The following is a 242,811-nucleotide window of genomic DNA, read 5'->3' on the forward strand; positions in this document are numbered from 1 at the left end:
ACAATTAAAAAAGTACTTGACACACCCATGGTGGCTAACTTCACATGTGAAGTTTCCTTATCATGGCTTCTTCCTTTTCCTAATCCATTGTTTAAAAATTCCCTTTATTCTTGATTGAAAATTTCCCCAACGCATCTTTCATCTTTTTTTTTTTTTAAGATTTTATTCATTTATTCATGAAAGACACAGAGAGAGGCAGAGAAACAGGCAGAGGGAGAAGCAGGCTCCCTGTGGGGAACCCATGCAGGACTCGATCCCAGGACTCCAGGATCACCCCTGAGCCAAAGGCAGACACTCAATCGCTGAGCCACCCAGGTGTCCCTCAACGCATCTACCTTAATTATCATCATAAATACAAGGTCTTGAAAGGGGGTTATAAAAAAGGTGGTTATGAGTCACCAGAAAAAGAGGAAAGGTTTGTAAAATAGAAAGATAAAGATTCAAGAATCTGGACCACTGGCCTTAAATTGACACTGGAAACATAAAGAGAAAAGAGAAGGAATGGGGAGATTTGCTTTCAGCATGTAAACCAGACTTTCCTTCTCTCGGTGTTATGGAAGTCAGGCTGTGGGTTATGCATTTTATTTGGAAATAACTTTCCTTTTTTTTTTTTTTTTAAAGATTTTATTTATTTATTCATGAGAGACACAGAGAGAGAAAGAGGCAGAGACACAGGCAGAGGGAGAAGCAGGCTCCACGGAGGAAGCCTGATGTGGGACTCAATCCCGGGTCTCCAGGATCACGCCCTGGGCTGAAGGCGGCGCTAAACCGCTGGGGCACCCAGGGCTGCCCTGGAAATAACTTTCCTTGACACAACTTTACACTCAGGTTTCTGAGCCCTCTACAATGTTTTTGATAAAATATCCTGAAAGGATGTGCTGCTGGTCCACCTTAATCCGATGATAAGAGTCAGTCTTGGTAGATGTATTTTCTCAGATACTAGAATATAAAGCATTTTAGAAATGAGCAATGTATTTCTTCAGCTAGAAAAGAAACATGCCCATGTTGTTCACATTTAAAAATAATGTTTGGAAGGCTAACTTATACTATGTAATATTTATAGAACACTTAGAGTTTCTAAAGTATTTTCGTTTACATATCATCTGATTCCCCCAAATCCCTGAGGGAGACAGAGAAAATATTATAGAGATTTTACTTTTTAAAAATTAAGTTACATGATTACAGCCATCTGAACATAATGCTAAACAGAAAACCATATTCATCTAAATCCTGTTAACCCCTCCCACACAAAAAACCCTGTTTATTTCAACCAGTTTTTCATGAATATTAGGTTTATTGGATAGGGCAGATGCTTGCATGAAAGGCACAGCAAGAGCTGAAAGGTCTGTTTATATCACATCTACATTATTAATTATTATGAATAAATTATAACTGGGATTTAGGTGTTTTCTTTCCCCACTTTTAGAAGAGTTCTGGAAAAGGTCATTTATCCAGCATTCTCAATATTCAAATTATCTAGACAGAAAACTGTCCATAAACAGTGTTTTATAATCAGTTAAAAAAGCATCCTTGAAATAACAAAGAATTTATCTCCTAGAGCGCAGATACCCATGGAAAAGCTAACAATGTCACTGTGGCCCAACCCATGTGATTTAGACTGAGGTGTACAACCCCCCCCCTTTTTTCTAAAGATTTATTTACTCATGAGACACACACACACACACACACACACACACACACACACAGAGGCAGAGACATAGGCAGAGGGAGAAGCAGGCTCCCTGCAAGGAGCCTGATGTGGGACTCGATCCCGGATCCCAGGATCATGCCAGGAATCATGCCCTGGGCCAAAGGCAGATGCTCAACCGCTGAGCCACCCAGGTGTCCCAAGGTGTACAAATCCTAATTGAGAACACGGATGTGAGAGATCAAACTGCTACCTTACAAATGATATATGTTTTATGGCCCATTCTCTCAATATACTGTGCTTATGTCTACTGTAAAGGAAAACTAAGAAACTGGACCCAGAAGATATTGGGCCTGCATTAAGTGCCATTATGGGAAAAAATACCTCTGTTTAGTTTCCATCAAAAGCCTGGATGTGTTCCTGAAACTAATGTAAATTGTGTGTCAACTATATTTCAATAGGGACGCCTGGGTGGCTCAGTGGTTGAATGTCTGCCTTCGGCTCAGGGTGTGATCTTGGGGTCCTGGATCGAGTTCCACATCCTGCTTCTCCCTCTGGCTATGTCTCTGCCTCTCTCTCTCTGTGTCTCTCATGAACAAATAAAATCTTTAAAAACAAAACAAAAAACTATACTTCAATAAAAATAAAATAAAATAAAATATTAAGAAAAGAAAGACTGGGGCACCTGGCTGGCTCAGTCTGTGGAGAATGGGACTTCTGATCTCAGGGTTGTAAATTCTAGCCCAACGTTGGGTGTAGAGATTACTTTAAAAAAAATAAAAATCGGGATCCCTGGGTGGCGCAGCGGTTTAGCGCCTGCCTTTGGCCCAGGGCACGATCCTGGAGACCCAGGATCGAATCCCACGTCGGGCTCCCTGCATGGAGCCTGCTTCTCCCTCTGCCTGTGTCTCTGCCTCTCTCTCTCTCTCTCTGTGTGACTATCATAAATAAATAAAAATTAAAAAAAAAATAAAAATCTTAAAAAAAAGTTAGACAAGGGATGCCTGGGTGGCTCAGCCGTTGAGCACCTGCCTTCGGCCCAGGCTGTGGTCCTGGAGTCCTGGAATTGAGTCCCACATTGGGCTCCCGGCATGGAGCCTGCCTCTCTCTCTGTGTGTCTCATGAGTAAATACAATAAAATCTTTTTTTTTTTAAGACTTTATTTATTCATAGAGACAGACAGAGAGAGAGAGAGAGAGAGAGAGAGAGGCAGAGACACAGGCAGAGGGAGAAACAGGCTCCATGCAGGGAGCCCGATGTGGGACTCGATCCTGGGTCTCCAGGATCACACCCCAGGCTGCAGGCGGCGCCAAACCGCTGTGCCACGGGGGGCTGCCCAATACAATAAAATCTTCAAAAAAAGTTAGACTGGATGTGCTGTGAGAAACGGGTATGTCAAGAAAATCTCAACTTTCGCTTAGAATTATGGTTTTGGGCAACTTAAAATACATGACAGAGTCACAGAAAGTTTAAATTATTCAGTTTGGATTCAAAAGAGCACTAAATGATCTCTCAACAATGGTAACCTTGACCAAGTGATGTCAGTACAGTTCTGTCTACATGGGTGGTTGGGTGGTAGGGTTCTCTAACCAGGGTGGGTCCATGAATAAATGGTCCCATGATAATGGAGAAGAAAGATTCCTGATATGAAGAATTAACTCCAGGAGAACATGATTAGTTTTCGAGACTGTTGAAGACATTTGATCATTACCATATCATTGTTTTTTTTGTTTTTTTTTGATGGTCACACATCTCCCTTTATTGGGAGCAGCAGGTGGGACACTTCCAGCAATAGTAAAAATATTAATTTACAAAAGCAGAAGTTCAGTGAAGCCACCTGGTTGGAACCCTTGGGAGCTCATACGTAGATGCCAACCCAGAGCAGCAGGAAGAGGACTCCAAAACCCATGAAGAGTGAGGCCACCAAGGAGATGAGGAGCTCTTTGTAGATATTCCGAGTGTACTTGGTGGAGGTGACCTCATAAATGAAGAACCAGGCGGTAAAGAACATGCCAATTGCCAATAGCACCATGGTCAGATGGGGGAAGAAGGCAAGGTTCACTGGGCTGGTGTATCTGCTCATGGCCTCGAGCTCCATTTCGCCAGGTGGCGAAAACAGGGTCATCCACTGCTCTGCCACCGGTCACTCAGTATTTAAAAGCAATTTAGCAGGGGTGCCTGGGTGGTTCCATGAGTTAAGCCTCTGCCTTTGGCTCAGGTCATGATTCCAGGGTCTTGGGATTGAGTCCCACATCCTGCTCATTGGGGAGTCTGCTTCTCCCTTTGCACCCCCTCCCCCCATTCATGTACTTGCTCATGCCTTCTCCCACAATAATAAATAAATTTTTTTTTTTTTTTTAAAGCAAGCTACAAATCTGCAAACCCGGTCTATGTGAAGATGCATTCACACCAGTTGGTCTAGATCCATCTCTTGACTGGCCAAGGCCCATTAGACTTGGCTTTTTTTTTTTTTTTTTTTAAGATTTTATTTATTTATTTATGAGAGACCCAGAGAGAGAGGCAGAGATAGAGGCAGAGGAAGGAGAAGCAAGCTCCATGCAAGGAGCCCGATGTGGGACTTGATCCCAGGACTCTGGGATCATGTCCTGATCCAAAGGTAGACACTTAACCACTGAGCCACCCAGTTGTCCCTAGACTTGGCTTTTGTTTCCCAAGTATACAGTAGAATGGTGTCATGCTACATGGACACTCATCTGCAGGACTGCATTCTGTAGGTTAAACATTAAAAGAGAAATATTTGAAATAATTCAAGATAAATAACATACAATATTTGGCTGCCTATTGGACCCTGTGCATTTTGGTCTTCAGGTGAGCATGATCCGAGAGCTGCAGACCATCCGTCTTAGCATACACATTTCGTTATGCTGAATGTGATTCTGACCACAACGGTGAGCTGGGTGCGATTTAACAAAGGATTCCACCCCTAAACACAAATCATTTGTTCGTTTTTTTTTTTTCCCCATCTGTTGCTCAACCCCAAATCCAGCAATTTGATCCTATGTTGGAAAAACAACACACCCTGCTGAGATGATATTCAGAGTGTCTCCTCACTTAGGGTCTCCATTAACAGAGCACCTATCAATGAGGAGAGGTAGGAATTGGCTAGCACAAGGCAGTAACTGTACCAGTAGCTGCTAAGGTGATGAGTCAGGCCTTAGGGAAGACTGTAAAAGCATGCTGTGTGACTATAAGACATCAATTTGAGGGTTACAGCCCCCAACGGCAGTATGCAAAAAAAGAAAAGAAGAGAAAAAAACTTTGAACCACACACCATTCCAGACACTGTTCATTGTTCCAAAAGAGCCAGCTTTCTGTAGGGAGGCAATTCCAAGCCTCCAAGCTAAAGCTTGAGGGGCCTCTTTGGGACTTAATAGTTTCAAGGAATTGCTTCCACCTCACAGAAGTTGGGAGTTTTTCATGAAGCAGCAGCAAAATTCCACACCAAAGTGTTACATTCATAGAAGCCAGGGGCGAACAAGTTTTTAATGATGACAAGTGACTCCTGACTAAATGAGTTTCTGCCTTGCCAGCCCACTTTGGGACTCTCTCCAAACGCTCCTCCATGACACCAGTTCACGGTGCGAAGCCTGCCCTGGCGGCCCTCAAGCTGCCAGCGTCCTCCAGAAGCCACCCAGGCCTCCAGCCCTTCCCTAAAACATCCTCCCCGAGCCCCACAGCAGCTGTGTTTGCCCCTGCAAGCCTGGCTGCTCCTGTTAGCTCGATTGCAGACTTCCCGAGAAAGTTAACGCTTGTTCTCTAAATAGCTGTCAGTAGTACTCGCTACTGGGACTACGGAGTTTAATTAAATATGCCAATATGGTAATGAAATACGAGTGCAAAAAAGAAACACTGTTCTTGTTTGAAAACGGAATGGAACGCTTTGGAGAGAGGCTCGACAAAGGAGAGTCCCGATCGAGCCCGGCGGGGACAGAAATGCCTGTGGGAGGCGAGGGGGAAACCGTAGAGACGTGCCCATCTTCTGCAAATCGCGCGGCTCCCGCAGGGACCGCGAAAGCCTCCGTCTGTTTTAAAGAATCCCGACGTGGGAATTCTAGGGGAGGCTTTCCGGGTGCGGTCGACGCGGGAGGAGACGGGGGAACGCCGATCTGCGGGCACCGAGATTCAAAGGGAAGGTCTTGGACCGACATCAAAAAGACTGGCTGCTCGGAAAGTTTTCTTTCCAGCGACAAAGGCTGGAAAAAAGCGCCGTGGTCGCCACCTACCGAGGGGGAGGGGAGAAGGGGTGGGGGCGGGGGTGGGGGTGGGGAGGAGGGCGGCCGGCGGGGCCCCCCCATCGCCGCCGGGGGGAAGAATCGTGAAACCCTTCGGTCCAGTGCTCCGCAGAACCGCCCTCGACCTCGGGGCTCGAGTTCTGTAAACTTTTGAGCGTCGCTTAGGTGAAGAGCAGTGTCTCAGCGTTTTCGACATTCGAGAGCTCAAGTTGGAAAGCGAAAAAGCACAATCGGGAGGCGGGAGGCGGGGTGCGGGGTGCGGGGTGCGGGGGAGAGGTTTCGGTCCAGTTTCTCCGCGGTCGACAGAACAAAACCCAGCGGGCTACAGGGCAGGTTTTCTGCTCCCTCCGCGGCTTTCTCTCAACTTTGCCTCTAAACGTGGAGCGAGGGAGCGAGGGGAAAGTCTGGGCTGTGTGGGTGGGGGGGGGGGGGTGGGGGTGGTAAATAAAAACAGGAGCCCCCCGCCCCCTGCCCCGGCGCAGGTTGGGGCTCCGGTCTCCTCCGGCCGCCTCGGAGGCAAGCTTGCAAAACTAACAGAGGAGCTCTTTGTGTCCGGGAAGGTGGTGCAGGGCGGAGGAAGTCCCTCGGCGGAGCACAGGGACCGGCGGGCCGGCCTGGGGCTCCCGGGCCTCTGCCATGTTCCGGCCTCGCCATCGGCAGGGAATGTCGGACGCACGAGTGAGTGCGAGCCCCGGACGGTGGCTCGGGCCCGCGGCACCGCGGCGCTGAGCAGGCGGGGGCCGCCCCCGGCCTAGGCCGGCGCCCCGCGCCCCGGCTCCCCTCCCCCACCCGGGCGGCCGCGCAGGCCCCAGGTGCAGCCATGTTCTTGCTCCCACCACCCGCGCCTCCATTGACAGTCCTTGCCGGAGAGGGCCGGGCGCCGCGCTCGCCGCGTCCTCGGGCTCGGGGCTCGCCGGCGCGGGGCTTCCTGGGAGTCGTAGTCCGCCGCCCCCGCCGTCGCGTTGGTGGGGACGAACCACAAAACTACAACTCCCGCTGGGCGGCGCTGCGGGTGCGCACGCGCAGCGCGCCTTCGAGGAACAAAAAAAAAAAAAAAAAAAAAGAGGAGGAGGAGGAGGGTGAGAGAGAAGCTCGGAGAGCAGAGAAAAGGGGCCACCGATCGCCCCCCCGCTTCCCCGCACGCGCTCTCTAGCTGAGGCCGCCCGCCTGCCGCGGTGATCCCGGCCTCTCCCTCGGTCCCCCGTGATCGGATCTAGGCGCTGACCCAGGCCCTGCCGGGGCGGCCATGCGGCGGTGACAGGAGCTCGGCCAAGACGCCCGGGCCCCTCGCCCTCTCACCTCCTGCCCGCTCGCCCGCTCGCCCCAGCCCGGAGCTGCTCCGCCGCGGCCGCAGCTCTTGCTCGGCCCACACGCGCTTCCTTTCGGCTCCCCCAGCCCCGGCGCTGCCTGGAGGCGGCTGCACTCGGGTGAGTCCCCGTCGCCTCCCCCGCGCCCCCCGCCCCGGTTGCCATCGCGAGCGGGGCCCTTCTTTGAGACGCGCCCCCCCGGGGCCCGCGCGGACTGGGGCCGGGGTACCCGGGCCGCCGTGTTGGGGGTGGGGCGGGAGGAGACGCGGTCGCGGGGGACGACAGTTGCACGCGCGCGCCTGGGAGCGCGGGGGGAGGGGCGCGCGCGCCGGCGCTGCGTGGGGGGGCTCACGCGTGAGTCCCGCGCGCGAGCGAGCCTGCGGGCTGCGCATGCCCGGCCGCTGATTGGCCGGCTCGGGCGGTGCGGGTGCGCGCGCGGTGCCAGGCCCGAGCCGTGGGGTCGCGCTCGGCCTGGTGTCTCCGGGGCTCGTGCGCCCGGGCAGCAGACGCGCGCGATTGGCCGGCGGGCGGCGGGGGCGGCGCCGCCGCGCTGCCTGGTAACTGCGGCCCGCGGGCCGGCGGGCCCCGGAGCGCCGCCCGCCCCGCCCCGCCCCGCCCCGCCCCCGCCCCTCCCCGCCCCTGCCCGCGCCCAGGTGGAGCCCGGAGTGGGCTTTGTCCCGGCCCGGCCGGCGCGCCGGCCCCGCGGGGCCTGTTCTTTGGGGGAAATAAACACAATGACCGGAAGGAAAACCTCGGCCTTCGGGCCACGGAAAGCCGTCTGGATCCCGCAGGCGCCCGGACGGGGTTTCGCGGAGGGACGAAGGGGAAAAACTGTCCTTTCCCCCCTCCCTGTGCTGCCTCCACTTTCTCCAAGTTTTGCCTTTGAATAAAGGAAGTTCTTTTTTCCCTTCTTCTTCTTCTTCTTCCCCTGTCCAATGTGGCGTTGCGGTAGCCGGCGGCCGAGAGCGTTCCGGCGTCGAGTTGGGTTGGAGCAGGCCCACTCCTGCGGCTGCGGGGCTCCGGGCACGCTTCCCCCTTCTCTGCGGCTTGAGGGGCCGGAGGGCAGCAGAGCCGTCTCTGGGGCGTTCCGGAAGCAGAAGGGGAAGTTAGTTTGCAAATGAGGGTGCCCCGGAGTGCGGGGAGGAGGCTGAGCCCGCGCCCGCGCCCGCGCCCGCGCCCCAGGCCCGCGGCCGGGGAGGACAGACACCTCCTCCCTCCTGCCCCGTCGCTGTCTCTGTCTCGTCAGTCGTTCAGCCGCAGAGCCGGGCTGCCGGGCGCGGTGCTCTTGCCTCCTCCTTGGGACCTTGACTTTTTCTTATGTTCGGGCTTTGGAACTCTGGTCTTGCTCCCGTGCCGTCGCTGAAGGCCGTCTCTTGCATTGTTTGGTGGGAATTGGTCGTTTCTTTTTTCTTTCTCTTAAAGATTTTATTTACCCACGAGACGCGGAGAGAGGCAGAGGGAGAAGCAGGCCTCCTTGGGGGAGCGGGTGCTGGACTCCATCCCGGGACTTGACCCCGGGGCTCCGGAACCGGGTCCTGAGCGCGGGGCGGACGAGCCCAGCGGCCCCGCGGCGTCCGAATCAGCTGGTGCGGCCCTTCCAGGAGCGGGTCTGGGTTTCCCGAGGGGAGTGTTGTGCGTCGTGCACTCTTGTCCGCCCCGTCCGTGGGCAGGAGGGGCAGGGGTTAAGCTTTTTCCGCCTTTGTCTCCCCTCCCGGCGGACAGACCCGCGAAGGGCCTTGCACCGAGCCTAACATTTGGATGTTTCCTAAGCGCCGGGCATCCCTCTTCAGCACTAACGTGTTTTCTTATTCAGTCTTGAAAACAACCCCGCAATTCCCTTGTGTAGACGAGGAACAAGTCTAGAGAAGCTGAGTAGTGTATTCTTGATTACTCAGCAAGTCAACCTTGACTGCAAGGTTGGAGCCTGGGCAGTCCGACTCTTAACCCCTCAGCCTGTGGCTCTCAGACTCCGGAGCGTCAGCAACCCCCGGAGGGCTTGTTCAGACACCGTCGCCCCGCCCCACCCCAGAACCCCAGACTTCGGATTCGGCAGGTCTGGGGGGGGGGCCCATTATTTGCATTTCTAACTAGTTGGAGCGGGCTGTTGTTCCGCCGCTCGGAGGATGGCTCTCGGAGAGCCATTCAGCGCGGTGCAAAATTAAGCTGTGAGTGTAGGGAATTTATTCTAGATTTTCTTTAAAGCTTTTCGTTACTTTAAAACCTGAACTTAACCAAAAATAATTCGGACTGCTTATCGTAGATTGTGTGGAAAGCTGATTGAGAGTTAAAAATTTTTGTTAGCCATGATTACGAAATTAAAAGTTTAAGAAGTCTCAGGTTTTAAAAGAGCCACGGATTTAAGTACAGGATAAAATTAGAAACCTAATCTTGCCTTTTTTTTTTTTTTTCAGTCTCAATCATTTTTTAATTCATTTATGGCACTGGCATTATGGCAATCTCCTCCTAGAGATGACTGAGGCATCTCATCCCCACCAGTCTTGTCTGGGAACCCGGAGTGCTGATAGGGCCTCAGCTTGATGCTGAAATGAGGGAGCTGGTGGTCACTTGAAGGCCCAGATTCCACCCCCTCACTCCTTCCAAGCCCCAGGCACTTCCAGTGATTTGGTTTACTTTTTTTCTTTTTCTTTTTTTTTAAAGTAGACTCCGGGCCTGAACTCAGGACCCTGAGATCAGAAGTTGCATGCTGCACCGAATGAGCAGCCAGGAGCCTTTGATTTGGTTTACTTTTAAGAACGGCTACAGGGACACCTGAGTGGCTCAGCAATTAAGCATCTGCTTTTGGCCCAGGGCATGATCCTGGAGTCCCGGGATCCAGTCCCCAGTCCCCCGGCAGGCTTCCCTCATGGAGCCTGCTTCTCCCTCTGCCTAGATCTCTGCCTTTCTCTCTCTCCCTGTGTCTCTCACGAATAAATAAACTAAAAAAAAAAAAAAAAAAAAAAAGAATAAGAATAAGAATGGTTACAAAGACTACCCTTAAAATGTAGGTTTCTGAGGTTCTTTTTCTTGGGGTACAAGTCTTGAGATAGGTTTCTTATTTATTATAATAGATTTTCTCCTGGAGAAAGTAACTCAAATTAGGTAGGAGGAATGGGGTTGGTTTACCATTATGTTCTGTCATTTTTGATTATCCATAGATGGATTGTGTGTTCCAAAACAAAATATGAAAGACAAGTGCCCTTCTCCAGATTGTCATGAAAGGAGCTGTGAATAAGACACAGAAATTACTCAACACTTAACCTTCCCGTTAGTATTGGTAGCTAGCTTATTCATTGCATTCCACCTGATTCAGTTCTGCCAGGGTTTCTTTCTTTGTTGAAAACTTGAGTTTTGGGCAGCCCCGGTGGCTCAGCAGTTTAGCGCTGCCTTCGACCCAGGGCCTGATCCTGGAGACTTGGTATCGAGTCCCACGTCAGGCTTCCTGCATGGAGCCTGTTCTCACTTTGCCTGTTTCTCTGCCTCTCCTCTCTCTCTGTATGTCTCTCATGAATAAATAAATAAATTCTTTAAAAAAAAAAAAAACTTGAGTTTTTGGGGCACCTGGGTAGCTCAGTGGTTGAGCGTCTGCCTTTGGTTAAGGTTGTGATCCCAGGGTCCTGGAAATGAGCCCCACATTGGGCTCCCTGCAGGGAGCTTGCTTCTCCTTCTGCCTATGTGTTTGCCTCTCTCATGAATAAAATAAAATCTTAAAAAATAAAAAGATGATGGGCAGCCCGGGTGGCTCAGTGCTTTAGCGCCGCCTTTAGCCCAGGGCCTGATCCTGGAGACCCGGGATCGAGTCCCATGTGGGCTCCCTGTATGGAGCCTGCTTCTCCCTCTGCCCGTGTCTCTGCTTCTCTCTCTCTCTCTCTCTCTCTCTCTGTGTGTGTATCTCATGAATTAAAAAAAAAAAAATCTTAAAAAAGATGAGATTTTGGGGGGCTTCTGGGTGGCATTGTTGGTTAAATGCCTGCCTTTGACTCAGGTCTTGATCACAGCATTTTGAGATTGAACCTTACATGGGGCTCCCTGCTCAGTGGGGGGGTCTGCTTCTCCCTCTCCCTCTGCCCTTCCCCTTGCTCTCTCTCTTTCAAATGAATAAAAAAAAATAAAAATAAATAAAAAATAAAACATGAGTTTTAAAAAAATATTTCAATTCACTTCATAACTGCTGTGGTGTAATTCATGAGATTGTTTTGACCACTGGCTTAAACAGATGCTGATCAAGTGATTTTTATGTATGTCTAAGGGAAAAAACTTTCTCCAAGAGTTGAGAAGTAAGACTCTGAGAACAGTATTTATTTCACTTTGTAGAAATATGTTAGAGGCAATTAACCTAAAAGGTAATTGCCAAAAATTTTATCAGTATCTACTAATGATCACTGGTAGTATTTTCTTCAAATTGTATACATTCATTTGAGTGAAGCTTATTCATTGTTGCTAAGTGAAAGTTAGAAATGCAGTTGATCCATTGGTTATAATTGCGGAGTTGAGATTCCTTGTAATGAGGGCAGTTAAAATAGCAACATAGCAACATGCAGAACGTTCAGTTGGTGAGAGTGTTGTCTGAGACCCTCTGCCTGGGGAATAGAATTGAGAATTAGTATTTAAAGGATGTATGTGCAGTGGAAAAATGATGTGGATAAATCACTGCAAGCCCTGAAGGTAATATCTTGATACTCATTTTCCATTCTTTTGTCCCTTACCATTCTCTTCTCTCTTGCCTGTGCTTTGTTCAAACTCTCACCACTGCAGTTTTCCTGTTTTTGTTTTCTTTTTTTCTCATTGTTTCTGCAGTCCTTGTCATCCTACCCTGGCTTGTTTTTGTTTTCTTTCTGGCACTTATTCCTCTGCTTTTTCCACTTTGGCCTAGCAGGAAAGTAAGAGAAAGTTCAAGATAACCAGGGATTTTCAGAATTGATGGGAGAATTGACTCATTGTTCCTTGGTGATAACTTGATTGCAAACTATAGAGGACTTTGGGGGGCATGAGGGTGGCCCAGTTCGTTGAGCATCTGTCTCTTGGTTCTGGCTCAGGTCAGGGTCCTGGAGATGAAGCCCACTTGGGGCTCAGCATGGAGTCAGCTTGCAGATTCTCTCTCCCCCATCCCCTCTGCTCCCCCTCCCCCCAGTTTGTGCTCTCTCAAATAAAATCTTAAAACCCTAAGAAAACGATAGAAGATTTTTTTTTTTTAAGATTTTATTTATTTTTTCATGAGACACACACATACATACAGAGAGGCAAAGACACAGGCAGAGGGAGAAGCAGGCTCCACGCAAGGAGCCCGATGTGGGAATCGATCCTGGGACTGCAGGATCACGCCCTGGGCGGAAGGCAGGTGCTCAACTGCTGAGCCACCCAGGCGTCCCACAATAGAAGATTTTTAAAGAATTAGTTTATTTTTTTTTTTAATTTTTTAAAAATTTTTATTTATTTATGATAGTCACAGAGAGAGAGAGAGAGGCAGAGACATAGGCAGAGGGAGAAGCAGGCTCCATGCACCGGGAGCCCGACGTGGGATTCGATCCCGGGTCTCCAGAATCGCGCCCTGGGCCAAAGGCAGGAGCTAAACTGCTGCGCCACCCAGGGATCCCGAATTAGTTTATTTTTAAAAAAAGATTTTATTTATTCATGAGACACAGAGAGGCTGAGACATAGGCAGAGGGGAGTAGGCTCCCTGAGGGGAGCCCCATGCAGCCTTGATCCTGGGTGATCCTGGGACCCTGAGATCATGCCCTGAGCAGATACTCAACTGCTGAGCCACCCAGGCATCCCAAAAATTAGTTTATTTAAAACGTAACGTAAGAGGCAAAATGAATTTATAATTGCGAGAGACAAATATGGCTTAGTGTGGCACTAACAAACACAGGTTCTGAAATCAGACTGCCTGGATTCAGAATCCTGGCTTGTGTTAGTTCTGGTTGTTACCTTGAGTAATTCACTTCACCTCTTTGTGCCTCATTTTCCCTATTTTAAAAAATAGGAATGATGATGAGAGAACCTGTTTCTCTTGTAGGTTGTTGTGAAGGTTGAATGAGTGAAAGTGCTTGGGATGGTATCTAGCAAACAATGAGCATTCAATAAATATTAGCCATAAAAACACTGTGTTGGATACTTTTGAAAAATTGAATTTTCTAAGGAAATAAAAATGTCCCAGTAATACTGGCTACAAGGTTAATCTCCCCGAACTGAAGAGTATAAACTCTGGAAAGTCAAGGACTCCTTGGGATTTTTTTTCCCTTGTGACTGTTGAAATTGTTTCTTGTAGAAGGGCAAAGGAAATAAGGTGTGTCGTCCCCCCTCCCGCCCTTAAAGTGCTTGTATAGGGGGCAGCCCCGGTGGCGCAGCGGTTTAGCGCCGCCTGCAGCCTGGGGCGTGATCCTGGAGACCCTGGATCGAGTCCCTCGTCAGGCTCTCTGTATGATGCCTGCTTCTACCTGTGCCTGTGTCTCTGCCTCTCTTTCTCTCTGTCTCAATAAATAAATAAAATCTTAAAAAAAAAAGTTCTTGTATCGGATTACATTATAGTATAATTCTACAAATAGAATAGTGAAGAGTTTGGTTTTATTTAGGGTATCTGCTTCAAACGAGCCTAGAATCTATAAATTTGCAGGGACGCCTGGGTGGCTCAGTGGTTAAACGTCTGTCTTCCGCTCGGGTCCTAATCCCAAGGCCCTGGGATCAAGTCACGCATCGGGCTCCCTGCATGGAGCCTGCTTCTCCCTCTGCCTGTGTCTCTGCCTCTCTGTGTGTCTCTCATGAATAAATAAATAAGGTCTTAAAAAAAAAGTTTAAAAAAAATCTGTAAATTTGTGTAATGGAGATGAAACATGTCTACCTCTGAATAGTGGATTTATAATTGAAAATTTCTGGGGATTCCTGGGTGGCTCAAGCGGTTTAGAGCCTGCCTTCCGCCCAGGGTGTGATCCTGGAGTCCTGGGATCGCGTCCCATGTCGGGCTTCCTGTATGGAGCCTGCTTCTCCCTCTGCCTGTGTCTCTGCCTCTCTCTGTGTGTCTCTCATAAATAAATAAAATCTTTAAAAAAAAAAAAAAAAGAAAGAAGGAAAAATAGCCTTCTGGAACTGCTTACTCAACACATAGATTCACTGCACCTATTTTCTCTCTTCACCCCTCACAGGTTTTGAAGTGACCTCTTTCTCTACTGGTGGTGTTGATGTGTTTGAGATAGAAACTAGTAAAGGAGTTGAAAGATAGTCATAATTTCCTGGCTTTTACAGGGCAATTAAAGGAGGTAAGAAAAGCTTGGCTATCTTATTGTGGCCAGCCACCAAACACTTCAGTTACATTATTTCATCGATATTTTGACAAAGAAGGATGGCAAGCATGTATTATGCCCACTCGATAAGTGAGGAAGTAGAAATTGACCTGGGTTCTGGAATGAGTGTGAAAATTGGCTGAACAGTTATCAGGAGATCCGTTAGCTTCACTTCTCCCTCCTGTTCGTTCGTTCGTTTGTTCTTTCTGCCACTTTAACCTTTTTTTTTTTAAGATTTTATTTATTTATTTATTTATTTGTGTGTGTGTATGTGTGTGTGTGAGAGAGAGAGAGAGAGAGAGAACGCATGTGCTCACAAGGAAGGGTAAGGGGCAGAAGGAGAGGGAGAAGCAGACTCCCTGCTGGATCCTGGGCTTGATCTTGGGACCCCTGGGATCATTACCTAAGCTGAAGGCAGATGCTTAACCAACTGAGCTGAGCCACCCAGGCACTTGTCACTTTAAACATTTTTAGGCTTTTCTTTTTAAGCATTTTTAAAAAATTTAATGGCATTAAGTACATTCAAAATGTTGTATAGTCATCACCATTTCTAAAATCTTTCTTATCACCCCAAATAGAAACTCTGTACCCAGTAAGCAATAACTCATCATTTCTCTTTTCCCCCAGTCTCTGGTAACTCTAATACACTCTATGCCTTTATGAATTTGCCTGTTTTATTCTGTTTATCCATCTATCTATCATTTTTAAGTAGGCTCATTGCCCAACGTGGGGCTTGAACTCACCAGCCCAAGGTGAGGGTCACTTTACTGACTCAGCCAGCCAGGTGCCCCTTGCCTATTTTAGATATCTCTTTTAAATGGAATCATACAGTGCTTGTCATTTCACGTCTGGTTTATTTCACTTAGCATTTTGATTTCAAGGCTCTATGTTGTGGCTGTGTCAAAACTTCATTTCTCTTTATGGCTGAATAATGTTCCATTATATAATTACCACATTTTATTTGTACTTTCATCTGTTGATGGACATTCAGATGCTTTCTGCCTTTTGGCTATTATGGATATGCAGCTATGGACATTGGTTCACCAGTGTATTTTGAAGCCTATTTTCAGATCTTTTGTGTATATACTTGAGTGGAATCGCTGGGTCATTGTTTTTCTTTTTAATGCTTTTTTTGGAGAAGAATTTGGATGGATCTGAATAAATCTCCCAATAGTGTGTAGAAAACCCATATAAAATGCATTTGTCCCCTTTGTAAAGAATAGATTTGTGGGGACACCTGGGTGGCTCCGCGGTTGAATGTCTGTCTGCCTTCGGCTTAGGGTGTGATCCTGGGACCTGGCTTGGAGTCCCCCATCCGGGCTCCCTGACATCAGGCTCCCTTCCGGGAGCCTGCTTCTCCCTCTGCCTCTCTGCCTCTGCCTCTTTCTGTGTCTCTCATGAATAGATAAATAAATCTTAAAAAAAAAAAAAAAAGGTAAATTAGTGTCTGCCATTTCCACCACGAACACCTCTTTTTTTCAAGTGGTTCCTCATAGGGTTAAAAAAAAAAAAATGTTGTGATAAAATATACATGCCACAGGGCAGCCCCCAGTGGTTTAGCGGTTTAGCGCCGCCTTCAGCCCAGGGCGTGATCCTGGAGACTCAGGATTGTCGGGCTTCCCGCATGGAGCCTGCTTCTTCCTCTGCCTGTGTCTCTGTCTCTCTCTGTCTCTCTGTCTCTCATGAATACATCAATAAAATCTTAAAAAAAAAATACATGCCACAGAACTTGACCATTTTTCATTTATATTGTTTACTTATTTTTAGTATATTGTTAATTACTATAACAGCTACATGATATTTACAATAAAGATATGACAAAAAATAATATTAGTAATCCTTTTAGCCATTTTTAAATTATAAAAAAAATTTTTTAAGTAGGCCCCATGCTCAACGTGGGTCTCAAACTCATGACCTGGAGATCAAGAGTCATGTGCTGGCCAGATGCCCTATTTTCACCATTTTTTTTTTTAATTATGTAGAAGCTAAATTTAATTTTTTTTTTTTAAGATTTTATTTATTCATAGAGACACACACAGAGAGAGGCAGAGACACAGGCAGAGGGAGAAGCAGGTTCCCTGTGGGGGGCCTGATATGGGACTACAACCTGGAAATCTGGGATCATATCCTAAGCCAAAGGCAGACGCTCAACCGCGGAGCCACCCAGGTATCCCGAGATTTTATTTATTTATTCATGAGACACAGAGAGAGGCAGAGACACAGGCAGAGGGAGACGCAGGCTGTTTATTCATGAGAGACACAGAGAGAAGCAGAGACACAGGCAGAGGGAGAAGCAGGCTCCATGCAGGGAGCCAGATGCGGGACTTGATCCTGGGACTCCAGGATCATGCCCTGGGCTGAAGGCAGGTGCTCAACTGCTGAGCCACCCAGGCATCCCTCAAATAAAATCTAAAAAAAAAAAAGTATTTTAATGAAATTTTAAATGGTTAATTTACTGAATGTTTATGTGAAACACTGGCAGGGACTTAACTTAGATTTTGATAACTTTGTGAGCTAAGTATGCATATTATTGTCATTTTCCAGAATAGTAAGTTTCGGGTTTGAGATTTCCAAGGTCAGTCTTATCTAATACTTGAGATAGAATTTGAATTCAGAACTTTGGTCTGATTGCAGAATTGGCATTCATGGTAGCTTTGCTCTGTTGCCTGCCATCTATGAACAGTGCATTAAGAAAAAATAAAGATGGGACTTTGTAGATCATAGTTACTTGATTTCCATTTCTTCTCCTAATTCATACAAAATTAGAAAAAGAACAAGTAATCCAGCTTTTCCAGTACTAAATAATTTTTAAATTTGTAATAAGGTCAAAGGGATACTTTCTTGGTGTATTGGCAGAGCAAGCTGCTGCTTTTTAAAGATCTGAACTATCTATTTATTTATTTATTTTAAAGCTTTTATTTGTTTATTCATGAGAGACACAGAGAGAGAGGCCGAGACACAGGCAGAGGGAGAAGTAGGCTCCTTGCAGGGAGCCCGATGTGGCACTCCATCCTGGACCCTGGATCATGCCCTGTGCCAAAGGCCGACAACACTCAGCCACTGAGCCACCCAGGCATCCCTGGACTATCAATTTATTTATTTAAAAAATGAAAAAAAAATTTTTTTTGACTATCAATTTAAAAGGATAATTTATACATTTGCATTTTCTTTTAAACTGTAGTGCCAAGTAAAGTTGCCAATCTTCCTGAATAGCTGATAAGGGTTTCGTTTTGTTTTGTTTTTCGTTTGTTTTTCAAGGACATTTGTTTTGGCTACATGTGAGGCTCAGGACTGAACTTAAGATCCATCAATTGGGCAGACCTTCTTGAGCAAAGGTTCATTTTAGGGATTTCTAATTTTATTTCTTTTTTTTAATTTTAATTTAATTTTTATTTTTTTAAGATTTTATTTATTTATTCATGAGAGCCTGACATGGGACTCAATCCCGGGACTCCAGGATCACGCTCTGGGCCGAAGGCAGGCACTAAACCCCTGAGCCACCTAGGGATCCCCAGACTTCTAATTTTATTTCTAAGTATTTGCCATTAGATATAATTTCTAAAGATTAATGAAAGTTAAGTGAACTAAAATGGGCTCTTTGGCTTTGTCTGATGAAGTTATATATGTTAGATATATGTTACTATACTAATATAAATTGTGATACTTTAGTGATACTTTATATTCTATTATGAAGTGTTTGTGAAATGAAACCACTGAATGAAGCACTAACCTAATTTTCTTCCCTTTGGAAAATTAATCCTGTGGAGATTGGCTCTTACAAACGTGAATTAAAATATCTGTCTGTGATAATAGGCAAGTAATAATTAAATTCTGGGAGTTACAGGTCCAAGTGTAGTGTCTGGTGAACTGATCTTATCTGAGATGTTATGTCCAATTCCCAAATTCCAAGTTTGGGACAAACTTGAACATTTTGAGGATGGTGTAGTAAAGTGTAATTTACTAATCCCTGTAACAAAGGATGTTACAGGGAAAGCACAGGACATACTGGGGATGCTTAGTTTAGGGATGAGCACGTGGAGGAGCACAGTGCGTTGAAAGGGCTTTTTTGTAAAAGAAGGCTCTTGAGGATGTGACAGGGACAGCTTTTTTTTTTTTTTAAGATTTTATTTATTTATTCATAGAGACACAGAGAGAGAGAGAGAGAGGGGCAGAGACACAGGCAGAGAGAGAAGCAGGCTCTATCATGCAGGGAACCCGATATGGGACTCGATCCCCGGTCTCCAGGATCACACCCCGGGCTGCAGGCGGCGCTAAACCGCTGGGCCGCTGGGGCTGCCCGACAGGGACAGATTTGATCCGTTAGGACTAATATTAAGCCAGTCCTGTGTTTGCAAGTTGTTCATTTAAAAAGTAGCAAGCTCAGAATGCCTGGCTGGCTTAGTCCTTGGAGCTTGGGACTCTTGATCTCTGGTTGTAAATCGAGCCCCATGTTGGGTGTAGAGATTACTTTTAAAAATAAAATCTTTTTTTTTAAAATTTTTTATTTATTTATGACAGTCACACACACAGAGAGAGAGGCAGAGACACAGGCAGAGGGAGAAGCAGGTTCCGTGCACCGGGAGCCCGACGTGGGATTCGATCCGGGGTCTCCAGGATCGTGCCCTGGGCCAAAGGCAGGCGCCAAACCGCTGCGCCACCCAGGGATCCCAAAAATAAAATCTTAAACAATGTAGCAAACTGTTGGAGGATGTGTGGAAATTTAGGATACCTTAAAGAGAATTGGGCAAGAATACCAGTAACTAGTAACATTTTTTGAGTGCTTTTTATAAAAGCATTTACTGTTCTAAGCACTGCTTACATTAGGATACTTTTAATCTTCACAGCAATCCAGTGTCCCAAAGTAGGCAGGCGCCATCAACCTAAGCAGTGAGACTCAGAGACCATGCTCTTAATTATCACATTATACTAATTTCCAGTTCTGATATTAATGTTCAAAGTATAGGTAATGATAAACTCATAATTTCACTGAACTGTTTATAAACAAGATAGCTACAAGGTTGAAAATTATGCGAACTTACCTGGGATCAAATTATTGAATACACTTTCTGACATAGGCGTTCTAGCTAGAGATCTGCTATTTGACAGCCTTCATTGTGACTAAGTTCTAGTTTTGGGGGGGAAACATCAGCCAGGAACCGAGGATTCATTGTTGAATTCAGCACAAGTGTCGAGAGTGCTTAATGTGTGCCAGGTGCTGTGTTGGTGCTGGGGTGAGCGCATCTCCCCTGCCACCCTTAGTGAATAGACACACAGTCAATGGTAAATACTGTCCAAATTAAAAAACCCCCAGTTTACCTTTGATGTGTAGTCTGTAGAGAAGTTTGATAACCTTTGAAGTGTAATATGTCTGGGCGTATTGACCTTCAGGGATTTCTAGTTACTTCCTCCTTTAAACACAAGAAGAGAGAAAAATAGCCCATTCCCAGTTTTATTTAGCTAATAGAGGCAGGACTTAAACACCCATGAAATAAGGCAAAAATAGAAAAATGGTGATTAGCTTATTAGCACATATGTACTTAGTGGTTTAAAAATTACTTGGGATGCTCTTAAACTGACAAAATAGGTACAAGATCAGCAAACAAAAATTTTCCATATACCCTTCACCCAGAAACCCCATTCAGGTTTTGGCAGATGTCCCTTTATAACAAAAGGGTGTATTTGATCCAGGATCACATTTTCACCCAGTTGTCTTGTCCCTCACTTTACAACAGTTCCTTAGCCTTTGAATTCTATGCCCTTTACCTTTTCGAAGATTACGCGGTAGTCATTTGACAGAATGTCCTTCAAGTTTGGTTTGTCCAATGTAATTAGGCAGGAATATCACGGTGTTCTCAGTACATTCTGATGGGTGGGATGTGAGGTCTGTTTGTCCCCTGACTAGTGTTAACTTCTATCACTTGGTGTGTGCCATGCTTTACTTCGTTAATTAGCATTTTGTGTGGCAATACTTTGGGGATAATGAAACTATCTCTTAGAATTGAGGAATTTGTTTTTTTCTTGAGGGTGGGTTTTTTTATTTTTTAGAATGAAGGTTGCGCATGGACCTAAAAATCCTGTTACAGTTGTTATTTAAGTCTCTGAATACTAAGTGTTTTTCTGGAATTTAAATATTGTGGATACTGGAATTTGGGAAGCAATAATCAGATTAAATTTTACAGTATATGATGTGGTTTGAGAGAACATCAAGAATTAAGAGCAAAAAAAAAAAAAAGAATTAAGAGCAGTCAGATCTCTGTTAGATTCTACTTTAGAATTCTGCAATCTTGAGCAGTTTACCTTGTTTTTCCAAGTTATGAGTTGTTCTCCCGTTAAAAAGAAAAAAAGTTCTGCTTTGTAAAATGTGTCAGGCAGATGCCCCACTTCGGTAATGCCTGGGTGGCTCAGTTGGTTAAGCAGCTACCTGCAGCTCAGGTCATGATCCCAGGGTCCTGGGATCGAGCCCCACATTGGGCTCCCTGCTCTGTGAGGAGCCTGCTTCTCCGTCTCCCTCTGCCTGCTGCTCCCCTGCTTGTTTTCTCTCTCTCTCTCTCTGGAATAAATAAATAAAATCTTTTAAAAATCCAATCAAGTTCATTTCTTTGGTATCCTTCGGAAGACAAATTAATAGGGCCAGCGAATTACCTTAAAAAGGTCTTCTGTAGAAGCTACTAAGTAGACATAATTAGAACAACATAGCATGTTGAAAGAAATTTAAGACCCTTACGAATTCTGTGTTTGCAGTCTGAACTGATTATAGTAAACATAAACTGATGTTTTAGGGGATGAATGTTTCCTCTCCTCTAAAGAAAAACAGATTCTTTAGCTTTTACTACTTGTAATTACATGTAGAACATGGAGGTATTTAAATACCATCAATTTCAGAGATAGATTTAGGGAGCCTAGAAGATTGTCAGAATATAGTATATTTTTTAAATATTTTATTTATTTATTCGTTAGAGACACAGAGAGGCAGAGACACAGGCAGAGGGAGAAGCAGGCTCCCTGTAGGGAGCCCGATGTGGGACTTGATCCCAGGACCTGGGGATCATGACCTGAGCCAAAGGCAGATTCTCAACCACTAAGCCACCCAGGTGCCCCCAGAAGATAGTATTATGTGATGACCTAAATTAATTTTAATGGGACTGAATCTTGTTTAGGATAAAATCAGCTAATTGAACTATTTGATTCTTTCCATTTATTTTAGGCACCCTGTTACGACAAAATGTGTAACATCTTAGATGATGAATTTTAACTTTTCTGTTTCTATTCATATTTATCATTTTGAGAAAATTTATTTTATAAATTATAATTTATATTTAAAAGCCTGAGATGCCGTTTTACATTTTCCTTAGAATTAAGTGATACTTGAAATTATTTTATACTTCTCACTGAAGATGTTTCTGTTTATTTATATACTTCAGATGATAATGATGCCTTTTGTCATTAATTTTGTCAAAACTTGACACTTAGGGTTTCTTAATAAAATGAGTTGGTAAACTTGAGTTTTACCTCACACATAAATGATAACCAGAGACTAGATCTCATAGAATGGAGACAACTGGAACTAATACTGTAAAACCAAGAAAGGGATCTTAAAATACTGGCCCAGGAAAGGCCATTCATAATACAGGAAAGTCACACTGCATTTTTAAAAGATGTATTTCTTTTTTAAACTTTAAGTAGGTTGTACACCCAACATGGGGCTCAAACTCACAACCCTAAAATTAAGAGTTGCATGATCTCCTACTCAGCTAGTCAGGTGCCCCTCACTGGAATTTTGGGAGTAGAGGTCGGTAACTGAAGAAGTTTGGATGAAAGATTGTCCTGGTAAAAGTATTCTTTTGTTTATTTTTACCTCTTAAGCCTGTTGAATTATTACAGAATTGAATACCTTTACCTGTACTAAATACTATGTGTAGTCTTCCATAGACAATATCCTAGTGATAGATGTTTTAGGAACTTTTGAATATTTTCTTGGTTTTAATTGATCCAGGTATCTGGCTGGGGTTTAGTGGTGTTATGGCTCTTGTACAAAACATTGAGTTAGGAAAGTTAATGATTTCTGCAGTCTTGAAGTTTATTTCACCTTACCTAAGTAACTGTGCAAGGTAGATCTTTTTTTTTTTTTTAAAGATTTTACTAAAAAAAAAAAAAAATTTATTTATTTATTCATGAGAGACACACACACACACAGAGAGAGAGAGAGAGAGAGGCAGAGACACAGGCAGAGAGAGAAGCAGGCTCCATGCAAGGAGCCCGACGTGGGACTCCATCCCGGGTCTCCAGGATCACGCCCTGGGCAGAAGGCAGGCGCTAAACCGCTGAGCCACCCGGGCTGCCCAAGGTAGATCTTAATTGCCTAGTATAAGTAAATATAGTGGAGATAACCTTAGCAGTCTGTAGAAAATTGTGCAAAGAAAGTTTTTGAGAATAGAATAAAATAATGGGCCTGGTGCTGCTCACAATTTAACTCCTTTTCCTCCTGGTTGAGCAGTGGGTCCTGGGTTTTGGATTTTACTAAAATTTTACTAAGTTAAACTGTTGTTTAAACTCAACTCTGCGGGCTGTTCTTTGCTGTTAAGAGAAGATATGACTCCTGATTTCCTGTCAGCAGCGTTCTGTGACAGAAATTACGTGTTCACATAGATACTTGGCCTGTAACTCATTAATATTTTTTCTTTGAATCAAATCTTTTATTTTCTTCATAGAATGTGACTGATTGATATATAAAGTATTCCTCAATGTCTACTGTAATCTGTGCTTTATGGACAAAAAGGATACTATCCTTTTGCTTTAGTTTGTTTACAGTGGGTGGCAGTTAATTTACTGCATCATAAAGATTGCCTAGTATTACAGCTTTAATCACTGTGTAATTATTTACCTTGGGTTTCTTTTTATTTAACCTGCTTTTCTTTGAATATTATTGTGCATGAAAGAGGTCAGTTGGAATTTGGAGATATGGAGTCTAGTCACTTGTTATAAAATTAACTCTCTTTATGACCTTAGCAAGACAGCTAATCTTTCTGGGTTGGGCTTCTCATTTATAAAACATAATGGAGCAAAGAGGTTGCACTAAAAATATCTTACTTTTTTTCCTTTGATCTAAGGAAAAATCTTATATGTTGTAAGACTGAAGTGGGAAGATGCTTATTGAAATTAACAATATAAATACCAAAAAGAAATAGGGTAAGAATGTAAAGACAGGATCACTATAATATAGTGCCTTCCTCATTTAGCAGTCTGACCCGAAGCTTAACTTAGAAACAGAAGTACTGAAAATTCAGTAATATTTTAGAGATCATCATAATAAAAAATATTAAGAACCTCAGTGGGTTTTGTTGTTTTTGTTGTTTTTAGAGTGATAATGGCATGCATGAAAATGTTCATGAGGTCTCTGACTCGCTCTAAAATATGTTTTGTTATTTTGCTGTTGAGCATTAACAGCAAGGATCAATAAATTAAAAGGAGAAGTATGGTCAAATGAAAATTTATATGGAATTAATTACCGGCTTTTTTGAGGTTAGAACAGATCAGAGCAGTAAGAACACAAATAAACCTAATCCTTGAAATGGATCTCCAGCAAGAAACACAAGAAGGTTGTAAAGAATGTCTGGAGTCTGGTTTCAGATCAAAAAAAACATCGCATCCATTAAACAGTAGCTGATGAAGATGAGAGATGGATGAAACAGCAACAGTCCAATGAAGGTCATCTTTGAAACTCATAAAGGAGAATGAAAATCAAATCCGGGAAACACAGGATGAAGTCAGAAAACATTCAGAATGGGCAAATTGAGGATATTGAAAAAATGGGAAAGAAGATATAGCAGACTAAGATTGCTAATTTTTGTGTGCCAGGCCTGTTTTTCTCCTGATAGCAGTGTCCAGCTTTGCTTTCTTTTTAGTAGGCTCCATGCCCAGCTTGGGGCTTGAACTCAGAGCCCTGAGATTAGGTGTCCATGCTTTACGAACTGAGCTGGTCAGGCGAGCCCCTGCTTTGCCTTCTGAATAACTGCCTACCTTCCTATTCTATGTAGTTCTAGTTCACTGCAAATCAGAGTGAATTCCAGATAATCTTGTTTTGCCTAGCCACTGTAATTAGACCAGGTTCATGGCACAAACCCCCAGAACTTTTGTGCACCCGGTAGTGGGAAGATAGGATAGTCTGTTGCCTCTGGCATCACAGTACAGGTGTGTGGTAAGCTTAAAGATACATGTGGCCGTCATCTCTGTCTTAGGGAAGAAACCCATCTGCTTAAGAAGTAAAGACTATCAGAGTAGAGAGAACTCTAATGACATGTCTTGTGTTTCTGGATCTAGCTGTATGTGGAGCCAGTGCAACCTTTAAGCTAAATAATTAAGACAGTAAAATCCCTTTCTTGGGGTAGTTTGAAATAGGAATTTGTAACCTTACAATCTAAGATACTTAGTTCTGGTTGGGCACCTGGGTGGCTTAGTGATTGAGCGTCTGCCTTTGGCTCAGGGCATGATCCAGGGGTCCTGGGATTGAGTCCCACATCTGGCTCCCTGCAGGGAGCCTGCTTCTCCCTCTGCCTGTGTCTCTCATGAATAAGTAAAATAAAATAAAAAAAAATATAGTTCTGGCAAATTCATAAATTATTCTTCAGAATAAAGAGTATTATAAGATATGGGCAGTCTGGGTGGCTCAGCGGTTTAGCACTGCCTTCAGCTCAGGGTGTGATTCTGGAGACCCGGGATCGAGTCCCATGTCAGGCTCCCTGCATGGAGCCTGCTTCTTCTGCTTGTGTCTCTGCCTCTCTCTCTCTTTCTCTCTGTGTCTCTCATGAATAGGTAAAACCTTTAAAAAAAAAAAAAAAAAAAAAAGGAAAAAGGAAGTGGGAACTCAGGTAATAGAAGTGAAAATCACTTTTGTCCTGAAGGTATCTACCAGTTGTACCACCTCACAGGATGAGAGGCTCAGAAATTGAAGCCCAAAGCCTCCACAAAAGTCAGGGGTCAAATAGGAGACCCCCCCACCCCCAGTAAGATGAGACCCCAAATTGGATGAGGGTGATTGATAAGTAAGCCAGCCTGCATCCCTGTTTGTGGTCTGGGTTAACATCTGGGTGGCCCAAGCAGCCTAAAACCTTGAACTTGATTTATGGTAAACCCAGGCAAGGTAGTGTTCCCAGACATCTGGAGGAACCTACCTTATCCTAGGCTTCACATTTAAATTGATTTATTTTATTTTTTTGTAAGATTCCATTTATTCATGAGAGACATGGAGAGAGAAAGACAGAGACGTAGGCAGAGGGAGAAGCAGGTTCCCTGCAGGGAGCCAGATGTGGGACTCATTCCCAGGACCCCTGGATCATGCCATCTGGGACTCCGGGATCATACCCTGAGCTGAAGGCAGATAGATGCTCAACTGCTGAGCCACCCAAGCATCCCAAGTTAATTTCTTTTAATAATTTTTTAATGTAAAGTGAGCAGCACAGTATAAAAGATAATCAGGCATACATGGGAACAAGTACCATGAATATGAGCAAGAAACAACAGAAATACATCTGCTAAGACTTTTTTGAGTTGCCAGAGACTGTAAAACAACTACCTCTGTTATACTTTAGAAATAGGTCAGACTTTGAGCGCATGTGTGGTTTAGTTGGTTGTGAGAACAATTCCCATGTTGGGCTCCATGCTCAATGTGGAGTCTACTTAAGTTTCACCCTTTACGTCTACCCCTCTCTCTTCCCCTACCTGCCTCCAATAAATAAATAAAATCTTTATTTTTTAAAAAAATATTTTTATTTATTTGAGAAAGCATGAGAGAGAGAGCGAGCACAGGTAGGGTGAAGGGCAGAGGGAGAAAGAGAAGCAAGCTCCCCGCTAAGCAGGGAACCTGACATGGGCCTCCATCTGGGACTCCAGGATCACGACCTGAGCCAAAGGCAGATGCTTAACTGACTGAGCTACCCAGGCACCCTAAAATCTTTTTTTTTTTTTTAAATAAATATGTTAGGCCTAAAAATCTCTAGAGAGTAGGAAACTATAAAATGTTACATAACAACAAATAGGAATTTTAGAAGTGAAAATTAATAAAAAAAAAGCCGATGGTTTTAACAGAATAAGCACAGATAAAGAAAGAATTCATGAAATGGAAGGTGAGTCTGAAGAAATAGTTTACTTAAGAGAGGACAAATGAGAAAAATACAGAAGAGGGTATATATGGTCTTAAGGACTAACATAACATTCCATCTGAATCTCAGTAGGGTGGGAGAATAAGAACCAGGATGGAGACAATATATGTGAAGAGACAAGAGCTGAGAATTTGCCCCAACGGAATCTTTAGTCAGGAAGCCCAGGGAAGGACATGCTGAATAAAAAAAGTACATCTAGATGCATAGTGAAATTATGGAATACCAAAGAAAGAAAACATCATAAAAACAGCAGGGGGCGGGGGAAAGGGGGATTACCTTCAAAGGAGACTCCAGATGACTTTTGAATAGCAGCAGTGGAAGCCAGTTTATAATGAAGTAACCTCACTGTGCTGAAAGAAGCTGTCGACCTAGATTTCTATTCCAGTGAAAATACCTTACAAGAATAAGGACTTTGAGCAAACAAAAACAGTTTGCCATGGGAAGGAAATTTTAAAGGATTAACTTCAGGCAGAAGGAAAGTATTGAGATGCAAAAAAGAATAAACAAAGACTTGTCTTAAGTATGTGACTAAAAAAAAATGAAAACTTGGGTAAAGCAAAAAAAAAATACTGCATTTGAAAATACAGAATTAAGACATATACAAAAGCTGTGAATAATCAAGGAGTGACTCATAATCAAAATTGAAAGAATGAATTGGAATTGAAACTTATTGATAATTTTGGGGCACTTGGCTGGCTCACTTGGTAGAGCATGTGATTCTCAATCTTGGGGTTGTGACTTCAAGCTCCATGTTGGGCATGGAGCCTAGTTTTTTTTTAAAAAAAGAAATTTATTGACAACTTATCTAAATATAAAGCCATCAGACATCGACTTAGTAATGGGCATAGGATCTGAGTCACCTAAGAAGAAATACAAATAACAAAACTATGAAAAGTGTTTCTTTAGTGAGCAAGGAAATTGATTTACTTTGGTAGTAATGAGATATTCATAGAGATTAGGTCCTAGCTCTTCAAAATGGTTTTTGAGGCCGATGAATTTAGTATGTTTTATTTTATTACTATTTTTAAAAAATGAACTTTTATTTTTATTTTTTTTTAAATTTGTTTATTCATAGAGACACAAAGAGAGAGAGGCAGAGACACAGGCAGAGGGAGAAGCAGGCCCCGTGCAGAGAGCCTGACCTGGGACTCATCCCAGGTCTCCAGGATCACGCCCTGGGCTGCAGGTGGCGCTAAACTGCTGTGCCACCAGGGCTACCCCAAAAATGAACTTTTTTTTTTTTTCTTAATTTTTATTTATTTATGATAGTCATACAGAGAGAGAGAGAGGCAAAGACATAGGCAGAGGGAGAAGCAGGCTCCATGCACCGGGAGCCCGACGTGGGATTCGATCCCGGATCTCCAGGATCGCGCCCTGGGCCAAAGGCAGGCGCCAAACCGCTGCACCACCCAGGGATCCCCAAAAATGAACTTTTAAAAAGTAATCTCTACACTCAACATGAAGCTTAAACTCATGACCCTGAGATCAGGAGTCATATGCTGCTGTACTGATGGAGCTAGCCAGGCACCTCAAATTTAGTGTGTGTGTATGTTTTTATTTATTTTTTTTTAAGACTATTTATTCATGAGAGATATATATAGAGAGAGGCAGAGACAGAGGTAGAGGGAGAAGCAGTCTCCTCGCAGGGAGCCTGATGTGGGACTCCTTCTGGGACTCTGGGATCATGCCCTGAGATAAAGACAGATGCTCAACTGCTGAGCCACCCAGGCATCCCAAATTTAGTATATTTTAAGCAATTATGGGAACAATAAAAATTTTGGCATTAGGTATCAAGAGCTATAAAGATATTCATGCTACTTATTGGAGAGCCTGGGTGGCTCAGTCAGTTGGGTGTCAGACTCTTGATCTTGGCCTAGGTCATGATCTCAGAGTCAGGGGATGGAGCCCCACATCAGGCTTTGTGCTTAGGGGGGTGCTGGTTGAGACACCCTTTCCCTCCCTCTGCCTGTTTCCTTCCCCCCACTTGTGCTCTCTCTCTTTTTAAGATTTTATTTATTCATGAGAGACACAGAGAGAGAGAGAGAGAGAGGCAGAGACACAGGCAGAGGGAGAAGGAGGCCCCTTGCAGGGAGCCCTACATGGGACTCAAGGATCCTGGAGACCCAGAATCACGCCCTGGGCTGAAGGCGGCGCTAAATCGCTGAGCCACCCAGGCTGCCCTCTCTCTCTATTTTTTAAAATTTACTTATTTATTCAGAGAGACACAAAGAAGGAGAGGCAGAGACATAAGCAGAAGGAGAAGAGAAGCAAGTTCCTCGCAGGGAGCCCGATGTGGGACTCAATCCCAGATCCTGGGATCATGCCCTGAGTTGAAGGCAGATGCTCAGCCGCTAAGCCACCCAGGCATCCCTCTCTCTCTCTCTTTCAAATAAATAAACCTTTTAGAATACAAGTGTTGGCAGCCCCGGTGGCTCAGCGGTTTAGTGCCGCCTGCAGCCCAGGGCGTGATCCTGGAGACCCAGGATCGAGTCCCACGGCAGGCCCCCTGCATGGAGCCTGCTTCTCCCTCTGCCTGTGTCTCTGCCTCTCTCTCTCTGCATCTCTATGAATAAATAAATAAAATCTTTAAAAAAAATAAAATACGAGTGTTTATACTAATCTATTTCAGTATTAAGAATTTTAAAATATGGAAATAACGGCAAAGGGTATATTTATGAAAATGTTCAGAGAAATTGTATGACTCCATTTTGATGGGCTGTTATGTAGCTGTATAAATAATAATTTGTCCTGTTAAAATATGGAATGTGGCTACAAGTACACAGTGCTTGTTGATCATTGAGGCAAGTTCACTGCACTGATAGTGGGTTATCCTCTTTGGAATTTTACTAATTTATCTTGAGAATCTGTGTCTTGGATGTCTCATACATTTTAACTGTAGCATATCATAAAACTGTACTTGAGTGTTCTACTCAGGAAACCTACTTTGCTACTCTGTTCTGTGGGGATACTCTTTTTTTTTTTTTTTTTCTGTGGGATACTCTTTTTTTTTTTTTTTTTCCTGTGGGATACTCTTAACATCAATAATCAATCCTTGGGGGATGCCTGGATGGCTCAGCCGTTGAGCATCTGTCATTGACTCAGGGCGTGATCCTGGAGTCCCTGGATCAAGTCCCGCATCGGGCTCCTTGCAGGGAGCCTGCTTCTCCTTCTGCCTGTGTCTCTGCCCCTCTCTCTGTGTCTCTCATGAATAAATAAATAAAATCTTAAAAAAAAAAAAATCAATCCTTGGTAGGTTGGCAGTGAAGAATGCCCAGATGGCATTATAGTGGACCTTTGTATCCTGGTTTATGTTCCCATGAATGATCTTTTTCCTTGGTTAATTCTTGTTACAGCTACCCCCACCACACTGGCTCAAGGAGTCATGAAAATTACTTCTCATGAATAAGTTTATTTTTTTTTTAATTTTTTTTTCATGAATAAGTTTAAATGAACTTCTTCAACATAGTGTAACCTCTATAGCCGTATAGTTTTTGTGATGAAGAAAATGTTCTTTGATCTTAAATATAGTAACCACCAGCTACATGTGGATATGGAACACTTGGAAGGTGACAAGTAATGCTAAAAGTTTAAATTTAAATAAAATAGGGCAGCCCTGGTGGCTTAGCGGTTTAGCGCTGCTGTCAGCTTTGGGTGTGATCCTGGAGACCCGGGATCGAGTCCCACGTCGGGTTCCCTGCATGGAGTCTGCTTCTTCCTCTGCCTGTGTCTCTGCCTCTCTTTCTCTCTGTGTCTCTCATGAATAAATAAATAAAATCTTTAAAAAAATAAAAAAAAATAAAATAGTTACATGGGGCTATTCACTGCCATATTGGATAGTACATCTCTAATGGGATTTCCACCAGGTTGTTCCTTGACTGACTTGGATGACTGCCTTATAAAGAGATGACCTGAGCTCTTTGTAAGGTCTCCTTTCCCAAGACAGCATCAGAGATACACAGTGGGAAGCAAGGACTTTCTGTTACAAATCCCGAAATCAGAAGTCGTTCTCTTGTCTAACATGGGTTCACTCAGCAAATTGTCTCAGGTCAATTTTTTCTCCTTTTCCGTATATAAAAGATTCAAAAGGATCCACTGTTTTCTTTTGTATTTACTTATGGAGTATATGATCATTTTGTTCATTCTCCTTTTTGTTCCAAAGAATATGAGTACAGAGCTAACTCCCATTTTAGTTGCTTTCAGTGGTAATTTTTTTGTTGTTCATTTCTAGTGACACACACACACAGACACACACACACACACACGGTTTAAAATAATCCAGAAGTTCTTTTTTCTAAGCTCTGTGAATATACTTCTTTTGTGCTTTTGTACTCTTATTCTTTCTCCCTCATAGGGTTGTTGTGACTCTGAAATAGATCAATAAATAAAGCATGATGGGTATAGTGAATAGATCTTTAATTCTTTTTTTTTTTGGTCTAATTCCTGTTTAAAATGAGGGGGCTCATAAAAGGTCAGAGGTAAGGGCAGCCTGGGTGGCTCAGCGGTTTAGCGCCGCCTTCAGCCTGATCCTGGAGACCCAGGATCTAGTCCCACATCGGGCCCCCTGCATGGAGCCTGCTTCTCCCTCTGCCTGTGTCTCTGCCTCTCTCTCTCTCTCTCTCTGTCTCTCATGAATAAATAAATAAAATTAAAAAAAAAAAAAAAGGTCAGAGGTGAAATGAGATTTCTAAGGAAGTGGTTGATTTAGTGTCTTTACTCACAGGAGGTCCCAGAGCTGCTTAGTGGTCTGGCGGCCTCCAGCCTCGTCTGCCAGTGCCTGTCATGACTCATGTGCCATAAGCTTGTGTCAGCAGCCTGGGCTGGTGTGTGTCCCTGGTGTCCGTTGTCACTGCCACTGTGTGATGGCAGTTCTTTCCTGGGAAGGAGAAGGGTAGCAGTCACCAGGTGAGGAGTGCAGGGAGAGTGGTCCTTGAATAGTCTTGACTCAAGATGATCTAGAGAAATGACCCAACCTATCTGGATGGGCAAAGAATAGTCCAGAGAATTTCTGTTGTGATGCAATGAATACTTTTCTTTAGCCAGAAAGCCCCAAACAAAACGCGTCCTTCCCCATCAAACCCTATTGGATTGGTCACCTCCAAGATTCTTTCCATTGATGAGTGCTATGCTAGGATGCTTCCAGAGAAGTTCTGATAATGAAATAGGGCCTGTTGTCGCCTGTGGCATCCCTATAGGGCTGTCAGTGTGGTGTCTTTCTCCCATTTCTTAACACTGATTGAGTGTGAATGACCTCATGGCAGATTTCTGGCAGTTGAAGGTGAGAAGTAGAGATTGTAGTGGGCAGAAAATTGTCCCAGTGTTGTGTTCTGGCACGGAATGTGGCTGTAACCTTTGACACATCATTAAATTTGTAAAATGAGAACATGTCTCCCTTTTCACGTCTCCCTTATCTCTTTCTGGAGAATTGAAGGAAAAGTGAGATTAGTTTTTTTATTTACTTATTTTTTAAAAAGGTTTTATTTATTTATTTGAAAGAGAGCACAGCCAGAAGGAGGAGCAGAGGCAGAGGCAGAAGCAGAGGCAGAGGGAGAGGGAGAAGCAGACTACCAGCTGAGCAGGGATCCTAAAGCAGGGCTAGGTCCCAGTTCCCATGACCTGAGCCAAAGGCAGACACTTCAGCGACTGAGCCACCCAGGCACCTGGAAAAGCGAGATTAGCTAAGAAATACTATGAACTTTCAGAAATAATGACAGTATATTCTGATTATGGCAAGATAATATCCCTTTGTTGTCCATTTTGAGCCACATTTCAGTATAAATTTACTTAAACTTACGTATTCAGGAGAAAAGAATGGGACTCAGGCTATTAGGGAAAGTAATTTCTGTGTCTTAAGCATTCTCTTGCTTAATACTGCTTTTCCTGATTCTATCTCTATTCAGGATAGAGATCTTGTTTTGAAAAACAAAATTGCTTCTATGTGTTCACAGATTCAGGGATAAGTGTCAGTTGTTTTTGTTATTGTTTTCTGTTGTAAAGTGTTATTTCCTAAGTATGTACACTTTACTTGCTGATGCCCAAATCTAGCCTAGCAGGTAACTTACCTGGTAAGAGATGGTGGAGCAAGAGCACATTTTTTTTTTTTTTAAGATTTTATTTATTTATTCATGAGAGACACAGAGAGACAGAGAGAAAGGCACAGACACAGGCAGAGGGAGAAGCAGGCTACATTCCATCTATGCAGGGAGCCTGATGCGGGACTCGATCCCGGGTCCCCAGGACCACACCCTGGGCTGAAGACAGCACTAAACTGCTGAGCCACCCGGGCTGCCCCCAATTTTTTTTTTTTTTTTTTAAAGTAAGCTCTATGCCCAATGTGGGGCTTGAATTTAGGACTCCAAGATCAAGAGTCACACATTCTACTGACTGAGCCAGCCAGGTGCTCCTAGAAAAAGGTTTTTTTAGTGTTAGTGTTTTTGTTTTTTTGAGAGAGCCCAGGCACTGGGGTGGATATTGGGGGAGGGACAGAGGGAGAGAGAGAGAATCTTAAGCAGGCTCCACACCCAGCACAGAGCCATCCTAGGGGTTTGATCTCACTACCCTGACATCATGAACTGAGCCAAAAATCAAGAGTCAGACATTTAACCCACTGAGCCACCCAGGTGCCCCAGTATTAGTATTTTAAAAATATGCTTTTGATTTTGGCTTTTGATTTTTAAAATATGCTTTTGAGTGTCTTTATGTGACATGTTTTTGCTTTTCAATTTTCAATTTTTTTTTTTTTTTAAAGCTCTGTGCCCAGTGTGGGGCTTGACCTCACTATCCTGAGATCAGGGGTTGCATGCTTTACTGACTGAGCCAGCCAGACACCCCTTCAATTTTAAATTTTTATAAGATAGACATAACAAAATTTACCATCTTAACCATCCTTGGCATTAAGCACGTTCATATTGTTTTGCAACCATTACCACCATTTAGTTCCAGAACTTTTCATCATCCCAAACTAAAATTCTGTGCATATTAACAATAAATCCCCACTACACGCTCCTCCCAGTCCCTGGTGACCATCATTCTATACTCTGTCTCTGTGAGTTTGACTATTATATAGATATCTCATATGAGTAGAATCATAATATTTGTCTAGCTTATTTCATTTAGGATAATCTTTTCAAGGTTCATTTATGTTGTAGCATGTCTCAGAACTTTTCTCTTTAAGGCTGAATTATATTCAATTGTATGTATGTATCCCATTTTGTGCTTCCATTGAGCTGACAGTGGACATCTGGGTTGTTTCTACCTCTTGGCTATTGTGAGTAACGCTTCTGTGAACATGGGTATAGATGTATCTGAGTGCCTGCTTTCATTTCTTTTGGGTATATACCCAGAAGTGGAATTGCTGTGTCACGGTAATTCTGTTGAATTTTTAAGGAACCGGCAAATTGTTTTCCACCATGCATGCACCATCTTCTATTCCTGACAGCCGTATACAAAGGTTCCAATTTCTCCTATTTAGTGTTTATGTGTTGCGTTTTATTTTTATTTTATTTTATTTTATTTATTTATTTAAAAATTTTTTTACAAACTCTTATGTCGAGGGCTTTCTCTTTTTTTTTTAATTAAAGATTTTATTTATTTATTTATGAGAGATAGAGATAGAGAGAGAGAGAGAGAGAGAGAGAGAGAGAGACACGGACACAGGCAGAGGGAGTAGCAGGCTCCATGCAGGTAGCCCGAGGTGGGACTCTATCGCAGATCCCAGGATCATGTCCTGAGCCAAAGGCAGATGCTCTACCGCTGAGCCACCCAGGCGTCTGTATGTGTTGCATTTTTATAGTGTTGGAGATTGAGCTCAAGTTCCTTGCTGATAGCCAAGTATCAGAAAATGTTTTCTACAGAGAGTAATAGTGCTGTATTATAAAGTAATCTTAGATGTTATTTGTCCTGCCCCCTATTTTCTTCTTAGTAAGAACAAAGAAATTCTCTTCGTCCAGCGTCCTTCTGCCTTAACCCACTGCACATGTGCCTGGGAGGGAGGGGGAGCGTTGCATCTATGTCCTATGTTGAACTGTGATAAACTGTCACTGGATGGTGGAATGCCTTACCTCTGACTCTCACTTGGGGCAATTTTTGTTTGTTTTGAATTTATTTGAGAGACAGAGAACATGAGCCGAAGGAGAGGGAGAAGCAGACTCCCTGCCGAGCAGGGAGTCCAACTAGGGACTCAGTCTCAGCACCCGGGGATCATGACCTGAGCTGAAGGTAGACGGTTAACTGACTGAGCCACGCAGGCACCCCTCTATTAGGAGAAATTTTAACTGGTTGTTGATGACATCTGAGTTTATTTTGGAGACTATACTGGCCTAATTTTGTAGAAATTAGCTGGAAAGTTAGAGGACTGATTTTTTTTCTATCTTAGAGGATGGGAGTTTTGGACAAATTGGTCAGTTCCTGAGCTGCTTTTCTCTTAGGCAAGAAAACTAAATTAGGCAGTCTGTGGAGGACTCTCATAGCTCTGAATGTCTGTTTGGAAGGACATTGTGGATTTCTGCCACTCACTTTCTATTTCTTTCCTAGGGATCATGGCCCAAGTAGCAATGTCTACCCTGCCCGTTGAAGACGAGGAGTCCTCAGAGAGCAGGATGGTGGTGACATTCCTCATGTCTGCTCTGGAGTCCATGGTGAGATGGCTTTGTAGTTCTAGAAAATGTCTGTAGTTGAATAGGCTTGAGCTCATAGGTGAGATTGATTTTTTTTTTTTTTTGTAAACTTGCATGTTTTTTGGTTTTAGAAGAAGAGTACTTTTGCTTGAATAATAGTTAATATAAGCCTTTCAAATGATTTTATTTATTTATTTTTTTTTTCAAATGATTTTATTACCATGTTTCAGAATGTTCTTAACCTGTTTAACTTTTTACATTTAATTTCAGTTGTTTACCTACCAGTGTCTTAAGCAGTTTCTTGTTTTGCAAACAGTAGCTTTGAATTTATCTTTAACAGTAGATTTCTTTCATATAATCTTGGGCAATACATGAATCTTGCTTTGTTGTTTCATAAATACTGCCTTTGGTGAGACGGATGTCCACCTAAGTGTGGATAAAATAGGCACGCACCCTCACACATTTCCTTTCAGGTGAGCAGCTACTGTATATCTCATGTAAATAAAATGTTAACAAAATGATAGGGCAGCATTATTCCTCATGCTGGGAACAATTGTTGGCTTACCTCTAGGTCAGAAGTTCTATGCTGTGGCTTTATTATATTTCAAAAGATTTGTGATCATCTCAGTTGGCATAAAATTATTTATTCAAAATAATGTTTTAGATCAATATCATGCAGATAATTTCTATTTATGATGGTTATTGTGTAAATAAAAACCAAATAGAGGAAAGCTGTAGTTTGCAACAAATGACAGAGAACATAGTGTATTTGGCCAAAAAAAAAAAAAAAAAGCAAAAGAAAATCCCCAAACTCAAGTCTTTATAGTATGTCAAGTTAAAATTCTAGATGAGTAAAAGAAAATAATATATTAGGACAAATTTAAAAACCAGAAGAAAAATATATAATCCTATTTAATTCCAGAAACATCTTTTCTAATGCCTAAAATAAGTGAGATATTTTTATGAATCAATAGGAAAAAACACTATTAACATAGTAGAAAAGTAGGCAAATAGTATGTTAATTTACAGAGAAATATCTAAGGTACAGTACTCTTTAATACAACCATTCACTGGATCATTACTGTTTTTAAAGATTTTATTATTATTTTTTAAAAGATTTTATTTATTCCTGAGAGACACAGAAAGAGAGGCAGAGACACAGGCAGAGGGAGAAGCAGGCTGCATGCAGGGAGCCCGATGTGGGACTCGATTCTGGATCCTGGGATCACGCCCTGAGCTGAAGACAGATGCTCAACTGCTGAGCCACCCAGGCGTCCCAACATAGTGGATGTTGTGATGTGGCTTCAAACTTCCCTTTTGACTGATGGCAATAATCCTCCCAGCTGCTGCGAGTATTTGAGGCTCCCTTGCCCAAGGTCTCCCCTTTCTATGGGAGGGCCATCCCAGCTCCAGAGCTCTCCAGATGCAGTTGCACCAGTGATCAACTCCCCCTCTGCCGAAACCTGCATCCGTCACATCTCCTGGGTGTTGCTATTGAGAGAGTACTCTCCACAAAGCCTGAATAGAAATCTGAGTCTGCTTCATGGGAATTTGACCTATCACAGGTTACAAGGGATTTCTGCCTTTTTTTCTTACAAATTCTCTTTTCCTGTTTAAAATTGGGGTTAGAAACTATCTAGAAAGAGAGATACCTATAAAAAACGGTGACCCTCTTTTTATATGATGATCTAAGGCCAGAAACTAGGAACTTCATCTAATTCCAGTTACTGTAATAAGACAATTGAAGTGATAAGATTTTTTTTATCCATCCAGCAGAAATAGTACTTTCAGACATCTGTATATAACATAAGGTTTGTTATTTGTATTTTAGTGTAAAGAACTGGCCAAGTCCAAGGCAGAAGTGGCCTGCATTGCAGTGTATGAGACAGATGTGTTTGTTGTTGGAACTGAGAGAGGACGTGCTTTTGTCAACACCAGAAAGGATTTTCAGAAAGATTTTGTAAAATACTGTAAGTATTATATTTTTATCATTTGTATTTCATAAATATTGTGCCTAAATATTTGTGGATAACAAATGTCTTATTTCTTTCTTTCTTTTTTTTTTTTTTTAAAGATTTTATTTATTTATTCATGAGAGGCAGAGACACAGGCAGAGGGAGAAGCAGGCTCCACGCAGGGAGCCCGATGTGGGACTCGATCCCGGGACTCCAGGATCACGCCCTGGGCCGAAGGGAGGCACTCAACCACTGAGCCACCCAGGCGTCCCCAATATCTTACTTTCTAAAGCAGAATGATATTTATACTAAAAAGACTTTCTAAAATGTCTAGAGAGACATTTCAAAATGCTCAGTGTTCCCAACATGATAATATATAAGGGTAAATACTGAAGAGTTTAAGAAAAATGGTAAATGTTTATTCTGTGTTCCTTGCTTGGTGTTACTTTGGATTGGTGGCACATATGAGAGACAAGGTAGAGAAATCTTGAATTGATTAAAGGTTCTTGTTTAAGTAAACAGTTATTTTCTTGATAGGTACTTGGTGTGTTCAAAGCAAGTCTTTGTGCATGAAATTCGCGTAAGCATGATATAAAATTAAACTGGCCTCTTTGATTCCCTCAGTAGAATCAACTTGTAAGGATTCTCAGTGTGTTTTGTGGTTCTTCAATTGGGAGTTCATCCAGTTGGTGAAAATTTAACTTGATATACAACAAAAACAGTAAATAAATTTGCTGTAGGCTGTTACTACCTATGATCTTACACAGACCGATTTTGTATCCATGTTTAACCTTACACTGCCTGCCAGTGTCATGTTGTCTCAGTGATCTAGCCTCTTTTTAAACATGGAAAGAACAAAATGGTGGGGATGTCTATAGGCATATTGTGTACGTGAGTGTGTCTTTAGGTGCCAAACTTAAATTTCCATTAGCAAGTTAGATCCAATTCATGATGAATTGAGATCATGGGTGAATAAAATAGTTTTCTTATTAACATTAATTTTTAGTCCTGTTAAAATGCATATTTTCACACTGTATATGTCTGCTTCCACCCCCACTATAATCTTTTAAGCTTTATGGTAGTATAATCTAGTTAAATTTTTTTCATTATTTCTGATTGTTTTGAGAATTTTTAAGGCTTTGATCATGTTTGTGTATTTAAGTTTATAGTAATGTTGTTTTGATTATGTGTATATCAGCTGCCATCTGTCCCATGAATACTATAATCCCACTGGCAGCTGTGTTTATATTCCCATTCCCTATACTGCCTTGCTTATGTGGTTCTCCAGTGGTTAGAACTAAGCATTTGGGGAATTGTCCATAGTTGCAAACTGTAGTCCCTGCCCATTAGTATTCATCCTTTCTTTTTTGTTACCAATAATTCAATGCCTTAGAAAATAATCTTTGGAAGTAATTCTTAAGTATGTAATATTTGTTTATATAAGGTATTTTGTACACAAAGGTCAATAGTAGTCTTCTGACACCTAATCAGTAGGTTTATGAGTCAGTTTTATAATTTCTTGGGGAAAATTCTCTTTCCCAAGGTTTGAAGCACTGTCCAGGAGCAATGAGATGATATGAATCACTCATAATTTAAAATATTTGAGTTATGACAATAAGAAGGAGAAACAAGTGAAATTTATTTTAGTAGTTATAGTTTAACCTGATCTATTTAAAACATTATCATTCAGCATCAACATAGAAGTGATTAATGGGATATTTTGCATACTCTTTTTACTGTTTTTAAAATCCAGTATGTATTGGCAATTTTACCACACATCTTTTTTTTTTTTTTTTTTTTAAGATTTTATTTATTTATTCATGAGAGACACAGAGAGGCAGACACAGGCAGAGGGAGAAGCAGGCTCCATGCAGGGAGCCTGACGCAGGACTCGATCTCGGGTCTCCAAGGTCATGTCCTGGGCCAAAGGCAGCACTAAACTGCTCAGCCACCTGGGCTGCCCTTTACCACACGTCTTAATTTGGATTAGTACACATTTCAGGTGGTCAGTAGCCACAGATGTCTAGTGGCTAATTGTTGAACTTCTTGAACCTGGAATTTTTTTTGTGGTGGTGTGATAATTTTATATTTAGGGATGCCTGGGTGGCTCGGGGTTGAGTGTTTGCCTTTGGCTCAGGGTGTGATCCCGCAGTCCTGGGATCGAGTCCCACATCGGGCTCCCTGTGTGGAGCCTGCTTCTCCCTCTACCTATGTCTCTGCCTCTCTCCCTGTGTCTCTCATGAATAAATAAATAAAATATTAAAGAAAGATAATCTTATATTTAAATTTGGAGTTGATTTAGTTGTCAATAAAAGTATTCATTTAGTGCATTAAGAAAAAGTTTGTAGCTGGTGAATTACTCTAAAGATACCTTTTTATTTTATTTTTTAGATTTTATTTATTTATTCATCAAAGATAGACACAAGCAGAGGGAGAAGCAGGCTTCCTGCGGGCAGCCTGATGCAGGACTTGATCCCGGGAATCACACCCAGAGCCAAAGGCAGACACTCAACCACTGAGCCACCTAGCCATCCCTAAAGATACCTTTTTATTTTTTATTTTTATTTTTTAATGATTTATTTTTTTTATTCATGAGAGACAGAGAGAGAGGGGAAGTAACACAGGCAGAGGGAGAAGCAGGCTTCCCACAGGGAGCCGATTCTGTGATCCGGAATCCAGGATCACAACCTGAGGCAAAGGCAGGCACCCAAATGCTGAGCCACCCAGGCGTCCCTAAAGATACCTTTTTAAAAAAAATATTTGTAGCAGGTCACCTGGGTAGCTCAGTGGTCGGACATCTGCCTTTGGCTTGGGTCATTATCCCGGTGTCCTGGGATCATCATGAGATTTAATTCCATGACCCTGAGATCATGACTTGAGCTGATGACAGGTGCTTAACCAACTGAGCCCCCCGGGTGCTCATTCCTCTTTGTCTTTTTATAACAAATCATAAATACTAGAATATAGAAAAAAGTATTCTTACCAAAGTCTAAATATTAAGATAATGAACATGAGCCTTTTATATCATTATTTTATAGGTGTTGAAGAAGAAGAAAAGGCTGCAGAAATGCATAAGATGAAATCTACAACCCCGGCAAATCGGATGAGTGTAGACGCTGTAGAGATTGAGACACTCAGAAAAACAGTTGAGGACTATTTCTGCTTTTGCTATGGTAAGGTTATACACCTGAATTTTCTAAAAGATATAAAATTGAGTTTGGTAAAGGGTGGATTGTGTAACTGGTTTCATAGTCAAACTGCACACTTTTGACAAACGGAGTGAATCAACTTCAAATCAGTGGGTTAACATCAGGAATGACTGTACTTCCCATTTCTAGTTTGAAGGAACCTGGAAACAAACATACCTATTAGATCTATGGGATAGGTGTTTTTGTTTTTAATCTTTTTCTTTTTATGAGCTGTTCAAGGTTTATAGGTAAAGAGGAAAGTAGATTTCCTGTGTACCCCCTGGCCCAATACTTGCATAGCTCCCTCCCACTACAACTGCCTACCCCCAACCTACATTAACTCAACATAATCACCCAAAGAGAATGGTTTATTTTTGCCCCCTGTGTTGATCTCACCAGTTCCTGAAAAAAACCCACCTTTTGTTAGTCTAAACATGTGGTAAGCAAAGCTCTTCAGAGAAACAGTGGAAGGGAGAAGATACTGGTTACACACTGTGAGGTTGTAGTAAATTTCATCTCTGGGGAATAGGGTTTCTAGCATCTGTGGCTCACTGCCTGATACACAACGACAGGGTGGTAGAGCACACCCAGTTGTGAATATCAGTTTTCTCTATCTAATAAGTTTTCGCTGAGAAGATTGGCCAAAAATTGCCTGATGTTTTATGATGACAATAGGACCTGTCAGGTTTCCATGTTCTAAGCCTGAATTGTATATGAAAAGGTTGTATTAAACCAGAGTGAGGCCATTGTAAAGAAAGACACTAGTGGAAAAAATCAGCCATTGTTCCTTTTGTTTTTGTGTAGGTTTTATATAAATATTTTATGTACTTTTCATTTTGACCTTTTGGATCTGTTTCAGGCTTAGAACTTCTAACGTGGGAATAGGGCCCTCTGCTATTTTGAAGTCATTTTGAAATCGGATATTACAAAACAGCATGAAGGCTATTTGTTAAGCTGTGATCAACTAATGATGGTTTTGTTTTTTAATCTCAACATTTAATGATGTTTACCCTCTTTCTACCTCACCCCTCTCCCTCACTCCCAGGGAAAGCTTTAGGCAAATCAACTGTGGTACCTGTTCCATATGAGAAGATGCTACGAGATCAGTCTGCTGTGGTCGTGCAGGGGCTTCCAGAAGGAGTTGCCTTTAAACACCCCGAGAACTATGATCTTGCCACCCTGAAGTGGATTTTAGAGAACAAAGCAGGGATTTCATTTATCATTAAGAGGTAAAGTACTTTACCCCTTGCTTATCAATAGTTTATTATATAACATTGAATATGCAGTTCATTTTAATATGTTTTTAAAATTCTTGTTTACTGTAGAAGTTATTTAAATTTATGCTTGACAATAATTTTATTTTGTATATTCATGTATAGTTTTTTATTTTGTTTTAATGCAGACCTTTCCTAGAGCCAAAGAAGCACCTAGGTAAGTGATTACTTTGTTTACAGATTGTTCCTAAACCTATTGGGTCAAACTGAACATATTTTACTGATTTTTATTTTCTTTGAGATTATGATGTAATACATTTTGGAACTAGGGTGTTCTATATAAACCAATGAGGATCCCTGGGTGGCGCAGCGGTTTAGCGCCTGCCTTTGGCCCAGGGTGTGATCCTGGAGACCCGGGATCGAATCCCACATCGGGCTCCCGGTGCATGGAGCCTGCTTCTCCCTCTGCCTGTGTCTCTGCCTCTCTCTCTCTCTCTCTCTCTTTCTGTGACTATCATAAATAAATAAATAAAAATTAAAAAACAAAACCATGAAAAGTCACTGAGCTGAAAAACTAGAGACTTGTTTTTTGTTTCTGGCTCTGCTACTCTGTTTATGATGTAGTCAAGGTTTACCTTAGCAACATATACAATCATACATTGGATCTGCCCTCATTTCCCAGAATTAAGAGGATGACTTAATTACCTAGCGTTCATTGAACAGGCACAGAATTGTTGGGCACAAGATTGAATGAGGAGGAGATATACAACTGTGCATCAAGCATTAAAGCTTCGGAGTGCTGGTAGTTTAATGTGAGACATAAAAAAAAGCCCATAAAGTCACCACAGCAAGATCATAACGTACACACTGCACAAATGGTTAGAGAAAATTCTGTGGAAGTTCATTGCAGGAAGGATTCATTTACAGCCCAAGAAGGTTTTGAAATCGAAGAAGGCATTAAGATGGGCCCTTGAAAAATGAGAATTTCAATAGGACTTTCTTTTGGGACACTTAAGCCATTGCATTTGAAGGGAAAAGTGATTTTTAGGAGACTGATGGCCTTTGGAGGCAGGTTTTTTTGAGACTTTTGAAAATAAATGACCATTATCGTTCATAGCCTCTACCAGTATAAGAAAGGACAGAATAATATATATACACATGCAATGTATTTTATTTTTTGTTAAATAACCTTTATTTCTTACCATGATGAAAAGATTAATATTTTATATGTTTTATTGAGGTATAGTTAGGATGCCATAAGATTCACCTATTTTAATTATATAATTCAGTGGGCTTTAGTAAATTGACAGAGTTTACAAAGTTTTACAATCATTGTCACAGTCTAATTTCAGAATATTTTTATCCTCATCTCTGTTATTTTCATATTTGCATGAAGGGTATATAAAATACATACACAGTGTGGATCCTTTTGGATTAACTTTTTTCACTCAGCATAACTCAATTGAGGCTCATCCAGATCATTGGATGTATTAATAGTTATTTCCTTTCTCTTACTAAATGGCGAATATTCCTACATACGAATATACTACTCATTTATCCATTTACCGGTTGATAGGCCTTTATTTATTTTTTTTAAATTTTTTTTTAAATTTTTATTTATTTATGATAGTCACAGAGAGAGAAAGAGAGAGAGGCAGAGACACAGGCAGAGGGAGAAGCAGGCTCCATGCACCAGGAGCCCGATGTGGGACTCGATCCTGGGTCTCCAGGATCGCGCCCTGGGCCAAAGGCAGGCGCCAAACCGCTGTGCCACCCAGGGATCCCTTTGATAGGCCTTTAGATTGTTTCCACTGGGCTGTTACGAATCATACTAAAGAATCATACTACCGTGGGCATACTTGAACAAGTTTTTGTGTGGACACATACTTTAATTTCTCTTGGGTTTAGATACCCAGGAATAGAATTGCTGAGTCATAGACTAATTTCACATTTAGCTTTTAAAAAACTGCCAAGCTCCCTTCATGGTGCCTGTACCATTTTATGTTCCTATGGGCATTGTCTGAGGGTTCCACTTTCTCCACATTCCTCTTAACACTTGGTATTGTCTTTTTGGTTTAACCATCCTTTTTTTTTTTTTTTTAATTTTTTTTATTATTATTTATTTATGATAGGCAGACAGTGAGAGAGAGAGGCAGAGACACAGGCAGAGGGAGAAGCAGGCTCCATGCACCGGGAGCCCGACGTGGGATTCGATCCTGGGTCTCCAGGATCGCGCCCTGGGCCAAAGGCAGGCGCTAAACCACTGAGCCACCCAGGGATCCCTGGTTTTAACCATCCTAATGGATGTGAAGTGGTATGCCATTGTGGCTTTGATTTGCATATTCCCTAATTACTAAAAATGTTGAGTATCTTTTCACGGGATTAGTGGCCAGTGACCATTTATGTATATTCTTTGAAATAAGGTTTGTACAGGGCCTTTCCATGTGTTTTAATTGGATTATTTTTATTAGAGTTGTAAGAGTTCTTTATAGATTTTTGATATGTATATTTTCTCTAGTTTTACAAGTTGTCTTTTGACAGTGTCCTCTGAGGAACAAAAGGTTTTTAAAAACTTTATTTATTTATTTATTTGAAAGAGAGAGAGAGCATGAGCAGGGGGGAGGAGCAGAGGGAGAAGGAGAAGCATGCTTCCTATTGAACAGGTAGCTGGGCGTGGGGCTCGATCCCTGGGTCCTGGGGCCCGATCCCTGGGTCCTGGGGCCATAAGCTGAGTGGAAGGCAGACACCTAACTGACTGAGCCACCCAGGCACCCGAGAACAAAAGCTTTTAATTTTTGCAAAGCCCAATTCATTCTTTTAATTCTTATGCTTTTGATCTCATATCTCAGATCATCCATTGCCTATCACAAGGTCATGAGAATGTGTTGTGTTTTCTTCTATAAGTTTTTATATTCTGAGTTACTACGTTTAGATCTGTGGTAAGTTCTGAGTTAGTTTTTGTGTATGGCACATGATGAAGGTGGAAATTCAGTTTGCATGTGGCTGTCTAGTTGTTCCAGCACAATTTGATGGAAAAAAAATGTACTTTCTTCCCGGAAGTGCTTTGGGATTTTTGTTAGGAAGTTAGTTGGGCAGCCCCAGTGGCTTAGCAGTTTAGCACCACCTTCTGCCCAGGGTGTGGTCCTGGAGACCCGGGAGTCCCACTTCGGGCTCCCTGCATGGAGGCTGCTTCTCCCTCTGCCTGTTTCTCTCTCTCTCTCTCTCTCTCTGGGTCTCTAATAAATAAAAAGTCTTTAAAAAAGAAAGTTAGTTGACCTTGCCTGTTTCTGAGCTTTCTATGTCATGGATCCTGTTGTGTGTGAATCAGGATAGTTTAACTCTGCAGTCTGAATGCTTTTTATATCTTCATCTTATTTTTCTAGCCAGAATGTCCAATATAATATCTAATGGAAGTTGGGATAGGAGCCTCACCCTCTCAGTATTAGGAGGAAGACATTTTGGCTTTGACAATATGGTAGCTGTTGGTTTTTTGTAGATGTCCTTTATAAGAAAGAAAAGCTTTATTGCTTTGTTTAATTTTAAATTCCAAATTTTCTTAAGCAGTATTTTTTTCCTGAAGTGTTCTAGGTTTTAATCTGCCATTTGTACTTTTTGAAGTCTTCTATAAATTTCTTTTGAAACACTGGGGCCTGGTTGTTAACTAAAGAATGTTTCTTATAGGGTGCTTACACCAGGTGGTACAAGCAGGAGGGTTTGTATGACTGCTTTTTTTTTTTTATCATATTGACTCAGAATAATTGGAAAGTTTTGATTGTAATGGGATATTTTCCAGTTTTTAAAGTTTTTGATAACTTTGTTGAGTTATTATTATTATTAAAGGTTTTATTTATTTGAGAGTGTGCAGACAAGCGGGAGGGGCATAGGGAGTGGGAGAAGCAGACTCTCTGCTGAGCAGGGACCCTAACTTGGGGCTCGATCCTAGGACCTGAGCTGAAGGCAAATTCTTAACCTACTGAGCCACCCAGGTGTCCCTTGTTGAGTTGTTATTGGCATAAAATAAACTACACATATTTAGAGTGTAGAGTGTTTGTTGACTTTTGATACATGTATATACTGTGAAAACCATCAATACAGTCAAGACAAGGAACATATCTTTCACCCCAAGTTTGCTGTCAGCCTTTGATAACTCCTGTCTTTTGTTTTTCCTACCCTTAATCCCAGGCAACCATTGATTTTGTCACTGTGGATTTATTTGCATTTTCTAGACTTTTAAAATAGAAATTGAATCATAGTAGGTACTTTTTTTTTTGTCTTATTTTGAGATTTATGCCTGTTTGTGTATCAGTAATTCCTTATTTTCCTGATGAGTATTACAGTACAGGTACACTATAATTGTTTACCCATTCACCTGTTCACAAAAATTTGGGTTTCCATTTCTTGGCTTTTATAAAGAAAACTACTGTGAATATTTCAGTGTAAGACCTTATGTGGACACACATTTGGGTAAATACCTAAAATTGGAGTGGCACATGGTATTTACATAAATAATTCTTCAAGAACGTGCCAATCTGGTTTTTAGTGTGATTTATTTCATTTGGTGGTCCCACCAACATTGAGAGTCTCAGTTATTCTATATCTTCATTCACATTTGGTGGCATCAGCCTCTCTTTACATTTTAATTTTTTTGCAAACATAAAATTCATGGGCTTTTTAATATAAAATTCATGGTTTTACGGGATCCCTGGGTGGCGCAGCGGTTTGGCGCCTGCCTTTGGCCCAGGGCGCGATCCTGGAGACCCGGGATCAAATCCCACATCGGGCTCCCGGTGCATGGAGCCTGCTTCTCCCTCTGCCTCTCTCTCTCTCTCTCTCTCTCTGTGACTATCATAAATAAATAAAAATTAAAAAAAAAATTCATGGTTTTAAAGTGTGCAGTTCATCTTGTATATTTACAAGATGGGCAACTGTCACCTCACTCTTAATTTCAGAATATTTTTATCACTCTCAAATAGAAATCCTGTATCTGTTACTCAGTCACTGTTTGCTTGATGTATCCCTAACAGAAATCTTTATCAGCACTCCTGTGTCAGTATAGGCTTCTTCTCTACTGTTGGAGTAATAGTGCATTGGTGTATTTGTTTCACTGATAAACCTATGAGCTTTGGGGCACCTGGGTGGCTCATTTGGCTAAGTGTCTGCCTTTGGCTTAGGTCATGATCCCAGGGTCCTGGGATCGATTTCTATGTCCAGCTCCCTGCTCTGCAGGGAGCTTGCTTCTCCCTCTCCCTCTGCCTGCTGATTCCCCTACTTGTGCTCTCTGTCAAATAAATAAAATCTTTAAAAAAATTATGAGCTTTTTCCTTAAGGGGGGAGGGTGCTGGTGGGTGAGGGGGTGAAAACTGTTGGATGGTCATCATCCCCACACCTCTTCCTTTGAGGGAAGAATGAAGGACATTGTTATGTGAATTCACACTGCCGTGTGCCCTCCACTGTGACCTGGAGCTGTGGACATCCCTACCCTGCTTACTCTCTGTTGAGGACCTTTGGAAATATTAGTTGAAAGTGTTGGCAAAACCTAAATCTCACTATTTTTTTGTACATAGGTGGTCGCGTAATGGTAACGGATGCTGAAAGGTCCATGCTCTCTCCAGGTGGAAGGTAAAAAGCAAAGTTCATCAGTACGCATAAACCTGCACATCCACATCCCGGGGACTTTAGTTTTTCGAATCTTGAGGAATTAGAACATTAAAAGGCCTGTATCACAATGTCTTGAGGGTTAATATTTAGCTGATTCATTTGGGGTTCTGTGAAAATGCAGTGTTTGACTGAGTAGCTCTGGGGGGAAGCATTTAAGATAGGTTGATAACCACACTGGGAAGAGGAGGGCCTTAGAATAACATGGAATTTGCAAGTTATCATGTTATCCTATGTCTTCAGTCTTTTTTCCCCCCAAAAAAAGTTGATTGGAATTAAAATACTAAATTCAGTGGACAAGTTATCGTTATGCAAGAGATAAATATGTAAACTTAAAAAGTTGAGTCAGATTTGCCTTGAGCTTGGTCAGGTAAGTGACTTTGTGTGTTGGTATGTGGACAGCCCGCACCAGTGCAGAGCTTCATTAAGGCTTTTTTCCTTTCAGCTGTGGCCCCGTCAAAGTGAAAACTGAACCCACAGAAGATTCTGGTATGTTCTTGCTAGTGCTTTTAGAATCTGTGAAATAAAAGTAAGGGAACCTTTTCCTTAATGTAGAAGATTGTATTTTGACTTATTTTTTACTGTGATGTACTGATGAGAAGCAGACAGAACAAATTTGTTCCATTGGTGACATTGTCTCTTAATGTTACCAGATACTATACTAAAACCTGAAAAAGTTCATTTACTGAATGGTAGCCAAAGTTTGTTGCTGATTACATGTTTGTAAGCAAATTTGTTAATAGGTTTTCCCCTCGATTACATAGGAACAGTAGTGTAAAATGTCATCTCTTTCTGCAGTGCTTTTTACACAAGCCAAGCAAGTAATCTTACTCTCCCTGCCTCCCCCCGTCTGCCGCCTATTTCTACTTTCTAGGGAGACTGCTTTTAACTTTATGCTGTTTTTGGTGTTCATTTCCTTACTTTTAAATGTCATGCTTGTACTCTTATTTCATATATATTTTTTGGGTAGCTTTATAATATATATATTTTCATATATATATTTTGGGAAATATATATTTCATATATATTTTTTGAGTGAGATACAGCCAAATTCACTTAGCCCTAAGTATAAAATTCGGTGGTGTTGAGTACACAGAGTTTTGCAGTAATCATGACAATCTGATATTGGAAAATTTTTATCATCCCAGTTGGAAACCTGGTGCCCAAGTAGAAACCATGTTCCCACCATTAATCTAATTTTGGGTTTTGTAGGTTACCTGGACATTGCATATGAGTAGAATCATACAATATGGTATTTTACATTTGCCTTTTTTTAAACTCTGCATCATGTTTGGAGATTCATCTTCAAAAATAGTTGTAGTGTACATAAGTAGTTCATACCCTGAATATTATTCCATTGTATAGATATACTACCTTTTCTTAATCCATTTACCATTTGGGCATTTGAATTGTTCGTACTTTTTGGCTGTTCTGAGTAACATGGCTGTGAACATTCACATATTTGTCTTTGTGTAGAAATAAGTCTCTCTTCATTTCTCTGGTATACATAGATACCCAGGAGCGAATTGCTACTTCTGTGGTAACTGTACTTATAAGCAACTGACAAATTGTTTTCTAGAGTGGCTGTACATTCTTAGCAGCAATGTATGAGGTTTCAGTTTCTCTGTATCTTGGCTAAATGTGGTAATGTCTGTCTTTTTTGATTATAGTCATTCTAGGGAGTCTCAAGTGGTATCTCATTGTGTGGGTTTTTTTTTTTTTTTCCTTTATGCTCTTAAATAGACATTTTATTTTTAGAGCAGTTTTAGGTTCACAACAAAACTCAACAAAAAGTATAGCCTCCCACTATGGACATCCCACATCAAAGTGGTATTAAAAATGATGAACCATTATCACCTAGCATCTATAGTTTACATTAGGGTTTAGTCTTGTACATTTTGTGGATTTTGATAAATGTATAATGATGACTTGTCTGTATCATACAGAATAGTTTCACTGCCCTAAAAGTCCTCTGCCCTCTGCCTTTTCATCTGTCTCTCTCCTGTAACACCTGGCCATCCATCACTGATCTTTTTACTGCCTTCATTGTTTTGCCTTTTCTAGGATATCCTAGAACTGTGTTGTTGTTTTTTTTTTAAAGATTATTTATTTATGTGACATGAACATGGGGAGGGGCAGAGAGAGAAGCAGGCTCCCTGCTGAGGAGGGAGCCTGATGCTGGACTCCATCCAAGGACATGGAGATCATGACCTGAGCTGAAGGCAGCTACTTAATTGACTAGCCACCCAGATGCCTCTGGAACTGTGGTTTTAATTGCATTTTCCTCATGATGTTGAACATCATTTTATGTGCTCATTAGGTATTCATATATTGCCTTTGATGAAATGTCTTTTTAAATCTTTTGCTCATTCTTTAATTATGTTGTTTCTTTTCTTTTTGGTTATTTTTTTCATTTTTTTTTTTTTTAAAGAGAGGGAGTATGCAGACACAAGTGGGGGTCAGGGGGAGAGAGGGAGGAAAAGTAGACTGCCAGCTGAACAGGGAGCCCAATGCGACACTCAGTCCCAGGACCCTGAGATCATGACCTAAGCTGAAGGCAGATGCTTAACTGACTGAGCCACCCAGGTGCCGCTATTTATTCCTTATCGAAATAGAGCTGACATACAGTGTTTTGTTTTGTTAGTTTCAGATTTATAGCATAGTGATTAGATAATTCTCTACATTATTTAGTGCTCATCATGGTAAGTATGGCCATCATCGGTCACCATACATCATTACAATATTGACTATATCCTTTATGCTGTACTTTTTATACTTATTTACTTTATAACTGTAAGTTTGTACCTTTTAATCTTTTTTTCTCTGTTTTGCCCAACCCATCACACACCTTCTCTCTGGCAACCACCAGTTTGTTCTCTATATTTAAGAGTCTTTGTTCTTTTGTTTTGATTTTTACATTTCACATGTAAGTAAAATCATATGGTTTTAGTCTGACTTATTTCGCTCAGCCTCATGCTCTGTAGATCCATCCATGTTGTCACAGATAACAAGATTTCCTTCTTTATTCTTTCTTCTTTTTTTCTCCCTTTTAAAAAAATTAAAAAAAATTATAACAGTTCTTTATGTATTCTGGATACATTTTTTTCTCCCAGAAATAACGTTTTGCAAATATATTTTTCTACTCTGTGGCTTGTGTTTTCATTTTTTATGGTGTCCTTTGAAGCCTAAAAATGTTTTCATTTTGATGGAATTCAGTTTTTCAATTTTTTTTTTTTTTTTAATCATTTGGGCTTTTGGTGTTACATCTGAGAAAAACTAAACTCTTTGCCTCACCTGAGGTCATGAAGAATTTTACAAAACTAAACTCTTTGCCTTACCTGAGGTCATGAAGAATTTTACATGGTTTTAATTAACTCTTATAATCTAAACCTCAGGCCTGTTTTGAGTTTATAGTTTTGTGGGTTGCCAGGGAAGGGTCTGATTTCATCCTTCTTCATGCGGACATGCCACTGTCCTGGTGTCCTTTGTTGAAAAGCTGACCTGTTCCCATCGGATCTCCTTAGCACCTCTATCAAACAGCAGGTGACCAAGTGTACTTCTACAACTATCAGTTCTGTTCCCTTGAACTCTAATGTCTAGCCTTAGACCAGTAGCACACTGTAGGTCATGTCGTTTTAAGGTTTGGTTTTGTTATGTTAACATATGGAAAAATGAGGATATAATTATTTTACTGTCTCCCAGTACTCTTCCCCTTTTCCACTCTGACCATATAGGTAAATTGATTTTTACTGTTCAAGTTCTTTGGCAACTGAGCATGATCTTGGGCATTTTACATACGTTTTGCTTTTTTGCCATGTTCCATTTATAGGACACAAGTGGTTTAGCTTATTTATAAAACATACAGCTCTTCATGACTTGATTATAATTCTATTGTTAGGATTTTTTTGTTTTTCTGGTTCTATGAGTGAAAGCATCATCATCTTGTATTTATTTATTTATTTATTTATTTATTTATTTATTTATTTGAGAGAGAGCACCCATGGGTGAGAGCACAAGTTGTAGAGAGGGAGAAGCCGACTCCTTGCTGTGCTTGGAGCCTGATGTGGGACTCAGTCCCAGGACCCTGAGAATCATGGCCTGGAGCTGAAGGCAGGTGTTTAACCGACTGAGCCACTGAGGCACCCTGCAACTTTATCTTTAAAAAATAATACAGGGATCCCTGGGTGGCGCAGCGGTTTGGCGCCTGCCTTTGGCCCGGGGCACGATCCTGGAGACCCAGATCGAATCCCATGTCGGGCTCCCTGCATGGAGCCTGCTTCTCCCTCTACCTGTGTCTCTGCCTCTCTGTCTCTCTCTGTGTAACTATCATGAATAAATAAATAAAATCTTTAAAAAAAAAAATACAAAAAAAAACCATAATTATAAAAGATCATTGTATTATTACCAGGAATATATTTTATAATTAGCTTTGGTGATTGGCAAAGAGAAATTGACATTTACTGCATTTTTGTACTGAAGGCATATATAAACTGTATGATCTAATAAGCAGAGGCTATAGCTGGAGTCCAAACATTTGAATTTTGTAAAATGCAGTTTTATGTCACTGCAAAATAGTGATATTTTCGATTTGACCTCTTAGAGAGGATGGAAGCCAATTTTCAGTTTTGTTATGTCCATGTTTGCATTGTTGCAGAGCCGATCTTTTATTGTGCTCTCAAATTAGTTAAACCATTCTCTGGGCTGCCTGACTGGCTCAATTGATAGAGCATAGGACAATTCTTGATTTTGGGGTTGTAAGTTTGAGCCCCATGTTGGGTGTAGAAATTTTAATAAAAAATGAAATCTTCAAAAAAATTACCTTATGTAGTGAATTTCAGACTTAAGTTTCATCTAGGAACACAAGGATATTATTAGTAAATCTCTAAACTCACTTTTTCTTTTTACTAAAATAATTAGAAATAATATATCATCTGAGTAGATGATAAGAAGGCAGCAGAAACCCTTAACCTGGGGCACCTGTGTAGCTCAGTGGTTGAGCATCTGCCTTTGGCTCTGGTCATAATCCTGGGGTCCTAGAATTGAGCCCTGCATTGGGCACCCCCCCCAGGGAGCCTGCTTCGCCCTCTGCCTATGTCTCAGCCTCTTTCTCTGTGTATCTCATGAATAAATAAAATCTTAAAAAAAGGAAATCCATAACCTGATTGATTGGACTATCGTACATAATTGTAAATACCAGCCCATCATTGTGTTTAGTAGAGAACCACTAGAAGCATTCTTTGTATGATGAAGAAGCACATTTCACCAGTTTCTTACCAGTGTGCTAGTACAAACCAGTAAAAGAATGAGGTTTCAGTAATTAGGAAGTGGAGGGCATCATTAGATTGTACAGACAATAGGAGTGTGTATTTAGAACACCAAAGAGAATCAACTAGAGCACTTGAAAACATAATAGAGACTGACTTGACTTTGTGAAGTGTGAAAAATTGCATATATATAATAAAAGTTCAGATTAAAAGCATTGTGGGGAGAAAATTCAGTAATCATCCGAATAATTTCTAACCACCACATAAGACTAAGAAGGAATTAAAAATGAAGGATGGCAGAGTCAGCCAAAATGTGTCAGGGACATGTGAGACGCAGGGAATGGCTTCTTGCAGGACATATGACAAGTGGTTGTTGTAGTGGACTTACAGAGAGCTAATCCAAAGAATAAATGATCAGAGATTCAAGAAGCAAGAGAAAATATTAGTTTTGTTAAAGAGAGATAAAAACCCAACAGAGGTGGAAGTTGTACCAGCAGATTGGCAAACACTCTGCTCATACTCAGTAAAGAGTAGGTGGCCATGGGAGCTTTAAAAATTCTTGATAAAAAAAAAAAATTAAAAAAAAAAATTCTTGATGACCGCTTAAATGGTTGCTTTATTATGTAGATGATGCTTTGGTAATTCTTGTCATTTCATTTTATTCACTTTTTAAAGATTTTATTTATTTATTTATTTAAAATGTTTTTTTCTTTATTTATTCATGAGAGAGAGAGAGAAAGAAAGAAAGGCAGAGACATAGGCAGAGGGAGAAGCAGACTCCATGCAGGGAGCCCGACGTAGAACTCGAACCCAGGTCTCATGCCCTGGGCTGAAGGCGGTGCTAAACCACTGAGCCACTGGGGCTGCCCTTAAGATTTTATTTTTAAATAATCTCTATAGTGAACATGGGGCTTGAAGTCACAACCCCGAGATTAAGGATTGTGTGTTCCAACCGAGATAGCCAGATGCCCCTTTCTTGTCATTGAAGGTACACATGTTCTTTGATCCTGTGCTGTCTTACAAAAACGGCACTTAACCTACAGCTCCATCAGTGGAATACCTGCTGATAATGCAGGTGTCCAGAAGACAGAGTGCTACTTAGTTGAGGAAATGCTACCATGGTGAATAGATGAATGATACTGTAGTTGTTTAAATTTTTTTTTAAGATTTTATTTATTTATTAATGAGAGACACACAGAGAAAGAGAGAGAGTGTGGCAGAGACACCAGCAGAGGGAGAAGCAGGCTCCACGCAGGAACCCGACGTGGGACTCTATTCCAGGTCCCCAGGATCACGCCCTGGGCCGAAGGCGGTGCTAAACCGCTGAGCCACTGGGGCTGCCCAGTTGTTTAAATTTTTATCTTAAAGTGTTAACATTTAAAAATTATTGCAGACTTTTAGGAAACCCGCATGTACCAGGTCCGGGAATTTTCCCTGTATCATTGGACATAAAGTTACCAACATGATGCCCTTTCACTCTTTGAAGTGTGTGATTCTTACACACCAGAACATGGTCCCACGTTGCCACAGTGCAGTCATCAAAATAAGGGCAATAAGTTGCTCCCATCTAATTCTCAAACCTTTCTCAAGTTTTGCTATTGTGTTTGTGGATGGCTTCTTCACTCTAGAGTGTCTCCTAATCTTTCTGGGTCTTCTTCCTGTGACCTGGGCATGTTTGAAGGAAGTATCTAATGTTTTCTCATGACTGGATTCATGTAATGCCTTTTTATTTATTTATTTTTAAGCAAAAGTATCATAGAAGTGATACTGTGTTCATTCATATCAGGTGGTGATTTCTCTTGATCCCTTTACTGTTGGTTTCATTTATGAGATGAAAGTTAGTTTTGAGAGGCTTTTCCTCTATGAACTTACTCTTCCTTTGTAGTAATTATATTTGTGGAAGTTTCTCTGAGACTCTAGAAATATGTGCCACTCCTCATCAGGCTTTCCATTAAAATCAGTTTATTACTTTCATATGTTTCTATTTTATTCAACACATTATTATCATTATTTATCTTGATTTGCAAATAGTCCTTTCTTTGGCCTTTGGGAGCCACTTCAAGAAGTCCCAAGTCCTTTCCCTGGTCCATATGTCATCTATCATTTTAGATAACTTTTTTTTTTTTAAGATTTTATTTATTTATTCATGAGAGACCTAGAGAGAGAGACAGACAGACACAGGCAGAGGGAGAAGCAGGCTCCACGCAGGGAGCCCGACGTGGGACTCGATCCCGGGTCTCCAGGATCAGGCCCTGGGCTGAAGGTGGCGCTAAACCCCTGAGCTACCCCGGCTGCCCGATAACTTTTTTCTTTCTTGTAGTAGAACATGGTCAAGGTTCGTCTCTAATCCCTCTCTAGTCCAGCTCTAGTATCAACTATTTCAAGAAGCCGTGGTTCCTGAGTGATATTGAGACAAAAGGATCTTGGTGCTGGGTGTGCTGACTGCAGTTGGGATGTTACTATTTCTAACAAAGCTTGGGAACCTATGTGTGTGCCTTATATACATGTGTTTGTATACATGTAAATATATCTATGCCTCTATTTACATCTCTATTTTTCCATGCCCATATTTTCAGTTCTTGACATCCCAAGGGTTCCTTCCCCTCCTTTTCCTATATAATTCCTGTCTGTTGCAATGAGGATCCTGCTAGTCAGATATTCTTAATATATTTACTTCATTGGACCTATGTCCTGTTTTGTAGCCCATGGCTCCTTGGCTCACTCCCACTGTGGCCCTCCCTGTTGGGCTGTCACCACCCGTGCTTGCCCACTCATCTCCCTCCGTCTCCTAAAGCCCTTCTTGGTGTCCCCTTAATCTCCTGTAAGTCCTCTTCTCATTCTGCTGCACAGAACCTACCTGATGCGGCTGCCTACATTGTTCAGTGGCATCTAGCGGCATTTGGGATTAGTAGTTGGGGAAAGAAGAAGCTGTGTTTTTTTGTTTTAAGATTTTATCCTCAGAGAGAGAGAGAGAGAGAGAGAGAGTGGAGAGGGACAAGCAGGCTCCACGCTGAATGTGGAGCCCGACTGGGGACTCGATCCCACGCCCCTGAGATCACGACCTGACCTGAAACCAAGAATCGGACACTTCACCAACTGAGCCACCGGGCGCCCCAAAGGGAAGCTGTATTAATTGCACCTGCCTGTGTGCTGGTGTGAGAGAGGGGAGGTGAGGAGAGAGAGACAGAGAGAGAGAGATCAGGAGCTTTTGTGTATGTTACAGATAGACCAAGTGTTACTTTTTTGTGAGATGTATGAGAAAGATAGCGTTGAATATCTTATTGGGAAGGAAGTATTTGAATCTATGCCACAGTTTCCTGTTTAGCTTTTAGTTAATTGCACCTAAATGATCATTTTGCTAATTGTTCTCTTTTATTCACATAGTCATTTCTTGAATAGTGTGTATCTAAAAATAAACATGCTGAATTGAGAAAAGTCCTATTTTGTTGAATTCTTCAACCATCTTTATGTATGGATATAATAGTATCGTTATCAGAGAGGTTTCTTTTTTCTCCCTTATAATTTGTATCTTAATATTCTCAATTTAGGGCCACCTGTGGCTCAGAGGTTGAGTGTCTGCCTTCGACTTGGGTTGTGGTCCTAGTGCCCCAGGATCGAGTTCCACATTGGGCTCCCCACATGGAACTTGCTTCTCTCTCTGCCTATGTCTCTGCCTGTCTTTCTGTGTCTCTCATGAAGAAATAAATAAAATCTTTAAAAAAAGATAAAATGATGCCATCTTAGGGTGCCTGGGTCCTCAGTGGTTGAGCGTCTGCCTTTTGCTCAGGGCATGATCCTGAGATCCTGGGATTGAGTCTCGTCCCCAAAGGGAGCCTGCTTCTCTCTCTGCCTGTCTCTGACTCTCTCTGGTTCTCCTGGATAAATCAATAAAATCTATAAAATAAAGTAAAACAAAACCATCTTAACCTCAGAGTGTTGAGTCATTACAACTGAAGTTTAAAGGTAATTTCCTTCCTCCTTCCTCTTCTCTCCTCTCCTCTCCTCTTCCTTTCTTCCTTCCTTCCATTCAGAGGGAGGAAGAGGGAGAGAAACAATCTTCCTTCCTTCCATTCAGAGGGAGGAAGAGGGAGAGAAACAATCTTAAGCAGGTCCTATGCCTAGCACGGAGCCTGACACAGGGCTCCATGTCTCAAATCTGAGATGATGACCTGAGCCTAAGGCAGATGCTTAACTGACTGAGCCACCCAGATGCCCTTACAGGTGATGTTCAGTAATTTGTGAAAGTCTTTTTCTATTTCTTAAGTAAGCTCTATACCCAACATGAGACTCGAATTCATGATCGTGAGATCAGGAGTCCTGTGTTCTACTGACTGAGCCAGCCAGGCACCCCTGTAAAAGCATTCTTAATGTTGGATGAAAAGAGAGTATGACTAATTTTCTTCAAATCTAAGAATAAGGATGTCAGAGGAAAAAGCAGATCATCTCAGAAAATTAGTAATATTGTTAAAACATTGTTTAGGTTGGATTTTAGATGGTTTTTGCCCCTTTGCTACCTAGCAAACTTTTGTCTTTTCAAAGTCTTCATTCATTGCTCTGTATTATTTAGGTAGGAGAGATTTTCCTACACCATCTAACTACATGCCCTAATGTGTAATTATATACTTTCATTTGCTTTTTACAGGTATTTCTCTGGAAATGGCAGCTGTGACAGTAAAAGAAGAATCAGAAGATCCTGATTACTATCAATATAATATTCAAGGTATACTATTCATGCATTTTTTCTTTCCAGAGTTGTTTGTGGTTAAGATTCAAATTTATCAATTGCCTGAATTCATTAAATACGACTTTATTGACTTTCTTGATTGGCATGTGCTTATAATTTATCACTGGAATAAGACAGATTTCAAAAATAGAGCAATGAGTTAAGTAATCTATCTACAGGCAAAATGTAAAATAGCCATTAATATTCTTAAAAGGACAAGCAAAAGCTGTGGCACAATTTAGAATTCAGTTCTAGTTTCTAGAGTTATTTGAAAGACAGAAAAGAGGTCTTCTGAACCTGGAATCACTCTATTTGTGCAACAAAAAATATCTGTGTAAGCATTATTATCTTAAAAATCTATAAAAGGTAAGATAATAAATTTTTAGCTATTAATTTATCACTTTGTTCTGTTTTTTTTACTGGCTTATTAGGGAGGTATTAAAAGTTGTAGTTTAACAATGCAGCGTCAGATTTTAGTTTTGAAGAACATTTTCTATATTTTATAGCTCATTTAATTTTTATAGATGTACAAAATACATGAAAATATTAATGTATAAAATCTGATTAGTTTGGTTGTCTCTATATACCTGTAAAGTTATCTTCACTGCAGTGAGGATAATGACATTTCCATAACCCTCAAGTTTCTTTGTATTCTGTTGCAATTCACTGCCCTCTCCAGCCAACCACTGATCTGTTTTATCTCATTTGACACGAGTTTCCATTTTTCTTGAAATTTCTATAAGTAGAATCATTATGAAGTATGTACTGTTTTCTTGGGATGGGATGTGACTTCTTTCATTCCACATAATTGTTTTGAAATTCATCCACAATGTTGCATATATCCATAGCTAATTCCATTTTATTACCGAGTATTATTCCATTGCTTGGCTGTATACCACAATTTGTTTATTCCTTTTTATATTGTTGGATATTTTGATTGTCTCTAGTTTGGGGGGCTATTAAAACCAAAGTTGCTGTGAACTTTTGTGTGCAAATTATTGTATGGAAATATACCTTCATTTCTCTTGAGTAGATTCCTAGAAATGGAATAGCTGGGACATATGGTAGGTATTTAATTTTGTAAGAAACCACCAAACTGTTTTGCACGGTGCTTGTACTATTTTACATTTCCACCGGCAGTGCATAAGTAGTTCCTGGTTGTTCCACATCCTTGCCAACACTTGTCCTGTCAGTCTTCTTTTTAGCCATTTTAGTGAGTGTCTTACGAGACCTCATTTTCGTTGTGATTTGCTTAATAGTGGTAACTCATTTAAAAAGATAAGCCCTTATTAGTTCTAGAGCATTGTGAATGTTTTATGAATAAATTTATTCTTATTTGTAATGTGAATAACTATACATATATTAAAATGTTTCATAGTGAATTTTATTATTTTTATCTGCCAGTTTTGAACATTTTATGGCTTGTGATGTTAATAATCACATGGGTAAAAGGTTGAGACAATTATGTGGAGTTTTAAGTAAAGAGTTAAAATTATGGAAAAAATTTAGCCTTTATAAAAGTAGCTTTTGGTACCTAATACACGTGCATAAATTTAATAAATACTAGTTGATAAAATAGTCTTTTTTTTCTTTTTTTTAAGATTTTATTTATTTATTCATGACAGACGGGGGGGGAGGGCAGAGACACAAGCAGGCTCCATGCAGGGAACTGATGTGGGACTAGAGAGAGAGAGAGAGGCAGAGACACAAGCAGGTTCCATGCAGGGAGCCTAATGTGAGACTCGATCCTGGGTCTCCAGGATCATGCCCTGGGCTGAAGGCAGGTGCTAAACTGCTGAGCCACCGGGGCTACCCTAGTCTTTTTTTTCTTAACACGTTATTTTTAAAATAAAAAGTCTGTCTTCATCTTTGGTATTGTCTGTTTAGGGTTGTTATTCTCAGCCATGAGTATAGAAGCTTTTTTGTTCCCTTTTGAGTTTGTTCGTTGAGTAATTTAAGGTAATGCTTGAGAAATAAGGATTGGAGATCAGATGTTTGTAGAGCGAAGATTGTTTGAAATGATATTATCTTAGGTCCAATTGGAGAAGGTAGGAGCTAGACACTGTGTATCTTGTTTTACAAAAATTTTGTGGTTTTACGTTTAGGTATTCGATCAATTTAGGCCTTATTTTTGCATGGTGTGGCAAATATTTAGTTCAAACTTAAGCAGATGGATATCCAAATTTTCTAGTAGCATTTGTTGAAAAGACTGCTCTTTTCCATTGCATTACCTTGATTTCTGTGTGTCCTTTTGTAAACCTTATATTAACCTGTGTTGAGTGCTATAGCATATAGTAAGTCCTGAAATCAGATTGTGGCAGTCCTACAGAATTGGTTCTTTATAAAAATTATTTTGTCTATTTTAGCTCCTTTATCTTTTCATATAAATTATAAAAATAGGCTTGGTGATTTGTTCAAAAACTGTGGGGATATTGATAGAGATTATGCTGAATCTATATAGCTGATTTGAACTAAGTATCTTAATACCCAATCTTTTAATTCATGAGCATGGTTTATATCTCTTACCTATTTAGCTTTTCCTAGATTTTTTAAATCAGAGTTTTGTTTTCAGAGAAAGATCCTGTAGTGCCCATTTGGTAAGATTTATATCTATTTAATGTTTTTTGGTGTTACTGTAAATGGTATTATTCTGATACATTTCAGCTTCCAGCTATAGCCAATACATAGAACTACAACTGACCTTGTATCTTGTGTCTTGGTTAAAATTCACTTATTAGTTGAAGCAACTTGTTGGTGAAATCTTTGGTATTTTCTAAGTAGACAATGTTATTCCTTCCATTTCCTTTCCTTGGGTTAATTGCACAATCTGGGACCCCTGGTGTTGTTTTGAACAGGAGTAGTGAGAGTAGACATCCCTATCCTGTTCACAGTTTTAGAAGGACATCTTTCAGTATAATAGCTGTGAGTGTTTGGTAGATGCCCTTCATCAGTTTGAGGAAGTTCTAGTATTCCGAGTGGGAAGAGTGCTTATAGTGATTGGATGTTGAATTCGTAGGTCTTTTCTGTATCTCTTGAGATGATTATACGGGTTTTTCTTGTTTAGTCTGTTAAAATGGTGATTAATACTAATTTTCAGATGTTAAACCAGACAGGTATTACTGGGATAATAAACCCTTCTTGGTTATAATGTATTCTTTTTATGTATTATTGATTGTTCTTAAGAGATACTAGTCAGAAAACTTCTTATAAATGTCCTTGTATTTGGTTTTGGTAATGTTGGCCTCAGCAAAACGAATTGGGAAGTGATATACTGGAACAGTGTTTTTTTTTTTTTTTTTTTTTAGGATTTTATTTATTTATTCATAGACACAGAGAGAGAGAGGCAGAGGGAGAAGCAGGCGCCACGCAGGGAGTCCCATCCATGTGGGACTCGATCCCTGGGTCCCCAGGATCACACCCCAGGCTGCAGGCAGCACCAAACCACTGCGCCACCGGGGCTGTCCTGGAACAGGGTTTTTGAGAATAGGTACTATTCTGTTCTTAAGCGTGTGGTGAAATTTGCCAGTGAAGCCACCTAGGGCTTTTGGTTTCCATAATGAAAGTTTTTTTTTTTTTTTTAAGATTTTATTTATTCATGAGAGACACAGAGAGAGAAAGAGAGAGAGAGAGAGAGGCAGAGACAAAAGCAGAGGGAGAAGCGGGCTCCATGCAGGGAGCCTGATGTGGTACTTGATCCTGGGACTCCAGAATCACGCCCCAGGCCAAAGGCAGGCACCAAACCGCTGAGCCACCCAGGGATCCCCCAGGTTTTTATTTTTTATTTGTTAAGATTTTATCCATTTATTTGAAAGAGAGTGAGAGAGCACAAGCAGAGGGAACGGCAGAGGGAGAAGCAGACTCCCCACTGAGCAAGGAACCTGATGCAGGGCTGGATCCCAGGACTCTGGGATCATGACCCAAACTGAAGGCAGACGCTTAACCAGCTGAGCCACCCAGGCTCCCCAATGGAAGGTTTTTAAACTTGGTCTGTTTTTTAATTTTTAGATTTCTTTTAATAGTTGTAGAGCTGTTCAGGTCACATACTTCTTGATTGTGCTTTGGCAGTTTGTGTCTCTTAGAGAATCTATTTTGCCAAGTGTTCTTTTTTTATTTTAATATTTGCAAGATGAATAGTGATGCCCTTCTCATTTCTAGTTTTTTAGTTTGTGTCTATCATTTTTTTTTCTTGGTTGCTGTAGCTCAGAGTTTCTCAAGCTTGTCAATGTTGATATTCTGATCAAGCAGTTGATTGTTGTGGGTATCTCTTTTATGCTATGAATTATAGAATGTTTAGTAGCTTTCCTAGCCTTTACCCACTAGATAGCAGTAGTATCTCCCTAGCTGTGACCATCAAAAATGTAATTATGACATAAACTCTCCCTGTGGAGTGGGGATATAATCACTAGCAGTGGAGAACCATTGGTCCAGCTCTAGAGCTTTTACATACTTTTTCTTTTTCTCACAGAACCAGCTTTTACTTTCAGTGACTTTTGCTCTTAGGTTTCTTTCTGTTGTTTTTCTTGTTTTAATTTTAATTTGTGTTTATTTTATGTTTCTTAAGATAAAAGCTTAAATCATTGATTTAAAATCTTTTCTAATATAAACATTTGATGACATAAATTTCTTAATCATTAGTTCAGCTGTATTCCACAGACTTTGATTTGTATTTGTTTTCTTTCAATTCAAAACATTTTTGAATTTCCTTGTGATTAGTTCTTTGTCCTGTGGTTTCTGTAGAAGTGTGTAGTTTTTTTTTTTATTACATTTTTATTTTAATTCCAGTAGAGTTAACATACAGTATTATATTAGTTTCTGGTTTACAGTATAGTGATTCAACACTTTCAGACAACACCCAGTGCCCATCTCCAACAAGAGTGCTCTTTAATCCCCTTCTGCTTCTACCATCCTCCTGGTCACCTCCTTTTGGTAACTGTCAGTGTGATCTCTATAGTTAAGAGTCTGTTTTCTTGCTTTGTCTTTCTCTGTTATTTTTTCCCCTTTACTCATTTGTTTTGTTTCTAAAATTCCACACAACAGTAAAATCATAGGGTATTTATCTTTCTCTGACCGACTTACTTTGCTTAGCATAATACTTTCCACCTCCATCCATGTCAGTGCAAATGGCAAGATTTCATTCATTTTTGTGGCTGATTAGTACTCCTTTCTTTATATATTCCACATTTTCTTCCTCCATTCATCTATCGATAGATAACTACGATGCTTCCATAATTTGGCTAATGTAAGTAATGCTGCAATAAACACAAAAGTGCGTGTATCCCTTTGAATTAGTATTATTCTGGTTTTTTTACAGATACCCAGTAGTGTGATTACTGGATCATAGCAGAAGTGGGTAGTTTTAATTTCCACATACTTGTAGGCTTTTCAGGTATCTTTCTGTTACTGATTCTCTATTTCTGTTATGGTTGGAGAACATTCTTTGTATAATTTCAGTTATTTTAACTTTGTTAAGGTTGATTGATTGTTATTTAGGTCTGCTGTTCCTACTGCTATTTCTGTCTGCTTATTCTGTCAAACAGTATTGAAATCTCCAACTGACTCTAGATCTGTTCCTCCTTTTGTGTTTTCTGAAGGGCTGTTAGATGTCAGTATCCTTAAAACTAGCTCCTTCCCTTGGGCTCCTTTCTAGGCAACCCCCTCCAGTGGTAACTTCCTGACCTGTAGCAACCTACATTAGTTTTGTCTGGTTTTGTATTTCACATAAATGGGATCTTTTTGTGTATACTGTTGTTTTAGGCTTCTTTTTTTTTTTTTACCTGTAAGATTTTATTAATTTATTTTTTAAGTAATCTCTCCACCCAATTTGGGACTTGAATTCGCAACTCCAATATCCAGCCAGGCACCCCTAGGTTTTTTTTTATAAAACAAAATTTGTGAGACATATTGTTGGGTGTACTTATAGATCATTTATTTACATTGCTGTTTTGTGTTTCTAAAATGGTTTCTTTTAAAGTGAAATGTTGAAACCTAAAGACATACTGTACATCTGCCCGGGTTTATGGAATCTTACTCTCTTGTCATCTCCCCCCGCCCCCTACCACAGTAGAACATGTTAAATATGTAATTGGCACCTTTTCTTGGACTCTCTGAAATTTCTACTTTCTTTTCTATTCCTCCGAGTTAACTAGTTTCTTGAAATTGAGGGTCATCCTTACTGATAAACATTTGTTTGGGTGGGGAGGTGAGGGGCAGAGGAAGAGGGAAAGAGAGAATCTTTTTTTTTTTTTTTTTAAGGTTTTATTTATTTATTCATGAGAGAGACAGAGAGAGAGAGGCAAAGACACAGGCAGAGAGAGAAGCAGGTTCCTGCCGGGAGCCTGAGGCAGACCCGATTCTGGGACTCCAGGATCATGCCCTGAGGTGAAGGCAGAGGCTCAACCGCGAGCCACCCAGGCCACCCAGGCGTCCTGGAAAGAGAATCTTTTTTTTTTTTTTTCTGGAAAGAGAATCTTAAGCAGGCTCCACGCCAGCCCAGTGTGATCCTAGATCTCAGGACCCTGAGGTCCTGACCTGAGCTGAAATCAAGAGGCAGACAATCTACTGAGCCACCCACGTGCCCCGTTACCCATAAAGATTTTATGCTTTTATTGCATATCTGCTCCTACAGAAGTGTCTGTGTATTTCCATGCACATGCATTTTATATATGGTATTTTCTTAGTTTTTAAGCTTGACACAAATGGTATTGTACTACATATGTTGGTATGTACATGTTCTTGTACATCCCTCATGCAGTGTAAGTTTTTGAGATTTACTTGTTTTGTCACATAGAAGTTTAATAGTATTATTGTGATAATATGTCGTATGATTACATTGTAGTTCATTTGATCATTATTCTACATAGGACATTTATCTTTCAAAACTTTTGACATTTTAAAATCGGCTCGGACATATATCTGAGCACTTGTCAGTGTTCCACTAGGATAGTTAGTGGTCCTTAGATATGAGCATTGGGAATGTTTGATTTTCATGACTGAAATGACAAGGCTAGCATTTTGAGTGTGCTTAGAATGAATAAAATCCAAATATATGTGTGAAAACATAGATAGCTAAATGTAAACATCATAGGTAGTTTGAATGGGTAGTGGTCTGTGAAGGTATACTGGGCATATATTAACCACTAGAAATCAAGTTTAACAATATAAATTTGAGGCCAAAGAAGAAGAAAGTAATAGGTATAAAAAGTTAGACTATATAATATATACTAATAAGTAACTGAGTTGATACAGTGATCATTAATATATACTATACACACACACAAAAAATATACCCTTGCATATACCTTACAGTATAAGTATAGCCTCGAAATTAAAATAGAAATAAAGAATTGACACAATTGTGATAAATTTATAGGTCTCTAGTCATGTGGGAGATTTTAACAAATGACTGTCAATAACAGAAACATCTCATGCTGTTGAATACCTATAGATAAGTACAATATTTGCATTCTACAGTTTAGAAGCATGAGCTAATTGATGCATATCTAGAACTCTGCACCCAGTACATAAACTTACAAAGCATGGATCTTTTTAAAAAATTGGCTTTAGGGGACACTTGGGTGGCTCAGCAGTTGGGCATCTGCCTTCGGCTCAGGGTGTGATCCTGGGATCCAGGATCGAGTCTCGCATCAGGATCCCTGCAAGGGGTCTGCTTCTCCCTCTACCTATGTCTTTGCTTCTCTCTCTCTCTCTCTCTCTCTCTCTCTCTAGGTCTCTCATGAATAAATAAATAAATCTTTTAAAAAATTGACTTTATACTTGTTCACAGATAACCTTAAATTCTCTGAACATAATATAATTTGTATAATTAGAAATCAGAAGTAGACAGGTTATTTAAAATAGAAATCCTGTACATTGAAAATCCTACAAAAATGTACTTTGTGTTAAAGAGGACTTGGGATCCCTGGGTGGTGCAGCGGTTTGGCGCCTGCCTTTGGCCCAGGGCGCGATCCTGGAGACCCAGGATCGAATCCCACATCGGGCTCCCGGTGCATGGAGCCTGCTTCTCCCTCTGCCTGTGTCTCTGCCTCTCTCTCTCTCTCTCTGTGACTATCATAAATAAATAAAAATTAAAAAAAAATTTAAAAAAAAATAAAGAGGACTTAATTTTTACAAAATTAGAACAGGACAATATCAAGAATACTACAAAGCCAGAGTGGAAAAGCAGCTAAAGCCATACTTAAAAGTCCAGTAACACCCTTAGCTATCATTTATTTTCTGTGTATAGTTTACCCACGAGCCCATGACTAGGAAGCAATGAATCTGGTGTTTGAATTCAAGTCTCTTTCATTCAGCATCTTGCTCTTAGTTAAAATTCTGAATATAGTTTGTACATCTTCTCTGAAACTATTTTCTCCTATGATGTGTTCCTTGCTTATAATGTGTAGTTTGGGTCTTTGTGAAATTTCTCATGTGATACCTTTCAAAAGTCTTAATGATACTATCCAATATTCAGAGACAGTGAAGTGGTTTGTATTCATTTGAGTACAGGAACATTCTATAAGTAGCCATTAAAAACACAGTGTTTTGTTCTCTGTTTTAGATTGATTACCCTCATCACTAACAAGCTTGATGCTACATGTAACGTGTTGTCACAATCTTCATAGCTTTCTGTGGAGGTTTAGTTATTTCAGAATACTTTCTGTATTAATAACTGGGAAGAACAATTAGGTTATTAAGGAATCCTGTGAATCTGCAGGAAAGAGGGAATTCTGAATTAATAACTCTTAATTTGTCCTGTTTCTGTTTCAGTGGAGATTTAGGCTTACTGATAGTTTAATTACATGATTTTAGAGAGTTAAGGAAAGTGTAGCAATTTGATTCTGCAGTTTTCTTCAGCATGACAAAAGATGAAGCAAATATTTGTAAAGGAAGGAAGCAATACACTTTGTGTGATAAATCTGCATTTACCATCTGTGTAAAGTGAAAGTTGCAGTTTGCTGTTAGGAACCAAACTTCTGTGTGGAACCCATGTCTACTGTTTCAGACGTACCATTCCCATTCAATCCATATGTCTGGTCATTTTCAAAATGTCTCTGGACTGTCTACATATGAACTTATCTGAGGACACCTTTTCCATTCAGTAAGACCATGAATTGATGCCACTCATTTTGTCATTTTTTTTCATTTTGCCTTTTTTTTTTCTTTTTTTTGTTCGTGAAAAGGCTGTATTATTCCATCTCTCTTGTCCAATTTGTTGACTGAGGTGACCCAAAATACAGTTTTGGGATTACTTTTGAAGTATTATCTTTGTATTCCAAAGCAGGCCCTTCCGAAAATGATGATGTTGATGACAAACTCCCCCTTTCGAAGTCTTTACAAGGTATAATGTTTTCACTTCCGTTTTCCCACGTACTGTTGTGATGTGATGTTCTTTATATTGGACAGACTGTGTTTTAGTATTAATATCTGTACTGTTACTTTTCTAAATGGAAAAGGAAAAAGAAAATGTATTGGCCTTTTTTTTTTAAACATAAATGAACTTCACAAGCAACAATTTTTCAAAACCAATTTTCCCTTTTGTGAATCTAGTAATGAATCTCGAAATGGGTACATGACACACTTTCATATTTAAGGTAAAGTACACATTTATACCTTATATCAGAATAGTCAGAAATAAGGTTTTTATTGTATAGTTAGTAATGTAAATATCGAGAAGGTCATGTTGATTCTTAGTTTTTAGAAAGATTTGTGAAATACCACTTGTAAATAAATCCCTAAGTTTATTAATTGAATACTTTTCTGGGAATTTTTGTATAGTGTGCCCTGACTTGAGGATCATAGGCTATGTGATGGCTTTTACTTCTGTCTATTCTGGCTTTGGTCAAGTAGGATCCATTTTTTTTTTTTTTTTTTAAGTTTTTAGTTTTACTTTGACTATAAATGTAATTGCTTATTTCAGATTTAAAAAAGAACAGAAAGGACACAGCATCTTTGTTGACAGACACTTGTGTAATATTAGGGTGGAACAGCGTGCTTAACTTGTTATCCTTTACCCACCCTTCCTTTGTTAAATACTATTCTCTGCTCCATTATCTCTCATTCCTTTGACCTCATCTTTGTTTTCTTTGACTTTACAGTCAAAGAAGCCAGTGCTCCATGAATTCGGATTTTAACATTAAAGGCTGGGGGTGGGGCACTATGTGTTGAGAAAGTATACTTTAAGAGTTAATTAAAGAATAATTCATGTCTCTAGATTTATAGATTTACCTAGTGTTTTGAGCTCAGGTGAGTTTTTATAATATGGAGTTATTGGAAGAGAATCCCAAGATAATCATGGCATCATAAAACTAGACCTTTAAAAACCAAAAGTATTTGACCTTAGTATGGCATTTAAGTTAAAAGGTACTAGACACTGAATGGCAGTTTTTGAAACTGTAATCGATGCTCTTTAAAGATCAAAATAAATACTTATATTTAAACCTATGTCTAGGGGTCACATGTTTAGTATAGCTTCTGAGTTCAGTTGTTAGTGGATGACAAAATGGATTGCATTTTACTTCCCCTATCTGATTTATTCTTACTCCTATGTAATATAGTTTATTGATACCTGAAGGCAGTGATTTTCAGCTTTTTCCATGCTAGTAGCTCAGACATTTAAGGACAGAGGATGATATTCTGGGGCAGTTTGGGCAATTAATCCTAAGTGGCTCTCTAATGTTGTAGATTACTTCTTTCCTATTTATGAGTAAAACTTCTGCACTAGTAGGATGAGCCTGTTTACCTTGTGACTGCCTAACCTGATACATTGCTTTATGTTCCAGTTTTTAGAAGCAGGCAGATTATATTACCTGAATTAAAATGCTTTTGAGACTAAAGGTAGTATCTTAAATTTTAACTTACGAGTTTCCTTTTAGTACAACTTTGATTAAATAATGGGGATTGCGTTTCCATAGCTTCCGCCATTGTAAAAATGGAAAGCAGGAAACATTTCACAGCAAAACCTGAACTTGTTTGTGTAGACTTTAATAGAGTCTGTGAGCAAAGATAGAATTTACTCTGATTTGTGTTTTTGTGTGTGCGTCATTGACAGATGAGCATGGTACCTTGAACCATAATTGTTCTGTATCTCAAATTCCAACATCTATCAGTAATTATATTGTATAGTAACAGTAATAATATTAAATCCCCAAACCTACTTAGGTTTCTTTATCTGTTTACATTTTAAAATAATTTCTTGTGCTTTCAAATAGAAGTTTTATGTGTTTTTCTGAATTAGATCGCATTGTTGGAATTAACTGCAGAGGAGTTAATCAGTTTGTATATGTTGTATGGTTAAGTGTTAAATTATTTGCACTGTTGCCTAGTTTCTCTTCTTTCAATGTAAGTTTTTACTGGTTTAGTATATGTGGTTTATTTTCTCTTTAGGGAGCCATCATTCTTCAGAAGGCAATGAAGGAACAGAAATGGAAGTACCAGCAGAAGGTTAGAAATAAAGGGATTTTAAATTTGCAGTAATCATATTATGTTTGTTCTCTATTATAGAGAATATTGCCCTTCAAACACCTTATTTGAAACTAAAAAGTTGATTGTTTTGGTATGCCTTCTTAGCCAACAGGTTTATTTTTTTAGTCCTAAGGTGTAATATACATATATAACTGTATTGAGTAATAAAGCATATGGGGATGAAAACAGAAGTGGTAAGTAAAACTCTTCATGATGCAAAATGCTGCCCTTTTTTCCTGATCATCTTGTGCCATATTGCAGATCTCTCAAAGATTGGCTTCAATATTTTAGACCGAAAAAAATGACTGGTTTCTGTTCATATTTCATTCTTAAAAATATTATGTAACGGTACCTTTTTTTTTTTTTTTTCAAAGTAGTGTTTCCACGTAAGATTAATAAAGGAGGGATTTTCTCTCTGTTTATTTTTATACCCTTTGGAACTCCTTTCTCTGTTTCTCAGCCAATCCTCCTTCAATTGTGGCGTCAAGGAAATATTTAACTGTGGTATGGCTCCTTAAATTCTCCAGATCCTAAGTGAAACTATTACTGAGCCAAATGGCTTCCTATTTCTCAGCAGTTTACATAATTCCAGAAGAATTCTTGTAGATTTTTCCCAAGGAAAATGACTGGTGTAAGGTACCCGAATCTTGTTTTAGAATTTTGATTTCTCTCAAAAACTGGTCATGTTGTGCCTACCCCACCACCACCCCTGCCCAAATAGAAAAGGAGTCTTTTCGAGAATATTTTTATTCCTTATATTTGCTTTTTTATTTAACTTTTAAAAATCATTAATTTGATTTCTACCCTCTTTTGAGGATAGGGAGGTCTTAAGGTCCCTGAAATGTCGGCTAAGTTTTCCAAATTCGATTTTAGAATTTGGTTTCTAACTGAAGTACATATCTTGCAAAAATATCAAGATGCTCATTTTCAACAATATTTTACATTTCTTTTTGAGATCTTTTTATAGAAAATTGTGTGGATTATTATTATTTTTTTAATGTTTTACTGTCAGGAGGTAATTAGATGGTTTCCTCTGTAACATTTGTTTTAGATAGGTGGTCTATGTGCAACAGTGAGCTACCTGTGTGCAGGCCACACCTGGCACAGGGCTTCTTCAGGCAGTCTGCATTGCTCCATAGTCCACATTCTAGGCTTTGAAATACTTGATGTTTGAGATTTTTATTGTCCCATTTCAGTATGAACAGAGTTGAGTTGGACCTGGGTTCTGGTCTTTATTCTTTTACTAACAAGTGAACATAATCTTTGGCAAATCAATTAATCTCTCAACCTTTGCAAAATGAAAAGAGAGTTGACAAGGATACTCTCTAGCTGAGCTTTCTAGCACTAACATTCTCATGTACATTTGTTTTGTGTAGTAGTACAAAAAGAAACAAAAGATCTTATGTTTTATGAGTCTGCTGCATATCATGTTAGGGGATTGAGTCCTCTCTGCTTCTGTTCCAGCCATTATCTTGATATGAAGGTCCCCAGATCAAAAAATGGATTGTGGTTTTATTTAATGCTGTAAACCACTCCTAGGATCTCTGAAAGGAGAGGGGAAATAGTAAACAAGAGAGAAAGCCTCGAGTCTGTCCTAGCATTTTCTAGTTTCAGCAGGAAAACAATAGTGACGGCATTATAATCTCCTTCCTGTAAACTCGGAGGTTTTTGAGTCCGTTAATGTTTACTGCAAGTAGCTTGGTATTATCAAGTAGTTGTCCAGAGGTTTTCTTTCTGTTTTCCCTCATCTCTGTTTGCCATGAAAAGGGTCAGATGTTCTAACCTAACAACTATGAGCTGAATTCAAATGCCAGTAACAATTTTCTCGTAGGCTGCTTTTGGAGTAACAGTGAATCAGTGAAATGTTGGAACTTACAGAAAGTGCTGTATAACGAATGTCATTTTAGAATTTTATTTTTTTCAAGATTCTACTCAGCATGTCCCTTCAGAAACAAGTGAGGACCCCGAAGTTGAGGTGACTATCGAAGGTTAGTTCCCGGAAGCCTGGATTCCAAAAGTGGACTTCTGGTCATAAAACCCTTTGTCACATTCACATTGCCGAGTATACATTCCATTCATTCTTAACGGAAACTTGTGAGAAGAACTGATGCATATATGTGTATGTGTGACCAAGGCAGCCCGCTTCCCAGCAACGCAGCCAGTGCTTTGGGACCTCTAGACAACCAGGCAGGGTGTGAGCACAGGCAGCGGCCCACAAGTCGACCGAGCTGTCCTTCACTGTCACTGGGAATCGAAAGTAAACACATGAAAACAATGACCAAACATGATGCTCACAAAAACAGTTTAGAACCTGTGCTTGGGTTGCAACAGAAGAGAGCTAATTTGTACCTCCATGAATTGGAAGGGAAAGTGTGGAGAGTTCTTTCCTCATTCTTCACATTTGCCCCTAGAACACTATTAAAGGCTGATGCAGAATCTGTCTTTAAAAATGATTATTGAAGCAGTAGCGATGAATAGATGCTCAAGTAACATCTTTAGTGACAGTGGCTTCAAACCTAGTTTGTCTTCCAAGGTACTGCATGAATGCAGATAGGCCAGGATTATGAATAAATTAAGCTAATAGAAAATTATTAATAGTATCACTTCTCATGTTTAATAATTCCTAGATGCATGTTGATATTTTTCCTTTTCAATTAATGGCTTATGCTACTCCTCTAAAATGCCCCCCCATCTCTCCTCCCTTCCCCTCCACTAGTAGTACTTTCTTAGAGTAAAATGTTGAAACATTATAATAAATTGTACTATGTAAAGTTTTGTTTACCAATCCTGCTCTGTTCTAAAATCCCTAAACTCAGGTAGATACCAGTTTATTGTGTATAAATACACATGTATGTATATATTTAGTTTTGCAAAAATATATAGATATTTTCAGCATACATTATAATGATCATTTAAAATACACATATATCACATTTCCATAGAATTCCCCCCTTCAACCACACATCTTAGTGATTCAGGGTTTTGAGGTTTGTTTTGTTTTTTGTTTTTTCCTGCAGCCTAACCTTTTTTAATTTGATCTCTCTCTCTCTTTTTATAACCTGTCTCCTTTGTTATTTGGTTATTTATCATGTTTTGCTGTTTCATACTACTCAAAATGTTTGTCTTCATTGCTTCTGAAATATGTTGATGATTCTCATGGGAATTTGTTTCATACTTCATGTCTTAATAGCTCAGTATCACACACACATTTCTTGAATCATTAATATAATTTCACTAACCTAAAAGCAATTTCGAATTGTTTGTAGTCAGCATTATATACTTGAATTTAACTGCTTTTTAGTTAGAAGCCTCATTAATTATGAGAGAAGAACTTTTTAAAAGTATGTAAATATTATATACACTCAGAACTTTGTCCTTTCTGCAGAGATAGGAAAAATAGACGATTAATAAAATTATTAGAATAAAACTTTTTTATGACAGGGTGAGAAGGGGCAGAGGGAGAGAGAGAAAATCTTAAGCAGGCTTCTCTACTCAGCGCGAGCCTGATCTTGACCCTGAGATCATGACCTGAGCTGGAACCAAGAGGGACACTTGACCCCATTGATCCACCCAGGTGCCCCTAGAATGAAACTTTTAAGTAGGACTAGTAACCTAGTAGATTTAGGAATACTTAAAGCAGGTAAAAACTTAAAATTGGTTGGAAAATAATTACTTGACATTTATAGCACAAGACCTTTAAAGATAATCATGAAATGAATGGATCTTGAGCCTGAAGTGTCAGTCTTTTCAGTTTTAACTCTTTGAAGGGGAATGATAAATCCTGTCTCTCTGAATTTGAGACAGTGCCAGAAGTTTGCTTTACCCATTCTAATTTATCCACAAGTAGTAGAATTTCTTTATGGTCAGAAGACCAGTGAAATGCCAGGTTTTTGCAAAGTAATTGCCTTTCAGGCTGTCATCCTCCACAGCATATACTTTCACACACATGGTCAATATCAACCTTAATTTAAATTGATGATTTTTAATCATTATATGACTAGTTAAGATACTGATAGAAAAAGAAAATGTGGTAAAACCTCCTAATACAAAAAATATACAAGCATTGAACAAGAGGGATGGTTTTTTGTTTGGTTTTGTTTTAAGACAGTGACTTATAAAAAGATTCCTACTATAAGAAGTTTTGAGGTTGAAAAATCCCTGTGTTTCATGAATGAAGTACATTTAAAAGGAAAATTATCTCTAGAGAATGATACCAGTTTTGTTTAAGAAAATGCTGGGCTTAAAAGAAGATACATGAAGGTAATCCTACTTGCTTGGGATGACTTTTATTTTTGTATCTTTCTGTATTTCCCAAATAGTTTATAGAAAAGAAAAACAAAAAAACTTGTCATCAAGTAAGTTTGTTAGACTTTTCCACAGCACTTTATTGTTGATCTCTGCATTTGAAATCATATAGAGCTGCAAAGAGGTTAATTTGGCATCACTGAAGACACATTATCTAGGATCGTAGTCCTTACCATTGCTGGTGGTGTGCTCGGAGTTGTGCTCTTCCATCTGTGGTGATGCATTTGTCCTTGGAGCCATTGGTATACATTCCCCTTGTATGTGACTTAGGTTTGGAAAATGGCCTTTGGAATAAGAGGCTTGCCTTAATTTAGTAAACATCATGCCTGCATTTGGAAGTAAAATTGGATTGCTGATAGGTCTTTAATACATGCATAGGGAATCTTACTTATTTATTTAAGATTTTATTTATTTATTCATGAGAGAGACAGAGAGAGAGGCAGAGACATAGGCAGAGAGAGAAGGAGGGTCCTCACAGGGATCCCAATGTGGAACTCCATCCCGGACCCGGGGAATCACGCCCTGAGCCAAAGGCAGACACTCAACTGCAGAGCCACCCAGGCATCCCAAGGGAATCTTATTTAGAACCGTTTGCTCTCGCTGTCATGGGCAAGGTAATACAGGAGTGTTTTGTGCTTCAGAAGAGGCTCCCATCATGCACGCTTCTCTGTTAGGGCACTGGTTCCCAAACCTGAGCCTCTCACACATGTCCGTTGTGCTGTGGCAAAACCTCCTGTTCATTTCTTCACTCAAGGTTTTCCTTTAAGTTGATTGTAAGGAGACTCATTTAGAAACAAATCCTTCATTTTCTGAAGTAAAGCTGTGTTTGAAATATTAATTTTCTTTCTCCCTGTCCATGGAAACATACACAAATACTTCAACACAGCAGTGCAGTTCTACATGTAGCAGGCACATGGACTGTTACTGGAGAACACTGTGTTAGAGCTTCAATAGCTGGATGACTTGTCATCCTCCATTGGAATCCTTTTTTTGTGACACTCATGAGTAGGATTTTCATAAATATTTGGCTGCTGCTTATAATTAAGGACTACGCTATGCAAGTATTCATTTAATCATTGTGCAAATAACCAGCACCTCGTATGTGCCTGGGATTGCACATGGTGATTAGGATTTAGGAAGGAACAGGATAGGCAAGTCTACTAGAGGTATTTGATCAAGAGGAGCAACAGTTCTGTTCTTCCCTTTGAGGAAACAAGGCTGCTTTGTGAAAGACTGAGTAGACTGGAGCAGAGCAGGAACACCGGCCTTAGAAGCTGTTGTGTTCGGCTACCCAGGGCCAGAGGCCAGATGTTTTAGAGCAGGATGGAGGCATTGGAGATAAAAGTAGGTGAATTGTGAGTCTGTTCTGAAAATAGAGCCAGTAGGCTTTGCTGTTCGTCACTGTTTAATTATTGTACTTATCTTGGAAACATTATCAGCATGTTCATAGGATCTGGATGGTTAAGTACGTTATAGTATTTGAAATTTTTTGTGTTTAGAATTATATAGCTGCTTAAGAATCATATAATGAGTTTCCTTTTTTAAATTTTTTTTTATATAATGAGTTTCCTATTGTTTCTGTAAAAATTAGAGTATTAAAGGAGTTGGGACCTAGATCCATGGATGAAAACTGCCATCCATTAATTTTAAAATGCGTAGGGTAATTCATGACTCTGCATAATTTCAAGAGGAATATGGTATCTAGTTTATTAGTTTGATCTTTAAAAAATAGATGTCAGATTGTATGGTGGAAGCATCACCATTGGATTGTGTTGCAAATAAAAGTAGCAGAAGATTTGTTTCATATTTCATTAATGCATTCAGCGTTAAGGATGCCATAATAAATTTAAGCTCTGAAGTCTGTGCTGTCCTGTAGGTATATTTGTAAATATGTTGCAGAAAGGGGAATGGGCTTTTCTAAATACACATTTTGAGTTAGGGACAGTAGTTGCCTTTTTTTTTCAAGATGTGGTAGGTGCTTGTGTTAGTACTGGCAGCGTAATACTTCTCTATTCCCGCATAACAACTTCTGCACATTAAAATATTTTGAAATTTATCTTACCAGCTTTCAACATTGATGGTGTAAACATTTTTAGTTTGGGGTTGAATTTGAAGCCTCCTGAAATACGCATCTTTTAACACAGAAGTGGGTTGTTTCTAACGTGGAAATGCCACGATAATTAGAATGACTGTTCTGTCTGCCGGACTTGATTGCCAGAAGAGGCAAATGCTTAGGGCTTTATTTGATATTTTTGCTACAGAGAAGTAAGTAATTTTTATCCTTTGTGGAAAGGATTTTGAAGTCAAAATAACATTTGCTCGTACTTTCTCAAAAGAAATTAGTTTTTTGCAGAAAAAAGTGGAAAAGGCTATGGAAGATATGGTCAGGCTCGTAGCTGTTACTTTGATTTCATTCCACGTTTCATGGGATTTAAAACGTCCAAAGATTGATTAGTAAATATATGAAATGGCTTAGTCTTTTACTAGAATGTGTGGTGTAATTTTTTTTTTTACCACAAGTAATTAAATTTATCTCTTTGTATTTGTTCACATTTATAGATTAAACATACTTGTCGCTGGAGAGAAATGGGATACCACTCTTTAATATATTATGGTCTGTTCAATTGCTTGTCTTATTTGAAAACACTCTCCTAGATTTGTCTTTGTTCTTTATTTCTGTTTATAGTTAATGAGGTTACTTTTATAAAATTGGTGTATCCTATTAAATCCCTTATGTTGTAAAATAAAGCTGGACTGATCAAAGAGGTCTTGACACTAAAGAAAAGCTGTTTTGCCCTTGCCCCTGGGCCTCAGTTTCAAAGAGCATATAGTGGAGATTAATATAATAGATTGCTGGGATTCTTCATTACCACCCTCCAGCTCTCTTGTCGTCTTAATTTTATACTTTTAGTTTTCATTGTATGTAATTCAGTTAACAATCAGTTTAAATGATGACCTATAGAAGTAGGCTACATTTACCCTACAGAGAAAGTATTTTTGCTTTTAATGTCATTGCTTAATGTTTGTAAAGAAACGTTAACATCAAGAGTTTAAAATGCTTTGACATGGGGGCGCCTGACTGGCTGAGCCAGCAGAACATGCCACTCTTGATCTCAGAGTCATGAGTTCGAGCCCCACGTTGAGGGTAGAGATTACTTAAGATAAAACAAAGAGGTTTGACACTATTCATAGGTGAACCGAGTGTCTTTCATTTTACTTTATGCAAACTAGCATGAAAATACTCGTCTGCTTCTAAAAATCTGGAAGTTGAAAAAAATGGGGTTGGTTTTTGTTTTTTTTTTTCTAGTACATTTTCAGAATCGAAGGGCAAACATATTAATGACACTTCTTATGTTTTCCCAAATGTGTCTTTTCAGATTGAATATAATTACTCGATAATCTTTATAGTCTTTTGACCATTTTTATAGTCATTTGACCACTAATCCTTGTAGTATTTTAATAAGCCCAGATGACATGATCGAGTTTTATTTTACTAGTTTGTAATTTTAAAATCTTCTACAATAGATTTCTTTTTTTCTGGATTTGAAGAAGTGTTTCTACAGTGGCTGTCAATACATAAAAGAGTATTTTAAGTTGTTTATATGATAACATTTCCCACTATCCCCTAAATGTGGCATTTTGGTCTTTTCCAGCTCATAAATGGGTCCTGATGTGACTTAATCTGGTATTGGTGACATTGGTGACTTTTTCTCCTATTGGTTGGAATAATCACCAAATGATTTCAGGTTACTAGAGTATCTCTTGGTGTTTGAGGAAGAACCAGGATTACAGTGTCTGATTGTGTTCTATGATGCCGGGAGAGGAATGACATACACGTCTTTTAAGCTTCGGTCAGATTTTCCCTTGATTAACGTACAAAATACATAGAAGTTATGTATGGTTGTTCTAGGCAATGTTGTGTATTTGCTGAATTGGAATTTCTTGTTCTCTCTTTGAGAGTACTATGTTAGTGTGCTGGTAAGAGTCACACTCAGAGTCTGATCTCAGCTGCACTGCTGAGTGGTGTGTCATGGTTAAGTCACAGAACACTTGCTAAGCCGATTTCTTGAGTTGTGAGAGGAAAGTGAAAATTATTTAGAAGAGTGACCTGTAGTACTTGAATGGCATCTTTTTGAGATTGTCTTTAATACAGTGATTATTTCTTCCCCATTCCCAGATTGAATTTCAAGTAGAGATTTTGTAAAGTGGTAGTTTTAGTAATGTATGGATGATGTTTGAGCAGAAATCAGTATTGTACCACATGACATTTTCAGGGTTCTAGCAAAAGATGGCATTGGTAGCTTTTCTTATTTTATCCAGATGTCCTTAATTCTAGCATTAGATGCAGTTTCCTAGCAGAGTCACACTGCAGACATATCCACTAAGACAGTATCATGAACTCGGGCTACCAATGTCTTAAGTCGTCTACATTCTGTACTTAAATATCTGCTTGCCCACTTCTACTAGGTTTTGTGTTGACTCAGCGTTATCTGTTTCACAAATAATGTAGCATTATTTCATTAATTCTGTAAGTTCTGTGTTTGTTAAAAGTGTTCGACATACAGTTACCCACCCTCCCTTGTTTGTGCATGCTTGGATCTTGTATGAGCTGAAATAGTTTTCTCTTCAAGCTATGTTTCCTCCCCCTTTTCTTACATATTTGTAGAACTGTAGTTACCTGTCTCCATTAAAACCTTTTTCTTGAAAAGACTCTAAAGAGATTGTAATCTCAAGAATTGAGAGGAGTTAGGGGAGAAGGGAAATCTATGAGGATGTGGTTCCAGTTAAGCAAAGTCAAGATGATGAAGTAAGGTAGAGAGATGAGGACTGTCTACCTGAGCACTGCCTCCCAGAGCAGGAAAGCTGAAGGGGTTACTGGGAGGGACTAGGCACAGATGCCCGCAGGGAGGTGCTGACTGCCTCTGCCCACGGGGGTGAAGACTCCCACCTCTGTCTTTGAATATTGAGGATTGAACAGCGGTAGCTGGGACTATGTCATACTGTTCCTCCAGTGATGACCATTTTCTTTTTCAAGATGATGATTATTCTCCACCTACCAAGAGACCAAAGAGCAGCGAGCCGCCCCAGCCAGCGGTCTCGGAGCCTGCCAATGCTGGGAAGCGGAAAGTGAGGGAGTTCAACTTCGGTACGTTCAAGATCAGACGTGGGCAGGCGCCTTTCCTCTCTGTCCTTCCAGTGATTTCTTGTAGAACTTTGAGCCATTCTGGTGAGCGTGGAGGGAATGAGCTGCTTTAAAAATACATTACTACCTTAGATTAGCACAGTTGGAAGCAAGCTTACAGACACTGCTGAAGCAAGGTTTGGGGCCGAGCACGAGGCACAGCATCTTCTGATGTTAAGTACAGTTAATAGACTTTGAGTCAGGGTTTTGACGACTTAGTAATTAAGTCGTTTTTCTTCACTTTAAAACCTCATTTGCTTATTTAAAATCTATTTTACGCATTGATTTTTCTTGTACTGTGTAACTGCCAGCAGCTAATCTAAACAAGCCCCAGCGGATGATGTATCTTTTTTAAGGGACTAAATATCAGTGGAGCAAATTATATTTGCAATCCATATTTTGAATAGTTAGAACATTTCACTTGTGTACTTTTTTTTTTTTTAAGATTCTATTTATTCATGAGAGACACAGAGAGAGAGGCAGAGACACAGGCAGAGGGAGAAGCAGGCTCCATGCAAGGAGCCCAACTCAGGACCCAATCCCGGGACTCCAGGACCACGCCCTGGGGCCGAAGGCAGGCGCTAAATCGCGGAGCCACCCAGGGGTCCCCACTTGTGTACTTTTTAAGTAGCTTTTTAAGTATTTTAATTTGTCATAGTCATAAATGTTGGATATAAATTGATTTTTATATGGATAGTAGTAAGTTTGCAGCTATTTATATTCCTTAGCACTCTCTTGAAGGGTGCAACTGTGTTTAAATACTTATTTCGACAGAACATAGGCATGCTTTAGAAAGTTTTCAGAATGACCTTAGACACCTCCTCTTTTTTGCCTCCACTTAATACTGTTTAATTGGACTGGTCTTTTTTGACCTTTTTAGAAATTATCAGGCTAAAAAGAGGTACTCGGTTTATTTTGAAAATAAACTTTGTTTTTCTTGAAGGTTTTTTTATTTATTTAAGTAATCTCTGCACCTCATGTGGGGCTTGAACTCAATGGCCCCAAGATCAAGAGTTGCACATTCTTTTGACTGAGCCAGCTGGGTGCCCCTTGAAAATAAACTTTCAAAAACATCTCTTATAACCTCTCACTGGACCAATCCTAAGAAGCACAAAAAAGAGAATAGTTCTTCAGAAAGCAGTAAAATTATATAGATGGAGTTGCATTATTAAAAATTAGGATGGGTGCACTAGCTGACTCAGTAAGTGGAAGACTGTTGGTCTTGGTTGGGATCATGAGTTCAAGTCCCATGTTGTACATAGAGATTACTTAATATAAAAAAATAGGATATATTATGTAGAAAATAAGTTATTAGATGTTGGATCATTGTAATATAATAGTGTGTCCAAACGGGGATTTATTATTTAGATGTAACTTGAAATCTCAATTTTTCAGAGAAATGGAATGCTCGAATTACTGATCTACGGAAACAAGTGGAAGAGTTGTTTGAAAGAAAATATGGTGAGTCTAAACTCAGGTATTCTTTTTATTTTATTTTAAGATTTTATTTATTTGACAGAGCACAAGCAGGGGGAATTGGCAGGCAGGACGGAGAGGGAGAAGCAGACTCCCCACTGAGCAGGGAGCCCTATGAGGGGCTCCATCCCAGGACCCTGGGATCATGACCTGAGCCAAAGGCAGACACTTAACTGACTGAGCCACCCAGGCACCCCTAAACTAAGAAATTCTTATAATAGTTTGTTGATAAGCCTTTTAACAATGAGGTTATATATCATCCAATGTAAGAAAGTCCACTTCTCTCAGTGAAGTGTGCCTTGCTTGTATATGGTTCCCTTAGAAGGTCATGGGGAGTATCTGTCCAAATATTAGAAACCCTATCTCCTAGATTACTTTGATGGTTTGGGAAAGTTTTCTTTCTGTGATTACCAGGAAGCATTTCTCTTAACACTTCAACATGAGCCTTTGGGAGTTTATTTACATATTTGTTGCAAAAGTCCCAGATCTTGGAGGTTGAATTGAAGTTGAGATTCTTTAGTAATAGTCTTACTTCATCTGCTATGTTAAGTCTGGTATTCATCTAGTGTCCCAGTTTTTGATGATTGATACATAATTGGTTAAGTTAGATCTCAAATTCTCTTCTCCTTTCCTTTCATTATTCTATCCTACATTTGTCTTTAGATAGTGATCAAGGAAACAAGCACCGTGTTACCACCAGTTGGTATATATTAAATGCTCACCTAAAAATAGCAACCATCATTGAACTGTGTTTTTATTTGGAGGATTCTTTACTTTGTACTAGACTGACAGTCTATAAAATGGGCTGATTCACTGAATTTTCACTTGAAAATCCTATATTTAGCGTGTTCTCCTGTATCACTGAGTTTCTCTGGGTTACGCTCTTGAATGATAAACTACACGGGTATTATTTACTTTGATAAACTTCAAATATGACAGCCACCCCGTCTGTGGAGATTCAGAATGAGAGCAAATTCAGTAACAAATTCATTTAACTTTCCCCTAATGCTTTCAGTTATTTCCTTAAGATTCTCTTAGTAGCCTTCCCTCTCCAGTAGCCAGAGCAGTTTGCCTGTGATTTTAATTGGTCCACTTCAAAGCAGAAACTCCCAGAACCTGTTCTACATTAAGCAGTGTCCCATGCTGGTAAGGTTACAGGCCCTGGGGACAGAATGCTCGGCCATTTCTCTTCATTCCTCTCTGAGCCTTTCTTGGGAAAGGATCAGCAGAGCTGAGGATGTGTTACGAAGATTTGATAAGATAGCATAGTGTCTGTAAATTACTTCCTGTAATAGGTTGTATGTAATTAGCAAGTGCTTTTTGTTTACACATTTGTTATTATATACTTACTGTAGTACTGTTTGCAGTAAAAATAATTACTCTTAGACAGTTTTAGAAATCTCAGTGCTTCTCATAAAGAGAAATTCTGTTTTTGCTTGGTGATTTACTTCATTATTTTGCATGTAAGAAAATAATGTTTTCCTAGCATGATGAGATTATAAGAACATTATTCACATTTTACAAATTGAAACAATAGTGATAGCCTTAGGGGAAGATGCTTTCTTTGTTATGTGAATAGGATTTTCAGATGCAGTACATCAACAAAGGATGTTAAATGTAACTCAGCAGTAATGCGAACTGCGGTCCACTTGAAACTTCAGTACAGGTATTAACATTTAGCAAACAGACTTCTACATAGAATACTAGTGAAAAAGGATGGCTGTTTTGATGAGGTGGGATTCCTGTGGAACAAGGAGGAGGCAGCAAGGGGGGGGCCTTTTTGGCCAGGTCAGTAGCTCATTGGCTGTTCTTGCTGTACACCCCCTAGAAAGCTTTTTCCGTAACTGCTGTGCTCATCGAGTGAAGTAAAAGCCTTTGAGAGGAGTGATATGTGTCTGCTCTGCAGTCCTAAAATACTTGGCATTGATTGACTCAGTATCAAAATATTTAAATGAAATTTTTAATACAATCTATAAATGTGTCTCTGTTGTAGATGAGTTTAACTCATGCTTTTTAAAACCTTTTTATTAAATTTTCCAAACAAAACTAAAAGTAAGTGATACAGAGACCCTCTAAGTATCCATCACCCAAATTCAACAACCTTTAACATTATGAGAGTTTCCTTCTTGTCCTCTCTCTCCTGTCCCATCTCTTTTTGATGCAAACTTACTTTAAAATTACAATATCCTGGGGTGCCTGGGTGGCTCAGCAGTTGAGTGTCTGCCTTCAGCTCAGGGCATGATCCCGGGTCCAAGGATCCAGTCCCACTCCCTGCAAGGAGTCTGCTTCTCTCTCTGCCTCCCTCTCTGTGTCTCTTATGAATAAATAAATAAAATCATAAAAAACAAACAAACAAAACTGCAGTGTCCCAGACACCTTGTCATTTCAGCTCTACATTTCAAAATGGGGAGTTGGGTGCCTGGCTGGCTCAGTCTGTAGAGCATGCCGCTCTTGATACACCCAGGGTCATGAGTTTAGTCCCCTTGTTGGGCATAAAGCTTACTTTGAAAACAAACCATGCAAAATCAGGAGTTAGGTGAGGGGAAAGAATTGTCTTAATCTCAGTTCCATTATCACAAACATTACATATGATATTCAGCTATAACCTGTTGTTTGGAGAATCTGACCCTTTCTAGTTTGTTTGATAAAATCACTAAGGTCTTCTCATTATATTTGATTCTCCATGTTTTTGACCTTTCGCAGCTGCTGCATTATTTTACCTTTGGACAAGCATATCTTAGCAGAATCTTTACAGTTCAGAAAAAAAATCTTTTACTTTAATTACTTTATCTAAAAAAAAATCCTTTCTATACTGATGTTTGTCATTGAAAAATATCACTTGTCTTTCTGTACGTACTGCATGTATTAGCTGATGCGAACCAGTGTGTTATTCTGGATTGCACATTCTTTAAATTTCAATAGAACATCTGGCTTGCATCTGTGTTACCCCAAAATAATACACTGTTTGATTGCAGATTTGGTTAGACTACTGGCATCGTTGGTGTTCTTTTTTTTTAGTTTCTTTGTAGTATTCTTGTGATTTAGTTATAGTTTAGAAAACAAAAAAGCAAAGATGAAGTAGTGAAAGTTACAGAGCAGTACATATTCAATTACTCTATTGTACAAACTGTGGTTGTGGTTATTCCTTGTAAATTAATGATTTTTCCTTTCTCTTCTTATCCTTAAAGCTCAAGCTATAAAAGCCAAAGGTCCTGTGACGATCCCATACCCTCTTTTCCAGTCACACGTTGAAGATCTTTATGTAGAAGGACTTCCAGAAGGAATTCCTTTTAGAAGACCATCTACGTATGGAATTCCTCGCCTTGAGAGGATATTACTGGCAAAGGAAAGGATTCGTTTTGTGATTAAGAAGTAAGACACTCTTTGGACTTTTGTCTTTGTTCTTATTTAGTGCATCTTTTTATACTGTTGTCAAATGTTTGTTAACCTCTAGGGCTCTGTTTTAATTAAATTTGAGTTATACATTGTTTTATTTACCATGTTTTAATGTGTCTGTGGACAGGGTTTTCTTTGTCATGCCCAGAGTTGGCTTCTGGAACATGAATATCTGCTCATGTGGTTGACTTATAGCTGTCATTCTTTTCTCCAATTTTCTGCTAAGTCTGCTAAAGAAAGGAATAAAGTATCAATGTATCAGCATAATATATATGTATATATTTTAAGATTTTATTTATTCATAGAGACACAGAGAGGCAGAAACATAGGCAGAGAGAGAAATAGGCTCCATTCAGGGAGCCCGACATGGGACTCTATCCTGGGTCTCTGGGATCACGACCTGGGCTGAAGGCAGGTGCTAAACTGCTGAGCCACCCGGGCTGCCCATATATCAGCATAATATTTTTTTAAAAAAGTAATATAGTACTTGTCATTAATGTGTCCTGTTTTTAGGGCTGAGGTTTTGTTTTGTTTTGTTTTATTTTGTTTTAAGATTTATTTATTTATTTGAGAGAGAGAGAGAGAAAATCTCAAACAGACTCCATGATGAGCATGGAGCCCGATGTGGGGCTCAATCTCGTGACCCTGAGATCACGACCTCAGCCAAAACCAAGAGATGGACCCTTAACTGACTGAGTGCCCCTCCCCCCCACCAAGGCTCCCATAAATAGAGACTTTCTGCCATGGAAAGGATAGGGTAGTGGTTAGGAATACAGCAGTGAGGGACAAAAATCCTTGTTAGTCACCTTCATACAGGAATAGGCTTATCTCACCTGAGAAGGAGGTCAGGGGTAAGATGATTAAAACTGGTATGGAAGGCTCTGCTTTTATTCTCCAGATTCTTCCTTCTTTGGGCTGCTAGTTTCCTTAGACCAATTATGTGCCGGATGCAGAAATTCCTGGCCTCCCAGTCAGGCAGCTTATGGAGGAGAGCCCACAGCTACCTGTGTTTCTCTTGGAAGGTGGCCTTCCTCTTCTCCAGTTAGAATTCTGTCAAGTGCTTATTCCTCAACCAGTTATAGCCATGAGAGAGATAAACCATTATGGGTCTAGACCAAGCAATACTCAGGCCCAAGGGTGTTGCCATGAGTGTGCTTCTGCTGAAAGACATGCTTTCATTTGAAGTCTTGTGATTAGGAATGAATCTTTTGATTCTGTGTGCATATTATTATAACTGATTTTTGAACTTTTTTCTGACATATTTTGAACTATAAACAGTAAAGTAGGGGATCCCTGGGTGGCTCAGCGGTTTAGCGCCTGCCTTTGGTCCAGGGCGCGATCCTGGAGTCCCGGGATCGAGTCCCACGTCGGGCTCCTGGCATGGAGCCTGCTTCTCCCTCCTCCTGTGTCTCTGCCTCCCTCTCTCTCTCTCTATGTCCATCATAAATAAATAAATAAATCTTAAAAAAAAAAAAAAAGGCAGTAAAGTAGTGGAATGGGGCACCTGGGTGGCTCAATTGGATAAATATCTGACTCTTTTAAGTTTTGGCTCAGGTTGTCATCCCAGGGACCTGAGATCAAGCCCCGCCTCGGGCTCTGCACAGAGTCTGCTTAAGATTCTCTCTTTCCCTCCCTCTTACCCCTGCCCCCATGTTCGCTCTCAAATAAATGTTTTTTAAAAAGTGGTAGAATAATAGTATTATCATTTGCAGAAGTATTCAACTTCATTACTTTGGGAACACTCTGGTGCTGCTGAAAAAAATGGAAATTTAACAACTGTTTTGATCAAAGATTACAACCAAGCATGCTTGCGTCTATACTGGTATTCAGTAAAGGGATGACAGCTTTTAAGATTTAACTAAGCATGAAAAAGACCCAAGAGGTATCTCAAGGTAATAAGTGAGTTGTCCTCCACAGAGAGAAGTCATTGCAAACAAATTATAGTTTCAAGATCTAGTAGGCTCATGAAATTGAATTGTCAACCAAATGGGCTTGTTCTAAAACCCTGACACTACCCAAGGATCATCAGTCAGCATCCGCCTTCCCCCATGCATTGATAAATTAATACGTTTATTGTTTTAAGAAAACTTGTGCTATCTATCATTTTATTGTGCTTTTAATATTAGAGGTTTTGAATTCATTTTTAAATAACAATATTTAAAGAAAATACAGAATTTATTTTATAAATTTGTTATATTTATATAGAACTTCTGTATATAAATTTTTTATATATAGCATTGCTTGTATTTGCTAACCTTGAAGGGTATAAAACTGTTTGGATGTTTAAATGTTTTTTGTTTTTGTTTTTTTTTTTTTTTTTTGGATGTTTAAATGTTAATGCAAATGTATTGTTGAATAACTTAGGCTGTGCACATCCTGTTTCAGGTCCTTTCAATATACTTATTTGTGACAGGCTCTCTTCCACATTGAGAGGGACTTCTAAAGTTTTTCCCTAATAGTTAATATGGTTATTCTTGATGTGTGTAAAGTATTTGATTGATTTAGAAGGGTAATTCTATAGAGCTTAGCATGTTTTATTTATAGCTCACTAATATTATTTAAATATTATGTATACACCCTTGATTTAATCCTGTGCTTATTTCCAACATTTTTGAGATGGTTGTTAATAGGGTCATGCTTATATCTGACCCAATTCCCACCCTTATCCACAACCCCCAACTATAGCTCATTACATCAAAATAGAATGATGGGATATATGTTAGTTTATGAAAATTCTGTGATCTAGAAATTATGTTTTCTGGGCAGTTTTGTATTACAAAAAAAAAAAAAACCCAAAACGTGTAATCTGTCTTGCAGGTGTGTTAGTATTGAAGTATAATTAGGATTTTTATAACCAATTTATAGATGTCTTAAGGTGAGGTAGTCCTGAGTATAATGTAAAATTAAAGGATCTCATTGAAAATTTTTGTGGTTCACTTCTTTTGGTATATGCTTTTATAAGATATCTTTAGGTTGCAAAGTGAAGTGTTTCCATGAAGGACAAATGCTCCAAGACGTACCTTATGAAACAATTTGCAGTTATTGTTTGGTTTTATTACTCTCTTGAAATCTCCAGAAATAAGGGTTTAATTGTGCTTAAGAGTCCAGATTGTCTCTTCTTTTTAAAACTGGTCTTCATGACTGAATATCAAATAAGTACTAGTAGTTGCTACTTTTGCTAAATGTTGCCTGGTAAATCCTTAGTATTTTTTCTTACCTTACAGACATGAACTTCTGAATTCAACACGTGAAGACTTACAGCTTGATAAACCAGCTTCAGGAGGTAGGTCTCCAGTCTTGTTTCAAACTATGTGTCAAAGTGAGATCCCTGGCTAGCCCTGTTGGTAGAACATGTGACTCTCGATAGGGGTTGTGAGTTCGAGCCCTCCTTGGGCACAGAGATAACTTTTAAATAATGTGCAAAATCAGAACATTATATACAAGAAACACACAACATTGCAATACTATGCTTTCAAGAAGAATAAACTTACGTTCCTCCTAATAATTAACCGTAAGCATCACATCTCTGGGTAGGCGAAGAGAACTATACCTGTTCTACTTCTGAAATACAAAGTCTGGCACAGTGTAGCAGAGTGTTTTATCCACATCTGCGTTGGTCAATGGAATCCTCTCTCATCATCGTCCACAGGACATGAAAGGGTTCACTTTTTAGAGCACAGAGCCATGGGTATCATACTTATTTGTGAGATGTGAGATCTTAGGGTCATGAGTTCGAGCCCCATATTGGATATAGAGATTACTTAAATAAACTTTAAGAAAAATCATAATATTTACTTGGCCTAGTTTAGTGATGCTACCAGTTAGAGGCCGCCATTTTTATGTTTGTTGCTCTTACAGTGAAGGAAGAGTGGTACGCCAGAATCACAAAACTGCGGAAGATGGTAGATCAGCTTTTCTGCAAAAAATTTGGTAAGTCTGATTTCCTCCATGACTAAAGTATATTACAGAATAAGTTTTCTAAATTTTGCTTTAAGAAATTACAGTAAAAAAAAAAATAAATTAAATACAGTGAGTTTCAGAAGAGCGTTCACCGATTCAGTCTTGTATAACCCCCCATGCTCATCACGTCATCGTCATGCGCCCGCTTTAATGCCCATCACCCTGTTACCCCGTCCCTCTACTCTCCCTCCCAGCAACCCTCAGGTTGTTTCCTATGATTAAGAGTCTCTGACGGTTTGTCTCCCTCTGATTTCATCTGGTTTTATTTTTACTTCTCTCTCCTTATGATTATGTTTAGTTTCTTAAATTTCACATATGAGTGAGATCATACAGTATTTGTCTTTCTCTGACTTATTTTACCAGCATAATACCCTCTAGTTCCATCCATGTCATTGCAAACGGCAAGATTTCATTGTTTTGGTGGTAATACTCCATTTTATATATATACCACATCTTCTTTGTCCATTCATCTATTCATCTGTCCATTGACATCTGGGCTGTTTCCATAGTTTGTCTATTGTGGACATTGCTGCTGTAAACCGGGGTGCATGCGTCTCTTCAGTTACTATATTTGTATCTTGGGGCTAAATACCCAGTAGTGCAATTCCTGGGTCATACGGTAGCTCTATTTTGAACTTTTTGAGGAACCTCTATCCTGTTTTCTAGAGTGACTGCACCAGCTTGCATTCCCAGCAACAGTGCAAGAGGGTCCCCCTTTCTCTGCATCCTCTCACCCATAACTGTAGTTTCCTGACTTGTTAATATTAGCCATTCTGAGTGGTGTGTCACCTCCAGTTTTCTTTAATTGGTCAATATCCATCTGTAAATCATCAAGAGTTTTAGACCCATATCACGGGGGGGGAGAGAGTGGTGCAGTGGAAACTCGAGCTCTTTTCCTGAGTAACTCTGACCCGGCATTACTGATATAGCGCCCAGCACCTGGCAGTCGTCCTTTGTCTTTGGGCCCTGTAGGAGCACGTGGTGCGTCTCTTTGTCGGAAAGGGCCTGGGTTGCAGTCTGTCATTGGAGGTCTGGTCATCTGAAAACACAGTGTGAACCACCTGTTTTCCTCTCATTCCCTGGCCTTGCTGGCTCACATCCCTGAACACTTACCCACCCATACTTAGGTTTGGTTTGGCACTGCAACATCTTTTGTTACCAAGGTTCATGTTCCCCTGCTTTGCCCTGATTTTCAGTGCCCTGCAATGGGATTGGTTGTTTCAAACCTGGGTGACTCTTGGTTTCTTCCTGTGTCGGTGGCTGTCCTCCTTGCTCATGACCACACCTCCCTTCAGTTCAGTCTGGACAGCTTGGGGTGCCACCTGGCAGCTCGCTCCTGAGCCCTCTCGCTCTTTCCCTGCTGTGCTTTCTCAGCAGCTAATCCTTCCTATCTCACGTTGGGAACATAGTAGAGTCTGTACCCCACCCCCATTTATTCCCCCCACTTTTAAAAGATTATTTATTTATTTATTCATGAGAGGCACAGAAAGAGAGAGGCAGAGACATAGGCAGAGGGATAAGTAAGCTCCATGCAGTCAGCCTGATGGTGGGACTTGATTCTGGGATTCTAGGATTACCCCTGAGCTGAAGGAAGATGCTTAACTGCTGAGCCACCCAGGCGTCCCAGAGTCCCAATTTCCTGATGGCTTTTGCATTTAAGTTTCTAGCCCTGGACATTCCCAACTGACACTTGACCTTTCTTTTTCCTCCACCTGTTTTTTCATAAATTTTTTTTTTAATTTTTATTTATTTATGATAGTCACACACACACACACACACACACACACAGAGGCAGAGACATAGGCAGAGGGAGAAGCAGGCTCCATGCACCGGGAGCCTGACATGGGATTCGATCCTGGGTCTCCAGGATCTCGCCCTGGGCCAAAGTCAGGCGCTAAACCGCTGCACCACCCAGGGTTCCCTCCTCCACCTGTTTTGATATATCTGCAGATTTCACATGGCCTAATTAAGATTTTTGTCCCATCGCCCCCCCTCCTTGCAACATACTCCTTTACCCAACCATTGTGTAGCACTACCTGCCACTTTGTCCCAGCCAAAGCCCCACGAGGATCCTGGATTTCTCTTCTCAATTCTCACATGGCCTCCTGCTGACAGACTTTCTGCCCACCCCAAATCCAGGGTGGAAGAAAGGAGCCCTCTCGCTCCTTTCTTCTCTGCTGCTGTCTCTTGCTGTTGTCAAAGTTGGTGCCACAAAGCAGTCAGGTTTTTTTGTTTTTGTTTTTGTTTTTGTTTTTGTTTTTTGCAGCTAGGTTTTAATCTCATCAAAACATAAAATGGAGGCATTTCCATTCCCTCTTTTCTGTTCCATGGCCTCCCATTTTTCTTGGAATAAACTCCACAGTCCCTGATCATAGCCACCCTGCCTTTCTTCTGATACCACCTGGTTGACAGTCCCATTTACTCACTTGGTACCAGTTGTTACCGCCATCTACTTATCTTTTATTTTTCCAAGGTCACGTCCTTGGGAGTGTGCCCCTGCTATGACCTGAGATGTTTTTGTGCCTCTTCTTTTCGTTTACGTCTTAAATGTGGCCCCATTGGCCAGGTCTTTCCTGAGTTACCATCTACTGTTATACCCCTAAGCTCATTATATGTCATCACATTTTCTATCCTCATGCACTGAGGGTGGTCTTCTGCCTCCCATTACAACACCCATAGATAATGACAGCCAAGATCTTCTGTATCTTATCTGCTTCTAGAACTATGACTGGGGCTGGAGCAGGTACTGACCAAATCTCTGAATAGATAATGTCATGGAAGTGTGTGCTAACACCGTCAGGAACCACTGAGCCTTTCAGTCAGGTAGTGTACATTGGACCTCATTAAATTATGTCACCGAGTAGTCCAAAGGCAGTACAGGAGTGCCCCAGCTGTCCTCCACAGGGAAGGCTGCAGCAGAGGCCAGTGTGGGTGGCCCACGGGGGTTCTCACTGTTATGTGAGAGAAACCATTGGAGTTTCACCACAAAAAAGCCAAGTCTCCTGGGTGACAATTCTTATTTGCCCTGTGGTTTCCAGGGGGCAGTGCATGGCACTGGGTGTTAAAGCAGCTCTTAGGTGCATCTCAGGTGCCATCTTGGAACGTAGGTCACTGATCGCATGTTGTTGGCAGAATCTGTATGGATCATTTACCTGTAATGTTGACCTCAGATTAAAAGGCCTTGGGGAGAAGTCCGAAATTTTTTTTAATCTTTTTTTTAAGTTTTTTTATTATTTATTTATTCATGATAGACAAAGAGAGAGAGAGAGAGGCAGAGGCAGAGAGAGAAGCAGGCTCCATGCCAGGAGCCCGACACACAGGACTTGATCCAGGGACTCCAGGATTGCGCCCTGGGCCAAAGGCAGGTGCAAGCCACCCAGGGATCCCCTGAGCCACCCAGGGATCCCCTGAGAAGTCCGAATTTTAAGTTTTTTCTCCTCATCCCTGTTCTGGACAACCCAGTGTGAATATAGGACCTTAGTGACATTAAACTACAAACATACTGCACATCATTCTTGCTTAAACCAGGTGTGGCAAACATACTTGCTGAATCTTGCAAAAGATGCCGTTCGTGGGGCTTTTGTACCTTTAAAAATGGGAATAAGTGGCCAACGTTAAAAAGCCAGGGACTGGGGCACCTGGGTGGCTCCACGGTTGAGCAGCTGCATTTGGCTCAGGTCGTGATCCTGGGATCCTGGGATGAAGTCCCGCATCAGGTTCCCCACAGGGAGCCTGCTTCTCCCTCTGCCTATGTCTCTGTGTCTCGTGAATAAATAAAATCTTATTTAAAAAAAAAAAAGACTTTAGTGACAAGTTCTCTCTTCTTGATATACCTGGTCAGAAATCAGCTAATGAGTAATAAACTTAGGTATCTTTACAGCTTTAAAGATCATTATATTTCCAAGGCATTTAATAAAATGAATCAAATCAAGAAGGTCATTCATCATTGGAAAAGCCACCATAGTGTCATTAGAGTCCAGGAGTATTTGCATGAGCAGGTTTAAACTTTGCCCTCATGTGTGGTTCTGGAAGTTGAGCTTGGGGGAAAATAGTCGGCCAAGCCAGCTGACTTGCCAAGCCATTGATGCTTGCCAAGCCAGCTGACTTGGCCTCATGGAAGGAAGAGGCTGTTGACAAGCCCTTATACCTCACCTAGAGTGGAGCTAGATTCTAACTCCCATAGATGAGAGGCTAGTTGAAAGCTGCATTCAAGGAATGCTTCTTTCTGAGAGTTGAGCACAGGGCCTGTCCCTCGCAGCTCCACACCTACTGTGGACATAGCTTCTGACTCTCCTATGTTAGAGGCTTGTTGGAAGCTGCCTGCAAGGAATGCTTGTTTCTCAGAGTGCAGTAGGCCACATTTCCCGCGAGTCTCCACATGTGCTTTTGATCTACGTTCTAAGGCACTCACTCACACGAAAAGTGGCCAACAGAAAAATGTTCTGGCCTTGTGTCAAAGCTAAGAAAATAGGTAAGAGCTTACACGTTGCTATGTCATAAACAGTGAAAAGTCTGGCTCTTTATTTTTAAGTTCTTAGGTGAGTCTAGGACAAGAGAGGGTTGCTGCTTTCTTTAAAGGTTCCCAAAAGGCAAAGAGGAACGCTTATGTTTTCTCTAAGTGTCGAACATAGTAAGTCTAGATGGTTCCGCTGATTCTGCAGAATACTCAGTTTTAGGCCTTAGGCCCCTCTGGACGCCTGGGCACCAGGTGCTGAGAATGAGTCAGAGCAGAAGGCAGTGGACTTCCCCCAGGGGCTTTCATCCAGATGCAGGGAAAGGTGCATGGAGAAAAGGAAGTGGATACATAATATACAAGAGGGGTTATATAGTATGGGGACAAGAGGGGAATAGGGAGTCGGATCATTGTATTCTCTAAAGGAGGCCTCACTGGGGACCAGCTGATGCAATTGGCCTTCCCCCTCTCCTATAAATAACTTCTATCTTTGTTAGAGTTATGACCATATTCTTTTTTGCTCTATTTCCATGAGTAATTATTATTCTATCACATATCCTATCGTAGCGTAGATTTCTCCTGGGTGTGGTGTGGAAGGCTTTACCCTATTTCTTGAGGGAGTGGGTTCCTTTAAAGGTCAGAATCTTTATTACATATTGTGTGTGTGACTTCAAATACACATTCTTTACTTAGAGTGAAGAGATCCTGTGCTTGAGCCCTTCAGATTTGGTGCTAGTGAAACAAGTTAAATGGAAGGCCTCAGATCTTTCTTAGTGCTCTGTTCAAGTATGGTTTCAGAGCAGAGATTGGAAATTTCATTTTTTCACTTTAAAATTCTAGTTCTCCACAGATTCAAAAGTGGAAAGGCAGTGCAAAACGTTCCCATGTACCCAGTTTTCAGAATCTTTGATCATTAAGATTTTTCCACACTGTTCATCTTTTCCTCTTTCTTCCCTTTGTAAGAGTGTTCTATAAAGCAAGTCACAGGTACCATGTTACTTATATTGTGTTCAGTATGCCTCCGTGAATAGTGTTTTCATTTTCTTACATGAGCACCATGTAGTCGTCACACCTCACACCATCAACTGTTTATCATTTACCTGAAAAGGACCTTTAAAGGTTTTGCTTTGGGACGCCTAGGTGGCTCAGTGGTTGAGTGACTGCCTTCGGCTCAGGCTGTGATCCCGGGGTTCTGGGATCGAGTCCATGTCAGGCTCCCCACAGGGAGCCTGCTTCTCTCTCTGCCTAGGTCTCTGCCTCTGTATCTCTCTCTGCGTCTCTCATGAATGAACGAATGAATGGGATGCCTGGGTGGCTCAGCAATTGAGCACCTGCCTTTGGCCCAGGGTGTGATCCTGGAGTCCTGGGATCAAGCCCCACATTGGGCTCCCTGCATGGAGCCTGCTTTTCTCTCTGCCTCTCTCTCTGTGTCTCTCATGAATAAAAAAATAAAATATTTTTAAAATAAATAAAACAAATAAAGGTTTTGCTTTGAATTTGGGTTTAAACAAGATTGGTGCATTAGCTTTGGTTGATATATTTCTTTTAATCTAAAGCAGTCTCTGCTTGCTATTTTTATTTCCCATTCCATGCATTCTTCGCAGAAGTTATTTCCTTTTAAAATGCCACACTCGTGTGGTTTAAGGGGTAAGGAACATTCATGTCATGGTTGCAATGTAAGTAAAGAATAGAGCCTGCAGTAACTTCGTGTGCAGGAGTCAGTTAACAGGATTATCACACTCACAGAACATGAAGCAGCAAAAGTCGGCCTCCAGATGCTTTGAAAAAGTAGTATCTAAATTAGATTTTTTATTCTCTGTGGTTGTTCTCTTATCCTTTTATTTCCTCCCAAAGATATTGAAGATTCTTTTGTAGGACCTTAGCGCTATTAAAAGATGGTCTTCAAATCCAAGGACAAACATTATATGGTCTCATTCATTTGGGGAATATAAAAAATAATGAAAGGGAATAAAGGGGAAAGGAGAGAAAATGAATGAAAATATCTGAGGGTGACAAAACATGAGAGATACTGAACTCTGGGAAATGAACAAGGGGTAATGGAAAGGAAGGTGGGTGAGGGGTTGGGGTGACTGGGTGACGGGCACTGAGGGGGGCACTTGGTGGATGAGCACTGGGTGTTAGGCTATTTGTTGCCAAATTGAACTTCAAATAAATAAATAAATAAACATATACATACATATATAAGAGGGTCTTCAAATCCGGAAACTCCCCTCCACCAGAAGTTAGCCTCTTGGTCATGGGGCATTCATTCTTGCCTTTGCTGTGCTGAATCTATTTCTATAGTTAGTGTGTATGTTTCCAGGGTTTACTTTGCTTTTCCGAAAGTTGACCACTACCTTTCTTTGGATTGTACTAAACGGTGATTTCAACAGAAACCTAATCTCCTGAATTGCTTTTCCTTTGTGAAGCGGAAGCCTTGGGGAGCACAGAGGCCAAAGCTGTACCTTACCAGAAATTTGAGGCACATCCTAATGACCTTTACGTGGAAGGACTACCTGAAAACATTCCTTTTAGAAGTCCCTCGTGGTATGGCATCCCAAGGCTGGAGAAAATCATACAAGTGGGCAATCGAATTAAATTTGTTATTAAAAGGTAAGATTATAATATCTGGAAACAAATTGTAATGCTGTCCTTAAGAAAAGATTAATTTCCTGCAAGTGGGTCTTTTGTTCCCTGCTCAGCTGGATTCACTCTCCATATTTAAAATTAGGTTATATTAGAGTTAGGTTCATGTGTTGAGCGAATGTTTATTTACTACCAGATACCAGATAGATAAAACTGGGTCCAACGGGATCTTTGTCCTTGGGAGGCATATTATATGAGATAAATGCAATAAGATGTTACCGGGTGCTTTGGTGGAGAAAGTGAGGGGTGGCAGGTTGATCGGTCAGCTGTGCATGAAGTAGTGTAAAGGGACTTCAAATACAGGAAATAATAAAAGTAGAGGAGGGATGGGTCACATAACTACACCATTCTTTGTGGAAGGAGTGATGCTCTGTGGGTATGGGAAGCCTGGCAGACGTGGGCATGGAGGAAGGCCTTTGGTACTGGACTATCAATGGAGTAATTAAAAGGTTTTAAAGCCAGTTTGTCTTAAAAGAATTGGGAGGGACGACTGGTTGGCTCAGTCGGTACCGTATATGACTCTCATATTGCGAGTTGAAGCCCCAAGTTGGGCATAGAGCTTACTTTAATAATAATACTAGTAATTTGGATTTGTATTTTAAAAGGATTCTTCTGCCTTGAGTTTGAAGGGTAGCAGAATAGGTGATATGGAGCCAGGGAGAGGGTGCAGAATACCCGTCTTTAATACAGAAGGGTATTTATTAAAGGGGTAGGGGTAGAATGGGTAGCTGTCTGTGGCTTACTCATTGGGGTTCTTGCCTTTGTCACTGGGTCTCACTGTACAAGGGAGAGGGAACTTTAGGACAACAGGACCAGATATTACAGGTATTATGGTGGAGTTCATCTGATTTTAGAAATATTCGAACTGTTTTGGGTGAAATGGCGACTGTTTCTGTGTAGTTGAGCTTCAGATGCTTTTGAGGACATACAGATCTGAACCTGAATCTGTGAAAATTACTATTTTCAAAATAATCAAGTCCTCAAACTGATTTTTACCCCACTGGGTATAAAGGCAGAATGAACCATATTGGAAATTATTGGCAGTGCACAGCTGTGTGAGGAAGGCCTATAAAGCATTCCCTGCCTGCTCTCTTAATAATCTCACCCACCTTTTTGCAGACCAGAACTTCTGACCCACAGTACTACTGAAGTCACTCAGCCAAGAACGAATACACCAGGTAAGATAGTTATGAATTCCTTTTTAAAAGCTTAGATCAGTGTGTGTTAACCTTTTTGACAGTCTTATTTTAAAGGGACAGAGCGGGATCCCTGGGTGGCGCAGCGGTTTGGCGCCTGCCTTTGGCCCAGGGTGCGATCCTGGAGACCCGGGATCGAATCCCACGTCGGGCTCCCGGTGCATGGAGCCTGCTTCTCCCTCTGCCTGTGTCTCTGCCTCTCTCTCTCTATCTGTGTGTGACTATCATAAATAAATAAAAATTTATAAAAAAAATAAAAAAATAAATAAAGGGACAGAGCTCATCTTTTCTCCCTTCCCCTTCAAAATCATATGTTGACATTCAGTGCAGGCACGCCTTGATTTATCAGTACACACCCAGGTAATTTTGGGAAAGCTCAGACTTTGAATGTAAATATATATATTTTTTAATTTTATTTGTTAAAAAAATTTTTTTATTTGTGAGATACACACAGAGAGAAGCAGAGAGAGAAGCAGGCTCCCTTCGGGGATCCTAATGTGGGACTTGATCCCAGAACCCCAGGATCATGCCCTGAGCCAAAGGTAGACTTTCAACCACTGAGCAACCCAAGTGCACCTCAGGCTTTGAATTTAGATCAGTGATGTTCAGTAGAAATATAACGTGCATCACAAATGCAAGCCACATGTGTCAGTTTTAATTTTCCAGTAGCTAAATCAGTGTTTCAACCTGTAATCGATTGAAATAAACAAATGATGAGGTAAAACTCTTGTGCAAGTTTTATCCTTAGAGTACATCTCACTTCAACAAACCACATTTCAAGTGCTTGGTTCAGCCCCCACATGGGGCTAATGTGGCCTACCAGGCAGATTGAGACCTTAATCTTTATTCACGCATCCCCTGTTTTTTTTTTTTTTTTTAATAACAAACACTGTAATTCCAGCAGCTGCAGTGACCTCATAGCCCAGTAGAACTGTGAGGTCTCAGTCTCAGTTGTGTGAATGAATGGTTTTATTTTCTTCAAAGAACTATAAGTCTGCCTTTATTTCTTTGCCATTTTTTTGTTTACCATGCATGTCAGAAAAAGTGACCACTGCTTGCCTGTATTCTATAGCATTACAGAAAATGGCACCCCCTACAGAACTAGGTGGTGTTTCTGAATTCACACAGTTAATTGTTCTTACAAATATTGTAGCAAAATGGTATACAAGGTGTCTATACTTAATACTGATCCTTCAGTTCTGAGGGTGCTTGTGGGCAGCTGGCGAGGGTCAGCCAATAAGCCAATGAGATTATAAAATCGTTTGTGTTGGGACACCTGGGTGGCTCAGCAGTTAAGCATCTGCCTTCGGCTCAAGTTGTGATCCCAGAGATCAGGATCAAGTCCCACATCAGGATCCCTGCTTCTCCCTCCGCCTGTGTCTCTGTCTCTGTCTCTCTCATGAATAAATGAATAAAATTTTTTTAAAAAATTGTGTTTATACTGGCATACAAAGTGGTTCAGAAACATGGTACAAGGGAAACAGAATTCTCCTGTGCTAGGAATCCTGCTGGGTAAATGGCATGATCAATGAGCATCAGAAGCCACACAGCGACCTTCTTAATGTGCTTTTGACTTAGGCAAAGAAACAATATTGGTAATAAAGACAGAATGACCTAGGCTTTGTTGAGAGAAGTGATAGAGAATTCTCAAAAGTGGAATGGGGTTATCCTGGATTAGTGGGATTATGATGAAAATCTCCTTATGGGTCTTAATTTCTCAAGAGAGAAGTCAAATTCAAGGTTGTGATTAATGTGATCACTACTACGTAACTCTTTTTTTTTTTTTACGATTTTAATTAATTAATTAATTCATTCAGAGAGACACAGGGAGAGAGAGGCAGAGACAGGCAGAGGGAGAAGCAGGCTCCATGCAGGGAGCCTGATGTGGGACTTGATCCCAGGTCTCCAGGATCAGGCCCTGGGCTGAAGGTGGCGCTAAACTGCTGAGCCACCTGTGCTGCCCACTACTGAGTAATTCTGTTAGTGAATACAAACCTGAGAGTGGTAAAGATGTTCCTGGCACTAGATTTAGGTGTCCTGTTTTTAGCTGTACTTGATCTGTTGTCTTCTAGCATAGATACTTGAAAAGCCTGTCATTGGGGCACCTGGGTGACTCAGTCGGGTTGGGTGTCTGCCTCCAGCTCTGGTTGTGATCCCGGAATCCTGGGATTGAGCTCTGCGTCAGGCTCCCTGCTCAGCGGGAAGCTTTGTTTCTTCCTCTTCGTCTGCCTCTACCTGCAGCTCCCCCTGCTTGTGCGCTCTCTCTCTTTCTGTCAAATAAATAAAATCTGAAAGGAAGGAAGAAGGAAGGAAGGAAGGAGGGAGGGAGGGAAGGAAGGAAGGGAGGAAGGGAGGAAAGGGAGGAAGGAAGGAAGGAAGAAAGGAAAAGAAGAAAGAAAGAAAGAAAGAAAGAAAGAAAGAAGAAAAGCCTGTCATCAAAAAACCCTCAATGTTTTTTTTTTTTTATTTATTTATGACAGTCACACACAGAGAGAGAGAGGCAGAGACACAGGCAGAGGGAGAAGCAGGCTCCATGCACCGGGAGCCCGATGTGGGACTCGATCCCGGGTCTCCAGGATCACGCCCTGGGCCAAAGGCAGGCGCTAAACCGCTGCGCCACCCAGGGATCCCACCCTCAATGTTTTAAATCAGTAACGATACTTAGCCTTCCACCATTCCTAGGAGACCTTGGCAAGAATTAAAGTTGTCATTCTTCATTCCAACAAAATGTTTATCCGGTCTGCCAGTGAACCAGGCATTCAGCTTTCACTGGGCCAATTCCTGTCAACCTGTGTGACAAAAGTTAGTTATGCCATTAGGTCTACTTGATTCTTGGCATGACATGAGATTTGATAAAAGCTGTACACTTAAACATACTGTCGGGGAAAAAAAAAAAAACATACTGTCAGGCACTTTGCCCTCAATTTTGGGGAAGATACACAAATGTCACATGGAAGGAAGTCTTGGAGTTAACCAGGTGATTGCTGTTTGCAGGGGCAGAATCGGGATAGTTACTTACGTCCTGGGATTAGTGCAGAGATGGTTTTCTGTTAGTCAGCAGATACCAACCATCCTAGGAGTTGTAGCATAGGGCAGAAATTAGACAAGTGAACAGAAGCTCTTGACTTGGAGGAAGGGAGTCTTGATGTTTTTATAGTAATAATTCAAATCTGGTCTTTACCAGACTTAACTTCTTCCAGCTGAACAGTTGAGCCACACAATATTAAATCTTTGAGATGCTAGGTTTTCTTTTAGAGCAACTCTTTTTTAAAGTATTTCTACAGCAAAAGTAAACAGTGTGTTGTGAGATTTTCCGAAGCCACAGTGTCCCCAGCATTTCCCACTGCCTTCATCCACAAACACAGATGACATCCACACAGAGTGATCCTTGAGCTCCCCCCCTCCCCTGCTCTCCTCTCTTTGTCCAGCCCCTTCCCTCAAAGCCCCCTCCCCTTACCCCCCAGGCCTCCAGCCACAGCTCCACTAAACAAGTCCTGAGTGTCTTCCTTTAAGTCAGTGACATCCTACGTGTCTTCTGCAGTGGCTCATTTTCGCTTTATCTAAAAGGAGATAGTTGTCTTCTAAATAAGGGGAATGAAATAAGCCAGATTATAGATGTGAATAGTGTCAAGTAAGCCCTCTCTGATCATCTGAACACGTATCTCTCCCGTATTTTTTCTGTAATGAGTGAAGTTGTGCTTTCTGTGGGCTTCTGGCCACACATCAGTTTGATAAGACAGGGAACGCCTATATAGAGAGCAAATACAATTGAGGCTGTTCTGTGAAGCTGGTGTAGGATGCCAAATCCCTGACACAGCTGCTTCTCTCTGTCCTGACGGCATTCTGTGCTACACCTCCAGGGCGGAATGCTCAAAGACCACTCACAAAGAGTGCGCTTATGAACAGTTTCCTCATTCACAATTTTTTCCCCCTCATTCACAATATTAATTGAAATTTGCCTATGTCTTCCTGAAGTTCTGATATTTGATAGTGCAGGGAATCCTCCTCTTTAAGACCCAAAGATTTTGTTTCTTTCTTTTTTATTTTTATTTTTTTAATTTATTTATGATAGTTAGAGAGAGAGGCAGAAACATAGGCAGAGGGAGAAGCAGGCTCCATGCACCAGGAGCCCGAATTGGGATTCGATCCCGGGTCTCCAGGATCATGCCCTGGGCCAAAGGCAGGTGCTAAACCGCTGCACCACCCAGGGATCCCCTCTTTTTTATTTTATTTTTTTTAAGATTTTATTTATTCATGAGAGACAGAGAGAGGCAGAGATATAGGCAGAGGGAGAAGCAGGCTGTGGGGAGCCTGGTGTGAGACTCGATCCTAGGACCCCAGGATCATGCCCTGAGCCGAAGTCAGATGCTTAATCACTGAGCCACCCAGGTGCGCCCCAAAGGTTTTGTTTCTAAGAAGTCAAATTCAGAGCATCACTGGTTTGTACATCCCAAATGATTACGATGTTGTATGTCAGATATATCTGAATCTTTTAAAAAACCACCTCACTGGGAGAGATGCCTATGTGTCTCAGTGGTTGAGCGTCTGCCTTTGGCTCAGGGTGTGATCCTGGAGTCCCGTGATTGAGTCCCACACCAGGCTCCCTGCATGGAACCTACTTCTCCCTCTGCCTGTCTCTGCCTCTCTCTATGTGTGCCTCTCATGAATAAATAAATAAAATCTTTTTTAAAAAAATGGCAAAACAAAACAGCCTCACTGGGAAATCCAGCCTAATTTTGTGTCACCACCAGGAAGGAACATTGTTAATTACATTTATTTCTGCTTTCCAGTCAAAGAAGACTGGAATGTCAGAATTACCAAGCTACGGAAACAAGTGGAAGAGATTTTTAATTTGAAATTCGGTAAGTAAGACCTAGTGATTATGTCTTAGTTTAGAAACCTGAATGAGAGGCAGTGTTCTGAATGAATTCTAACAGTTCGGGCCTATGAAAGTAAGTTCCCCAAAACTGGGTTTTCATTTATTTCTGCTACCAAATTTGCTACTTAACCTGAGCCAAGTTACTTTATTGCTCTCAGGTTAGGTTTTCTGGGATGTCCAAATGGGAGAGGAAGGGAGGAGTTGGGGGAAGGCTTGGTTCCACTGTACACTTCGAATCTGGCTAACACCGCACATACAGCAAATAGGTTTCATCGTTTGTTTCAACATAGATTTGTTGACAGCGGTTTCCTGGAGCGCTGTCTTGAGGAGGATTCTGAGGAGATTCAGCAAGAGTGTTTCAGTTGATTGGGTGTGTCTATCATGGAAAAGGAAGTAAGGAGTGGGAGTGATAGCAATTTCCCCGGGGCCTTCCCATCCATCATTATTAAAAGGTGTTAACGTTTTGTGTCCCAGATATGGAATCTGGAAACTTTGCCTCTGATCTCTCTAACTTGATGAATTCCACTTAGGTGCACCATATGCAACTCATATCTTTCAACAGCAAACTTGGCTCTTTCAGTATGCCTTGGCCCATAGTTTATTTCTGCCCAGAGCACAGAGATCATTTTGACTAGTAATAGAACTATCCTTTGGATTTCCTTAAGTGTTAAAATGTTCTTTTTCAAATTACTCATTTTTTAGGCCTGTTCGTCAGTTTTGCACAATATACTATGCAAAATGCTTCTAATAATTGAATCGAGACTCCCTTTAAAAAAAAATACTGAATGGATATCGCTAGATGATAGGGAATCTTTGCATAACACATTTGAGAATGCCGGGACGTTAACTTACTCTGGTGATCATTTTGCTATTTATGCAAATACCAAAGCATTATGCTATATACCTGAAACTAATGTAATGTTATATGTCAACTATACCTTGATAAAGTGAAAAATTTTTAAAAAGAATGCGGACAAAAATAAAAGAATGTCTCTTAACATTTTACCTTACATGTGTTATATTTTCTTAACCTGCAGCTCAAGCTCTTGGACTCACAGAGGCGGTGAAGGTTCCATACCCTGTGTTTGAATCAAACCCTGAGTTCCTTTATGTAGAAGGCTTGCCAGAAGGCATTCCCTTCCGAAGCCCTACCTGGTTTGGAATCCCACGGCTTGAAAGAATTGTCCGTGGGAGTAATAAAATCAAGTTTGTTGTTAAAAAGTAAGTTTAATTTGCCCATGTAGTCATTTCTGGAATCAAAACAGTAAAGTTTTCTTTCTATTTGCAGTTTTTCCTAGCTGTACGCAATAGCTAAGGCTTTGTAGACTGTGATGGGAAGCACAGCTCTGAGCTTAAAATCCTTTAACCTGTGTAGATTTTCTTCTTCCATACAAGGAGAAGGGTGACCCCTCTGCCTTACAGGGGTGATGTTCACCTTGGTCACAGGTACTGTGTTGACTCTTAACATTTCTCAGTAATTGAGTGAAGGATGAAGACGCAGATCTGTATCTCTTCCAGTATTCCTGAGGCAGCTCGTGGACAGCTGAGTTTCAGTGCTTGTGTTTCTTATTTACACATCTGCAGGATTTCCATGCTTGCAGAAACTAAACTAGTGTTCTTTAATTTTCATTTCATGGAAGAAGTCATTTACTCTTCAAATTCATGTAGCACATTATGGTGGGAGGGAAAAGTGAGAGTTGTTTTTATCCATAACGACAGAATGCATTGTCGCATTATGAATAATAGCATTTATAAAAAAAAAAAAAATCACTGCTTGTGATAATGTTTACTAGCTGTGAAGATCAACAGTATGGTGGCTATTGTAACATTTCTTGGTTTTCTTTATAGACCTGAACTAGTTATTTCCTACCTGCCTCCTGGAATGGCTAGTAAAATAAACACTAAAGGTAAGAGAACATATATGCTTTGTTACACCTCTGTGCATTAAAACATTCTTTATCGTCATTACCTAAATCACACTGAATCATGTGCTCGTGTCTTTTGGGGGCTTTCAGTTTATTTCTTGGCTTTTTAAGGTATTTTATATATATAATAGGCTCTCCTCCCCCTTTTGAAACATTTCATGAAAATTTCATGTTTGCAATCCTCCTTCATTCATGTTTCCACATCTATGTTTGAGACTCAGGTAGAGGATTACACTACCACTTTAATTCTTCAGGTTTCTTTGAAAAGACCCAAACTGTATGAATTTTAATACTCTGCTTTTATAAAGCATCTTCTTCTGGGTTTTTGTTTTGTTTTTTACAATATGCAGAAGTGATCACATGCTTCTTTTATAGCCTTGCAGTCCCCGAAAAGACCACGGAGTCCTGGGAGCAATTCAAAAGTTCCTGAAATTGAGGTCACTGTGGAAGGTAAGGCCACTCTGGGTAGGCTTCTGATGATTCTCCCAATTCACTGACAGTGTCCATCAATTCTTCAGTTTACTGTTTGTTTTTATGCAAATGAATTTTTGCAAAACTGGACTTACATGTGAAGAGCTACCTATGATAAAACTAAATTTCTGAATCTTTCTGATTGAAACTTTCACAGTAGTCCACATGATGTTCCTGTAGAACATGGTAATCTGCTTGCAGGAAGATCACTAAAATTTTTTTTTTCTAATAAATTAAGGGTGCAGAGAGGAACATGTGCAATTCTCTCTCTCCCTCTCTCTTTTGAGGTGAGAGGGCAGAAGGAGAGAGAGAATCCCAAGCAGGCTCCATGCCGGGTGTGGAACCCAGTGCCAGGCTCCATTTCACAACCCTGAGGTCATGACCTGAGCCGAAATTGAGTTAGAGGCTTGCCAGATGAGCCACTCAGGTGCCCCTCCTATTCTTTTCAGTAAAGTGTTGAAGGGTGGTTTAAATGGCAGTTCCTTGGATTAAACTAGTTCCTACTACATCTTCAGGTTAATACCCTCTCCACTTGCATGGGGTCTGGAAATTTCATCTTTTCAGGTTCACAGTATTAAAGTACTTTGCACAGTGTAGTTGATTCTCAGCCTACTGTTGGTATGGATATCATCTTCCATCTCTTCAGTTCACTCAGGAAAAAAGGATTAGGATAATTCTTTGTTATCATTAGGATAATTCATTGTTAATTAAGATAATTCTTTGTTATCACATAACTTCAAGTTTTATATTGATGGTTTACAGTACTGGTACTAAGTGGAAACTTAGTCCCCTTTTATTTTTATTTTTTTTTAATTTTTATTTATTTATGATAGTCACACAGAGAGAGAGAGAGAGAGAGGCAGAGACATAGGCAGAGGGAGAAGCAGGCTCCATGCACCGGGAGCCCGACGTGGGATTCGATCCCGGGTCTCCAGGATCGCGCCCTGGGCCAAAGGCAGGCGCTAAACCACTGCGCCACCCAGGGATCCCTAGTCCCCTTTTAGTTATCTTGAGGGCATCTGGCTGGCTCAGTCAGTAGAGCATACAATTCTGTGTGTGTGTGTGTTGTTTCATCAAGTTTAGGCTCCACGCCCAGTGTGAAATCCAGTGTTGGGCTTGAACTCAGTGACCCTGGGCTTAGACCTCAGCTGAGATCAAAATTTGGACACTTAATCAACTGAGCCACCCAGGCATCCCCTCCCCGTTTTTTGAGAGAGAGAAAGGAGTGAGGAGCAGAGGAAAAGGGCGAGGGAGGAGAAAGAGTCTTAAGGAGGCTCCATGCCCAGTGCAGACTCAGAATCTGATCTCATGACCCTGAGAGGAGCATGCAACTCTTAATCTCAGAGTTGTGGGATGCCTGGGTAGCTCAGTGGTTGAGCATTTGTGTTGGGCTCAGCGTGTGATCCTGGGTCTGGGGATCAATTCCCACATTGGGCTCCCTGCGAGGAGCCTGCTTCTCCCTCTGCCTATGTCTCTGCCTCTCTCTGTGTGTCTCATGAATAAATAAATAAAATCTTAAAAAAAATCTTAGGGTCATGAGTTCAGGCCCCATATTGGTGTGGAGGCAGCTTAAAAAAATAAGTATAAAAAAAATAAGTATAAGTAAAGTCTTGGTTATCAATTAGATGTAAGAAAAATAGAGAAATGAGTAGTTAATGTAATGCTTTAATATGATTAGGTCTATAGAAGTAAGATTACCAGGTAGAAATTAGGATTGTATTCTGTTATAAACAACTGTAATTTTACAAAGAGAGATGCCTGTTTTTCTTACATAAAAGAAATTCTGAAGGTAGGTTACCTTTTGTAGCTCCAAAATTCTAAGACTGGCTTCTCAATTTCCTCTTGTCCTTTCTTTCGTGGATATAGGAAGACCCATTGAACTCCGGCAGGTTCAGGTGTACATACAAAGCAAGGTATAGAGGAGATTTAGTATCAGCCCTCCCTGGACCCATTGTCAGCACAAGCAAGAAGCTGTTCTAGAATTCCCTAGCAGATTTATTTTTAGATCTCTTGATTGGGTGGGGAGAATTTAAAACTAAATAATGTGCTAACATTATTTCTGCTGCTAACGTGTTTATTAGATTTTTTAAGTCTGGGCTCCACCATTTAGTCAAATTACTTAAAATCTCTGCTTCAGTTAGTAGATCTATAAAATGGTAAGAATAATATTTGACTCATACACTATTTTTAGAATTGAGGTATAATTCATATGTAAAATTCGTTTTATTTTTTTTTTAATTCATCACTTAAAATTACACAACTCAGTAATTTTTATTATATTCATAAGGTTGAGCAACCGACCGACCAGTTGAAGTCCAGAACCTTTTCATCACCCCAGGAAAAAACCCCATGGCTATAGCAGTTGTTCCTATCTCCCTGTCCCCTGGGAACCACTCATCTAGTTTTTTGTCTCTGGATCAGCTTGTTTTCAACGTTTCATATAAGAGGAATGACACACACAGTGGGAGATCCTTTGTGAGCAGCTTCTTTCATTTGGCATCATGTTTTCCAGGTGCATCTGGGTTGTAGCTTGTCCTAATTCTCCAGGGCTTCCCCTCCATCCACCTTTTAAGATTTTTGGTTAAATATACATGACATAACAAGGCTTGACCGTTCTTTTTTATTTTTATTTTTTAAAGATTTTATTTATTTATTCATGAGAGTCACAGAGAGGCAGAGACATAGGCAGAGGGAGGAGAAGCAGGCTCCATGCAGGAGCCGGATGTGGGACTCGATCCCAGAACTTTGGGATCATGGCCTGAGCTGAAGGCAGACACTCAACTGCTGAGCCCCCCAGGCATCCCGGTCTACATTTTTTAAACGTGCAGTTCTGTGCAGTAAGTGCATTCACATTGTTGTGCGACCATCACCGCTGTCAATCTCCAGACCTTTGTCCTCTTACCCTGTTGAAACTCCACCTGGTCAATACGGAATTCGCCTCACTTAAGTAACTGCCGCTCCATTCTCCACCCCAGCCACACATTTGACGTTCTGTCAGCAACGTACCAAGCATTCACGTTTCTCCATGTACTCACCACCACTTTTTATTGTTTCTTATTTTTTAAAGATTTTATTTATTTGGGGGGTTGGGGGGGGCAAAGGCAGAGGGACAGACTCCCAATTCATGCTGACACCCTGTTCCAGAACCATGAGATCATGACCTGAGCCAAAGTCAGACTCTTAACCAACTGAGCCCCCTCCTCAGGCGCACCTTCTGTTTCTTACTTTTTGGATAATATCCATCCCATTGGGTGTTCCATTTCTTTTTTTTTGGTGAATTACATTACATCATGTGAATGTACCACATTTTGTTTATCCATTTATCATGTAGACATTGGGGACATTTCTGATTTGGGGGTATTATGAACAATGCTTCTATGAACATTTGTATGGACATAAGTTTTTAATCTTTATTTTTTGAGGGTTTATTAAGTACAAATAAATGTATTAACTGGGATGGTCCCGTGTAATTGCTAATACTTTTCTTGCTTTGCAGTAGTTTCAGCAAGGGAAACAAGATAGGAATGCCCTTTATATTGGGTAATAAACCCATTTATTATACTAGTTTAGAAACCCAGTGTTTCTAATTCAAAAGGAAAGGGCTTAAGATCAGTGATGGCTTGGTGAAAAACGGTTTTGACCTGACTTGAGATGAACAGAGAATAGGTTTATATTACGTTCCCCATGCTGTAGAGGCCCTTGTCCCATGGTAGCTTTTTGTTGCTTAACAAGGCTATAAATGGACTCTAAACGTAAGTAATAGTCATTGAAATACCACTAAACAGTTGTTAGTATTTTAAGGTGATGTATGGAGTAAAAGCTGTGTCCATATCCAGGAACTTTTTGACCATTTAATGAAGAGGGGAGGTATTTTGTTTGCACTATACTAATACTGTTTTTAAATTATATGTCATGCTTGTATGGAATTGTTTTACTTTTAAAAAGTAAATTTTTTACATATGATTTATACACGGTAGAATGTACTCATTGTGATTGTATGGTTTAGGTTTTGAGAAATGTTTGTGCCACCACTTCACTCAATTTTTTGAACATTTCCATCACTCTGACTTGCTCCCTGGTGCCCTCAGTAGCCAGTCCCTCCCAGTCGGGCCCACAGGCAACCACTGGTCTGCTTTTTGTCACTATGGAATGCTTCTGCTTCTTCTGAAACTTCATATAAATGGAGTCCTACTGTATCTATTCTTTTTACGGCTGGCTTCTTTTTCTCAATGCTTTTTGATTTACACTTGGGGCATATTTCACTATCCCCTTTTTATTGCTGAGTATTCCACCATGATGTGGATTCACCACATTTTGTTTATACATTTGTCAGCGGACATTTGGTTTTGTTTCCAGCCTTGTCTAAAAACGACACTGTGAACATGTGTGTACAAAGTGCGGCATATGTTCTCCTCCTCTTGAGATATTTAGGAGCAGAATCATGGAGCTGTTAATGTTCTGCAAAAGTACTGAACAGTTTTCCGAGGTGGTTTTGCCATTTTACACTCCTGCCAGGCATGTATGTGTTCCAGCTTCCACTCGTCCTCTCGGGATTCGGCATTGTCATTGTTTTAAATTAAGCTTTTCCAGAGGGTGTGTGGTGGTATTTCATTTAACTATCAACCTGAATGTTGCTTCATTAATGAAGAATGATAAGAACTAGATAGTTCAATCAACTCCATTTGGTCTGTTGCTCCCAGACTCCTTTCTCTCTTGCTCTGTTACTGTCAAAGGCTTGGTTTACGAGCATTGACACAAGCAGAGTTGTGAGCTGGGTGCCTTAGTGGCCTCTTGCAGGGCTGTGGTGATGGGAGGGACTGATGGCCTCTCCATGGTTGTACCTGCCAGCTGGCACAGGCTGCTAGAACCAGCTAGCCCACATACACTTTGCTTTCATTGCTATACCATCTTAAGGAAGCTAGCATTTTTATTCAGGAGTTTTTAAATAATTAAAGAGTAGAATGTTGGGTCTGGACATTTTATTGTATTTATTTTATTTTTTAAAGACCTTATGGGGATCCCTGGGTGGCGCAGCAGTTTGGCGCCTGCCTTTGGCCCAAGGCATGATCCTGGAGACCCGGGATCGAATCCCACGTCGGGCTGCCGGTGCATGGAGCCTGCTTCTCCCTCTGCCTATGTCTCTGCCTCTCTCTCTCTCTCTCTCTCTCTCTCTGTGACTATAATAAATAAATAAAAATTTTTTTAAAAAGACCTTATGTATTTGTTTTAGAGAGAGAAAGAGAGCATATATGCGAATGGGGGCAGGTGCAGAGAGAGGAAGACAAGCAGACCCTGTGCTGAATGGGAGCCAGAAACGGGGCTCAGTCTCACATTCCTGAGATCATGACCTGAGCTGAAAATCAGGAGTTGGACACTTAACCAACTGAGCCACGCAGACATCCCTTGACATTTAATGGAGGATGACAGATACATTTCATATTGAATCCTCCATTCCCACCAACACCTCTAATACTGGTGAGGATCCTAAGGCCATATCCAGGCTAAGTTCAGAAGATGGGGATGGCCACACACATACTGAGGTTTTCCCTTGCTGACATTCAAGGTCTTGTCCACAAGTACATCAGAGACTATAGTGTGTAGTGTGTAGTGTATAGTGGTGAAGACCAAGGAACCAGACTCCGATGGCTGGTATCTCAGCCCCAGCACCTACTGTGTGGTCACCAGCAAGTTACGTAGTCCCCAGGACTCAGTGTCTCCATGGGTACATTGGATGTGGTAATGTTACCTGTGAAAACTAAATTAGTGAACACACAACATGCTTGGGGCAGTGACCATATGCACCTTTCACTGTTGGTAGTGTTGTTGCAAACATTGGAGATAAGAATAGGAAGTAGGTAACTCAGTAGGAAAATAGTTTAGGTGAAAGCTCAGTGTTTTTTTTTTTTTTTAATTGTATTTATTTGAGAGAAAGTACGGGTGTACTTGGTGGAAGAGGGACAGAAGGAGAGAGAATCTCCAGCAGACTCCCTGCTGAGTGCAGGTCTCCATCCCAGGACTCTGAGATCATGACCTGAGCCGAAATCAAGAGTCAGACGCTTAACCTGCTGAGCCCAGAAAAGCCCAGAAAGCCCAGAGTCCATACGTATATTCTACAAACTAGGAAATCGGAGTTTGAAGATGTATCTTTAGAATGTTGGTTATTTTCTAAAGAAAATCTGAGGAAACTTAATTTTTAAAAAATTTTCCCATTATTTTGACTATTTTGTTTTTAAATATTGCTGGTTGGCTACAGATTAAAATAAACTATTTAATAATTAGGTGACCCTACATAAAGAAGAATCAGGGTCAGGGATTTATCAGAATCACCTAAACAGTCCTCTTCATTCAATGGAAAAACAACTGGTTTCCTAGAACACTGTTTCTAAATTATACTAAGAATTCAAAGGAAAGAGGCACCTGGGTAGGTCAGTGGGTTAAGCTTCTGAGTTTGGCTCAGGTCATGATCTCAGGGTCCTGGGATCAAGCCCCCCTTTCAGGCTTCCTGCTCAGTGGGAAATCTGCTTCTCCCTCTCTCTCTGCCCCTCCCCATCTGTTAAATAAATAAGCATCTAAGCATCTTTTTTTTTTTTCCCCTCAAAGGAAGGATGTGTCCAGAGTCAGCTAGAGAATCTAAAGGAAGATTTCTTAGTAGAGATAGGATAACCGTACCTGACATTGTGATTATGATCAAGGGTTGAAAGGAAAACACATAAGCAGACATAGCTACCCCAAAATTAGATGGCTCCAAAAGGGCTCGAACGAAGCATTCAGTGAGTCGAAAATACCTCAGATCTTCTGGAAAGCTAATTCTGTCTGGATAAAAATGGCTGAATATAAGGATGAAAGTAGAAGAATGGGTGGATGTGGCCTGGGGCCTGCGTGTCCATTTGCATTGCTCAGTGCCTGTGTCCTGTTTGAACTTGATTTGGTTTTTAAGGGGAATCACAAGCAGTACTTAAACATGATGAAATATGTGTATTGATTGATTTTTTTTCTTTTAATTTTTCTTTAGGCCCTAATAACAACAACCCTCAAACCTCCGCGGTTCGAACCCCTACCCAGACTAATGGTTCTAATGTTCCCTTCAAGCCTCGAGGGAGAGAATTTTCCTTTGGTACATATAAATTTTATTTTTCTTAATTTCATCCATTTGAAATAAAAGGAACCAATACAAACATGTTATTTTTCTAGGTGAATTTTTTTTTTATCTGGTAAGTCAGTATATATGAGCTATTAAAGGCACTATAATAGCTACTTAACCCCTCTGTGCCTCAGTCTCTGGATGTGTAAAATGGGGATATTACTTCTGCCTCATGGGGTTATTAATGAGAATTCTAAGTACTAAGTTATTTAAAGGGTAGAACCATACCTGGCGCATAGTAGATGCTATCATTGTTTTGGTGGGAGGTTTCTTGGTTTTCATTTATTTTTAATTTTAGCCTATGTCATTTATTTGTGGCCAATGTATTAGTAATATGATAAAACAGTTTAATAATGTCAGATTAGAGTAGTTGCCAAGATATGACTATGCTAAAAACCTGTGTATTTTTTTTTTGTGCTTGTTAAAAATGTACAATAAAATAAGAATGCTGAGCATAGATGTATTTTGCTAAGTATTGCTAGTAATGGTCTCATTTTTCACTTGCAGAAGCCTGGAATGCCAAAATCACAGACCTAAAACAGAAAGTTGAAAATCTTTTCAATGAAAAATGCGGTAAGCTTATTTTGAAATGTTAGTGCTAAAATATATGGTGGCCTTTTTTCAGTAGAAGAATGTGCACAGAATAAAATGTTTAGCATTTAAATTTTACGGTCATTGGAAGTGCATGCATTTTGCAAGCGTGAATGCCATCATTTCTCCCACTTTTCTGAGCCTGCAAAATGAACAAATTTTTCTAAGATTGAAAGTAGTATGATCTTTAAATATATATATATATATATATATATAATTTTAGTAGCTACAAAATGTAATTTAAAATGCATTTTTAAAAAAAGTTTGAGTTTTGAAAAGTGATGAATGTGAGAAATAAAAGAAACTCTGTGTTTTACAGGCGAAGCTCTTGGCCTTAAGCAAGCTGTAAAAGTGCCGTTTGCATTATTTGAATCTTTCCCAGAAGACTTCTATGTGGAGGGCCTGCCTGAGGGTGTGCCATTCCGGCGGCCGTCCACTTTTGGCATTCCAAGGCTGGAAAAGATACTCAGAAACAAGGCCAAGATTAAGTTCATCATTAAAAAGTAAGGGCAGTTAGCAGAAACAAGACTGGCCTTGAAGCCTGTACTTGTGATACAGACAGATTGGTACATGGGTTCACCTCTGTCAAGACAAAATGAGCTCTAGGAATCCCCCAAAAAAGTTCTTTAAGCTGTACTTTCGTAGATCTTACAAGTTTTTCATAATTGGTAAGAAAGGAAAGGAGGACTGTAGCTTGTCAGAGGGATAACAACTTGATAGTGTTAGGTCTACCATTGTCTTATTTTTAATGGTTGATGCTGCTGGGGTCTAAGGCGTGCAGTTTTAATAAAGTCCTGTGATTTCTCCAGCTTACAGAATATTTTCCCTTTCTTCATTTATTTTTTCTAATCTCTACACATAATTGTGGGGCCGGAACTCATGACCCCGAGATCAAGTGTCGGGTGCTCTTCCAACTGAGCCCACCAGGCGGTGCCCCCAGAATATTCTAAATTTCCATCTGCAGGGCAGCCCCGGTGGCTTAGCGGTTTAGCACCACCTTCCACCCAGGGCGTGATCCTGGAGACCCAGGATCAAGTTCCACGTCGGGCTCCCTGCATAGAGCCTGCTTCTCCCTCTGCCTGTTTCTCTTTCTCTCTCTCTCTCTCTCTCTCTAATAAATAAATAATCTTTAAAAAATAAAATAAAATAAATTTCCATCTGCTTTGGAGGTCTGTGAATTAGGCTACCACAACTGAAATGGATGGAAATAATCAGAATTTAAAAATACGGGTTAGTGCTCAAGAATTATTTGAAATTGATTGAAGTGAATTTTATTTTATTTTATTTTTTTAATATTTTATTTATTTATTCATAGAGACACAGAATGAGAGAGAGGCAGAGACACAGGCAGAGGGAGAAGCAGGCTCCATGCAGGGAGCCCGATGTGGGACTCGATCCTGGGTCTCCAGGATCATACCTCAACCACTGAGCCACCCAAGCATCCCTTTGCTTCTACTTCTTAATAGAAAAAGACACATGCTTAAGTTTTCACAAGCCTGTCCCTGTTTACATGCTACCCGTGAACAGTGTGCTCCATATATCCATCCTCAAGTCTAGCACTGACTGGATTCTTCCAAGGTTTAGTGGAAACCATGGACAGGAGAAGCTAATATAAGCTAGGCAGGACTGGATAGGCATTGTGATCATGACTAGAATTAGGTTTTTTGTATATGTTACTTTAGACGAGGGATGTTTTTTCTGTTCTTCCATTACTAAGTTGAATGTATATGTATAGAAAGTAAAATTTTAAAATCTTCGTCTGATCTTTAATGTTTTGCTATTGGATGATTAGCACACTTTTTTTTCCTCTCTACTTGTTTTTCAGGCCTGAAATGTTTGAGACTGCAATTAAGGAGAGCACCTCCTCCTCGAAGAGCCCTCCGAGTGAGTGTTGGAGTGAGTGCTATGGAAAATGTGCTGTGAGAAAATTATTTTGTTGCATTGATTTTTTAAAAAAGATTGTTGAAAGAGCAGCTACTGAATCAAAACCAAGAAAGCTCATTAAAACTCATGGTTGTGATTTCTTTACAACTTTGAATTTATTTAATATAAATGAGAATCTTTGTGTGTCTGATGCTGTACTAAAACACAAGAAAGAGAAAAAAGTAGAGGGTATAAACCATCTTTCAGGAAGCTTAATCCCCCAGGATGACAAAATGCACCAGAAGAAGGAACAACCCTTGCACAAAATTGGGTTAAATACTGTCTTGTGTAGTCTGAATTATAAGCACATTGGTAGAGCTGATTTAATTACATTTTGCATGTCTTCTAATCTGAAGTTTCTGTTTTAAGGAAAAATAAATTCATCACCCAACGTTAATACTACTGCATCAGGTGTTGAAGATCTTAACATCATTCAGGTGACGATTCCAGGTATGATGTTTCTGTCTTTCTCTTGTTTGTGGGGTTTTCCATGTTTGGGCTTTCACTTGACCAACTCAGGTTCCTAGAGCTTGCTCTGTGTGGTGCGGTGCCCCTGCCCGCCTTGCAGAAAGCACTCCCCAAACACATCACCTCATCAGTTCCTTTTCAGAAAGCTCTAGGCCAGATGCAGGCATGAGCTAGTACCTTTTGTCTTATTTCAGAAATTTGTTCTAAAGTGCAGGCAAAGCTCCTTGTAACAGGAACAAAGGCAGAGCATTTTCATTTGTGTTGTTAGAGTCAAATCACTTGATTAAGTCATTTCCATCTTGATCAGTATAAAATACTGAAATCTTCTGAAAACATGAAGCAAGTTCTCTCAGAGCACCTCACAATTAACTTGGAATTAAAATTGCATTATTAAGCTATGACTGTCCTCTTAACTTTTCTAGATGATGATAACGAAAGGCTGTCAAAAGTTGAAAAAGCCAGACAGCTCCGAGAGCAAGTGAATGACCTCTTCAGTCGGAAATTTGGTGAGTTTGGTGTTTGCATGGTGCCCCTTGCAGTGAGCTAGGACATTTCCTTCCAGTGACATCTGCACAATGGATTATGCTCAGATAGCTGTTACCTTCCTACATAAAAGGAAATAAAGTTGGAATGCAAGTGTTCGAGTTTCTCTAAAGTTTTTTCCTAAGGAAACCTTAGCTGTGTTAGACTCTTGATGAAGATCGCCATCAAAGTGAATAGAATTGAGGTTCAGAGGTAGGGTAGTTTGTTGTGTACTGTGGCCATCATTAACCGTGGAAACCATCTTTAAAAATGTTGCTCGTGTGCTTTCTAACACTTTAGAGATGATAGATTGATCTGTGCTTTTATGCTGCTTATCTTGTTCTAGGTGAAGCTATTGGTATGGGTTTCCCTGTGAAAGTTCCCTACAGGAAAATCACAATTAACCCTGGCTGTGTGGTGGTTGATGGCATGCCCCCCGGAGTTTCATTCAAAGCCCCCAGTTACCTGGAAATCAGCTCCATGAGAAGGATCTTAGATTCTGCTGAGTTCATTAAATTCACAGTCATTAGGTAAGTGAGGCTTCCCTGCTTGTTCGTCAGAATGAATCTGCAGATCATGAGGCTAAGTCATCTTCCAGAATATAGTTCTATGTAATAATAGAATCAGGTTTTCCATGTAGTGAAAGGAACACTTAAAATGCTTGAGTTCTTCTACTGTGGGATTCTTTTCTTCCTGAGCTGACTCTTAATTCTCTAGTTTTTAAGGCAAGGGGTTGGCGAACTATTGCCCGTGGACCAGATCCAGCCTGCTGTTTGCTCTTATAAAGTCTTAACAAAACACAGTCACATACAGTTAGCGGTACATAGCGTCTACCACTGCTTTCAGTTTGTTTGTTTGTTTGTTTATTTTTAGGGTTTTATTTATTTATTCATGAGAAGCACACACAAAGAGAGAGAATGGCAGAGACACAGACAGAGGGAGAAGCAGGCTCCATGCAGGGAGCCCGACGCGGGACTCGATCCCGGGTCTCCAGGATCACACCCCAGGCCAAAGGCGCGGTGCTAAACCACTGAGCCACTGGGGCTGCCCTGCTTTCAATTTATAGGCTAAAACGGAGCAGTTAGGACAGAGACAGTATGGTCTGCAAAGAGCTGAAAATACTTACTGGCTGGCCCAAGACAGAAAACAATTGGCCAGCCTGTGTCTCCTCAGGCACCTCTTCACAGGCTCAGGTCAGACAGGGACCCGATCCCAAGCCAGCCAGCCCATTCTGTGTCCTTGTCTGTACCATAAAAGTGTAGTTGTTATCTTTGAGAGCAGGAATGATGATTAAACCTACACTTCAGTGACATCATGAGATTACATTCATTCATAAGTGCTCATCCCAGTAAGATGTTCAGTGGATGTCCTCTTTCCCGTCCGCCTAAGCAAGGGTCCATGTAGTCTCCACCCTTTCTAACCCCCAAAACTTCACTACCACTAAATCTTCACAGTCAGTTCCCTGGCAAGCTCCCTCTGTATCTAGTAGAAATCCCTTTGGACTGGCTCTTGGAATAGCTCATGTGGTAACCCCCTAAGGTGTTTTGTCGTTTGTTCCTCTTCTCCTGGTAACCTTCCCTAAAAATCTTGTTTCTATCCCTTTTAACCTGTCCCTTTTAACCCATGTCAGCAGTGTGTGCTCTTCCCCAGGGGACTGGGTGAAAGCCTGCTTCCACTAGACCATGTCAGTGGAATTACTGCACTCTTTTTTTTCCTTGGCTCCTCTGTTTTCACCATCGTTCATGTGACCTTTTCCAGTGATGGTTGGTATTAGTTATTCATCTGTCCATCTGTCCATAGATTAAGAAGTGTAAGATTGAAATGTAGTTGGAGGGATGCCTGGGTGGCTCAGCGGTTAAGCGTCTGCCTTCTGGCTTGGGGCATGATGCTGGAGTCCTGGGGATCGAGTCCTGCATCGGGCTCCCTGCATGGAGCCTGCTTCTCCCTCTGCCTATGTCTCTGCCTCTCTCTGTGTGTCTCTCATGAATGAATGGGTAAAATCTTTATAGAAAAAGGAAAGAAATGTAGTTGGATAATATTGCTCATTCTAACACATAAGTGACAGGAGTAAAATATTAGTTAAATAAACTCAATGTACTTGTACATTCTTGTAGAGTAAAAATAAACTGTTACACAATTTGTTTCTCTCTCTAGACCGTTTCCGGGACTTGTGATTAATAACCGTGAGTAGATTTCATGGAGTCTTTTTCCTTTTCTTCTTTTCTGGGGTGTGAGAGACTGTTGGTGTATACATGCCCTTTGCTCGCAGCACGTAATGTTTTACCTCACCTACAGCGGTAACCGGGCAAAGTTGATGTTTTAGCTCCTGTGTAAGAGCACTAGGCACTTTCTGCATGTAAAATGGGGTTAGTTGCTCAGTCTTTTATTTATTTTATTTTTATTATTTTTTTAAATTTATTTTTTAGTTGCTCAGTCTTTTAAATCTCAGTTCATTCATTCGTAAAATGGTTTTATTGGTACCCATTTTGAGAGTCTTCGAGCATTTTAAATGACTCCTTCAGTGTCAAACATCTTAAAATGGATGAGGGAGCTCCTGTCTGTGTTTGTAAATAAACTTTTATGAGAACATTTCCTTGCCCCTTTGCTTATGGCAGAAAGCTTGGAAAACTGTACCAGACCATTGTGACCTGCAAAGTCTGAAATACACACTAACTAGCTCTTCATGAAAAAGCTTCTTGACTCCTCACCTAGAGCAATACTTGATACATTCCATAAGAATAATCTGTATTTGATATTATTACTGCAGTTCCTTTATTATGCAATTACAGTGCTGAAATAAGATCTTTTAATGTGATGTCACTTGCTTCTGTTAATATATAAGCCAGGATCTGGCACACGTTGGGCTCTCAAATATCGTTGCATGAACAAATATATGTGGTTTTCCAGTTCCCTGATGTTCATAACACTTAAAATCGTTTTTTTAGCAAATACTATACATATATTTGTTGGTCTGTATTCATTTGGCTGTGCCCCTAAACTACTATGGTTCTTTTTTTTTATAGATTCAGCTTTTATTATACTCTCTATCTTGGCCAAGTATGTTCGTATCTGATAGTGTTAATAATGAAAGAGGATATAGACCTTGTTTCATAGACTTTTAATCCTCCTTGTGACATTCGACTTGAATCACACCAGGGAGCTTGGTCATTTACAGAAATGTTTTTTTCTTTTAGGGGTTTTTGTGTATGTGTGGGGTTTTTTTAATTTGTTTTTTGTTGTTGTTTGGTTATTAATCCCAGTGCATCTGTTTTCTGTGTAATTTTTAGTTTCAAAGAGTATTGTATTTAAGCCTCCCCCCCCCCCAATCTTTTGTTTAAAAATATTCAGTTTTGTTCTCATCCTTATGCAGTAGTATATAATAGAACTTTCTGGTAATGACTATGAATTAGTTATTCTCATGGGATATATCAGTACTTTTAATATGTGTTCCCTCCTTTCATAAGGAAAATAGCACCTGTTCTGGCAAATTTGAAGCATCCAAGTAGAGAATGGTTCTAAGAATGCTTTTCCGTTGTAATAGCCAGTCAGTAAATTATTGTTTAAATGAATTTGCTTTATTTTCAGAATTGGTTGATCAGAGTGAATCAGAAGGCCCAGTGATACAAGGTAAATTAAGTGAGGTCAAACAGAAACATTCCTACTTTTGCGACAAAGTGGATCACATGAAATTGTGGATAGACCTCACTTGCTTACATGTGCCTAACTTTAGGGAAAGTCATTTACACACTCAGACTTCGTGTTTATGAATCCTGTCTGTGTTCAGAGGTCTGTTGTGTTCAAGCTCTGGGTCCTAATAGAACAGTGGGCCACATGCCATTTGACTGCACTGTCCCGGTCAGGCAGAAAGAAGGCTGGGAACCCTGGGAGGCCAGTGTTGTAGAGGGTAATTTGTTAGTGACAAACATGTCTTTCTGACTTTACTCCTTTATACCATTCGTATCTAATGCTTGTTATCAGCCAAATTGTGTCAGGTGGAAATCGTGGCTTTAAAGAAAGGTCCCTTAGAAACCAGCGTTGAGGCCTGCTACTGGGATCCACTTGAAAGCAACAAAAGGCATTTATTTTATCAAACAAGAATCCACAGGAAGGCAGGGAAAGACCTTAAAAAGGAACTTCTTTCTCGTGAGAGCTATGTTAATTGCAATTTTTATATAAGACTTTGGTTGCTCCCATTAACTTAGCACATGTCAGAAGAGGAAATTTGGGGGAGCCTAGGTGAGTCTAGTTGAGTCGTCCTGTTGAATCCCAAGCAGCTGTGGCTGCTATTTGCATCTGGGACCTGTGCTTTGTGTGCAGTGTCTGGAGAGCTTTCTCCTTGCTTCCTCTAGGACCTGTAAGTAAGTGAGAGCGACTTTAGGACTTTGTTAAGATAAATCTTCATGTGTTTCTCTTCAGAATCAGCTGAGCCCAGCCAATTGGAGGTTCCTGCGACAGAAGGTAAAAAGGGTTAGTCCAGCTGTCAAAAACTGAAATTCCTTATGAGAGCCTTCAGAACGCAGGATTGATTGTGATTTTCATGCCACCTCTTCTAAAACCCCTGCGGTTGTGTTTTCTTTTGTGTTGAGGTGAATTGGATCTGTCATTAGTGTCCAGAAATGTCTTGTTAGCAGTGACTTGTGGTTCTTTTGCTCTGTTCTCTCCAAATGACTCTTAATGAATGACTCCTGAACCAGTTCAGTGGCCACTTTCTAACCTAGACTTTTAAATAGATAAGTAAAAAAAAAAAAAAAAAAAATAAAATAAATAAATAGATAAGTAATATGGTGTTTGTTACTTTGAAAACTGGAGTAACAGAATTTAGAACTGATTGCTAGAACAACATGGTCTCTGAAAATGTTGTTTTTACTATCTTATGATTCCTATTAAATCATTTTAGTGCAGAGTTTGGTAGGAGTGGGTTTATAATCATACAGATTTGCATTTATAGTGCAACTTACCAGTTCCCTTTTGTTTTTCTCCCACCCCCCACCCCCTTTGTTTTTCTTGATAGAAATAAAGGAGACTGATGGAAACTCTCAGATCAAGCAAGAACCAGACCCTACGTGGTAGACCTCTTCCCTCCTAGGGTAAATCCGCGTCTGTGTCTGGGGTGCCATCTAGTGTCCGTCTGAACCTAGTGTATTCACACACACCTAGAAGTTAGTGTGTTTGCCCTGCTTCAGCCATAAATGATGCCCCCCCCCCTCCTTTGGGTCTTAGGAAGTCAAGTGTCAGCCCTACTGAATGATTTGAGTTAGAAGATCAAATAGAGAGATTTTCCTTAGATCAATATTTGTCTGTGAGTCAAAGATGAAAAAACACTTTTGCCCTAAAAGGAAAATAAATCTCATCCTCTCCATTGGAATTCACTCTGAATCCGTAGAACTACTCTGACAAAAATAGTATTTGCAGAGTCTGGCTAAGATTCAACAAATCATCGTGCGTCTTGCATAATTAATCTACAGCCTTGAACCTGCTCTTCCAGACTTCTTGAACTTGGCCAAGTCACACCAGGAGTCTGCCCGCTTGGTTCTTTGGTCCCATTGAACCTCGCTAAGCCTGAGCAGTTGAATAGTTGACATGATGGTTGTAGGGTCTAGCTTCACAGTAGTTGGCTCTGATCTGTACCTGATGGTATACTTTTTTATACAAAGACTTTTTCTTGGTCTGGATATTTCATAGACTTAGTCCAGGTCATGGCCTTACGTGCTGATTGAGTTTTGATGTTTGCCAATGTTAAATTCCTGTAACCGGATTAATGTGGTTTCTTGCTTGTTTGTTTTCTCTCCTATTGTAGCTTAAAGTATCAGTGGGTGAGAAGAGCTTTTCGGACCTGTTACTGCCCCAAGCTGTGTAATATACTTGTATAACAGAAATACCTTCTATACAAACCTTTTTTTCTACTTTTAGATAGAAATGTCTACTTTTTCAGCAGTTCTGTGAATTGAATTAAAGAGCAGAGTGACTGTAGATTTGGAATGGCTGGTTTACTTTGGAATGTATTATAAGGATTTTACAGCAATGCTGGAAAAACGACAGGGAAAATGACAGGGATGAATCTCATCAGATTTTTTACGTATCAACAGAGCCTTCAGCTATGGTGTTTATTTTCCAATCAAGCGAAGATCTCTCCTACTGGAACATCTCAGCTCCTGCAGTGAAGAAACACCTGTGATAGTTCAGTCCTTTTAGTTTTTCTATTTGAAAAATCATTTAAATGATCCTTTTGTTCACGGCTCTCCTTGACGACTGAGTGAACAGTTAGTATCTGTATATTTGACTAAACCTTTTCCTAAGCTATCTATCATGGTTCATATGTTTTTTATCATAATTAAAAACAACCACCATCTGGATCACCTAACAAGCCAGTAAGAGGTTAGTATGTCAGCGTGTGGCCTGTTGATGGAATACTGAGGACCTCTTCCATGGTGACTGTGCGTCCAAATAAAGTGCGTGGCGTACTGGAAGTGTGAGATCAGGTAGGAGTGTCTGGGCCAGCTCAGCGACAGACACTAAAGCCTCGCGGTCACGCAACCTGTTGTGGTGTAGGTTTCTCTGGAACACTTCCAGCTCGGACCAGACTCCAGGGGTTTTCATCGCCTTCATTGTTTCAGAACTCTACTTGTAACATTGAGGCTCCAGTGTGGGGAAAGAGAGGCCAATAAGCTAACGACGCGCCCTCTGATATTCTGCGCCATTTTGTGGGAGAATCTTACCTGGGTTGGATTTCACAGACAATGAGAGTTGTAAAATACCAGCTATGAGAAGCTAGAGTATGTGATGGCATAGAGTTTTCATTAGCTTTATCACAATATTCACGATGGAGAATTATATTACATGGTAGCAGAAATAGGCATTTTTATGTGTTGCTTATATTTTACCTCAAATTAAATTGTAGATATAGGGTAATAAATAAAATCCATCCATGCCTTTCACACACTAATTTATTTCTTTCAAAGGTGTTTTCATGATTATGTCTGGGGCAGGTGGGCGGTTCGGTGGTAGGTGGAGTGCAAGGTGGAGGAGGCTAGATGAGCACTGTTCACGGGTTTTCCGAGACCAGTGCGCATTTATTCTGAGCTGGGGCTTGAGCCCCCCACTCTCCAGCTAGGACATGCCAGCTGTAAGCAGCTTCCAGGGGATTTTGAGGCAAGTTCCCTCCCCACACAGAGCACGTGCACCAGCTCTTCCCACCAAAAAAACAAACAAAAAAATTACACATACTACAGATTTTTTCCTTTTCTCCCAGCACAGCCCCTGCCTCTCCCTTGACCCGACCCAAGTGTGTTGACAGAAAGCAGAACTCAGAAAAAAGAAAAAAGAAAGCAGAACTCGCTGCTTATTAATCTACAACCGACATGGGGTGACAGCTACTATGGCAGATCTCGTGGTTCCTTTAAAGTGTTCTTAAAAAGTGTACACAGCCTTGCTGTTGCTGCCCTTAACCCACAACTTCCCGTCCCAGCCACTAAAGAAGAAACCTCTCCATCCACGGGCCATTTTTAAAAGGAGTTAATAAACACTTACATCTAATACTTTTTTAACAAAAATTTGTGGGACTACAGACCTAGCAAGCAGATGTGTTTTCCTCCTATCTGGCATGAGTGTGTACGTCCAGTGTAAACATACTCTGCACATACACACATTTTTTTCTGTTCTCGTATATAGAAAGCTTTTGCTTTCCTTTTTTCCTTTATTTTTTTTATATATTTTTTTTATTTCACATCTGCCAAACCGATCAGTTTCTGTACTCTGGACAGACAGCCCAGAATCAGCACTGCAAGCATGTACGTAACTTTTGAAGGGCTTAGGGAATGCTGTCCTGGCCCATTCTGCCTCCCCTCTAATCAAGCTTAGTTTCTTCAAGAAATGGGGACTCTTCAGCAAGGGGTACTGCTGTCCCGTCTGCTGGAGGAGCCAAGTGGTTCTCATTGGCTCACCGTGTTCTCCAGAACCTTCCAGCCTGTCTCTCTAGCCCCTGTGTCCCAGCCAGGGCGCTGCCTTCCAAGATTGCCTCCCTGCCCTTGGGGATGCCCTGGGCTGGTTTCCTGGATGGCAGGTGGCCCTGGCCCCCTGGTGCCCACGGGGCAGCAGTGTGTGTATAAATAGGGCCACAGGAGGATTGCAGGATCCTGGGAGGGAGGGAGGGAGGGAGATTAAACTTGTCCACTGGGGTCTTTGTTAGGTCAATGAGCTCCAAATGGAAAAATGAAATGGCACAGATAGGTCTCGTCGGTACTTCCAACCTGCTTAGGGTTTCTGAAACAGCCTCCTTAGTCCAGGATTTTTGGTTAAAGAGAATTTTAACTGGGGGATGTAGTGATGAGGAACACAGGCTTTGTTTACCACATCCAACCTCCACTTCTGGACAGCTGTTAACCTGGGGGAAATCTCCATCAGAAAAAACAGCACAAGCAAGAAACACGGATGTCCCAGGGCTGTAGGATTTAGATCCCATCCGCAGAGTGGGGCCAAGTGCTAACAAGCTCTGGACCTTCAGTGGTGGGGAATGTGAGGCTTGCTCCCTGGAACTCTTGGGAGGCCTCGCCATGGAGGGTGGGGTGGCCCTGAGGGGGGGGCGGTCTGCGCTGAGAGATGGCATTACCTCGCTGGCGGGGAGCACATCCTGAGAGACCTCTCGCTGGTTCCAAGGATCACAGATCCTGTGATCTGTGAGGTGAGGTGTGTCTAGTGTGCTCTGGCCCCGGGCCAAAATTGCTCTGAGACTTCATGGAGGAGGAAGTAAAGACTGTGTAGTGATCATGCCCCCATCCGGGGTCTTCCCGGGGCAGGGACTGGGACAAGGCTTGAGCACTGGTCAGTAGCCTTCAGGGTGCCCACGGTAGTGCTCCTCCCCGCAACAGGCAGCTGCTTCCCCCTCTAAGGTCGGTTATTCTGAGCATCCTCGTTTCTGTGCCACCGTCACCACCACCAAAGACTGAAAAGATGTGTTGGGAGGAAAAAGATGGGGGGGAGGGGATTGACACCAGACCTTTTTAGACTGTACTAAACACCCCAACCCCGGTCCTAAATGCAGGGGACTTGGTTGGTTTAACAATAGTGGGCAGATGATTGTCACACACCGAAGGGTGTCTCCTAAGTGGGAGCCCCAGTGTCTGGGTGTGTATTTGCGTGATGTCTTCCCTCAGAGAAGCCTTGGGCTCCCTAGGGTGGAGATGAAGAAGGGGACAGGATTCCAGGAATTGAGGGCCTGTAGGCTGCTTTCTTGAGCACAGCAGCTCTTCCTTTGCTTCTTGACCTCCCAGTCCAGCGAGATGAGCACAAACGGGGCTGCTCATCCTTCTATTGATACCCCCCCCCCCCCCCCCCCCGCCAAAGTTGCTTTCCCAGCCTCTGCAGGGTGGACCCTTCCTCCCACGTGTAAGGGTGATTGGCTTTCTGGACCTCACCCCGCGGCTGCCAGTCTTCCTGGCTCTAAGAACAGGTTTGAAAGCTTTTGCAGCTAGTTGCAGAAATCCCATGTCCCTGAGGGTCTGGTGGCCTGGTGACAAGTACAGTGGGTGGACCTAGCTTGGCTGCTCCAGAGGGGCTTCCTCACCCTGGATTTAACCCCGGAACTGGGTTAAATAACAGGCGGTTGGATTGGCTCGTGGTTTTCCCCAGCTTCATTACTCTGATCAGCAATGGTCTTGTCACTTTTCCTCCCCCTTCTCCCCCCACCCACCCCGAGACACGCATACCTTGTGGTTTTATTTTAAGGAAGTGTCTGTAAAGTTGAAAGTGAGCTATGATACAATACCAGTTAGTAAAGGTGTTTCCTGCCGGATTTCCTTCTCAGAAGCAAGGCCAGGTGGTTGAGAAGCATTTCACAGCATCAACTTGTTGCGTGATCTCTGTTCATCTAGAATCTTAAGTTCCGTAATAATGACTCTTATCAAGGACCATGCCCTTGGCAATGCCCAAGGGGACCTGGATGGGGGAAATGAATGTCCCCACTCATTTCAGTAAACATTATTGGGTAGACGCAACCAGAGGCAGAAAGCAAGACCACATCCCAGAAGTTTAGATGTCACGGGCTCTAAGAAGACCCAGAAACATCCTGAAAGGATCTATTGAATTCAGACCAAAATTCTCCTCTCCCTTCGAGTGACCAGTCTAGATCTTTTTGGGAAAATCTTTGATAAAGTACAGTAGGCGAGGGGTTCCAAAAATGCAGGCTTGGAGTGAGGAGCCTATGGGGTGTGGTCATAAAAGCCATAGCAGGTGTTGGCTTGGCCTTCAGAGGGGACCAGTGGGCCTGGCACTTGATTCAAGACCGATGCTGCAAGATGGCAGGAGCAGCCGCTTCTCACCTTTGTCCACCACCTGTTGGCAGGGGACTGAGCCCTTGGCAAGTCACAGACTCCATGGTCCTGCCGGCTGTCCTAGGGCCAGACAGATCTGTAAATGGCAGCCCAGCCCTGTGACTGCATCTGGAGGCCTGATTTCCTCATTACTGGAGTCAGCTTCAAGTTCAAAGATCACCACAAAATCCCCTGTGGTAGCAGCTTGCTGCTGGATTTATCCTTTGTGGTTGGTTGATGAGCTTCAGATAGCTTTGGTGGCCGACGCCTCTGGGCCCAGTCAGCAAGGAGTGTCAGCGGGCCGTGGGCCGGGGGAGGCGCCATCGGACGGTCGCTCTGCCGGGGCCGCAGTGCAGCGGGGCCGCCCGGGGCTGGAGCCCTTGGTCTCGGATTCTGTCCTGCGCCTGACCTTGTCATGAAAGCCTCAGATGACGCCCCTGCACGTGAGCCTGCGGGGCGGGGGGGGGGGGGGGGGGCTGGTTAGGGGGTCGGAGCCTCTCACTCCTCCCAGGAGCGGGGGGCGGGGGGGGCCCTGCTGCTGTTCATGTACCAATCCCTCCCCATCCCTTCAAAGCCCGGGTTCAACAGCTGGGATGGGCCCTGCCGCAGGCAGGCGGGGGGGGGGGGGGGGGGGGACCCGGCCCACTGCCGTGCCCTCCTGACCTCAGGGCCGGGCCCAGTCTGCACCTGATAAAGGCCACTTGCCAAGCTGAGCACTTGAACCTCACGTGATGCCCACGACGGCCCGTGGAGTAAGTGCGGTTGTCTGTGCCACCTCCCAGGTGGAGACGCCGAGGCGGGGGTGACTGGCCAAGCCCCTCATGCACACACCGGAAGTGGAGTCCGAGTCCAAAGCAGGGGTGTGTGTGCGTCCACTGCCCAGGCAGCGGGTGGCGAGGGCCCAGGGGGAGAAGAAATGCCCAGGGGTGGGCCTGAGTGTGTCCTGAGCCCTCCCCATCGCAGGCGCCCGGATCCCTTCTGACGGGGCCTCCGGGCTCATCCCGGACCCAGCCAGAGCCCAATCCTTGTCCGGTTTTCTGAGAAGCCGAAGCGGCCCTCCAGCCACCCGGACTTCTGCCCGCAGACACCTGCTGCAGTCACGGCCTCCACCTCCAGCCGGAGCCCCTACGGCCGGCGGCCGCTCGAGGACCCGGTGCCCAGGGCTGGCCCGGCACATCCCGGACTGCGATCCAGGCTGTGCTCACCCGGGGAGGGGCAGCAGGAGGCCTTTAGGTCACACTTGGGAGAGAACCAACAGTGGCTGACGGTCCCCGTCCTGGAAAGCTCTAGATTCCCTCCCTCCACAAGACCGAGGGCGGTGCGGGGGGGGGGGGGGGGTCGCCTAGGCCCCAGGCTGCGGTGTCCACCCACACCCCTACCCCGCTCAGCCTGTGTCCAGGGCCCAGCCCGGGGGTTTCCTGGTGGAGGAACTAGCCGGCCGGGCCGTGTGGGGAAGGCCTGGCGGTGCGGCCGGCGGTGGCAGGAAAGCTGTGAGGGCCCACAAGGCCGGAGGGAAAGCCCTGCCTGCCTCCCCGCGCGGCCCACTTGAGAGTCTCTCTAGGGGCCGACTCCTCCCTCGTGAATCCCCATCCACATGTTCGAGGGCAGAGCAGGGGAGCCCAGGGGTCGGGAGCATGGCCCTGGGGTCCAGGCGGCCTGGGTTCAAGTCCCAGCCCTTCCCTTACTAGCCGCCACGACCCGCAGACCGCTCTGTGCCTCAGTTTTCCCATCTACAAAGTGGGGGAAATAATAGTACCTCTCCGACAGCCTCCTTGTGCTAAGATGTTCAGAAACACAGAGGCCTCCCGACCCAGGGCAAGCCCCTCCTGCCCGCCATGAGGGGAAGTGGGGGGCATTCTGGGCTGCTCTAATATGCTGCTGATGGGGAACAAGATACCGGCTTCCTTGTTAGGACTGGATAATCACCAAACTGTACACTTTTGTTTTCAGTATATTTCACAATAAAAGTTTTAAAACTTTTTCAAAGTTTGAATCTTCCCAGCTTAAAAAAAAAAAAAAAAAAACTTTTCTCCGTTCATCCTCTCCTTCACTTTGCTCATCCCCTCTTTTCTTTTCAACCCTTTGATCACTAGCTTGTCTCACCCATAAATGAAACTTAGTCCCCTCTCGGCTTCCCAAAGGCTCTGAGCCTGGGGAGCGACAGAAGTCCCTGCCGGCGACAGCAGGACTTCTCTTGGGCTCGCAGTGCGCCCTGGATGCGCCCGGCTGCGGGTGCCCCGGGAGGAGGTCCGGTCTGGGGAGGCCACTGCAGGGAAGTGGCAAGGTGGCAGCTGACAGCTGGTGACAGCACGACTGTCCTGGCCGCTGGCTGCCGGGCCTGTTATTGTTACGCAAAAGTGGAAAGGCCGCTGAAGAGGGAAGGAAATGCCGAGGCCGCAGTCGCAGCCGCACCTCCCCCCCATTCCCCCCCACCCCGCCCTCCGTGCGCCCAGGTGAGCCGGGCTGGGGGCCCCGCGGGGACTTGGGGCGGCACCACGGGCCAGGGGTGGCAGACGCCAGCGCTCCGGGCGCTTGGTGGCTGCAGGGCCCCCTCCCCCAACTCCCTGCCACCAGGCACAACCGCCCACCACGACCTGTCTCGTCCTCATTTTCTAACCATCACCCAAGTACAAGGCACCCACAGAAAAGGGCCGCGTGGCCCCGCAGGCTGGGGCCGCCGCGTTCCCCAGAGTGAGCACCTGCTGACGGGGAGGGCACCCAGCCGGGGATGCCGCCCTGCCTTCATCCGTGGACAGGTGGTCCACACGGCGTCCCAGCTGCTGAAGGGTGCTCCGTCCGCCTCCTCTCCTGTCCCCTCCTGTCCTGTCCGGCAGCTCCTCGCAAGGCTGGCCGCACCCAGCGCTGGTGACCTCCCGGTGACCACAGGGGACGTGCCGAGCAAACCTCTCAGAGCAGAGGGCATGACCCCTGCATCTCATAGACGAAACCAAGAACCACCACCAACCCGACCGGTCACGGCGACAGTCACAGGATGCCAGGCTTTGGCTCCTCTGCCGGATGCCACCTCACCCCCGGGAGTCCAGGGGGACCCGGGGCTCAGAGTGCTGGTGGCCTCTCCATCTTGGAGTCGGTGCATCTGGGCCACCAGCTGACCCCGCCGACCTGAGCCCGCAGCCAGACTGCCTGGGTCCGTGACCTCCGGACCAGCTCCACGACCTCGGAGCTCCCAGGCCTCCACCTGGGGCCTAGGCGCCAGCGACAGGCCCCAGCCCCGCCCTCCCCTCACCCACTCGCACGCGGCTCCCTCACCTCTGCACCCCACGTCCCCTCTCAGCAGAGCTTATGGTCCCATTTCACTCACAAGGAAACGCAGTCAGCCCTGAGGGTCCATTTGCTCAGCATCTGAACGCGAGTCCCCCTCAAAGCCTGTCGCCACCACCACTGGGCCCCAGTTACGCCCCCTGCGGACATGCACCTGGTGCTCTCCTGCTCCCACGGAGGCGCTGGTTCACTCAGGGACCGAGCGGCCACCACCCAAGTACGTGTGCAGCGCCCTCTGCAAGCCAGTGGGCAGGCCAGGCCCGGGCTCTCAGGGCTCACTCCTGCTGAGGAGAGACGCCGTGAAAACACACACAACGAATAGGCAGGACGTCAATTATAGTCAGTGCTCTGGACCAAACAAAAGGGTTGGGGGGGCATGAAGTTTTGCCATTTTGCATGAAGTTATCAAGACAGGGAGGGAGTTGGGGACACGTGGGCGGTGGTCCAGGTGGCACCCCAGCTGCAGAGCCTGGCAGGAAGGGAGCAGAGGAGCCCATGTGGCTGGTCCTCAGGTGGCCAGGGAGGGAGGGAAGGATGGGCACCCTCCCCCCCGCTGGGGGCTCAGAGACCCTGGGGAGGACAGCCGGGGCTCCCGGCCACATGCCTGCGCCGGGAGTCTGAGGAATCCCAGAAAGTGAAAGAAGAAGCAGAGCCCTCCCTGCCCCTCCACCCCCAGCCCTGCCAGACCCAAGTGACTTCCTCTTTCCACCCCATTTAAGGCCCAGCTGGGAGCGCCCCACAGGAGGGGAGGCCCCGCAGCCCAGCCATGGGGGACACCTTCATCCGCCACATCGCCCTTCTGGGCTTCGAGAAGCGCTTCGTCCCCAGCCAGCACTACGTGAGTAGCCACCCCGGCGCCCCGGCCCTGGCGGGAGGGCAGGGGCCTGGCCCCAGTCGGCTGCCCTCCTGGCTCCCCCGCCCCCCCCAGGACTCCCCTGTTGGCGCCCTACCCCTGCAGGGCGCTCCTCGCGCAGCCCTCCCCATCCCAGCTCCCAGGCAGTGCTCCTCCAGGAGCAGCCATCTGTCCCCGGGGGCTGTGGGGTCCCTTACATTACATGACCCTGCCGAGCGGCCACCCCACCCCGTCCTGGGAGGCTGGGACGCGTCTGCCCAGACACATCCACCCCACCCCACCCCACCCCACCCCAGGGTGCCCCAGGCCAGAGGAAGCCCAGGGAGGAACTCTGCTTGGTCAACCGTACGGTGTTTGTAGGGCGCTTTTAGCATCCTATGCCGAGACTTTTCTTCTTGTTCACTTTTAATTTTGAAGTAATTTCGAACTTAAACTACCAATAGCTCCAACATTCCTCCGCCACCACATCTGTACTCCCTGTCTCTCCCCTTCCCTGTCCCCCTCTTCCCTCCCTCCCTCTCTCTTCTCCCCCCGACTCCCAACTCTTTCTCTCTCTGAATGGGACTTTTCTGAATCATTACAGAGCAAATGGGAGACATTGTGTTTCTTTACTCCTAAATACTACTATGTATGTATTTTTTTAAAGATTTATCTATTTATTTGAGAGAGAGAGATTGAGAGAGAGAGAGAGAGAGAGAAGCAAAGAGAATCTCAAATAGACTCCCGCGCTGCGTGCCTGGGCTCAACCTCACCACCGTGAGATCATGACCTGAGCAGAAACCAAGAGAGCCACCCAGGCGCCTCTCTACTGTGTATTTCTTAAAATCAAGGACATTCTCTTACACCACAATGCAAATATGTTAACATCAGCAAATTAACGTGGATGAAACACTTGTTATCCAACCCACGGACTTCACTCAGATTTCACCTGTTCCCCTACTTGTCCTCTGTAGTAAAAATATTCCAGGTTTGGGATCCAACCCAGGACCACCTGCTGCATTTCACTTATTGTGACTCTTCAGACTTCCTTAATCTGGGTCAGTTTTTTTTTTGTTGTTGTTGTTTAAGTTTTATTTATTTAAGTCATCTCTATACCCAACATGGGGCTCGAACACATGACCCCGAGATCAAGCATCACACCCTCCTCCAACTGAGCCAGCCAGGTGCTCTTGGGTCAGACTTAATGTTTCTTTGTCCTTCTCAACTTTGACATTTTGAAGAGCTGGAGCCAGTCGTTTTGTAGGATGTCCCTTCTACAAAAAGTTTTGTCTAACCCTTCTTCATTAGATTGGGGTCATGTGCCGGTGGCAGAACTACCCCAGAAGTGACACTGTGTTCTCGCCGATCCTATCAGGCGGCAGGCGACTTTGCTGGTTCCTGTGTTGGTGATGCTAGTTTCGATCACTAAGTGTCTCTACTGTAAAGTTACTATTTCATCACTAATTTGTGATGAATAATTAACCTGCGGGGAGATTCTCCGCAACTATATGCATCTCCTGTTCCTTCCACAGTATGTGGATGACTCTTGCCTGAGTCAAATTGCTATACTGAGCGCCAAATAGTGATTTTTAAACTCTACTGTTGCTTCTGCCTTTAGTAGCTAACATTTTACCGGTAAAGTTCTTCCCCTCTTCCTACTGACTTGTGTCAATGTGGACGTGTGGATTTCTCTTTTATTCCATGGGCTACCGTCCGTCACTGTCGTACCTCATCTTATGCTCCCATCGTCTCGGAAGGGGCCAGTGGGAGCCCCTTCAAGCTGGCTCCCTGTGCTCTTTGGACATAGCCTGGCATTCTCTGAGCACATTCTTAACTTCTGGAACGAGACGCTCCAGCTGACCTGCTGCTTCCCAGCCCGAGCCCTGGACTCGACCACTGCACTAAGGACCTCTGTTTCTTTGCAGTGGGGGGCGGTGTCAGAACCCTAGATCTCAACGCTGAGTGTTGAGGCTCATTGCCTCTGAGGTCCTTTCAGACTCGGGGAAAGAGCGATTCCATCTCATTCTCGTTACTCTGCTTTATGTTTGCAGAGCCCGTCTCTCCACGAGAACCCTGGCGCCCACTAGATTAACAGCTGTACCCCTTTGCTCGGTCCTGCAAACCACATGAGCTTGTTTTATCACAATGACGGCTTCCGCGCCATCATGAACAATCAGCCTACAAACCTATGAAGTCAATTCTAAGTTTTCTTTGCAGGTTTTTTTTTTTCTTTTTCTCCTTTTGGATTGAGGGTAGAAATACTGTAAAAGTTACTTGGATTTTTTTTTCCTTTTCCAGTTTTCTTTAATATGGTTGTGACCCATTCGATAGTGAAGTTCATTTGTTTTCATTTGTTTCCAATTTAAAGTCTTAAAAAAAATCCTTGTTGATCTAATTTTATTTTTAAATATGTAATATATTAACATGTTTGAAATGATCCAACATCAGGCAGCCCGGGTGGCTCAGCGATTTAGCGCCGCCTTCAGCCCAGGGTGTCATCCTGGAGTCCCGGGATCGAGTCCCACGTTGGGCTCCCTGCATGGGGCTGGCTTCTCCCTCTGCCTGTGTCTCTGCCTCTCTCTCTGTGTCTCTCACAAATAAATAAATAAAATCTTTTTAAAAAATGAAATGATCCAACATCAAAACTTTACAAAAAGATATGCTCAAAGACTCATTTTGGTTTATCTTTCCTATATTTCTCTTTGCAAAGATAGAGAGGTGGGCAGCAGGGGGATGGGGGGGTGGGAGGGTACACAGAGCCACCTGGTTGGCTCAGTCCATGGAGCATGAGACTCTTGATCTTGGGGTTGTGAGTTCAAGCACCACATTGGGTGTAGAGATTGCTTAAAAATAACATATTTTTATTTTTATTTTTTAATTTAAGAGAGAGAGCACATGATCAGGGGGCAGGGGGAGAGGGAGAGAATCTCAAGTAGATTCCATACTGAGTGTGGAGTCTGATAAGGACTCCATCTCACGACCCTGAGATCATGACCTGAGCCAAAATCAAGAGTTGGAAGCTTAACTGACTGAGCCACCCAGGCGCCCCTAAAAACAAAATCTTTAAGAAAGAAGGAAGGAAGGAAGGAAGGAAGGAAGGAAGGAAGGAAGGAAGGAAGGAAGGAAGGAAAAATATAATTTTCTTGGGTGCCTGGCTGGTTCAGTATGTAGAGCATGTGACTCTTGATCTTGGAGTTGTGAGTTTGAGTCCCACATGGGACATAGAGACTACTTAAATAAATAAAACTTCAGGGGCACCTGGATGGTTGGGCAGTTAAGTATCTGCCTTCAGCTCAGGTCATGATCTTGGGGTCCTGGGGTGGAGCCCCACGTCGGGCTCCCTGCTCAGTGGGGGAGCTTGCTTCTCCCTCTGCTGCTCCCCCTGCTTGTGCTCTGTCAAACAAATAAATAAAATCTTTTTTAAAAGTAATAAAATAAAATCTTAAAAAAGGAGAAACTAAAAGCTCACTTTTACTCCTGTAGTTTGAAATACCACTTTTATCATATTTTAAATTTCCATGTGTACTTGGATATATTTCTAGATTTTGTATCCTATTCCACTGAGGTTTTTTTGTTCACACACCACTAGTATACAATTGTTGTTTTAAATATTGTGGTATATATTTTTGCATGCTCCCCTGAGCTGGCCAGGTGCCCCTATTTTTTTCTTTCACTGTAAAATTAATATAAAATGAAATCCACAAGTCTTAGAGGTACATTTGCTGAATTTCGATGGTACATGTCCCTACATAACCCTCATCAAGACGTAGATTACCATTGCCCCAGGTCCCCTCCCTCCACCAACCCCCAGAGGCTACCACTGTTCTGATTTTTCCCCCTTTACTTGGTTGCACTTGCTCTAGAACGTCATAGAAAAGGAATCCTACCATGTATCTGGCTTCTTCCACTCAGCATAATGCTTTTGAGCTTCATCCGTGTGGATGCACCTGTCAGTGATTTGTTCCGTTTTGTGGCTCAGTAGAATTCTCCTGGCTCTATCTTGGTTTTCCTTACCAAGTTTGTATTTTTTCTCTTTCTAATAATGGCTTCACTGAGATATAATTCACCTATATAAAGTGTACAATTCAACGGTTTTTAGTGATCAGAATCGTGCAACCAACATACAACCAATAAATACATATTTTTAAAGATTTGTTAGAGGGAGGGGCGGCCGGGTGGCTCCCGGTTGAGCACGGGCCTTTGGCTCAGGGCGTGATCCCGGGATCCTGGGATCGAGTCCCACATCGGGCTCCCTGCACGGAGCCTGCTCCTCCCTCTGCCTGTGTCTCTGCCTCTCTCTGTCTCTCATGAATAAATAAATGAATAAAATATTTAAAAAAACGATTTGTTAGAGCGCACACAAGCAGGAGGGGCAGAGGGAGAGGGACAGAGTCTCAAGCAGACTCCCTGCTGAGTGTGGGGGGCCGTGGGGCTGGACCTCAGCACCCCGGGGTCACGGGCTGCGCCGAACCCAAGAGTCGATGCTCTTCACCGGCTGAGCCCCCGGGGCCCCGCACAACCACTGCGGGCCCTCCGGTGGGTCGGCAGAGCTGGTCCCCGGGCTGAGCGGCCTCGCTCTCCCTCCAGCCCCGGGAGCCGCAGCCCGGCCTCCCGCCGCCCCTTACGGACCGGGAGCTTGAGCCGATTTGGGGGCCGCTGGGCGTCGGGCCCTGGGTCCCGAGCTGCAGCAGGAGCTGGAGCTGCGGCAGGAGCTGGGCTGCGCTGGGCTCCGTGAAGCCGCGGCCCCTCGCGGCGCGCCCTCCCCCTGACGGGGTCCCCCGCCCGGCCCCCCAGGTCTACATGTTTCTGGTGAAGTGGCACGACCTGTCGGAGAAGGTGGTCTACCGGCGCTTCACCGAGATCTACGAGTTCCACGTGAGTGCGGGTGCGAGTGCGGGCCGGCCCCGGCGGTGCTGGGGGGGGGGGGGTGCGCGGGGCGGCGCGGGGCGCGGCCAGGAGGGCGGGTGCCCAGGGAGGACACTGCGCAGCGGGCCCAGCTGTGCCCTTGGAGGGCGGGTGGCCCGGGTGCTGGCCAGCAGGTGGGGAGCCCAGGGCGCTCCAGCCCACAGCTGAGGGGGAGGGGACGTTATTTACTTCTCAACTTAAAAGGACATTTTCCTTAAAGTACGTTTTATTTTTAATTTAAATTCAATTCATTAACATAGTGTATTATTAATTTCAGAGGTAGAGTTCAGTGATTCATCAGTCGCGTATCACACCCGAGTGCTCATTCCATCCTGTGCCCTGCTCAATGCCCATCACCCGGTTACCCCATGCCCCCCTCCCGCCCCTCCAGTGACCCTATTTGTTTCATAGAGTTGAGAGTCTCTTATGGCTTGTCTCCCTCTCTGATTCCATCTTGTTTTATTTTTCCCTCCCTCCCCCTATGATACTGTTTTGTTTCTTAAATTCACACATGAGTAAGATCACATGACAATTGCCTTTCTCTGACTTACTTCACTTAGCATAATACCCTTTAGTTCCATTTGCATCGTTGCATATGGTAAGATTTCCTTAAAGTATGTTTAAATGGGACAAAATACACATAACACGAATTTAGCATTTTAAGCACACAGTTCAGTGGCATGAGATACATTCCCAATGTCTTGCAACCGTCACTATGCTCCAGCTCCAGGATAGTTTCATCCTCCCACACAGAGACCCTGTCCCCATTCAAGATAAACTTCAGGGGATGTTAAGGGCCGTGCCTCCTCTGTCCTTGCAGGGGACAGCCTGGTTAGTGTCACCACCAGGTTGTCATCCCAAGAGCCTGCTCTTTGACTCATGGTCACTGGCCCAATGAGGACCCTGGGCAGGTGAGAAGGCAGGGTGGTGATCCTGACACCCCAGGATTCAGGTTCTCTTGCTTTGTGGGCACCTGCTGTCAGCCAGATTGAATGAGATTCCCACAGGCTCTAAAACCCCATGGGGTTCCCCAGGCCAGACACAATAGAGATGGTCATTGGGGAGCATAGTGTGCAGAGTGTGGCTTTTGGTGGGTCTTGGTCTGAGACAGAATGTGGATGGAGGGTCCATCCACAAAGGCCTCTGTAAGCAGGGTAGTGAGTCCTGGAGTGGCGTGCCTTCCTGCACTTCTCCCATAAAATTTTTTAGTCTCTATATCCAACATGGGGCTCAAACTCACAACCACAACTTCGAGAGTCTCATGCTCTACTGACTGAGCCAGCCAGGAGCCTGGGTGGCTCAGTCCATTCATTAAGCATCTGACTCGATCTCAGCTCAGGTCTTGATCACAGGGTCTTAAGTTCATGTCCCGAGTTGGGTTCCATGCTGGGCGTGGGGGCTACTTAAAAAAAAAAATTAGGTAAATGAGTAAATAAAAACAAAATGCAGATAAACATGAAGAAGACTATAAGCAGCCCTACACACCTAGGACTCTGAATCACAATTGATGTCACTATGCTGTTTGCTAGGAGGCTTTGTTTAGTTGTTTTTTTTTTTAATTTTTAAAAATTTTTTATTTATTTATGATAGTCACACACACACAGAGAGAGAGAGAGAGAGGCAGAGACATAGGCAGAGGGAGAAGCAGGCTCCATGCACCGGGAGCCCGATGTGGGATTCGATCCCAGGTCTCCAGGATCGCGCCCTGGGCCAAAGGCAGGCGCTAAACCGCTGCGCCACCCAGGGATCCTTTGTTTTGTTTTTATGTCAGCTCTACACCCAACGTGGGGCTTGAACTCACAACCCTGAGATCAAGAGTCACCTGCTTCATTGACTGAGCCGACCAGGCCTCCCAAAAGGCTTTTTTAAGATAAAGGAATAAAACACTACAAAGGAAGTAGAAAGCTCCCTTTATCCCATGCAATTGTGTCAGCTCCAGCCCTGGGGCACTGCATGCACACCTATGCACGCGCACACACACAAGTCCAAGCACAAGATGCAATCGTGTTAAGCATGCATTTTCCACAGCCTTTCTAGAAGTCCTCAGTATGCTGGCTGCCTCCTTCTCTGCCTTGTTACTGTCATTAGGTCAGTTTTTGAGACCTGTTCATGCTGATATGTGCACGGCTCCATCTCTCCTCTTTACACTGTTCTGGGTTGTTCCATTGTCGGATTAGCCCCTTTTGCTAATTGGTGAACTCATTCATTCAACAACTATTGATCAAGCACCTACTAAGTGCCAGGTGCGTTCTACTTGGTGCGTGGGAGATGCTCGGAAGGGGACAAGGGCATAAAAAAGATGCGAGTCCTTGCCCTCCCTTGTGGATCTTAAATTCTAGTAGAGGAGTCAGGATAACAGACAAATAAAACGTAAGTAACTTATATAGTCTGTTAGGCAGTTATTTGAACTATGGAAAAAATTAATCAGTATGAGGAGGTAGACGGGAGGACTGAGTAAGGAGGGGAAATTGTCACGGAGATTTCACTGATGGGTAATATCTGAACAGTCTTTTTTTTTTTTTTTTAAAGATCTTATTTAACCATTCATGAATGACACATAGAGAGAGGCAGAGACACAGGCAGAGGGAGAAACAGGCTCCTTGAAGAAAGCCCGATGTGGGACTCGATCCCAGGATCCCGGGATCATGCCCTGAGCCAAAGGGAGATGCTCAACCACTGAGCCACCCAGACATCCCAGCAAAGTCTTGTAGAAGGAGAAAGAGAGAGGAAGTGCTATTAACAAATATAGGGAAGAATGGGAAGAGCAAGTGCAAAGGCCCTGGGGCTGGAGCAGGCCTGGAGTATTCGGGGATGATTGGAGCAGAGTGAACAAGCGAGAAGAGGGTGGTGGCAGAGGAGGTGAGTGAGGCAGGCAGGATGGGTCTGGTCTGCACAGCCTTGTAGACTAACGTGGAGCCTTTGGCTTCCATTCTGAGTGAGCTTAGAGGCAGGGAGGGGTTCTGAGCAGAGGAGAGACAGGATCCAATTTGAATGTGAAGATGGTGCTGGACTGAAGACAAAGGTGAAAGGTTGTTGTGGTAACCCGGGCTCGGAGGAAGCACAGCCCGAGGTGGGGGCTGTGTGGGTAGTGAGAAGAGTTAGATTCTGGATAAATTCTAGGACTGGAACCAGAAGGACTTGCTGGCGGGAATGTAGGAGGAGAGAGAAAGAGAGAGCCAAGGATGGCACCAGCCCAAGGGATCAGGAGCGTTGTTTCCAACCCTGTGCTTTTATGAGGTTGTAATAAAGGATCTTCCTCAATCCTTTCTTTTGTGTCTAGAAAATGTTAAAGGAAATGTTTCCTATCGAGGCAGGGGACATCAACCCAGAGAACAGGATCATCCCGCACCTGCCAGGTGAGGAGCAGGGTGGCCCGTCCTGGATCCCCTCACCTGCCCTGCGAGCTGCCCCTCCACCCCCATCCCCTCTGGGTCGTGACCTGGGACAATGCTCATGGCTTCTCGGTGTCCCTCCCCGGCCCGGCCAGCCCCGCGGTGGTTCGATGGGCAGCGGGCGGCCGAGAGTCGCCAGGGCACGCTCACCGAGTACTACAACACGCTCATGGGTCTGCCTGTCAAGATCTCCCGCTGCCCCCAACTCCTCGACTTCTTTAGAGTGCGCCCCGACGACCTCAAGCTTCCCACGGACAGCCAGTGAGTGGCCCCCTCATTCTGTCCCCGAAGCGGGAGAGGGAAGGGGGTGGTGAGCTCGGCCTGGGGAGGGGGTGCAGGGCGTCCCCCGTGTTACCGATGACTAAAGCTCAGAGGGGAGGCGACTCGCCCAAAGTCACACAGCCCCAAAGAGAAGGAGGCAGGATTCCGACTCTGGCCCATGTAACTTGGAACCCCCTCCACAGCATCCCTGCCAAGTCTCCACCTGGAGCCCCTGAACCTCGGGGGAGGCTCTGTGGGCTGGGAGTCTGAGATCCTAGGTCCTTGTCCTCACCCTGCCTTCTGAAAGCAGGTTCCCCACCTGTACCGGGTGGTAAGGGCCAGATGTCGTAATGGGTGCTGTGGAGAGTGCTTCCAAACTGTGAAGCGCGGAGCCCCAGCCGGGCTGGCGGGGTGGGGTGGGGTGTTGGTGGCAGGTGTTGAGCGCAGCACACCTCCGCTTTGTCACCTCATTGTCTGCCTGCCCGTTGGTCCAGGGCCCAGCATGGAAAGCATCTGAGAAGCTGAGTGAGGTCTCAGGGGAATGTGTTGTCCTGCTGGAGGCTGGCTGCAGAAGGTTCCTCTCTGTGTCCCTCTCTGTTCACTGAGTACAGAGTACGAGTGGGGCCTGGAGGACAGGCCACCGCGGACAGACACCAGTGCTTCGGCCTGAGTGGGCTGGCCCCTGAGCCCACCCCTGGCCCGGTGCCGGGTGGCACGGCTCCCATGGCCTGGGTGGCAGGGATGCCCACTCCCGTTGGCCATACCCCTGAGGCCCCAGAAGGGAGCTAGCCTCCAAAGTAACAGGAGGCTTTCCCAGACCAGAGTGTTCTCTTCAGCACTTGGTTCCTTCCTTGGGTCCCCAGGTGGCTGGGGCGGGGGGTGCTTTCTTTGTCAGTCCCATTGCTCCCTTCCCCCAGCAGTGACCCCCACATCCCAGGTTCCTTTTTCTTCTGGGAAGTTCTTCTGTAGGTCTGCCTGGAGCTTCTGCGCGCCCCGCAGGAAGCTGAGCGCCTCACCCAGATTCTTCTTTCCCGTAGGGTGAAAAAGCCAGAGACCTACTTGGTGCCCAAAGACGGCAAGAGCAGTGTCACGGGTGAGAGGTGGGGGCAGCTAGCTGTAGGTCACCCTGTGGGGGCTGGGGACATGATCGGGATTCCTTTTTTTTTTTTTTTTTTTTATTTTTTTTATTTTTTTATTTTTTATTTTTTTTATTGGTGTTCAATTTACTAACATACAGAATAACACCCAGTGCCCGTCACCCATTCACTCCCACCCCCCGCCCTCCTCCCCTTCTACCACCCCTAGTTCATTTCCCAGAGTTAGCAGTCTTTACGTTCTGTCTCCCTTTCTGATATTTCCCACACATTTCTTCTCCCTTCCCTTATTTTCCCTTTCACTATTATTTATATTCCCCAAATGAATGAGAACATATAATGTTTGTCCTTCTCCGACTGACTTACTTCACTCAGCTGATCGGGATTCCTGAGCAGAGGCTGTGCAGCCAAGGCCAGGGCAGGGGGTCCTCAGTGGCTGCACTAAAGCCTGGGGACCTGGGGGGGGGCGGCCACTGGACAGTGAAGCTTTCAGAGCTCATGTCTGAAGCTGCAGAGCCCAGCATGATCCCAGCTCCCTATAGCCAGGGGTGTCCTGGCTGACTGAATAGACAGGTCTGGGGGTGAAGGTGGTCATCAGGGGTCACCCAGAGGCCTGACAGTATCTGATCTGTATTGCATGATAATTGTTAATAATACAACCTGACATTTATCGAGAACTTACTCTGTCCCAGGCACTATTTATTTATTTATTTATTTATTTATTTATTTATTCATTCATTTAAGATTCCTTTATTTATTTATTTGAGAGAGAGCAGAGCAAGTGAGAACACGAGTGGTGTGGAGGAGAAGCAGAGGGAGCAGTGGTAAGAGGGAGAAGCAGGCTCCCTACTGAGCAGGGAGCCTGACATGGGGCTCTATCCTAGGACCCAGGATCATGACCGGAGCTGAAGGCAGATGCTCAACCTACTGAGCCCCCCCAGGTGCTCCCAGACACTATTTTAATGTCTTGCATGTATTAACACATGCAATTATCTCTATAACAATATGAAGTAGGGACCAGAGTGCTATTATCCCCATTTTACAGCTGGACACACTGAGGCTTGATTTAAGGTGAAACTCAGGTCAATGGGACGTCTGGGTGGCTCAGCGGTTGAGCGTCTGCCTTTGGCCCAGGGTGTGATCCTGGAGTCCCAGGATCGAGTCCCACATCAAGCTCCCTGCGTGGAGCCTGCTTCTCCCTCTGCCTGTGTCTCTGACTCTCTCTGTGTGTCTCTCATGAATAAATAAATAAAATCTTAAAAAAAAAGAAAAGAAAAAAGAAACTCAGGTCAAGGGCCACACAGACATGAAAGGTGGAACAGGATCTCAACCAGTCAGTGGGATGCCGGGACGGGTGCCATGGGCCAGTCAGTGTGGTCCAGGGACCAGCAGTGTCTTAGTCTGTGTGGGCCACCATACAACAACCACAGACTGGGGGTGGGGGTTTAAACAGCAGAAATGTATTTTCTCACAGTTCTGGAGGCTGGGAGTCTGTGATCAGGGTGTGGGCAGGGTTGGCTCTGTGGAGGCATCTCCGTGGTGTGCAGACGGCTGCCTCCTTGCTGTGCCCACACATGGCCTTCCCCTGTGCACGTACTCCTGCTGGTGTCTCCTCCTCATCCTATGAGGACACCAGTCCTATGGGGTGAGGGCCCCACCCTTATGACCTCCTTAAAGGCTCTAACTCCAAATACAGATTCTAAGGTACTGGGGCTTAGGGCTTCAACATGGGAATTTGGGGGGAGGGGAAAAGATGTATTTCAGTACATAACATGCAGTTGCATGACCTGGGGGCTGGTTAGACATGAAGATGCTCAGGTCCCACTGCAGACCTCTGGAATCAGAACCTGCCTTCCAGCGGGATCCCTGGATGATTTGTGTGCACATTAAGGTCCAGGAGGGCTGCTCCCTAACCTCATCAAGTGAGAAGGAGCATGTGTAAGGTGCATGACTAGTGTCTGGAACACACTAGGTGCTCAATAAATGCAGGGCTGTGAAGACGAGCTTGTCTCTGCTGCTTTCTCATTGGCAGGGGGCGTCCACCTCCCGTGCGCCTGGCTGGGTGGAGATGGGAACCCAGTGCCAGTCTGGAAGCCTGAGCGGGGGACTGCCGGGAGGAGGCAGCCCATCCCCTCACTGTCCACTGACCCTGCCCTCCCTCCGTCCAGACATCACAGGCCCCATCATCCTGCAGACGTACCGTGCCATTGCTGACTTCGAGAAGACCTCGAGCTCCCAGATGGCTCTAGCCACGGGTGACGTGGTGGACGTCGTGGAGAAGAGCGAGAGTGGTCAGTGTCCCTGCCCTGCTGGGGCCTTCCTCCCCTGTGCCTGCGTCCAAGGCCTCAAGCCCCCAGCCAAGGCTCTGCCCCTCAGACAGCCTCGGGCTCCCTCCCCACCCCGTCCCCTATGGGCTGTGGCTCCTTCGGGGGGTCCCCTTCTGTCCTCCCCATTCTGGTGCACCCCCCCCCCCCCCCGCCGCGGGGAGACTGCGGGCATCTGTGCATCTCCGGATTATGTCCCAGTGGCCAGGCCAGCTTCTGGGCATGACGTGTGGGAAGCAGCTTCTGAGCTGAAATCCTGGGCCTTGTGTGTGTGTCTGTATGTGATTTTGGCGTGGAGTGTGTGAAGGTGACATTTCTGAATCGCAGTGGTGGATGTCTGTGTGTCCTTGTCTGGGAGTCCTTACCACCCTGGTGGCTGCCGCAGGCTTCAAGGCCCGCCCAGACTTACTGCATCACCCCCCACTTCCCCACCCAGGCTGGTGGTTCTGCCAAACGAAGACAAAGCGAGGTTGGGTCCCGGCGTCCTACTTGGAGCCCTTGGACAGTCCTGATGAGGCAGAGGACCCAGAGCCCAACTACGAAGGTGCCACTTGCCCTCCTTGGCCATAGGATGTGGGGGAAGGGACTGGAGGGGCCCTGAGATATTGAGAAGTGGCCACTTTGGGGTTGGATATGGTTGTGGGCTGGGCAGTGGAGTCAGGGTAGAGACTCCATAGTCTGGCTTGAGGGGCCCAGGTAGCAGGTGATGCCCTTGGTCAGGACAGAGAACCAGGAGGTAGAGTAGAGGCGAGGGCGATGAGGTCCGCCTGAGATACGTAGGGGTCCCTCCGGGCCGTATGAGGTTCAGGAAGGAGCACTGCCTGGAGGCGGAGGAATCCTCGCTGACTGGAAGCGGAGAACTGGCAGTCAGTCCCCAGGTCCCCTCGATGGGGCTCACGTGGAGGTCGAAATAAATTAGAGTTGATTGCCCATAAATTACAATGGAGAGATTTCACAATTGTCTGCGGGCTTATGGCATCTCTGGAAAAACTGGAAACGGTGTGTACACACGCTGCAGTCAAGTGGCTCAGGTGCCACATGGATGGGTGCTCTACACCTGCACCCCTTGTCTGGCCACTCCTCCTGTTTAGGTGCCTGGACCCTGGTGTGGATGGTGGGAGTGGGATGGGCGGGCTCCCCTGGGTGGTCAGTGTCCCTGCCCTGCTGGGACCTTCCTCCCCTGTGCCTGCGTCCACGGCCTCAAGCCCCCAACCAAGGCTCTGCCCCTCAGACAGCCTCAGGCTCCCTCCAGGGTGCCCCACGAGTGGGTGGCAGGAGCCTGCAGAGGGAGGCCAGCAAGGAGCAGGCAGGGAGGAGGGTGGTCCTGGGCTCTAGCTGGAGGAAGCCTCAGGCTCAGAAAGAAGAGAAGGGGAAGGGAGGCAGGCCAGTGCCGGGCGGACCATCACACCACACTCCTGTCCCCACGGCCGACCAGGTGAGCCCTATGTCACCATCAAAGCCTATACTGCCGAGATGGAGGATGAAATGTCCCTGCAGGAAGGCGAAGCCATCGAAGTCATTCATAAGCTCCTGGATGGTTGGTGGGTCGTCAGGTAGGAGAGTGCCCCTCCCACCCTGAGTGTCAGCCCCGGCCTGGGGCATGGTGTGTTTGGGCTCAGTGCTGACCCCGGGTGTGGCTCTGGGTAGACCACCACCTCTCTCTGGACTCAGTTTCTACTTTGGTAGCAGATCAGCAGATCAGCAGATCCCACCACAACCTGTCTCTCAGGGTTCAGTATCCTTGCCTGAGTGGGTACCTTTTTCCTTTGTGATTTGGGGTCACTTCGCCATCTATTATTCCTTCTACAACACAGTTAATTTTTGTGTTAATTATTCTATTTGAGAACTGTCATCCCTTCTCCTTTTAAATCTTTTGTTGTAATTGATTCTTATCTGGTTGTTCCTCTTGGGCAAAGCAGAACCCTGGTGGCTTCTAGAGCCATCTCCTTGGACCTGCTGGGCCTCCCCCGGTCCTTGTACACCCTCTCAGTCCCAGTGAGCTTGTGGCCAAAACATCTGCCATCAGCTTGGCTCTGGGCTGGGGGCTCAGAGGCAGGAATTCTCAACCTTTTTGACTCTCACTTGATTTAACTGCCCATCCTGCACCCCTGAGAATCTGCCTGTGATTTTCCCACAAGCCAAGAAGAATCAGAGTTTTACCAAGCATGCTTTGTAATATGCCAAGTTTTTTCTCCCAAATTAGAGTAGTGAGAATGGAGAGAAAAGTCTTTTCAACAAGTGGTGCTGGAAACTGGAACCAGTGGGTATCCACATGGAGGGAAGTCTCATAGACCCCTACCTCACACCATGCATATTTCTTCAGGATGTGTCATGGATTTGACCAAGCACAAAACCCCAAACTAAAGAGCTTTCGGAAGAAAGCATAGGGGAACTTGGTGACCCGGAGGTAGGCAAAGGTATTTTAGACACAGAAAGCAGTGGCTGTAAAGGGAAAAAAAAAAAAACCCTGATAAACACCCTGTTGCAAATGTTTTACTGCAAACACATGTCCCCAGGGTCAAGTTGGACCTGCTAACTTCCTAGCACCACCAACATCGTGGCTGAGGGGGCCTATGTTGCTTGGATGGAAGAACTGAGGCCCAGAGGGACAGGGTCTGGTGTCAGCCAGGCTTATGGGCGTCTCCCAGTTCCAGCTGCCTTAACCCCCACTGTTTAGAGGGATCTCTGAGCCCCCCTCATCTGAGGCCCCTACTCCCCGTGTGACCGCCAGGGCTTCAAGGACTGCCTCTGTTGCAGGAAAGACGACATCACCGGCTACTTCCCATCCATGTACCTACAGAAGTCCGGGCAGGATGCTGCCCAGGCGCATCGCCAGATCAAGAGCCGAGGGGCCCCGCCCCGCAGGTGAGCGAGGGTCCCCAGGCTGGAAGGGGCTGAGGGTACCACGAGGGTGTACCACGGCCCCTCTGTGGGCCCAGGCCCTGGACTGGCAGTGCTGGGGGCGGGGGGCGGGGCTGGCGCGGGGCGGAGGGAACGCAGGGGTGTGAGGGGGCCTTGGGGGCGGCCGTGACGACTGCGGCAGGTCAGAGGGCTTCCTGGGGAGGGGCCGGGCTCAGCCTGGCGAGGGGCGTGGGACCCGGGCCTGGGCTCTGCCGCCCGGCAGAAGTCCGCGTTGTTGCGGGGCAGCTGCACGCCTGCCCCGCTCCCCAAGACCCCAGGGCCGGTCTTGCGAGTCCCCGCAGGCAGGGGACACGGGCGCGGCGGGGATAGCCAGGCGCTGAGCAACGCCCCCGTCCCGCTGGGCCCAGGTCGTCCATCCGCAACGCGCACAGCATCCACCAGCGATCGCGGAAGCGCCTCAGCCAGGACACCTATCGGCGCAACAGCGTCCGTTTTCTGCAGCAGCGCCGCCGTCAGGCGCGGCCCGGACCGCGGAGCCCGGGGAGCCCGCGCGGTGAGAGCCCGCGGCGGCCTGGGGACGGGGCCTGGGTGGGGCGGGGCCCGGGTGGGGCGGGGCCCGGGTGGGGCGGGGCCCGGGTGGGGCGGGGCCCGGGTGGGGCGGGGCCCGGGTGGGGCGGGGCCTGGGTGGGGCGGGGCCAGGGGCAGTCCTGGCAGCAAAGCCCAGGGAGCCCGTGCGGTGAGAGCCTGCAGCGGCCTGGGGGCGGGGCCTGGATGGGGGCGGGGCCTGGATGGGGGGGCCTGGGTGGGGCGGGGCCTGGGTGGGGCGGGGCCGGGGCGGGGCCAGGAGCAGTCCTGGCCGCAAAGCCCAGGGAGCCCGCGCGGGGAGAGCCCGCAGCGGCCTGGGGGCGGGGCTGCCTGGGGCGGGGCCTGGAAGACGGGGCGGGGCCTCTCACCCGGCCGCGCTTTCCGCCGCAGAGGAGCAGCCAGCGACCCAGCCCGCGAAGCCACAGCCCGCGGTGCCCCCGCGGCCCAGCGCAGACCTTATCCTGCACCGATGCAGCGAGAGCACCAAGCGGAAGCTGGCGTCTTCCGTCTGAGGCCGGGTCGCCTCCCCTAGATGGCGTCCTAGCCCCTCCGCCCTGTCGGGTCCCATCCCTGTATATACGTGTATAGATCCGGAGGTCTGGATGCCTCTGGCAGCCCCGGCCCCGCCCCACCTAACGGCTCGGCCGCTCATAGTAAATGCTGTTTGGAGTGGACAGAGGCTCTGCAGAGCAGCCGGGCGGGCTGGGCTGGGCACGCCTTTGGGGATATTTATAAAATAAGAACTGAAGGCTGTGAGTTCTGCTGGGGCGGGAGGTTGGGGGAAGTTGCAAGAACCAAGGTCCGGTTGCACTCTGCCCTGGCCTTGGCCGAGACTAAGTTTGCACGGGGCCAAGTGCACCCGTTCCCCCCTGCCCCCCCCACTGCTGGCTGTTTGGACAGAAGCTGCCTGCTAAAACTTTGGTACCACTGCAGAAGAGTCCTAAAGAAGGGTGCCACAGTGTGCAGGGTGTGCACCTTAGTTCGGTGACAAAGAAAATTGGTAATTTAGGTATACGGAGGGAGCACCTCTGATTTATTCACTGAAAGGCTGCCCAGTTAGGAGGTTGTACCAGAAAGCAATTATTCATTGATGAACAGACCCTCATCGCCCCCACAAGCAACTGCTGCCAGCCTTTGGCCTCAAAGTCTTTGCTGGTGGATCTTTTGCAAAATGCAAAGACACCAGGGTGCAGCCCGGAGCTGCAAATCTTACAAAAGCAGCCGCTTATCAAGAAGGCAGCTGCCCCTCCTGTATGGGAGGTGGCACAAGAGGATGGGAGAGGCTGGTCCCTTGGAGGGGGGGCTGATGCTTCTCAAGAGAACAACTTGAGGGTCACAACAACTGAAAGAGACCTTGAGAAGGTCACTGGGCCCTTTATTTGCATTTTTGCAGACTTGGTTTGCTGGAAAAGTCCAGCCCATCAAGTGCTATCATGCAAAGCTGTGGGAGAATTAACCACTGCGAATCCCAACCCCTTTGCTTGTTCAGTTGCAATTAAAATAAAAAACTGTGTAAGATAAAATCTTGTTTAATTTTTAGTTTCATTGTTTTTTCCAAGCTAAAGTCCTGATCAAATGTTTTCTTCACATTTTTCTGTATTTCTGGTCCCCTGGAGATGGCCTTGTGCTGGTCCCTGTTGCATGCCCGCCCAGCACTCTCCATTGGCTTCTGGAAATGCTGCGTCTGAGTTACACACACACTGTAGCCAGTTTTCTTGAGGCCGGGCATAATGCTGGGCTCTTTCTTTCATTGTTTCTGGTTCTGAGAACAACCCTGTCAGGTAGGTTTATGGAGGAGGAAACCAAGCCTCAGAAAACATAAGCAATTTTTTTAGGGTAATATGACAGAGCTGGGAGGTGGAGTCAGGCTTTTCTTTCTGATTCCAAAGCCTTACTGGATCCATTATAGTCTCCTGACCCTACAGAACTCCTGGTTTGTGGCTCAGTCCTAGTGGAAGATGCTGTGGCCAAGGGACACTCAGAGGAGGGAGGTGACGTGGGCCTGGCCTCCAGAACTCCAAGCCTCCAACCCCAGGCGTGTGTTGGAGGAGTGGCCAGTGTCCTCTGCCCACCTTGGAATGGGAAGGCAGGGCCTCAGGAGAGTTGCACTGTACCCTTTGCCCCTAGGAACTGATGGGGACCACCAAATCCAGTCCCTGGCTCCTGGGCTGGGCCCCACCGCCATGCTCCTGTGCTCTCATTTGCAGGCACCCGATCAATCCACGACCCCGGAAAACCACCTGCTCGTTCAGTCAGTTTTCCTAGGCTTGGCTCAGTCCACATGAGTGACACCACTGGGGTCCCAACACACATGCAGGGTAGAGAAGGAAGCCAGGGGTCGTAGGCGTTGAACAGCCCATGAGCTGGGGCTGAAGCATCAGCCGCCTGTAGTCAACAGCCCAAAGCTGGAAATCCAGTCCAGTCCAGCCACAGAAGGCAGCCCAGGCTGAGCCCGGCTGTCCCCTCAGCATCACCAGATGGGCTAACCACTGGAAAGCTACACACGACAGCCACCTGTCATGGAACAACTTGGGAGTCACACAGACCTAATCTGAACCCTGACCACTTCTCTGCTGTGTCACCTTGGCAGGTCACTTAATCACTCTCAGCCCTAGCTGCTGATTTATAACATGAGGGGGCTGACCCTTTCCTGCAGGGTCCACCTGACACCTGCTCAGGTAGGTACTCCAGGGGTGGGTCCCCCGACCCTGTTGTAAACCAGCCCCTTCCTCCCCCCAGGAAGTGAGCCTCTGAACTAGCCAGACCCAGCAGCACTGCAGTTAACTGCCCAATGACAGGAACTGCCGGGGTTGGGTCATTCTCCCTCAGTCTGGGGACATGCATCTGGGCTCCAGGCGGGGGCTGGAGGAAATGGCCTGGAGGCTGGTCTCTCTCCTGCAGCCTCCCTTCATTTTAATCCATTTGTCTATTGCTTCCTTTAAAAAAAATTTTTATTTATTCATGAGAGACAGAGAGAGAGAGAGAGAGGCAGAGACACAGGCAGAGGGAGAAGCAGGCTCCATGCAGGGATCCTGATGTGGGACTCAATCCTGGGACTCTAATATCATGCCCTGGGCCAAAGGCAGGCGCTAAACCACCGAGCCACCCAGGGATCCCTCTGTCCACTGCTTCCTGAATGGGTCATCACCAGGTCGGGATCATTAGCCTGTTTGTTCCCTGGAAAGATTAATTCCTCTAGTCTGGAAAGTAGCCACAACTGGGGCATCACTAATTCTAGTACCTAATAGGGATTAAGAACACATTGTGTGTGTGTGTGTGTGTGTGTGTGCGCGCGCGCGCGCGCGCATGCGAGCTTTCTACGCCAACTCTCCGGGGTTAAATGCTATATAGGAAAGGACAGGGATCCCCGGGTGGCGCAGCGGTTTGGCGCCTGCCTTTGGCCCAGGGCGTGATCTTGGAGACCCAGGATCGAATCCCACGTCGGGCTCCCGGTGCATGGAGCCTGCTTCTCCCTCTGCCTGTGTCTCTGCCTCTCTCTCTCTCTCTCTGTGACTATCATAAATTAAAAAAAAAAAAAAAAAAAAAAAAAGGACATCAGGACAGTCTCCAAAGGACTGTCCCCAGCCTGCAAACACGTTAGATCACAAGGGGTACCATCCACAGTCAATGAGATCAAAGCAACACATCACCGTTCAATTCACTGGAGCTAATCACTAAGTCATGGTTAGGTAATAGCATATCCCTATTCTTGGAAAATATTCCCTTAAGTACTCTGGGGTAAATGATGTATGTAACCCCTTCAGATGGTTCAGGAAAAACATTAGGCACATGCATTTATACACACGTTATAGACACTCAGACACTCGTGTATACACACTTATAGGCAATGTACACACACACGTGCGCACGCGTGCGCACATGTGCGAGAGAAAGAGAGTGAGTGAGCAAGGGAGCCCAGGCAAACAACTGATAAAGCACAGGGGTCAAATTTCAACAATATGACAATCTGGCAAGAGGATGTGTAAGTGTTCTTCATACCATTCTCATTTCTGCAACTTCTTTGTAAACTTGAAATTATTTCAAAATACAATTTATCTATTTTTTAAGTCATCACTGTACCCACTGTGGGGCTCGAACTCACCACCCAGAGATCAAGAGTAGGATGCTCTACAAATTGAGCCATCCAGGCACCCCTCAAAATAAAGTTTACCAACAAACAAAAACAAAGAAACAACCTGCAAACCTCAGCTTCCTTGGCCTTTGAAAGGCCGTGTTGTTATCTGAGGTTTTCCATTTTTAACTCCTACCTTTGTGGGTCGGCGTGGAGGTAGACAGGTCACTCAGGAGTACTATGATATGTGAATGTGTCTCCATGGGACTGTTCCCAAGCTTGCAAACATGTTAGATCACAAGGGTCATCATACAAAAAGTGGGGAGATAGATGTGTGTGCATTTATACTACTCCACAAATGCACACATCTCTGTTTCTCTGTTGACTGATTTTTTTTAATCTTTTTATTTATTTAAAGATTTTATTTATTTATTTATGAAAGACACAGAGAGAGGCAAAGACAGGCAGAGGCAGAAGCAGTCTCCCTGCAGGGAGCCCAATGTGGGACTCCATCCCAGGACCCTGGGATCACGACCTGAGCTGAAGGCAGATGCTCAAACACAAATAGGTGCCCTTATTTATTTTTAAAGATTTTATTTCAGAGAGACAGCATGAGCAGGGGTGTGGGGGAGTGGCAGGAGAGGGAGAAGCAGACTCCCCAGTGAGCAGGGAGCCTGATGCGGGACTCGATCCCAGGATCCCAGGATCACACCTGAGCCGAAGGCAGATGCTCAACCACTGAGCCACCCAGGCGTCCCTCTGTTGACTGATCTAAAACATCAGTGTGCTGGACTCAGTGCCGCCAGGGGTGAGTGAAACCCGCCAGCTGTAAGGAAAGGCACCCCAGAAATACAATAAAACCGTCTTGATCTTTACTGGACTACGGTGAGGCATAAAATGTCATACAAACAGGTAGGATACTGCAAGTAACGTTTCCAAGTCAAAGTGGAAAACACTGGAAAAGAGAAAGGTTTTATAGCTCGTCTTCTCATGGTGCCATCCCTTGGGCCCAGAGGATTCTAGTCTTGTGCCCCGACTCGGGGTATGGCCGGGCACGTGTCCTAAGTCACGTCGCGATGTGGAGCATGGAATCCCACTGCGAGTCCTTTAACTGGGAGCAGTATTTTGTTTTGCTCAGTTTCATGATGGAAAACAGCTGTTCGCAAATGTAGGTGCTCCCGAACATGGAGAGAATCTTCGCGCAGTGGACTCTGTACTTGGGGTAGCTGCTCCACAGGTATTTGTAGAACTCGGGGACCCCGACCTTGTCATACTTAGCCTTCAGCACCGTGTTGCACTGCAGGTCGATGACCTCCATCTGGAGCGCTTCATGCACACTCTCGATCTTCATGGAGAAAGGGGAGCTGAACAGGGCCAGTTCGCTTTCGTAGAGTTTGAAATCAGACAACCTTTTCTGGAATTCAGTCTTCAGTTCCACGATCTTGGGAATGTAGTTCAGGCCGTCGCTTTCATTTCTGGAAACTGACTTCAGCGTGGGGAAGTGGGCCAGGTTATTCCTGGCCAAGTGAGTCTCCCAGAGGCACAGTTTGGCTAGGAACGCCCGGATCAAGTCGTACATCTGTGTCACGACCTGGGAGTGCCCTTGGAGGGAGATGTTCAAAGTGTTCAGGTGCATTGTCATATCGACCAAGAAGGCCAAGTCTCTGATCCAATCTTGAGAGCTCAGCTGAGGCAGGGGCTTTCCTCTGGATGACATGAAGGAATCAATTTCTTCCAACGATTCAAAAAATCTCTTGAGCACCAGCCCGCGACTGAGCCACTTGATCTCGGTGTAGTACAGCAGGCTGCCGTACTGACTGTCCAGTTCATAGAGCAAAGTGGTGAACTCACTGTGGTTCAGTCCACGGGAGCATATCCAGTTCACCGAGTTCACCACCACACTCATGACGTGCTCCATCTTCAACTTTTGCTCACAAAGAGATTCCGGGTGAATGATGCAACAGACCGACTTCAGATCCGAGTCCTTGCAAACCATCGCCACCTTGGATTTAAGTTTTGTGACCAATCCGTCATTCGCATCTACCATTGCGGGGGTGCCGGTAGAGGCCACACTGACCAGTTTGGACCAATCAATGTTAAACCTCTTAAGACTTTTCTCCACACGCAAAAATATCTCGTTGCCAGATTTTGTGCCCGTCATGGGCACCGTATCCAAAAGCTCTTCTGACACGTCAAAATTCTCATCCACACCACGGATGAATATGGCCAGCTGGGTGGTATTATTTATATCCGTGATCTCATCAATTGCAATAGAGTATGCCACAAACGACTTGATTTTTTCACGTAACTTCTCCCATAAGCTCCCAGCCACATCTTCTACGGGCTGCACAGCCACACTGTCATTTGGACTCACGTCTGCAAACACCTGTTTCTGTTCAGGACCCACAATTTCTGACGATCCCAAGAGGTACCTTCTGAGCCCTTTCTTCAGCTCATGGAGCTTCTCGTCTCGCATCTTCTCTGTATACTGGTCATAGTGCTTACTGTGATTTGTTTGATAATGACGCCTGAGGTTGTACTCTTTGGACACAGACATGCTCTGTTTGCATATTAAACACGTAGGGATATTCTGCACTTCCACGAAGAAATACGCTCTCTCCCACTTCTCTTGAAATACACGGCCCTCCTGGTCTATCTTTCTTTTTCCCACTTTTGACAGAGACATGGAGACAAGAAATATTTCACTTTTTTCTCTTAGCTCTACTATATGAAAAAATGACAGCAAAAACATGATGACAAACATCAGGGTGAAGTGGCTGGTGGGGGGGCATGGTTAACCCACCCCTATGGAGATAGACGGCTGACTCTCAGCTCCAGTAAATTGCTGCTGGAGGGAGTGTGGGACCTGTGGCCAGATCTTCCGATTCCGAAAGATAACTTAAAACCAATTTTTTTTTAAGGTAAACTCTATGCCATATGTGGGGCTCAAACTCTCAACCCTGAGATCAAGAGTTGCATGCTCTACCCACTGAGCCAGCCAAGCATCCCTGGCTCCCAAAAATTGACTTTTATGAAAATATCCCTGGCTTTTCTTTTTCTTGATACAAAAGTCCCTGGCTTTTCTTTTTCTTGATACAAAAGTCCCTGGCTTTTCTTTTCTCTCTTTTTAAAAGATTTTATTTATTCATGAGGGACACACAGAGAGGCAGAGACATAGGCAGAGGGAGAAGCAGGCTCCCTCTGGGGAGCCTGATGCGGGACTCGATCCCAGGACCCCAGGATCATGACCTGAGCTGAAGGCAGATGCTCAACCACTGAGCCACCCAGGTGTCCTAGTCCTTGGCCACTTATTCCCATTTTTAAAAGGTACATAAGCCCTATGAACGGCATCTTTTGAGGTTCAGCAAGTACGTTTGCCACACCTGGTTTAAGCAAGAATGATATGCAGTATGTTTACAGTTTAATGTCCATTTTTTTCCCTTGAGTCTCAAGAGAACTTTGAAATAAACCAAAAGGGGATGACCACAGAAGGCACGTGATTTACCTGCCGTGAGTCACAAAGGACCTTGGTCGTAGTCACGGAACCGCACAGAACTTACTTGTTTTAAATTTAAAGAAATCTGGCCATGATGCAGGTGAGCTCTACTTGGAGAGAACACAGGTCTAAAAATTCACTTTAAGAAAATGTGGGCAGAGACAAGAAAGAAAGTCAATTTGGTGGTTGCCTGGGGCTGAGGGTGGGAATGGGAAATGACAGAGAAATGGGTAGGAGGAATCTTTTGGGGATGACAGCAATGTTCTAATATTAGACTATAGTGACAGTTGTTGCATAACTCTGTAAATTTACTAAAAATCACTGACATGTGTATACCTCATGCTAGTGAATTTTACAGTATGTAAATTACACTTCAGTAAAGCTACAAAAAATGTACAAAACCATCCAGCAACAAGATAAGTTTAGGAATAGTAATCGGGCATTTTGAAAGAATATTTTAGTTCTTCCAGCTTTAACTGAGGAGGTTCCCTAGTGACTCAGACTCCTGAGATCTCTACATCTGCATTACTCACTCGACAGGATGCTGTTGACTCGCTTGCAATGACTCCAGAGGACATGTTCAGAATATTTAAGAGGCACAGTGGATGGGGCATCACTCAATCAAACAGATGTTGACCTCAGGACCAGAGGGGGTCCTGGGACCCCCCCTCTGTGCTAGGTGGCAACCCTTTTGGCTCTGAACTGTGGGGAGATCTTGAGGGGGAGGTCCTGGGGGATGGAGCTGAGGTGGCCAGGCAGGTAGGTGCTATCCTCAGAAGGGCTAGTTCAGTATTACGTTACTAGCCCCCCTGCCATAAAGGGGTCCTGAATGAGAGTGTGCCAGCGAGCTCCATCGAACTGTCGCATGAGAAGAAATGCCTGGTCAAGCACCAGAATTAAAGGACTTTATAACTGGCAGGCAAAGTATACTACATCTGAAGAGCATCACGCTTTGCTCTAAGGCTCAAGGCTCTAGAAGCAAGGAGCCCGTGGTGAGCGCCTGCTGAGACATTTGGCACCGCACAGTGGGGGCCAGAAAGACCATCTTGCACCCGCACCCGCAATACTCACCGTTGCTCAGCTCAAGGCCTGGAAGTGGTCTGAAGAGAAAGAGACACAGTGAATGCAACAAAGCTCTTGCCCTCTCTTGTCCGTTTAGTTCTACTTAGCAGACTTTGGGGAGTGTCAACTCTATGTTAGGTGCAGCGGGAGGTAAACAGGAGGCTGCTCGCTCTCACTAAGAAACAGGGACACGGACCTACAGCTCCCAGAAGCGGAATACGATAAAATGAGTATGAGAGGCAGCCTGGCACAGCACCTGACCTCAGAGCCCCGCCGCCCACCTCCTGGGGTAAAACAATTCTTGTGCAGCCACCTGCCCACCCAGAGCAAGGGGCTACCTTCAGACTCATTCTCACCACCAAGTAGGGAAGGCTCACTTACCGGATGACTGTGAATTTGATAAATTCTGCGGCATCCAAGATCCTTCTCATGGAGCTGATTTCCAGATAACCAGGGGCTTTGAAGACCACCCCCGGGGGCATGCCGTCAATGACCACACAGCCAGGGTTGAATGTGATTTTCCGGTAGGGAACTTTCACAGGGAAATCCACCCCGATTGCTTCACCTGTGATGAGACAGGCAACAGAAGACCATGTAAGTGTGTCACTTACTTTTCCCAGACCAGGCTTTGTCTTTAGTGCCAAGATGTCAACGTCCTTCCCGTCCAGTAACAACATGGGCCATTGGCCATCATTACTTCACAGACAATCTTACTGACTTTGACATTGGCAACGGGCAGTAAAAGATTCAGATTCTCTCCCCATGAAAGAGAAACAATCCAGCATCTACCTGTAAAAGGGTTTTATGAAGATTAAATAATCACATTCGAGTGCTAAAAGCAATGCTCAGCCATGGTAAGAACTCAGTAAATCAAAGATAGACATTATTATCGTGATTAGTGTATCCATGTAAAAGCTCTTCAGGAAAAATACACACTGATTTTGACTATAGCTCCTTCGCAGAAAGATCAGTTTCTTTTTCTATATATAATTATTTTATTAAAAAAATTTTTTTTTAAGATTTTATTTATTTACTCATGAGAGACAGAGAGAGAGGCAGAGACATAGGCAGAGGGAGAAGCAGACTCCCTGTGGGGAGCCTGATGTAGGACTCAATCCCAAGACTCTGGGATCACGACCTGAGCCAAAGGCAGATGCTCAACCACTGAGCCACCCAGGTGTCCCTATTTTTAAAGCTTTTTTAGTAAGCTCTACACCCAACATGGGGCTTGAACTCATGGCCCCAAGATCCAGAGTCACACATTCTTCTGAGCCAGCCAGGCACCCCCAGAAATATCAATAAAGTATTCCAATAAAAAGAAATATTTCAAATATATACATTTTGGATATATAAAAATGTAAAAACTTACCAAATTTTCGGCTAAAGAGGTCATTGACTTGCTCTCTTAGTTGTTTTATCTTTTCAATGCTGGATAATCTTTCCTTCTCATTATCTAAAAGTAATTAGACAATCAAGCACACTAGTGTTATTGATATATTTGCCTCCACAAAAGCTGTTGGAGGAGGTGCCTGACAGCACATGAAAGAAGCACTTTACCTGGCTTATCATTCCATTTAGTTCTTGGAAATGTGTAAATGGAAGCCATTAGAGATGATAAAGAATTTCCCAAATTATAAATCCATGTAAACACACTCCATCCTACTTTAGGGAACCTTTTCAACATTATGCAGGACAAAGATGTCCACTTTCACTTCTACTCTTCAACATTATAATAGCAATCCTAGTCAATGCAATATGACAAGTAAAAGGAATCAGATATACTAGGATTAGGAGGGAATATTTTTCAATACTTAAAATTTTTATTGTATTTAACTTTGAATAACTAAAGCAATTATGTGGTTCAAAATTCATAAGACATAGAACAGCACACAGTGAAATATCTCTCTCCCATCCCTCTCTTGGCTCTGTTTCCTTCCTTGGAGAAATTATGTTATTAGATTCTTTTGTGTCTCTCTAGATACATTTTACATATACATATTCAGAAAAGATTGCTTGACGGGCAGCAAATAAATTCCACCTCTGTAGTCAATTCTTATGTAATGGTAGCTAGTGCTTGGAGTTGCCTGCCTTGAGATGTTTTTTCCAGGTAATGCCAAGGCATGGATGTGAGAAGCAGTCTATATCCGATTAATAATGTCTGATACAAGCAAGATATTCAGTGTGTGACAATTATCCCCTCTGTAATGTATTTTATATTCTTTTTTTTTTGTATTTTATGTTCTTGAATTGTCATTCCTTAGTTGAAAGGCTGAATGAAGCAAAAAACAAAACAAAATAAAATAGCTCCAACCCATGTCATAAAATGGCTAAAATAGAACAAAAATATAACAAAAAGATATAAAATGGCTAAAATAGAACAAAAATATAACAGAAAGATAGAGAGTCAATTATGATAAAGCCAGATAAACTTCCATACCTGGAATTGTCACCTGAACAATGTTAAGATCTTCAACACCTGCTGCAGAATTTGTAATAGTGGATGAATTTGTGCTTCCTAAAAACAGAAAATGAAATTTAGAACTTCAAGAAAATTAGGTTAATTCTCTAAAAATGTCAACATGCCATTCTCATCAGAAAAGCACAGACCCAATTTTTTAAAGCTTCAGAGAACAATTAGCTGCCAGGTGGCATGGCATTAGTTATATTTGTGTCTCTGCAGTTTAGTGTTGATGTCAAAGGAGAATCTTTAAGATAAAAAGAAAAAAAAAGGATGTTGGGTGCCTGGGTGGCTCAGCTGGTTAAGAGTCTGACTCTTCATTTTGGCTCAGGTCAGGATCTCAGGGTTGAGAGATCAAGCCTGGAGTTGGGCTCCATTTTCAGGGCAGACCCTGCTTAAGACTCTCTCTCCATCTCCTTCTGCCCCTCTGCCCTGCGTATTCTCTCTCTAAAATAAATAAATCTTGGGATCCCTGGGTGGCGCAGCGGTTTGGCGCCTGCCTTTGGCCCAGGGCGTGATCCTGGAGACCCGGGATCGAATCCCACGTCGGGCTCCCGGCATGGAGCCTGCTTCTCCCTCTGCCTGTGTCTCTGCCTCTCTCTCTCTCTCTCTCTGTGTGACTACCATAAATAAATAAAAATTTAAAAATAAATAAATAAATAAATAAATCTTTAAAAAATAAAAAATAGGGATACCTGGATGGCTCGAGTCTGTTAAGCATCTGCCTTTGGCTCAGGGTGTGATCCTAGGGTCCTGGGATCAAGTCCCACATCCCTCAGGGAGCCTGCTTCTCCCTCTGCCTGTGACTCTGCCTCTCTCTGTGTCTCTCATGAATAAATAAATAAATAAAATTTATTGTTTCCTTTTTTAGATTTTACTTATTTGAGAGACAGTGAGCAAGAGAGAGCATGAGCAGGGGGCAGAGGGAGAAGCAGACTCCCTGCTGAGCAGGAAGCCTGATGCAGGACTCCATCCCAGGACCCTGGGATCAAGACCTGAGCCAAAGGTAGACGCTCAACCGACTGAGCCACCCAGGTGCCCCTATTGTTTCCTTTTCTTCCTTTTTAAATGGAAGTAGAGTTGGCATACAGTGTTGCAACAGTTTCAGGTGTAGGACATAGTGATTTGACAACTGTCTATGTTACACTATGTTATATTCTTAAAAATAAGACAACCATCCAAACATTTATTGATGGAAAAATGGATAAGCTGTGATTTATATACATAGTGGAATATTATTCAACCTTAAAAAGAAAGGAAGTTTTATCATATGCTGCAATGTGGATGAACTTTGGAGATTTGATTTTATCATTTTTTTATTTTTTATTTTAAAGTTTTTTTTTTTTTTTAAGATTCCATTTATTTATTCATGAGAGACACACAGAGAGAGGCAGAGACACAGAAAGAGGGAGAAGCAGGCTCCATGCAGGGAGCCCCATGTGGGACTTGATTCCAGGACCCTAGGCTCACGCCCCGAGCTGAAGGCAGACGTTCAACCACTGAGCCACCCAGGCGTCCCTATTTTATTATTAAAAAAAAAAAAATTTTTTTTTTTGAGGGAGAGAGGGTGAGGAAGTAGGGACAGACGGGCAGAGGGAGAGAGAGAGAGCCTTAAGCAGGTTCCATGCCAAGGGCAGAGCCCAACACAGGGCTCGATTTTATGGCCCTGAGATCACGACCTGAACCAAAATCAAGAGTCGGATGCCTAACTAACTGAGCCACCCAGGCGCCCCTGAACTCTTTATAATCCAGCAGAAGAGGGAATATGCTTCGGAGGGAATGCAGCCCTACCCCTCCCTGCACCCTCTTCTTTCTTCCCTCACTTGGGATGGAGCAGAGTCGGGTCCCTGGCCAGTGCTAATGTGCATGACCTAAAACACACACACACATAGGCACACATACTTACATGTATATACCTATACACCCCACCCACACCCCCTACATACATACAGACGCACACCCACATCCCCTTGGCCCCCCATATATCCAGAGAGACACACACACACCCTGATGCCAGTTTAATTTTTCTCCCCACAATAACCCTTTAAGAGGAAATGAAAGCCACACTGAGCAGCATCACTCTGATGAAGCTTTTGACAACTAACCTTCAATTTTCACTTCGACTTCAAGGTCCTCATTCGTTTCTGAAGGGACACGTTGAGTGGAATCTTGAAAAAAAAATTGCTAAAATGACATTTGTTATTATGTATTCTCATGTTCCAACCTTTTATTGCTCCTGTACAAAAACAGTAGCTTAGCCTGGCTTTTTTTTTTTTTTTTAAGACTTTATTTATTTGAGAGAGAGACAGAGAAAGAGAAGCAGGCTCCCCACTGAGCCAGGAGCCTGATGTGGGACTTGATCCCAGGACCCCGGAATCATGACCTGAACCAAAGGTAGATGCCCAATCGACTGAGCCACCCAGGTGCCCCTAGCCTGACATTTTAAACCATTTTAAAAAATTTATTTTTATTTATCGTTTTTATTTTTTAGTAATCTCTACACACAATGTGTGCCTCAAACTCACGGCTGTGAGATCAAGGGCCACATGCTCTTCTGACCAAGCCAGCCAGGCATCTCTATGGTGAAGGTAATTTTAACTTTAAAAGGGATCACAGGGTAAGACAGGATAGCCTTTTAGGGGATAAGGGGGGGCAAGAAACTCTCACACATCATGAAGCAGTTCCCTGTCACCCACATTAGTGGACACAGATTTCTGTGCCCTTCTCTCTGAGGTGATGGAGTTCCTGTGATCATATCGCATTTTCTTGCTGTCACCAGAAATCGCTAGGATAAAAGAAAGCCGTGTGCTCTGGGTGGCCGTTCCCCTGCCAGCAGCCCCCGGGGTTCAGTCTGTTATGACACCGGTGGCACAACTGATTTTTCTGGTTTGCAAGAATCACGATACGGAGTTCTACAAACAGACACAAGTGTGGCTAGACGCCCTCACCTGACTCTGGCTCATCTCAGAAAGCTGCCCATTAACTGTCGGTAGAGGAAGAAAGACTCAAGACTAATTAGCTATTGGATATCGGACTATGGGAACCTGAGATATAATATCTGGGGGGAAATAGGTGAAGACACACCAGACCTCTCTGACTGTTCTTGCAGTTTCTTGTGACTCTTTACTGCAAAATAAAAAATTTACCAAAAAAAAAAAAAATCAAACTAATTCAGCTGTCTCATAAATGGGCTGCCTGCTATACTATAAGAAATCTCTTGGGGGTGCCTGGCTGGCTCAGTCAGTAGAGCATGTGACTCTTAATCTTGGGATTATAAATTCAAGCCCCACATTGGGTGAAGAGATTATAAATAAATAAATAAATAAATAAATAAATAAATAAATAAATAAATAAAACTTAAAAAATCTCTTCAGAAACAAGGTATTTCCAAGACCAACATCCAGTGACATCTTTCCGACTCCTACTCCACACCAGCTCTACCGGGACTCTCATGTAGGTCTTCCCTTCCTAAATACGTTCTATCCATTTAAAAAAAACCATGACAGAGCAATGTCTTGGTTTTAAATTTTTATTCTTATTTATTTTAAATTTTTATTCTTTATTTATTTTCATATCTATTTTGAGCAGGCTCCACACCCAACGTGGGGCTGGAACTCATGACCTTGAGATCAAGAGTCTTGCACTCCACTGACTGAGCCAGCCAGGTGCCCCTACAGAACAATGTCTCAATGGGCTTCCGCAAAGGGAAAGAAAATGTTGTAAGGGAGGAACAGATTTAAACTGAATTTGAAATCTCCTTCCTCCCCAATACCCAGGGAAAGTCAGAAAGTCAGAAATGGCAAAATCCTGTCACACATGGGTGAACCCCAGGGGGGAAGGGGGAGTGTCATACCAGGTGAAATAAGCCAGTCACAAGAAGATGGACATTGTATAGTGTGATTCCACTCACACGAGGGACCTGGAGTGGTCCAGCTCACAGGGACAGCAGGCGGTATGGGGGCTGGGGGTGTTGGGGCCAGAAGGGCACCGTGTTCCATGGGGACAGATCTGCAAGAGTTTGGGAGGCCCGCTGCACAACAGTGTGAAGAACACACACACTTAACACTATTGAACTACACACTCGGTAATGATTCAGATGGTGAATTTTATGTGGTGTGTTTTTTTAGCCACGATTTTTTAAAAAATGGTTAATTTAGAAAAATAAATGGAAGTTGAATAATGGCAGAGGGGACTTGTCTTCTGGTTTTAAAGCAATTAAGTTCAAGATGATTCATACCAGGAGTGAGTGAATGATTCTAACACTGGACCGTTAACGTAGTGTGTTCTCTGGCAAAATTTATCAAAACTCTTTTAGGTCACAGAATTGAACCAAATGTTCAGGGAGCCATTGGAACTGTCCCCCACAATAAAGAAAGAACCCCAGAACTCTCCAAATCACAGAAACTATTCAAAGTGATTACACATTAGCTCTTTGGAGAATGCCTCTTACTTAAGAGAAAAATACAAATTATTTTGGGACTAAGATAGACCTACTCCTAAAAGCAAGCTCTTCCTGCTTGTAAACTGACAAAGATGTTCCATCCCTCTAGGTTTGGGGAGGACATTTCCTTTATTAATTTTACCCTGGAATGCATGAACCATTGTCAGAGTACAGGACTTAGATAAATACTCAAGATTTATACTCACATGGAGGGAAATATTATCAAATTCTACTTCTGATTCAAGAATTTCCTAGGGGCATATGCAAGAGAGAGAGAGAACAAGAACTGGGTGGCTCAGTTGATTAAGTGTCCGACTTTGGCTCAGGTCGTGATCCTGGGGTCCAGGGATTGAGTCCCACATCGTCGGGCTCTCCGATCAGCAAGGAGTCGGCTTCTCCCTCTCTCTGCCCCAATCCCCTCACTCCTGCTCTCGCTCTCTCTTGCATATGCAAATGTGCGCGCGCTCTCTCTCAAATAAATAAATAAAATCTTTAAAAACAGTATTTCCTAAAATACTTTTCAACTCTGTTCAAAAGAATAGAGGTGCCTGGATGCCTTAGTCGGTGGAGCATGCAACTCTTGACCATGGGGTCACGAGTTCGAGCCCCATGTGTGGTATAGGGTTTATTTAAAAACAAGAGATAAAAAAAAAAAAAAAAACAAGAGATAAAAGGAATTTTAATATGCCCATCAAGAAGACAAAAGGGAATAAAGCAACAAATGGCACAGGTGTAAAGTTTTCTTACCATGCAACTTCTAATTCGAGTGCTTTAAGGAGAATCACAGATCGGAAAAGGAAGAGTGACAGAGTTCATAAGGCCACATTTTAGGGCTAAGACTTGGCTGGTTTTCTAAGACATGCCAGGAAGCTGCCTTATTTTTAAACTTAGGTCATGAGTGTTTAAAAGAGTGTGTTCTCTGCAAAATACTGTAAACTAAAACAACAAAATCAAAAGGAGGATAAAATGCCTGGCTTTTCTAACCTTCCATTGGTAATTCCATTTCTATTACTTCGCTACTCCCACAAGGATGCTGGCTTTCTGAAAGGGAAGTAAATGCTCAGTTAAAAAATAAATAAATAAAAGGCCAAAATACAAAATGTAAACAAGAACAAGAATTCATTTAAAACCACACGAACAGTTCAAGACCCACACATGAATGTACATGGGAAACACTTCGAGTCCTTAAAATAAAATTCACACAAATGATCCTTTCTTTATGCTTTTTCTTTGTTATTTTATCTATAATTTGGAGAAGTTTCAAACCTACAAAAGCAGAGATGGTGGAATAACGCCACGTGCCAACACCACCAATTCCCTATTCTGTTTTTCTGTGCCCACTTCTGCACACCTGCCTGCCACTGCCACTGGTCATTAAAGTAAATCCAAGGTCTGGGGCACCTGGGTGGCTGAGTCAGTTAAGTATCTGCCTTCAGCTCAGGTCATGATCTCAGGGTCCTGGGATCCAGCTCCAAGTTGGGCTCCCTGCTCAAGGGAGAGCCTGCTTCTCCCTCTCCCTCTGCCCCTCCTCCCAGTCTCTCTCTCTCTCTCTCTCTCTCTCGCTGTTTCTCAAATAAATAAAATCTTGAAAAAAATTCCCAAGTCTAGCAGGGTTGGGGTGCCCAGACTGTGCGTGTACAAATAAGACATAATGACTCTTGTCCTTCATCTTCACCACAACACAATTTCCCCCAAATTAACAATTCTTTTTTTTTAGATTTTATTTATTTATTCATGAAAGACAGAGAGAGAGAGAGAGAGAGAGAGAGAGGCAGAGACAAAGGCAGAGGGAGAAGCAGGGTCCATGCAAAGAGCCTGATGCAGGACTTGAACCGGGAATCCTGGATCACGCCCTGAGCCAAAGGCAGGCACTCAACCACTGAGCCACTCAGGTGTCCCTACTTTTTTTTTTTAAAGTAGTCTCCGTGTCCAATGTGAAGCCGATCCTGGGGCTTGAACTCATGATTGAGACCTGAGCTGAGATCACCGAATAAGCCATCCAGGTGAGGTACCCCTCTTTTTACTTTTTAGATAGAGTTCTTTGAAACACATGAGTTTTTAATTTTGGTAAAGTTTATTTTTTTTCCTTTGGCTGCTTAAACTAAGAAACCATGATCTCACCCAAGGTCACAAAAATCTATGTCTATGTGTTCTTCAAAGTGCATGCGTGTTCCTGGGTCTTACATTTAGGTCTTTGATCTATTTTTTAAAATATTTTTTTTCTTTAAATTCATTTGAGGGAGAGTGAGTTAGAGAGCACAAGCGGGGGTGGGGGTGGTGGTGGTGCAGAGGGAGAAGCAGACTCCCTACTGAGCAGGGAGCCGGAGGCAGGGCTCCATCTCAGGACTCGGGGATCATGACCAGAGCCGAAGGCAGATGCTCAGCTGACTCAGCCACCCAGGTGCTCCAGCCTTTGATTCATTTTGAGTTAATTTTTGTATACAGTGTGAAGCAGGGGTTCAAATGGATCTTTCTGCATGTAGATACCCAGTAATTTTTAAAAAGATTTTATTTATTCATTTGACAGAACGAGAGAGAGAAAAAGAGAGAGAGAGAGAACAAGTGAGAGAAATGACGGAGAGGGAGAAGCAGACTCCCTGCTGAGTAGGTAGTCTGATGCTGGGCTCGACCCCAGGACCCTGAGATCATGACCTGAGCTGAAGACAGGTGCTTAACCGACCAAGCCACTCAGGAGCCCCAGGTATCGTTATTCTAGTACCATTTTCTGAAAAGACTATTCTTTCTCCATTGAATTGTCTTGGCACTCTTGTTGAAAATCAACTAACTATAAGTATGTGGGTTTATTTCTGGAATTCTAGTCCATTGGTTTGTATGTCTATCAACACAGAGTGTTGATAATTGTAGGTTTGTAATAGGCTTTGAAATCAGGGAATGCAGGGGCACCTGTTGCTCAGTCGGTTAAGCATCTGATCCTTGATTTCGGCTCAGGGCATGATCTCAGGGTTGTGAGATCAAGCCCCATGTTGGGCTCCACACTCAGCTCATTATCCGCTTGGGATTCTTTCTTTGCCCCTTCCCCTGTTCATGCTCTGTATTCTTTTCAAGGTTATTTTGGCTATTCAGGGTTCCTTCCATTTCCACATGAATCTTAAGAAAATCTTCCAATCCATGAACACAGAATGTCTTTCCATTTTCTAGGTCTCCTTTAACTTTTTAAACAATGTTTTATAGTTTTCAGTATATGAGTCTTGCGATTCTTTGGTTAAATTTATTAAGTATTTTATTTTATTAAGTATTTCTGATGCTATTGTAAATATAACTTTTTCTTTTCTTTTTTTAGATTTTATTTATTCATGAGAGATAGAGAGAGAGACACACAGAGAGACAGACAGACAGACAGACAGGCAGAGGAAGAATCAGGCTCCATGCAGGAAGCCTGACGTGGAACTCAATCCCGGGACCCCAGGATCATGCCCCGGGCCGAAGGCAGCGCTAAACTGCTGAGCCACCAGGGCTGCCCTATTTTCATTTTTTAAAAGTAAACTCTGCCCCCAATGTGAGGCTTGAACTCATGACCCTGAGCTCAAGAGTCATGTGCTCTACCGACTGAGCCAGCCAGGTGCCCCTTAATTTCATATTTTGATTGATTGTTCATTCTTAACATATAGAAATACAACTCATTTCTTTATATTAATCTTGTGTCCTGCAATCTTGCTAGCTCATTTATTAGCTCTAAGATGTGAATGTGTGTATGCCTTAGAATTTTCAACATGTAAGTCATGTCATCTAAAAATAGAAATAGTTTTAACATCTTCCTTTTCAGTCTGGATGACTTTTTTTTACTTGTCTTGCCTAGAACCTCCAGTACAATTGATAACAGTGGCAAAAACTCATCCTTGTTTCATTCCTGGTCTTTGGGCAAAAGCCTTCCACCTTTCGTCATTAAGTAGGGTGTTAGCTGTAGGGTTTCATTAATGCTCTTTATTAGGTTAAGAAGTTCCAGGTGGCTCAGTGGTTTAGTGCTGCCGTTGGTTCAGGGCCTGATCCTGGGGACCCGGGATCAAAGCCCACATCGGGCTCCCCGCAGGGAGCCTGCTTCTCCCTCTACCTGTGTCTCTGTGTCTCTCTCATGAATAAATAAATTTTTTTTAAAAAAGAAGTTCCCTTCAACTCCTAGTTTGTTGAGTGTTTTTATTATGAAAGGATGTTAAATTTTGTCCAATGACTTTTTTCCTACATCTATTAGGATAATAGTATGGTTTTGTCGTTTATTCCATTACATTGTGCTCTACTGCTTGATTTCCATATATTGAACTAAACCTTGGATTCCTAGGATAATTTCACTTCATCATGAGGTAGGATCATTTTAATATATATTGCTGGATTCATTTACTAGTCTTTTGTTGGGGATCTTTGTATGTATATTAACAAGGGATATTGGTCTATAGTTCTCGGTTTTGTGTTGCTTTTTGTCTGATTTTGGGATCAGGTAATACTGGTCTCAGAGAATGAGCTGGGAAGCTTTCTCTCCTCTCCCAGTTTTTGGGTATGTGAAGAATTGGTGCTAATTCTTCTTTAAACACTTGGTAAAATTCACAAGTGAAGTCATCTGGTCCTGGGCTTTGGTTTGTGGGAAGTTTCTTGAGTACAGATTCATTTTCCTTGGTTATGACTATTCAAATTCTGTGTTTTATCTCTGATCAGTTTCAGTAGCTTGTCCGTTTCATCTAGGTTACTTTAATGCTGGCATTCAATTTTAGTACTTGTGGTGGGCACTGGCCCTGCACAAATATTCAAAACCTATGAATCTAGTATGTTACAGGACAAGAGGCAATTAGGTTGTAGATGGAATTAAGCTTGTTCGTCAGCTGACCTTCAGAAAAGGAGATTATCCTATGTTATCCAGGCTCAACATAATCAGAGGGGCATTTAAATGGGGGAGCAGGGAAGCACGGAGTCAGTGTCAGTGATGGGATGTGGGAAAGACAGTGTTAGTTCCTTGATCTTGGGTTTTTGTATCCATTTTCCCCTATGCCTAGAAGTTTCCTCCCCCAAATCGTGTAGTGTCAGTGGGGAAAAAAACTGAATAGTGTTGATGCTCTCACCTCCACCATGTCAAGGGAGTCTGGGCACAGTGTATCTCAGCAAAGCTTGTCCTGTGCATACACTTCTAGGGGCCCCGGACAGGGTTTCCTGCACATGTAAAAGACTTTATGGGACTTCCATGGATTCTGTGTATTGACCAAGTCATGTATGTGTGTATGTGCATCAGGGGTCTCCTGAGAGGTCTGTGCTGGAGGTGGATGGTGAGGTCCAGGTGGGGTGGGTGGGATGGGAAATCAGGCTTTCTTATAAACCTTGTGCAAGCCCAACTGACATCACTGGGGCCCCTACCAAGGCCAACGGCCATTCTGAGCAGGTGGCATTTGTTGCCTTTATGGATTTAAACATTTCTTCCTTAAAGGATTATAAAGATGCCAGTACTTCCAACATGTGAAGATTTTATCTAAATGGTTGCAAAAACATTCAGTGCTATGGAATATAGTCCATAGTGTCAGGCAATTTTAACCCATTGGGTGTCAAGAAGGAAGGGGGCCAATTTAAGGAATTTTTTGTACTAAGAAGTCTTGAATAGTACTGTCATTTCCAAGCCAAGCAGTAGAAAGATCATAAATTAAAGATTTAACCTGTATGTTGCTCTTTGAATAATGTGCTTCTGTCTGAAAAACTGAAATAGAATGATTGTAGGTATATCTATCTAATCTTTTATTTCCCTGCTGCCTTTGGGAGCAGACTCTGTGAATAGTCTAGATTCCCCCAACTGTGTTCATTTTGATAAACCTCAAGGTTTTATCATTTAAGTTGAAAAGCATATTCTTGGGAATCAAGATGTAATTATATATACTTCCTTCCAAACGGGAGTGACTGCAAAACAGGTCACACTGCTTCTTTGTGAAGACCTGCTCAGTTCGGCAAGCACATGCGATTGCCGGCTGTATACACAGCGCTGGGGCTCTGAGCTGGGGGCAGACGCGGTGTCTTCCCACCCGGAGCACACCACTGGCTGGGGCAGCCTGCAGCCAGAGCAGAAACATGACACTAGCAGGCCACGCTAAATGCTGTGTGCAATTCAGGAGCTGAGGGCTCCCTGTTCTATTAGAGATTCTGACTGTGCCCAGAAAGAAGTGTGGAACTTGCCAGAAGTCTGCAAAACCAGAAGGAAATCACACGAAGGGATCAGCTTATAAAAAATCCAGTGCAAGGAGGATTCAGGGCATGTTTAAGGAATCACACTGAGGGGCACCTGGGTGGCTCAGTGTTTGAGCATCTGCCTTCAGCTCAGGTCACAATCCTGGAGTCCCGGAATCGAGTCCCAAGTCGGGTTCCCTGCATGGGGCCTGCTTCTCCCTCTGCCTGTGTCTCTGTCTCTCTCTGTGTCTCAGGAATAAAAAAATAAAACCTTAAAAAAAATAAGGAATCAGACTGAGCAGTGTGTCCAAAGAACTGAGGGAGGGTGATGGTGTGGGAAGCATACAGAATAGAAAGAGAAGCTGGGAACGGGGATGGAACAGGGACACCACAGGAGCTCCATGGGTGATGAGGAGGCACAGACAGTGAGCTGGGTAGGGAGGTGATAGGCCCTGTTCTCAACGAATAAATGACTGGGGGACAGGACGCAGGGCAGATGGAAAAGGGATCCTAAGAGACTGCAGCAGGCCACCTGTGTGTGGGGGTGGGGTGGGGGGACAGGCCCAGGACAGAGCAATGACAACACACATTTTCCCCAGTCTTGAGTTTTTGAAAAAGTTTTTTAGTAGAAGTTATGGAGCTCTGTAATGCTACAGGAATATTTCAAAGGTAAGATTTTTGTAGGAAACACTTCAAACTTGGTCATGTTTGAGGAATTAATTGCAAATTGTCTCCCACTCCGCCTGCATTCACAGAGGAGTTGAAGATGAAACAGGATCCAGGTGCTGGCAATGCTCCTATGGATGCCACAACACCACATCCTCAAACTGGCATTGTGCTGGGATCCAGGGAATCTGGTCTCCAGGGAGAGGACCAAGCCAGGCAACTGCACAGACCACCTACCTGTGCCTCGTGTGATAAGTGTGCATCTTTGGTAATCAGACTCTTCTGGTCCCCGTTTAACTTGTATGATGTCAATGAAGCAAATATATTAAGAACGGGCACCCGAATGTCTTCATTGTCATATTCATATCTTAACTTTTGATACTTTCCCAGTAATTTAGAGGACACACTGGACAGGAGAAGATTAGGAAGAAGGTTGTTTGTTTTTAAAGTAGGTTCCACATTTAGCACAGAGCCCAATGCAGGGCTCGAACTCATGACCCTGAGATCAAGATCTGGGCCAAGATCAAGAGTCGGATGCTTAATCGACTGAGCCACCCAGGCCAGTATTTTAGAACACACAAAATAAGAATACTTAACAGAAAAAAAAAAAAAAAAAAGAATACTTAACAGACAGACTCAAGTAAAATACACCCTGGAATACCTTTGCTCTCACATTTGCCTAAAAGCATGTGGACTTAGGCTAAACAGGATCTGTTTTATGACTGTAAAATGCTGTACTTCAAACGGCCCTATGCTAGATCCCAGGTACATGGCTTTTTTTTTTTTTTTTTTTTTTTTTTACTGTCCACCTGTTTTTCAGATGGGGGCTAATTACAATTTTCCATCACAAATAACTTTTGGGGAAGAAAATTATTAAGAAACAGTATTACCTTGCATATTATATAGATAGTAATTAGGATCTTCTGATTCCTTCTTGACTGACACAGCTGCCACTTTCACTGCCATGCCTTTGGATGCAATGAAAATGATAAAATCATGCGTTAGGTAGGCCACAGCCACAGGCAGAGAATGATGAGCTACTGCTGGAACTTCCAGGGTCTGCCTTGATGAATGTGGTGACGTGGTGGGTCCACAAAACAAGGTGGAGCTCACACTCTGTGAGCAAATAGTTTACCCATATAAAAATATAAGTAACAGACACAAAATAAAGTCAATAAAAAAGGAAAGAAGGAAAGAGGGAGAGGATGAAAAAAGGAACAGAAAGAGGCAGGGAGGGAGAGAAGGGAAGAAGGTCTAGTTCCTAGTCTGAGAACTTGTACCCTTTCAAGACAGCTGCATAGACATGTGCATTTATGTGAAATACAGTAGATATTCTTCTGTAATGGGACCTGAGGTGGCACATACAAATTTTTAAAAATTTTATTTAAATCCCAGTTAACACACAGTGTAGTATTAGTTTCTGGTGTACAATATAGTGATTCAATACTTTTATACATCACCCGGTGGCACCTGTAATCTTAATTTACCCACAACAATGAAATGCATTTCAAAATTTTAAAACCCAGGGGAACTATGTTAGTAAAACCAAAAGCTTTCATCTTGGAGAGGTGTAGGGAGCTACAAAACTAGCCACAGCTTCTCCCAGCCCAGGGGGCATGCCTGTCTGCAATGTCTCTCCCATTCTTTTCTCGAAGTGGAAGCTATAGCTCCACCCTTTAACGCTGGGCCCGGTCACGTGGCTCGCTTTGGCCAATGGGACTCTGGTCAACAGGATGCAAGCCGAGACCTGGGGATGCTGGTGCAGCCTTGCTGCTGTTTTGGAATTGGGTGGCCATGTGAGCGAGCCTGCGCTAGCCTCCTGGAGGATGTGAGACCATGAGGAGAGAGGTCTAGCTCTCCAGGTAGAAGCCTCAGACCCAGGAACAAGGCTGGCCCAGAACTGAGGGACAGCCCAGCCAACACATGGAATTATGAGAAAGATTAATTGTTGTTTGAAGCTGCTTTGTTTGGGGGGTGCCTTTTTTTTTTTTTTAAGATTTTATTTATTTATTGAGAGAGAGCATGAGAGAACACAAGTGGGGTGGAGGGGCAGAGGGAGAAGGAGAAGCAGACTCCCCACTGAGCAGGGAGGGGAAGGCCTCCATCCCAGGACCCTGAGATCATGACCTGAGCTGAAGGCAGACCCTCAACTGACTGAGCTATCCAGGCATCCCCAGGGTGCTTTTTTAATAAAGGGAGGATGGGAAAGGAAGAAAGAAAAACTCAAAACCATTTCAACTCTTGTTCTATGTAGCAAGTATTGCAGAAATATCTTAAGAAATAAGGCTCTCAGGAGTCTGCACGTAGCTGGAAGCGTTTCAATTGGCAGCATGAAATCCGCAGTAGAAAGTACATACTAGGGACGCCTGGGTGGCTCAGCAGTTGAGTGCCTGCCTTCGGCTCCGGGCGTGATCCTGGAGTCCCAGGATCGAGTCCCATGTTGGGCTCCCTGCATGGAGCCTGCTTCTCCCTCTGCCTATGTCTCTGTCTCTCATGAATAAATAAATAAAAAATATATATAAAAAAAAAAGAGGGATCCCTGGGTGGCGCAGCAGTTTAGCGCCTGCCTTTGGCCCAGGGCGCGATCCTGGAGACCCGGGATTGAATCCCACGTCGGGCTCCCGGTGCATGGAGCCTGCTTCTCCCTCTGCCTATGTCTCTGCCTCTCTCTCTCCCTCTCACTGTGTGCCTATCATGAATGAATGAATGAATGAAAGAAAGAAAGAAAGAAAGAAAGAAAGTAAGTCACACTAATAGGGAGCCTATCTGTGTTTCAGCTGAACCACATCTCTAAAGAGAGGCCTCAGCCAAAGAGCCCTGGGCATGCCTGGCCAACTTGATCTGGGGGTCGTGAGTTCAAGCCCCATGTTGGGTATAGAGAGGACTTAAAAAAGAGAGAGGTCTATTTTAAGGTGGTGGGAAATGCCCCTCTGGCCCAGCAGGTGGTGTAGGAGACTGGACACTGTGGGACCGGAAAGGGCTGCTGGGGGAGCTGATAGCCGTCCATGCTTGGGGGGTTTAAATAACCTGTGACCTTTGGAGGCACAGACAGAGTGTATTTGAGCTCTGACAGGTGCCCTAGGTTAAGATCAAATTGGGCAGGACTGAAGACGTGTCCTAAGAGCCGAACTGTGCTGAACTGTACACGTGGCTTGCTTCTCTGTTCATGGACCTGTGTTGGTTTTACCTAGAATAACTACAGTGGATGAGCCCCATTATTTTTCAGACTTTGTCATTTAAGATGGAGCTCTGCTAAGCAGGTGTTTATATGTGCATGGGAGGGACAAGAGCACCCACAGATGAGAAAGAGGAGGAGAGCTGTGTCCCAAGGGTCCCCCCAGGGCCTTAAGAGGCAGCTGAGCATGAACCGCACTGTGATGGCCTTAGTGATGCTAAAATCTCTATTTTCCCTTCTTCCATATATTTTCTTCTTCTTTTTTAAGTAAACTCAACACCCAGTGTGGGACTCAAACTCATAACCTGGAGATCAAGAGTTGCCTGCTCCACTGACCAACCAGGCTGGGTGACCCAGTCTGTGTTCATTTTTATCAACTTGAACTTTGAGTTTTGGTTTTATGTACTTAGCTCATTTTAGGTTTTCTAGGCTTTTCACTTTTTTATTTTTTAAAGATTTTATTTATTTATTCATGAGAAAGAGAGAGAGGCAGAGACACAGGCAGAGGGAGAAGCAGGCTCTATGCAGGGAGCCTGATGTGGGACTCGATCCCGTGTCTCCAGGATCATACCCTGAGCCGAAGGCAGGCACTACACTGCTAAGCCACCCAGGGATCCCCCTGACCTTTCCACTTTTAATGCTCTCCATATTTTCCCATCCCTTGATTAAGCATTTGCATCTTAAAAAAATATTTTTTTAACCTTTTAACATTTTCCTTGTAATTAATGCCATTTTCCTTCCTTTAAGGAGTAGGGGGTAGAGGCTGGGATAAAGCCCTACTCACCACCACCTCTTGTAGTGGTCAATTCTTCGGGCTTTTCTATATAGATAATCCTGTCATCTGTGAATGAAGGCAGTTATAGTTCATCATTCTCAATTTGTGTGCCCTTTATTTCCCTTTTCCCTTCTTGTCTTATTGTATTAGCTACAACTTTCAGTATGATGCTGGAAGGGAGTAGGAGAAGGGGATATCCTTGCCTCATTCCTGATCTCAATGAGAAAGGATCTAGGTTTAAGATTTTATTTATTTATTTATTTATTTATTTATTTACTTACTTACTTACTCACTCATTTATTGAGAGAGAGTGGGGGAGGGGCAGAGGGAAAGAGAATCTCAAGTAGGCTCCATGCTTAGCACAGAGCCTGATATAGGGCTCAGTCTCATGACCCTGGGATCATGACCTGAGCTGAAATCAAAAGTTGGAAGCTCAATCAACTGAGCCACCTAGGAACCCCTGAAAGGTTCTAGTTTCTCACCACTAATTGTGATGTTAGCTATGGCTTTTTGTAGATTTTTAAATTTTTTAAATTAGTTAATTAATTTTTTAAAGATTTCTTTATTTATTCATGAGAGACACAGAGAGAGGCAGAGACACAGGCAGAGGGAGAAGTAGGATTCTTGCAGGGAGCCCAATATGGGACTTGATCCCAGATCCTGGGATCATGCCCTGAGCCGAAGGCAGAGGCTCAACTGCTGACCACCCAGGTGTCCCTGTAGACTTTTTTTTTTTATTTTTTATTTTTTTATTTTTTTAAATCGAATTGAGGAAGCACCTCCCCTTCCTACTTTACTGAAAGTCTTATTTTTTAAAAGTAAAACAAAAGGAGTTGTCAAGTGATAACCTGCTCAATATTTGATTCTAAAAGCATCAGTGTACATACCTGAATCTTCCATGGGTTCAGTTTTCACACTGATGGTGCCACAGCTGAAAGAAGAGAACCCTTGTTAGGACAAGCCAGGTGGGGTGAGAGGAAACCACAGGCATCTGGACACAGTGTACTCAAATCCCCCCATCTCTATGCCATCCTAGCTCCCCTTCCCACCATCCAGCTGAATGTGAAACTAACTAGTTAATTTGACATTACCTTTCTTAGTAATTTCTAATACAATCAAAGGTGTCAGTGGAACATAGTCTTAAAATCCCAGACAGCCTTTCGAATAAAGAATATCTAACAAAACAAGGGAAGCTTTCCATGGTCTAAAAACTGACACTTCGGGGTTACCTGTAGATTTTTTTTATTTCCCTTACCTTTCACTTGGCAATGTCACTGATCTCTTAGTATCTGTGACCACCACTGGCTCACCTGTGCAGGAGTAAAAAGACACATGCTAGCCTCATTCCGCACCTTGAAAATGACAACATTCAGAGGCACATAAGGTGAAAGCAAATGTAGAGAGAACAGAACTCTAGCTCCAGGCCTACACATAATAGTACTGAGCAGAGGCCAAACTCAAACCGGCCCTCATGTCTTGGGGCCACGTGCATGAGCCTGAGCCAGAGCCAGAATGGACTGGGGCCAGAGCAACCCCATGCAAGTTACTACACCTTCCTGGGCCTCAGTTTCCTCATCTGAAAATGGTGGTTGGGTGAGGATCAATGAATCCATGCAGAGTGCTCAGAATGGTGCCTGGTGAGCCTAAGAACTGAGTCAGTGAGAGATGTTAGTATTGTTCTATAATGAAAATACAGGTCACCTACTCACCTGCCGCCCCTCAGGTCCCTCCTTTAACAGGAGCTAGGGAATTCTAGAAACTCACAATTGCTCTGGAAATGGGCTTTGTGAATAGTTCAGGCTCGGGATGACATCATGTCACTCTGCATACCCCGGCGTGTGGTGCACCTTATGAACCCTCCCCTAGGCATTTTGTTTCTGTACCTATATGTAGTCTCAGCAATAGTACCCTCTTAGACCTGGTCTTTCAAGGATAGCTACAGCCCACCATTTCCAACTATGTTCCAGAATAATAATCTGAGAAAATAAGAAGTGGGCAGAGGTGGATCTCTAAATGCTTTTGGCAGAATTATTATTTTTTGGTCCCTTCATCATAAGTTAAGGAGATGATGAAGGGGTGTGAGTTCTTAAGTCTGGCCTCCAACACCCACCCACAGTTTTTTATGCCTAAGCACGTGGGAGGGGCTTCCCATGAACCAGCAAGTTGATATCCTGCTTAGCCTGAGAGCCTCATCCTCCAAGCAGCTCTTCTGATCACAGGCCTAACCCCTTCCCAGGACCCAAGGCAATTACCACCAGCCATTCTGAGAAGACCATGGGTCACCCCTGCTTCTCTGTTGGACAATCTCATTCCTTCTAGAGTCTCATGAGCACGGGAATGATCATACTTCCTACACCCACCTCCAATCCCAATAATGCTTGGCTGGTGGCTGCTGGTCAAAGACCACGAAGTGACCCAGCATCCTCTTGCTCCTGTACTCCAGGAGAAGGTAGGCCTTACCCCCCTCCATGGTTTGGCTGTGGAAGCTTGCTGGTTTGAGCAAGCTGTGAGCATTGGACTGGGGAGGATGGAGATCTGGGAGCAAAAACCCAGGTCTCAGCTCTTGTTAAGGTGCGTCCTTCCCTGAGTTCCATACCCATGAAAGCAGCATGACCCCCTCCACCCTGGAGTGTCAGAGGGTGCTTCCTCCATGGAGAGAAGGCAAGGAATATACAAGTTCTAGAATGTGCCAAACTTGCATTTTAATGAAGGAAAGCAGAACTGGCTTAGCAGCTGAGGGCAAGCATTGGGTATGAGAAGTGTCACTTACCTAGCTGATTCGCTGGACCTAGGAAAGGTCTGCAAGAAAACCAATACTGTTACCCAACATGAACACACAAGGAAGACAGATTAAAAATCTGAATAACCAACTTCTAAGTGCTGAATGGGACTTAATTAACAAATTGAAATTCAGCTGTCAGTTTATCCTCCCTCAAAAGAACTAGCCGTCACGAGGGGGATAGAGCCTGCCACCTGTTTATGATGAATGAAATCCCAGCTTTGTTCTCCAAGATCCATTTCAGGGTGGTGAGACCATAGTTCTCAGGGTGTTGAAAGGCCACTCCTTCTGGAAGCCCCTGCACAACCAGAGCTGCTGGGTCTCTCAGAATCTTCTCATACGGAATAGGCACCATTGCTGTCGTCCCCAAGGCTTTACCTAGAAGAGGTGAGGTGAGATGCCTTCAGGTGGAATGAAGATGAGCCAAAACCAATTGGTTTTGTTTGGTGCAGTAAAGAAACACAGGTGGTGGGCACCTGAGTGGCTCAGTGGTTGAGTGTCTGCCTTTGGTTCAGGGCATGATCCCAGGGTCCTGGGATTGACTCCCACATCCAGCTCCCAACAGGGATCCTGCTTCTCCCTCTGCCTATGTCTCTGCCTCTCTTTGTGTGTCTCTCATGAATAAATAAATAGAATCTTAAAAAAAAAAAAAAAAGAAATACAGGTGGTGACACTTGGCTTTGAAGCAACAGTAAAAGCTGAAGGGCCCCCTATTCCTTACAACCCAAGTTAATAAAATTCCCAAAGGGCCAGAGGAAAAACTTATAAAACATTTTACTTTACATCTTCACATAAGAGAGAGGAAATAACAGGTCTTTTTCTCCATTCTGTTGCAGGTGGTGCACCCAGGGCTGCAGAGCACCCATGGTTACTCAGGCCGTTGTCAGCAGAGGATGAGCACCCCTAGCCGATGCTTAATGTCCTTACGTCCCTGTGTCACTCTGCACAAGTCAGGCCAACTTGCCTGTGGAGAAACTACAGAGTCAATGTGGCCTCACATCGCAATCTTGGGGCCATGTCAGCCTTCCCGCATTGGCTGACCGGCTCCCAGGTAAAGGAGGCCTGTTTCTCTCCGAGAAGTGTACCGGAGACCTCAAGATCCCCTATGTTCGAGGTCCTCCCCAGTCAAACGCTCACAGGGCCCTACAGGCCCCATAAATATGTGAAAGGAAGGTACCGATATCACAACTAAGTATAACACTTGTATAGTTATTTGGTCACTACCCTTTTTAAAAAAGATTTTATTTTATTTTTTTAAGATTTATTTATTTATTTATTCAAGAGAAAAAGAGAGGCAGAGACACAGGCAGAGAGACAAGCAGGCTCCCCGCAGGGAGCCTGATGCAGGACTCGATCCCAGGATTCCAGGATCACACCCTAGGCCGAACCGCTGAGCCACCCAAGGATCCCCAAAGATTTTATTTTTAAGTAATCTTTACCCCCAATGTGGGGCTTGAACTCACAACTCTGAGATCAAGAGTCATAGGCTCTTTTGACTGAGCCAGCCAGGTGCTCCTTGGTTACCTAGCCTTATTTTATTTATTTATTCATGAGAGACATAGAGAGAGAGGCAGATACATAGGCAGAGGGAGAAGCAAGCTTCCTCCAGGGAGCCCAATGTGGGACTCAAGCCCAGGACCCCGGGATCATGACCTGAGCTGAAGGCAGACACTCAACCACTGAGCCACCCAGGTATCCCAGTTACCTAGCTTTTTAAAATACTGTGTAGGATGAGGGTGCCTGGGTGGCTTGGTGGTTGAGCATCTGCCTTCAGCTCAGGTTATGATCCCGGGGTCGTGGGATCGAGTCCTGCATCAGGTCCCTGCTCAACGGGGAGCCTGCTTCTCCCTCTCCCTCTGCCTACCCTCTCCTTGCTTGTACTCTCTCTCTCTCTCTCTCTCAAATAAATAAATAAATAAATAAATAAATAAATAAATAAATAAACAAACAAACTCTTTTTAAAAATAAAATAAATAAAATAAAATAAAATAAAATACTGTGTTTGTATTTAAAAAAATCCCCATCCTGGGGCACCTGGCTGGCTCAGTCAGAAGAGCCTGCGACTCTTGACCTTGGGGTAGTGAGTGTGAGCCCCACATTGGGTGTGTAGAGATTACAGTAAATAAATTAATTTAGGGATCCCTGGGGGGCTCAGCGGTTTAGCCCTGCCTTGGGCCCAGAGCGTGATCCTGGAGTCCCGGGATTGAGTCCCATGTTGGGCTCCCTGCATGGAGCCTGCTTCTCCCTCTGCCTGTGTCTCTGCCTCTCTCTCTCTCTTCCTGTGTCTCTCATGAATGAATAAATAAAATCTTTTAAAAAAATAAATTAATAAAAAAAACTTTATCTTAATCCCCGTGAAAGACATGAGTAGGTGGAGAGGCCAACGCCAGTGACGTTGGTGCCCAAACTTGTGATTTTTTTTTCTTCTTTCAGATATTTATTTATTTATTTATTTATTTATTTATTTATTTATTATTTGCTTTAAGAGGGGGCACAGAAGGAGAGGGAGAATCTCAAGCAGATTGCACATTGAGCATGGAGCCCAATACAGAGCTTGATCTCATAACCCTGAGATCATGACCGGAGCCAAACTCAAGTCAGATGCCTAACCAACTGAGTTACCCAGCACACCCTCCTTACGATTTTCTTTTTTCTTTTTTTTTTTTCAAGATTTTATTTATCTATTTGAGAGAGAGAGAGCACCAGTGAGAGAGCATGAGCAGGGAGGAGAGGGAGAAGCACACTCCCCACTGAGCAGAGAGCCCTGAGCTGAAGGCAGATGCTTAACCGACTGAGCCATTCAGGTGCCCCTCCCTACTATCTTCTTAATAACATTTTCTTTTTTCTAGCTTATTTTATTGTAGGAATACATTGTATAATACACAGAACATGCAAAATATGTGTTGACTATTTCTGTTACCAGTAAAGCTTCCAGTTAGCAGTAGGCTCTTAGTAGGTAAGTTCTGGCGGGGGCAAGGGGTCCAAAGGTTAGATGCAGACTTTCCAATGTGCCAGGGGTCGGTGCCCCTAACCTGTGCATTGTTCAAGAGTCAACTGTAATTACATTGGCCCTGCAGTGGGGGTTCCCTAGCATGGGAGTAAAGAATGAAGAATGAAGTCTGATCAGTCAGAGGTTTCCACGGACCAGATGAGATCAGGATGTGTTCTGTAAGACTTGCTCCGTACTAAAGAACTGGCTCTTCACTTAAGGAGCATGTGGAGTTTTAAACTTCAAGAGGCATCTAAGTAGTCATGCCAATAAGGTGATCTGTAACACTGTCCTGATTCTTGGTGAATTATTCATAATTAATGCTTGATGTGAACTTTACCATAACAAAAGCAGAAATAGTCCTCGACTGCTTTTCTGAGTATTTCCGTTTCTCCTGAATCGATCTGCATCCTGTTTGTAGGGCAAGGGGGTTTGGCCTCGTGCACCCCCTCAGCAATACCTGTAAATGAGTGATAGGTACAGCGTCAGTATCCAAACACCTGTCTCATATACTCCCTGAATGTCTATGCTTCTGGTAGTGCAAAGATAAAAAGGGGAGAGGGGATGAATAGACATAAAACATGATTTTTTTTTCAAGTAATCTCTACCTCCAACGTGGGGTTTGAACACACAGCCTTGAGATTGTCATATGTTCTTCCAACTGAGCCATCCAGGTGCTCCTTAAAACAAGATCTTCTAATTTAAAAAACCCACAAAGATAGAGCCCTTGGCTGGCTCAGTCTGTAAAGCATGCAATTCTCAATCTCAGGGTTGTAAGTTCAAGTCCCACATTGGGTGTAGAGATTACTTACAAAACAAAATCTTAAAAAAATTGGGGGTGCCTGGGTGGCTCAGTCAGTTAAGAATTCAACTCTTCATTTCAGCTTAGGTCACAATCTCAGGGTTGTAAGATCAAGCCCCTCACTGAGCTCCTTATTGAGTGTGGAGACTGCTCAAGATTCTCTCTCTTTCCCTCTGCCCCTTCCCTCTACTTCTTTTCTCTTCCGCTCCTCTGTGCATGCACTCTCTCTCTCTCAAAAGAAAAAAAAAGCACAAAGAATGTATTTCTGGTATATATAACAGTGATCACCTCTGAAATGAATCTACTGATAAAGAACTATAAATAATTCGACACACAGGGAATAGTAGTAACTCAAAGGAAATGATAACAGAAATATCATTTGCTCTATAGTCTGAAAGTAACAGTCATGTTATGGGAAGACCTTCACCATGGAACAAAAGTAGAGACATACATACAGACATTAAAATTACAAAGCAAATATTATAAACCACTTTTTGCCACCAAATTCAACAACTTAATGAAATCAACTAGTTAAAAATGAACTTGAAAATGAAGTTTACTGAAATAGGCACCAGAAGAAATGGAAAGTACACATAGCCCTATATCTGAAAAACCAGCATGCCAACTGTGAAACTTGAAAAAAATCTGTAATTAAATGTCAATGATTAGAAATTCAACCGGTGGGGCACCTGGGTAGCTCAGTTGGTTAGATGTCTGACTCTTGGTTTCAGCTCAGGTCATAATCTAATGGTCGTGAGACTGAGTCCTGTGTCAGGCTCCTTATTAGTGAGGAGTCTGCTTCTCCCTCTCTTTCTACCCCTCCCCCAGCTCATGCTCTCTCTTAAATAAATAAATAAATCTTTGAAAAATCCAATTGGCAGCTGACAATGAATTGAGAATACCCTTCCTGTTCATCAGTTATACATTCACTGTACTATTTAAAGATTGTTTCATATTTGAATCTATCTTCCTGAGAGTGGAGACCCTAATCTTGGGCTTGGAAACCAATCTGCATTAATCAATTCCTTTCTCCTTGCACATATATATATATGTGTGTGTGTGTGTGTGTGTGTGTGTGTATACACATACATACATATATGATTTTGACATATATAGATATGTATTTATGCCCACATTCCCTCTGACAACTCTTGGAAATATCTATATCTACATCTATCCTCTCTTCTTCCACACTCACATTCACATTACATCCTCTGATAAACCTTTGTGGTTTCTTTTCCTCTTTCTTGGTTCCAGAAAATACTATGATGCTAACTCAATATTTAGTAGATGACCTACCATGGTAGAGATCATCACTATACAAGGTGTAGGTTTTAACACCCTAGACTAGTTTCCATCACATATGGCCACATGTGTTCACTAGTGCTCCTCGCCACTCATAACACATTTAGAGCTCTGAAGATCCCACAGTGATAAAAGGGAAAATGGTTATTAACTCAGAGCAATACCTAACAAGTCCTGAGTTTTTTTGCTTTCCTTTGGAATTGAGTAAAATAAGAATTTTCTTAAAGATTTTATTTATTTATTTGAGATAGTGAGTGGGCACATAAGAGCAGGGGGGGAGGGTAGAAGGGAGAGAGGAAGAATCTCGAGCAGACTCCAACCCATGTGTGGAGCCCAAATCGGTGCACAATCTCACAACCCTGAAATCAAGACCCCAGCCGAAACCAAGAGTCACAAGCTCAACTGACTGAGCTACCCAGGTGCCCCAGAATTTTTTAAAATGTGGGTTTATAAAAGGAATGAAAGATAACTTACTCTATGTTTCTTAAATTTATTTTACAAAACCAAGGTGCTGCTGAGGACACAGTACAAAGTACATTGACCCTGTTTCTTGGACTCATCAGTGTTAGGCAGCTATTCACTGGTATGTCAAGTCAAAAGAGACGTATCAGAGCCATTTTTAAGATAATGCTCAGGACACCTTAGAAAATATTACATAAGTCTTCCCTGTAAAGATTTTAAGAGGTATGAAAACAAAGGATAAAGCTGTTAACACCTACAGTATTTTGCAAAATCCTTCTGTAAATCCATCCTGGCATTGACAAAAGCACGTCCTTTCTCGGTTCCAACAACAAACACATCTGTCTCATACATTGCGATGCAGGCCACTTCTGCCTTGGACTTGGCCAGCTCTTTACACTGAAATAGAAACAAAGAATAAAGTATTATATACCATGGCAGATCCAGATTTTGTAGAGCCTGAGAGGTCTGTTTTAAGAAAAGAACACAGGGGGCAGCCCGAGTAACTCAGTGGTTTAGCACTGCCTTCAGCCCAGGGCCTGATCCTGGAGACCGGAATAGAGTCCCATGCTAGGCTCCCTGCATGGAGCCTGCTTCTTTCTCTGCCTGTGTCTCTGCCTCTCTCTCTCTCTGTGTGTCTCTCATGAATGAATGAATGAATGAATGAATGAATGAATAATTTTTTTTTTTTTTTAAAAGAACACAGGGGTGCTGGCTGGCTCAGTCAGTAGAGCATGTGACTTGATATTGTGATTGTGAATTCGAGCCCCATGGTGGACACAGAGATTACTTAATTTAAAAGAAATACAAGGGGCACCTGGGTGGCTCAGCGGTTGAACATCTGCCTTTGGCTCAGGGCGTGATCCCAGAGTCCCGGTATAGAGTCCCACGTCGGGTTCCCTGCATGGAGCCTGCTTCTCCTTCTGCCTGTGTCTCTGCCTCTCTCTCTGTCTCTCATGAATAAATAAATAAAATCTTTAAAAAAAATAGAATGAGAAAAATCCCCAAAAGAAACAAAACAAATCCACCAAGCAAATACCATAAACATCATAAAACCCAGAGAAAAACCTATTTTATTAACTTATTAACACTAAATTAATATTTTTACTGACCTATGATATTGTGATTTATAAAACAGTGGTCTTCATTCACTGTTCCTGGCACAGAGCTCCTAAAAGCCTTGGAATTTCCTTTTTTTTTTTTTTTTTTCCCTTGGAATTTCCTAAGAGAGCAATAAAGGGGTCTTTTATCAGGACATCTGAGTGGTTCAGCGGTTGAGCGCCTGCCTTTGGCTCAGGGCATAATCCCGGGGTTCCAGGATCGAGCCCCACATCTGCCTATGTCTCTGCCTCTCTCTCTCTCTCTCATAGATAAATAAATAAAATCTTTAAAAAAAAAAGTGGGGGATCCCTGGGTGGCTCAGTGGCTTGGCGCCTGCCTTTGGCCCAGGGCGTGATCTTGGAGCCCCGGGATCGAGGGCTCCCGGCATGGAACCTGCTTCTCCTTCCGCCTGTGTTTCTGCCCCTCTCTCTCTCTCTTTCTATGTCTATCCTGAATAAATAAATAAAATAAATAAAATCTTAAAAAAAAAAAAAGTGATCCAGTAAGTAAAATGTTTCTCTGAGTTCTGCAAGCTGCTCTAGTGAATGAATCAAACCCAAGGAGGGCGGGGTCTTTAGAACTTCCAACCTATAGCCATAGGTCAGAAGCACAGATGACAATCTTGACTTGATGTTAATTAGCATCTGAAGTGCAGGCAGGCCTTGTAGGTTTGAGCCCTTAACCTGTGGGATCTCTCTCCGCATAGAGTCAGAATTGAGTCAAATTGCAGGACACCCAGTTGGTGTCAAAAAATTGTTTGTTGCTTGTCAGAATTGGGTGCAGTTTCTTTACCAGCTGACCTGCCTCTTCTACATGCCTCTTTCCCCTATATTTTTGGCTACAGACTCTTTGCCTCTTCCTATGACAACAATTTTAAAATATTTTCTATAGTGAAAAAAAAATATTTTCTATAGTGAGAACAAAGAGATAACTTAATGTTTCCCCTAATCTGGTTGATTACGTTTTTATTATTGATGTAAGGATGCAGAAAATAAAAATTCATGCATAAGACACACTTCCTGTTATATATAGCATAATTCCTGATAGACAAGAAATCTGTGATATTTACTTTGTGTAGATCCTTCCAAAGATTTCAAAGAACGTGTAGTGTATTTATAAGTGCATATGCTACTTTGGTGAGTCGACCAGAGAGAACTTCTGTTTTGACAAACAGGTTCTCTATTTACAATTTACCTGTTTACTGATTGGAAGAATTTCCCACAGACTAGTTTCTGGCTCTGTACATTAAAAAAAAAAAGAGAGAGAGAGATTTTATGTATTTATTTGACAGAGCACAAGCAGAGGGAAAGGGAGAAGCAGGGAGCCTGATGCAGGACTCGATCCCAGGACCCTGGGATCATGACCTGAGCTGAAGACAGATGCTCAACAGACTGAGTCGCCCAGGCGCCCCTGACTCTGTATATTTAAAACCTGTTTCTCCTTGACTACCCACCTACTTCTGGAGATGAGTACATGTTCATAGCACTGTGACCTCAGATCCCTTTGTGTCCTATTACTGGGTTAGTTGACACAATGAACCATAAGAATATTCCCAGAAACCATGCTCACACTAGGGTGTCTAGCAATAACTTACCCCTACATAGAAATAACAGCAAGCCACATAATAACACTAAACTAAATGTATCCCCAACTGAGCTTCCCCTTTGAAGCCCCAAAGGTACCTGTGTCCACTCCAGTACTGCCTGACACAGGGGATCACAGGAGACAGAATAATCGCCCCCCCACCAAGGTGTCCATGTCCTAATCTCCAGAGCTTGTGAATGAACATATTACCTTATGTAGCAGAAGGGACTTTGTGGATGTGATTATTTTTTGTATCTTGACAGTGGCAGATTTTCTTGGACTATTAAGTGGGCCCATGGAATCACCAAAGGTCTTGACAAGGTACAGAGGGAGGCAAAAGAGGAGGGGTGACAACAGAACCAGAGGGCAGAGCGATGCCCTTGCTGAAAGGGGCCGGTAGTTGAAGAAAGTGGGTGGCCTCTAGAAGCTGGAAAAGTAAGGTACAGATTCTCCCTGGGAGCCTCCAGAAGGAATGCAGCCCCGGTAATTCCTTGATTTCAGCCCTTGACCTCTAGAACTGTCTTATAGTAAGTGTGTGTTGTTTAAAAGCACTACATTTGGGGAACTTGTGATAGTGTCAATCACAAACGGATACAGGGGCTATGGTGGCGAGAAAGAGTAGGATGCAGAAACCTTAACCATTGTGGTTAAAATATCTTATTTAGCAAATTGCACAAACACGCACTGCCGGGGCTTTCCCATGACTAGGGGAGGGGCCAGCGTGAGAGGGGAGAAGGAAGGTTAAGCTTCATTAGCTTCATGGCAAATCTCTCTGTATTTCTATCAAACGAACCAAAAATTCAGCACCTCATCCATCTGAAGTATAGAACCTTATAGAATCTGAAGTATCAGGTGAAGTCACTAATGTTTAGCCTTACTTAGGTCATTGTTGGTAGAAAGGATCTTTCCAAAGGCGGGTTTTTTTCCTCATTATAAAATATCTGTGTTACAGGGGTGCATATTGGTAGAGCTTAGTTGGTAGAGCATGGGACTCAATCTCAAGGTTGTGAGTTCAAGCCCCACCACACTGAACATGCAGCTGACTAAGAAAAATAAATAAGGGCAGCTGGGTTAAGGGTCAGTTGGTTAAGGGGCTAACTCTTGGTTTTGGCTCAGCTCATGATCTCAGAGTCGTGGGATCCAGCCCTGCGTCGGGCTCCTCACTCAGTGGGGAGTCTGCTTGAAGACTCTCTCTCCCTCTCTCTCTGCCCCTTCCTCCTGCACTCTGTCTTTCAAATAAATAAATCTTTACAAATGAATAAGTAAAAATAAAATATGTAGGGGATTCCTGGGTGGCTCAACGGTTTGGTGCTTGCCTTCAGCCCAGAGTGTGATCCTGGAACCCCAGGATCAAGTCCCACATCGGACTCCCTGCATGGAGCCTGCGTCTCCCTCTGCCTGTGTCTCTGCCTCTCTCTCTCTCTCTCTCTCTCTCTCAAATAAATAAATAAAATCTTTAAAAAATACATGTATATTATAAAAATTTTAGCAGATACAGAAAAGCACACAGAAGAAATAACTGGTAATCCCACTGCACAGAATTACACATGAGTCACACTTTGAAACACACATACACACACACACACATAATTTTTACAAACAAAACTGGATTGCACTACTCTCTATAGGATGCCATTCTGCTTTATTTGCTCTTCATTGTTTTTGAGCATTGATAAGTTCTGAACAACATGATTTCTGAATGAATACACAATATTCTTTCCTATGTATATGCTGTAGCTTAACCACAACACTACTGAAAAGTTTTTTTACTATTACAAATCACACTACAATAAATGTCAAGAATGTAATCATTTCTGTCCATGTGTGATTATTTCTGCAGGATGGATTCATACAGCTGAGTCAAAAGGTGTAAATTATTTAAACTTTTTTTTAAGATTTTATTTATTCATTTGAGAGAAAGAGAGAGCACAAATTGTGGAGGGGGCAGAGGGAGAGGGAGAAGCAGATTCCTCGCTGAACTCAATGTGGGGCTCGATCCCAGGACCCTGGGATCACCTGCTGAGCCACCCAAGCATCCCTTTTTAAAGGTTCTTTTTTTAAGCTTCTTTTTCTTTTAAAGATTTTGTTTATTATTCATGATAGACACACAGAAAGAGGCAGAGACATAGGCAGAGGGAGAAGTAGGCTCGCTGCAAGGAGCCTGAGGTGGGACTTGATCCCAGGACCCTGTGATCACGCCCTGAGCTGAAGGCAGATGCCCAACCACTGAGCCACGCAGGCATCCCCTCTTTTAAGATTCTTAAAGCATATTACAAGTAGCATTTCAGAGGGGCTCACACTCCCACCAGAACTGTGAGAGACGTCTTGTCACCTTCCCATTATGAAAACTGAGGATCATTATTTGTAGGCTGGTCTTTGTGACCGGTTTCCCAAGAACAGGACATAGAGGGGAAAAATAGTAACTGGATGACAAAGAAACATGACAACCACTATTTGTGTTAGGGTTTTCCAGAGAAGCAGAACTAATAAAAGTCTCTCTCTCTCTCTCTCTCTCTTTCTCTCCAATATGAGGTTCCTCATGAGGAATTAGCTCATGTGATTATGGAGGCTGACAAGTCCCATGATGGGCTGTCAGCAAGCTGGGGCTGCAGAAGAGCTAGTGGTGTAGTTCAAAAGTCTGAGAGAGGAAAACTGATGGTGTGGATTCTACTCTGAGTCTGAAGGCCCCAGGATCAGGAGTGTAAGAGCAGAAGATGGATGTCCCCAGCAAGCACTTGGGCAAAGAGGGGACTCAACCTTTCCTCTGACTCTGTTCTATTCTGGCCCTCCACAGGCTGGGGGACACCCACCTACAGTGGGGAGCGCTGTCTTCTTTGCTCTGTCCACCAATTCAAGTGCTAATCTCTTCCTGAAATACCCTCACAGACACCCCCAGAAATAATGTTTAACCAGATGTGCGGGCATCCCGTGGCCCAGTTGAGCTGACACATAAGACTAACCATGGCACCACCCTGACCCAGTCACCCAGGTAGGCCTCATCAGTGACAGGTCCCATTGGCGTCATGCGCCCCTGATACAATGTATGAATGGGAGCATCTCACCTCCATGGTCTTTCCAAAACCCCAGTCCAAACAGAAGGCAGAGTCTCAGTGAAACCCAAACTAACAGATTTGATAAAATACCTACCAGTACTCTTCAAGGCCATCAAGGTCATAAAAAACCAGGGAGGACTAAGAAGCTATCACAGACCAGAGGTGCCTAAGGAGACCTGATGATTGAAAGTGGTGTGATGCCACAAGAGGCTCCGGGGACAGAGAAAAGATCTCAGTCAAAATGCAGATGAAATCTGGGGCACCCAGCTGGCTCAATTGGTGGAGCATGTGACTCTTGATCTTGGGGTTGTGAGTTTGAGCCCCATGCTGTGAGTTTGAGCCCCAAATCAAATTTTTTTATTTTAAAATTTTAAAAATTTTAAAATCAAAAATTTTTAAAAAATTGCTGATGAAAATGGAGGAAATTCTGGAGCTGGCTAGTAGTGATGTACCAATACTATCTATTGATTTGGATAAATGTGCCGTAGTTTACATAAGTGATGGGTGAGGAGCATATGGGAGCTCCCTGCAAATCTGCAACTTTTCTGTAAATCCTTAAAGTATTCTTTTTAAAAAAATTTATTTATTTATTCACGAGAGACACACAGAGAGAGGCAGAGATATAGGCAGAGAGAAAAACAGGCTCCATGCAGGGAACCTGATGTGGGACTCCATCCCAGGACTCCAGGATCACGCCCTAAGCCAAAGGCAGACGCTCAACCACTGAGCCACCCAGGCATCCCCTTAAAGTATTCCTAAATAAAAATGTATAAAAAACCAGGGGCACCTATCTGACTCAGTTGGTAGGAGCATGAGGCTCTTGATCTTGGGGTTGTGAGTTCAAGTCCCACATTGAGGGTAGAGATTACTTAAAAACAAAATCTTAAAAAAACAAAAACAAAAATAAAAAACCAAAACTTCTTGGTTCTCAGGGGGTTGGGGGAAGGGCGTAAGGGGAACAATTTTGTTCAAGGAGTACAGATTTTCGGTTGAAGAGGATGAAAAAGCTCTGGAGAAGGATGGTAGTGGTGGCTGCATGACAAGTGGATGCAGTTAATGCCTCTGAACTGGTTAAAGTGGTTAAAATGGTAAATTTTGTGATCTGTATCTGTATATTTTACCGCAAAAAAAAAAAAAAAACCCTCTTGATTTTCCCCCAAGAAAACCTCACAACTCACATCCAATCTGTTGCTAAATACTGTCAACTCTACAGATCATTCTAGAAGCATCACTTCTTCCCACCATTCCCAGCCTAGTCCATGCCACCAAACTCTCCTGTCTGAACCACAGCCTACTAGCCCACTAACTGGTGTCCCGGCATTCCAGTCTTATTCCATGTTAACTGACTGCTCATACAAGCACCACTCCCCCACATGACTCCTTCCCTCAGAACCTTCCAAATCTTCCCACCACACTGAGGAGAAAGGCCCAGAGCACTCCGTGATTTAGCTACCTGGTACCTCTTGAAGCTCACCTCTGCCCCCTTTTCCTTTTCTCCCCCTGCTTCAATGTTACTGAACTTTTTTTTTTTTTTAAGATTTTATTTATTTATTCATGACAGAGACACACAGAGAGAGAGAGGCAGAGACACAGGCAGAGGAAGAGGCAGGCTTCATGCAGGGAGCCTGACGTGGGACTTGATCCTGGGACTCCAGGATCACGCCCTGGGCCGAAGGCAGGCGCTAAATCGCTGAGCCACCCAGGGATCCCGTTACTGGACTTTTTGATGCTCCTTGAAAATACCACACCTGGAGGGCTCAGCTGCTTAAGCATCTGACTCTTGATTTTGGCTCAGGTCATGATCTCGGGGGCATGAGATCGAGCCCTGAGCCAGGCTCCATGCTCAGCATGGAGTCTGCTTGAGATTCTTCTCTCTCTCTCCCTCTTCTTCTCCCTCTGGCCCTCTTCCCCATCTATGCTCTCTCTCTCTGGCCCTAAAATAAAATCTTTAAAAATAAATACATGGAAGAAAATACCACACTTGTTCCCACCTCAGGGTCTTTGCACAATCTGTTCTCACTGAATACTCTGCTCCTGGATACGGGCCTGGCCTACTTATTCCCTTCATCCACATCTTTGCAGAAAAGGCAACTACCCAGAGAATCTCTCCTAGACCACCCTGTCATAACCACCTGTTCTTGCTCCATATCTGTTTCCTGACCCTTCTTTTCTTTATGTTTTAAAAATTTTATCTGAGAGAGACAGAGAGAGGGAAAGAGAGCATGAATAGGAGTAGGAGCAGACAGAGAAGCAGACTCCCCGCTGAGCGGAGAGCTCGACACAGGGCTCTATCCCAGGACCCTGGGATCATGACCCAAGCTGAAGGCAAACACTCAACCAACTGAGCCACCCAGGCTCCCCCCTCCTTTTCTTTATAATACTTATTATATTTACTGATATGAACATATCCACATAGAATTTGTTTATTGTCTGTCTCCCTAGATAGAACATGAGATCATATGGGCAGGACCTTATCTGTCTTTTCAAGGCTTGTGGCCCCAAGGCCTAAAGACCCATCTAGATATGCAAGGCACTTCATGAATATCTGTCATATGAAGGAATGTGGTCAATTCTTTGGTAAAATGTTTCTAGTTCTCTCTTCAAATAGATCCTGATATTTTCTTTGAAAATTTATTCCAAGGTGTTTTTAAAAATTTTTTTAATTTTTTATTTTATTTTATTCATAGAGACACACAGTGAGAGAGGCAGAGACACAGGCAGAGGGAGAAGCAGGCTCCATGCAGAGAGCCCGACGCGGAACTCGATCCCGGGTCTCCAGGATCACGTCCTGGGCTGAAGGTGGCGCTAAACCGCTGTGCGCCACTGGGTCTGCCCTCCAAGGTGTTTTTTAAAAACAGTTTTATCTACTCTCAGATAATCTTTGATAATTTCCATATCTCAAGATTCTTAACTTAATCACATCTGTAAAGTTCCCTTTGCCAAATAAGAACATTCACAGGTACCAGGGTGAGGATAGGGACATCTCTAAGGGCCATTATTCAGTTACCCCTGGGACGCTTTCAAGATTTCTCTTTACATTTGGTTTCCTTTTTTTTTTTTTTTAAGATTTTATTTATTTATTCATGAGAGACATACAGAGAGAGGTTGAGACACAGGCAGAGGGAGGAGAAGCAGGCTCCATGCAAGGAGCCCAATGCAGGGCTTGATCCCGGGAATCCAGGATCATGCCCTGAGCTGAAGGCAGACACTTAACCACTGAGCCACCCAGGCATCCCTGGTTTTCTTTTTTTTGTTTGTTTGTTTTTGTTTTATTTTTATTATCCCTGGTTTTCTATGGTTTAAATATGATGGGTTTAGGGGCACCTGGGTGGCTCAATTAGTTGGGTGTCTGCTTTTGGCTCAGATGATTCCAAGGTCCTAGGATCGAGCCTCACATGGGTCTCTCCGTTCAGTGAGAAGCCTACTTTTCCCTCTGCCCCTCCGTGACCCCACCGCTGGCTTTGCTCTCTGTCTCAAATAAATGGATAAAATCTTTTGTAAAGATTAAATAAACAAACAAACAAACAAATAAATAAATATGATGGGTGTAGGGCCATGTGTATCTGTGTGCGCATATGTACATACACACACATGTATGTGAGAGGGAGCTATGTGTGTGTGGTATATGGTCAATTAACCCAATAATCTTCTTTAAAGAAAGAGAAAAATGGATCAATTTGTTTATTTTTTCTGGTCAAGGATCCAATCCAGGGTCACAGTTTCTACCTGAGTGAGCTCTTCAGTCTTTTGTGTTTCCATCTGGAATGGTTCTCCAGTCTTTTGTGTCTCCTGCAGTTGACATTTACTCGAAGTTCAGCCCAAGGGGCAGCCTGGGTGGCTCAGTGCGTTGAGCTCAGGTTTTGACTCTTGGTTTTGGCGCAGGTCATGATCTCAGGTTCATGGGATCCAGCCCCACGTCGGCTCTCGGCTCAGCAGGGAGTCTGCTTGTTCCTCTCCCTCTGTCTGCCCCTCCACTCACACTTTCTCTTGTTCTCTCTCAAAAATAATAAATAGAGGGCAGCCTGAGTGGCTCAGTGGTTTAGTGCCGCCTTCAGCCCGGGGCCTGATCCTGGAGACCGGGATCGAGTCCCACATGGCTCCCTGCATGGAGCCTGCTTCTTCCTCTGCCTGTATCTCTGTCTCTGTCTGTCTCTGTCTCTCTCTCTCTGTCTCTCATGAATAAATAAATAAAATCTTTAAAAAAAATAGATAAAATCTTAAAAAAAAAAAAAAGTCCACCCCAGTTATTTTGTAGAACATCCCTTAATTTGGCTTTGTCTGGTATTTCCCCATTAGATTCAGGTCAGGTGTTTTTGGCAGGAATGTCACAGCAAGGGCGAAGCCCCTTCCCGAGCATCCCATCAGGAGGCACATGATACTGGTCTGTCCCATTACTGCTGATGGCCACTCTGATCACTTGATTAAGGGGGCGTCTCTCACACTTGTCCCTTTTATAAAGGTGTTGATCTTCCCTTCCTTTCTTTTTTTTTTAAAGATTTTTATTTATTTATTCATGAGAGACACAGAAAGAGAGGCAGAGATACAGGCAGTGGGAAAAGCAGGCTCCCTGCAGGGAGCCCAATGTGGGACTCAACTCACAGGACCCTGGGATCACCATCGAGCCAAAGGCAGATGCTCAACCACTGAGCCACCCAGATGTCTCTGATTTCCCTTTCTAATCAATAAGTATTCTGTGATCAGATACCTTGAGGTCATGTACATTTCTCACCAAGTTTTCACCCACAAGATCCATTTTACATGGTGGAGCTAAATAGAGGCATATAAATGGACTATTAGCTTACCTCCGCATTTACAGCAAAACCATTCTCAAGGAAACAGAGACATCCTTGTTAAATTTTCCAATCTGGAAAGCTCACATTGATATAATTACATCCATAACGTAAGAAGTGCCTTTTTTTAAAGATTACCTGATGAGCCCGCAACCTCTATGAAGAAGAATATAGTTACACAGACAGGGACAGTGAAGTGTGGCCCAGCTGTTATTTCGACAGTGATCCCACTAGGGGACATTTTTATAGAACTGCAGACCACCTCACCATGGATTCCAGAGCAGACACAAGGAATGTCACCACCATCCTGCTCTCCGAGGACTCCTCGTTTTCCATAGGTAGGGCAGACACTGCCACTTGGGCCATGATCCCTGTCCAAGAGAAGTAATAAGAAAGTGAGCGGTAGAAATCCAGTGTCCTCCAAGCACATGTTTAGAGCTGCAAGGTCCTCACTGATAACCCACTTCCAACCTCCCTTTACAGGTAAAGAAACTAAAGACATAAAGTGGTTTGGGGTGCCTGGGTGGTTCAGCTGGTTAAGTGTCTGCCTTCAGCTCAGGCAGGTCATGACTGTAGGGTCCCAGGGTCAAGTCCCACATCAGGCTCCCTGCTCAGTGGGGAGTCTGCTTCTCCCTCTGCCCCACCCTCTGCTCATGCTCTCTCTCTCACTCACACACTCTCTCTCAAATAAATAATTAAAAAAAAAAGATAAAGTCTCTTCCCAAGATCTCTGGTAAGTAATGCTAATTCTCATGAAGCATGTTTTCCATCAAACCTAGACATTGTCTCCTCATAAAATAAATTCTGGTTGTTTGCTGGAAAAGCACAATTAACCACCTCCTGGTTGAGGAGGGGAACACTGATCTGATGATGTTCCATCAGACCCCACACAGGAGTGCCTGACACTAAATTCCAATTCCCAAGTACAAAAGAGAGAAGTGAGAAGTATGCTAAAGGTGAGAAGAGACAATCCCAACTTCCTTTTCCCAGTAGGATTTCTCTGGTATAAAAGCTCACTCTAAATTCCTCCAAAGTCTAAATCAATGTAACATCCCAAAATGTCTTTAGAAAAATTTCTCCAGCACCATAGAAAGGATTTTTAGAAATAGAGAATGCAAAAGAAATGCTGCCAGCTATGTCATGGCCCCAAAGTGGCTGGCTTAATTATATTTGTAAGCAAAAGAAAAATTAACAGATAACCCGGATACTCAGATGAAGCCTAAAGATGGATCTAAGGGAGTGAAGTATGGTGGTTGTATAAGGTTATTCAGAGATATTCACAAAGGGGGTGCCTGGGTGGCTTAGCGGTTGAGCATCTGCCTTCAAGTCAGGTCGTGATCCCAGGGTCCTGGGATCGAGTCTCACGTCAGGTTCTGGGCAGGGAGCCTGCTTCTCCCTCTGCCTGTGTCTCTGCCTCTCTCTCTGTGTCTCCCATGAGAAAATAAATAAAATCTTAAAAAAAAAAAAAAAAGACTCACAAATGTTTCTCTCTCAGTGCTTTGATTCCTTGCCCACCTGAATGCTATGTGGCCATGTGCCTTGCCTTGGGCAGTGACATCAAGGGAGTGACATCACTTTCAGGCAGAGGCTTTGCAACACTCCCTGTTTCTCTGTAAAATCACCACCACTATTCCCTACGGGACAGTTCCATCAACTGTGGTTGAAGAAACCATGGCATAGACACTACAGCCAGCTCACAATAGTCCTTTAATGAAGCAAGAAATAAATCCTTGCTTCTGTAATCCACCGCCACCAGGCGGTACTTTAAACCACAGCATACCCTAGCCAACGTGCTAGTAGAGCAGCCTGAAAAGAGAGTCTAAAAAAATGCCACTATCTCAATTCTCTGAAAACACTTGAGGATGCCTTAATTAGATTTATACTCTTCCTGAGAAAGACCATAGCCTAGCAGAGTCATTACAATGCAAATTGCTTTGATTAAAAAATTTTATAAGTTGGTCTCCCTATTATGAAATGAATGTGAGAGAATGGGACTTCATAGCAAGCATGACATGGCCACAAACAGATAAATACACATTCTTCAATTTGAACGTTTTTTTTCCCCTTTTGTTATTATTATTTAAAGTAGGCTCCATGCTGGGCATGAACCCATGACCCCAAGATCATGACCTGAGGTGAGATCAAGAGTTGGAAGCTCAACTGAATGAACCATGTGGGTGCCCCCAATTTGAAGCTTTTAGATAATTATCTTAAAATAAAAACTTTGACTCTCGTTATCATACCAATATTTGAGAATGAGCAGAAGTCTGTCATTATAAACTACTTATGTGGGGGTAGTTTATAAAATGAAAAGAAAAAAAAAACCTAGGACATGGCCTTTTATGTCCTTAAAATAACCTCCAAGAGGCCTCATGATGAAGCAGACCAAAAAGCAGTCAAAGTGGGGCACACATCCCTGAACTCAAACATTGTTCATGTCTGCAGATTTTTTTCAACAAGAAGAAAAATGGTCAAGATGATCATTCACTGTCTCCTTTTAAGTACAGGGAAGTTAAAAAAAAAAAAAGTACAGGGAAGTTTTTATTATAAATATTCGTTAGCTGGGTATGTGAATGGCTCAATGGCTCAACTGGTTGAGCATCCAACTCTTGATTTCAGCTCAGGTCATGATCTCAGGGTCCTGGGACTGAGCCCACGTGGGGCTCCACACTGGGTATGGAGCCTGCTTTTAAGATTCTCTCTCTCCCTCTGCCTTTCACCATACCACCTCGCCCCTGCTCACCCCTCTCAAAAAAAATTCTTTGCAACTGCTGTAAACCAGATCCTTACTGGGATTACATTTCATTTCTTTAAATCCCTGTTCATGTCATTAAAAAAAATTTTTTTAAGATTTATTTATTTCAGGGAAAGCATGTGAGGAGGAGGCATAGAGAGAACAGGGGAGAGAATCCTCAAAGCAGCTTTGCCACAGAGCCCATCATGGGGCTTGATCTCGGGACGTTGAGATCATGACTAAAGCCGAAATCAAGAGCTGGCCATTCAACCGACTGAGCCACCTAGGCACCCCCTAAATTTTTAAAATCAAGGCATAATTTATGGAAGCTCACTTTTTAGTATACAGATCTATACATTTTAATAAACATGAAGTCAAGTAGCCACCACTAAAATCAAAGTATAGAACATTTCCATCACCCCCAAAATTCCTCCATGCCCCTTTGTACTCGATCCATAACCCCATCCCAAACCCTAGCAATAACGATGTTTCTGTCTCTAGTTTTGCTTATTCCAGAATGTCATATAAATGGAATCCTACCCTGTATTGTTGCTCTGTTAGTTGTTTATTCTTTTTACTTCTGAGTATTTATTTCACTGTAGCGATTCAATGGTTATTTATCCTTTAGCCAGGTGAGGAACATCTGAGCTGTCTGCAGTTCTTGACTATTATGAACAAAGCCACTATGACCATTCACATACCTGTTTCCATTTCTCTTGGGTAAATGCCTAAGAGTGAGATTGCTGGGTCATATGAGAAGTATGTATTTTAAACTTTATAATAAAGTACCAAACTGCTATCCAAAGTGACTATACCATTTTGGGTTCCTATCGAAAATACAAGAGAATTCCCAAGTGGTGATATTACTCTGTGGTCTGAATTTGCATTTTCTTAATGACTAATGATGCTGGGAAGCTTTACGTGTGCTTATCTCCCATCCTTATATCTTATCTTTTTTGGTGAAAATGCCTGTTCAAATTTTTGTTCATTTAAAAACCGGCTTATTTTTTCTTATTGAATTTATAGAGTTCTTTCTATGTTCTTGACATAAGTCCCTTATATGTGGTTTGCAAAGTACTTTCCCTTTACCGTCCCATTACCAGGATGACTGATAAAACTTAATGAAGTCTTAGGATTACAATGTATCTGGGCTAACTTTATTTTGATTGTAATACGGCTGCTATGCAGGCTATTTTTGTTGATAGGAAATATACACTGTTAAGTACTTCAGGAATAATAGAACACCAGGTTCATGGGATCCCTGGGTGGCGCAGCGGTTTAGCGCCTGCCTTTGGCCCAGGGCACAATCCTGGAGACCCAGGATCGAATCCCACGTCGGGCTCCCGGTGCATGGAGCCTGCTTCTCCCTCTGCCTGTGTCTCTACCTCTCTCTCTCTCTCTCTCTGTGTGTGACTATCATAAATAAATAAAAATTAAAAAAAAAAAAACATCAGGTTCATAATTTCTCTCAAATGGTTCAGAAAAAATAAAGTTCTTTGTACCATACTGGCAACTTTCCTGCAAGTTCAAAATTGTTTCAAATTTTTAACAATTATTTTTAGAAATTGACTATACTCTGTATCAATTATTTGTACATTTCTATTTCCAAAAATTGTATGGTCCATCCACTGGGCTATGTAATTCTTTTTTGGGAAAATCAGTCTCTAGAATGCATCATTAAGAATTCAGATTAGGGGTGCCTGGATGGCTCAGTGGTTGAGCGTCTGCCTTTGGCTCGGGTTGTGATCCTGGGGTCCTGGGATAGAGTCCTGCATCAGGCTCCCTGCTCAGCAAGAGGTCTGCTTCTCCCTCTCCCGCTCTCCTGCTCATTTTCCCTCTCTCTCTCTCTCTCTAAGAAGTAAATAAAAAATCTTAAAAAAAAAAAAAAAGAATTCAGATGAAATTCTTTCATAAGAAGGGCACGACTTGAAACAATTTTTATTTTATGCAAAGTAAGTGTACTGAAACTAGAGCTTTCACTCCAAAGTCCTGTCTATGTTTTCAGAAATCAGCTGCATTACCTGATTGAAATAGAATTATTTTCCCATTGGAAGTTACAGAAATCTCACAAAGATTTTAAAATGAACCTTTAGATATATTGAACAGGTGTTCAATTTTTATCTAAGATAAAGCAATAATGTATTTATTTGTTATTAAAAAGGATCAATATGGGTAAATTTGCATTGTTTTAAAAGTAAAGTAGGGCTCAAAACACTTTAATAGATTATTGCTATTGTTTAAAAATTTTACTAAGATGGGCTCCTGGCTGGCTCACCTGGTAGAGTATGCAACTCTTGATCTCAAGATCATGAGTTCAAGCCCCATGTTACTGTGGAGACTACTTAAGAAAAAATAAATAAATCATGGTTAAGAAACTGATACTTGGGGGATCCCTGGGTGGCGCAGCGGTTTGGCGCCTGCCTTTGGCCCAGGGCGTGATCCTGGATACCCGGGATCGAATCCCACGTGGGGCTCCCAGTGCATGGAGCCTGCTTCTCCCTCTGCCTGTGTCTCTGCCTCTCTCTCTCTCTCTCTCTCTGTGACTATCATAAATAAATAAAAATTAAAAAAAAAAAAAAGAAACTGATACTTGGGACACCTGGGTGGCTCAGCATGCTCAGATGCTGGTTGAGCATCTGCTTTTGGCTTGGGGTGTGATCCTGGGGTCCTGGGATCGAGACCCGCATCAGGATTTCTGCAGTCTCCTCTCTGTCCTACTGTGTCTCTGCTTCTCTGTGTGTCTCTCATGAATAAATAAATAAAATCTTAAAAAAAAAATGATACTCTTGGGACACCTGGGTGGCTCAGTGGTTGAGCATCTGCCTTTGGCTTGGGTCGTGATCCCTGGGTCCTGGGATCAAGTCCAGCATTAGGCTCCCTGCAGGGAGCCTGGTTCTCCTTGTCTCTCTGCCTATTTCTGTGTGTCTCTCATGAATAAATAAATAAAAATCTTTCAAAAAAAAAAAAAAACCTGATTCTTGACCACCATCCTTCAGAGTAAACTAACTCAAACACTTTTTGGGTTTTTAAAAAAGATTTTATTTATTTGAGAGAACAAGCAGTGGGGAGGGGCAGAGAGAGAGGAAGAAGCGGACTCCCTGCTGAACAGGGAGACAGATGTGGGGGCTCCATCCCAGGACCCTGAAATCATGACCTGAGCCTAAGGCAGACGCTTAACCCCCTGAGCCACCCAGGTGCCCAATCAATCAATCAATCAAATCTTTTAAAAGAGGTGCCTGGGTGGCTCAGTCAGTTAAGCCTCTGCCTTAGGCTCAGGTCATGATCTCAAGCTTATGGGATCCAGCCCTATGTTGGACTCCCCGCTCAGTGAGGAATCTGCTTGTCTCCTCTACCTCGGCCCCTCCCCACCATTCATACTCTCTCTCAAATAAATAATCCTAAAAGAAAAGAAAAGAAAACAAAACAAAACAAAAAAATAGATGCCTGGGTGGCTCAGCAGTTGGGCACCTGCCTTCAGCTCAGGTCGTGGATCTGGGATGGAGTACCCCATCAGGTTCCCTGTGAGGGGCCTGCTTCTCCCTCTGCCTGTGTCTCTGCACCTCTCTCTCTCAATCTGTGTGTGTGTGTGTGTGTCTCTCATGAATAAATAAAACCTTTAAAAAAGGGCAGCCCAGGTGGCTCAGTGGTTTAGCGCCGCCTTCAGCCCAGGGCATGATCCTGGAGACCCAGGATCGAGTCCCATGTCGGGCTCCCTGCATGGAGCCTGCTTCTCCCTTTACCTGTGTCTCTGCCTCTCTCTCTCTCTCCTCTCTGTGTATTCTCATGAGTAAATAAATAAATAATCTTTAAAAAAATAAATAAAATCCTTTAAAAAATATTTTATTTTTAATTAATCTCTACACTCAACACAGGGCTCGAATTTACAACCCTGAGATCAAGAGACATCAAGAGATGTATGCTCTACTAGCTAAGCCAGCGAGGCACCCTGAAAAACACACTGGAATCACACGTGGGTGTTCTGAAATGTTTGTATTGAGAAAGCCCAGAGAACTGAGACCATTTAAGGCACTGGTATATTCCAGGCTCCCATCTCCTGCATGTCCCTCACTGGAATGACAGAAAGTGCCTATACATATATAATTTTTTTTCATTCATTCATTCATTTAAAGATTTTATCTATTCACTAGCATGACTGGAGGGGGGCGAGCAGAGGGAAGGGGCAAAGCAGACTCCCCCACTGAGCGTGGAGCCCAATCAGGACTTAACCTGAGGACCCTGAAACCATGACCTAAGCCAAAGTCAGATGCCCAACTTGAGCCACCCAAGCACTCCCTACGATATTTAAATAGTGATTTTTCTCATTTCTTTTTTGCGGTTCAACCATGATTAAACTCTAAGTTAAATGCATGTATGGTACAACATCTCTATTATTGTGTCGTCCTTGCAAAGGGGCCACGCTAATCTTCTCTGTATTGTTCCAATTTTAGTATATGTGCTGCCAAAGGCGGCACCATTGTATCTATTATTTTGCACAATTCCTCACATAGAGAAGCTTTAACAAAGCCTTCCTCTAAAACTCAAAAGTTAAAAAATAAATAAATAAATAAATAAATAAATAAAACTCAAAAGTTGCTTGACTGACATCTGTTAGCACCAGTAGGTACAAGTATCATGTCTGTTAATTATACCAAAGTAATCCCTAAGAGGACTGTGATGTCAAAACTCTGGTTTATAACAGAGAATAAGTAATATGCACAATAAAGCTAGGTGGAACTAAAAAATATATTATTAGTTGGTATCAACTGTGCTACCAGCAATGACAAAAATGAGTGTTGCATAATTATTGTTTTGTTGCATCCTTTACTTTAACAACAAATGGAGACAGGAGCCTTGTCTTTTCTATTTTATGACTTAGAACACCCTGTGCATTAATGGAACATCAAAAATAATGAAACATGAGGGCACCTGCCTGGCCCAGTTGGTAGAACGTAAAACTCCTGATCTTGGGGTTGTAAGTTTGAGCCCCAAACTTGGGTATAGAGATTACTTAAAACAAAATAATGAAACATGATTAGAAGATGGCCTGAGGTCTCCCACCCTGAGAATATTTTCCTGAGGGAAAAAAAAATCACTGCATTGTAGCAAAGCTAAAAATCTTTAACAGGGAGAGCTTATACCAGAGTAAAATCCCCCAAAGCCTACAGGGTGATTCACTTTTTCTATTAAAATCTAATACATAAGCAACATTCATTTGGATCATAGGATTTACACAACACTTAACTTTTTGCTCTTTTATTACTTTTTTTTTCTTTTTTTTAATTTTTTTATTTATTTATGATAGTCACAGAGAGAGAGAGAGAGAGGCAGAGACATAGGCAGAGGGAGAAGCAGGCTCCATGCACCGGGAGCCTGATGTGGGATTCGATCCTGGGTCTCCAGGATCGCGCCCTGGGCCAAAGGCAGGCGCTAGCTAAACCGCTGCGCCACCCAGGGATCCCCTTTTATTACTTTTTTTAAAGTTTATTTATTTAAGCAATCTCTACACTCAATGTGGAGCTTGAATTTACAACCCCAAGATCAAGAGTAGCATGCTCTTCTCACTGAACCAGCCAGGCACCCCAACTTTTTGCTCTTTTTAAGATTGGAGATATAAACTAAAAACAAAACAAAACAAAAACCCTTTCAAATCTTAAATAGTTTCCCCAGCAATCCTTGAGGATTATCTGTCTCACCATTTCAGTGTAACATTTTACTAATGATAAGTAAGCATTCTGAACGGGAGTCAACAGGCCGTGATGGTATAGTGGTTAGTACTCTGCGTTGTGAACAGGAGTCAACAATCTGCAGCCTGTGTGTCAAATCCAGATTGCCTCATATATTTGTCAATGAAGTTTTATTGGAACACAGCCACACTCGTTTGTTTGTATCTCAGCTGTGGCTGCTTTCCTGTAAAGGCAGGGTTGCATGCATGTGACAGAGACCATATGTCCCCTAGACCAAAAATATTTATTATCCGGCCTTGCACAGAAAAAGGTTGCCCATCCCTGATCTAGTGTTCATTCCCATCACGTCCAACGTTCAGCATTTGCAATGTCAATAGGCTCCATTTATCAAACTTCTCACGTGTTGAGATAGGGGCCCAGTTTATTTTTCAAACTGTTCCTAGGTTTTCCTTTCCAAAGGTGCATTTTTCAGGTGTGCGAGGCCTTAATTTTATTTAGTCCCAAGGTGCCACCTTTTCCACAGTCTGGGCCACAGAAATGTATGGAGGAGGGAGTTAAAGGTACAACTTCCAGTCATAAAAATGTAAGTCCTGTAAGTCCTGGGGCACCTGGCTGGCCAGAGTGAAATTCTTAGGCTTGAGTTTGAGCCCCACGTTGGGTGTAGAGATTACTTTAAATTTTTTTTTTTTTTTTAATCTTGGGACACCTGGGTGGCTCAGCATTTGAGCATCTGCCTTCAGCTCAGGGGATGATCCCAGATCCGGGGATCCAGTGTCGCAATAGGCTCCCTATGGGGAGCCTGTTTCTCCCTCTGTCTATGTCTCTGCCTGTCTCTGTGTGTCTCTCGTGAATAAATAAATAAAATCTTTAAAAAAATAAAAACGTTTAAAATCTTAAAAATCAATCAATAAATCAGTCAGTCCTAGGGATATAATGTACCGCATGGCAGTTATAGTTAACAATACCATACCGTATGTTTAAAAGTTGCGAAGAGAGGGACATCTGGGTGGCTCAGTTGGTTAAGTGCCTGCCTTTGGCTCAAGTTATGATCCCAGAGTGCTGAGATCAAGTCCTGTGCAGGGCTCCCGGCTCAGTGGGGAGTCTGCTTCTCCTTCTCCCTCTGCTCCTCCCCCCACTGATGGGCTCACACTCTCAAATCAATCAATCAATCAATCTTTTTTTTAAGATTTTATTTATTCATGAGAGACACGGATAGAGAGAGAGAGAGGCAGAGACAGAGGCAGAGGGAGAAGCAGGCTCCACACAGGGAGCCCGACGTGGGACTCGATCCTGGGACCCCAGGATCACGCCCTGAGCTGAAGGCAGGTGCCAAACCGCTGAGCCACCCAGGGATCCCCTCAATCAATGAATCTTAAAAAGTTCTCATCAGGGACTCCTGGGTGGCTCAGCAGTTGAGCATCTATCTGCCTTAGGCTCTGGGCGTGATCCCGGAGTACCAGGATCGAGTCCCACATCCGGCTCCCTACATGGAGCCTGCTTCTCCCTCTACCTGTGTCTCTGTCTCTCTCATGAATAAATAAATAAATAGTTTTTTAAAAATAAAAGTTCCCATCACAAAACAACAAAAATCTGTAACTACACAAGGTGATGTTGACTAAACTAGTGGTGTGATCATTTTGCAATATATACATATATTAAAATCACTATGTTGTATACCTAAAACTAATGAAATGTTATATGTCAATTATATTTCAATAAAACCGGAAAAAATTTAAATTAAAAATGTTGTTTTTTATTTTTTTAATTTTTATTTATTTATGATAGTCACAAAGAGAGAGAGAGGCAGAGACATAGGCAGGGAGAAGCAGGCTCCAGGCACCGGGAGCCTGACGTGGGATTCGATCCCGGGTCTCCAGGATCACGCCCTGGGCCAAAGGCAGGCGCCAAACCGCTGCGCCACCCAGGGATCCCTAAAAAAGTTTTTAAAGATTTATCCTTTTAAAGATTTTTATATATTAGAGGGAGGGAAAGCACGAGCATGCATGAGTGGAGGGGAGAAGCAGTGGGGGACAGAGAAGTAGACACCCTGCTGAGCAGAGAGCCTGATGACATGGTGAGAGATCCCAGAACCTTGAGATCACAACCTGAGCTGAAGGCAGATGCCTAACTCACTGAGCTACCCAGGCACCCAAAGATTTATTTATTTTAGAGAAAGAGAACGGCGAGTGGGCAGGCTGGGGGGAAGAGCTGATGGAGAGGGAGGGAGAGAGAATCCTCAAGCAGACTCCCCTCACCCCCCAATCCAAAGCCTGATACAGGGCTGGGTCCCAGGGCCCAGAGATCATGACCTGAGTGGAAATTAAGAATTGGCTGCTTGGGCAGCCCTGGTGGTCCAGCGAATTTTTAAAAATTAAAAAAAGAAAAGAAAAGAAAAGAAAAGAAAAGAAAAGAAAAGAAAAGAAAAAGGGAAAGGGAAAGGGAAAGGGAAAGGGAAAGGGAAAGGGAAGGAAAGGAAAGGAAAATTGGCTGCTTAACAGACTGAGCCACCCAGGCATCCCCAAACCAGAAAAAAGTGTAAAAGAACAACAGCAAACGTCAAGACAACAAGCTATCTATCCCCTAATTATCAAGGAGTATGGAAGAGAACTAGAAATAATTCGTATTTTCAAGGTCATAAATTTTTAAATTAAATTTAAATGATTAACAGATCGTCTAGAACTTTAGCTTAGTCAAAATAAACCCATAAAAATTTAAAACTATGTCTTGAGCACCTGCTATTTGAGAACATATTCTGTTCCCAGGAAAAGCACCGGGGAACAAAGGTGAGTAAAAGCCACCACCGCTCCCAAGTGAGACAGCCCTGCACAGACACGGCAGGTCACAAAGGCAAAACGAGGGCCAGAAAACCCTGAAACGGTCCAGGGCACGTGGAAACAGACTCGGCAGCTGCAGCGCCTAAGACCACGTGAGCATCCGTTCCAAGCTGGGCAGCCTGGGATCAGGGAAGGGAACGTCCAGGAGAAGACCCAGGGCTGGGGCAGCTGACTTCAGGGGCTGAGCCCGTCCCATCGCCCCGGCAGGTGACCCCTGCTGCGACCTGGCACCAGCTCTGTGGGGTTTGGTTTGGTTTGGTTTTTTAAGATTGCATTAATTCATTCATGAGAGACACAGAGAGAGAGAGGCAGAGACCCAGGCAGGGGGCGGAGCAGGCTCCCTGCGGGGAGCCCGACGTGGGGCTCGATCCCGGGACTGCAGGATCAGGCCCCGGGCCCAAGGCAGCCGCTCAGCCACTGAGCCACCCAGGCGCCCAAACAAATAAAACATTCAAAACTAAAATGAAACGGCGAGGCTCGGGTCTGACGCGCGGAGAGCGCCGTTCCTCCGAAGCGGTGGGGGGCCTGGCGGGGGCCGCAGCCTCCCAGCGGCCGCCCCGCCCCGCCCCGCCCCGCCCCGCCCCCGCCCCCGCAGGAGCGCCGCACGTCCGCCGCAGGAGCGTGACCTCTCGCGCGCGCGCCCAGGGAGCCGGAGCCCGCGGAGCCCGCCCCCCGCCCCCGCCGCCCAGCCAATCAGAGCCGGCCAGGCTGCGCGTCCGGGCGCGCGACCGCTGTCCCCGCGGCGGGGCCTCCCCGCCCCACCCCCACTGCGGGCCCGGCCCGCGGGGACGGCGATGGGGGCCGCCGCGCGGCGTCCGGGGCGCCTCCCGTGGTGCGCGTGGACGCCGCCTCCCCAGCCCGGCCTCCCCTGGGCCAGCGCCGCGGGCGGAGACGGTCCCGGGAGAGGCGCCCGCTGCTCATGGCGGCCGCGGCGGGGGCGGGGGCGGGGTACGCACCTGAGGTCCCCGCGGGCGGACGGCGCCGGGCGGACGCGGGGTCCGAGGGCTGGGCCGCCGGCGAGCGGCGGGGCGCGAGGGCGGCGGCCGGGGCGGCGGCGGCGGGGGCGGGGCGTGGGCGCGGCGGCGGGGCCCGCTCCGCGCTATCCCTCCTTTTTCTCTTTCTTTCTTACCCCCCCCACTTCTTTTTTTTTTTTTTTTTTTGGCTTCCTGGAAGGCGGCCTCCACTCGTGTGTCCGCAGCGCCCCCAGTGGGAGTTGCCGTTTCCGGTGCTGTCGGAGCTGGAGGAGTCGGAGCGCCGGGCCGGGGTCGGCGGGGCGGGGGGGAGGGGGGAGGGGCGGGGGGGAGGGGGGGAGGGGAGGGGGGGAGGGGCGGGGGGACGGGAGGCCGGGCCGGGCCGGCGCGCCCCTGCCTCCGCCTCCGCCTCCGCCTCCGCCCCCGAGTGGCCGGCACGTGCCTCCGCGCACCCCCCGCCGGCCCGGGCGCCCACCCCCTGCCCTGCAGCTGCTCCGTGCGAGGTTGTGCGCGCCTCCCTGCAACTCGCGGCTGGGAAGCTGTGAGGTCGCAGCTCCAGTGACCGGGGATCGTGCTTCAAAGCCGTCTAGTTATTTGTTGGAAACTGCACAGGTGACCTTTTGGCAGGGTCGGTGACCTGGCCAGTCGACGATGAGCTGTCTGTCCGTCGGATGGCGTGGCACTCCAGCACACAGGCCACTGGTAAAATACCGTTAGTTCCTCTAAACACTTTGATGTCTATCCCCAAGGGAGAACGGGATAGAAACCGTTTACCTATTGCTCACGTTTTTATCTAGCACACGCCCTATTTATCTGAAATTTTTATGAAATATTAGACACACTTGAAGGCACCGTTTTCTTTCCTCCCTACAAGTAATTACTATCTTAAAATTTACACCTTCTGGGCAGCCCCGGTGGCTCAATGGTTTAGCGCCGCCTTCGGCCCAGGGCGTGACCCTGGAGACCCGGGATCGAGTCCCACATCGGGCTCCGGGCGTGGAGCCTGCTTCTCCCTCCGCCTGTGTCTCTCACTCTCTCTGAATAAATAAAAAATCTTTTAAAAAATTTATATCTTCTGGGATCCCTGGGTGGCGCAGCGGTTTGGCGCCTGCCTTTGGCCCAGGGCGCGATCCTGGAGACCCGGGACCGAATCCCACGTCGGGCTCCCGGTGCATGGAGCCTGCTTCTCCCTCTGCCTGTGTCTCTGCCTCTCTCTCTCTCTCTCTCTGTGACTATCATAAACTTAAAAAAATTAAAAAAAATTTATATCTTCTAATACACATTTTTTTAAAGATTTTATTTATTTATTCATGAGAGGCACACAGAGAGAGACGGGGGCAGAGACACACAGGCAGAGGGAGAAGCAGGCTCCATCCTGGGATCAGGACCTGAGCTGAAGGCAGATGCTCAACCACTGAGCCACCCAGGCATCCCTAATACACATTTTCTTTTGCAAGAAAAGTGCCTCAAATTTGCTGAGACTTTTTTCTCTAAGTGGCTATCAAAGATATGCTTCTTAGCAGATGCTGTTAAAAAAAAAAAAATCTGTCCTTTCAAGGTATAGCTAACAATTCAATTACTTGAGAAAGTAGCACCAAGAAACAGACTTACCTATGGAGAGCACCCTGATGGTCACCAGAGGGGAAGTGGGTGGGGGGTGGGTGAAATACGCGGAGGGATTAAAGAGTGCATTTACCATGGTAAGCACTGAGGAGTGTGTAGAATTACCGAATCAAAAAAAAAAAAAAAAAAGAATTACCGAATCACTACATTATACACTTGAAACTAATGTAACACTGTAGGTTGACAATGCTAGAATGAAAAAAATACTTAATAAAAGTACCTGCTTTTTTGACATTATTCTTAAAAGAGATGTTTGAAAATATTCAAACATATTATAGTTGATTCTTCTTACTCCAAAGAGTTATGTTCTATAGAGTTTTAGTAAACAATGTGCAAGCCTGAACCACTACTCCTAGGGCTAATGCAGAGGTTTCTGCCAGCCTCTGGTCATGCTGTTTTTGTGAACCCAGCAGCAAAATCAACAAGCACAAAATGTGAAAAAATGTAGCATTAAAAGGATCACGGAGGGTCGCCTGGGTGGCTCAGTGGTTGAGCACCTGCCTTTGGCCCAGGTCATGATCCAGAGGTCCCAGGATCGAGTCCCACGTCAGGCTCCCTGCATGGAGCCTGCTTCTCCCTCTGCCTGTGTCTCTGCCTCTCTTTGTGTGTGTCTCTCGTGAGTAAATAAGTGAAATCTTTAATTTAAAAAAGTAAGTAAATAAAATTTTTTTAAAAATAAAAAGATCAGGGAAAGGACACTTTTACAAGTGTGAGGGCTGAAACAGGGACAAGACTGTCCCACAACTGGGAAGTGTGCATCAGGCAGTGTAAGTTTTTTGCCACTCTATGCATGTCCAAAAATGACCTGGGAAATAGCACTGTACTGGTTTTGGGTTTACCTATCAGTTTTAGTGGGTAGGTGAATTCACAAACATGAAATTGATGAATAATGAGGATTGGCTCTATTTTGTTTTAAAAAAAACGATGAGCGCATAAAACTTGTACTTGACAACCTGGAAACCATTATTCTAATCTGCTGTAAAAACTTCCATGTGAAATGTTTCAGTGTTTTGAGGCATTTGTTCAAAATGTCAAAATACACATGTGATTGGTTGGGAAAGAACAGCTGACATCAAGAAGAGTTGTGCACACACAGCATCTCTGATTATTCTCCTTTAATTCTCTCACGAGCCCACTCCAGTTAACCCCCACTACTCCACTAAAATTGTTCTCTCCAAGGTCCCAAGTGACCTCTATGTTGCCAGTCATTTTTCAGTTTGTGAATTGCTTGATCTGTCAGCACTTGAGATAACCATTCACTGTGTCGTCTTGCGACGCTTCTACTGCCCTGGCTACTTTTCCATCCGCTGCTCCTTAGTCTGCTGGAGATCCTTCTTTTCCCCCAACCCTTTGAGTAGTGCTGTAACTTGGGGCTGTCTCGGATCTCTTTGCTCACTCCTTCAATGACCTTGTCCAGTCAAGTGTACTTAAACGCCTTTGATATGCTTATGACTCTCAAGTATGTATCTCCAGCCCAGCCCACTAACCTCCACTCGACTCTGTATAACCAACTGCCTACTTGGACATCTTCATGTAGATGGAGGAAGCAGCATCTCAAGCAGGACACATCCTACCCTCTCAGATTCTCCTGTAGTTCTTTCCCATCTCAATTAACGCCAAGGGTGGAGACTGACGTGGGGGTTGATCTCATGACCCTGAGATCATGACCTGAGCTGAAATCAAGAGTCAGATGCTCAACTGACTGAGCCACCCAGGGGTCCCTCTTCAGACTATTCTTTTATATATATATATAAAATTTATTTATTTATTCATGAGAGACACAGATAAAGAGGCAGAGACACAGGCAGAAGGAGAAGCAGGCTCCATGCAGGGAACCCGACGTGGGACTCTATCCCGAGACTCCAGGATCACGTGCTGGGTCAAAGGCGGATGCTCAACTGTTGAGCCACCTAGGCATTCCTCTTCAGACTATTCTTTTTTTTTTTTTTTTTTTTTCTCTTCAGACTATTCTTAATAAAGCAACTGGGAAAATTCTGTAATTCACCTTACTCCTCTGCTCAAAACTGCCCTATAACTTTCCACCTCAGAAGAAAAGTAAAGGTCCCTAGTTAGGCTTCTGGCCAAGATGAAGTTACAAGGATAGGATTCACTCTCTTACCTGAAACAAATATGCTAATGGAGGGGTGACTGCCTGGCTCAGTGGGAAGAGCCTAAGACTTTTGATTTTGGGATTGTGAGTCTGAGCCCCTTGTTGGGTGTAGAGATTACTTAAAAAAATAAAGTACTAAAAAAAACCAAAAAAAACAAACAAACAAAAAAATAAAGTACTGGGTCTCCTGGGTGGCTCAGTTGGTTAAGCATCTGCTTTCAACTCGGGTCACAATCCCAGAGTTCTGGGATTGAGCCCCACATTCAGCTCCCTGCTCAGCGGGAGTCTGTCTCTCCCCCTCTCTGCCCCTTCCCATCGCTCATTCTCTCCTTTCTCAAAAAAATAAAATCTTTTTTAAAAAATATTTTATTTATTTATTCATAAGAGACACACAGAGAGAGGCAGAGATACAAGGAGAGGGAGAAGCAGGCTTCCTGTGGGGAGCCCGATGTGGGACTCGATCCCAAGACCCGGGGATCACGACCTGCACCAAAGGCAGATGCTCAACCGCTGAGCCCCCAGCCATCCCAAATAAATAAAATCTTAAAAAAAAATAATAAAGTACTTACTTATAGGAAGGGGCTTACTTCTGTCATTATACTACTTTTCTATATGCCTTACAGTTTTTTTGTCCCTCATTTCCTGCATTACAGTCTTCTTTTGTGTTTTGTTGTTTTGTATAGTGAAATGTTTAAATTCCTTTCTCATTTCCTTTTGTGTATATTCTATAGCTATCTTTGTGGTTGCCATGAGGATTGCATTTAACATCCTGAAGTTAGGGATGCCTGGTTGGCTCAGGAGTTGAGCGTCTGCCTTTGGCTCAAGGCAGGAACCTGGAGTCCTGGGATCGAGTCCCACATCGAGCTCCCTGCATGGAGCCTGCTTCTCCCTCTGCCTGTGTCTCTGCCTCAATCTCTCTATCTCTCATGAATAAATAAATAAAATCTTTAAAAAAATCCTGAAGTTATAACACTCTAATAAAATAAAATTAAAATGAGGGGTGCGGGGGTGGCTCAGTTGATCATGAGTCTGACTCTTGATTTAGCTCAGGTCATGATCTCAGGGTTGTGAGATCAAGCCTGGTGTCAGCCCTGTGCTGGGTGTGGACCTACTTAAGATTCTCTCTCTCCCTCTCCCTCTCCCTCTGCCCACCACCCTCCCTCCCCCACTTGCTTGTTCTCTTTCTCTAAAAAATAAAATAAAATAAAAATGAATGAATTATGGGTGCATGTAATCTCCAAATTCTTCATGCTTAGTCAAAGAAGCCAAGCATAAAAGAATTCATATTTTATGACTATACATATACATAAATTTTTAAAAGATTTATCTATTCATTCATGAGAGATACAGAGACATAGAGGGAGAAGCAGGCTCCTCACAGGGAGCCCGATGCGGGACTTGATCCTGAATCCTGGGATCACGTCCTGATCCGAAGGCAGACACTCAACCACTTAGCCACCTGGGCGTCCCGTTATATACATTTTTTGAAAGTGCAAACTATGTTTAACCTTTGAAATGCATGGGTCCACTTATATGTGGGATTTTTTTTCAATAAACACAGTATAGTACAGTAAATGTATTTTCCTAATGATTTTGTTGACAGTTTTTTCCCTAGCTTACTTTACTGTAAGACTACAGCACATAGTACATACAATGTACTTTATATGTCTTAATTGTTTAAGACATATAATTGTTTATGTTACCAGGAGGTTTCCAGTCAAGAGTAGGCTATTAGTAGGTAAGTTTTGGGGGGAATCAGAAGTTATACTCAGATTTTAGACTGAATGGGGTGGGACACCCCTCACCCCTCCATTGTTCAAAGATGAACTGTATCTCATACTGTCAGGAAACACAGCAATTTCCTAGTACCTGCAATGGAAAAAGAGATTGCCTACCAAGGTTAAGAAGATGCTGTTAGGGGGATGGAATTCTGTCATATCTCCATTGTGGTGGTTACTCAGGTGAATAGAACTATCAAACTTCATCAAATTGTACATTTTATTTTTTTAATTTTTAAAAAAGATTTTTATTTATTCATTCATAGAGACACACACACACACACAGAGAAGCAGAGACACAGGCAGAGGGAGAAGCAGGCTCCATGCAGAGAGCCCCACATGGGACTCGATCCCGGGTCTCCAGGATCACACCCCAGGCTGCAGGTGGCGATAAACTGCTGCACCAATGGGGCTGCCCAAATTGTACATTTTAAATTAATGCAGCTTATTATACATAAATTATACCCCCATATCGATTGAAAAGTCAGCCCTCCACATTTCTGTATCCCAAATTTTTAAAAAAGATTTTTATTTAATTATTTCAGAGTAAGCAAGCGAGAGAGAGAGAGAGAGAGAGAGAGAACGAGCAGGGGGGTGGAGGGGCAGAGGAAGGGGGAGAAGCAGACTCCCCACAGAACAGGGAGCCTGACATGGGCCTCCATCCAGGGGCTCCAGGATCATGGCCCCAGCCGAAAGCAGACGATTAACTGACTGAGCCACCCAGGTGGTTGTATCATGATACAGGGGCACCTGTTTCAGGTTAAAAACATTAAAAACGTTTGAAACGTTAAAATTAGTTTAAGTTAAGCATATGCAGTTACATTGTTCTTGCTAAAATCATCTTACTACTGGTATTTTCCTACCATTACTATTTTTAATAAGAGCCAATGGTTTAAAAAACTAAATAGGACATTCATTTAAAAATTGTTTACTTGGGATGCCTGGGTGGCTCAGCGGTTGAGTATCTGCCTTTGGTTCAGGTTGTGATCCCAGGGTCCTGGGATCGAGTCTCACATCGGGCTTCTTGCATGGAGCCTGCTTCTCTCTCTGCCTGTGTCTCTGCCTCTCTCTCTGTGTCTCTCATGAATAAATAAAATAAAATCTTAAAAAAAATAACTTGGAGGGCAGCCCGAGTGGCTCAGCAGTTTAGCGCCACCTTCAGCCCAGGGCATGCTCCTTCCTGGAGACCCGGATCGAGTCCCGCATCCGGCTCCCTGCATGGAGCCTGCTTCTAACTCTGCCTGTGTCTCTCTCTGCCTCTCTCTCTGTCTCTCATGAATAAATAAACAAAATGTTTAATAAAAAAAAAATAGGGACGCTTGGGTGACTCAGTGATTGAGCATCTGCCTTTGGCTCAAGGCGTGATCCTGGAGACCTGGGATCGAGTCCCACATCGGGTTCCCTGCATGGAGCCTGCTTCTCCCTCTGCCTGTGTCTCTGCCTCTCCGTCTCTGTGTCTGTCATGAATAAATAAATAAAATATATTTTTAAAAATAAAATAATAATAGTAAAAAAATAACTTGGAGATTATTGCCCTAAAAATTTGGAAGATCCTGTTTTCAGGAAACTGACAGATGATTTATGTACACTCAGAAGGCTGAATTCATTCAGGCAGATGAATACAACCAATGATAATATTAGAGTATACCACATTTATGTGATACGGGAAGACTTAAGATTGTAAAATGTCATTTATTAATTTATCTCAACTAGGTCATCAATTTAATGCAGTTTCAATAAAACTCCCAGTGGGAATCTTTAATGCAACTGACAAGATTATCTTAAAATTTATGGAAGTAAATGTTATGAGTAGAAAAGGCAATTTTGTAAAAGAACAAAGACTTGATTGAATAAAAATCAGAGCATAGTATAAAGTTGTAGCAGTTGAACCCTTGTATCTTCATTCAAGAATATATCAGAAGGAACAGACTCCAGAAATTGACCCATGTATATAGAAAGGCATCATGTTTTTTTTTTTTTATTTATTTATGATAGGCACACAGTGAGAGAGAGAGAGGCAGAGACACAGGCAGAGGGAGAAGCAGGCTCCATGCACCGGGAGCCCGACGTCCCGGGTCTCCAGGATCGCGCCCTGGGCCAAAGGCAGGCGCCAAACCGCTGCGCCACCCAGGGATCCCGAAAGGCATCATGTTATAAATGACATTTTAAAACCTTCAAAGTCTGTTACAGCCCGTTAATTATTTGGGGACAATCATAGATCTGATAAAATGTTAATAAATGCATAATCATACCACTCATAAAAGTCAACTTCATATCTAAATATAAAAAATTAAAGGGCAGCATTAGACTTAGTGTTTTACAAACATCATAGGACACCTTTATATCTTGTATTATAGAGTCTTACTTAGCAAGAAAGGAAAAAAGCTCTACTGGATAAGATTAATGCCAATTAGGGCACCTGGGTAGCTCAGTTGGTTAAGCACTGGAGTCTTGATTTCAGCTCAGGTCATGATCTCAGGGTCCTGAGATGGCCTCCATGCTGGGGATGGAGCCTGCTTGGGAGTCTGTCTCCCTCTCTGTCTCTCTCTTTCTGCCCCTCCTTCCCCCACTCTCCCTCTCTAAAATAAATAAATAAATAAATAAATAAATAAATAAATAAATAAATAAGTAAATAAAGTAAGTTCTAATTGAACATTTTTGGGTCTCCTGGTTGGCTCAGTCGGTAGACTATGTGACTCTTGATCTCCGCGGCATGTGTTGAAGCCCCACATCAGGTGTGGGACCTACTTAAAAAAAAATTAAAATGAGCATTTTCTATGATCCAGCAGTTCCGTTTATCGGTATCTACCCAAGAGATACCCTCACACAGGTACAAAAGGAAATGTGTAGAAGAATGCTCCAGCAGCCCGGGGAGGCTCAGCGGTTTAGCACCGCCTTCAGCCCAGGGCCTCATCCTGGAGACCCCAGGGTCGAGGCCCATGTTGGGCTCCCTGCATGGAGCCTATTCCTCCTTCTGCCTGTGTCTCTGCCTCTCTCTCTCTCTCTGTGTCTCTCATGAAAAAATAAATAAAATCTTTAAGAAAAAAAAAAAAAAAAAGAATGCTCATTGCAGGGAGATCCCTGGGTGGCTCAGTGGTTAAGTGTCTGCCTTCCATTCAGGTCGTGATCTCGAAGTCCCTGGATCCAGTCCCCGGATCGAGTCCCGCATCAGGCTCCCTTTGAGGAGCCTGCTTCTCCCTCTGCCTGTGTCTCTCTTCTCTCGGTGTCTCTCATGAATAAATAAATAAAATCTTAAAAAAAAAAACATTGTAATATTGTAATAGCAAAAAAATGGAAACAACCCGAAGTCCATCAGAAGAATGGTTAAATAAGACTTGTTTATACTAATACGCAAGAGTGAAAAAGAATGGGCCAAGCACCAACAAATTGCTATGAAAATATCTCCAAGACAGCTTTGAGTGAAAAGAGGAGGTTGTAGGATGAGGTACATGTTATACTATTTTCTTTAAAAACACACCAACAGGGATCCCTGGGTGGCACAGCGGTTTGGCGCCTGCCTTTGGCCCAGGGCGCGATCCTGGAGACCCGGGATCGAGTCCCGCGTCGGGCTCCCGGTGCATGGAGCCTGCTTCTCCCTCTCCCTCTGCCTGTGTCTCTGCCTCTCTCTCTCTCTGTGTGACTGTCATAAATAAATAAAAAATTAAAAAAAAAACAAAAACACACCAACAAAATCTGAGAATATTTTTTCTTTTTTTAAAGATTTATTTATTCATGAGAGACACACAGAGAGAGAGACAGAGAGAGGTAGAGACACAGGCAGAGGGAGAAGCAGGCTCCATGCAGGGAGCCCAACGCGGGACTCGATCCCGAGTCTCCAGGATCAGGCTCTGGGCGGAATGCAGTGCTAAACTGCTGAGCCACCTGGGCTACCCTGAAAATATTTTTTTCTATGGCAATGGATATATGTGTGGTTGTGGTTAAAGGAGCTTTTGCCTTTACCCATATAGAACCCTTAGGTAATTGTTATTTTTTTTAAAGAGGCTTTTCATCATATATTAATCGTATAATTAAAGGTTTAATAATAATGATTAAGATATATAAAACTAGTTAAGAAAAAATAAATAAATAAAACTAGTTAAGTTCATTCTTTCCCAGACCATAGAATTTCAGCTATACTAGTGTAACAAAGAAATGAGAACATCTTCAGGAAAATATCATTATGGGTGGGGGAAAATTGAGCCTGGTTAACATTAGCAGACATTTTATTTTATTATTTTTTAAAATATTTTATTTATTTATTCACGAGAGATACAGAAAGAGACAGAGACATAGGCAGAGGGAGAAGTAAGCTCCCTGCAGGGATCCTCAGGCGGGAGTCGATCCCAGGACCTTGGGATCATGACCTGAGCCAAAGGGAGACGCTCAACCACTGAGCCACCCAGGTGCCCCCTTTAGCAGATATTTTAATACTCCAGGGCACTGGTATTTTGCTGTGGAACCATCTTTTCCAAGCAACAATATGGACAAAATCGCAAGTATTAACCAGTATACAAGCAGTGTATGAAACAACCAGGTTTTGATAAAAGCCCAATTGTCATTACAAACCCAGCTCTACATTATCCAAAAACTGGCTTGTGGTTTATTTTATCCTGTTTCCTGGCAAACAAGAGACACAAAATTGATGGGCAAGCATCGCCACCTAGTGGTTGCGGTTCACACTGCAGATTTCACTCCTGTGCCCTTTGTCCCGGAAATCTCCAAATAGAGGTTCTGTCTTAAGGATATTAAAAGTCAAATGTGTGTGTGTGTGTGTGTGTGTGTGTGTGTGTGTGTGTCCAGATTTTATTTATTCATGAGAGACACACAGAGACGCAGAGACACAGACAGAGGAGAAGCAGGCTCCCTACGAGGAGCCCGATGTGGGACTTCATCCCAGGACCCTAGGATCACGCCTTGAGCCAAAGGCAGACCCTAAACTGCTGAGCCACCCAGACATCCCCTGATTTTTTAATTCTTTACAAATAAAAAAAAATATTTAAGTAATCTCTACACCTGTTGTGGGACTTGAACTCACAGCCCCGAGATGAAGTCGCACATTCTTCTGACTGAGCCAGCCAGGTGCCCTTCAATTTTTAAAATCTTTTTACTTATTTATTAATTTTTAAAAGATTTTATTTATTTCTATGAGACAGAGAGAGAGTGTGAGCCGGGGGAGAAGGAGAGACAGACTCCCTGCAGAGCCTGACGTGGGGTTGGATCCCAGGACCCTGAGATTATGGCCTGATGCTTAACTGGCTGAGCCACCCCGGTGCCCCTCAGATTTATAAATGAAAGCAGAGCTGAAGAGAAGATCTTGTGCACAGATACTTACTTTGGGAGGTACCAGGAGCCAAAGGTCAGGGAGGGTTAATGAATAATACTCTCCTGCCGGACGCCGCAGACCCGGGACCCGGAGCAGCTCGGAGGCGGTGAATAATAGCTCTTCAAGTCTGCAATAAAAAATGGCCTCCAATAAAACTACATTGCAAAAAATGGGAAAGAAACAGAATGGAAAGAGTAAAAAAGTAGAAGAGGCGGAGCCTGAAGAATTTGTGGTGGAAAAAGTACTGGACCGCCGTGTAGTGAATGGGAAGGTGGAGTATTTCCTGAAGTGGAAGGGATTTACAGATGCTGACAATACTTGGGAACCTGAAGAAAATTTAGATTGTCCAGAGTTAATTGAAGCATTTCTTAATTCTCAAAAAGCTGGTAAAGAAAAAGATGGTACAAAAAGAAAATCTTTATCTGACAGTGAATCTGATGATAGCAAATCAAAGAAGAGATGCTGCTGATAAACCAAGAGGCTTTGCCAGAGGTCTTGATCCTGAACGAATAATTGGTGCCACAGACCGCAGTGGAGAATTAATGTTTCTCATGAAATGAAAAGATTCAGATGAGGCAGACTTGGTGCTGGCAAAAGAGGCAAATATGAAGTGTCCTCAGATCGTAATTGCATTTTATGAAGAGAGACTAACTTGGCATTCTTGTCCAGAAGATGAAGCTCAATAATTGTTTGCGGTGCTATATATATATATATATATATATATATATATATATATATATATAAAATATAAAATCTGGGTCTTTGTTTTTTGGTTTATTAGTGTGAAGAAATAACATTCTAATGAAAATCAAGTTTGATATGTTTGTTTTGAAGTAGTATTGGGGGAGTTGTTGGGGTTTTTTGCATCTATAGCACTGGTTACTTTGAACAAATAAAAGCTTTCTGTAGTTGTTTCCTTTAAAAAAAAAAAAAAAACAAAACTCTCCTGCCTATAGACAGGCAAACTGCCTTTGGGACTCTTCCATTTGAATTGAAAAGAACCCATCCGTCAGATCAGTGTGCCATAGTAAGTTCCAAAACTGTGTTCATCTGTTCCAGCAAAACGCCACTCCCACCAGAGCAGCTATGATTGGGCTACACTCTTGGCTAGTTTATTACTATTATCTACCATGATCTGTCTGATTTTTGCAGGAGCCAAGCAAGTGAACTGAACGGGACAATGATGGGAACTACCACCCCTGCAACCTCTGCATCTCTGAAGGTGCACTCAGGTCTGAGAGTCCACCTGAGATGCATTCTGTCTTCTGATTGAATACTGGCTGGGTCAAGACACAATGAGGGAACGAATATGAGTTCCTAAGTATGTCTGTCTCAATTGTGTACTCAGGAATCCGGGATGTTTTCACAGGGTTGGTCCATGGACACACGGACCCACTGAGAGCCATGCCTGTGCTGGTGCCATAAGCTCCTCCTCTAACTGTGGTCCTTGCCAGCGTTTCAGGTCCCCTGGTGTCACTCTCATCTCACACCCTCCATCAAGTTCTTGGAAGATCTGCTTATTCTCATTTCTCCAGTGAATAGTAACTCTGGTAAGTAATCACAGATTCGTTGGGTAAGTGATTGGAATATTTACTGCCTCTACTTGTGCTGGCTCTGCAGGGTCCCTCAACTGGATTCTGCTTCCCATATGATTGCTGGATTCTGGTCTGAGAACTGGGTCAGACTTTCTTCTAGTCACACACATCAAGGCGGCACTGTAGCTGTCCGCCTTTATGCCTCATCCCTTGGGATACTGTGGTCAGACAGCCAAGTCAGAGATCGCTGGTGCTAGGGCACTATGGTTGCCTCCCTGCCCTTGCTGCCTCTCCTGTCAAGTCCATCCACTTAGCTCTGCTGTTCTGGAACACTACCATCCTCTGGGGTGCCTCGTGGCAGAGAATTCTGTCCTCAGCATTTGTAGCCTGTTATGCATCATATGGGCTGCAAGAGATCCTATAAAGTACATATAAAGTACAAATTTATAAAGTACATATAAAGAGATCCATAAAGTACAAATACCTCACATCTCATTTATTCAAAAAAATTCATTTCAGGGGCTCCTGGGTGACTCTGTCCATTAAGGGTCTGCCTTCAGATCAGGTCATGATCCTGGGGTCCCGGGATCCAGCCTGGCTTGCAGCTCCCTGTTCAGCAAGGAGCCTGTTTCTCTCCGCTCCTCCCTCCTGCTCTGTAAACTCTCTTAAATAAATAAATAAATAAATAAATAAATAAATAAATAAATAAATAAATAAAATCTTTTAAAAGAATTTATTTCACTTTCTGTTTTTTACGTCTTCACTTTAGAGGAGCCATCCAGAGAAGTGACACAACCCGCCAAAGCCACCTACCGAGTCAGCCGCAGAGCCAGGACCAGTCCCCAGTCCCCGGTCCCCGGTCCCCGGTCTCCCGGTCAGTTCCCCCCACAGGATTCCAAAGCAAGTGTGTGAGTCGGAGTCCGCTAGACACCCGCGGGGGGGGCGTTCGGGGCCCTGTGCGCTAAGCAGGGAGGCCTGCGCCGGTCCCGGGGGCGGAATGGCAAGGAAGGCCGCCCGCCGTCTGCGGGGGCGCGGCTGGGGTCGGGGCGCGGGACCTCCCTGCAGGGTCGGGCAGCCGGTGCACCGGTAAGAGCTGCGCTCGGGGCCTGCGGCTGCAGCACCCCTGAGCCTCCCGGAGCCGACCGAGACGCCGCGGCCCCCGGGGAATGACCAGGCGCCGTGGCGGGAGCGGTGAACCAGGGCGGGGAGCACCACGCGGGCGCCCACAGAGCGGGCCACCCGGCGGCAAGGGGCCCTCGCGACCACAGCGCCGCGTGCCCGCGGGGGCCGGGAAAACGCTCGGTAAGCAGCGCGGCTGCCGGGCCGGGGGACCAGCGGGTGAGCAGCGGGGCGCAGCGCTCCGGCCCCGGCCCCGCCCCCCGCCGCCGGCCCCGCCCCCGCCCCGCCGCCGGCCCCGCCCCCGCCCCCGCCGGCCCCGCCCCCTCCCAGCCATTGGCGGCCCTCCGCGCCTTTGCCTTCAGCCAGGGGTCCACGTGACCTCGGGCTCTTCCGCCGGGCTGTGGGGTCAGAGGTCACCAAGATGGCGGCGCCCGGGAGGCGCTGAGGCGTGGGGCGCAGCATGGCGGTGGCGGCGCTGGAGGCCGGGGCTCGGCTGGGCCGGCTGCTGAGCGGGCCGGGGGCCGGCCCAGCGCTGAGAGCGGGGCGAGGGCACGGGACGGCGGCCGGGCGCTCGCGGAGCCGGCGCGAGGCGGACGCGCCCGTGTTCCAGTATGTGGGCGAGCGGGCGGCCCGCGCCGACCGCGTCTTCGTGTGGGGCTTCAGCTTCTCGGGGGCGCTGGGCGTGCCCACCTTCGTGCTGCCCCGCGCCGGGCCCGAGCGGCGCGCCGGCTCGCGTCCGCCCCGCAGGATCCAGCCGGTGCCCTACCGCCTGGAGCTGGACCAGAAGGTGCGGGCTGCGCGGCGCCCCCCGGCCTCCGCCGCCGCCCCCCAGGCGGGGCGAGGCTCCCTGCGAGCCGCTGCGACGCCGCGTGGCCGGGCGCCGGGGAGGGGGACCCTGCGGCGGCTGCGGGCCGCGGCGGGAGCGCGTTAGGGCGCACTCTAATTTCTAAGCGGTTCCAGAATAGACTTTTTTTTTTTTTTTTAAGATTTTACTTATTTATTCATGAGCGACAGACACAGGCAGAGGGAGAAGCAGGCTCCGTGCCGGGAGCCCGACGCGGGTCTCGATCCCGGGTCTCCGGGGTCACGCCCTGGGCCTAGGGCAGGCGCTGACCGCCGAGCCACCCCGGAGGCTAGAGGCTTGGTTTGGAGGCCGGCTCGCGGCCAGCCCGGGGCAGTGTGCCCTCCAGGTGTGCTGGAGGCTTGTGAGCTGCCTCCCGCCTGGGCCGTCTGGGCCGCCTGGGCCGCCTCCTTCTGTTGGCCCATTACCTGCCCCAGCCCCTCTCCGCCACCGTCCACCGTCCACCGTCCACCGGAGGCAGCCGCAGCGTTCCGCATTAGCCGCCGAGGATCTTCGACAAACATCCCTGGGGGAAAAGGCTGTTTGCACTGGGTGGTATCTAGGTCAGCTCAGATAAAGAGAGCCTTGTGCATGGGGGCTCCCGGGGACCCACCAGGCGGCTCAGATGAGAACGCCCTGGGAATGGAGCTTTGAAGTTGCTGCGGTCCCTTTCTGCCTCTTCAGGGGCTGCCGGACTGCGGGTTTGCGCCGTGTTGCGAGCTTCTCAGGACGGAACGGGTCAGGTTGAGATGCTGCAAAGCTTGCTGTTCCTGCAGCCGCTTTTCTTGAGTAAACATTCCCTAGATGGCTTTAAGTCTTTGGCTAATTTCCAGGGTTCTGAAAAAATGGATTCTGACGTTCTCCAGTGTGCTTGTTGCTCCATTTTCACTGATGCCATGTCCTTTTATTTCTCTTATTTTTTTATTTATGCCAGTCCATGTCCTTTTATTTCTTTTATTTTTTTATTTTTAAGATTTTATTTTTTCATGAGAGACGCAGAGGCAAAGACATAGGCAGAGACAGAAACAGGCTCCCTGTGGGGAGCCGGATTCGGGCAGGACTTGATCTCAGAGCCACCCGGGAGTCCCCAGTCCATGTCCTTTTAACATAATTATCGATGTGGTTGGATCACATCAACCATCTTGCTCTTTATTATTTTTTTAAAGCTTTTATTTATTCGTAAGAGACACAGAGAGGCAGAGGGAGAAGCAGGCTCCCTATGAGGAGCCCAATGCGGGACTTGATCCCAGGACCCTGGGGTCACGACCTGAGCCAAAGGCAGGTGCTCACCACTGAGCCATCCAGGCATCCCTAAACAGGGTTTTGTTTTATTTTATTTTATTTTATTTTATTTTATTTTATTTTATTTTATTTTTAACATGGTTTTAAAGTATACTTTGAACAACAGTTTATTGAAGTCTTTGATAAATCCAATGTCCGGGTCCCATTAGTGTCAGTTTCTTTTGGCTGCTTTTGTCCCTTCAGTGTAGGTCTTTGCATGTCTTCTACTTTTTGGTTGAAAACTGGACATTTTGGTGATGTTTTGTAATAACTTTGGATTCTGATATTCTTCCCTTGAGGTTTTGTTTTGCCCCCGCACCCCCTTTTTAAGATTTTATTTATTTTAGGGGAGGAGAGAAAGAGCACGGGCAGGGAGGTATGGTAGAGGGAGAAGCAGACTCCTTGCTGAGCAGGGAGCTCTATGTGGGGCTGGGTCCCGGGACTCTGGGATCATGACCTGTGCTGAAGGCAGCCACTTAAGTGACAGAGCCACCCAAGCACCCCCCCCCCTTTTATTTATTTATTTTTTTTTTCAGTAACTTTTTGGACTTCAAGTATACAGTCTTCCCTGCTGTGCATGGCTACTGATACCTTTGTTCCAGTTATTGATTTGTCTCTCTGCCCCCTCCTTTTCAGCCTCGCTTCTTGAGTGTTGCTTCCTAGCGTATACCTTTGTGGTCAGCCAATGATTTGGGCAGAGATTGTGCTCAGACACTTTAAGCCTTCAAGGTTTCTACCTTCTACCTTTGATTCTGTGTATAGGTCAGGGACCACATTCAAATATCAGGCTGTTCTCAAGTCTGCCTCAGCTTTACTTGGGATTGGATCCTCAGCTTTCCCTCGTTTACTTGCAGAGTTTCCCAGTCAACTGTGGATGTGTGGAAAGCCTTCTGTGGCAGTTTCACTTCTAAGATCTTTCCATTGCACTTTTGACTGGTCTGCCTCTCCTCTTGCCCTGGTCAGGATTGTAACCTCAGATGGCCAAGTTGTGAATTTTCCTTGTTTGTTTCTCACTGGGTTCACTACTGAGCATGAGTTTTCACTTTCTACCCCAAAGTGAGTGTGTCCTTACTGGCAACAAAGTTGATGGTTTTCATGGTCAACCCTGCCCTTTTAAAACTAGTGTGCTGATTGAGCTGGAGTAGACGGAGGACCCCAGATGGGAAGTCTGCAGATTCCTGCTGTTGTTACCTGAAGTTCTTTCATCTTCCTCCTCCTCTTCTTCTGTTGTTACCTGAAGTTGTTCTCCTCCTCCTCCTCTGCTTCCTCCTTCTTTTGTTACCTGGAGTTCTTGATGCTGCTGAAGTTCGTTTCCTTCCTTCCTTCCTTCCTTCCTTCCTTCCTTCCTTCCTTCCTTCCTTCCTTCCTCTCTCTCTCTCTTTCTTTTTCTTCTTTTCTTTTTTCTTTCTTTCTTTCTTTCTTTCTTTCTTTCTTTCTTTCTTTCTTTCTTTCTTTCTTTTCTCTTTTCTCTTTTCTCTTTTCTCTTTTCTTTTCTTTCTTTCTTTTCTTTCTTCTTTATTTTTTCATGAGAGACACAGAGAGAAAGAAGCAGAGACACAGGCAGAGGGAGAAGCAGGCTCCGTGCAGGGAGCCCGATGCGGGACTCCATCCTGGGACTCCAGGATCACGCCCTGGGCCAAAGGCAGATGCTCAACCGCTGAGCCACCCATGTGTCTCTCTTCTTTCTTTTCTTTTCTTTCTTTTCTTTTCTTTTCTTTTTTTTCTTTTCTTTTCTTTTCTTTTCTTTCCTTTTCTTTTCTTTCTTTTCTTTACTTCTTTTCTTTCTTTTTCTTTCTTTCTTTCTTTCTTTCTTTCTTTCTTTCTCTCTCTCTCTCTCTCTCTTTCTTCTTTCTCCTTCCTTCCTTCCTTCCTTCCTTCCTTCCTTCCTTCCTTCCTTTCTTTCCTTTCTTTCCTTTCTTTCCTTTCTTTCTTTCTTCTTTTTCTTTCTCCAAGTAATCTCTACACTCAATGTAGTGTGCAAGCTCATGACACCAAGATCAAGAGTTGCATGCTTTTCTGACTCAGCCAGCCAGGCACCCCCCCTATTACCTGAAGTTCTAGCAGTCTTTCACAAATAAACATTTCTCAATTTGTTTATTCATTATTTTACTATTATTCTTTTTTAAAGATTGTATTTATTTATTCATGAGAGACCCAGAGACAGAGAGAGGCAGAGACATAGGCAGAGGGAGAAGCAGGCTCCATGCAGATAGCCTGATGTGGGACTCGATCTGGGACTCCAGGATGACACCCTGGGCCGAAGGCAGGACTAAACTGCTAAGCCACCCAGGCATCCCACATTTCTCAATTTATTTGCCTTTGATTTCTTGATCCCTGAAAAGGTTTTTGTTTTTTACAATTTTGTCCAGTTTTTTTTTTTTTTTTAAGATTTTCTTTATTAGAGAGTGCACAAGTGGTAGGGAGGGGCAAAGAGAGAGGGAGGAGTAAACACCCCATTGAGTATGGTGCCTGACTCAGGGCTCAATCCCAGGACTCTGAGATCATGACCTAACCTGAGGGCAGACGGTTAATTGACAGCTACATATAATACTATATGTTCTTTGAGCAAACAACCTGTCATTTATTGTGGAAAAAACTTGATATCACAAATCAGTTCATGCTTTATTGGAATTCTTTTTCAGATTTCATCTGCTGCCTGTGGCTATGGATTCACATTGCTCTCTTCTAAAACTAAAGATGTGACGAAAGTTTGGGGTATGGGGCTCAACAAAGATTCCCAGCTTGGATTTCATAGGAGCCACAAAGATAAAAGTGAGTGTTCTCATCTTGGCTTCTCTGTGCTGTGATTGGTCTGAGAGAGCTCCCTTTTGTTTTCAAGAATATTGATGACATAAACCAGACTGGCACAACACAGTAGATGGAGTCTTACATGGATGTTATTTGAAACTATCTGGACTAGACTGTTGTGTTTTTGTTTTTGTTTTTTAAAGATTTTATTTATTTATTCATGAGAGACACAGGGAGAGAGAGAGAGAGGCAGAGACACAGACAGAGGGAGAAGCAGGCTCCATGCAGGGAGCCCAACGTGGGACTTGATCCCCGGTCTCCAGGATCACACCCCAGGCTGCAAGCAGGACTAAACAGCTGCGCCACCAGGGCTGCCCTGGACTAGATTGTCAGCTTCTTTGGTAATAACACTGAATCTTTAGGCAAAAGAGCCTTTACTGATAAGTAAAGGTGTTCCTGTTATTGTGCCTGGTGTATACATTTTTTAAAAAATTTTTATTTATTTATTTGAAAGAGAAAGAGAGTATGTGCAGAGGGAGAGGGGGAGGGAGAGAGAATCCTAAGCAAACTCTGCAGTGATAGTGGAGCCCGATGTGAGGCTTGATCTCAGGACTCTGAGGTCATGATCGGACCCAAAATCAAGAGTTGGATGCTTAACGGTCCAAGCCACCCAGGCCCCTTGCCTGATTTATAAATTAAACTTTATCATTGATATGTATGCATAGGAAAAAACATGGTACATATGGGGTTTGGTCCTATCCATAGTTTCAGGCATCCACGGGGATCTTGGATGTATCCCACAGGGATAAGGGGGGATGGCTGTATTGTCTGGATAAACATTTCATTTTTTTTCTTGTTCTCTCATTCATGTGCATACATTTTTGTACAGTTTTGGTCAGTGTGTATTTTCTGCCTTCTTTCACTTAATTTTATATTTAAATTCTTTTGTAAGTCAGCACTAAAGTCTGTTGTAAGACTCCACATTGCATTTATTATCATTTTCTTAAAGATTATTTATTTATTCATGAAAGACACAGAGAGAGAGAGAGGCAGAGACACAGGCAGAGGGAGAAGCAGGCTCCTCACAGAGAGCCCGATGTGGGACTCGATCCCTTAACTCCAGGATCACACCCTGAGCCGAATGCAGACGCTAAACCACTGAGCCACCCAGGCGTCCTGTATACTTTTTTTTTTTTAAGATTTTATTTTATTTATTTGATAGGGTGAGCAGTGAGAGGGGTAGAGGGAGAGGGAGAAGCAGACTCCCCACTGAGCAGAGAGCCCTATGTGGGGCTTGACCCTTGGACCCTGGGATCATGACTCGAGCCAAAAGCAGCTGCTTAATAAACTGAGCCACCCGGGTTCCTCTGTTATAGCTTTTATTGGGAGCAGTTTAGGCATACATAGAAATGGACAGAGTTATGTAAAGCATGCCAGCTTCAGTTACCAACTGACTAATGTCAGGAGTGCTGTGGCTCTCCATCAGCATGACGCACTGTGAACCTGTTCACTCTTGTTTCAGCCCGGGGTTATGAGTATGTTCTGGAGCCCTCACCTGTCCCACTGCCTCTAGACAGACCCCAGGAGACACGGGTGCTGCAGGTCTCCTGCGGCAGAGCCCACTCTCTTATCCTGACAGACTGCGAAGGAGGTGAGTTGGCCTCTGCCAGGTTCATGGGGGAGTAGGGGAACCACTTTCTTGCCTTTGGGTCTAAACTGCTTCGTTTAATGGAACCACATGTAATTAGTTGAGGATGCCGGCATTTCCCGAGCAGGAAATGCTCGTTATATATGTTTCGTTATAAGTGAACCATACTGGTAGGATGGTTCAAGATCACCGTATTGGACAGATCCTGCCAGCTCTTTGATGTTCTCCACTCTCTGTGATTCTTAGAAAACCTCTAGTATTTATAAATGTGACAGTGCATACCGGGCCACCCTAGCAAGGCCTCCCACTTGCTTTGCCGTGAAGTCGCTGAGCTGGGCTGTGCGTGTAGACAGCTTTTTCTGTTGTACTAAAAAAGGAGTCTGTTTGCCAGCACTTCAACTGGTGGGCTTCCAGATTCCAGATAACACGGACTCTCTCTAGAGGAGCGATTATTTCTAGGCAAAGGCCAACTTGACTAAATGTTTCCAATTTCATTTTCTGGCTAAGCTTGCTTTGTGGGCAAAGGCAAAGGTGGTGTTCAGGAACTCTTTGAAGACCAGGTTTGGTGTGGAGGGCATGCTCTAGTGACAGATCCAGGGAGTAGGGGTGATGGGGCCCTCCCCAGGAGGTGCTTGCCTCTGAGCGCTGAATTCCTGAGAGGTGGAATGAGGGCCTGCGGGGGGGGGGGGGGGGGGGGGGGTAGGGAGAGGCAGAGGCAGAAGGGACAGTCAAGTGGCCAGATCCCCCAGCACGTCTGCGGGTGTGCTTGCAAAGGCTGAGGGGATGAGAGAAGGAAATCAGAAGTGCTTAGGGTGAGTGGTTGGACTAAAGACCACTTCCGAGAGCCCCTTGCAGTCCTCACACTCTGGGATCCCCAGAACCTGCAGAACTGATTTCCTTGGTTGTGTTCTTCTTTAGTCTTCAGCATGGGAAACAACGCTTACGGGCAATGTGGAAGAAATGTGGTCGAAAATGAAATTTACAGGTGAGTTCCCCAAAGGACTTCCCTAGATCGTGTTAAGCATTTAACATTTCCCGTGTGGTTACTGAGTGATAGACCCACTGAGCAGGAAGTGGCTAGCTTCCCCATGTTTGAGTGGGGTGGTGAGAAGTCACTGGAAAGCTGTGGAGGGTATTGCTTCATTGCAGGTTGAGCTCTGAGCATTAGCTCAGTGGAAGGGAGGGCAGACGGGCATTGCTTGTGGTGCATAGAACTTCTTTTGAATTAGTTTTTTATTTTACCAAATGGATTAACTTTAAAAATTCCTCTCTGTTTATTCTTATTTAGTCTTTTTTTTTTTTTTTTCTTCAAGATTTTAAGTAATCTCTACCCTTAACATGGGGCTTGAACTCATGGCCCCAAGATCAAGAGTCACCTGCTGTACCCACTGAGCCAGCTAGGAACCCCTTATTTATTTTGGTCTTTAAAAAAACTCCCCTCTGCTTCCTCAAATTGGGTCTAAATACCACTCTCACCTCTGGCAGCATATTAAAATTACCAAAGTGGGGGGCACCTGGTTGGCCCAGTCTGGAAAACGTGTGACTCTTGATCTTGGGGTCGTGAGTTTGAGCCCCACATTGGGCGTGGAGCCTATTAAAAAAAAATTACCAAAGAGGTTTTTTTTTTTTTTTTTTTTTTTTTAAGAGTTGTTTTGTTTTACTCTCCTGCCTCGGCTTACCTCTGCCTTATATTTGACCTTGAGACTTTCCCTAACTGTAACTGTGTGCATGTGGAGGCAGGACCACACAGTGCTTACCATGACCATATGTCTTTCTTCTCCCCAAATTCCACTCCATGCCCTAAACCCCCTCCCCGGCCCCCCCCACAGTGAAAGTCACAAAGTCAATAGAATGCAGGACTTCGATGGACAGGTGGTCCAGGTAAGAGACGAGTGCTGAGAGCCCCACTCATCCAGCCCCTAGGGGTGCTTTTGCAGGAGTGAAAGGTGAGTGAAAGGTGGGGGCGGTGAGGGCACATTGGTTAGGGCAGTTATCTGAATTAATACACTATTTTTGTAAAAATTACTGCCTGTCTACTGTAGGTCAGGAGAGTATTGGTTCTCACTAAGTTATGGTGGTACAGAGTTTAATAAGGTTTGAGGGATGATACTCTAAGGGGGAGAGACCGGGTAAACTAGCTATGTGTGTGTGTCCCAGGCTGGCTATATCTTGCTCACTATTTCATTTCCATCCCTGGTGCTGACCCTGGCACGTAGAAGTACTTACAGTAAATACTTAAATGCATAAGCAGGTGCTTACAGGAAGGGCCCTGAAAGCACAGGAGAATTGTTAAGTCTCTCAGGGGTGGAATGGGAGGGAGAGAAGGCATCGTGGGAGAGGTGGCAGAGGCATATATTGGATAGACCAGGGCCAGAAAGGTTTTATGGCTGAAGGAGGGGGCAGCCTGAGAGCTTGGAAGGGTAGATGGTGAGCTAGTGACAAAGATTGGCTGCCAGTAGAGAGGCAGAGGAATGGGGAAGAGAAAGCCTGATGGAGGAGGGGACTGGGCAAGAATAAGATGTGGAGGCCATGTGGGGCAGCTGCCTAGACCCAGCTGTCTTGCTGCTTGGGAGTGGTAGGGAATGTGGTGAGCTTTGGGTCCATCGACCAGGACACTGGGTTTCCAAGGATTTCTCCTCATCAGCCTCACCTCTGTCTGACAGGTGGTTTGTGGCCAGGACCATAGCTTGTTCCTGACGGACAAAGGAGAAGTCTACTCTTGTGGCTGGGGTGCTGATGGGCAAACAGGTAGAGGGACCTTTGACCCCTGGGTTGGTGCCCTAGGGAGGTGTGAGCTGGAGCGCTCCTGTGGACTAGCCCCCACCCTCCTTAGACTCTTCCTTCTCTTACCACACTAGTTAGTTTGTCCCGCCTTATTCCCTTCACCCCTCCTCCCATGGCCACCAACCCGTCCAGGGTTGGGTAGAAGATTACAGCCACCCCTCAACAAACAGATACACAAATGCCATCTAAAGGGAACTCGATTTTAACTCTTGAGGAGAATGTGATTAAGGGTGGGAGAAATGAGGGATAAGCTTTATTAACCTTGCTTATTTAATCCTTTTGTTTTTTGATATTTGTCTGAAGGGAAGGCCTTTAAATTTAAGATTAAAATTTTGAAAAAAAATTAAATTTTGTGTAGATCCTACATAATCTTGCCAGCACAGTGCATCACTTTTGTTTGCTGTTTTGCGTTTTCTTCTGGTTCTTGTTCATATGTATACATCTTTTATATTATAACATAGGTGTGATTTTATATGCTTGTTTTCTCTTTTAAATTTTGTTGGTATAGATTTCACAATTGGGTTTTTAATATTTGTATGATGCAGCATCAAGCTAATTTACCATAAGGTAAATTAATAATTATTTATCAAATAATTACTTAATCATTACCCTATTGCTCAGGAGGTATACTTTTTGGAGCCATGCGGAGGAATGGGAGGGCGACCACACATTGGTCATTGAAGAAATTATGACATTTATCACATATATGTACACTTTTTCTTTTTTGGGATTGTTGCCTTAGGATAAATGTCCAGGAGTGGGTCAAAAGATTAGAATATTTTTGTGTTTTCAGAATATATTGTTAACTTGCTTTCTAAGAGTTTTATCAGTTTGTACTGTCCTCAGCAATGTATGCAAGTACTACGGTAGCCATAACCTCTCTAGCAGCAAATATGGTCAATTTAAGTGTGCTAATTTCATCAGTGTACCACTTTTTTTCACGCTCATTTCTTTGGTACTGTAAAGCTGACTCTTCTTTTTATTTTTATTTTTATTTTTTTTTATTTTTTATTTTTTTTTTAATTTTTATTTATTTATGATAGTCACAGAGAGAGAGAGAGAGAGGCAGAGACACAGGCAGAGGGAGAAGCAGGCTCCATGCACCGGGAGCCTGATGTGGGATTCGATCCCGGGTCTCCAGGATCGCGCCCTGGGCCAAAGGCAGGCGCCAAACCGCGGCGCCACCCAGGGATCCCTTCTTTTTATTTTTAAAATTGTGCTGTTGGTAATTTTTGAAGATCAGCTTTTTATAAAAATAAGAATATTGTTGATAGATGCATCCTGACAGCACAGAAATGAGGTTAAAAGTGCTAGTCCCACTTGATGGAGAAAACCATGGTTAACAGTTTTCTGTTGCCATTCCAGAAATGAGCTGTCATAGGTGACACTTCTCACCTCCCTGCCCTTGCCTGTCGGGCTTAGTGTCCAGTCACACAGGCCCCTGCAGTGGTTCCTAGAGCATGCCTCCTCTTGCAGCCACAGGGCCTTGGCACAAGCTGATCCTTGCCTGGAATGCCTGTCTCTGCTCTCCTTTTCATACTTTAGGCCTCATCTTGGGTGCCATCTCTTCTGTGAAGTCTTTCCTGGACATCCTTCCTAAAACGATTGTCTTCCTCCCATGCAGATTCTATCTTAGGATCTTGTTCCTTTCTTTCATAATCCTTCACGGTTTGAGTTTTTCTTTTTTAAATCTTATTATACGTGTATTACAGTATGCACAAAAGATGATATGTTGTCAATACTCTTCAAATTGATCTACGAATTCAGTGCAATCCTGATCAAAATGTCAACTGCCTTATTTGCAGAAACGGACAAACTGATCCTGAAATTCTAATAGAATTGCCAGGGACCACAAATAGCCAAAAGATTTTGGAAACAAAGTTGGAGGACTTGCACTTTCTGATTTCAAAATTTATAGCAAGCTAAACTAATTGAAACATTGTGGTACTGGCATCAGGATAGACAGACCATTAGAATAGAATGGGGAGTCCAGAAGTAAACCTGTACATCTATGATCTGTTTTTTATTTATTTTTTATTTTTAAAGATTGATTTATTTGAGAGAGAGCGAGAGAGCATGGAAGGAGAGGCAGAGGCAGAGGTAAATCTCAAGTAGACTTGCTGCTGAGTGCAGAGCCCAATGTGGAGCTCAATCTCATGACCCTGAGATCAAAACCTGAGCTGAAGTCACGAGTTGGATGCTCAACCAACTGGGCCACCAGGCGCCCCTGAAATGCAGTTCGTTTTGTGTGTTGATTTTGTATCCTTCTTTGTTGAGTGCAGTTCATTCATTCTTGTAGCTGTACGACATTCTACCGCTGAATATACCTCTATGTATTCAGTTTCCCATCAATCGATATTTGGACGGTTTACAACTTTCTGTTATATGTCTAGCAGTGTTTCTCTGGCCAACTGTGTCTCCCGTTCACATGTTAGAACATGTTAGTGCTCTCATGAAGATGCTGTGAGTGGCAGGAGATTGTAGAATATGCTCCTGTATTCAAATGGTTGTTTTCCGAAACTGTTGCAACCAAGTGTCCCCTGGCTGCAAGGTGGTGTTCTCAGCCTGGCCAAGGCTTACTATTGTCCACTTCAAAGCTTTTGCCTGTCTCGTGAGTGGGAAATAGTATCTTACTAAGGTTTGAATTTGCATTTTCCTAATAACTGCTTGAGAGTGACCACCATCTTTTTATAAATTTACAGGCCAGTCTTGTTTTCTGTTTTCTGAAACACTCTGTTCTTTGCCCATTTGCTGACTTGTCTTTTTTCCTATTGATTTTTAAGGATTCTTTTATCTTGTACCTGTATTATTATTTTTTTTTAAGATTTTATTTATTCATGAGAGAGGCAGAGACATAGGCAAAGGGAGAAGCAGGCTCCAGGCAGGGAGTCCGATGTGGGACTTGATCCCAGAACCCCAGGATCACGCCCCGAGCCAAAGGCAGATGCTCAACCACTGAGCCACTCAGGCGTCCCTTGTACCTGTATTCTTTGCAGTTCTAGTGCCGCATGTGTTTTCTCCCAGAGTTTGTCTTGACCTTTTGTCCGTTTGAGTTTTGAATTTTAACTGTTTTCTTCATTGCTTATTGCTTCCTTTTCAGATTTACCTGGGCATTTTCAATAGTCCCTTATTCCTGCTTTTATCTCTTTAAACATTGCCTACAGAGTTATTTTTTTAAAGTTTTGTATATTCTAATATCAGGGTCTGAAGTCTTGAGACTGTCAAGTGGTTGTTTGTTGGTTCAGTTTACTCTCTGACTCACGGGTATCCTTCCTTACGTGTTGAGTAACTTTTGACCATGAGCTCATATTTCATTGAATCCAACTTGTGGAAGTTCGAAGGGCCTAAACTGGAGACGCTTTCCTCCAGAGAGGATTCGGGTTTGCTTCTGCCTGTTGCTAAGGGGTGCTGCCAGTTGGACGTTGCTTTGGGTCCCTTTATAGAAGCACGGTGTAAAGCGAGAGTCTCTGGTGTGCATTCTGCCTTGGTCTGCTGCCCAGGGCTCACTCTCCATCACAGTGCTAATGGTGACATTTGTCCTGATATCCTCTGGCCAGTCCTGCCTTTTCCTCTGTTCACCGTCTGCCATGCCACCATGCCAGTTTTGGTGTACTGTTATTTTGGGAGGTGATGTAGGGGGCTGGGGTGGGTTGGGCTCTTGGAGATTGCCTTTATTTTCTGGTAAGTCCAGCGGTGCTTTAGAGATTGCTTGTTGCAGTGTTCTATGTGTGTATTCTCCTAGGATCCACTGGCCTTATTTTGTAGGGCTGTTCTATCTGGCATAGGTTTCTAACTTGAATCAGACTTAGAAAGCCTCAGGGGTCTTACAAATAAATCATTCTTCCCGTTTCATCCTCCTCTGAGAGAGGGTGGAGAAGGAAGTTGTAGAGCAGCTGAGAAACAGATTAGCATTTCCTTTCTTTTTATTTTATTTTATTTTATTTTATTTATTTATTCATGAGAGACACAGAGAGAGAGGCAAGAGACATAGGCAGAGGGAGAAGCAGGCTCCATGCAGGGAACCTGCTGCGGGACTCATTCCGGGGACTCCAAGATCACGACCTGAGTGGAAGGCAGACACTTAACTGCTGAGCCACCCAGGCGTCCCTAGATTAGCATTTTTTTTTTTTTTAAGATTTTATTTATTTATTCATGAGAGACACAGAGAGAGAGGCAGAGACACAGGCAGAGGGAGAAGCAGGCTCCATGCAGGGAGCCCAACGTGGGATTCAGTCCCGGATCTCCAGGATCACACCCTGGGCTGAAGGGGGCGCTAAACCGCTGAGCCACCCGGGCTGCTCCTAGATTAGCATTTCCAAGATGATGTTGGTAAAGGGTTGAAAATTGTGCTTGGCACATAGTAAGTCTGTGTTAAGTATTTATTCCAGGAGTCCATAACTGGGAGTAACGCTTTGCCACCATGTCAGGTCTAGGTCACTACGATATCACCAGCGTGCCCACCAAGCTGGGCGGAGACCTGGCTGGAGTGAACGTTGTGCAGGTGGCCACCTATGGTGACTGCTGCCTGGCCGTGTCTGCTGAGGGTGGTCTCTTCGGTTGGGGGAACTCTGAGTATCTGCAGCTGGCCTCCGTCACTGACTCCACGCAGGTACGAGGTCACTTACCACCCGGGCTGGGAGCTTTGGAAATACAGAGTGGTAAGGGCATGTATGAGAGCTTCTTCAGCAAAGTGTAGTGTAGGAAGTGCTGCTCAGGCCTGACCACCTGTAAGGCTGCCTCTTCTTGGCCATCTTATGGGAGTCAGGAAAGAAAGCTGGGGTCCAGAGCCATCATTATCAACTCTTTGATGTGATAGTCCTGGTTTAGAGCAGTCTGCTGGCTGTGCCTGTGTGCCCTGTCTCAGTCTAGAAGGGGTATGAGGTATGAGACAGTTTATGTAGTTCCCATGGTGGCACCATGTGCTTTCTATTGCAGTGTGACATATATGCCCAGTAAAGCATGCAGATCACCAGTGTGACATGAGGACACCTGTACCCCACCTACCCACCCAACCAGTAGGACACACAATACTTCAGAAGTCACTGCATGTGGCCTCTCTGGTCACCGCCCCTACCTTCTCACCAAAGGGAGCCACCATCAGTACAGCACAGCATGATTTTAAAGTTAAGGGGAATTGCAAATGAAAACAAAAAGTTGAGTTCACTGCATGATGAATCTCTATCTCTCACTTGTGTTCAACCATTACCAACTAGTGGTCCATTTAAAAAAACAGACAAAACCAAAAAACCAGAGACATAATCCACCATTTTTGAGTGTAGAATTTAGTGGTTGTTAGTGTAGTTATGCAGGTTATGTAGGTTGTGGAGCTGTTCAATTCCACAAAATTTTCTTTACTCCCCATGTCCCACTCTCCCTAAAACAATCCCTACCCCTAACGGTCAGTTTTTGTTGCCATCTACCTCTCTCTCCTGGATTTTTTTTTTTTAAGAGAGAGCATGCTCATGGAGGGGCAGAAGAAGAGGGAGTGAGAAAATCTTAAGCAGGCTCTGTGCTGAATGTGGAGCATGACACAGGGCTCAATCTCACAACCCTGAGATCATGACCTGAGCTGAAACCAAGAGTCAGACGCTCAACCAATTGAGCCACCCAGGCACCCCTGCCCTGGGTTATTTTGTAGTAAATCCCAGATTATCATATTTTATCCATTAAAGTTTCCATATTGTGTCTTTAAAAGATAAGGGCTATTTAAAAAATACACTTTATTCCTTAATACCATCAAACTTCTGACAACTTACAGAGCATTTAATATATATATATACACACACACACACACACATATATATATACACATACATATACATGTACATGTATATATATTTTTTAAAGATTTATTTCTTCATTTTAGGGAGTGAGAGCATGAATTGGAAGGGCAGAGGGAGAGAATCTCAAGCAGACTCCCTGCTGAGCTTAGTGTCCAATACAGGGCTTGCTCCATCCCAGGACCCTGAGATCATGACCTGAGCCGAAACCAAGAGTTGGCTGCTTAACTGACTGAGCTTCCCAGGCGCCCCTTAAATATGTTTTTTTTTTTTAAAGATTGTATTTATTTATTCATGAGAGACACAGAGAGAGAGAGAGAGAGAGAGAGAGAGAGAGAGAAAGGTAGAGACACAGGCAGAGGGAGAAGCAGGCTCCATGCAGGGAGCCTGACATGGGACTTGATCCCGGGTCTCTAGGATTACACCCTAAGCTGAAGGCTGCGCCAAACCGCTGAGCCACCTGGGCTGCCCTAAATATGTATTAATAAAGAGATCAGCCCTGAGGGGAAAAAAGGTCAGTGAAAAAGATGAGGAGAAGCATTCCCTGTGGTCCGTCACAGTGGCTAGAAGCTGTTAGAGGTATGGTTCTGAGCTTTCTAGTAGCCAAAGTAGAGAAGAAAACAGGCCCATTTAAATGATTCATTGTTTCTATAACATAACACAGTCGTTAGGGAAAACTATGGTTCTTCCTGTTGCTCCCAGGTCCTGAGAAAAATATCTCCCCACTGCCTCCCTGTGGGGGACAGATCCAGTTTTGTGGCACTGTTACCACTGCATAACAAATGACCCGAAACTTAGTGGTTTAAACCAACACACATTTATTCTCTCTTAGTTGCTGTGGATCAGGAATCTAGGGGTGACTTCGCCGGGTTTTCTGACCCTGGTCCCTTGAAGGCTTAGAGTTCAGCAGCCGAAGGCTCCACTTCCAGGACCACCCCGGTGGTGGTTGGCAAGACACAGATCCTCCTGGATCGTTGGACCGGGGCCCCAGTTCCTCACTGTTGGCCAAGCCTGCCTTGGTTCCTGGTCCTGCTTCTCCCTGTGGCAGCTCCCAACATGGCACCTGGCTTCATCAGAGCAAGCCAAAGAGCAAGCAAGAGAAAGTGCCCATAGGACAGCAGCCAGCCTTTTATCATTTAATCTTGGCGGTGACCTCCCCTAGCTTTCACTGGCATTCTCCATGTGGGTGTGACTGGTGGGAGGTGGGGATCATGGGGACTGTCTTAGAAGCAGCCCAACATGGCCTTGTCTTGTGGGCGGCTGCAGTGGCCCTGTGCTAGAGCGTTTCTTGGCGCTTGCTGAAGGCGTTGGATCAGAGCACAGTCAGGTAAAGACGCTGTCTGACGGCCTCGCCTCCTCCAGGCATACGTTTTCTGGATCCGTGAGCCCCCTTATTCCTTAAAAGTCAGCTTAGGGACTGTTACCCTCCAGCTGTCCCCATTTGAAAGTGCATCTGTAAAGATTCATGGCTGTCACTGAAGCACTTAAAGTCTGCCTTTCCAGAGGGTTACTCCTCAGAGGTGCCAAGACCAAATCCCACTGGAAGGCTAAGTTGGCCACACTTCATCCTCCAAACCCTTGACACCTCAGGTCTTTCATTCTTGGCAGCAGATCTGGTCCATATTACTATCAGATGAGGGTGCCCTCAGTTTCCCCACTCGGAGTCCTCCACCCTCCATTCCAGGCCCACTGCCTATTGTAGCATGGGGATGTCATCTTGCCCCCCAGAGATGTGATTCTCCTCCCTGCGCCTTGGGGCACATCTCCTCCCTCCTCAGAAGCCCTCCTCCATCTGCTGGGCCTTCTTCACCATAGCCTCAACGTCCCCTTCTCCACTGGCCCCTTCCCATCCGTCCTTACACCCAACCCATGTGGCCTCCGTCTGCAGAGGCCGTGTACGGGCTTCCTGGTCTCTACCCAGACTGTTCAGGGTCTGCACGTCTATATCCCTAGGCATTTCCACTTGACTGGCTCTGGGTGCAGTGAGCTCCTGTGTATCCCCCACATCTCGGTCCTCCACTGTGTCCTAGCCATCACATTACCTCTGGAAATCATGCCCCTCCTCTCTTACTACCTGTGCTCAGGGGAAGGACTGACTCCTTTTCCTGGCCTACGACGTCCTGCATGTCTGGTCTCTGTATCCCCCCTCATCCCTCTGCCTCATCCTCTCTGACCTTGTTCAGACCCCTGAAGGTGTCCTGCCTGCCCCGTTCCCTGTGTATGTGCCAGCTCCGCTCCTTGGACTGGCCCCTCTCCCCTTGCCTGGTTATCCCTGCTTATCCTCCAGGCCCCAGGATAAAATGAAACCTTCGGGGTCTTTCCCTGACGCTCCTCCCTGCAAACTAAACCAGGTTGCGCGACATTCATTCTCAGAGACCCTGGACTCTCCTTCATTACACTCGGCCCAGATTACTTTTGTGTGAATTTTGGCGGGCCCCTTACCTCTAACACTAGACCCCGCTTAAGAGAGGGATCAGGTTACCCTTCCCTGTTGTATTCCCAGTACCTGGTTAGATGTTTAGCCTATCTTGGGCGTTCAGGAGGTACTTGTAGATTGAACCAATGACCTGGGACTTGATCTGCTTTGTACATAAGACCGACCATTTCCGACTTCTCACTGGCTTGTCTTCTAACTGCGGCTCTGGTTTTGATTCAGGTGAATGTCCCTCGGTGCCTACCCTTCTCAGGAGTGGGGAAGGTGAAGCAGGCCGCGTGTGGCGGTACAGGCTGTGCTGTGTTAAATGGTGAGACCCTCCTGCGGGCATCTGAGTGGGAAGCTGTAGGTGGGTCCGACGTGGGCCGGCTCAGTGTCCCCTGGACTCATGGCTGGGGACCCCATCCTGAGGGAGGGAAAGGGGGGGTGGCTGTGGGAAGACCTAGTTAGACTGGACTCTGCATAGACGGTGAGGGTGACCTTGACAGAAGGATACTAGCCATGATTCCAAAGTAGACGAATAAACAGAACTTGGTCATTCTCACGTCTGAATAATAGCAGACCTCCGGAGTAGAGAACCAGCTCCTTCCTCTGTTTCCCTTAGCCTGGACCAGAGAGTCAGCCCTGCCTTCCCCAGGGAGGCTGTGCCAGGAAACAAAATATAGAGAGAAGAGCCGTAGGGTCTGGATACTGAGGCCCTTGCCCCTGGGATTAAATGTCTGGCACCGCTGAGGAGCATAAAACCTTCTATGACCAAAATAATCGTTTCCGAGACTTTTAGGAATCTGGCCAGAGGCTGGTTGTGTACTTGACTGGCTCTCCTGATCAGTGTGAAAGAAAGAACATCCGTGTAGGAAAAACCTCCCTTCTGGCCTCTCCTGTACTCCCCGGGCCTCTGGGGGATGATGACCTGGACCCATCCTGGTTACCCTCCAGCTGTGGGAAGTTTGTGTCCTGAGATTGGGAGCTGGCTAGACACCCATCACCAGCAAGAATTGGAAAGAGGAGGGAAGAAACATTATTTTAGATCTCCGTCCCTATGTTCTTGCCAAGCAAGAGGGGGAAAAAACAACAACAAAAAAACCATCTATGTGGAGATAAGGCATGTTGGTGGTGCAGTCAGGATTTCCAGTGAGGGCGGGCTGCACTGGGTTTGACCCACTGACCGCCGTGTTTGCTGTCATGCAGGAGAAGGACATGTTTTCGTCTGGGGCTACGGGATTCTTGGGAAAGGCCCAAACCTTGTGGAAACTGCATTTCCAGAGGTGATCCCACCCACTCTCTTTGGCCTGACGGAGTTCAACCCGGGAGTCCACGTTTCTCATATTTGGTGTGGTCTCAGCCACTTTGCTGCCCTGACCAGTAAGTGACCAGTGCAGCTCCGGAGGCTGGCAGAGCTGAGCCGAGCTTAGCTGGCAGCCCCATGCTGTGCTCTCCCTTCTCTGTGTGGATAATTCAAGAGTGGGGCTAAGCCACAAGTTGCTTGGCTTGAGGTAGGATGATGTGTGCCTTCTCATCATCCCGGAGTTGTGTGTTTTTGGTTCATTGGGTTCGTGGTCAGGATAACATTAAAGGAGGTTTTCTCCAGAGGACGCCAGTTGGTGGTAGGAGTGGGGACCGTCAAGCATGGCGGGCTGGCGGAAGCCAGCAGAGGTCTGGCGAATCCACGGTGGGTAACCAGGAGGTGGATGTGTGTGGTGGCTAGAGGCAGGTCTGGAAGCCCGTCCTGTGGTTTCATGGAGGCTAGTCTGCCTGAGTCCTCCAGAGGGATCTGAGGTGGGGCCCAGATGGAGCTTTTTGCAAAGGTTTGCCAAATTACAAAGTCGTAAAATGTCCCGTGACTTGGTGGACCTCTAGCTGGTGTGCTTTTCTCCATCATGGCTTTGGAGAAACAGACCCCCACCACCCCCCAAGTGAGTGTCATTGGTTCAGTTTGGCTCTCCAGCTGACCTGGATAGTCAGACTGCACTAAATTAATTTCACGTGATCCTCAAGTAAATTCGCGGTTTCCTTGCGATTAGAAAATCTTTTTGTCTTATGGAAAGGAAACATCTGGCCTGGGATGGTGAGTTTGGGTCGTCCAGAGTCACAGGAGTCTTTTTAAACCACTTTGCTTGAGCCAAGAAGAATCCGTGTGGCCGGATTCTAGAGGTAACAAAGATGTATTTTCTGTTTCTTTTTTTATTTTCTTTTAAAGATTTTATGTATTTACTCATGAGAGACAGAGAGAGAGAGAGAAAGAGAGAGAGAGGCAGAGTCACAGGCAGAGGGAGAAGCAGGCTTCATGCAGGGAGCCCGACGTGGGACTCGATCCCGGGTCTCCAGGATCATGTCCTGGACTGAAGGTGGCGCCAAACCGCTGGGCCACCCGAGCTGCCAAAGATGTGTTTTCTAAGACATCTCCAGGCTTAAACTATGTGCACAGTCATTTGCTTGGAAATCCATGCAGAGTGTTCAATGAGGGTGGACTGTTTTCTGTTTGCTGTCAGGTCGTGTGGCCGTTGTGGGTCATGTTGAAGTGAATTCCCTGTCTAGATTTTCCCTAAGACCCAGTGGCCACGCTCCCCATGCCGGTCACTGTCCCTTAGTAGGTGGAGCATCAGAGCTTCGGCTTCTGGCCCATCTGTGGGGCTAGCATTTGCATCTGGCCAGCTGGGGGTTGGTGTTGGTTGGTTTACCCTGTGGTCTGCTAACATTGAGGGGAGCCAGACTGAATTGTTCTGTTGAACACATAAAATTTGAGGGTGGAGGACCAAAGAGGCTGTGAGATCAGAGGACTTCAACAGCTTGTAACAAGAGGATTCCTTGTTTAATTAACAGCCCATATTATTGTACTCCTGGCTTTTCTTCTCTTCTCCATGACTAAAGCCTTCTGCTAGAAATGGGGCCTCTGTGCCAAGGAGCGCCCCATGCTGGTGTGGATGGAAATCTGTGGTGAAGTCTGGGCTGTGGGAGGTGCCCTGCCAGGGCTGGGGGGTCCATCCTGCAGGTTGGTGTTCCCAGGGACCCCCTAGGTTCTGTCATGCTGTTGTCTACGGCACCCGGGCTATCTTTCTCCTTCATGGCACTTTTTACAATTTGAAAACACTCATTTTTACGGTGAGGCTTGCTCATTTGTTTAGGTCTTACTCTTCGGCTAGCTGCAGCCCTGTGAGGACAGGAACTGTGCATGTTCAGTCACTGCCCTGTCCCAGCTTCTAGCACACAGTGGTGCTGGTCACCATGTGTCTCTTGACCAAATGGTCCCGAGATACGGAAACCTGGACAAGGAATGACGGATCGTCCTGTGTCTCACTCTGTCAGGGCATGACCCAGGTTCAAGGGGGCTCAGCTCTCAGGATTTGAGGAGGGGGTGTGCATAAGGGGTACGCAGAGCAGGCTGTGTGCAGGAGCTGCCTGGCCCCAGAGCTCCACACATATGCCAGTCCCCAGTGTGACGGATGCAGCGTGCATCTGGGCTTGGCTGTGTTTTGGTATGGGAATGGTATACTTTTCCATTCAAAGGAAACCACTAATGCCTGGTAGGAATTGAAACTTTTTTTTTTTAAGATTTTAAAAATGTGTTTATTCATGAGAGACACAGAAAGAAGCAGAGACATAGGCAGAGGGAGAAGCAGGCTCCCTGTGGGGAGCCTGATGTGGGACTTGATCACAGGACCCCGGGATCACACCTGTGCTGAAGGCAGATGCTCAGTCACTGAGCCACCCAGGTGTCCCTAGAAATTGAAACTTATGTTGGGCCCTGTTTGTCCCTGGTTCTAGAAAGCCTGTTCTCATGACCCTCCCGGAGACTCGCTCTTGGCCTAGCCTCAACCAAACTACCTTTTTCTTTTCTTTGCAGGCAAAGGAGAGCTGTTTGTGTGGGGCAAGAACATCCGAGGGTGCCTTGGCATTGGTCGCCTAGAAGACCAGTATTTCCCATGGAGGGTAAGCCTGCGCAGGGTGGGCATGAGGGCACACCCATGGCTTGAGGCTCCCCCAGTGTGCAGCTGGGCCAGTGCCAGGGCCCTGGGAACAGCTCCCTCTCTCAGGTCTCGGCTGCCCCCTCTTCTTCCCCGCAGCTTCAGGTGAGGTCCTGTCATGCTGAGGAGCCAGAGACAGTTCCTGGCACCAGTGTCTCAGGCTATACGGCTCATTGCCCTGAGCTCTGTCCCAAGGCCTGATGAGTGAGCAGCCTGCTGGAGGAAAGAGCAGCCAGGCCGAGGGTCCCAGTCCCTCAGTGCCCTGGAAGAAGCTTCATCAGAGGCTGTCCATGGACACGTGGAGCAGGAAAACAGAGGCATGCCAGCACCTCAGAGGAGCAGAGTGCAGGCTGGGGGCCATGAGGCCCCAAGACAGAGAGATCTGAAATGACAAAGTTGGTGTGCCAGGACCTGTTTACAGAGGCCCCTGTGGAGGAATGTTTTACAGCGAATTTAAAAGCAAGCAGGATGTTTAATATTTAGAGTGCCATACCACAGCCACCAAAGTAAAAAAAAATAAATAAATAAAAGCTTTCCTGAGGGGGAGGATGCAATTATACAAAAAAGGCTCATTTCAAAATTAAAGGGGGAAAAGGTTCTTTCCTAAATTGTAGTTTATCTTAGTGTTGTTTACTAAGTCCTCCTAAAAGAAAAAAAAGAACTACTCACATTTCTGAAAACGGCACATGTGTACATAGTGCAAACTGTGTTACAAAAAATAAGTCTCACATCTCTTATCACAGATACTGATTAAAAAAAAATAAAGATTTTATTTATTTATTCATGAGAGACACTGAGAGGCAGAGACACAGACAGAGGAAGAAGCAAGTGCCTCACAGGGAGCCTGATGCAGGACTCGATCTCGGGACTCCAGGCTTAGGATCACACTCTGAGCCAAAGGCAGAGGTGCAACCCATGGGCCACCCAGGTGTCCCAATACTTTTTTTTTTTTTTAATTTTATTTGTTTATTCATGAGAGACACAAAATGAGAGGCAGAGATACAGGCAGAGGGAGAAGCAGGCTCCCTGTAGGGAGCCCAATGTGGGACCCGATCCCAGGACCCTGGGATCACACCCTGAGCCGAAGGCAGGCGCTCAACCACTGAGCCACCCAGGTGCCCCTACTGGTACTTTCTTATGTTTCCTTCTAGAAACTGTCTCTGTGTAGAGAGGTGCGTGCATGTGTGTATGCACAAATGTGTATATGCACATGTTTAGGTATCTTCCTTGAAGGTTGTATTTTAATATTTCAAAATTACGTAAAGCATTTTTTAAAAACCTTACGTGAACATGCAAAAGCAGCGTCTATTTGGAATAAAATAAGGATTTGTCTGTGAAAAACCCACTGCAAAATGTTTGGAGGCACTTCAGTGTTTTGGGGGCTGTTTCCCTTGGCTGCGGACTCTCTTGGTTCCCTGTGACCTCAGCAGGCTCCGACCCCTTTGGAGGAGCTGGAGGCGCTGCTGCTTAAGAAAACAGGTCAGAATGGAGGCTTTGTATTTGTTGGAAGAGATGTGTATCAGAGCTGTGTGTAGGCTGGTTGGTGCTCGTCCGCTTGTATCCTGGGCCTGGGGTCCCCTTTAAGGGGTGAGGAACAGCTGCTCGGTGGATGCTGGGGGGCAGAGCAAGGACTGTGAGCGTTGACAACGTGGAGGTCCCACTTTTGTGGTAGCCCCTCACTTCTCGCCGAGGGGAAGCTGAGCAAGCGGCCCAGTGGCCAAGTTTTGGATGAGTGACCACTGTGAGGGGTGTGGGGGGCTCCCCACCTGCCTCCCTTTCCCCCAGACTAGAGTGAAGATCAGTCATGATTGTACTGTCCCATCGAAATGGCCGGGCATTGGTATCCATTGTGGGGCTGGAAGTAGCAGGCACCCGAGGCCAAGGCCACTTGCCACTGGGGCCAGAGCCAGCTTACGGGAGCCCTCCTCCATGGACTTCTTACTCACCAAGCAGCCCTCTGGGAACGTTGCTCTCTGCACCCCTGCTGTCTGGGAGGGGACACCTCAGGCTGTTCCCCTGATGGCTGCTTTCTTGCCAAACCACTGTCCTCCCCCTGGAACATTTTTGCTGAGCCCTACATGCCTCTGGGGTTGGGAGGACTGGTGAAGGAGAGCACCTTCTGGGGTGATGCTGGGGGCCTGGCCCTGCCCACGTTCTGTGGGCCCGGACCTTCCAGCCTGGGCTCTGGGGAATGGCAGTGGCAGGAACCAGCCTTATGTGTAGCTCCTACAATAGCACTAACTTGTCATTCTCAGATGCACAGAGCCCAGGCTGCTCTGACAGTATGTAGGCCCAGGGAACATGTGCCACTGGACTCAAACCCGTCCTTCTAGAAGCTTTTCTGGAGGTTTTCCTGCTGCACACTGACACTCAGAGCTCAGAGACGGTCAGCGAGTCCTCGAGGCCACTCACCCAGTAAGAAGCAGGGCCCAGAGTCAGACTCACATGTGTCTGACTTTGAGACCTCACTGTGGTACCCTCCTCTGCGAGGGTCCGGAGCTGAACAACCAGGTCCCCAGCAGTGGGGAGAGGCGGGGACATACTGCCCAGGTTTATACAGGACCCTCTGGTCTACCCGGTGGCACTGCGGTGCGGGCATGGGGCAAGTGTTTGCATGGCCTTCCCGGAACATCACCCACTCAGAAATGCGCTCTTTCTAGATACCTCCACCCATCTGAGGAGTCAGCAGAGCCGTCGGCTGTGCCGGGTGCCTTGCTCTCGTCCTCAGGACAGCCTCCAGAGGCCCCTGTCCCCCAGCCTGTGGCTCCGCAAATGGAAAGGGCTGCACCGTTTCAGGGCCATGCAGTGGGCGGGGCTGAGACCCGAACTCTCGGCTCCAGGTGCAGACTATGCGGTGCCCAGGCTGCAGACCCTCTGGCTGCCGGGCCTCTTCCCACACAGCCCTGGGTCCCAGGTGAAGTATCGGGGGCAATGGGTCTCTTGGTGCCACAAAGGAAGCTACAGATGCGGCCATATCGAGGAGCGGCCAGGGGCACTGATTCTGCGTTCCTTCTGGGTCCCCTGCCTTTGTGCCATGGGCGTTGTCATGAGGAGGGACATCCCTGAACAAATTCTGCTCACACTGGTCAGAGTTTGTAAAAGTCCTTCAGGCCAGACGTGGTTCAGTTTTTGGAATGGTTTCTCTTTGCAGTAACATAGTGTAAATTGGTTTAGGAGAAATGCTCCGTTTAACCTCCACGAGGGCACATCCAGCACATTGTCTTGGACTCCAGAGATGGTGAGAGGCCGAAGACCCTGCCTGCCAGGGGGAGCACCCCCAGGGGCTCAGAGGCCAGCCCCAGCCACCATCCTCCCTGTGAGCACGGCAAAGCACAGCAGGGCCAGGTGGTTACTCTGCTTGGGGCTCTAATGGGCAGAGCCCCCGGGGACAAGGACAAGGTAGCTCAAGTGCAGCAGTGTGGGTACGGATGAGTGGGGAGCGGGGCGCGCTGCCTGGGGAGGGTCAGTGTAACGCGCTCTGGTGGCCCCGCGAGGTTGCTAGGAGCTCACCTGGGCCCAGTCAGCACGGAAGCAGCGTGTTCTCTTCTGCTCCTGTGGTCAGCCTGGAACGCTTTCTGCACCTTCACGATGAGCGGGGGCACTGCTGCTTGTTTGTTCAGTGATCTCTGTATCGGTGTCGCTAAAGACGTTTGTTTAGGGAGGGAGGGGCAGGCCGCATGGCTTGGTCACTAGCATCCATTTGCCTGCCATCCAGGAGCCCTTAATGGACTCGTCTCCCCGCACCGAAGGTCCCAGGCTCGGGTCAGTGCTGCCGTCCGGGGCTTTCAGGCCAGGCCATCTGGATGAGGCCTCCCCCCCTTAGCTCGGCAAACTCCACCGGCTGCCACAGATCCCCCTTCCAGCTGTCCTGCTGCCCAGCAGAGCACTGCCCCCGGGGGAGCGGGGGAGGGAGGCAGAACCCAGACCTGCTGGGGCGGAACAGCAGCACCGGGCAGGGGTCTGCCGACCACGCAGCGCAACAGCCCTGACTCGCAAGTTGCCACCTAAAAACACTCTTCTCACGTTTGCTGCTTTTGCATTGGGCACCTCTGGAAGGATAGTGGAAACTGGCTAAGAGTGGTTTCCAGTTCAGAGGGAAGGAGGGAATAAGGGGACAGGTGCTGACAGGCTGGGATTAAAGGTTAATATAGGGGAGCCCGGCCGGCTCAGTCGGCAGAGCATGAGATTCTTGATCTTGGGTTGTGAGTTCGAGCCCCATGTTGGCTGTAGATCTTACTTAAGAATAAAATCAGGAAAAAGAAAAGGGATTTAATGCCTTTTAATTCTTTTGTGCTGAATGTCATTTTATGATGTAGCCATGAGAGAGTCTTGCCTACTGAAAGTAATGATAATAATAGTATTAGAAGAAGAAGGGAAAGTGCCTCCCTTCTGAGAACTGGTTTGGCTCTGGGGACGTGGACATCCTTGAGTGTTGGCACAGCCGGAGTGGGATGGAGTGGCCGTTTCCAGGGGCAGCCTGGACACCAGTGAAAGTCCTTTACAAGGCCGGCGGGCCGGAGCTTCCACGTCGGCTGAGGGCTGCGTGTCACCTCGCGGGTTGGCCTCTCCTGTGGTGAAATGGTGGCAGCGTGGGTGGGGAGCCTGGGTAGGACTGCCAGCGTGGCCTGTGGCCCCCTCAGCGACAGTGGGGCTCCCTCCTCAAGGGAGCACGGTGTCTGGGAAGCAGCCGACCCAGAGCTGAGGCCAATGGCTGCCGTAGCTGAAGATGCTGGCCGGGGCCTCGTTCCCACAGGCCCTGGTTGCAGGGAGCAGGGGTTCGTGAGCCGTTCCAGGGAGCCATGGTGGTGACCCCTAGGAAAGGCCACTGCCCCTGGCTTGGGAGCAGGTGTTGACCTCTGGCAGAGTTGTGCTCAGCAGGGAGTAGCGTCTGTGGGACATGCAAGTTCTAGCAGTGATGTCTGCCATTGGCTGGGTGGGACGCTGGAGTGCCCGGTCCACCCAAACAGATCTGCCAGCCACGTGGAAGCACCCCCGTTTCCGTGGGGGGAGCCGAGGTGACTTGACCCTCCCAGGAGGCGGAACAGGGTCAGGCCTGGGCTGGGCCTCCTCCAAGCCGTGCGCCCTCACCGTGTGCCCTCACCGTGTGCTGGGTCTCGTTTTGCAGGTGACGATGCCTGGGGAGCCTGTGGATGTGGCGTGTGGTGTGGACCACATGGTGACTCTGGCCAAGTCATTTGTCTGAAGCCTCGCCCAGCCCGCGGGAGCCCGGAACCCGGCCTCAGAACCACCGGGGCTGCTCAGCAGAGGCCCCTGCAGGGGCTCCCCGCCCTTGGTGAAGCAAGATGCTCTCTGCCATGCCCTGAGCAGGAAGATGCTGCAGGTCCGGGGACTCAGGCCCCTCTAGCCGAGGGTGAGACCCGCCGTTTTCATCGCAGGATGGCTGGCTGTCCTTGTCAGGCCTGGCACCAGTGACAGGAGTCCTGGGCTGTGTGGCCCCAGCAGAACGAGGAACCTCCGCACGTCTCGGCCCTTCCAGGACCGTGTGACGGCTCCCCGTGGCCCATCGGACTCTGGAAGCTACTCTGAGGGAAGCCTGGCCATTTTGTTTGATCTTAAAGGTGGCCTCAGAATCGAGTGGCCGGGAGGGCGTCTGTAGGCCCCCAGCACGGCAGAGCTCAGGGTGGGAGTGCGGGCGGCTGCGTGGGCTGCGTGGGCAGCGGGGCGAGCCCCGGCGCGGCTGCGGGAGCCGGGCTTCAGGCCCCCGCAGGAGTTAGAGCGAGGCCAGCCTCTCGTGACTGAGCACCCCCCGCGGAAGCTTGGCTGGAGGGCCAGCCTTGGAGGAGGGATTCAAACATTGTGGAAAACATGTGAGGTAGTAACATAAACTTGGCCTTTCATTTAAAAACATCTTTTAAAAATCTCTTTTGGAATAAAGTCTATTTTCTGCCTTTTTATTTTTAAGCACTCGAGAGTACTTTTTTTTTTTATCTTACTTGATCATTTAGAGATTTGCTTGCAAAAACAAGGCTTTTGATAAAGAGGCAACTAGAAGCCAGTGACAAATACTTCAGAAGACAATCCTGCTTGACAACAATTTTTCTGAACAGAGTCTCCTCCCGTGGTTCAGTTGGGAGAAAATGATAGAAGTCTAAGAGTAACTGGTAATCCGGTCACCCACCTGAGATCTCCCTCCCTGGCTGCACCCCATCCTTTTATTCATTCGCTCAACAAACACTCTCTGCCCCCTGCGGGCCAGCTACTCCAACACAACCCACAAGCAAAATGGAGAATATGGTACATGGTTACGTGGGCTGTGGAGACAAAGCAGGGGAAGAGGAAGGGGTTGGCGGTGTGGGGGCTTTGCAGTTTAGAGTGCAACGGTTGGGGCGTTGCCACTCTTGATCTTGGGGTTGCAGTTTCAAGTCCCACATTGGGTGCAGGGATTACTTAAAATCTATAGGGGGCACCTGGGTGGCTCAGTTGGCGAAGCGTCTTGAATCTTGCTTTTGGCTCAGGTCCTGATCTTGGGGTCGTGGGATCAAGCCCCTCGGTGAGCATGAAGTCTGCGTGGGATTCTCTCCCCCTCTGCTCTCCCCCAACCCATGTTCTCTCTGAATAAATAAAATCGTAAAAACAGATAAAAATAAAAGCGGACCAGTCACTGAACAGAAGTCCTTGCTGTGACCTGAAGCCACAGGAACCAGCCAGGTTGCATTTGGGGGGAGAGGCCCTGGGACCCTTCTGGGCTCACACTACTTCCACTTCTCTGTGCAGAGCCGGTTCTTTAGCTTGACAGCAAAAATTTTCCATAAACTTGACAGATTGAAAATGATTTGTCATTTTCCTTCCTGAAACTCCCTGGGTCGTGTACCATGTGTCCCCAGTGGTGAAGAACAGAAATCTGTCCTCAGTGCAATCGGCATCTTCAAGCACCTACTGATTTATGGAGGGCGAGTGCCCCAGAAGATCAAGGTCATGCCTGGATTCCCCACCCAGCGGTGTTCAGGGGCAGGAAGTGGTGCTGGGGAGGGTCTCTGTTGAAAGTAGGAGAGGTTTCAGCCTCCCACCCAAGATTCGGATCCAGTAACCATCTCCATCTTGGCCATAGCAACCAGGGTACCAGAAGGGACACCCTTGGGTTGGTCTTAAAAACCAGCGTCTTCCCATCGGGCTTGGTCTCCCTGCTTGGCCGGAGTGCGTCGCCACACTCCAGACCCTCCCCACCCTTGTCTGCTGCCTTGGTGTCTCTTCTCAGCTCCTGTCCCCTCATCCTGGATCCTCCTGGCACTGGGCAGTTCAGTCCTCAGGGATGTCCTGGCTCCAGCACCTCATCTGAAGGCCTGAGGGTGCTCAGTCTGCAGACCCCACAGGGAAAAGCCTTCATAGCAGCAGACCTTTCTGGGGCTCAGGGCAGTAAGAGG

General features: G+C 44.2%; 4 protein-coding genes, 1 long non-coding RNA gene, 1 other non-coding gene and 2 pseudogenes across 31 annotated transcripts; 4 read left to right on the top strand and 4 right to left on the bottom strand.

The window, feature by feature from the left end:
- Positions 1 to 2,586: 2,586 nt before the first annotated feature.
- On the bottom strand, positions 2,587 to 4,131 carry LOC140639100 (dolichyl-diphosphooligosaccharide--protein glycosyltransferase subunit TMEM258 pseudogene; annotated as a pseudogene).
- A 2,819-nt stretch (positions 4,132 to 6,950) lies between these two features.
- Positions 6,951 to 120,185, top strand: LOC140639095 (general transcription factor II-I). Of its 14 annotated transcripts, none has more exons than XM_072837510.1 (35): positions 6,951 to 7,328; positions 35,167 to 35,270; positions 37,081 to 37,219; positions 40,243 to 40,377; positions 41,438 to 41,621; positions 41,795 to 41,823; positions 47,171 to 47,225; positions 47,707 to 47,750; positions 57,168 to 57,245; positions 66,526 to 66,585; positions 68,631 to 68,687; positions 70,634 to 70,696; positions 78,049 to 78,159; positions 79,591 to 79,656; positions 82,860 to 83,043; positions 86,292 to 86,350; positions 86,926 to 86,997; positions 93,910 to 94,093; positions 95,246 to 95,304; positions 100,113 to 100,184; positions 101,239 to 101,422; positions 102,050 to 102,108; positions 102,502 to 102,576; positions 109,610 to 109,711; positions 110,246 to 110,311; positions 110,649 to 110,832; positions 112,155 to 112,225; positions 112,622 to 112,702; positions 113,143 to 113,226; positions 113,589 to 113,772; positions 115,397 to 115,425; positions 116,828 to 116,869; positions 117,659 to 117,709; positions 118,254 to 118,329; positions 119,040 to 120,185. In XM_072837510.1, the coding sequence occupies exons 2-34, from the start codon at positions 35,172 to 35,174 to the stop codon at positions 118,310 to 118,312; spliced, it is 3,021 nt and encodes a 1,006-aa protein (XP_072693611.1). In that variant the 5' UTR covers positions 6,951 to 7,328; positions 35,167 to 35,171; the 3' UTR covers positions 118,313 to 118,329; positions 119,040 to 120,185. The 14 variants fall into 14 exon arrangements, with proteins under 14 accessions (XP_072693611.1, XP_072693614.1, XP_072693612.1 ...); XM_072837513.1 differs by having other exon boundaries at positions 112,155 to 112,213; XM_072837511.1 differs by having other exon boundaries at positions 66,529 to 66,585.
- A 3,073-nt stretch (positions 120,186 to 123,258) lies between these two features.
- On the bottom strand, positions 123,259 to 127,444 carry LOC140639101 (uncharacterized). Its single transcript, XR_012035947.1, has 2 exons — positions 126,869 to 127,444; positions 123,259 to 123,995 (listed from the first exon to the last, which is right to left on the bottom strand). It is a non-coding gene; the product is annotated as an uncharacterized lncRNA (long non-coding RNA).
- A 103-nt stretch (positions 127,445 to 127,547) lies between these two features.
- On the top strand, positions 127,548 to 144,606 carry NCF1 (neutrophil cytosolic factor 1). Its single transcript, XM_072837540.1, has 11 exons — positions 127,548 to 127,666; positions 132,455 to 132,535; positions 135,846 to 135,921; positions 136,053 to 136,218; positions 137,256 to 137,311; positions 139,481 to 139,603; positions 140,073 to 140,180; positions 141,072 to 141,189; positions 142,394 to 142,501; positions 142,906 to 143,051; positions 143,474 to 144,606. Exons 1-11 carry the CDS (start codon positions 127,595 to 127,597, stop codon positions 143,593 to 143,595), a joined length of 1,176 nt encoding a protein of 391 aa, XP_072693641.1. The 5' UTR covers positions 127,548 to 127,594; the 3' UTR covers positions 143,596 to 144,606.
- A 33-nt stretch (positions 144,607 to 144,639) lies between these two features.
- On the bottom strand, positions 144,640 to 211,327 carry LOC140639096 (general transcription factor II-I repeat domain-containing protein 2). Of its 10 annotated transcripts, XR_012035946.1 has the most exons (17): positions 200,449 to 200,534; positions 188,508 to 188,611; positions 177,973 to 178,111; positions 175,487 to 175,606; positions 172,352 to 172,535; positions 172,149 to 172,177; positions 170,634 to 170,688; positions 170,266 to 170,309; positions 166,319 to 166,396; positions 159,597 to 159,653; positions 156,277 to 156,339; positions 154,151 to 154,228; positions 153,083 to 153,166; positions 152,095 to 152,278; positions 151,723 to 151,751; positions 150,661 to 150,758; positions 149,666 to 149,825 (listed from the first exon to the last, which is right to left on the bottom strand). XR_012035946.1 is itself a non-coding variant. In XM_072837532.1 (16 exons), exons 2-16 carry the CDS (start codon positions 188,604 to 188,606, stop codon positions 144,655 to 144,657), a joined length of 1,446 nt encoding a protein of 481 aa, XP_072693633.1. In that variant the 5' UTR covers positions 188,607 to 188,611; positions 200,449 to 200,534; the 3' UTR covers positions 144,640 to 144,654. The 10 variants fall into 10 exon arrangements, 9 of the variants coding, with proteins under 9 accessions (XP_072693633.1, XP_072693627.1, XP_072693626.1 ...); XM_072837532.1 differs by lacking the exons at positions 149,666 to 149,825; positions 150,661 to 150,758 and adding an exon at positions 144,640 to 144,857; XM_072837526.1 differs by lacking the exons at positions 150,661 to 150,758; positions 200,449 to 200,534 and adding an exon at positions 211,307 to 211,327 and having other exon boundaries at positions 147,725 to 149,825.
- Positions 195,340 to 195,446, bottom strand: LOC140639217 (U6 spliceosomal RNA). Its single transcript, XR_012036009.1, has one exon. It is a non-coding gene; the product is annotated as a U6 spliceosomal RNA (small nuclear RNA).
- A 19-nt stretch (positions 211,328 to 211,346) lies between the features above and the next one.
- On the top strand, positions 211,347 to 212,018 carry LOC140639099 (chromobox protein homolog 3 pseudogene; annotated as a pseudogene).
- A 2,378-nt stretch (positions 212,019 to 214,396) lies between these two features.
- On the top strand, positions 214,397 to 241,351 carry RCC1L (RCC1 like). Of its 4 annotated transcripts, none has more exons than XM_072837537.1 (11): positions 214,397 to 214,738; positions 218,716 to 218,845; positions 220,344 to 220,472; positions 221,388 to 221,454; positions 222,299 to 222,350; positions 223,133 to 223,217; positions 227,681 to 227,862; positions 231,690 to 231,777; positions 232,656 to 232,829; positions 235,309 to 235,394; positions 240,555 to 241,351. In XM_072837537.1, the coding sequence occupies exons 1-11, from the start codon at positions 214,412 to 214,414 to the stop codon at positions 240,630 to 240,632; spliced, it is 1,398 nt and encodes a 465-aa protein (XP_072693638.1). In that variant the 5' UTR covers positions 214,397 to 214,411; the 3' UTR covers positions 240,633 to 241,351. The 4 variants fall into 4 exon arrangements, with proteins under 4 accessions (XP_072693638.1, XP_072693637.1, XP_072693636.1 ...); XM_072837536.1 differs by lacking the exon at positions 240,555 to 241,351 and adding an exon at positions 235,529 to 236,047; XM_072837535.1 differs by lacking the exon at positions 227,681 to 227,862.
- The last annotated feature ends 1,460 nt before the right edge of the window (positions 241,352 to 242,811 follow it).

The sequence above is a fragment of the Canis lupus genome, chromosome 8 (assembly GCF_048164855.1).
Source record: "Canis lupus baileyi chromosome 8, mCanLup2.hap1, whole genome shotgun sequence".
In the NCBI taxonomy this organism is placed as follows: domain Eukaryota; kingdom Metazoa; phylum Chordata; class Mammalia; order Carnivora; family Canidae; genus Canis; species Canis lupus.

Coding starts and splice junctions, on each gene's coding strand:
- LOC140639096 (XM_072837526.1), bottom strand. CDS start 188,606: ATGGCCCAAGTGGCAGTGTCTGCCCTACCTATGGAAAACGAGGAGTCC. Junction 178,112..188,507: donor TGTCTGCTCTGGAATCCATG/GTGAGGTGGTCT, acceptor TTTCTATTTCAG/TGTAAAGAGCTGGCCAAGTC. Junction 149,826..151,722: donor AGGCCTTGAGCTGAGCAACG/GTGAGTATTGCG, acceptor CTCTGTCAAAAG/TGGGAAAAAGAAAGATAGAC.
- RCC1L (XM_072837535.1), top strand. CDS start 214,412: ATGGCGGTGGCGGCGCTGGAGGCCGGGGCTCGGCTGGGCCGGCTGCTG. Junction 218,846..220,343: donor TAGGAGCCACAAAGATAAAA/GTGAGTGTTCTC, acceptor CTCTTGTTTCAG/CCCGGGGTTATGAGTATGTT. Junction 232,830..235,308: donor CCACTTTGCTGCCCTGACCA/GTAAGTGACCAG, acceptor TTTTCTTTGCAG/GCAAAGGAGAGCTGTTTGTG.
- LOC140639095 (XM_072837510.1), top strand. CDS start 35,172: ATGGCCCAAGTAGCAATGTCTACCCTGCCCGTTGAAGACGAGGAGTCC. Junction 47,751..57,167: donor TGAACCCACAGAAGATTCTG/GTATGTTCTTGC, acceptor TGCTTTTTACAG/GTATTTCTCTGGAAATGGCA. Junction 86,998..93,909: donor GCTTTTCTGCAAAAAATTTG/GTAAGTCTGATT, acceptor TCCTTTGTGAAG/CGGAAGCCTTGGGGAGCACA.
- NCF1 (XM_072837540.1), top strand. CDS start 127,595: ATGGGGGACACCTTCATCCGCCACATCGCCCTTCTGGGCTTCGAGAAG. Junction 132,536..135,845: donor CCGAGATCTACGAGTTCCAC/GTGAGTGCGGGT, acceptor TTTTGTGTCTAG/AAAATGTTAAAGGAAATGTT. Junction 136,219..137,255: donor AAGCTTCCCACGGACAGCCA/GTGAGTGGCCCC, acceptor TCTTTCCCGTAG/GGTGAAAAAGCCAGAGACCT.